A 288358-nucleotide genomic window follows, 5' to 3' on the forward strand; every position below is an offset into this window, starting at 1 on the left:
TTAATCGAATTTAGCATGAATAAACGCGGCACAATTTCCAAAAATAATTCTTTATGGAAGGATAAAAAATCATCCAGAAGAAAATGTCTTCCAATCTGGTGCTAGACAATGCGAATTAAGAAAAAATGACTTAAAAGTACCCTTTTACGAGAAAAATAAGATATGAATCTTTTCTCTATTATATATGTTAATACTCTCTCATTACAAATTTCGGATAAGTAAAACATTATCGAAAAAAGGGCTGGGTTACGTCTAACTGCTTTTTTGCTTCCATTTGAAATGTTAATTAGCGAAGCACCCATCGCTTGGTTACAAAATGTTTTTTAAGACATTTCGAATGAATTTATTTCCGGTTCGGGTGCAACAAATTAACCTCTCATTAGGACAGTTTACATTTTAACAAAAAAAATTATTCCCAAGGGTATTGCTAGCTTGCAATTACGCTTAAATTGTTGAAATATACTTAATTAACGGTATTTCCCTGTTAATTAGATAACACAAAAAAGAGGTAAACTTTTTTCTTGAATGGACTTTGTTAAAAACATTGGCAATGTGATTTAGTGACAGCATTGAGGTGATTAAAATTCCTTCATGACGTCTTATTATTACAATAATTAGGTCTGCCCATTCCCATTCACTGTCATATCTCATCATAGTTTAACATTTCCTTTTTTAATATAAATTAGTTTCAAATTACTTAGGCGTTATTTTTAGATTGTATTTTATGCTAAGAAAAAAAAACTTACAACATATCCAAAATATATTTTATGTTTTTGAAGAATGCCAATGCCAAAAATTTGATTTGAAAAATATGACATTTGTTTTTGTTTCAACTGCAAGAAAGACGTTTTTTGAAGACTAACACAATTGACTGAGATAATTGTGCTCGTTGTGCTAGCGTTTTAGCCTCCAAAATTTAGGCATTTTTTACTATGACACCAATCTACGCTTTAACGCGCGCTAAAGATGTGAAAACATAAAAAAAAAAACTTTTGAAATCAATTTTATATTTGGATTTTGTAAAGGCGTATTAAGGGAAAATTATTTATAGTCGACAAAAAAGTAGCTAAAAAAATTTAGTCAGCAGAATATGAATCGCGTCACCTTTACCGAGTAGATTTTATTAACAAAATTACTTTCCGTGCATTATTTTTACAAATAATTGTGGAGTTTAAAAAATATTAAATATATGCAGATAAATTTAAGAAATTCTCCTTTTATTTATTTCAACTCAAAATCTGAACTAAAAATATCCTTTTGAACCCTCTTATTTTTTAGGCGTTTTGCCTCTAAAGAAAAAACCTTAGTCGGCAAAAAGCAAAGCCGGAAAAAATTGTTGAACATTAAAAAAGGATCAGTAAAAAAATTTAGCCTGCACAAAATAGTAGTCACTGAGTCAAGCTCGTCACATTTATTGACTATTTTTTCACATGACGCTTTTATAATAAAAATGGGAACAGGCGACTGTGTTTTTAGATTAGGTGAACTCAAAACGTATAAATATGTGCTTGTTACTGCAAACAAAAGTTCAATATTATACGTATTCAGTAGTGTATGAGTAGTGTCTGGTAAAAAACAGCAAGGTATCGTCACTTTGGTTTGGTTTTAAGAAGCATGCCAGGGTACACATATCGAAAAAAAGAAAAGCATATAAACGAAACACTTCATGACGAAACAAAAAATACAATTCTTTATTGTTACTTTCTTTTGTCAATAAGAACATGTTACAATATCAATACCATGGTCACGTCATCAGATATGGCAAGGGCTGACAATAAAAAGACAAATTGTTGTTTGCATACGTCTTATATTTTATTGAAAACTTGTAACTACATTACATGCGCTGATCCCCCAGCTGAAATAAGATAATAATTACTTCGACGTGTTAAATAGGATTAACTTTTTTTAAGCCTGCGTGATTCGACGCATTAAGAGGACACAAAAATTTTTCCGAACATCGGGAGTTTCGCATTAATTGCCGCAATATGCATCATACATCGTTCAAAATATTCACATCTGACGCTAAAGGAAGTCAAGCCCTTAACACGAGTCATGTCGTCACCAATATCGTCATGCAGCCGTCAAAACAAAAGACATTTAGCAAAGAAACAGTTAAATTTGGACGAGAACTTCGCCACTAATGACATTTTTTGTATCAGTACATAGTTTCGCTTGTTTTTCTTTCTTTTTTTCATCTGCGATGGAGAAAGCAATAATTAATGTTGTCAAAAATAATTGCTATTCTAATTAGGGTTAATGAAAGAGTTAATTTGTCCATAACTATATGTAAATTCATAAAAGCTTTGTCCTATGAAATATAGGCTTCCATTATTTAAAAATTTAATTTTTTTGAAAAAAAACACCACATCAGCACAATAATATCTAAGGTTCATCCATGTAATTAATACACCAATTAAATACTAAAAATAGACGAAATTAAACCTGGAAAAAATAGAATTGTGCGAAAGAAAACTTTCAAGTTTAAGCTAGTGTCACAAAAAATAAGTGTCTTGTCTCATGTATTTCCTGATCCGTCAATTCACAAATACGAAGTGACAGATTGACAAACTGTAGAGGAAATATTTTACTGCCCACCAACTTGGGGTTGTAACCTAAAAGGGACAACATTATTCTACGTGACTTTGCCTAGTAAACCAATTTCCCCTAACTTATTTAGGAACGTTACGTTATTTAGCTTGCCCTAATCTTTGAAATCGCATGAAGGGTATTTCCGTAATAAAATTTATAAAGCAAAATATCATTCCTTGAAGACTGAGTGCGGAGGCAACGAAACAAATAAGCTGAGCTAATCTTCATGTAACGGTTTCCAATAAACTACATATTGGCTCATAATTGTATTGTGGTGACCTACTACACGCTTTGCATGGTGAAGTTATCTTGCTTTAAAGAGCATTATATGTTCATATATATTCATGCGCGTGGATGTGAAAATAACAACAGTATACGATAAGGTGCAAAACGTTTGTTTACGCCAGTAACTTGTATAAAAATGTATAAAAAGTATTATGTGATCTAACAAATGCAATTTCGTAACAAAACTTGAATTATAAAACTAACCAAGTAATGTCGAAAGTGAATTTTAATATATACATTCTGTATTAAATTTAGGATTTCAGTAATCAGACATAAATTTTTCCAAGGACAACTTTATCAAACGCACAAGTAAATAAAAGTTAGCATATACTAACACAATTAGTTGAATTAACACCTTTTAAAATATAATTTAACACAAAGAAAAAATTGCCCTATCCTAGTCCTATCTAACTATATAGATGAATCATTAGGCAAAAAAAACAATCATTTTTGTAAATATAATTTCTTTTAAGCATCACAAACTCCAGAACACAAGTTCTAAAATGTTTCTTCAATCTCGGCTAGGAGGCTAGTTTTTAGGGAACATTAATGATATTTTAAACCTTGAGATGGTAGATGGAAGCAAGTTCTTTGTTTACAACAAAGTGAATTAAATAATCAGTACAACGAGTAGATGTTTCAAAATATAAAATGGAAGACCAAAATGATCGAGATGGTGAGTGATAATATAACATCAACCTCTCCTAAATTTTCAGTAAAAAAGAGACTAATATTGGACCTAAAAAACAGAATTTACTGACTATCATCATCATGTGTACAGATATATAATCAAGGCGACAATCACTGCAAGAAAGAAAAGTAGGCAGGTATGATAATAAAAAGATAGGATTTAATAAAGCACAGTGATTTCCTTTTCACGGACTTAAAGCTAATTTGAGTCTCATTTTAATAATACCTGAGATGCGTCTCTCTATCTACGACAAGAAAAAATCATTCTTTACTCTATCTCCATAACAAAACTCTAAGGCAAAAATTTTTTTACATCAGACAGAGGAGATAGAAAGATCAAAGCACACCGCTATTTCAATTAAACGTTATTAGACTGTATGTTTATCAAAGATTAAATGCTTCAACACTTCATAAAGTTTTTGTCACCATGTGTAAAATTAGGGAGTGACAGATCAGCGTGTCAATAATTCATTAATACACTAATCGAATTATAATTAAGAGTAATCAATCTGCAACGAAAAAAAAATGTATCCTCGTTTTGAACTGATTTCAACTATACTGAAAATGTATAGCACGCTTGTAACCTTTGTTTGTAACCTCTTTACTTGCAAAAGTTCAGCTAGCATGCAGCTTGAAATATTCCATGTACTTTAAGAATGCTATTACATGTAGTTTTATCAAAACGCATTGATTAAATTCCTGGTAGTAAAAAACAACGTGCATGACTTAACATTATTTGATCTGTCCCAATTAAAACAATGTTTGAAGTAGATCAAAATGACTGCAAGCAAATGTCTTAGTTGGATCAACTTTTGAATTTCAAGATTTGGTTCCTTTTTTCGTTCATTCGTTTTGATTATTTGTTTCGTCTGCCGACCTTCCATAATTCGAAGGACGGGATCACAATCATAAATTCTCAAAACATACAGCACGTTACTAAAGTGAATCTTGCATCAATTTAGGCGTGACAGTCCTTTTTGATCAAAGGGAACCGAAGGTTTTCTGACTGCGCACTTATCACTTAATGCGAACAGCTTGTTTTTTTCATATGGGTTTGAAGGAAAGCGCTTATTAACCTAGTTACAAATAGCCTTAACAGAAAAATCAAAACAGCCGCAGCACACGAATGAGCAATTGTGATACGCTTCATTACATTATGATAATTAGAGACCTCGTTTTGCAGTTTAAGGTTTGTTTTTCCAACATGTGGGTCTCAGGGCCAGAATTGGATGTTAACGTGTGGATAATTAATTACCATAAAGTTACCATTAGAATTGTAAAATCACTTTTTGAAATCTGTGAAAAGGTTAAAATGCCACTTTAGGAATGCTACTTTCTCGGCGATTTGTTTTTGCAAGCGATTTACTAGAAGTAAGTACCCACTGGCATTCACCTTTGCCTACACCATGCTATAACCCCTCTGAATTTTCTACTCGTGTTTGAAGCTAATGAACATTCTACTAAATTCCAATTAAAATTAAACAATAAACATGTATGTAATTATTATTTTATTTGAAATAAACAGCGAAAGCAGAAGACATTAGGAAATTTAAATGGTGCATTCAAAGTGTGGTGTTGTGATATTTACAATAGGCAAATACAATCTAAAGTTTTGAAATACCTGTGTTTTTTTATCCGTTAGTTTTTATGCGCTTCACCCACGCCATTTTAAAAGTTGAAACGGATTGTTTACGTTTCCTTATATGGAAGTATTGAAACTTAACTAACGTTGCCAATTCGTGGTAATAATTTTAACAGGAATGTTGAATTAGGCGGGTTTTTTGCGCACGTTTATACGGTGGGCTTAACAACGAGACGGCAAACGAGAAGTCGATGGAAAAAGATGCTTTGGTCATCATTTTACGTATAAAAGTAAACTTTGAACTTCCTTTTCAATTCTCCGCTTTCCATTTCTTAAGTCATCTTTTCGAAAATTGTCGACAGTTTCGAGTAATTAGCATTAACCCATCGTTCTGGCATTTATTCAAACCTGGTGACAGAGCTGATACGCGTGTGCGTGTGTGCCAACTGACAAATTTTTAAATTTTTAAAAGTTGTTTCGAGTCCCCACTTTTTATAACTTTTGTACGAGCAAATTTTAAAGGCATTACAAGGCTTAAAGGAGAATTAAAAGTATAAAAAAAATAAAATGATGTTAGAGAGAAAAAAAGGAAACTGGATAGTTTAGAAATAATTCTAGATCCAAAAGAGTTTTTTTACAATATTAAATGCGTAGATAAATCAATGCTTCCTATGCACAACAGTATTTCAGAAAATGCAAATGTCTGTAAGTCATGTAGATATGCGTGCAATGTATGTTAAACAAACAGACTCATGTAGTGACTCATTTTTAACAGTTTTGCTGAAGGAGAATTGTTCTAATTATGATTGATCAAAATTGATAAAGATCTTGCTTTTTGTTCTGATTGCAAAAAGAGGTTCTAAATGGTCTTTTTTCCCCAATATTCAAGGGGAAGGATTTTCACAGGCGTTTACCGTCTTAATCTCAGTGACGCCAAAGCTTCTATTTATATATATGTATATATATTAAAACCGTTAAATCATTTTTAGATTGATGATAAATTATTATTAATCCCTCAATCACTAAATGTGTTTTTAAAAATTCCTCATATATCTTAAAGCGTAGGGAAAGTTGCACACCTCACCGTTGTGGTATTTTTTGTGGTGCAATTCTTGTTTATAGTATCGCCAACCAGCTAATTTGAGGGTTAACAAAAACAAAACAACAAAGTATTATTTCAGAATATTTATAATTGACGAAATTAAACGACATTTCCGTTGCTAGACATTAACGACGAGTAAGCTAAATATGTTGTTGCATTCGCGTTGATTTGGATGTCTTCTCATAACTATTTATTCATCCTCCTAGTCCTATCTAAGATAACTAACTTTTGAACCTTGTGACAAACTAAATCCAAAACTTCCTCTGCTTAAATGTATACACACAATAAAAAAAGAAAAAGTCTTAATAGCATTTAGCTTATCTTGATGTGAACGTTCTCGGAGGGAGAATAATATAACGAATAATCTTATCTCCTCTAAGGATCATTTTCAGCGTGGGTTGTAGCTAGTTGTCCATTTTAACAATCGTTTTGACGCCATTGGGAGGAGCTTTTAATTTTATTCATCATTAAAATATCCAGCTGAACAAGAAATATTGTATTCTATTCAACTTTCCCCCTCTACGTGCTGATAGACAACCCAACATGACAGCGGTATCGGCTACAGCATGATGATGGATTGGATTGCACCTGACGGAAATAAATGGCCAATATTTTGATGACGTAGTCATTAAGTCAGACTAACCGGACATAAATTTGTTTTAATTTTTTATGTCATAAAGTGCTGTGTTTTATTTATACAGCCTATGAAACGTTTATGTACGTAATATGTTTTAAGAAAATGGAAATGCAACACACTGCACACTGATGTGTCTTGCTTTTTTTGCGAGGGAGAGGGGAGGGAAAGAGGAAGGGAGGCTCGTTTTTTTGTTTCTTGATCTGGTAATTTTTAAAAAAAGAGATCGTATCAAGATTGTCTCCATTAGGAGATAAAATATTTACGATTTTAATTCGCAAATTTCGCGAAATTTTGAATCCCCTGTTCTCAGTAGTATAATAATGCATCACACAATTCTGTCATTTTTAGTTTAGTATAAACATTAGTTTAGTAATTTTTAGTTAGTATAATTCGCGAAAATAGGTCCACGTGAGTATTAGACTGGATTCTGACAATTTAGCTATTCTATTATTTAAATATTCGATACACGTAATACGAAAAAAAATAATTTAATTTCAATGCCACTAATAGGATCTTAATTTTCTAGTTTGATCAAGTGATTTTGGTGCAATACGCATTTTAACATTCTTTGTGGAAATCTGGCTGTAATATTTTTTGGGAAATATTGTCTATCACAATTTAAATTTCCTAAAATGAAATAAAAACGATTCATTTCACCATTCTTGCAATAAATATGATTTTGACTTGTAAAAATCGTATTTATTTTTAAATGTGTTTGAGGTAAATATTATCCCTGTAAAAGATAATGACGCCAAAATATTTTAGGTCTATTGAAAAGATACTTTAACAAATAAAAACAGAAATTTTATTGTTTTAGCAGGTAAAGAAAACGAAAATTATACGTTTGAAGCAATTCATAGTCACTTACTAGGCAAAATCCCGTTTGGCAAACCTATGTTTTTTTAATTAATTACGTTTTCTCATGTATTTTGACTTCTCCCTTTCTTTCCTTAATTAACTACAATTTTAAACATCGTAAATCTGTTGACAATGCAGAACGGTACCATTAGCCTTCTAATTCTTCCTGAACGGCAACAAACTCATTGTGTGAAAAGCATTTGACAAAAAGACCAGATATCCGAAATAATCAGCACTAACAAAAAAGCCTGATTAGATTTAAAAAAAAATAGATTGTATATGAAAAGCTTAGATACAAGATGTCGTCAAGAAAAAACAACGGTATGTAGACAGACATTATAGATTTTTGTTGGTGCACTATTACCTGAATTATCTTTGTTTTAGTTCCTTTTTGTATCGTATTCTTGTTTTGCTTCACTAAATTGGAAAAAAGATGGATTTCCTAGAAATTAAACAGGAAAAATCAACAGCGTATGTGAATACAGTCAAAATTTTGTTGAGTCAAAAGGTGACAAATAACGCAGCAACTTCAATCGTTATGATTGTTGTTATGCGTAAATTTTGGCTTTATAAACTGCAGGGAATTTAGTGTGCTTAATTTAAACAGTTTAAAAATAATTTTTAATATTCTATTTTTTTCTTTTCTTTTTTTTCTGTTAATCGGTCAGCCATAGTGGGTTGTTATTTATTTATTTTGAACAATTCTACAACAATTGCCACATTAGCTCTTTAAGAATATGACAATTAAAAAGCATTGTAAACAAATATAAAAATTATGCCTATTTTCATTTGTTGGCAAGCTTTTACTTACATAGAGCTAAAAATAGCAAAAACAACTTAACAGGTTTGTGAGATATTATCGCGGAATAAAATGAGTCAAGAAATAAGAAAAGCATGTGCAATATTTAATTGCTCACATAAAATGCTGAGAATCTATTGAGGGTAAAGGATAATGCTTATTAAACATATACCCTTACAGACCGTGTGTTTTCTTCTAATACCCCTCTGTCGTTATGACCTTTCTTAGCATGCGCGATAGAAGTCATTAACGCGGGCAGAAGCACACGACCTTTATGTATATTAGCTTTATCTTACAAAGGTTCACTAGGTGAGTATTAAATCACACGACTTTCGCACTAATTTATAAATGAACCTTAAAATGTATCAACGTGGACTTGGAAAATTAAAATGTCGTTTAGAACAGACTTATTCCATATTTTCTAATGACCAGTTGGTACTTAATGTTTAGGGACGGTGGGTTTCTTTGATGTGACAGTTAGAGTCAATTAATATTTCCGTCAAGGAAGCCATCGTGTCTATGTATACAAAACATATTCAAAAAAAAATGGAGGAACTTACTACCCTAATATTGTATTCTACTATGACAAATTAAAAATTTATTTCGATAAATCATAAAAATATTTCAAAAATATTTTTGGTTGGTATAAAAAAATTGTAAACGCAGGTTGAAAACACACACAAAGAAGATTCATGTAGAACATTAGTAAATCATTTAGGCTTTATTTATTTGTTTATTTATTTTCAGTCTAAAGTTGTTTATTGAGTTTGGCGTCGTGCTCAAAGGCAAGCCCGATTAACACCATAGTCACACACACAAACGATTGAGACAGCGCCTTAATTCTTAAGACACCTTTCTGAAAATCTCTAACCGCGTTTGTATTACAAAAGCTCAATGAATAACTTAAAGGAAAGCAACAAAATTGCATAGATACAAAAGGATTTGAAGTTGAAAATTTGTTGTTTATTGTTTTTCTTCGCAGCATTATAACAACACAATTATACACTGAGATCATAGGGATAAATTTAGAACATACTATAGTCAGGGAACATCGCCATTAATTCAAAAACAATTTTCAACAACAAAGACAAACAAATTTTTTTTAATTGTGACCAATTGCATTTAAGATATTAACAATGTATCTCTTTTCAATTAAAAGAAGAGTCGAAGATGCCATGTTAACGACATGATAAGATATGGTCGTCAAAAGATTACCATTTTAAAGGTCGTTAAAAATGTTTTTAATTGTAATTGTCTTAAGTACATGCGTGGGGTTGATATGAAAGTAATTAACATAGCAACTCGGTTATAAAAGGCTTGGCAATGTTCACTGCTCAGCATAAAGAGAGAAACATCTAGAGTGTCAACACACATATACAAACATTGAGTATTCAACTTATATTTTAGTTGGGGAAGCTGATCAAAAACGAAACATGTATATTCAAAACGATCCTTTAAGACGTCAAGTTGATTCAGAGCAGGATATAGATGATCTATTTAGCATGTTAATGGATGAACCAAAACAACCAAACGTACCACAAGTAAAGATCAAATATGAAGATGAAAATGACTACAATCAACAAGCTGAAAGAGATTGTCTAATAGATGAGATGTCACCTTTTAGTCACAGCGGGGTTTCTTCTCCAGCCAGTTCTTGTGGTGGTATATCTGCACCTGGAAGCCCTTCAATGATGGTTGAACAGCCACCACCTCCATACAGTCAAAATTATCTTACACCAGAAAGCGCATTGTTTGCCGGTAACCCATCAAGCCCTGGAAGTTACAGCGTCGGAAGTCAAAGTCCTACTTATAGCGCTGGAAGTCAGAGTCCAACCTATAACAATGGTGGTCAGAGCCCTACGTACAGTCTCGGGGGACAAAGCTCGGATAGTTCATATAAGTATGAGCCAAGACCTCTGGGACGAAAAAAACGACGAAATTTGGTTCCTGATGAAAAGAAAACAAACGAATATTGGGAACGAAGAAAGAGAAATAACGTCGCAGCTAGAAGATCAAGAGAGGAGAGAAGAAATAAAGAATTACAAACTTTTCAGCATATGAAAAATTTACAACAAGAAAATATGGCTTTGAAACAAACAGTGAATATGCTGATGAAGAATCAACAAGATTTACAAAACGAAGTTACTGTATTGAAGCAATTGTTGGAACAATCTTTTAAAGTTTAACGCGAATTATACCAAGACATGGATATTTTGATAATATTTCTATGCTTGGGACAATAAAGGAGCAGTTGATTCTCAACTATAAATATTTTTTTCTAATAAAAGTGACATTTTTTTATAACTTTGACTGCTATATATATTTGATAGTTTTTGTAATTTTCGGTTGCATTATTTTTTACCAAATCCATTCTTATTTCCGCCATTTCATAGACAAATTCCCGCCAAAGTATATAGAGTGCGATTTCGTTCAAAATTGCTTAACTAAGTAGACGTATCATATAGATTTTTAATTTGATGAATTTTATTTTAGTTTAAAATTTATATTTACAATTTCCAGCTGTGTTGGAAATAGAAGAAATTTTTCAAACGAATTTTTTGTAATTATGTATATAAAATGTTAAACAAGATTATAAGTTATTCAATTTCAACTTCTCTTTGTTTTTATTTCCAGAAATTTCACTGCTTATTGCGTTGTGTTTAAAGTTCGGACACTTACATTGCTCAAACTGAAAAAAATGTTTTGCAAGAACAAATTGAAACAGTTAAGAACTTTAATTAAAAACACAATTAAAAAATCAAAATAAGGAAAGGCAACAATACAAACGATGATTGAAAACACTTTAGGTATATATTGTAAACTTTTTCTTTCATATTATGTGTAATATTGTATTCAGGGCAGAATTGCAAAGAAAGAGACAGGTATAAATGTATAAACAAGAACACTTAACTTCGCGTGTTTACATCGCCATCTCGGTTACTTGAGTGAGGGTCATGTAAACATACACACGAAACGAAAAAGATCGTGCGGAGTGAATACTACATTATGGCAAAACTTCTGACAAAATTTCTTCAGAATTAATTGTTTAAAAAAGTTTTTTCAAAAATATTACATCAGAAAATATCGTAAGGGAAAGAAGATTGTTTTTATGATAACAATAAGATACGGTCGCTTAAGTTTTTGCTTCGTCACTTCACCTTTCTTATCTTGTGTACTCTTCCGTTTTATTATGAAGCAAAGTGATCAATTTTTTGTTAAACTTTTGTTTCGATAATCTTGCAAGTAACAAAAACAAAGATATGTTACATTTCATGATGGCAGATGAATCTTTTTATTTATTTATCAGAATATTTTTACAGGATATGTACATTTTAGTTTTAAAAAACTGCTATAAATATGTGTCCTGTTAGTTTAAAAAACTTCACTTTTCCGTGACGTTTAAGTTTGTAAGTATATTTTTACTAACACTCAAAACAAGGGGGGGGGATGCGCAAATTTCCAAAAAAAGTAATATTAATATTAAAGCTGTGAAACCATTTACTCGTGTAACGTTATATGAAGAAAAGATAAAATCTAAATCTTGTGTTTTAACAATGACCTTTGATGACTTTAGAAAGTTAGAGATCACGTTAGCCCTTTTGTTTGTAATTTTTTCTCAAAAAAGGTATTAAGATGAAACGTATGATGAAAAATGCTTGAAGTTAAATACACAGCTGAGAATCCGACGTTCATGTCGGATAAACTAAATCGAAAATTGACGGATGCTAAGGATGTGATGTCAAGACACGTCTTGTAAATTACTTAGGTTGGTGCCGTAAATTATTTGCACTTATTAAATGTTTGACCATATTATTGTCGTCATTCGTGTACGACACATGTTTATTATTCACGTCGTCAACGAATGACGTATGGAAGTTGAACACCCGTAATTATGTCGACGCAGTTAGCATTTTGTTATAAATAAATTCACATTAAAACCACAAAACTGTTTTAATGTCCAAGCTATTCAATGCATCATTTGGCTCTGAAAGAAAAAACAATCCAAGCTATGTCAGCATGCTGTGAGCCAGTTTCTTTCTAGTTTCGAATATCAAAGATGAAAGTATTTTAAGTATGAGAATTATTTTTACTTTATCGTTTCCTGTAAGGTAGCTGATTAACGAATTTTAAGTTGACGTCAGCAAGTTGTTTTAAGTAAACGCTGCAACGCTTGTTTAAAGTTTTTCCCGTTCCTCAGAAATTGCTCTAAACTCATTTGGTGTGTACACACCTCCAATTGATGTAATATACTTTCTACGCTCTACGCACATGCGGTTAATTTTTGCTGACGGCTAATAGACTGATGAAAATGTTTCTATTAAAAGATATCGTAAAATAGTGAAAAAATGATTTGCGAACAAATTTTTATCTAACTTTTGGTGATAATAGCTTTTCTCGAGCCATATATGCTTTTATTTTCTACCCTATTTTTCTTCTTTTTTTTCTTAGTGATTTTCTCCCAAGATACTACGGCACAATACAGTTATACTTATTTTGCCAATAAAACAAACAAGAAAACCATTTAACTTCCTCAAGTCCGGGTCTTTTCGTTTTACCGCTTTGGCAAGTCTTATCCGGTAAAAAAACTAAATTCAAAATTGTAAATGTTGGTGTTCTCAAAGATTTTATTGATTAAGATATTACGAGTTCGTAAATGATCCAGCTTACGATCCTTATTATAAAAAAGACGCATTATGTCACACAACTCTACAACAAGAATCTTTTCGCAGACATCAAATAGAACGATGGTAAATTTACAATGTTTTCCTTTACAGGAAAAGGGAAGTATTCTTTCCTTAACTATTGCTTTATTTTTAAAGCTTTTTCTGGATAACCTCATAAGTTCTACTCATCTTATACTAATGAAGGGCCTGCAAAAATTCAAGTCGTACATGCAGAAGACATATTGGTCTAAGCATCAACATCATGCACCTTCTTATTCTAAAGTTGTTAACGAATCAAAAGGGGTCCACAACTGTTGTTATAACTGTTGCTACCTCTTGGCTAGCACCACAACCAACAGACTACCACTGGCTTAAATTAGTAACCTTGCAGCAGCAGGATCATCTTAAGGTATTTAGCCATGAATGTATCAGAACAGATCACGATTAAATATTCTATTTATAATGGCGTTATTATGATGTTTTGTTTACATTTTTGATTAAACAAATGAGCTATTTTATTTGCATGTCTTCTTTGGTAACGACAGGGCTATATAATTAATTTGAAGCCCAACTTTGTGTTTTAAATCTGGGACTAAGCTTGGAAGTCACTAAAAATGTGCATAATTCGACCAGTAAGTTCTCGTGTTGACTATTGACAGACTCACATGTCTTTCCAAGTCAAACAGGTAAGTAGCTTACTGTTTTTTTTTGTATGTGTGCATGCATGCGCAGATAACAGAGTCAAATTAAAAACTCAATAATCGAATTATGAAATGTTGGACTTGACATGTATTTAATGATAAAAAGACAAACAAAGACTTAACCGGCGAATATTTAAAAAAGTCTAAATCTGACCTTGAAATTCGAATTTTAGCACCAAAATTAACTAACTTATGGCAAGTCAAATGATTTTTTTGACAACCGCACCCTTTTTTAATATCCTTGTCCCCAGGACCTTTGGCCTGGAGGTTATCACAGGTGGTCTACAAAAAGGTATAATACCCTGGGAACTAGGTTGCATTTTCAAAGCTTAGGATTGTAGACAAAATTCTGATTTTTTTTATTTTACATAAGCTATACTCTATCTCGAACTTGCAAGGGACGAAAACATTTGTTCGAGATAGAAAAAAGCCTCATAAAAATTAAATTTTTTGTTAAGGAAAAAGGGGTATCAAAGGTACTTTAGGCTCCAAGTTCAAGCTCAAAAGAATTTTTTTTCCTATATTTTTGAAATATTATAGAATAGATAAAATTAAACATCTGTGATGGTTTGGGTGCATTTAAATTTTCATTTTTGAAACTTTTATGTTCTATTTGCTGTGTAACCTCATACACAAAAAATTCGAGATAGAGAAAGAAAAAGGGTCCAGAATTTTGTTCGAGATAAAGAAAGATACAGAAGCTCGAGATAAAGAGTCTTCTCTTTATCTCGAACATCTGTACCACTGTAAATATCTTAGAGCGTACACAAATGTCCAAGGAACCGAGATAAAGAGAGGTTCGAGATAGAGAGAGGTTCGAGATAGAGAGAGCCCACTGTATTAATAATTTATTTATCCAATTTATTATTTCTACTTTTTCTGTTTCTTCCAGATCTTACCCAAAACCAAAAGTCTGGACCATTAGAAATCTGGACTAAAATGAAAATTGTGTTACCTTATGGGAAGAAATTTTGCAGAGATTTAATTTCGCGAATCGAAAAAAAGTAATTTTGGAATTTTAATTATAATCAAGTGGGTAAAAGGGGTAATTTTCTTCCCGCAAAAAAAATCTTCCTTCAGAGTACATCATTATCTAAAAAAAATAACAAAAACAACATGGCTATTAAGTCCAGAGTTAACGAAAAACCTTAAGATATTAAAGACGCTTCCCTAGTCAAAACAAAACAATTATTTCCGATATATCACACCCGTGGAAACCCGTGGAAAAATCCACGGGGTCGTCCGTTCTTTATATATCGCATTTCGTGTTTCTGCCATGGGGCACGGCTTTCGCGGACACACAGACAGACAGACAGACAGACAGACGACGGCTACTTTTAAAGAGACTAGTTGTTACTCCTCGAAGAAAAATTTCAGGTTCACGCAATGGTGCGACACCATACTCTGGTCCTTAGATTATCATCCATCGTACAAATCCGGAGTATCGATATTTTATTCAAGCGAATTAGCAACTATTTCGAATGCACAGACGATGAGTATCATTAATTTAGAGACTAGTCGTTATTCCGTGGATAAATCTTTAGGAATTCGTTCACCAAAAAAGCTCACAGAAATTCACCTAAGTGGGGAATTCGGATGTGGAAACAAGTATCGTATTATATTTGTGATTTTGTTGGTCCTTGCACAAGCAGACAGACAAATACGGCTATTAATAGGGGAGATAACTCCCGTATAAAGCAGCAAACATTGAAATATTTATGACTTACGTTGGCAGGCTGCAAAATTGGATAAACTTTTGACAGGACACTTATACGTAAGAATAAGGTAAAAAAATTCCGAGTTTTGAAGTTGGGTTTGTCGTCCTATCATGCTGAGTCATAATCGCCTGGTATACGCATAACTCATTTCTATATTAATAATAAAGTATTTTGGTTGTATGTTTAAAAAAGTGTTCAATATTTTCACAGGGCTTTAGAAGAAAAATGCTCTGACGAAGGTCAATATTTTTCGAGAAAACACGAAATAAAAAGCCAAGTATATAGATTGTTACATAGGTTATAAAGTAAACTCTAAATCAACAGATTATGATAAAAAGTCAACTCCTTAAAGTTAACCTCGGAGGAAAACACGAATTAGAAATCTCTCTAGTACTTGAAAGTTCTTAAAGTGTCCCCTGACAAAATGTTTGTCACTTAAACAAAATTTAATCCCTTTTTAGAACTAAATTTAAAACAATGTGCTTTTTTGCCGACCAATATGCAATATATAAGTTTTCATTTAAGTCTACCAGTAAAGAATAAAACTGCCCTATAGTGGACATGTTTTATAGTGAAGCCCTCTCTGTATAAAGGACATGTTTTTTAAGAACAGATGATTTTACAGTTAAACATTCATAACAAAATCTTCAACTGTTATGTAAGGACGCTAGTATATTTTACTAAAGGACGTCATGGGAGGGAAAGGGCGAGGCCAAGTAACGCCGTTACGCTACACTGGTAAAAAAAATCACATAACAAATTTTCAGTTAAAATTACTCCCAAGAACTGATCTCTCTAGAACGCACACGCCTAGGATATATTTTTATTTTTTTTAAATATTTTCGTTTAAATTTTCTTCTTTCTTTATTAATTCGTTTTTTAGTTTAGCACATAAGAATAAAAAGTTACAAAGATTTATTGAATCTGTTTCACTTATTTTGTTTTAAAACCAGCCCATTTACTTTGTGGTTGATTTCAGCATGTCTTAACACCCTAGAAGCATGATTTCTTGAACGATGTAAACTAGCTTAGAAAGAATCTTTGCGTAGCAGACATCTCATTATAGTTGACAGTTCTTTAAAGTTCTAATACAATCCGCTATAAAGAGCTTTCGTTGAATGCATGAAAAGAAATTTAAATTCTTCTATAACAATTTAAAGTTTATTATTTTAATTTGCAATCAAATATTTCTGCTCTCCCAGTTATGGAAAAATACTGTCTTTTTTAGTGCTAAAAATTGCATTTCAAACCAAACCAATTTGACCACATCACTTCTGTAACAGGGTTGTGCTATGCGCATACGCGATCATATACACTATTTGAAGGGCCATGAAATAATTTAAATTTTAACCTTCGGAAGAAAATAATTTATTGTGACATCAAATTACGAGAAACGGGAAAATAGTATCGCCAGCAGGCATTTTTCTACATATGTTGGAAATAGTGTTGGAAAGTATGTTTTTTGTTTCGCACTTGTTGCCACCATAGCTTCAACGTTTTTCTTGATTCTGAACCTAATTTTCAAGAACGCCATATTGGCCGTATTTACCGTGGAATTTCGCAGATGACACGTCTACGGTATATTTCGCGTTAGAATAGTGAATTAAATTTCACATCTATCAGTTCTTAGGTTCACCAACGTTGAGTAAGCCGGCAGTCAGATATACAAAAACAATGGAAATTATCTTCATCTTAATTTAGGGCTTACAAAACTTTTGGCCGACAAAAAAGTATTGGCGTGGAAAGCTGATGTTAGTCTAGTTATGAGCACGGATAGTAAAAGTAGTGCTTCTGCTTTGCTTGAATGTGCCTAAGATTATTTTAGCACCTCTGCAAAACTTTTAACCATGTGCCAACGAATAAAAGAATTAGTTTGGGGATTGGCACATCGGCTAAATAAAATCATCCCATCATAGATAAATATGGAATATTAGGTATCTTTCAAAGTGCCGCACAGTTCATTAAAAACTTAATATTAGGCTCCTTTGGCATTTTGTTTTTGTTGTTTTAAAGCCTTCAATGTATGAGAAACGGAAATGAGATGTGCCTTGAAGTAATAAAAAAATGTTAATTTTTGTCATATTTTACAATTAAGATAAATTGGACCAGGTTGTGGCAAAATGATAGTGTTGTATGATATGTTTCTGTTGTGGACAGTTTAGATTCCCCTTTAAATGCTTTTCTTTTTTAAAAATGATAGAGTGTAATTATTGCCAATCGTGGAGAAAAAAACCTAACTTAATGTTGTTAGGGAACTTGATAATTTGAAAGTTTCCTGTGGTTAGTTTGAATTGAAAGCCGCATACCGCTCGATGAATTATGACTCTACAAATGTACATTCGTGTTAATTAAAAAATATGTTTTACCTTCGCCTCTTGCGTTTTTCTATTCCTCCTTGTTATTTGGAAAACAACGCCCCTTAACGCCATTAACTAATAAACTACTTTATAAAAAACTTTATGCTAGACCACCCAAAGGTTAACAAACTTTTAGAACCAGAATAAAAAAAATTGACAACTTTGACATAGAAATATTTGCAAAAAAAATGATAATCCGACTGGTAATCCAAACAATTATGTACAATAACATCAATCTCACCGTTTCGGTTATAAAAAAGAGATAACAAGCGCTCGGAACGAGGATTCAATAAAACAAAACAACAAAAGCTAGTTTTTATCCAGTACTTCAAATACGTGCCTGATTAGACAGACGTGCTTCATAAATCCATTAAGAATGGTTGCTTTAATATATCATGATTATTTTGTCGAAACCGGATTTCGCTGATAGAATTTTCATTTTGTGTTCACCCAGATAATGCTTCATTCCCACAGTGCTTTGAAACGCCCTTCTTTTAGTTGGAAATTTGTGATTTCTAGAATCTGATTGGTTGGTAAACATTTTTTGCGGACAGAAACGAAAATATTTTTTTAAAACAAAAAAAAATTAGTAGAACAGTAAATCAATTTAACCCTTTCAGTCCGGGCCACAGGACGGGTGGTCTATCATTTGTGAAAAGCTTTATGTCCAAATCTAGTGACTTTCGAATACTGTAGATCCGTTTTTCTAAAAGTGGACTAGATCACACGGTTTCAGGGCAGCCCTACCCAAATGCAAAGGGACGCATGCATGACTTTCCGGACCGAAAGGGTTAAAGTATTACTCGTTTTCATTGTGGCTTGTTTTGTTCTTGAATGGTAACTTTAGTGACTAACTTCAGTGGATTCAACTATCTTAGCATGTTGGATTAACATTAACACTATTAATTTTAATCTAACTATACAGTAAATAAACTTTCGGGTATTTTTTAAGCATCTGTTACAGTGGAACCTCTAACACATCTCACTACAACGACCACCTTGCACAAACAACAACCACTTCGATTATAAACAACGACCACCTTTCCCAACTTATTTCTCCGAGAACGATCATGAGTACTATTTTATACAAAACTTCGTGTAGTTGGAACGCACGAAACATAGACGACATTGTAAAATTATTTTTCGGGATTTTCAGACCACTACTGTACGCGTAAGAGTTAGTCTCTTTCCGGTTATTTATTCAATGAAAATGATGCAATATAAATCTGCATTACTAGCCAAAATAATATGTTGGGAAACATTGTAATCAATTTTAGATGTTTTAAATGATCTGTGCTCCAAAGGGAAAACATGTTGTGAGTGTTTAAAATGTTCAAAGGGGTTACCTTTAGTAACCAACTAGTTGTATTTAGTATCCAGTGTTGGCCCCTACTAGAAATTCCATTATTATTTTTCATAAGGGGCATTTGTATACTAGGATAATAGGAACGATATAGAAAAATGATCATACTGCAATTTGATTGTCAATTCTGTTTTAATTATTCCGAAACTAAATTGACAGCTAAAATTTTGAGAAAAAGAATATTTCTTAATTATACCTAAGTTCTCAGAAATGCAGTTTTATTCACTTTCTGCGATTTCTTATAGCTTATGTATTTCTATCGATTTCATTACGAAAGCAAAAAACATTAGGTCTAAAAAGCCGAGTATGTATATTTTTTTTTCATCCAGTTTCATCAATGGATAAAAAGGTCAAGATATCAGATGTTTTTTTTGCCATGCTCCATTGAACTTTAACAGATATAGAGTTTCTTGAAATGTTGTTTAAATAATTGTCTTTACTTGGATGTAAACAAAGAAGAAGTAATCAAACTTAATAGAAATGCTTCCTGAAATTATGACTATTTCCTACAAGTATCCGATCACAATCATACTAAATTGTTCCTCACCGAGCTTTATTGTATCCGTCATCAAATAATACCAACTCATTTCCTTGACTTTGTATGCACGATTGAGTCATCCGCGGACATGTCAATAAAAATATCAATAGAAGTGAATACAGGACCTTCATTGAAGGACCAATCCATGTAATATAATGACCTATCATATACCATGCAGGCAAGTGAATAACATTTAGAATGAAACTTCAGGTCTAATGTTAAGAAAAGGAATATGTACAAAAACGTTTAATTTTAGGTGGCTTAAGTTCCTTATCTTTCAAATCTAACACTTCTAATTGATTCGGTGTACCACACTAATGATTCATTTCAGCTGCTCGTTAGGTGTACTATATATAGAGCATTTTTCCCGCCAAACCCACTCGAAAACAAGGTGGGAGGCCATTATGGTGATTATTAACTCTAAAGGATAAAGTACGGAACATCTAATTTCAATAAATCAAATGAGTTATTTTTGAATTGGCAAGGTCAAGTTGTGAAGATTTTTGTTTTCGATTTGATATTCCTGTAATAGTTTTAGCATTTCCTCCAACCATTTGATTAAGTATAATCGGGAAAAATAGATCTCAACTTTATACGTCTTTAGGCACATCAACACGTCCTGTGGTTTTTAATGGAAATCCAAAAATAACAAAAAAATAGAGCTTTGGTAGTATTTACCATTCTCATCCCCAGAGCTCTTTGAGATAAACTATCACAAAGAGCTCTGGGGACGAGAATGAGTATTTAATTTACTAGTATTTTCCCAACACGGGATTAGTGTTTTCTAGGAAAATGGAAATACCAAATGGATGATTTTACTTTTTTAAAGCATAATTGTATTATTTCAAGGTTTAAAAAGAAAGAATGATGGGGAGAAAGGAAAGCATAAAAACAAATAGTTTATCACTAACCTTTTCGTGCAAAAAAAAAACGCAATTTTTATAACTTTTAAAATTCTAACATGAATTCGAACTTGCTCTCATTACTATGCGGCGGAAATATTGGAGACCGTAGGTGCAATACAAACGCGATTGAAATATACAGCAATCTCGCGTGTGGAATTATTAGAAAAACCACATTTTTTTTGCAACCAATACCAAGCTGGTGTACTAAAGATGCAGAAGTTTTATACTAATAATAATGCCGTATTTAACTGTTGTAGAATCGCATTCCGACGAATTCCCGACAAAATTGTACCCTTTAAGAAGAATTCATTACTTATAATTGCCGACTCTCTGTCACATTAAAGTTCTTTGTGCACGACAGGAATCTACAAATTTCTATAATGTTGGCACGGTATTAAGAAATTAAACCCATCCATGCGCTACATTATAATTCGCGTACTATACTGTGTGTTAAACGCAAAAAAAGAAAAACTCGCGCTAATTCTTTTCTTGATATTTTCACTGTTAGAAAATTTTCCGACCCCTCAGTCTCGTTCCCAGACCTTCTTAACACGTTCTGATAAATGTGCTGGTCATAGCAACATATTAGATAGCGAGAAAGAAGTTCTGGGACGAGACTGCGACTCTGACTTTTAATAACGAGAAATTTTCTCCTGCTCTGGTCCCCAGGGCTTTTTTCTCTTTTTGATATTGGTATGGCGTTCAATATTTCTTTCTGAAGCCATCACAATTTTAAAAAGTAAAAAAAGAGCCCTGGGGACGAGATTGACTCTAACATTTGCTCTTTATACAACTATAAAGATCGCTTTGACATTTAAGAAATATATAGCCAGATATCGTCTGAAGCAACCGCCCTTAAAAATCATTTAATAAATAGTTCAAAATGTTGACAGAACTTGTGGTATAGTGGACTCGTTTTTGCGACGAGTAAGGTTAATGGGCTTACTGTTGTGTTTTAAACGTAAAATACACAAAAGTGATGCGATTAAAAATCTCAACTCCTTTTTGGAAGAGTTGTTTCAATCAAATAATTATTTAATTGGGTATTAGGTAGAAAAGTGATGTCAATTCATACATATTTGGATAAATTCGGGCAAAATTTTGTCACCAATTTGATTTAGGTACTTTTTTACAATTATAAGGAATTTTTTAGTAACTTAGTATCGAGAGCGTGTAGGGGCTGCTTACACACGCAAATACATCATCACCGTTAGACTGCAAAAAAAAAAAAATCGTAAACAAGTTGCATCAATTCATACGATCCGTGATAAAATCACGCTAATAAGAATATTTTTCCAGTCATGTCCTGTGGTAATTGAATACTTCCTTGACAAAAAAATAATCAGATAAAAGAAACGTCTCTTTTGTATGAATTAAGGCACATTTAACAAGTTCCTTCCTTCAGTGTCATACTATGAAAATTGTACAAACAATAATGACGAAGCTATCCAAATGGACTTTTATTTGTTTTGTTAGGTTGTTGATATTCTGTCGCATTCTTTACCACTTTCATAGCACTGTTTTCTCTCTCACTGACCTGTCAGTAAGCTTAGCGCCGGTAAAAGACAATAAACGATGGGACCTATTTGTGTATATAATTTAATGTAGATAGACCTTTCATAACTGATGCAACAGAACTTTTCGTGCTTTCAATTTTTTATCAAGCTTTGTCTAAAATGAAACCGTGCAGCACGTGGTACAGTATTCGCAATTGGAATTTTGAAAATGAATTTTCGTCACATCTAAAGAATTTTGAAACAAGCAATGCAGTGCTAATTTGAATACATTGAAATCTCTCTATAAAAAGGCACTAACCGGACCAATACGTGTCCACGATGAAGAGTTTATCCGTTCCCCCAAAAAGTGTTAGTCGTAAAGAGGTTTCCTCTATAAACGATGTTCGCTATGTGAAGGTTTCGCTGCAATAACAGTACTCCTGCATTGTAGTTAACATCTGCAGCAAATGGAAAGAAGTATTCTGATTCTGAAAGTGTGGGCAGAAAAAATTTGTTTCATTTTTGGGAGGTTGGGAGGTTTACTGTAAGATAAGTTATAGAGGATTCTTTCCATCATTCCCTATTTCTGGAAATTTACAAAAACATACAAACATTGCAAATTATCTTGACAGAGGATTGTCTGAAATGTAAACAAATATTATTTAAAAAGAACAGACAAGACAAGAAAGTCTGAAATTCTCTCTCAATTTTGACAGCAGACTGCCTTAAATTAAATGCAGACTCTTCGTTTATAAGATTACAACTCCTTTAAAACCACACTTGTCAGAAAATGTTCCCAGATGGATCAACAGTTTAATTACGATTACGTGTTTTCTTGGTCAATTTATATTATATATTGAAGTAAATTGAACAAAAAGATAAAATTATATACAAATCATGTTACATACTATACAAGCAGACAGACAGATCTGCTTAATCTAATTACATATTTTGACGTTGAGGAAAAAACAGGTTCTACAATAGCTAGAATATAGCTCTTGTTAGGTCGTGTCTAAGTGATAAAACGGTACAATGGCATATGTGAACAACTTAAAAAATAACGGGTATAGTTAAAGAGCGCACAATTTTCTCTGGTTTCTTATTCACTGAAGACATTTCATCTAAACATGATGTCTTTGTTTTATTATAAAGTAGTGATTAAAAAACCCCACAAAGATAGAGTAGGCAATCAATAATTACATATTTTTTTTGTACTGTTTTTAACTCCACCTTCTATAACTTAGACTGAGAAAAGAAAAAAGTATAAACAACGAACTCTACCGCAATCAATCATTTACGTAAGTGTTTTAGGTAAATTTAAATTCTACTACTAAATCTAGCCTTTGGGTAAAAACTAATCCAAAATCTAAGTCTAAATATTAATGTCTATATAAAAAGGGTGCATGTTTATGAAAACAACCAGCTCAACTGGTGATTTTTTTATGTTCAGCGATAATTTGTTCCACGACAGCAGGCTCGGCCAACGTGCTAACATCTCCAACCTCGTCGATCTTGTTCGCTGCCACTGTTCTAAGAATACGGCGCATGATCTTTCCCGATCGGGTCTTCGGAAGAGCGGGCGAGATCTAAATAAGTAAAAAGATCTTGGTTGTTGCACACCGCAGGCGTGTAAAACGAGAAGTCGATAACGAAATGATTGTGGAACTCCTCTGACACGATTTAAGTCAGCAATTAAAGTCTTGGTAAGCACGCGCGAACATTGTTTAAATTCCTACAAAAATTGTCCACGACATGTTCTGACCTAATTTACCTATAAACGAAATTACAGATCTAGTTTTATAGATCTAGATTCTTAAAAATGCTATCGAACATCTTTACTCCCTTCATCTTCTGAACAAGCAATGGTTTGAAACAACTTTAACCCTTCATCTTCGGAACATACAATATACTAAAACAACTTTAACCCTTCATCTTCGCAACTAGCAATGTATTTAAACAACTTTACCCCTTCATCTTCGGAACATACAATGTATTTTAACAACTTTACCCCTTCATCTTCGGAACATACAATGTATTTTAACAACTTTACCCCTTCATCTTCGAAACATACAATATACTAAAACAACTTTAACCCTTCATCTTCGGAACATACAATGTATTTTAACAACTTTACCCCTTCATCTTCGGAACATACAATGTATTTTAACAACTTTACCCCTTCATCTTCGGAACATACAATGTATTTTAACAACTTTACCCCTTCATCTTCGAAACATACAATGTATTTTAACAACTTTACCCCTTCATCTTCGGAACATACAATGTATTTAAACAACTTTATCCCTTCATCTTCAGAACATACAATGTATTTAAACAACTTTATCCCTTCATCTTCGGAACATACAATATACTAAAACAACTTTAACACTTATTCTTCAGAACATACAATGTACTAAAACAATTTTAACCTTTCATCTTCGGAACATACAATATACTAAAACAACTTTAACCCTTCATCTTCGCAACTAGCAATGTATGTAAACAACTTTAACCCTTCATCTTCGGAACAAGCAATGGTTTGAAACAACTTTAACCCTTCATCTTCGGAACAAGCAATGCATTGAAACAACTTAACCCTTCATCTTAGGAACTAGCAATGTATTTAAACAACTTTAACCCTTCATCTTAGGAACTAGCAATGTATTTAAACAACTTTAACCCTTCATCTTCGGACAAGTAATGGTTTGGAACAATTTTATCCTTTATCTTTGCAAAAACAATGCATTGACACAACTTTAACCCTTCATCATGGGGAGAAGCAATAGCACTAAAACACCTTTATTGTTTAATCTTTGAAAAAAAAATTTAAATAACTAGATCATCGTATTCGATTATTCGAAAAAATGCCCATTTTATTTCCTTAACTCCAAATAAGCTATGGAGTAGATTTAATACGAGCACGCGGAAGCCATTATCCAAAATCAACGAAAATGTTCGCTCCTGATGACACTCCTTTTTCACTTTTCGGGTAGTATGGAAGGTAAATTTAGGTTGAGTAGGAAACCCCTCCCAAGAAAATTTTAAATAGACCCATGTTTCGTAGAGTTAAAAATTTGCTGCAGCAAAGGGTGTTAATTCTAAGTAATTTTAATTAGTTTAAAATTCATACCTGTATCAATTCAGGCACAGCAAATGATCCAATTGCTTGTTTAACCATCGCTCTTAGTTCATCTTTTATCTGATCAACATCTTCATCCAGTGTCTCTTTTAAAGTGACGTAAGCGTATACACCTAGAACGTGCAAACGCATAACATAAAATAACAGTAGCTACCAAATGACTACAGTTTAGAAACAGAAAAGGATTTGGACTTTTAGACAAATACTACAAATAGTAAGAAAACGTTAAAATTGCGTGAAATAAAAACAATTAATGAGCAAAACAAAATGTGATTGAAGGATCGAATCTTGAAAGAAATATTTTTCTTATTCACAGTAAAGGATCTCACCTTCTCCTTTGATCTCATGCGGAAACCCTACCACTGCAGTTTCAGCAACTAATGGATGGTTGTCCTAAAGGTGAAATTTGAACATAAATACACAAGTGTGATTGATGCGTCGCAAATACTAAAACCTTTCGGAAATATTGAATTGGTTTAAACTCAATTTATCCTAAATATTCAATTAAGCGTCTGTAGCGCTTATTAGGATGGCTCACCTTAAGACTGGTCTCCACTTGTTAAAATAGTCCACGGACAGGAAATGTTTTTGGAGATTTTTTTCCCGGACAGGAAAATTTAATTCATATCAGCCGCCATCTCGAATGCAATGCTTTCCACATTTTCCTTCAACGTTTATACACGTGTTGTATTTTTGCCTTTTTATTTGTTGGAAAAAAGATATTTTTCTGGAAATATTGATAAAAAAAACTTTCAAAGTTCGTTTAAATGATGAAAAATTTCCGGATAATGCTGTAACGTCCAGGAATTATTTTAACAAGCAATATCAGCCTTTACAGCAGCGGATTATCGAGAGGGTTGGAGTGCAATAAAAAATCATTGTTATCAGACAAGAGACATACAGTGACGAAATGTTTCGTGGGTGATAAAAATTGTACCTGACAAACTATGGATTAGAATACTGACTTAAAAACTATACTTTAGAATTGTTATTGCCGTCTAAAAAGAAAAATGACGGGAAAAAGACGTAAACGATAATTTTCAGAAATGGAAAAAGTGACATCTTCTTTAGGGGATGAATATTTTATCCGTCTAAATGTTTTTTTCTTATACAAAAATGCTACCGAAATCATTGCAAGTACATTAGAAGTATATCACGAAAACGCATGCATGATCACTACCTACCATTATGTCTTCCACCTCAGCTGTACCCAGTCGCACTCCTTTCACATTAATGACGTCATCTACACGGCCCGTGATATGCAAATGTCCGTCAGCATCTCTCCTAGCTCCATCACCAGTGAAATAATACCCTAACAACGACAACTCACATAACTTAAAAGAAGACACAGCAAGGTTGATGCTAAGAAGGAGCACTAGCAGTCATCGTGATGAAATTCCTGCTTGCATGCGAATGCCCGTTACCCTACTTACTTTATGTATTAAGATACACGACGATAAACACGATGTTTTTCTCAACCCACATGCAAAATAGGTTTTTTTCATGTTTTCGCACGCATAAAGTCAGCTTAGGTGTGGCCTGACCCTAACATAAGGATTGTGAAACACAGGTATTTTTTTGCACTATGGTAAAGATCTATTTAAAAATTGCATAGCACATTAACAACCGATACCTGGATACGGTCTGTAGTACACATCTAAGTATCTTTCTTTATTTCCATGAAGTGTTCGTGTCATTCCTGGCATTGATCCTTTCAAACACAGAATACCGCTAACGTCATTACCATGCAGCTCGTTTCCCTTTTGTGAAAACAAACAAATTTAAAATACTATCAATACTAGAGAAAGAAAACATTCTATTTACAAAACTTTCGAACGATAAAATATGGACTCTTTCAACGTATCATCTCCCTCGGTTTTAATATTTTCAAATGCGGAAAGAACAAATAAATAAATCCAAAGCAACGACATGTGATGGTTAAAATTGTATTAAAGATTTTTCAATATAAAATAAAATATGCACCCAGAAGCCTATTTAGAAATTTGGTTTTCTAGAGGTAGACTCTTTTGAAGGAAGGGGATAGGGTTATCTAAACTTCTTCTGCATTCTTCTGCGTTCATATAAAAGGGAGGTGTGTGATGTGCCTAGTCGGTGCAATGGGTCACAAATAAATCTGTTGAAGTGAAGCATCCTGGTAGGCATTGTAGAGAAAACTTATCACCTCATATCATATAATTTACTGTTAAACTATCCCTCACCGATAACCATTTTTTGCCAATACAAATTATACATGGCTACAGAATTACCTTATCGTCTAATAAAATTGGCTCCACACCATAAAACGGGCGCATTGGACAAGCAGGTTTTAATGCTTCTGGGTTTTTGGGTTGCGGTGAAATCATAATGCCACCCGTTTCTAAAAGAAAAACAAAATTGAATCTTCGCCTCAACAAAAAAATCGAAAAATAGCCTAAAGACCTAAAGACGAACACGAGAGACTGGAACTCGAAATGTGAAAGGCAAAAAACGTTAACTTCAAAATGGATTTTTGCAAGTCACGAAAAAACTTTAAATCATCTACTTTGGTTGGCAATGTGTACTTTTTTATACATCATCCTTTTTCATACCTTATCACGTAAAGTACTACCTGTACAACTGACAACTATTCACAAGTCAACAATGAAATAAACCATGAATGCTTGGTTCTTTTTAAAAATCTTTAAAAAACTTTCCGATTGGGAATATTAGCTCTAAAGCTACCACAATGTATAAGCTATTATTTGTAAAATTTCAAAAGTTTAGCGCAGAAAAGAACTACGAACGTATTATGTACTCGTAAAAAGTTTAATTTCACAACATGTGAGTAATACATGTTCTTATTTGCAACGTAGTAACTGGTTTCACTTCAACAGGTGACCTCCTCGTGTCTGTAGTAAATACAACTTTATAACAAATATATTGTTCACACAATTATTTTACATTACAATTCCTACCTGTTTGCCACCACGTGTCTACAACAGGACAACGCCCATCTCCAACAACGTCCTTATACCAATGCCAAGCTTCTTCATTAATAGGTTCACCAACTAAAGCATTGCAAGTGAAGTTAGTTAGGCAAAAACATATTTTAGACTCAAGTAAGATTCGAAAACATTTATAGCAGACAGTTATCAGTTTCTTACCTGATCCGAGCACCTTCAAAGACGACCGGTCATACTTTGTCACGTGTTCATCACCATACTTCAACAACAAACGAAGCGCTGTGGGTGCGCCATAAAATTGAGTTATTTTAAGTCGCTCAACCATTTCCCAATATCGACCAGGATCAGGATACGTTGGTATACTCTCAAACAAAACAGATGTGGCTCCATTTGCTAATGGACCGTAAACAACATATGAATGTCCAGTGATCCAACCAATATCTGCCACACATGCATGGATATCACCAGGTTGATAATCAAAAACAAGCTAGGAGAGAACAGTCCGAATAAACTATTCACACGAGAAAGATATGGTGAAGATAAATGATGACATGTGGGCATTTATTACATCATCTTATTCCACCAGGATGTCCACTTAAAATTTAATCTCGATTTTCCTGACGTATTTATGAAATTTTTTAACTAAAGTTCCTTACATTCTCGAATTTTCACCCCCATAGTTATGGCTGATGCACTAGCTGACTGTTAAAGGATTACAGAGATTGCGTTACAGGGGACTTAGTGGAAATTTTTCCTGACAAAGTAGACACTTTGTTATCATAGTTTTGATTAGTTTACGCAATTTCATGTACTGAGGTAATTATCCTCTGTCAAATTGTACACAAGACGTTAGGTTTTGTTTTACCGCTTGAGTGCGAGCTCTGAGGAACACACACACTGTAATTGAATTCTACTTTACTGTTTTTAGGGAGGTGATTTTCCTTCTGCTCTAATTCCTTGACATCCCTTATGGTATATACTTTGGTGTTTGACAGGCTGGCCACAGATATAACCCTTTGTAAATAAGTTTTAGTAGAGCTTCAGGGTCAAATTTTAGGAAAACACTAACAAACTTATAAAAACAATTCCATATTTTTTCTGATTACCAGAGAGGCTGTTCATTTCAAATTGCAGTAACTATGCAAATATATAAGGTATATGCTCAATCGATAAAACCAAAAACAATTGTAAGAGACTTTGGAGGAATTATTATTGTGGTTTCAAATTTTAGGATATTTAGGAGATTTTAGTAGGTGTACAGTTCTGATTAAGTTGTTTGTATATTTATTATTACTGTTATTAATCTTCTTGGTTTATGTACCTTTGTGACACATCTGTCTACTTTTACATGAATATGTTACCTATTTTGTCTTCACGTGTACTCATTCTAACTGCATGTTTTGTTGAGCATGCAAATACTGTTACGAAAAAAAAACATTTTGTCTTAATAAAACATTCAAGGTGTCTTAACAGCAATAACATTTTCCCAGCGAAAAAGTTGGTACATTAAGAGGAATAGTTGTAGGCTCAGGAGCACCGAAATAAAATAATTTCCAATATGGAAGTATTAAGAACTTCAGCAAATCTTAACTTCATCTTTTCAAATTGAAGCATGTGGCTGTCACAAACACTTCCTAATTGTTGTTTTAAATTATCGACATTTTCTACAGAAACGAAAAAGCAGTAAAAACGAGTCTGCACTAGTACACTCTACTAAGAAAATAGAACAATTTTTTCCAATGAACAGAAAAGTCATACCTGATGAGTTAGCATGGTGTACAGAAGATAACCAGCATGAGAATGCACCACTCCCTTAGGTGTGCCAGTACTTCCTGATGTATACAATATAAACAATGGATCTTCACTACACATTGGCTCAGGTGCACAGATAGTGTCTTCTACTTTTAAAGCCTAGAAAAGAAATTAAAACAGTAGTTAAAAATTCATCACAAAAATCATTTTACACATTTTCTTCTGCTAAACTAGCCAAAAACGAATATTGAGTTAAACTTGTTCTCTTTTTTTCACAAATACCACCAATTTCACTTTCATTTCTATGTTTTAACGCATTATTTGATTTCAACGCCACAGTTCACACATTTTCGTGTTATACTTTTTTAAATTATAAAACGTTTTATGCTTTTGCGTACGAAGCTTTTTAAAATAATAAGTTGTTGACGAAATTACAGTGCACATCTGATAATTTCAATCCTCTCAATAAGTACATCTCTTATTAACAAATTTCTTCGTCCCTTGCTTATGAACCCCTTTAGATTATTGCTGTATAATTTGAACATTGTTTTGTTCGAACACATTTTGCAATGATTTTCATGTTTGAAGTAGAGGAGGTATTCTGTTTGTTGCAAGTCTAAGTCCAAATTATAGACTTGCTGAAACTCGCTTTCAAGAGGAGAGGGGAAGCAGGTTAAATCCATGTCAAAGACATCTTCAGTAAGTTGCCAAAATAATTAAGGACATAATTTAAACATGGCCATTTACCTCTTCAAGGTTTATATCTCTACCTTCTTTCATCTGAGTATCAGCGTCGGTTCTGTGATAAACAAACACATTTTCTACTTCAGGACATTGTTCCAAAGCTTTATTAACTGTGTTTTTCAAAGCAATTTTCTTTCCACCACGAAGACCTTCATTGGCAGTGATAACTGTCTTCACATCAGCTAAAGGTAACGATTAACACCACTTTTTATTACAGTAAAGAATTTTACTATAGAAATTCGGTTTTAAAGTTGATTTTTTACAACACGAAAATGCTGAGTCCATGGAAGTAAATTTAGTGGTAATAACGTTGGTTTTTAGGCAAGTATCAATTGCCTAAAAACCAACGTTAATACAAATATATGGCCGGGCAATCCTTCAAGCTTTAAAAATTTAGCGGGTTTCATGCAGAAAACAGAATAAGCAAAAAACATAATTGGCTTATTACAAGTAAATATACTATTTTGGTTGTCCAGTTCGGATAGGACAGTATTTGAAAATAACGATTTCTCTGGCAGAACAATAAAATAGTGTACTAGCACTATTTCTTTTGTTTTGGGTTGCTACCTAGTTTAAGCCTACTTTAGACTAGGAAAGTTAGATATTTAATAATCATATATTGTATACAAAACAAATCCTGTGATTTTTTTAACATATATGAGTATGTCAAATCATTTATGATTAATCATGTGGTGTATTATGTGGTGTGGTGTCCTATAACTTCTGTAAAACTTGAAATAATGACATGAAATTGGTATGATACTTTTTTAGACTAAATTTACCTACAATTCTATCAAATCTTAGTTGCAAATTTCCCGAATTAAGCTGTTAAGACAAAAACACTGTTTTTATATTTTCATATTAAAACAAATTCTGTAACTAAATAGGTGAGATGAGGTCCAAATAAAATGTGTGTCAGGTTAAGAAAAATATAAGGATCGTATTTTAAGGAATATTTAACTGAAGATTATGCTGGTAGATATTCGATTAAAGGAAAAATAGTTTGGGTAATTTTATCGCCCTAAAAACCTTTAAGAAAAACAATTAAACTCGGAAAGTGTAGCTAATACATCATGTTTTTCATATTGGGACTGTCATTCAAGGTATTGTAATTTTTTGGACCATTTGGTGAAAAAAGCAATGAAATATCTAAAGGAAATTTACATTTGTACTATATCTGACTTGTAACACTGGCTCCTGACTATAGCACTATTTCATCAGCAAGTTAAAATATTCAGGAATAGCAGATATTTAAACCCTTTGTATAAAGGTACAGTGAAGAAATTAATTTCAAAAAAAATATTATTCATCTTTTTTAAACCACATAAAAATGTCCTTGACTCAGATAGGTGGATTACGGTAGGTTACATAACTCATTGAACTGCAATGAGAAGTGAGTTGAATAACAAAAGTATAATAAAGCTACCATCTTTAATTCTTGTAGCTAAAGCTTCAGAACTAAATCCAGCAAAAACAACACTACAAAAAGAGGAAAAATATGTTACTGTAACAATAATCCAGAAATTATAATACAGTAAAAGAAATCTTGAAGGAAATGACATACCTATGAACAGCTCCAATTCTCGTGCAGGCCAACATAGAAGCAACTGCAAGAGGTGAGACAGGCATATACAGACATACAGCATCCCCTTTCTTGACACCTCTTCGTTTTAAAGCATTCGCGACTTGACAAGTCATATTTAGCAACTCCCTAAAATTAGGAAATGGTAGAATAAAAAAAATATATAGTTCAAGTCCTGCTATCTTGAACTCTCAATAGGCCAGACAAAAAGTCCGAGATTTTAGAAATTTACATTGAAGCCAGTTGAGATAAGAGAATACACTGGGAGAAAATTTCAGACAGCTACTGAGTTTTAACTTACCTAATGAGTTTTGGTATAACTCAGGGAAAGGAATGTCAAAAGAAAGTAGAAACCAGATAAAAAGAAGCAATAAACACAAATAATTTAACCGTATCTTGATAAATAACTGATAAAAGCGTTTTTTAAAAGAATACAATTCTACTTTTGAAAGATTCAACACATTTGGAAACCGAAATAGCGTTCCAACACACAAAGATATATTCATGATGGTCTTGTTTCTAATGAGCAACATTTTCTGGGAAGTTTGAGAAAACGACTAATTCGTCGCTAGAGACCAAAAACAAGTTAAGACAGTACGACAAATTTTGGTGTCCAAGTTTGTAAACGCTACAGGGATTAAGGTTTCTGTTTGAGATAGCACATGTTCGGTATAGCGAGAGTCCACTGTAAAATTAAAAATGTAAAAACACAAAATAAAAAATAAAAACCCACAAGTGCAATGAAACAAAACCTCTACAATTACTCTAAGTTTCATGAGATTTTACATTTAGCTAGTATATATTTCTCACACAGCACTGCAGCTGATTTGTTTTAGACAATTACTAACAGAGATCTACAAGAGGAAATGGAAATAGAATCCTTTTTACATAGAAAGTGTGTCCTAGTTTAGAAATGTTACTGGGTATATAATTTAACGTGATCAAGTGCTTTAAATAGATCTAGAGTACTTAATAATACAGGCTGCAAACATTGGGATATATAGCATCCCAATTATGGCATTCACTTTCAGATAAATCAAGCATTATACCACCTACAGGAAGTTTTGCAACCTCATATCAATGCCACTAGTACCAACCTCCAATATAGTTTTTATGTTTATGCAGCCTGCCTTGCCAGGTTTTTAATGCCAATCCAATACATTACTGAAACTTGACCTAAATTTCTTTAGGACGCCAAAATAGCAACCCTGGGTGGTGCACAGCCCAAAGGAATTTTGTTATTATACTTTACAGCTGTACCATTTATTTGTGTTGATCTTGCTGGTCTAATTTTGGATTCTTTTTGCTTGTTTCAACGCTACATAATAATGTAAACGAATTCTCACTCACTAACGTTTGGTTGAAGGATATAAATTATAAACATTTTCAGGAAGTTTAGACAATCAAAATAACTTTGTAACTGCACTATGCTTTTTGCATGCCTTAACATAACTTGGACCTGCGATCAGAATCATGTGCCATTGCTAATTTAGGAAAGTGATGTACTTTACATGAGTGATTTTACTAGGCCTTGTATTTAAACGTTTTTATTTTTTTTATGCAATTTTTGGTTAAGTCTTTGATACAATCCTGAGCATTTTTGCGTTTTATTATTAAGCAGATTATACTCTTACTACGCAAGATAAATGTTTTTACGCATATAAGCCTTTATTTTGTTACTTACTTTACTTTGTTTTATAAGCCTTTGCTTTTGTATTTATCCAAGTTTATAAGAAACTGTTCGTTTTCATTTATAATGTTTATAATTTGAATATATATTATAATCACTTTTGTAGAAGAACTGACACTATGCACACATGACTTCTTATTGGGAGAGTTTCATTATATTTGAGTAAATTATTATACATGTCAATTCTTATAGAAGAAAACCACAATAAACAAAGGAATTATTAGGAAATATTATTATATTCAAACTTTTATGATCCAAAAAAATTTTGTTAGTTTAAATTGTCACTATTCCTTCGAATATATCATATTTATATTATTATTATTATTATTGTTATTAATGTTATTCTGAATATTTATACAGGATATATGGCCATTTTAATGTGGTTTCTGTGTTCTTAATGTATACATTAAGTATACACTGGCACTAGCTAACCAATTTCCCTTACATGGCATGGGTTGACCTGCACTGTGAACCACATACCTTGTCATTGTAAAGCGAACTCCATAAAATAGTGTGATAATACAAGGCAAATACATCATCAACACTTCATAAAATATATAATATTTTTACAAATGTTTCATACTTGTATGTCACCTTCACATGTGTCCCAGGTTCGTCTTTCTCCCATATGAGAGCTGTACAATCACCATTTGATTCAACATGTCGATCTAAACAATTCACTAAAGAGCAAAAAATCAGAGTTGAAGTGATTGAAAATCCATACTATATCAGCATCTTTTTTGCTATTTTTTGCAAAACCTTAATAATTTTGGCAAATTATATGCAATTATTTGTTAATTTTGCTAAAATTGGTTGGGTTTTTTTTGTTTTTGCTTTTTTAAAAAACGTTTTTTTATCCACACACAACAAATTTTTTTTGCTGTGTGAAGAAAAATTCAAACTGATTGACTTTCTGAAAATCATAAGCTATGGGTAGTGAACCAAGGAAATCAAGCAGTTAAAAAAATGATTACTTTGAAGGAAAATTCAAAATCGAATTGCTTGAAAAAGCGTTCTATGGTTTATGGACAATTTTCTTTAGGAAGTTGAAAAATACAAAGAAGGAAGCTTACCCGAAAAACCATGGAAGTTTTATAAAAGTATGCTTTTTCTCAAAAAAGGATCTTTTTTTTCAATGGAAGAGCGACACTGATTACCTTCTACCAAAATAATCCTGCCTTGTGCAACCACGAGATGGTAGAGTACAGAGATAGAAACATACTCAATGATTTAAAAGGTGGTTGAACAATTTCATAAACAATTTACAGAAAAAGACATTTAGAAGGAACGGAATAGTCTATTGACCCAATATAAAAGAAAAAACAATCTAAAAATAACTCAAGGCCTTCAGAAGCAGGAACAGATCATATTTTTAACTTGAACTTGTGGGATTTTAACCAAATGGAATTTCTTGAAGCAAACACTAGAAACAGATTCATCTATAAACACACAAGAAATTTTAACACCACTAGTGGTCAAAAGGAGTACTGTCAAAAGCATATGATACAGATCCTAAAGCTGTATTATATACTTCCCTCAATAATCAAACCAACCTGGTAGACCTCAAGACCCTTTGCTTAAATATGCAGATAATCTACTACAATGTGACCCAAAAGACTAAAAATTCTTAAAAAATTCTTACTATATATATTTCATTATTTTTGAGATAGTAGTACATTTTCGTTGTCATGCTACATTGGTCACAATTATTTTAAAAGTTTAATAAAATATCTTTGGCCGAAGGAACTTACGTTGCAGTTTTAAGCAAAACATATTCCAAAACCCCTGAGAAAATTTTTTTAGATGTTTACAAGCAGCTTTATACTTTTTAACCAATTTGGGCAAGAAGGAAGTGGATAATAGATCTTTTTTTCTGCATAGATTTTCATGCCTTGTTGAAGTATCTTGTAAACGAAAAATTGTGCAATCGGGTATGGGAAGTAAATATATATACATGTCTATTGTCTGTTTATCACCTTGCAATGCAAAGTACTAGTAACTCCATGTAAACAACTACAGAAGTTTGTGCAGAAAAATAAAAAGCACTCGACTTTGCTCCAGAGCGTCTAAATCATGTTTTACAAAGTTTGATAATGCTGCAAATTTTTTAGAATGTATATTGTTAGATATTTTGCTATAGCACACTATCTAGGACAGAAAAAGGGTTCTGTGTTAAACACTGAAAAATATAAAAATGCACACATGCCAAGTCTTGCTGCAAGACCAAATGTTCTACTACGAATCTTAGTTTTACAGTTCGTGAAGTAATTCTCAACAATAAAAATGTCAAATATACAGCCTCCATGGCTCACCCCACTGCCTATTTAAAAACACTTCTCTTAATTCAAACAGTCCTCTTCTGTATTCTCGCACTTCTATTCTGATTTTTGACACTTCTATTCTGTATTTTGACACTTCTCTTCTGCACTTAACACTTCTCTGCATGTGGCCCCAAACTTTCTCTTCGCAACTGATTTTAAAAATCTGTTTCGCAATTTTACACCTATGATATATTATTTTCATTTTTCGCAAGAGAAGAAGTATACTTAGCCAACACGTGCTCAATTTACCAACAACTTATTGTAGCAGATCTTAAAGCATGTGCATGAATACAATATCCAGTCTTTTTCAGAAGAGGCGTACGATCGCACGCGCACGCCTTGGCACACGCCTAAATCGTTTCAGGCGTGTGATTAATCGCACACCTGAAAAATAAATATTGAGTTTTCAAAATCAACCTATAAAATCCATTTTGTAGCGTGCAATGGCAGCCCTTGAAATAATTTTTGGAACGTCTGATAGATTTCCGTCTTGGTGGACAATTTTAGACTTCAGAAATTATTAAATAGTCCTAGTTCTTTTAATCCACGAACAAGCCTTGCCATAGACAACCTGACCATCCTAACTAATTCACCGACTTCTGATTTAGTTAAAAAGAATTATGTAGACATAAATCTCTTTCGCCTGGCCCCTTCGTCGTTGGTAACCAGGTCTTACATAAGAAATCCAGCCATGCGGTTCTTAAGTAATGCGGAGGTGAACGCCGACGGAGAACTGATGAAGCAAGTCTGCAAAACTGCACTTACAGGCGGAATAGACATTTTATCATGGATTTAATTGTCGATAATTTCTTTATTTGACAAAATAATTGGAAACCATAGCTGGTTCGAATTTAATGGATTTTTTCTTTATGCCTGTAAAAACGAAACCCACGGGCGGTATAAATTTTTTTCTGTAAAAATTTTGTTAAAGTGTAGCTGAACTTTCTAAATGAATTTTGAAGTTTTATTTAAGCCACGTGAATAAAGATTTTTTTAATTTGAAAACAAAGCATATTTTTGCCTATATTTGCTTATGATGACCTGAAAAATAAACAATAAATATAAAAATGACAGTATAGTCATGCATACTATTTCGGACATGTATAAAAGGAAGTTAAGATTGAGAAAGTCGCTATACCAGTAGACGCTCGATCATCGTGTTTGGGGTTCACGATTTAAAATGTCCCCCACTTTTCTACCGCAAAATAAATGCGCAAAGATCCCATATCACAGGCGTGACATTCTTTGCACGTGCGTTTTACATCGCATGCGTTACTTGATTTACATGTGCGAATCATCGCACACCTACTCAAATATTCCTGAAAAAGACTGAATATCATTAATCAATTTAGATCAGAGTAATTAATTTTACTCATCAATAGACACAATAAATGGCAAAATAAATTAAGCAAGTCATGCTTTTTCTTTATATCAAATGTGCTTTTTAAGAATAGCAGGCTGGGATTTTAGGTTAAAAACAATAGTTCTCTTGTTTACAACAATAAAAAAAATAAAATTAATGATCAGCCTGGTTAGAATTTATTCTTATAAAATCAGTGTGTTTTGCAAAAGACAAAGAAATGCCTTAAACAGAATACCACAGTATAATTTTATCTAAAGCATTTAGTTCACTATACATAACTTTGGGAGAATTATTAATACTAAGAACACTTTATCTTTTTCAGGGCCTGGAGCTAGTATGTTATTTATTCACCCTTTTTTCGCTGTCACCTCTCATATTTCGAAAAGGATAAAGTCCTGGGGATGAGGGTGGTCATTTATTCAAAAATGTGAGTTATTAAAATTCAGCTCAATCAATATTCTGGACCAGAATTGGGTCAGAGGATTTTTTGAGTTCATAGAAGAGAAGTGTTTCTCACTTTGGAAGAGAAGTGTTTCAGTTGGAAGATAAGATTTCAGAAGGAAAAGAGAGAAGTATATCAACTAAGAAGAGAAATGTTTTCATTAGGAAAAGAAGTGAGCCACAGGGGCACCATACAAATATCATATTAAATAAACCTTAGTGCATCTTTCATATTATACAAATGATAAGTTCAACTTATCATATTTCATGATTTTGATCAAATCAACACTTGTCATTTCATTTGTTTAAAAAAGATACATGTACATGCATATGCTCAGGCAAAATATATAAACAAAAGAACGCAACTATACAAGATACTGAAGTAAAACAAAAAGACTGGCGCTACAATTAGTAAAGTATTTCTTAAACAGAGAAGATAACGGTTAAGAAAAACAACTCCAATGCATGTTCAATCTTAAATCCATATTTTTGTGTAAATACCCATTTTGGCCTTTAGGTGTCCTTCTTTTGTTGATTGTCAGGATGCACATGTGTATAGGGAAATTTGTAAACATAAGCAACTAATCTATAGAGACACCCCTTCCTGTTTTATTACTGCGTTTACGTAATCAATAATCGGAATGAAAATGTACCTGAAGCATTCAGTTTTCCACCAACGAACCACTGGTGCTTTCCCTCTACTATATTAGAATCAGTTACAGTATGAAAATCCTCTATCCATGTTATCTTTTTCTTTCCAAGTGCACCCCAGAAATCACCAGGACTCTGCAAGCTTTTTTCATACCATTTCTTGTATTCATAAGGAAAGGTATGTTCATTGATTTCACTTTTTCTTTGCGTTGTACATGACAAGTACCTAATGTTGTAATTTCTTTTAAGGACATGAGATCTTTTTACACATGGAAAAATGTTATTTCTTAAGAAGTTATTCATTTTTTGTTTTGATTTTGCAGAAACTGGAACACTTCGCATCAGACAAGTCACGTGGCCAAAAATGTAAATAAATACATGCTTTATATTTCGTGTACCAGTAACATAAGATCAAGGCTCAATTTTTCTTTTTTAATTCAATACAAAAGGCGCTCCCCACCGTGTACTAAATTCCTTTCCCGGGAGAATCAAGACCCCGAGACCCCATACCCTAATATCCATATCCGAGACCGAGTTTTATTAGCATATATAAAAGGGACATTCAATTTTCATTTTAAAATAAAAATAAATTTCAATTTTTTGTCAATTTTTCTTTTTTAATTCAATACAAAAAGAAAATTTCAACACAATTTTTGTTTTTCGTTTTCAAATTAAAAAACAAAAAAGGAACTTCATATTTTCGCAAAAAAGTGAATAACAGAGTTCATTTATAGAGACGCTGTTTTATTCAAAGAAATAAAAATTATATATAACTGAAATATATAAATATAAATATAATAATGCCTTATACATAATTCTGGAACTGCCGTTGCTACAGTCTGTTCTAAATGGGCTTGTGAAACCGTTGGCGACAATCCATTTTTAATTACAATACCGTTTTGTTGACTTCACAGAATAACCTCTTTCTCCTGGAGAGATATTGTTTATCTCTTCATAAGTTTTCTTTTTAGGAAAAAAAAAGAATTTTTTCAGTAAAAATTTTATTCATGTCTGTTTCTGTGGTAAGACAAACAACAATTAACTGAAACCTACGAATGTAATACAATACTTTACACTTCACGTCAACTGACCTGATAGGCCATTATCACCTGACTTGCCACATGATTTGTTAGTCCTTTAAGCATTTATGAGTTAAAAACTTTCAATTTTCTATTTAAACCAAAATTATCAATTGAACTTGAATTTCAATTACCTTTCATTATTCTGAAGAAACCACATAATTGTTTTTGGTACTAAAATTAAGAAACCTCTGACTACTATGTCTTTGCGTCTTTTGCATCAAAAAACGTGTAAAATGCGTCTTTTGTTCCTCAAAACAACCAAATAACGTAATGATTAACGAAGCTTTGACACGGAAAGGTTTTTGCCGATCAAATTTTAGGCTTTGAATAAGGGCCGATAACTAACTATCCTCTTCCTCAAAGTTCCTTTGCTGATGACGCCGCTAGCCTTGCCAATCATTGGTCAAAAAGGATGGAATCCCGGGGGCAAGGGATGGCAGGGTTTTAAAAAGGATCATTAACCGTCTAGTTTTTTTTTAGAAATATATATTAATGAAACAATAACTTCTTTTTACTGGAGCATAATCGACGAAAACCTTAATTTAATTATACTTTATATATATCTACACACAGTAGAAAACAAAGAGGTAGATCCAAGTATGATAAAGATTTCTAAAATGAAATCAAATAAAAAATAATTATAACTAACTGCGAAGGATGAATTAAACAACTAACCTTTGATATGTCAACAAAACGACGCCCAAAAACCCTTTTACTTCACCCTGGATATATGAATCTGAAATTCATATAAACAAGAAAAAGTTAAGAGGCTTTTGGGAGATAAGTCATTACCGAATAGCACTTTTAAAAGTGACGGCTCGGTCGCTTAAGAATAACTTATTCCTTCAAGCCAGGAAAACCAGTAAGAAAAAAATGGATTCTTGAGTCACCACATCATCGTGCAATGAAACTCAAGTTCCACAACTGTTATTTATAAGCTTTGTGTAGCATTAGAAGTAAGCGACATGCACTTAAAGAGCAGTGTCTTTCAAGAACACTGTTCTATCAAGTTGACTTGAGATGCGATGAGAATTAATTTTATCTGTTTGCGTCGTGTTTTATACATAAATGCTCTCCACCCGTGTAGTTCGATCATGTTCCCTTATGGTGCAATATTTCATCATTTGGCATTAATACATCCACTAAAAATAGATAACATTGCTGCCATTGTGTCATCATACTCTTTCATTTCAATCGAAAATAACAACAACAAAATTTTGACCTCTGCTCCCCTTTAATCATAGCATGAAGTATATCCTTCCGTAGCAAGGAAACGTATCTATTTTATATGACCAACATCACTTTTTAAATAAGAAACAAAACAAAAGCAATTACCATGCTGCCAAACTCGGTACCAGGATACATTGTCTCTCAAATAGGAACTGGTGCTGTCTGGCAGGCATACCAACTTTAAAAGGATACGAGAACGGGATTTTCTACTATTTTTTAAAAAATTGGTAATTTGGCAAAACCGACTTTACTGTGTTTAAGTTTTTTATGGAAATTTTAAACCATCTCTTCTGCTGACGATGTGACAGATTTTGGAGTTCTTTAAAAATAGATATAAGGCCTTTTTTTTAAATAAAATAATTAAAATTTAGATTTTGAAAACCCTACTTACGTATAGTCAGAGTATAAAAATCTTTTAACTACATTTAGTAAGGTAACGACGAAAGCTGTCTCGAAAACATATCTGGCTGTCAATTTTTCTAGCCCTAAAACTCTCACCCACCTATCATCATCCTCACAGTTTCTTTGCTATGTCAATGCTTTTCCAGCGCTATAAGTTGTCTATCAAAAAAGGATAAAATCCCTGAGGGAGATGTCTAACTACCACGGAGCATAAATCAAATATAAGGAGTTGCAGGCCTTATTTTCTCTTTCTCATAATCTTGCTGTCCAAAGGGATATATACACAAGACATTGACTTCAAACATACTTTTTATCTTTAAATCCATGTCAACTATTTTTTTTACCTCCAATTTTTAGGATTTTAAAAAGGTTAATTTTTTTAAATCAGTAGCCGTTTATTGCTACTGTAAGATACGTAACAGCAACCACAAGGCCAAAGAAAAGTAATTACAGCACCTCTTTTAATTGTTTATTGACAGGCAATTAGGGACAAGTTCTGTACTATTAATAGTTAGTTAATAATAATTTTCTTCTTATACTTATTTGAAACAACTGTATTCTCTTCCATAGTATTTCACTATCCCTGAATAATTTAAAATATCCTGTAAAAAAATTTGCAAAACTTGAACCAAACCAGTCTAGGGAATGGCTACATTTAGAAAAAGGCAAAGATCAGCATTGTGGCTCTTTTCAATACGACTAAAATAGCTTTATTGAAGTATATTAAACATGAAAACAATAGAAAGGAACCAGCTGATAAACACTGATAAAAATGCCTAGAATGAAATGATAAACAGCTAAATGAAACAACTAACCTTTGTTTTGGCAACAAACCGACGCCCAAAAACCCTTTTACTTCACCCTGGATATCTGAATATGAAATTCATATAAACAAGAAAAAGTTAAGGGGCTTTTGGGAGATAAGTCATTACCGAATAGCACTTTTAAAAGTGACGGCTCGGTCGCTTAAGAATAACTTATTCCTTCAAGCCAGGAAAACCACTAAGAAAAAAATGGATTCTTGAGTCACCACATCATCGTGCAATGAAACTCAAGTTCCACAACTGTTATTTATAAGCTTCGTGCAACATTTGAAATAAGCGACATGCACTTAAAGAGCAGTGTCTTTCACGGACACTGTTCTATCAAGTTGATATGCGAAGCGATGAGAGAATACTTTTTTCTATTTGCGACGTGTTTTTATACACAGACGCTCTCCACCGGTGTAATGTATCATGATTCTCAATGGTCATATGAGAAAAGTGAGACCCAATACCCTATGGTGATACCCGGGACCCGAGACTCAATACCCTGATACCGAGACCCGGAAACCCGATACTCTGATATTTTTTTATTTTTTATATTATTATTACTTTTTATTTTTAATATAAACGATAATAAAAACACATTTTGTTATGTATATTTCTTCGCTATACGAAAATATTTGTTGCACGTAATATGCGAATATGCTGCTCTCAACAATGGTTTTATATATCACCAGGAACTACTACAAAATGAAACTACCATAAAAAAATTATTTTGTCTGCTCAAAAACATGAATGATTGAAGTGATATTAGACCTTTTTAAATTCATTAGAATATGTTTGTTTTTTCGTTGTAGGGTCCAAAAAACTCCTTTTGGTTTTCGAAACCACGATTAAATTTTGTATATTGTCCAAAATTTACTCATAGCAAGTTAATACATTCTTTTTGGCGTAGTTGAAAAGGAACAAGACATCATCATTATCTGTTGGTACAGGTGGTACTGGTTTTATTCACTGTTTTCGAAGGTGGAATAGGTAATAGGTTGAGTTGATGGTAGTATTGATTATGTTTGTATTGAAGGCGCAGATGATATATTGGTGGCGTTGAGTATGAAGTAACAACGGTAGTGAAGATAGTGTGTGTGCAGGAGCTGATGGATCGTTTAAATTTGTAATTGGAACCTTTTTGACGATAGCTGGCCCTTTTCATCTCTGAGTTGCCTTCGTTTTCTTTTTGCTAGCGATTTTTTCTTTAGTTTTAGCTTTTTAGTTTTAGCAATTTTCACATATGTATCGCCAAATCCTGTGATGAACGTACGCCTTGCTTCGAATAAACCAACATATCATCTCCCATATGTTAGGTTGAAAAATAAGAAACTAATTAGAAAAAATTAGGATTTTTATTAAAATAAAACATCGCCGAAAAAAAATTAATAAATAAAAAAAATCAGGGTCTCGGGTCTCGGTACAGGGTATTAGGTCTCGGGTATCACATAGGGTATCGGGTCCCACTTTTCTCATTATGCCTTCGGTGCAATATTTCGTCACTTCTCCTTAAAACACCCACTGGGGAGAGCATTAAGAAGCTTCTGGTGATTTTGTTGATTATTAAGCTTTTCATTGTTTAGAATAAATAATGAATGTCAACGATGGAGGGTGTTTTACACACGTGTGACCTCCACGTATAACCGACTTTCATATAGCGCAGTCCGGGCACGAATAAAACGCTTGTTTTTGTTTGACTTGATAGCCCAGTCAAGTTTCTTGGTCACTTTTTCACAAAGAATTATTTGTGTCATACGGAGAAAGGTCTGAAATGTTGTTTCTTTCCTAATTCTTAACATTTAAGTTTTAAATAACGTGTTGAAATGATGCTGTTAGTCCTCTCTGTGGTATATTAACTTTATTAAAACAAGAACAACTTACAGTTATTAATTTTTACAAAGTTTAAAGTTGGATGGTGGTAAAAGGTTGTTTTTAGCTCTGTGCCTGCAGACAATGAGCATGGACTGAAGTATCTATAAGAAGATGCATGACGCACTGCTAGATATTACGCATCTTTTCCTTATGATCAACCTTCATGGTATGAATTAAATATAGCTAGATGGCTGAAAGCCACCATATGTACAATGTAATGTATGTTTGGCTAACAAGGACAACCAAAAAGAATTACAGCTAGCTAGCTTATTGTTGCAAAAGTAGAAGAAATGGATAATCAAATATCAAGCTAAAAGAATCAAGATATGAATAATTATCAAAGAATATTTTTAAATTTGGACGAAAGGTTATTAAAAATGCGACAACTGCATATGTAGCTTATATATACTGTCCTTATTACGTGATTATCTAAAAGCGAATATTTAACCCCACCAACTACATAACGTGTTCAAGCAACCAGCGCATGCGCAGTCTTACTTTCCGCGCTGAAACAGCCGTGCTCAAAGAGCTTTGGGGTCGAGAATGAAAATAATTATCAAGTTTACTTACCACACGGAACTCCGTGGTAAGTAAACGCATTTAAATGATCAAATTTTTTTCAAAAGAAAACAAAGGCAATTATCAGGAAAAAAATTACCATGCCGCAAAACTTGCTACCAGGATACTCGTCTCCCAAACAGCAACTGGGTGCTTTCTGACAGGCAACTTAAAAAGGATACAAGAACGAGATTTTCTACTATTTTTCAAACAATCTTGCGTTTTTAAATGTCAAAAATTACCTTCAACTGTTTTTGAGATTTTTATAGAAATTTTAAACTATTTCTTCTGACGATGATACGGATATTGGGGCTTTTTAAGAAAATAATAAAAAAAAATCCTAGACTTCAAAATTCTACGTATAGTTACAGCATAGTGCGGACTATGGTTACTGCATACCTTACATGAATTAATTTTCGCGTTTTGATCTCGTTGAAAAGACTATAGACGTTATAAACGAATGATTTACAGTAAAATTATAGTTTTTTTGTTTGTTTGTTTTTATTTTCCTCTTCCTATTGGCATTCGCGAAAATAAATCCACGCGAAAATTAATCCACGTAAGGTAACAATTGTTAAACTATACACTTTTTTTATAAGCATACAGTTGATTTGGCCTGAGGCTAAGTATGCTTAAGATTTCTCCAATTTGAGTCTGAAAGTATGCTTAGTAATATGCTTATATTCGAACTCTCGTTCAAACTTTTTCTTTATCAAGATTGGATATGCGTGAGGTTACACTGCAGTGTTCTCAAAATGATTCGAATGCAAATTACTAATTCGAATGCATTTTAGAAAAAGGTTGGAATGTTCGATAAAACTGTTTCTTATTACTGCTTTTAAGTATAAAACCCAAGATATAACTTAAAAGCAAAAATTAGAGAAAACGATAATTGTGTCTGTCCGAATTTTTTCCCGCCGAAATTTTTGGTTTTTAAGGTATGTTCTGAGCTTCAAGGTATGCTTAGCATTATGCCCAGTTTCAGAGAAATTTGAGCTTAAATATGCTTATAAACATTATGCTTATAAAAAAGGAGTGTATTCGTCGGAGAGATAAAAAATGTGAAGATTATAGCGTTGCTGTACAGTATATTCAAGAAAACAATTTACACTACGAAAATAACAACCGGAGCAGAAAATAACAACCTGGCCCGGTCTATAATTTACACAAATGGTGGCTTCCAATTTTAAGTTTTAAGAACAACTCTTAATTTTTGTATATAATATATTACATCACTGGACGGGTTTTTATTTCATAAAAGCACGGGCTGCAAAATAAAAAAGAGCTGAATAATAATTTAATTATATGTTTTATACAACAAAAACTCTGATAGACATGGCAGCCACGTATATCATAAAAGTAGATATAGATATCTCCATGCATATACTAAAAAACGTTTTACAACACAAACACATTTATCAGGTCCTTATTTTACACGTTATTGATACTATTTTGACCACAAAAAAATACAACCTATTAGTAGCCATTATTATTATAATGTACAAGAAATAAAAATATCCCATCATAAAGAAAAATAATTATATAAAGAACAAATATATAATCGCATGTGTATATTAGACTTTTCAATTCTGTTTTATTATTTTCTCTCTGTTACCTCTTGAAAGGTCTGGTGAGAGTGAAGTTGTGTTTTTTACTAGGCATGGTCGAAAAACCTGAAGTAATAAAAAAAACAGAATTTATTTATAACATGAAACAGTATTACCACAGAAATGTACTATAAATTTTATCAACTCTCACTTTGATTGCTACCCTGATAAGATTTGTCATCCATAAAAAATGATTAAAAACTCAGGCATTTCAGGCGAAGATCGATATAAAAAACATTCCACTTACTGATATCTCCCAACTTTTTGTAATCCAGACAAGTTGGTCTAGAAAAGTGAAAAAAACAACAGGCGTTTAATAGATATCATGACGTACCTTGCGCTGCATGGTCGAACGTCCAAGCGGCACAATGTCCATTGGAAACAGAAATGCGTACACAAATTAAAAATGGCGACAATTCAAGCAAAATCATTGGTCAAAATTATGAAACGTCCTTATACACTGCAGCGGTTATAACGCTCTTCAAAAAATTTCAAAATTATTTCGCCTTTAAAACGAACGGCGCTTAAAAAGAGCTCTTAAATATTGCGCAATAATAAGTGTACTAACTTACGCGAGTTTTTCTTCGAGTGTATTAATTTTCTCAGTTTGAAGAAAATCAAAGTTTTCAAGTGCAAAGTTTTCACGCTTTAGAGATTGAAAATAAAAATCGGTTGCCAATGACAAGGCAATTTTTTTGACCCATATCCATTCAAGAGAGATAAAATCGTTTTTTGACCCACATGCATTAAGTAGAGAAGAGGAATATGACTTACTTATTTCCACTTTATGTTCACAAATAGAAGGAAAAAGCCATTATTTACCCATTAAGTACCCATATTAAAGGGAATATGTGTAAGATGTCATTCATACCACAAATAGACTTACGTTATGGGTATGTTCATAACATTCATGTAATTGACACACGAATCCACCATGGTATCCATCATACAGGCCTAAAAATTAAAGAACAATTGACAGAAGTAATAAAAAAGAGGTTGAGGTTGGTAGCTTGACTAGTCAATTTTGATCGTGCACATTCCATGTGTTAAATCGTACTTAATAATTGTTGTAAGAGAAGTTCACAAATAAAAAATAAAATATTACTTGTACCTTCACAGACTCATCTCGCTTACCTGTTTAGATATGATTTGTATCTGTTCGGCGACAGGTTCGGCATTTTCATCCAGTGAATCGTACTCCAAACACAAAACATCCGTGTCACCCTCCGCCTCACCCTCCACTCCACCTTTTAAATACTCCCAAGATATATGATCGAACGGTAAATGTATATTCTAAACATGTGTATAAATGTCTTGTAGATGGAAAGAAAAGTAAAAACTACAACTATTTTATACAACGCTAACACACTGCCTGGCAGCGACAGAATCCGGTCTGAGGTCCCCATAACTTGGGGCTTTATTACCAGTCAGCCGATCAGACTGAACCATCCTCAGTGTAGAATGGAATGTAGAATGTGCATACGAATATGCCACGATAAACAGTTATTTACAGAAAAAGGTATTTTGGAGCGAAAACTTATCCTTATTTGACTGATTTCAAAAAATGACCTTTTAGAGCTCTTAAATAATTCTCCATCGGCCGGCCTTAAACAAATTAACCCAACATTTGCAAAAATCACAACCATAGCCATTGTCCCCTTAAACAAAAGAAAGTAATATTCTTTGTGGAAATTTCCAAATTTGCCTTGATATAAGCACCCTTCACCGTAGATGGTAAATCAATACACCTACCTCTCCTCCGTCTCTCATCAAAGTTATTCCTACTCGGTTGATTGCGACAGTGACACATTTTTCATATGAACCCCATAGTTTCCATTTTGCTCCCTTGTGGAAAATATTCCCTTTAAACAGTGCAGACCTAAAAGAGGAAGATATGTTAATGCAACACGTGGATAATTTTGAACGTAAGATGAATAAATGAGCAGCGCATACCCATAAAATGGTAAACTTTGACAGTATTCCAAAAACATTTTCTGACATGAGTTAACATCGGTCACTTTATTGGAGATGTGTTCATATTGTTGAAGAAGACGTAGTTCCGTTTTTGACGAACGGAACTGCTGAATGATTTTGTTGCTTCCGATTGCGTAGTACGGTAGGTACTTCGATAGTTTCTTCCTAAAATTCAGCATACAGAAAACATGCTCGACTTACAAGTTCGATTACCTGCTCCATTTTAGGTCATTAGAACCAGCATTTAACAGGATAATAAACAAAGTATAGACTTTTCTGGTATTTTAAAAATACTTAACGGGTTTGTTGTATTTGTGTCCAAAAAGACAATTTCGATTAGGATACAAAATTTTAACTTGATTTGATTTTAGGAAGACTAGATTCAGGTTAGAACTGATCGTAGTTCAAAGTCATCATTTTCGGCTTACCACGTTGTATAGTTCAGATTTTTTTTAGCAATTATCAACTTTATATATGAGGATTTGACTTATCTTATTTACTTCATTTAAAAATAAAAGGAAAAAGAATGCGGCACAATAGAGAAATGAAACACATGAAAGGTTTCTTCACTGAGATTTTTTAAAGGCTTTTTTTCCAGGGTTATCAAGCCTGTTTTTTTAAAGATTAAAATAATTTCCGCTATACATTTACTTAATTTTTTCAAATATCATCCTGGGGGTTCCTCAAAGCGTGGCCGTTTATTTAGAAGATAGAAATTGTATATGCATAACTCTGGAATTTAGTTAAGACATTTTTAGATGCTGTAAACTAAACTGTAAATTTAAAGCAAAAATAATAAAAAATCTCTAAACAGCACATATACGTTCGAAGTCTAATTCAAAATATTTATACTCTTCTTTTCTCTTTATTTAACAACATGGCGACTTTAAAAATAATACCTCTGTTCAGTAATTAGTCGCCATATTATTGAATAAAATAGAAATTATCATGGCATGAATAAGCGAGTTATTCCGTAGCCTAGAGTAAACTCGCTTGTTCATGACATGACAATATCTATATTATTCAGTAATATGGCGACTGTTAATTTTTTTGTTAACAAATGACGAATTTTTTTCACCAAAAGGAAGATTAAAACAGTGGTAAAATCATTCTTATTATGGAGTATCCTATTTATTTACACGCCCATGCAATCACGACTCACAGAGTTTCCAACGTTTGTAAAGCAAACTAAATGGTAAGGAGAAGTGTAAAAATTTCCTTGAGGGAACAATCGATTTCGCATCATATAAATACATACCTGAAATATCCGGGCCTGTGGATATTTGATTCATATGGTCCATATTCAATTCTTACTAACATTGCTCCAAGCATCTCTGCATCTGCAGTTGGTATTCTGTATATGGCGTTTAAAATGTTGTATTGCGCCTGAAATGTACAACAGCAAAACATTATTTCATGTTAAATGATCTCAGTGGAAGCTCCATAGTGGTACACACTTGTCACTGATATTTACAGAATCGTGTGCAGGAGATTATCCTCCCTGTATGGACATTTTAGTTTCTATCACAAGACAGCTAAACTCATATTTTCAATATTTAGGTTTCATTTTTGCCAAATTTTAGGGTTTTTGGTCTAATTCATAAAATTTAATACCCAAAATAATTCAGGGCACTTAATTCGTGCAAATAAATTCCAGTGAAACTTGTATGATAGACAATTCGCAGAAATTTATCATTTATACTGCTATAAAAAAAAATCATCATATTTCCATTAAACAGCTTGTACCTTTTTTGTCTGATAATTTAAAACTCAAAAAGCCTGTTCAATAAAACTTACTCTATGATTGCCAGGAAATTTCAAATTCTCAGTGAATGTATATTTTTGCATACTTTATTAAGAACAAATAGCAAAGAAAAAAAGTACACCCACTTCGTAGGTATAGTTTGGCGTGTTGTTTTCTATAGGCGTTTTGCAAGTTTTCTTGTGGTTTAATATTATTCATGTATTTTAAAAAGTTTCTTCAACAGGTAAAAATATATTTTAACTACTCATATAAATATCAACTGTTTTCACCAACGGTTGCACTGTGTAACAGCTTTCAGTACAGTAGCTATATAATGAAGTACAACAACATAAAAGAATTCTATAAAAAACAATAATGAGTTTTATTACCTCTTCGAACAACCTCTTGACGACCGTCTCATCAGTAAACTAAAAAAATTGAGACTTCATATACACAGGGAGCAATGTTATATTCCAATAAAGAAAAAGATGCCAGCTCACCTCTTTTTCACTCTCAACAGAACAAAATGAATTCCTTTGGAAGACTAACACGGGTTCATCTAAAGCAAGTTTATTTAGCTACAAATTTTTCTTCTCTCAATTTCAACAAAGTTAGTTAATACTAGTTGACAAGACATGGAAAATTCCACTTAGGCAGTTTAACAATGGTAAATATCTATTATTTTAATTTTGGTGACGTCAGCAATGATCTGTCAAACCACAAATATTTTTTATCAAAATTTGTTTGCCCATTGCCTCTATTGTTTAGATCTCGAAACGCCAAGAAAAAGGATCATGTGATTTTGACAAACGGTTACAGGGATTTTTTGATGATGCCATTAACCCGTCTGAAATAGGTGAGTTAGGCATTGGGAAGTTGGCTCAATTTTCATCCCAAGTGGTCCCTAAAGGAGGAAGTTGATGCCAATTTTTGATTTTTAAGTTATTGGACCTTAAACTGAAATGTACAATGCAATGACTTTGCTTATACATTGACAAAAAAGCATTCATGCCATGATGGAAAAAATTAAACTTATCTATTTAAACGACTTCAAAGTTACTGTAATATTTATTTAATTCAACACCTAACCCAGTCAGGCTTAAAACATAATATTTTTTTTAAAAAAATGAAAGGTTATTTTTAATAAATAATTCAGTGCAAATATAAAAGTGAATTTAAAATTTTATTCTGAAATGAGAAACTTAGTTGCTTATACCAAAACCTGTACTCTAACTGTTATATTTAGTAGCACAATAAACACTATATTTATACCAGAAAATGAAAGTCACCTGAATAAATGAATACAAAAACCTAATATAAACACATCATCCAAACAATTATTGAATGTGAAAATATAAATAAAAGTTATAAAAGATTTCACTCAGTAGAAATATACTTCTATTATGCAAATATAACTTTTTTGCCTAAAACTATAGAAATAAAATTTTAGTAGTGATCTTACAATTATATTGAAAAAAAATGTTTTTGCAAGAATAGCATGATTTTGGTCCCCGGTTTTGACACGTTTTTAACTAATTAGACCTGAAACTCAAAAGTAAAATGCAATAGCTTTATTAATCTGAATAGTGCATTGATGTCTATTTAATGCATTCACACTGTGTCATGACATTTTAAAATTTATCAAATAGGAAATACTTTTGCAGCTACCTTGAAGAAAAAATTCAGAGATAAACAGTAAATACTTTTGGTAAAGTCTATAAGAGAAATACTAATTTTTTCATTGTACCAGCCAGCTGAAAAATTTTATTATACGCATTTTTAAAAAAAAATGTGAAAAATGCCATGAAATTAAATGACTGTTTTGAATTGTATGCTGAAATGTGCTGGAATTGTTGTTACTTATTGAATGATTGCGTAATCTTTACATACATGTCCTTTTTGTGCTCATCATGTTGTAATTAAACAGGAATCATATTTAGTTTTGTGAAACTCAGGATAAAATCCCGCATTCCTCTCATAAATATGTGATTAATAGTACTTAACACTTATGTGTGTCTGTCACAGGCATAGTGGTATGTTTTTCATTTGAAGTAGCCAAATATATTTGGTAAATTTCTTAATGTTACATCGCCACGGCATTATTGCATTAGACCTTGGTTAAGAGATTAACTAGGCCATTATGTTGTACTTATAACTTTAAAGTCAAATAACTTTGAAACAGGATGGAGACATTAACAAAATCACACGATCCTACACATTTTATTGATCACTGTTTAAGGCATTACACAATGGAAGCAATTGCTAAGCAAATTTTAAAACTTTGAATGTTGACAAGTTCCGTGCTGACATCATCAAAATTTATTTATTTGCACAGGCCAATTCAGCACAACAAAAAAACTTGGGCAAATATTTATTGCTGCTTCTTCTTCTAGAAGTTTGGTGTACAGGGGAAAATAAACTTTTTTGTTTGCAGCAGAAAAATGTAAACAACAAGGTGTCTTTTATTCACTAGCTGGTAGGATGGTAACATTAAATCTTTTTATCTTAACATGCTTACTTTTATTAGTAGTAGTAAATAAGACAGATACTAACAACATACCTTTTTCTGCGTCTTCTCTAGTCTGACAAGTAGAAAGTTGCATTAAAATATCTGGCCATTGTTTACGAAGAAGAAATGGAATATGATGTCTTTTTAATTGGATTTCTAAAACAAGCAATGTAAAAACTGTACTTCCTCTGTGAAGAAAGATCATATCAGATCATTTAAATCAAAAAAAATCCAAGCACCAGCTTGAAGCCTTCAATAAGTGAGGAGCAATTTTTTCAAGAATGGAATATAAGAAATAATAAAATTTAATTTTGATTATGATTTAAATAAATAATGCAAATTTGTAATTCATACTCATCTTAACCCTTTTTAATCTGATTTATTACTTACCAAGATAAGGAGAAATAAACCAAATCGAAAATACATTGTAAGCAGACTTGGGAATGGAAAGGACGTCAAACATCATATTCTTCACCTCCCCTGCTGTAGTTATTTTGCCTTTGTCAAGCTGCAGCAGTCGGTTATCACCTTCTTTTAAAAAAACAGCAATGTTCATTGCTAAAATAAAAATCAAGACATATTGGTGGACATAGGCTAAACCAAGATTTATATTTAGACCACAAATACCACCTGTTTTCAGATTTTGACTATATATGTCAAAGATGTACCTTGGTTCTTTTTCGGATTTTTCTAATTTTCTCTTTCTATCCTAAATCTTCTCTTTCTCAAGATATTTTCCTGTCGCTTTTTGAGTTCAAGCAAGAGTGCCCCTATACTTTTATTTACATCATAAAGTGTGTCTTTTGTCACGAAACTATTATCTTACGTTTTGGCGTGCCTGTGGCAGACTGTGGCAACACTGTTATTACATCTGATGGAAATTGTTTTGAATTATGCTTTGTTGCAGCTTTAATGTCCAGGTGAAGGTCTGTCCTATTAGAAAGCTTTCTTTCCTTTTTCACATCTGTGGCAGAGAGTTGTTCTGAATTTGAAGAAAGTTGTTCTACATTACTAGCAGATAACTTCAAATTTGGTGGGCATCCATCTAAACCTTTATTAGAATCTGCGTTCTTGCCTTCTTCAAATGTTTTATAGGAACTTTCCTTGTCTGTGTTAATTTTTGAAAGGCTTAGCAAAGTTACTTTTTCGCTTCGATCATTTAAATCTTTCTGCATCAAAAATGCAGTATTTTCTTCAAGAGGTTCCTCTCTTTCTGGTGTTTGTGCTAAAGTTAAAAAAAGCAATTAGAAAGGTGTTTAAGCTGACTAAATTATCTTTTACATTCAAAGAGAGTCGCTTATTCATGTTTACACCTTGAACAGCTTATTGATTGAGTGAGACTTCTCTAAGTTATTCTAATTATATTGAAATGGGGAACTGTATAGCTGAAACAATAAAATGAAAATTCACAAAAATATAAATGTAGTAAAAAGAGAAATTTTCCACACACCAACTTTCTTGTCAAAATCTATTCATAAAAAATAGCAAAATTTAAAAATTTAATGACCCAATTTATGCATTTAAAATGCTCTTTTCTTCCGCAAAATTAATAAAAACTAAAAGTAATTTGCAGACAACAAAAAAATCAGCAGGTTTTCCTCCTGATCAGCTAGTAATCTTTACCCAGAGAGCCAAAGTATACTAATTTGTTTTTATTTCATCTTCATAAGAACTCAACTTCAGAATTAAGTCTTAATTTGCTGTTATGGAACTGTTAACGTTATCAAAACCATAATCTCACGGAGTTCATTACAAGCGATTCATGTTGGTGCAGTTCCACAATCATGTCCATGAGTTATTGTAGAAAGGAAAAAAACTTAACTTTTCATGTGAAGACTTTAAATTTTTCATTGACTCTGCTCAAAGCAGAGGTGAAGAAAGGAGTAGAAGAGAAAGAGGTTAAGAGTAAATGCAGAAAAGTCATGATTAGAGCTTTGAAGCCAAGTGTGATCTTTTGGAAAATAGCCTTGTGAAGTTTGCAGGAAAAGGGTTGGTAGTAACTCAATTTTTGGTCAAACTTGTGGCATTGCAGGACGCTTAAGTATTGCAAAGGTAAGATCATACCCAGTGATGTATTTCCAACTTTAATAATAAACAACAGTACCTCGTTAACTATAGGTAACATGTGGCGTAGTGTCTGGGTGTTGAATAAAATTTTTACTTTTAGGATAGGTTCTTCTTGGAAAAAGTCGACAGAGTTATTTCGTAGGTTGTGTGAGGTCTGTGTATGAATATTAAGTTGTATGGTGAGACATGGGCAGTGAAACAAAAAGACCCTAAACATTTGTATCTCGGTCTTGTTATTTTTAGGGATGTGTTAACATCAGTTGTTTCCAAGAGGGGCCACACTCACAATCGAGCTTTATATAAAAATTTGGGAAATTTATGAATCAAAACAAACACTCTATATACAGAGATAACACTTCTTGAGATACATTTTTCCAACCAGATCATACGCACCATCAAAAGTAGCAGAATCTTTTTCAATCAATCTTTTTTCTTCAATTTCTGATTCCATATTCTGAAGAAAAGTCTTTCAAGTTATCATTTTTTTCTAAAAAAAAACAAACAATATCAGATTCTTTGTTTTGTAATATAATACAATACAATGTAATACAATACAAGATTTTTTGTTTTGTAAGCTAAAAACACAAAGGATGGACATTGAACCATTACATAGATATTAAAAGAAAAAATGAGGGTTAAGTTTCTCTAAACCCCATTCGGTCAGGGTTTTTTCTAACATATTATGAACGGGGGATTTCACCCCTCCTTGACTTTTGATAGGCTTGTACAAATTGAATAAAACTTAACACTCTTATAGTATGTAGTATTATAGTATGAAAAGGAAAAAAATAGTGGCAATAAATTTTTGCTTTGACATCATGGGAAGCTTGAAGTCTGTCCAAAATACCACTATCCGCTAAAAATTTAATTACTTTAGTTCTAGAGCGAATTATCATATTCTGTTTAAAGTTTCTGACAGTCACATAAAAGTTATTTTAGCATTTTTTTGGTGGAATTGAGAAGAAATAAAAGCAGAAGAAAGAATTACGGAAAAAATAATGCAGAATATTTGCCTTTAAACTCAAATTTACATGATTCAAACAAGAATGACATTCCTGAGCTTTTATTTTACATCTTACAGTACCTCAGTTTGCAATTATTCAATATTAAAATCACTTTAGACATTTAAAAGTAAAACAATAACAATTTTTAATTTTTATTCCAGGATTTCAACAAAATGTGTGCATCTGTAATTTTTCAATTCTGCATTTTGTGGAACTCCCGAGGTCCAATTCACAAACTTATGTGAATTCCAAAATTTTTTTATTCAGCATAAAATACCTTCTGTTGGTATTCAACATTGGTTAAAATTTTTACAAAATTTTTCCTAGGAAGCCTGAGAATTTCGTTGTTTTGATTCTTTTAATATTTTGATAATTTATGCCTGAAATGTTTCTTAGGTCCTGCGATCGTTTTAAATTCTACAGTATTTGAAACAATCATGACCATTTCAAAATTTATATGAAAAAATAATACAAAGTGAATGAGAATGGGAAATGACTTCAAACTATTGTAAAACAAAAGCAAAATTTAGAAAAAAATTGAAAAAGATTTGTTTTACCAAAGAATTAAAAACAGCTAAAAAACGTGACAAATTATTATGTGAAACTATTTTTAGACATTTTGGTGATGTTTTTGTTTCATAAAATCCTATTTTGATGGTTTTGAAACAAGCTACATGGACTCTCCTTTTTTCTAAAGCTCAGTTTTGATAACTCTCAGAAGATCTACACAGCAACATTTCTCGTTTTCTAAAATACTATATGATGATGTTTTCGTTTTTCACTAATCTGTTTTGATGGTTTTATGTTGAGTTAATAGCAGTCACATGGCGCCGTAGATTAGTGCTTATAGCTCTCGTACTCTGTGCGGGAGACCGGGGTTCGATTCCTCTTGACGGCGATTCAACATGGGCGAGTAAATGTTACCATAGCCCTGGGTTAACCCAAGCCATGTGAGGGAAATTGGGAAGATGGCACACTGTGTGGGCCGTTGGATGTTGCCGGGAGTTGTCTAGTAGAGCGTGGGCTCTAATTGGGTCTGCATAGCTTAAAATGAGCATTAAATACTCTAGGACTCTCCATCTACGCCATGGCCCCTCCTGGAAATAATAGACAGGGTATATCCCTCAATATTTGTGAGGCTAGCCATGTAAAATATGCACATCTATCTATCTATCTATCTACATCAAAGTTTGGAGACACTAAACTTGTCATGGTGGGCGGCAACTTTAATGGTCATGTTGGGAAGTCATCTAAAGGTTATAGAGGTGTGCCTGGAGGCTATGGATTTGGGAGCAGAAATAAGGAAGGGGAGAGATTGCTTGAGTTTGGAATGGCATGGTTTGCAACACATCATTCAGTAAGAGACAGAGTAGGCTGATAACATATGAGTCAGGTGGCTGTAAGACACAGATAGATTACTTCCTGATTAAAAAGTCAGACAAGAAAGTGGTGAAGAACGTGAAAGTTATATCGGGGGAAAAGTGTGTTTCCCAGTACAGGTTGCTGGTTTGTGATATTATCTTGAAGAGTGTTAAAGAAGCCAAGGGAAAGTAAGGCCCTGTCGTAAAGTCTGGAAGCTGAAGGAAGAGATTGTAGCAAGACAATTTAGTGCAAAAGTTCAGCAGTTACCCCACAATTGTCAATGTGATAGTGACAATGTTGAAAGTACTTGGACTACTTTGAAGAATTGTCTTCTAGAAGCTTCTGATGATACTTGTGGGTGAACGAAAGGACCAGCTAGACATAGACAGATCTGTGGTGGAATAATGAGGTTGACCAGTGTAAAAAGGAAAAGAGAAAACTTTGGAAACAGTAGAAGTCAGATGGTGGTAAAAAAATTTATTTAGAAACTAAACGTCGTGCTCGTACAGCAGCGTATAAGGCAAAATCAGAAGCAGAGAGAAACAGATTTGCAGATGTGTTAAGAAGGGAAGACCAGCGCAATGAGGTATTCAAGATAGCAAAGAAAATGAAGAAGACTAATCAAGATGTTGTAGGTGAGAAGTGTATACATAATGATGAAGGTGTTTTGGCTAGCACAGAGGAGGAGAAAAGGGTAGCTGGGAAGAATTATTATCACAGGTTGCTAACACTGAGTTTGATTGGGATAAGGATAATTTGTCTGATGATGATGTTGTAGAAGGGCCAGATATGCAGATCAAGACAGAATGGGTAGTGGAGGCTATTAGGAAATTGAAGATTGGCAAGGCTGCAGGAGTATCAGGTATATTGTTGCAGAGATGGTAAAAGCATCTGAATATATTGGAGTTGAGCTTATTACAAGTCTCGCTAATCAGATTATAAAGGATGGTGCTATCCCGAGTGAGTGGCAGTCCAGTGTAATAGTGAATTGTTTCAAGGGCAAGGGTGATGCATTAGAAAGGGGTAACTATAGAGGTTTGAAGTTGATTGATCAAGTAATGAAAGTTATTGAAAGAGTGATTGATAAGCTACTTAGAGAAAGAATTGATATAGATAAGATGCAATTTGGTTTTGTTCCAGGGCGTGGCACAACAGATGCAATATTTTTATTCAGACAGCTTCAGGAGAAGTATTTAGGAAAGAGAAAGAATCTCTATTTTGCCTTTGTAGATTTAGAGAAAGCTTTTTGATAGATTGCCACGTAAAGTTATTTGATGGGCTATGAGAAAATTAGGTGTGGATGGGTGGCTAGTTACGATGGTACAGTCTATGTACAGCAATACTAGAAGTCATGTCAGGATTAACGATTCATTTAGTGATGAATTTAGTGTAAATGTTGGTGTACATAAGGGTTCTGTACTTAGTCCTTTGTTGTTTGTTCTAGTCATAGAAGCGCTGTCGATGGAGTTCATGGGAGTTATTGTTGAGTTTTTATATAACACAGTCTAGATCAGATTGGAAGAGGGTCATTAATATATCCTGACCAACCCATGCCAGCATGGAAAACGAGCGTTAATCCGAAAATGATGATGATGATGATGATGTACGGAATATTTTGGTTTTCTACACTTCTGTGTTAGTGTTTACTGAACAAACTATGATAAAGAATATTTGCGCATAACTTAGTAACATTTCTTTAGGGCAGCGTTAGGGTTTGTGTGATAAATACAACGTGTTATGTTCAAAGTGATTTTAAAACAGTTTAAACAGAAACGAGTTTAACAAACTGTTAAAAAAAATTGAAACAAAAGGAAATAAATTGGAAAGAAGATTTTTGAAAAAAAAAAATTCAACATAAAAGTCAGCTAAATGTTTTAAAAAAAATTATACAAATTGAAAAAATCTAATTGAAACAATCAATGGGAGAAAAACCTTTAATTTCCCTTACTTGACCCTGAAACATTTCTTTAAAAATCTTTAACATACAAGGCTTTATGAAAGCCTCAAATAACAAAATTACTTCTGCATAAATGTTTGGACAAAGCTTTGCAAAACGCATAGCTATATTTTCATAAAAAATAACACGAAGTTTTTAGTTTTTTCGCATTCTAAAGTTTCAACTGTGGTAAAGCCAGCAAGAAACAAAAATTTTTTTTGTCTTACACAGTTTTTTTTAAAGCTAGGTAGCCATATTAAAGTTAACAATTATTGATCTTTTTAATCATAGAGGTAATCCCTAATTAAAATTTCTTTTATACGGTCTGGCTGTTGTTTTTACCTAGCTAAACGAATGTAAAAATACTTTTTTTGTAAACTTTATTGGCAGTCTTCCAAACAAATCTTCTTGCAGTATAACTCCCTGCCAGAACAACGTAGCTAATAGTATCAAATCCAAATTGGAACAAAGTCGATAAAAGATACATATCAATAATTGTTAGTGTATAATTAAGGAAATTAAGTTATTTCATTAAATTTTCTGTCTGTTCCGTTCTTTTTTCTCGTTTCTCTTCTGCTCCTGTTTGTTTTGAAGCTAATTTTAGTTTGATACCCAACACGACACGATCAGGGTTTTTTATTTTAGTACGGTAGCCTACTACAACCTTCGACGCTTTTAATTCTTTCACTTTCAAGATGGCGGAGGAAACAAGACGGCATGTTATAGAAACAGAAGATGATGATGACTCTAAACTCGTGTTTGAAACATCAGAAGAAGTTAAAGTTACACGAACTTTCGACCAAATGAAACTGAGGGAAGACCTCATCCGTGGAATATTCGCATACGGTAATTAACTTCAAATTATTACGCATCAAAACATTTTTAGAATGCCATCGTAGTTTTGTTCAGCCCGGATTGCGAAAACGGCCTGTTTATAAACAGGATTATGTACGCATGGCTCGATTATGTTTTTTTGCTCTGATTATGTGGTGGTGAGGGGATTATGAAGGCTAATATAATGGTTAGATAGACAGGCTGTGATAGGTATTTTCTCTGAACTTTTGTGAATTAAACATTGACAAATTAGGCCATCGTTGAAAATATGTTGGTTAGCGTCATTTCTAATTACAAAAGTGAGTCGGTCGGTCGGACAAAAATTTTTCCCAAAAACTTACAAAAATACTATATTTCGCAGCCATATTTTGTTATTCGTTTTAAATGTACGCCAGCTGTATTTTTAGCCTCCCTTTCAAGTTCGATTTTTGTCAGTCAATGTTGTTCCCATAGTTTTCGCTTGTATTGCCGTATAAATGCGAAGCAGGAAAATATAGCACTGAGTAGCGCAGCGCAGTCCACAAGGGTGCCGATAAGCCGCATATGCCGTAAAAAGTGCTGGCGTTTTCGGGCGAGTTCGGCGTTTTGAAAAAAATTCAAGTATTCGCCCGAAAAAACTGCATAGACCCGAACAATGCCCCAAAGAAAGAAAAAAGACACTAATATATGATTCAAAAAAACTATAAAAATTAAAATAAACTTACTATGTCGTAGTGAAGTTCTTAGAAGAACTGTTTTTGATGATTTTTGAAAAAGTTTACTTTATAAATAACTTATATATAAACTTTAATAACTCCTTTCTCTTCAAGCGCCTTCTTCCCAACCATTGTCTGCATGGTTTGTTACAAGGAAATGCATTTCGGGAATGTTCCGGGTGAGTTCAGGAAAGTGTGGGCGGTTTCGGGGGACAGCCGCCAATTGTATTTAAAAAGTCCCCCGAACTCGCCCGTATATATGCGGGCGTTTGCGGCTTATCGGCACCCTCTTCGCAGCCCCCTATCGAAATAACATTCGGACGTAACAACTGTAATTCGGAGGATTGCTCAAAAGGTAAATTGCTTGTCGCGAATGATATAAAATCTGGTTGTCCCCGATTATGTTCGTTCTATAAGTGAGGAATAACGTAAAAGTGTTGCACATAAGTCAGCCTGTCCCGATTATGTTCGTTCTATAAGTGAGAAAAAGACCCAACAAAACAATAGACTAAGGGACAGAGACAAGGCTGAGGGTTATTGGTTGATTTTTATGTAAATGCACTGGGTGTTGGCTTTGTAATCGTTCATATCATCTCAATTAGCTGAAAGATCGTATAAATTTTTATACAATTTAAATAAACTTCTGATGTAATTTGTGAAAAGTAAATAAAGTTTGTTTCAGTATAATAACAAAGTTCTTGTGATTACAGCAACTTTTCAGTTTCTTCCAAAGTGTTTTTTTTATCTATTTTGGTTATTTTTTGCTGTAAATAATAATAAAGATAGCATTGATTTCCCTGTGATAATTGATATTGCTCAGCCATTTAAACTTTTTGTGGAATTAGGGGAGCAATTAATGGCTCAGCTAATTTTTTCAAATTAAGCGGGTCTTTGCGTGAGCAAGAGCAATCACTCTCCATTTATTGATAGGCCTGCATATCATGTGAACTATGTTAAAAACTATGTCAAAAACCATAGACAGGCATGTGTTGTTCTGTATGTGTAATTTCAAACCAAATGTGGGTTATTGTTTCTTTTGAAAAATTGAAAAAAGAAGAAGTAAAGTGAACTTGAACGTTTGTTCGCATCACTGCTTGGTCAATCCGGGAATTGTAAATTTTTTTTGGTGACAATTAAAATACTTAGTGCTGTTTACAAGTGTTTTGGAATTAAAAGAATCCAACATGAGTTAAAGATTTGTTTAACAAATCTGTTAATTTTTTTAATATCTGTATCATTCTTTTTATGGATTGAACATGGTGGATGTCATGTCATGCCATCTTTAGGGTTACGCAAACTAAAAAGTGTTACCATGATGTGTTAATGTTCTGTGCATCTCTCTAGGTTTTGAGCGACCCTCAGCTATTCAACAAAGAGCAATTCTGCCAATAATAAAGGGAAGAGATGTTATTGCACAGTAAGTTTATTTACACGCTTCTTGCATGATTAACCATGTAAAATATAAATTATTTCACCTATGTGAACCTATGTTCCAAAATCAGGACATATAAAGGTTAAATGCATATTTTGTTATAGCACTATTGAATATCATCTTACAATTGTGTTTTCAAGCCAAGCATGTTTCATGTTTTGTGTGTTTTCCCTTACAGAAAGCTGTACATATGTAATTTGAAAAATCTTTTTTAAAACCCAGGGCACAGTCAGGAACAGGAAAGACAGCTACATTTTCAATTTCTGCACTGCAAAAAGTTGATACCAGGGTAAGCACCACCTACAGTTAACTTTTTTTATTTATTTTTTTAAACTGTTATACAAATGGAACATCAACAGTAACAACAGTTTTGATCTAAAAACGTGACCCTCAGAAAAGTCACGGGCAAACAATTATTTTTTGTCTCAATATGTTGAACATCTTAAATTGTTTCTTAGTGTTGGCATTTGATGTTTGTTGGTTAATTATAGTTATAAATATAATTATATTTTAGTTGCGTGAAACACAAGTTCTTATATTGTCACCCACTCGTGAATTGGCTGGACAAATTCAAAAGGTATATACAGTACTTATAAATTCATGTGGCTAAAATTTCTTATTGTAGGTAATAATTTCTATCTGTTTCTTTTACATTTTAGGTGGTCCTTGCTTTAGGAGATTACATGAGTGTACAGTGTCATTCATGCATTGGTGGTACCAATATTGGTGAAGATATTCGGAAGCTTGATTACGGTCAACACATTGTCTCTGGAACACCTGGTCGCGTTTTCGGTTAGTTCTAATATTCTGTTGTTGTTTCGATTAAAGTAAAATCACTTTGTTAACGTTAAGAATTAAAAATGTTTATACTTTTCCCTGTCCCCAATATATGATATCAGTTCTCTTTAATGTTTGGGGCACTTTTAAAGGAAACCTTAGGTTAAAAATTTGACCTTTGTAACAATTTGATACCTTATTTTGAAAAATTTTTGCGAGTAGAAGTGTTTATAAAAGTATTTCAGAGTTTTTCTGAAATTACAAGAAATCTCGTTTGTCCCAAACCCCCCAAAATAAATAAATATTTTTTACTGACAACTTCAAAAGCGATGGTGTTTAGAACATGGCAAATCAATCAATTTCGAGTGATTCCACAAACTTAGCACCACACAATAATATACCTCCCAATAAAGTATGCCTTGAACTAAAATAAGTTTAACAATGCTATTTAGACATGATCAAACGACGTAATCTCCGTACTCGATCAATCAAAATGTTGATTCTCGATGAGTCCGATGAAATGTTGAACAAAGGTAATATGAATTATTTTATTGATTTTTGAGTTTCGTTGTGTTTTTGTTGTTTTAATGTGTTGTAGCTGCAAAGTTTCTTCTGTTTAGGGTTTAAAGAACAGATTTATGACGTATACCGATTCTTACCTCCAGCAACGCAGGTAATGCATAGTAGATATTTTGAACATTTTATTTAATGTTATTGCATTTTGTACATTCTTATACTATAATTTTTCCTGTTTACTTTTCGCGACAGAAAAATAGAAAACTATCACCTTGTCTTAAAAAGATTTCAAACATTTTTCTTGATTTTAGGTTGTACTCGTTAGTGCCACGCTACCACACGAAATCTTAGAAATGACTCGAAAGTTTATGACAGACCCGATCCGTATACTTGTGAAACGGTACGTACATATTTTTTAAGTTCAAATGCTGCGATCATAATTTGGTTTGAATTTGACTGTACGCCAATACAAAGTGCTATGTACAGGAGGTTCTGTGAAGGTGTTAGTTGTGGTTTCCTGTAGCTGTATATCAATATTTTTTAATTTTCTCTACCTAGTGATGAGTTGACGTTAGAAGGAATCAAGCAATTTTTCGTTGCCGTTGAAAGGGAAGAATGGAAATTCGACACCCTGTGCGATTTATACGACACGCTGACGATTACCCAAGCCGTTATATTCTGCAACACCAAACGTAAGGTAGACTGGCTAACTGAGAAAATGCGCGAGGCGAACTTCACTGTCGTTTCAATGCACGGCGACATGCCGCAAAAAGAACGTGAATCTATCATGAAGGAATTTAGGTCGGGTTCAAGGTGAGAAATAGTTCTCTTCGTTTCTAAAATTTCTTAAATTTTACTGAATTAAAAAAAAAACGAACAAGATTTTATCAGTGTACTATCTTTTGTCATGATCTTTTTAGTCGTGTTTTGATCTCCACTGATGTATGGTCACGTGGTTTGGACGTTCCTCAAGTGTCGTTGGTTATAAATTACGACCTACCAAACAATCGTGAGTTATACATTCACAGGTGAGAAATAAATTTTACCATTTTTGGACTAAGAATAAATTACGAAATTAAGAATATTGTAAAAAAAACTTTCGCGATCATTTGACCCTATTTTCAAGTTTCTTTTGCAAAACATACCTACGTTGCAAAACGCGAAAGTTCATCCCCGCTAAAACTTTCTGTTAAAAAAATCCATGGTGAATTGCAAACCGCGAAAATTCTACACCCTTGAGGTATAGTTGAAATTCTCAAATATTCGAAAGTTTTTCACGAAAATTTGTCGGAAGTTAGTTCTCAAAAGTTTTTTCTCTTAAAGTATTGTTGTTTTATAGAATTGGTCGATCCGGCCGATATGGTCGTAAAGGTGTAGCCATTAATTTCGTAAAAAGCGACGATATTCGCGTGTTACGAGACATCGAGCAATATTACAGTACCCAAATTGACGAGATGCCCATGAACGGTAAGTTTGTGTATCTGAGCAAGCCATCTTTTTACATTGCTGTAAAACGTTTGCATTATTGCAGCTAACTTGCTTTATACACGCTTTCTTTTAAATGGTCTTTTTTCGTTTTAGTTGCCGACTTGATTTAGTTACGGCCGAATTAACAGTGCAAAGAGAAATTCATAACATGAGGATTAAACTTGGTTGAAGGATCAACAGCCGTTCCTCTCCCGCATTAGCTTATCGACATGTCGAAAAAAATGCTTTGATTTATGTATATATAAACGTGTGTTTAATTAGTAACTTAAAAACACAGTAGATTTTACCAAATTTTTGTGTAGCTTTTTCTGATCAGGTGTACTAAAGCGCAGCCAGGAAGAAAAAGCTTGCCAATGATTGGTTAATAGTCCTGCTTTGGCTAAGTCGGTAAGTTTCTCGAAGTTTTAAAAAGCTGAATTGAGCCGTACTGTAGCAAAAATGTAAATGGTCAGACGATTGGAAAAATTTTCTACGGACCTCTTGTGGTTATTGTTACATTTTTAGTACATAGTTTTTGTCTCAGTACAAAAACCTCGATTTTGAATTTTTTCTGCGGCGACATGTTTATTTTAAAGCGGAAATCGAGCCAACTTACAATAACGCAAAGAATCCGTAAATACATAACCTTATACTAACCTTATACCCTCATACACCGGCTACTTTAAGGAATTGAAATTTGTTTGTTGTTTCGCAAAAAAAATTCCCTAAAAAATTTATTGGGAAACTCCTTATTCGTGAAAATTGATTCCCGCTAAATTGTTTTTTTTTCTTCATTGAAAAAAAGTATGAATTGAAAAATTTCATCGAATGTCCTTAAATCCTTTTTTTTGTTAAATATGAGGACTTGCCATTGCCAATTTTCCTTAAAGTATTTCCTGCTTTATAAAAATCCTGTTTTCTGCTGTTTATTTCGAACATATTTTGATCCCGACGTGCTCGAATTAGCAGATTCGTACTACACTTCATTTCATGTCGAGGAGAGCGAACTGTCCATCGTTATATTTTACCTTGTATCTTTTAACTTCGCCCCTTATTCATTTTGTTATGTGAAACGAGGTTGTGTCAAGAGATAATCAGTTACAACAGACGTTCTCATTCGCAAAATGCCCTGGGAACGAGGTAGTTGTATGTAGCTAAGGCTCCTGGTGTACCTCAGAGCCTTCCCTTCAATGTGTGATCGCACAAGCGAAATACCAGAAAGTGAAAAAAGCCTTAGGAATGAAATTTAGTATGTATACGAGATACGGCAGTTTATCCTTTCGCGATAACCAAACGATCAGATAACAATCAGATATTTACTCCGGAGTTCGTAAAACATACGCGTCTTAATGCCCGAGAATTAAAAGTACGAATAAATACTCTTGTATGATTCACCAACTTTTTCTTCGAGAAAAATTTTGACTAACGTCGATCTTCCACAGGACTTAAGCTGCTTATATACACGACTTTTTACAAGCAACTGAACTTGATTGAAAAATCATCAAGCAACTTTAGTTCTTTAATAATATCATCCTCATAACAAAAGAAAGCCCTGAGGTCAAAATTTTTATAAATTAACAGCATTTGTACGTTCTAACCTGTCAACCTTATTCCCAGGGCTATTATTCGAATACCATAAAAGCGAAAACACTTTAAACATTGTAAAATACAGAATTTTTCTAATATTTTTGACCGTCGTGAATTCTTTTGTTTGGACTCCATTTTTTTAAGATGCGACCTCCTTGTTTCTTGTCGGATGGAGAGGTCTTAACAAGGGGATGGAGAGCATGTTTGTTCTGATCGTTGCGTCAGATAAAAATGGTGCAACTGGGTAAAAGCTCCACAATGCATACATTAGAAGGGTCAAGTTTAAGACAAGAAAGTTAATTTTTTCCCCAATTTATATAAAAATAAAAAATTGATTTACCGATTTCTACAAAACCAAACTAATAAAACTTAAGAAACGTTCGAACATATTTGGTTATAGATTTGATATAAATACTTTATAGAAAAGAAAACTAATCTGGTAAAAATAAAATCATTTGTTTTAGTAAATCTAAGAACCAACTTCGTCGTTTTTTTTATCTGCATATAATCATGACAGACAAAATAGTTGATGTTGTTTACTTCGCCGTGACGTTATCCTTGGTGACAATGATATCTGGAATTGGGCATTTGGGATATGCTTACCATAATTATGAAATTTCACTTATTAATCAAATCGTTGTAAATAAATCAGTCTGCTTATGCAAATGAAGAATTTTCCCTTCTCTATCCGGACATCTTGATTTTATTTACTGCGCCATCTTGAAAATAATAAAAATGGCGAAAGTCTTTTTTTTGCTAAAATAAAAACATTTGAATTTGCCCTATACAACAGTGCCTTAAGGGAAAAAAATTTGACGTAATTGGCAGACTTAATAAAAAAACCTGCCAAATTAAATTCCTGCTAAAATTATCTTTCTTTCGACATTCGCTATTTTTAAAAATCAGTAAATCTAGAGGTAATTTCTATATGAGAATTTAATCAACGTTTCGTTATCCCCTGTTTTGCATGTTTGTTTTTTAATATTTTCTTTTATCAATCGTCATTAAATTGCACCAATGCCGCCAAATTTTCTCTCACCATTTTTCCCGCCAAAATTTGTCCCCTTATGGTATTTACTTTAAATACTTCTCCCCTTAATTTCCTACTGCAACAAAATTTCAAATTGAATCGCCATGCGAATTATTCAATATGTACAATATTAATGTAGAAATATGTATATATCTATATCAAAATAAAAATGTATGTACAATCACCTTTAAAACTCCACAAAAACTCAAAGCCATGTTGCCTTCAAACGGTTGTAGGAATGTTATACGTATTTTAAAGCAAATCCTCAGTGAAATGACGTAATCTTTCTGCAAATAACCAATTAAAGACGGGTTTCCAATCAAAAGAATGTGGTCCAATCGGTCGACGTCGACCACTTTATAGATGCCGATCGATTCGACCAAATTCGTTTGGATGGAAACCCGCCTTAAGACTTATCGCTTAATTTCACTATCGCAATCCTGTTAAAAATTACTGCTAAAGTTAAGACCTATGGTCGACCATCTTAACAAAATCTAAATTAATTGTATGAATTGTATAAATAAAATTTGAGTAATCGTCAAATTTGCGTAAAAAAATAGATGCAGCCCAAATCGGTAAAACATACTCAACAAGGGCATACAGGTAATATATAAGACGTCACTGCCTTAAAATTGGTAGCATGCGGATTTTTATCTTGCGGGTTCGGTTGAAGATTTGTAATAAAGAAAGTTTAACTCCAAATCACTTTCGCCAAGTTAAAACCAGTAGTTTAAATGTTGAAAAGTTTTTTTTTCCGGAATGACGTTAGTATTTTAACGCAGACGTTTTTTCCCTGAAATGATGCTACGGAATTCAAAACAACATATCAGCTACTCAGGCCAGCATTAGTTCCGTCGTTGCTGGAAGCTCCATCCATTTTACTGCGACTAAGTCCGGACTTTCCAATCGAATTATGAATAGCATGTCTCACCAAATCGTTACGAGCTCTCGTGCGCAAAACATTACCTCGCTCTTGTCCAGATGAATCGCTACTATTGCTTGAAGTCCTTCCATCACCTAGAGGAGGCATCTCAATGCCTCCTGAAATTATAATTGGATCAAGAGGATCCACGTCCGATTCTGAACTTATCACGGATAACGACCTCTGACTTCGCTTCATTCTACCTGCACCATCAGCTTGTTCCTCGTCACTATCAGAATCAGATGGATTGGAACGAGCTTGGTACATGTTAGAAGTAGACGTTCTTTGCGAACGAGATTGCAATCTGCTTCGGTTTTTCGAAGACGCTGCAACTGCCGGACCTTCGTTCTCAGACCCCTCTGAAGTGACTGCGTTGTAACATGGTGGGTTACCATCAAGGCCGACTAATGTACTTTTAATAACCCTTTTAGGGCGAGCTGATCGAGTATTTCTAACTGCAACCCAGTCATCTTCGCTCTCGGAGACAACATCATAACTTGGGAGAGGCGGAAGAACTTCTAATGCCATGCCTTCGATATGGTCGTCTGCACCGGGATAGTCAGGTGGGTCAATCGATGGCAAACGAACTGAGTTTTGACCCCGCGACAAGGTTTCTGGTGATGCTATAGGAGTAGCGGGATATAACTCTGGCTCAGCCATAACTAAAAAAATTAAAAGATTATAAGCCAGATATACCTCCACAAGCACATGTTACGTATTTACAATTTTTTACTGATTTTTTAACTTAACAAGGGTTGGTCCAGAAGAGTGCTAACTTAAACGAGAATAAACGAGAGTTTTATTTCCAAGTGCACAAGTTACTTTTCTCACATTTCTCCAAGTCATACAAGTGACTAGCAATAAAATAAATCCTTATATACGAGTACCGTACAGATAAACACGAACATTTTCACGAGGTTATAAAAAATTAAATGTGTTTACTAGTTTACAAATCGTTTTCATAATATTAGTTTTGACAAGTTTTTAAAACTTTGGCCTTTTGAGAAACATCGTTTTTAAAAACTAACTTACCTTTTCTATACGAGGGAGGAGCCGCTTGTTGGATAGCGTCGTCGTAGTCGTTGGCAGGATCATGTTCTACCTCGACTTCAGCGCGATCGTTCGACCAACGTTTGTACAACACGGAACAGATCAAAAGTCCGATAAATATACCGAAGCTGATTGCTCCGAGTATAGCAGCAACAGATTGCAAACCAGCCAGTTCATCTATAGATAGAACAACACGTGTAAATGGTAACTCTGATATAGAGTTGGTAACTCATGTTGCAAATTTTTTACTTCACAGTTCTTAGACACCTAATATGACCAAAACCGATAAAACAACAATGCTTTACACAAACATCATTTTGTTTTAGACTGAAATTCCAGAAATCATAAATAGGTCCAAAATATCGCACGTTTTATAATTTCTCTTTCTTAACATCCACACACTGAAAGTGATTGACGGCTGGTACATGGTGTTCACTCAATCTAACACCTTATTCTTTCTGACATTTCTTGACTAAAATTCCTATCATTTCTATCATTTTTAATAGAAATGTCTCCATTCCATTTTATTTGAACCTTGAAATATTTTTTACTTCTTTCTAATATAATTAATATAATTCTAATAAATATAATCATATTTTAAAATTTTCTGACATTGTTGACAAAGTGAATACCCTGTGGAGAATGTATTTTGCAGATTAAAAATAGAATATTTTTGTGGCAGATTTTATACGCAAAATAGGATATTTTCGCTTTTTCATTTTGTTTATGCTGCCAGGGCGACGGGTGAAATATAACGAACAAAGTGGGAGTACATATTTGACACTCAATCTTATAACTATATTGATTATCAGGTTATTCTAAGCAGTGTAAATTTCCCTGTCCGCTTTTCTCTCTCCAAAAATCTTGGCCTCTAAGTTACAATTGAGCTACAAAATTTTTGCATAATCCCTTACCTTTGTTCTTCTCCACAGTTAAAGCCATCACAAACCCTGCATCCTCAAGCGTACCAGAGCTAGAGTCAGACTTGAAAACAATACTGATTATATTGCCAGAACTCTTCACTTCACCCGGAATATTCGAACCACAAAGTTTGGCTAAAAAAAACAAGTTTTTAAAAACATTATAAAGCAACTAATAACTTACCACGAGAAAACACTATCTCAAGATCTAGAAGAGAATGACAGATATATTTTTCACTTGCTGCTATAAAATGAACACCACAAAAACAGCCTACCTAACCGCTTTGATTCATCAACCGAGGATCCATCATAGATGGCAATATAGTCTAAGCATATACCAGCAAAGGGGTCCTGTAACTTGAAAACGCTGTAAAATGAAAAAAACAATTAGTTTGTATAACTGGGACTTGACAATTCCAGAAAACGTGTTTAAAAAAGATCTTTATAAAAAACATAAAAAAATGTGCTGAGGATCAAACCATTCTTCATTTTACTGCAAATATTCATACACAACCGTTTCCTTTTCAGGGATTTGCAATGTGGCAACCTGCTACAATCTCATTTAGAAAAGCCAAATTTGCAGTGAGAAAATAGTCAGAAGTTAGGACAACACATTTTTATACCTAAATGTAACTTTAATAAAGCTGTTGCTGTTGTCTACGAGACCCTTCCATGTACAAGAGCAGTCTACACCATATGCTGCAGGATAACTTGGACTTTTCAGAGTGGATGAGCCATCTGCTGGTAGTGTAAACGTATGTCCGCAATTATCTAGATTTCCAGTTAATTGTTACTACTGTATTACTATGAGACAATTCTTGTTGTTAAGACAAGACAATTGAACAAAAAGATTTACACAGCTTAAATAAACCAGAGATTTGATGTGAGGTTAAAAAATCATTATGATAACAAACATTTTCTCATTATCCCATTTTCTTGCACACAATAACGGTAATACGAAAACAGGTATTTATCTCAGTTACAAATTCAAATCAGGATTGGTTGTAAGTTTTAGCAAGGTAAATTCCGACAAAAAAAATTCCAAAAAAAAACAAAAAAAAATCTCAACAACAAAAACAACAACAACAACAAACAACAACAACAAACAAACAGACAAAAGAAAAACAAATTGAAGGTAATTACCACATTTGTAGTCAAATGAAAGTTTCACAACAAACGACGAAACAATGTAAATGCGTGAACCAAACAATTTGATCACAACATTTCCATGAAAAACTTCATCAGTGGGAATGTCATTCTCACAGTACCTTCGTATTCTTTTAGTTCTGCAACAAAATAAAGTTTTTTTCTTAATGTTCGGTTTTTGGACGACTAAGGGCAAGTTACAAATGTGTTTTAAGCATTTTTATGGACCATGATGGCTATCGAAACTTGCAAGGGTTTTGCTGCTTAAAAAACATCATTAACAAAGGTACGAATTTAAGACTGCCAAATTTTATGAACACAAATCTCAACATTATTAATCTGTTATTTCTGTGCAATTTTATAGTCGTGCAGACACACAAAGGAGCAAAAAGGATTTAATTCTTTCAGTTTTGTCGAGACATGCGAATTCTCATGGATTATATCATGGGATAATGACTAGGATATGATTTACAGGAAACTGCCAACTCATATGACAGACAGGCAATGGGTAATAATAAAAGAAGACACAAAATTATGCCCAATTAATTACTGAGATAGAGAACATTTTGCAAATAGAAGTAAATTCAAGTACATAAGGAACAAAAATAATTGCATGGTTGATCATTTAGACCACTGCAATATCATATAATTTCTCTATTTGTCTGTTTGTGCGTAAAAACCAGATTTTTTAAGAAAAGCGAACCACCCTCCCCCTCTCTTATTTCTACTTAGAGACATATAAAACACAGCTTCTCTTGTCGAAAAGTTTCTACTATCTAAAAGCCCCCAATACATAAACCTCGAAACTCTAGCAAAATATACCTTAATTCTAGAATGGTAAGTTTAACATCAGTGAAACAGGAAGGAAGGTTAATGAAATGAATCTTTACATCACGTGTTGACTCTAATATCCATTCTATATTAAAATATGTACTGTTGACAGCTCTTGAATCTACAAATGATTTTGTCACATGCAATTCTCCAGGGGGCTTGAGGATAACTGAACCTAGGATAAAAAAATTTAGAAATTTAAAAAGATAAATCGATGCAACAATACCCAAATCTATAGCCGATATGCAATGTTATTTTTCTCAAACAAATAATCAACTAAAAATATTTATTAAGCATGCAATTTTACATTTCAAAAATATATGAAATGAAAAAAAAGTTGTGTAGTGAATGTTGCTTGCTAAAAAGATTGATTTGGTGTTTAACAATGTTGTAAATATTGAATACTTATCCTGTATAGCTCTCTAAAGAGTGTCAATTTTGACCAATGGTAACTTACTTAAGCATGCACAACTACAAACATGTATCAACAGGATGCAAAGTTTCTTCATACCAGTGCTTGTGCAATACCAATTGCATGCCCATATTATGCAAGTCTGTAAAAAAAGAAACAACATATCTATATATTAATACGTCTTGTGTGTGCGCACGGTGAGGCCAAGGACAAAAATATACGGGTCATTTTTTTATTTCTCATGCATTGTGACCCCAAGGCGTGGCCTTACGCTTAAATTTATTAAGTTAAAAAAACGCAAATAAGAGGGTTACTTTTTAAACATTTTATTTTTTTTTCTTATTACTTTAAAAAATAAAACTCCGTTTTTTTCATTTTATTAAAACTAATTTATTTATTTTTTAAATGATTTTATTTGTTTGTTTTTTTTTGTTTTGAAGCCCACACGGTTGCGTTATAGAGGGAATAATATAATTTTGCCCCCGGTTTACAATACGCGCGCCATATTTCACGGAAACAAGTTGTTTATTAACTGAAAAAGGAAACCGAAGCGAACAAGAGGGTTTCTTTTTTAAAGTAATCCTGTAAAAGGTTATGTGTTCTGGGACCGAGTTGTATCGCATTCGAATATAAATGTAATTTGAATCTAAAATGTAAAAAACTGTTGTTGTCGAACGAAGTGTTGTCAGAAATATCTTTAAAACGAAGAAAACCGTAAATGATATAACATCACAAAAAGAATTTATTGGAAATGCATCAGACAATTTTAGTTATACATTTCCAATTCATTCTCTTTGGGATAAAGCGAAATTTAGTAATCAAGTAAAAAACTGATTGGAATTTTATTCAAAGAACCCTAGCTAGCGAACTACTGAAAAAGCGAAAGAAAAGCAGGTGTGTGTTGTTTAAATTATTTGATAGAGAAATGAATTTGGGTGTACAACGATTTTTAGGCTGTTTCTCTCAGAGCTCCTTTTTTCCTTAAATCTTAAGTTTGTTGTTAAGTCTTGAGCCGGAAAATACTTTCTTAAAGCACTTATTTTGTAAAGAATATACTCTGAAAAATGGGTCAGAAGTTTAGAATATCCAAAGAATTCGTCTAAGCTTGATAGTTTGTTTTAAATATGAACGTTTGTATGATGCACAAAATTGATTAGAAATTTACTTTTTTTATTGTATATCGAACGAATGAAATTTTTTCTGTCCAAGCTATGGTCCGTTACATATAGAAATTTCCATTAGCTATAGTAACGTATAGCAGGACTTATTTTATTATGGCATTGCATAATTTCAGGCCATAGTCATGCTAAGAACATATTGAGAATAATAAGAATAGCATTTGCGGAAAAGGTTAAGAACATCAACGCTGAAACGAAAACACATAGCGTGTGTACCATGGAGAAGACTTTGTATAAACTGTAAAAAGCAATTTTTCAGTTGTTACTGTTACACTACAGACTGTGTGACTGGGTGCTGATGTCGTTATAATAAATCCAAACCTAAAATCTGAACTTAAATCAATGTTTACATCTGTTACGTTACAATAGTTTGAAATATATTCAATACTTAAATTCGAAAACTCTGCATTGTTAACTTCTTTGATTTTATGCATGATTTTCTGGATTATAAGTTTAGATCTGTAAGGCAAACTGTTCTTTTAATATTTTGGATTGGAATATTTCAGTAGATGTACAATATACCAAATGATTTCCGTTTGTTATATTTTTCTTTAATGTATTGTCAACTATTAATTTCCTATATTTTGAGTATAACTTTGGAAGGGTTGCCGTATGCAATATACACTAAATAGCTGATTTTGCATGACTTTACGAAAAATGTTGGATTTTTTTTTAATGTTTAGTAATTTTTTTTCCCTGATGTACTTCTGGAATGGCAAAGCAATTATATAGTTTTAGCGTATTTTGCTTTTTATGTAACGGTTGTTAAACAGCTTTGATTTTTTTAGACATTTTTCATTTTATTTTATAATTTTTTTTGACGTTTTTTTCAGCGGCTATAAACAATCTGCTTATAAAATAATGCAGATTGTTCCTAGGGCTTTTTTGTCTTATTGCCATCCCGTTATAAGAGACAAAGAGGGAATTTTGAAAATTCAAATTACAGTGTTGTATGTTTTTGTTTGGTATCCCTTACATCGGTTTAATTAGATTGAGTGGTCATCAGCTAGTAAATATATAGCAAGTAAATTTCAAAAAACTTATTTTTGCAGAATATTGTTGCTATTTTGGATCTTATTAGCAAAATTAAGTCCAATAAAATTGCCACAACCACTAAAAAGTCCACAAACTTTTTAGGAATTACCAAATCAAAAAAAAAAAAAAAATTTGGAAGATGATGAGTAAGTCGAAGCTGTTCGAAGAATGTATTTCACTTTATATTTCTCCTTTATTGATTTTGTGACATTCTTTCAGAAACACTTTCTCATCATAATTGTTCTTGGAAAAAATATTTCATAAAAAACATTCCAATTGCAAACAATAGCTCTGCAGTTTTTCATGAAAGCTTCCAATCATGGAAACAAGTTTTTAAATTTTCATAAAAACCTTCTAATCAGAAAAATAATCTAACACAAAATTTTTCTATTTAGGTAACTCAAATGCAAAAATAAGTTCTGCTTCAATTTCTTACCATAAAAACTTCCTTTCTCTTTATTTATTTGAGATGATAGAAAACAAAGTTTATTAACAAAATAAAGAAATATGTAAATTTGATAATCTTGACAAGAAGCAGACAAGTATTATGTCTCATTCCCTGCCCTTGTCACTTTTAAATTCATTTTCTAAAAAAACCTACAAATGAAAAGCATATTTTCAAAAAAACATTAAATCTTACAGCACCATATTCAATTAAAACCAGGGTTTGTTAAACAAAGGCATTTAATAATGCGCTACTGATGCGTACAAAAATTACTGCAAAGAGACACTTATGGGAGGGTGTCATCTGTTGTAAAAAACAATTATACAAATACAAAACAAATACAATACCACGTGTGGCAAAATATGTATACAGAATAAAATACATTTACAGAAATATGCAACAAAAGATGAAATAATCAGTAAAATTTGCTATTGTTTTTAATTTTTTTTAGCTATTTTTAGCACCATTGGTTTCATCAAATTGTTTCTAAAATCTACTTACTCATTCAAGAATGGTGGAGAGTCGTCTTCATAATTTTATTTTTCATTTTATTATTCTATACCTAAATAAATTAAAAACAAACTGTTGCATACACAAACTACATCATAGTTTCTTGAGATCTGACATAAGCAAAATCCTTTAAATGCCCAAATTTTCTGTTGACAAAAAATACCAAAATTTGATCATATTTTTACTAAGCATCAGAAAACTTTAAGAACGAAGAGCTTTACAAAACAATGAAAAACAATTTTAAGTTTTACAACGATAAGTTTAATATCAACTTTCACCTTGGGGTCCTTTTACAACAGGTGTCAAACTAAAGGGATGGACTATAAAATTTAATGGGGATACTTAAACTGTGGGTGTAAAGATGCAAAATAAATGGGGGAATAGAAATGGTTCCAAACTATGGTATAGTGTGCACTGGGGGTATAGACCCACACACCTAAAAATCAACCCTCTTCCATTTTTGGAATTATCAAATCACAAAATCTGGAAAAAACTTTTACGAGTTACAACTTTTGAAAAAAGACCCTAAAATGCCTTGATGATGTTCAACTGTAGATGATGTTAAATTTATGGATTAATTACATTACCAAAATGTAGACTATAGAATGTTTTTCTTGTTAGTCCCCTATTTTACACCCATTTTGACTAGTTTTTATGAAAAATCTCTTAGATTTGAGAGATTTTCTAAGATTTGCAAATCTCAACTGAGTTGCAAATGAAATGAAATGAAAGACAATAATAAGAACAGGCGATTGTATCGCTGGCTTAAAATACGAAGGCCAGATTATTAAAAAATCACAATGTTGTTTATCAATTAAAATAAAATACAACCGCAAATGCATATTTAGTTGGCGGAAAGTGGACACAGACAGTTGTGGGATAAAAAATGACTAAAATCTGATAATAAAAATTAAGCTCCCAGAAATGAGAGCAGTGAAACCAAAGTAGTAACAGTGAGATTTCACATTACTTCCTTTCTATGCTAGGAATGCTAAAACAAATGTCAAAATATCATACATAAGAAACTTAAACATATTGCATTACATGGTGTCTTGTTCTAACATGTTAAAAACATACAATAAGGTTAATATCATTCTAAAAATGTTGTAAATATGTTTCAATAGTAAAACACAAAATATGAATAACACCCATACATCCCCTTGCGTTTTAATGTAGTAGGTGATCTGGATCTACTTCTAGAGCGACTACGTGATCGAGATCTAGAAAAAATAAAATTTCATCAATATAACACCTCAGATTACCTTTGCTTCAAACGAAATTTAAACTAAGGAGATCATGAAATTTGTTATAATTTATACCTTTAAATTAATTTTTCATCCTCTGTTAAATGTTTTAAGAAAAATTGGGATGAGAAAAACTGTCTGCTATCGTTTTCCTGACTTCCTGTTTAACTGTTTTTGTTAACATGGCTGCTAACAAAGTGCATGAAACCGAAATGAAAGTGCAAGCAACTTGGAAATTGGAATTGAAATACATTGGAATGAAGTTCAGTTTCATTTTATGACATAAATGCTTATGTACGTAAATAACAACATATTGTTAAAGAATTCAATATTTTCCATTCATTTCCCTAGCATTATTAAAACTTAAAAGATACAACAGAAATCTCCTGCCATGAATTTAATATCGGTGAAGCAAAATCACTGACTAAAATATACTAATATGAACAAATGAACATATATACCTTTTACGTCTATCATGGTCACGAGAATGGCGGTCTGAACTAAAAACAAAAATAAAGAAAATTAATCAAAACTAAAAAATAATTCAAATTAGAATAACAACAAATGCAAGTAATGTTTATGTTGATATCATCATCATCATCATCATTCTCGACTTAACATCCGTTTTCCATGCTAGCATGGGTTGGACGGTGTATATTAATGACCCTCTTCCAATCTGATCTAGACTGTGTTAGATCTAAACTCAAATTCCTCTGTATCAAGTCTGTCCTTATAACCTCCTGCCAAGTCTTTCTCAGTCTGCCTCTGGGCTTTGCCCCCGGAACTATCAAGTCTCTACACTTTCTTACCCAATTATCCTCCTTCATTCTTTCCAAGTGCCCCAGCCAATTTAATCTTCTTAACATCCTTAATTCTACGGAGACTTAGCCTGCTTCTTAGCTCATCTGAACTCTTTCTGTGTCTCAGACTGGCGTTACACATCCACCTAACCATTCTCATATCATTCCTTTCTAAACGGTCAAGATTTTCCTGCTTTACTGCCCATGTCTCACTACCGTACAACATAACACTTCTTACACAGGCCTCATACAACTTACCTTTCGCCTCAATTCACAGGACTCTGCTAGTCAACAAAGGAAGTAACTCTCTGAACTTTTTCCAAGCAGAACCTATCCTGCAAGTAACACTTCTTCCAACACCCCCTTCACTGCCCAACATATCACCTAAGTAACAGAAGTTCTCAACTATCTCTAACGAGCCACTGTTGTACATCATTAAAGCTGGAAATACTTCATTCTCTATAATCTCACCTTTGCAACACTTGCATACAAACTGAATGTCGGCTCTTAACCTTCCACTAATACTACTGCACTTCTTATGTACCCAATGCTTGCAAGTCTGACAAAAAATTGAGTTACTACCAACCCCTTTCCTGCAAACTCCACAAGGGCACTTTCCAACACAAGGTCACACTTGGCTGCAATGCTACTAATCATGACTTTACTGTGTTTACCTTTAGCCCTTTCTCTTCTAGTCCTTTCTTCCATTTCTCAAACTTTTCAACTAGTTCTTCCATCGACTCTGCTATGAGAACCAAATCATCTGCATACAATAACTCCCATGGACAAACTGTTCTGAACACCATTGACAGCGCTTCTAAGACTAGAATAAACAACAAAGGACTAAGTACAGAACCCTGATGTACACCAACATTTTACACTAAATTCATCACTAAATGAATCGTTAATCCTGACAAGACTTCTAGCATTGCTGTACATAGACTATACTATCGTAACTAGCCACTCATCCACACCTAATTTTCTCATAGCCCACCAAATAACTTTACGTGGCTCTCTATCAAAAGCTTTCTCTAAATCTACAAAGGCAAAATAGAGATTCTTTCCTTTTCCAAATACTTTTCCTGAAGCTGTCTGAGTAAAAATATTGCATCTGTAGTGCCACGCCCTGGAACAAAACCAAATTGCATCTTATCTATATCAATTCTTTCTCTAAGTAACTTATCAATCACTCTTTCAATAACTTTCATTACTTGATCAATCAACTTCAAACCTCTATAGTTACCCCTTTCTAATGCATCACCCTTGCCCTTGAAACAATTCACTATTACACTGGACTGCCACTCACTCGGAATAGCACCATCCTTTATAATCTGGTTAGCAAGACTTGTAATAAGCTTAACTCCAATATATCCAGATGCTTTTACCATCTCTGCAACAATACCTGATACTCCTGCAGCCTTGCCAATCTTCAATTTCCTAATAGCCTCCACTACCCATTCTGTCTTGATCTGCATAGCTGGCCCTTCTACAACATCATCATCAGACAAATTATCCTCGTCCCAATCAAACTCAGTGTTAAGCAACCTCTGATAATGATTCTTCCAAGCTACCCTTTTCTCCTCTTCTGTGCTAGCCAAAACACCTTCATCATTACGTATACACTTCTCACCTACAACATCTTGATTAGTCTTCTTCATTTGCTTTGCTATCTTGAATACCTCATTGCGCTGGTCTTCCCTTCTTAACACATCTGCAAATCTGTTTCTCTCTACTTCTGATTTTGCCTTATACACTGCTGTACGAGCGCGGCGCTTAGCTTCTAAGTAAATATTTTTACTACCACCTGACTTCCACTCTTCAAAGTTTCCTCTTTTCCTTTATACACTGGTCAACCTCATTATTCCACCACCAGGTCTGTCTATGTCTAGCTGGTCCTTTCGTCCACCCACAGGTATCATCAGAAGCTTCTAGAAGACAATTCTTCAAAGTAGTCCAAGTACTTTCAACATTGTCACTATCGCATTGACCATTGTGGGCTAACTGGTGAACTTTTGCACTAAATTGTCTTGCTACAATCTCTTCCTTCAGCTTCCAGACTTTACGACTGGGCCTGTACTTTCCCTTGGCTTCTTTAACACTCTTCAAGATAATATCACAAACCAGCAACCTATGCTGGGAAACACACTCTTCCCCCGATATAACTTTCACACCCTTCACAACTTTCTTGTCTGACTTTCTAACCAGGAGGTAATCTATCTGTGTCTTACAGCCACCTGACTCATATGTTATCAGCCTACTCTGTCTCATACTGAATGATGTGTTGCAAACCACCATGTCCATTGCCATTCCAAACTCAAGCAATCTCTCCCCTTCCTTATTTCTGCTCCCAAATCCATAGCCTCCATGCACACCTCTATAACCTTCAGATGACTTCCCAACAAGACCATTAAAGTCGCCACCAACCATGATAAGTTCAGTGTCTCCAAACTTTGATGTGACTGCTATTAACTCATCATAAAACTTATCTTTATCTTCCTCACTGAGTCCACACTGTGGAGCATAAACTGACAGAAAAGTGACAATCCTATTACCTATCAAAAACTTTATCACTATAATATGACTATTAACACGCATAACATCTATTACTTTTTCTACCCACTTCTCTGCAATGAATATGCCAACTCCTCCATATCCATCACTAGTACTTATCCAAAAAAGCTTATACCTTGCCCTCCTACCTTCCACAAATCTCACTGAAGATCCTCTCCACCTGACTTTCTGAACACAACACATATCAACAGATCTACGTTCTAACATTTCAACTACTTCACCTGCTCTACCTCTCAGAGTACCAACATTTACACTAGCCATCCTCAACCTAGTGTTACCTACCTTGTGATGTGATAGCTAGATAACGGTCTGACGATGCTCACACCTGACATCTGTCTATATATACTGTCTGTCTATATATCTGTCTAGATATACTGTAAAATAAACAAATAAAGGTTGAAGCTTTACCAGTCATACCCTATGTTGAGTCAGTTTAACACCTTATACCCTAGTGTCCATCACATGGCCATAAAAAGGGTGAGGATATTTTACTTTATGTAGTGCCCAACATTTTCTGCTAAAAAAGTTGCACACATTCCTGGTGCAGATGCAAAGTACAGACAATGTATTGTTTTTAAAATATACTATGCAGCTGTCTTCCTTTAAAAAAAGGGAGGAGAGAAATTTTGTCAGCACGCAAGGCAGTAAACATCACAAAAGATTAAGAAATGTAATAACATGGTGTGAGTAAAGTGATGAACTAAAAATATCAAACTAATTGCAAGTATAACTTTCTGATTATATATATTTCATAAACATAATTTTCTGAACCTTTAAACTTTAGCTAGATAATATTGTTAAACATTTTAATTTTACCATTCTGTTATTAAATAATTTTTTAGAATTTTTTAAAGTCTGAATGATTTACAGACTTTTTCCCCAACTTGGAAAGGGTGGAAGGGGGTCCAACTTTCGTAAAGAAGGACACGTGTTATCAAAATTAGCCACCACTGAGATCAAACCCTTTTGGGCAATAAAAATTAAAAATAAAGGTTTTTAATAAAAACAAAACAAAAAAAACATGCTAATTTAAGTGTTGGCACCCAAAAAACAACTTAGAACAAGATGGAACAACCTAAGAACAGTCTTGAACTGGCAAAAATAAGAACAAGCTAGAGCAACCAGAGAAAAAGCTCAGGACAAGCATAAACTAGCTGAAAACTAGCTGCAAGATGTACTCCGTTTGCCACAAAGTTTTTTAAGTCCAAAAATGACCATGGCTGTAACTCTGCCAAATACAAAAAAGGGGTTCTACTTGTGGCTAGACATATTATGATACCCGCTCACAATGTTAGGTGTCCTGATTCAGGAACTGTATAAAAATGAACTACCACCAAAATAACTCATTAAAACTTTAAAATTTAAAAATGGCAATTTAAAATTTTTAGGGCTGTTTTCTTGTTGTTTTAGAACAAAATACAGTAATATTTAAGCTTGAAAGGAATCTCATCATTTTGGAGTGAAATAACAATTTATATTTTTTAACAAGTTTTTAATTGCTTTAACATTGTTTCGAAATTCCACCACATAACTTAGGTTAACCCTATGGTACATTTACTCGCCAACATTGAATTGCTGTTAACCCTAGTCTTCCATACATATGGCTGTTTTCCAAAAACAGAGACATGTTTGGCATTCATAGACAGATGTGCCATACTCTGCAATTAAGTTAAGAATCATATTACTGTGGTTACGTTTGATAATTAACTTAATTGACAATCACATTTGCACTACGGCCCCCATTATTAAAATTCTGTTTAGTCAAAAAAAACCTAGTTAGCCCGAAAAATAAATCCTAAAAATGTTGAAATGAAAGGATAATTAAAGTTGGCTAACAGACACACAAGGTGCTTTACAAAGTAAAAATCAAGAGTATATATAATTTTTTTGAATTAGTTATTCAGAAAAAATGCCAAAAATTCCACCAAAACATTTTCCAATTTTTTTAGCTAACATTCTTTGCAACCTATACTAAAATGTATCATATTTGACTACGAAGTGAATTATTTTGACAATGGATCATGCAAAAATTTTGTGTAACATGTTTTGGAAAGTATAAACATTGCGCCAGTGACTACCTTTGGAAGATTTCTGACGTCACATTAACCATTATTCCTGCTGGCGGAGCAAACATTTTAGTTAATTGATTAAGTCTGTATTTTCATTAAGGGAATTTCCCGTACCGTATTTTCCAGTATATAACCCGCACATCGTATAACCCGCAGCTTAGCTTTTTTAGGGAGTTATAAACTAGATGCTATTAGATAGCCCGCACCTTCGTATAACCCGCACCTTTGCATAACCTGCATCATGTTAAGAAAAAATTTAGCGTATTTTTACTTACCCTAATCATTTTATAAACATGTGCGTGTGTTCTGTTTTTTCATGCTGGAGAGAAATGGGGGACGTTTAAACTCGTGAACCCCAAACACGAGAACCAAGTGTCTGAACTAGCGACTTTCTTAGTCTTAACTTCCTTGTCTCCGATTGCCGAAATAATAATGAATTAAAATTAATTTGTCAAGTTGATCTTCTGCTAATGCGGACAGGACTAAATCAGAAAATGCTGTTTTCTTTTTATTTGTAGATATTAGTTTCAGCCAATATTAATTCTTGCTTTCTGCGATTAAACAAACAAACAATTAAAAACCCATTCTATCAGGTTATAAACCTAGGTAAAATCTCTGTCTTTTATGTATATTTAAGTTTTTTTGGCATAAAAATAAACAACATAATAATTATCATGGATTGTCTGTAACACCAATGTACGGAACATTCTTTCCTAATGCTTATAGAATTTTGTTATCTATTATGCACACTGTGATTGCTAAGATAAAAATCTTAGCAATCACAGTGTGCATAATAAAATTAATGGTGGCGGAGAAAGTTGCGTATGTCTTATTAATTGTTTTCAGTTGCCACCTGGTGCTCGAAGGTAGCGAAGATAAAAAAGGTAAATTATTATCTATACTTTAATTTTAACATTTTTCAAAATTTTCAACAGGAATTAATAATTATGTTCTGGGCACTAGGTTGTGAAATACATATTAATATATTGTGAATTACATATTATTCACATATTGTGAATTACATATTAATTAATTAAAAAAAAAGTTTTAAGCAAAATTGCCCCCCACCTGTGCACAAACACGTGGATTATTACAACTAAGTTCATCACTAGGTCTTGTCAACAAATTTCTTCTAGGGTGAAGGGTCTCTTTAAGAGACAAGACAGGAGTTGAACGTCCTCCGCCATACCTTAGTTTAAAGGGGTGATTGTGGAAGTCCCATGAAATGCCACATAGTGATGGTGTCACTTTAAAAAAAAACAGTATGGTCTGTGAACAGTTGGCGCTAGGAAGGGCATTCAGCTGTAAAACAATGCCAAAACTTTTTATTAATGGCCGTAAGAACAGCTGATCAGACAAACTGCGTAAACGGGGCTGGGACTCTAAGGAGTGAAGGTGTCGCACACGGTAGGACATATGTCAGGTGTGAGCATCGTCAGACTGTTCCCCAGCTATCACATCACAAGGTAGATAACACTAGGTTGAGGATGGCTAGTGTAAATGTTGCTACTCTGAGAGGTAGAGCAGGTGAATTAGTTGAAATGTTAGAACGTAGATCTGTTGATATGTGTTGTGTTAAGGAATTCAGGTGGAGAGGAGCTTCAGTGAGATTTGTGGAAGGTATGAGGGCAAGGTACAAGCTTTTTTGGATTGGTAATAGTGATGGATACGGAGGAGTTGGCATATTCGTTGCAGAGAAGTGGGTAGAAAAAGTAATAGATGTTATGCGTGTTAATAGTCGTATTATAGTGATAAAGTTTTTGATAATAGGATTGTCACTTTTCTGTCAGTTTATGCTCCACAGTGTGGACTCAGTGAGGAAGATAAAGATAAGTTTTATGATGAGTTAATAGCAGTCACATCAAAGTTTGGATACACTGAACTTGTCATGGTGGGAGGTGACTTTAATGGTCATGTTGGGAAGTCATCTGAAGGTTATAGAGGTGTACATGGAGGCTATGGCAATGTATAAGGCAAAATCAGAAGCAGAGAGAACAGATTTGCAGATGTGGTAAGAAAGGAAGACCAGCACAATGAATTATTCATGGTAGCAAAGCAAATGAAGAAGACTAATCAAAATGTTGTAGGTGAGAAGTGTATACGTAATGATGCAGGTGTTTTGGCTAGCATGGAGGAGGAGAAAGGGGTAGCTTGGAAGAATTATTATCTGAGGTTGCTTAACACAGAGTTTGATTGGGATAGTTTGTCTGATGATGATGTTGTAGAAGGGCCAACTGTGCAGAAAAAGAGAAAATGGGTAGTGGAGGCTATTAGGAAATTGAAGGTTGGCAAGGCTGCAGGCATTGGGTACATAAGAAGTCCAGTAGTAATGGTGGAAGGTTAAAAGCTGACATTCAGTTTGTATGCAAGCGTTGCAAAGGTGAGATTATAGAGAATAAAGTATTTCCAGCTCAAATGATGTACAATAGTGCCTCGTTAGAGATAGTTGAGAACTTCTGTTACTTAGGTGATATGTTGGGTAGTGAAGGGGGTGTTGGAAGAAGTGTTTCTTGCAGGATAGGTTGTGCTTGGGAAAATTTCAGAGAGTTACTTCCTTTGTTGACTAGCAGAGTCTTGTCAATTGAGTTAAAAGGTAAGTTGTATGAGGCCTGTCTAAGAAGTGTTATGTTGTACGGTAGTGAAAAATGGGCAGTGAAGCAGAAAGATCTTGACTGTTTAGAACGGAATGATATGAGAATGGTTAGGTGGATGTGTAACGCCAGTCTGAGAGACAGAATGACTTCAGATGAGCTAAGAAGCAGGCTATCATCATTCTTGGCTTAACGTCGTTTTCCATGCTAGCATTGGTGTTGGACGGGGAATATTAATGACCCTCTTCAAATCTGATCTAGACTGTGCTAGATCTAAACGCAAGTTCCTCTGTCCTTATAACCTCTTGCCAAGTCTTTCTTGGTCTGCCAGTGGGCTTTACCCCAGGGACTATCGAGTCTCTACACTTTCTTACCCAATTATCCCCAGGGTTTTAATTATTTTTCCATATGCTTTTTGCAAATATAAATGGGTTTAAGAACACCTTGGCTAGCTCGTATGCTACAGCAAAGCGAAATTTATTCATACTGTTGTTTTTTGATCTAGTTTATGTATATCATATGTCTTGTTCCCCTTAACAAGACTTTAGCTACAAATTAATATTATATACGTAGAAACATCGAAAAAATGTTTCTGTATTTGCCTTTCTCAAATATCTTATTTGATTCACATATGACACTTTTCCGCTTCGTATTTACACATCTCTAGCTAAATACAAGGACTGTTTTTATTTTTAGGAAAGTGCCATAATAACTAGGCAAACTGCTTTTGGCCATTCTGCCTAATTAGCTAATGGCTCCTGGCAGATTTTTACACATGCAACAACTCCCATCCTTGCTATTTTCAATTCACTAGCTACAAAAAAGGATAAATTCTATAGGGCATACCCTCCTCCGAAACTGGTTACTACTGGTGGAGAGGCTTCTTTTTTATCCAACTCAGCCTTATAATCTTTATCATCCTCAGTATATCTGTCCTTAAACTGTTCCTCAAGTTCTGCAACTATTTCTTCTTCTTTATTTTCGATCGACATTTTGTATCCAACGATCAAACATTAACATCAAATGAAAAGACCGCAAGTGACAAGCAATTTACTTTCAAAACAACAAAAGCGGTACGGAAGCACACCACACCAGCATGCAAAGAATTTTGCTATGTACACAATGGAACATGATAGAGTACATTACCATTTTCCTGATCCAAAACTTTATTGAATTCAAAACTTCAAACTTTTTTCTTTTAGTAAATTTAATAAACTTAACTTCTGGAAAATTAAGGAAACGTATGGTTTTCTTTCTTATCTTGTTTTATTAAAAATGTAAACAAAAGGATGTAAAAGAAACTTAATAGATATAAAGGATAGTGTACATAAACAATGTTGTCCCTGATAACAAAAAAATGCAGTATAAAGTCCTGGGAATGAGGGTGATTAACTAATGAATTTTTTGGATAAAATTGAAAACCTCTTTTTCGAATTTTGAGTTTTTGTTTGGTTCTGATTGTTTGTTTGTTTTGCTTGTCTGTTCTATTTATTATCAGATTTGTAAATATTAAAGGGAATAATTATTTTCGCGGGATGGGAAACTTACTATTTGCAAACTTCGCGAGGATTAACTCCCACGAAATTTGGATATTTTTTTCCATAAATAAAGCTTTTATGCGAATTTCAAATTTAACTGTCTGTACTTTATGTCTCCCGACATACAATCTTATCCCCAGGCCTTTTTACCTTTTTTGTATGTCTCCTCAATGTCAAAAACCTAAAAAGCTTTGGGAACGAGGTCGCCATTTATAAAAGCCCTTGAAAAATAAAATACATTTTAAGGAGAAAAATGCCTTCAAACTCTTTAAATTTAATTCTCGCGATATGTTAGGAGTTGCAAACTTAGCGAAAATTAGTTCTTGCGAAAATTAATTTTCCTAGCAAAAGAATTTTGGTTTGACCTTTTTTTTTAAAATATAAAAGATTAAAAGGCAAATCGGGCATTAAGCCTTGATATCAAATGATATGTTGTGTTTTGTGAATCTTGTGCATAAGGGGTCTAACAAGAGTACGTAGCCTATTTTCTAGGTTTGCTAGGCTGGACTCAGTGCCCTATAGCTGAAAATGTAACTGCATGAAGTGTGTAATTTTAAATGATTTTTTTTAAACCCTAATGCACAAATTATTATTTTCATCAAAAAGTTTATGAAATGAATTTGTTGATCAGCCTCGTCCCCAGGCCCATTTTTCTCTTTTTGACGATCTTGGAAGCGAGAAGAAATGATCATTTCTTCGAGCCGTCTCGGATATCAAAAAAGCGTAAAATTGCCCTGGGAACGAGGTTGTTTGTTGATAAATTCTTAGTTATTAATGTACTGAAAACATATGCATTCTCGTCCCGAGGATTTGTTGCCTGGTTTCGAGGCCGCTGACGATTACTTGACGGGTTCAATTTCAAAAAAGCAATAACCTCTGGGACGAGCTTTAAAACATGTGGTTTTTGCAATCGAAATAGCACTAAAATAGAAGTCGGCGGGGTTTGCCGGGATGATACTAACTTATGGAACTTTTTCGATTTAATAAAGCGAGATCCCGAAAATAAATTTATTTCAATAAAGGTACAACCGGGCGTAAAATATTTTCTGCGCATCTTTCTCCCATATGAACTGATAGAAAAATAATTGGAAGGTTCTTCTCTTTAATACAAAAATTAAATCAAAAAAACGTTAAAATGTTTACAAATCGTGTGGCAGAGAAAAATGGGGAAAATGACAGCAGTTCAGCGGTACAGCCATTAAGGAGGAGCGTGAACACCGCAGAATGCCTTGTTTTGTTGGGACACTCATCGTCAGGATACTTATTCATCTTAAGTACAAGTTCGACCATTTCCATCACCGTCTTCTTTTTTAACTTCAAATTTTGCACAAATTTGGTAAACTTTCACCACAAACTTTGATTTCCAAATAATTATAAATTTAAAAATGTGAATTCTGAAATAAAATTTGGAACAGGCAAAAGCAGCAAAGAGAACATTAGTTTCGCATTGAGGCGGTTTATTTTCAAATAAAAAATCTTTCATAAAAACACTCAAATATGAGAAAAAAAAAGTTGTTCTATCCGAATGTTCGTTCATGGGTTAAAGCATAAATAAGTGTGTTCAAAAACCAACATCAGTCTTCGTTAGATAGGTTTAATCTTGAAGTGAAGGCCGATTAATGAAAAGACCAAGCACTTCAAATCTTGCACGAGATAATAGAAGCACTTTAAACCCTCTGGATCTCTAAACAGAAAACATTGAGAATTAAAACGTAACAAAAGCAACAGCACAATCAACAACAACAACAACAACAACGACGGCAACAAAAACAGCAACAATAACGACGACGATAACAACAACAAAAACGACAACAACAATGACACGACGACAAAAACAACGACAAAATCAACAACAACAACGACGACGACAGCAACAACGTAAACGAAATTAAGTAAATCAACAAAACATACTTGCAATTATTTACATCAATGAGTGAACCAATCTTAGCTGTCGTGAATGAGATGTGCTCATCTCCCATAACGATTTCTAATTCCTGAAAGTACGAAAGGGTCCGATTACCTCAACGAAGCCAATTTCCATGGGAATTAATTTTAGCGAGTCAAAAAATATTACACTTTACAAAAATTAGTTTTTAAGAATTGAACAAATTTCTATTTTTCTTGGGAATTATTTTTTGTGATTGCTTGATTTGCAAAAAATACTTTTGCCATACGTAAAATATTTTGCGAAGTAAACAAAAAAGAGGAAAAACGCGAAAAAAATTTCTTGAAAAAATTGGTTACCTTAGGGTAACACAAACGATGGATAGAATAACGAGGTGCTCTCTAACGATAGGTTTAAGCTTACTGAACAGAGTACATTTGTTATTCCAAGATGAACAACATAACAACTTAGATACTCTCCTCCACAAAATAAATAGTTTGTTATCGACACGATTAGGAAAGAAAACATTACCTGCCGTCCAACTCGATCTGGTGGTGGCCACAATGCATCGTCTTCTTTCAACAGCTAATTGATAAAAGATAAGTAACGCATGTGAAAACACAACAATCTCAACAACGATCAGGGAAAAAAACAGCAACAGGGGAATATTTTAAAGTTAGTATTTCTTTTAGGTCATTCCTTTGAAATATAAAAATTTGCGAAATGGTGTTGTAGAGATTTTGCAGAATCTGACCGATGTTTCTCCCTGTGAAATAATGCATGCATGCAAATATTAACCCTATTCGGTCTGGGGGGGGGGGGGGGGGGGGCGGATTCCGCCCCCCCTGACGGTTTTTTTTTAATAACTCCTGATTGCTTTCTTATATGGCTATGATACTTACTGAGTTTCAACATTTATCTATTAGACACCTGCATGCTAAATTTTTAGGTCCCATACCTTTCAGAGGCTTTGATATTGGCCATTACTCGAAACTACCCCTAAAATCTCTATGAAATCCCTATAATGGGGAAAATATAATAAATCCTGTTAGGATTATCCTTAGAACTTGAAACTTGCAACACAACTTTGTTTCATCAAGAAGAATCATTTTGAATAATTTTGACACGTGATTAATCCGATTTCCCGATTTTGTCGGATTTTACCCGAAAATCGAAAAAAAACGGATTTTCGGGCAATTTTTGGCAATTTTTTATTCGATCCATGTAAAAACCGGAAGATATGTTAAAAAAAATTTATTTAGCTTTCAGAAACTTCAAACAGAATGTAAAAATTCCCTCTAGAACAAAAGTAATTATATTTTAAGCAGATAGTGGCATTTTTAACAATTTTCAAGCTTCTGATGACGTCACAGAAAATGTGCTGACGTAAGCAAATATTTATTGCCGCCATTTTGTTCCTTTTATGACGTACTATAAGTGTGCCAAGTTTGATTCAATTTGAACAATCCTATGAAAAGTTATTGTGGGGGGGGGCGGAATCCGCCCCCCGGTCATAGTATGTTCGAAAAACCCCGGACCGAATAGGGTTAAAGTATGAAATGCTACATACCTCGCTGTCGTCGATGATACGTTTTATTTCCTCCACAACGCTTTTACCACAAAATACCTACGAAAGTTAAGGAATCAGTGCACAACTTATTAATGTACAGTAATTAACTATAAGTGTTTTTTTAACCAAGAGATTACTCTGATTTGAATGAAAAAATGTGTTTATCGTACCTCTTTTCGAATCATGACGTCATTTTTATAATTAGAATTGTTGGCATAACGTAACAAACCTAAAAATATAATTAGATCTTTAAAGTGTTACAATGTTAACCTTAATAATACCAGATGTACTTTAGATGTACCTTAATCCTCCTTGTGCTACACAGTACCAAAAAATCTAGGATTAAAGTGTTAGAAGATATGTCTCTCTGGACAATATCCAATCCTACTACTATCTCTTAGGGACAACAAACTGATAGCAGTTGTGGAGGAGCTTTGAAATATACGTTGTGCATGGGATAAACTGAAGAAGAATTGTGTTCATAATAGTTGTTTTATTGATAGTTAATTTACAGCTAAAGAAGCATTGCAATTATGACAATTGTGTTATTGGTTCTTAACTTGTACCATTGGTTTATTTGTAGCTTATGACATTAATTTAGTAACACAGGGTGGTTCTATTTTAATGCTCAGTTGTTCAAATTCCAAAACTGGGGAACATGATTCATCAGAAAAAATTGTGGATCTATATTAGCAGCTTTGAGCAATCTATATGCCAGGAGGTCCTTTTGACATATAGATTGCTTAAAGCTGATGATTCATTCAAACTAATATAAATTGCTGCCTCACAAGTAAATTATTTCCACGACTGTAAATAAAAGAAACAAACAGAAAATGATGAACCTAGAGTTGTCTTACCTCAATCGAACATAGTAAATAATTTTACAGTCTGAGAAAATAACAAAGAAACGGTATTCAAAAGTGATCAGAAAATAAAGACATTCTTGAGAAAGCAAATTTTCATTACAGGTTACTCTCGTGTGCTTAATACAAGGTGGGGGCTTTCAGATTTTTTCCCACTCACTCACACCTTACTAAGACCCCCCACCTGCTTATCTATTTTGTCCAATGAATAAGCTCCTAATTCTCAAAAAAAAATTTATAAATTTATTTTTTGTTTTGAACGTTCATACATTCTGTGTGTTTCCTGGTATTTACTTACCATCAATGACGCAAGCTAGCACTACGTTTATTGATTGGTACGCACTGCATTTGTACCTACTTTGTATCACATATTTTATGACACATGTATCTCTTCTCTCAGTAAAAATTTTGACCCGCCCGTTTAATAAACCATCCCTGCTTATTGGTTCTTAAAAAAATTCCGATCCCCCCAGCTCTTAGGACTCCCCTTGTATCAACCACCTGAGAGTACTTGAGTATTGCACACCTGTTTTTAAAACCTCCTATAGCTAACTGTGGCATTTTTATGCCCAAATAAATTTTAAACATGTATAATCCAGGATCAATATTATTTATGGCTTTATAAACAAAGCGTTATTTTTTTATAATGAAATTAAGCATTCAAAGAAAGTTGTTTTTCCTTACCACTAAACATAAGACTTATTTTAATCGTTTTCCATGTTTTCTCATTCTACCCTCAGACAGCACACAATAATTATCCATGAATTAAGGTTACAGCCTTTGTAATTCATAACAGGCCCCTCACAATTAAATTTTTTTTACAGATTGGCTGGCGGGGGAGGTCAGAAAAAAAGAAAATCTACAAGAAAATAAATTTACTTTTTTTAGTTATACAAATTTTATGTGTACTGTAATAACAACCTGTCATTTTTGTTATCTATTGTGTTCATTATATATACTATCTTTAATTAAAACAACAACATGTTAAGTCATGTGATAAAAATGGGCCTTTGGTGCTCACAAACTAAGCTGGGGACTGAAAATGAATATGAAATATTTCAGACATGTTACTGGCATGAGAATGTTCAATTACTTCTAGGAATTGGAAGTTATAGTATTAAGAAAAAGTTTAGAGTGTAAGCAAAAAAATTAATGATTTGTTTAGGGTGAAGATTTTTTGTGGAAATGGAAAAATAGGTTGTTTTAGATTTTTTGCTGACATCAGCAGTGCAGATACAAAGGTTAAAACGCTCATTCAAAGGTATTAAAAATTTTGCTGATATCAGCAAAAATAAACTTGTATACCTGTTGCCTTCATCGTATAGATCTTAAAACCCTGATCAAGAAAAAATAGTATCATGTATTTTTGACAAGCGGTTGCAGAGATATTAGGGTTTGAAGCAGATTCGGGGACCCAGGTTTGGGAAACTTATATACCGTCAAGTCGGGTAACTTTGATAGGGAGGGTAACTTTGATAATGACTTTCCTGTTGTATTTCAAAGCAAAACGGAACTGTTTGTAAAGTTGTTCTTTGTTGCAAACATGAATAAACAAACCCGTTGATGAATAGCGCCATATTTAATTGAAAGTTGTGATATTTTGCTGGTAGCCGAGTGCACATTTCGTTCCCAGTTCTCTATTTTTTGTTTTACGCAATATGTATTAACTGAATCATTTAGTTTTGCAGCAGGCGATTTTGTCAATTATATTACCTGTTTTCTAAGGTATAAACGGAAATAAAGGAGCAAGAAAGATGGACCAATACAACAGGACATCTCTTTCATTGGTGATAGCGAGGATAGTCGAAGAAAAAGAGGATAGAACGAACGAAAAAAGTTGTAAATATTGTGCGAAATATTTATGCATTTTGTATTCTATATATATATGTTTGTATATTATAAAGATATTACTTTCACATTTACAATATCACGTAGCAGAAACTTTCCCTAAACACTTTGCGTGATACCAGGAATCACAATGATCTCAACCTTCCCATTGAACTTCTTCGTCATCGGAACTATCGTCGTCTGATTGCGGATCAACATGGTGACAAATTTTGCACACGTTCTCTTCCTCTTCTTCTGAATACTTGCCGCCATCCATTATATCAGTTTTTCATGACGGGCCAGCAACCAGTTGTTTCAAACTGGACAATGTCACAGGTTTTCCTGGTGCAACCTTGGGTCCACGTTTTTGGGATTTTTGTTGCAACCAATATGCTTTTTCAGCAATTCTGCGACACTTTATCCAAACGCTTCGGAGATACTCCGTTCGCTTTGAGCTTGCGGAAGACTTTTTAATACTTCTCCTGGATTTAATGGTCATAATCCAGTGCCCCTAAATCCTGCTATTACGTTTTCTTTTTTTCTGCATCCCATTAAACCATCGGCGAAGAAGGGGAGGAAAGACTTCTTTCGGGATTGAGCCTTTCCTTCGACTTTCCTCCCGGCATTCCTCCAAAACAGTTCGCCACAAACGCTTTGCCGGTTCAAATACAGCTACATTGAGTGGCTGCAACAGATGCGTAGCATTTGGCACAAGACTTACAAATACCACATTATTTTCTTCACATGCCTGGATAACATCAGCGCTGAAGTGGGAACTTAAATTGTCACCAATTAAGATCTTTTTTCCTTGTTTAGTGACAACATGAGGGAGGAAAACCACTTCTCAAATGTTCGTTGGTCGAACCACCCACTCTTTGAACAATCGTACTTTGTACCGGTAGGTCCATTTGCCGATCAACCTTCGTAAACATTTTGCGATTTGTAAACGACAAAGGGAGGCAAGAGAGTTCCGTCGTGGATCAAGCAGTAGTATTAGTGCAGTAGTATCAGTGGAAGGTTAAGAGCTGACATACAGTTTGTATGCAAGCGTTGCAAAGGTGAGATTATAGAGAATGAAGATCTTGACCGTTTAGAAAGGAATGATATGAGAATGGTTAGGTGGATGTGTAATGCCAGTCTGAGAGACAGAAAGAGTTCAGATGAGCTAAGAAGCAGGCTAAGTCTCCATAGAATTAAAGATGTTATCCAGATAAGAAGATTGAATTGGCTGGGGCACTTGGAAAGAATGGAGGAGGATAATTGGGTAAGAAAGTGTAGAGACTTGATAGTTCCTGGGGCAAAGCCCAGAGCCAGACCGAGAAAGACTTGGCAGGAGGTTATAAGGACAGACTTGATAGAGAGGAAGTTGAGTTTAGATCTAACACAGTCTAGATCAGATTGGAAGAGGGTCATTAATATACACCGTCCAACCCATGCTAGCATGGAAAACGGACGTTAAGCCGAGAATGATGATGATGAATGATGATTAAAGGAAAATGATGATATCCACTATGATCGTCACATACACTTTATATGATTATGTAAGATATATTTTATGTATTTCCAAGGTAGCCATTATGATTTGAGGAAAAACTTTTTAACTTTAAACATGTCATATTGTCTACTTTTAGGTGGATTTTTGCTAATTTAGCTTTACTTAAATTCAGATCATTGTTGTTCTCATTTAATCAAAGCTTCTTCAGTAAAAGTTTGACTGGCTGGAAACATTCTTGTTTTCCCTCAACCGAAAGTTGGACCAGTGAAATTCTGACCGAATTATTGAATGTAGATTGATGCCTTTTGATTTATTTGAATTCATTTAAATTTCTAACAATGCCTGCGTGTGACAAAGAAATCCATCTAGCTAAAGCTATTTATCAATTTGAAAAAGTGGAGAAGGAGGTGTGCTTTTAGGTAGAGGCATGAGATTTAAATGACAAATTGAAAATAAAAAACAATAAAAAAACAATATGCAAAATCAGTGTACTTACCATCTGGTCTAATTTCGAATTCTAAGAATTCGTGCCCGAATTTACCCTTGTGCCCAACATAATAACGACAGTAGAATTCCTCGCTAGATTCGTCCGCCATCTTGATTTTGCATGCGGGATATGCAGGAAAATGTCGACAGGACCGTGGTACTTTTATGACAGGAGACCCTGTTTTTCAACCTCATCCCCAGGGCTCTTTTTCTCAAGATTTTCCCATAAAATAAAATTTGTACGGGTTGGGGAAAAGTGTCAAGCGGGACATGCCAAGTCAAAAAAATTTCATCACAAATCATATTCAGAACATGGTATATATAGCTTATAAACATCAGAGAATTTTAGGGTAAAGTACGACCTCCTCCCAACACTTATTTGGTGGTCAACAGCGCGATCTTATGTATAATAACAAAACCGAAATGTAGTTAGTACAAAACATTTACTAAAAAATGAATAAACAGAGAGTAACATGGGCGAGTGAATGTTACCATAGCCCCGGGTTAACCCAAGCCATGTGAGGGAAATTGGGAAGATGGCACACTGTGTGGGCCGTTGGATGTTGCCGGGAGTTGTCTAGTAGAGCGCGGGCTCTAATTGGGTCTGCGTAGCTCAAAATGAGCATTAAATACTCTAGGACTCTCCATCTACGCCATGGCCCCTCCTGGAAATAATAGACAGGGTATATCCCTCGATATTTGTGAGGCTAGCCATGTAAAATATGCACATCTATCTATCTATCTATCTCTCACAGACAGGTTTTGGTAACTTGAAAAGAAAAAGAAAACAATAGAAAATCAAAAACATGATTACGTATGCAAAACGTATTCACAAGAAAATGTAAATTCTGTTCCGACAAGCAAGCTGGGGTTTTATGTGACAAAAAGTTTACTTCATACTTTTTTTTTTGACAATAGCATGGCTGTAAAAGGCCCGATTTCGCCTTTTACAGCCTTGTCCACCTGACGTTTATAAGCAGTGTAGTTGCTAATGCTGCGAAGCTTTGTTTGTGCACAAAAACATTTGTATTGTTATATGCGCGTTTAAAACACCTCAAAGCGCAAAATTTCTCTTATTCATGTACAATATTGCTACTTTTTTCTTTTCTTCGTATAATTTTAAGGTTTTAAGCAGCATATACACTGAAGTGTTCCCAAAATAAAAATAATAGATTGCTTCTATAATCGAACACCGAATGACTGAACCCACACAAACCTTTACAATGTCATACTGGTACCCAGGTTAATAGAATTGGCTTAAAGAGTAATGGGGACGAGTCACTGAGAAAAAGCTTCTCCGTTTGGCGCGAACACTTCTTTAAAGGAGCTTATCAACAGGCACGCAAGTCTATTGCTTGGTGATTGCATTTCGGGGGTTTTGAATATATCTCTTAAAAAATATATATAAAAAAATATTTCTTATTCTTAATAATTGTGCATGAATAACGAAACAATAAATTAATGTGTTATACAAAAATAATTAAAAAATAGTACCAATTTTGAAATAGTTCTAGAATAAAAGTAACGTGCAATGTAATAGATCTTGTTGGCAATATAAATTTATTTAAATGGTAGATGTACGTGATGTACTGTGTACCGCCAACTATGACATCAACGGCTAAACCTATCTGACAAGTGCAAAATAGTTTTATCAGCAAGGTATTTTTAGTTTCTTTGTTTCCGTCGTATTTCTTGCAGGGGGCAACTGGAAACTTTTTTTACCAACAACAGGATCGATAACGATGCTTCACGTATAATGACAACGAGAATGTTACGGTAGGGTATATGATTTACTTAGAAGTTGTCTGCGTGATCAGCTTAAGTGTGAAATTTTGACTGTTTTTATACACTGTGTAAACAGATTACACTTCTCTGTTAACCGAAAATCTTGCTCCTAATTTTATGCGTGTATCGTATAAATTTCCGCAGTTGGTTGTCGGCCATCATCTGGATTATCTTTTGATTTTATACAATGTGAAAAATGCTGAAGTTGATAGTCTAATCCTTCGTCGTATATATTGTCTATTGTATCCCCATATGGATTTTTCAATGTTCCAACTTGTAGATTTTCTAATGGTCCACCATATTGACCGTCTAAAGGTCCGCCATATTGGTTGGACAATGTACCGTCATACTGGTTATCTAATGGCCTGACATAATGATTGCTTATTTGTCCAATGTATTGATCATTAAGTGGATCATCAAAAGCATAATTTACTACGCCGGCATATGGATTGATACCTAAGTATTGTGAGTCAAACGGTCCACTGTATTGTCTTAAGTAGTCATACCTGTCACTTACCGTATCTCCCAAAGCTAATCCTGTTGTAGAGGATAGATCATAAGAGGGCGTATCATATTGGCGTCTAGTGTTATACTTTTTCTTTATTCGACCAAAATGCCGTGCGCCGTACTTTGAAGGTAACGCTGCCGTACTTGCCTGTCCATGTCGAAGGTTATTTCTATTTCTGTTGGGTCGTGTATAGTATATGTCGTTTCCGTAAGTTTTGTCGGTGTATCGGTTACCGTGTGGATTAACGTAGAAGGTACTACTTGGCGTTCTTTTGCCATCATTTAGAAAGTTTGAACTACTTGTGCTAGTAGCATTACTTCGAGAATTTTTTTTCCTATTTTCTGTATTCCTCTGTCGTTCTGCATACTTCTTTTTCAATCGTTTTCTAACATATAACGTAAATCTCAAAATAATATTATCAATATGAACGTATAAATTTGCTTCTCATTAAGGTGTTCATAACTGCAACTCCCATTGTTTAGTATCTGGGCATGCGCCAACCTCTATCCCAGAGTCTATCGTTTTTTGATGATATGAGGATTAACGTTTGATCCTCATATTCAAAAACGCTACAGGCCCTGGGATCGAAGTTGGGCATACACACTTAATATTTTTATCCATTAGATAAGATACCTTTCAAAAAGATCGCAAACACAACCTCGTCCCCAGGACTTTTTGTCTTTCAAAAGTCTTACGCTTGGGATCGAGGTTTCCGCAGACAGATATTTTTTTTCGACAACAAATTAAAATTTCGAAAACGCTACCATATTTAGTATGATGGAAGCTACTGAACACCGACTTTGTTACCAACCCTTTTATCGAAAAAAACTTAAAAAATAAATATCAGGCGAAATTGAAGAAAACAGGGAATAATAAGAGAATAATAAGAAGGTTTATCTGTAGATAGATTAATAGAATTGTGCTTAATAAAATCAGATTATTATTTCACACCTGCGGAAATGACGTTTACAGTAGACAACACCGATCGCAGACATTAGAACAAACAAAATGATTCCAATGACTGACATCCAAACCAAAGTTGTAGACTCTTTCCACACTATAAAGAATATTTACACATAGTCATCAAAATGTACCAGAAAATGCACAAATATTGTTTTAATTCTTGCAGCTTTGTACAACAAGAGAAGAATCAATAGAAGAAAATTAAAGCCCTGATTTGTACAGAACCCTGGCCGACGTCACTGGCCTGAACCCGACAAATAACAATTAAATAAGTAATAAATATGCACGTTTTTCTTTATACGAATATCAGGCTGAGATTTGAGGTTACTACTGTCTAATGTATAAAACAACAGAGAAATAAGAATAATGACAGCCTGGTTGGAATTTTTATATTCCTATAAAAAAGTGTGTATGTAACAATTCTCGTCCCCAGAGCTCTTTGAGATAACCTTAAAAGGCTCTGGGAACGAGAATGGTATGTATCTTTTAACCTTACTTACAATTTTCAACAATTTCTAACAATTTTTTTTTACCAATTCATCAGTTCCAATTTTTAAAAGGTTAAATGCTGCATTAATAAAAAACTTACTGGATGTGCTAACACAACCAGTCTCTTCCTCTTTGTAACCGTTTGCGCATGCGCATTTAAAAGAGCCATCCGTGTTTTGACATATTTTGTTGCCATGACAAGCAATACTATTCGCTTCACATTCGTTCACATCTGTAATAGCTTGAGGTGCAATATTGATTTGTCTCGAAAAAAGAACTTGTACAATCTGGTCTCTTGTTACGGATTTTAACTTGAATATAATGGTAGCTGTACTAGTTAAATCATTCATTTCGATTTTTGCTATTTGCAGGCTCTTTAGATACGCCAGTAACTTGTCTTTGTTTATCTTTGGATCAGAAAACCATATTTTGTAAGAGCTGGCATCTGAAATGTAGAAAAATCAAGTTGATCTAATTTTAGTCGACATTACGTCACCCACATGTGACCGTTATCAGCTTATCAACAATTTCTCAGTAATTTATCTGCGTGAAATGTTTGGAATAGAGATACTATATTTACACAGTTAACTATTATAGCTAACTACATATTATACTACAAGTTAACGATTGAATGACAATTCGTCCTAGGGTTTTATCCTGAGAAAATCTATCACTTAAAAGCGGAAAGTTTGTAGGCTTAAACTCCATTCTGTCCAAGTTATAAATATTTCGGAAGAAGGACTCGCGCATCGTTAAGTATGTTCGCTGTTTGTCTGCGACAGGTTTTTTTTATCCATTGTTTGATGGGTAAATTCCCGTGTATATATATTTGGTTTATACAACTTGTATTAGAAAAATTCTAGGTAATGATGTCATGAAAGGAGTGAGACTTGTTTGTTGTTACTTTGTGTTTCACACATATTTTGAGGATGTTTGACCACGCTAATTTCCTATGAAGTTTCTTTAAAGGCGTTGACATTAAAAAAAAGATTTCAGATACAAATAATTCTTTGCTGGCTTAAACAATTCTAACTTAGCTACTTACGGTTTTGACAAACCACACCAAAAAAGTTGTTAATGCATTGGCAAGCTTGCGCGGTACATGTTCCACCATTTAAGCACACGTTTCCTGAACATGCTGATGTGGTTGAAAATGTTAAGATAAAACTCAACAATACTAAAATAAAAAATATACGTATGTAATTCCCAGGGCATTTTGTCTTTATAATAATGGAGCAGTTGCCAAAGAGACCCTGGAAACGAGGATGAGACCTATGTAGAACTGGAAACGGCTTTGGAATTTATTCTTCGCATTTTTCTCTTTAATTTCTTTACGTAAAATAGAAGGAAGAACGTTGACGAAAGTAAAAAAATAGCACAAATTGCTGAATTGCGGAGAAAGTTTCAGCACTGGGTTCATTCGAAACTTTCTTATATAACAAAAAACGTGTACCAGCGCGAGTATCACAAAAAAAAGTAAACCGCTTTAGCTGGTAGGATAATATCCAGTGGGATTAGTTAATTTCATCTTAATTGTTATATTTGTCGGAAGTAAAATTCGTGACAATTGTCACAAGTCAAAATAAATTTGATGGTGTGGAGTCCAAATCCAACCAACATATAGAAAAATGGAATTTGACTGAATTTAACAGTAGTTGAAACATACTGCATTGTGTAGAGTTACAAGAAAAATGAGTGAAATTAAATAACATTTAAATTGCGGACTTGTACGTAAGGTATAAAATTAATTGAATAAGGCGAGTCAAAATGTTTTGAAAAGGTAGTAGTGGATACAACCTAGTTTTGTGCAATTCACATATCGTAAATATTAAAAAGTTTTCCTTTATTTATGATAAAGTAAATCTGCACGGTTAAATACACATTAACATTGTATTTCAGCAGTACACGTTGTTATAAGAAATACCCCTCCTCGTCCCCAGGACTTTTTTCACTTACGGACGAGGTTGCAAAAGACCAAAATTCTAACCAGTCATTATTCTTATATCTCTATTGTTTTAAACAATTATTTTTAAACACAAAATCCCAGAGCGTGATATTTTCATAAAGTTTATTCTAATAAAAGATAAAGCGTGTGTATAGCTTTTAAAGAACATTTTTACAACGGAACAACTTTTTGGAAGAAATAGAAAAATTATTGATTTAATTCTGGTAACCGATTTCCATAAAAATTCACTATCCGGTATTTCAAAGTTATGCTGAAATCTTTAGCGTAAGGATCTTCTTTCGTAAAATTGAAAAATCAAATCCCGGATCAGATTCACAAAAATCGGTATATATATAATCTATTCATTTTGAAAATGGAACTATGAATTTTACAAACACGCGAAAATTTAATTTTGCTTGCGTACATTTATTTCGCAAAATCGCAAATATTTGTGTTGTGTCGAACAGCGGCGAATTTTTATTAAAGTAAGGCATTGTCAAAAATGGCTAACACCATGTGGTAATAACACAGAATAAACAAAAAAATAAAAAAATAAAAAAAACAAAAAAAAACAAAAAAACAAAAAAACAAAAACAAAAACAAATAACCAAAATAAACGAACAAACAAACAAAATTAAACAATGTTTAAAACCCACCAAAGATCATAAACATCTTTACATAACCAGAATTATGTTGATACTAAAAAGCTGGACGATAAAAATTTGCTTCAAGACAATGGACCAATTCAGCAATAATTAAATATGGCTGCCGTATTGTGTCACAATTATATAATCTAAATTTACTTGTGTACGAGAAAGTTTCGCGTAATAAATTTTTGAATGACACCTGGTTTTCCCTATTAAAAAAACTGATCACCGTAATAAAGTCGTTTTAAAATTTAATTTAAATTTAAAATTTAAATTCTTGTTTTCAATGTGAAGAAGTGTTTACTTTACTAAATCATTATTTTTTTTAACTTGTTTTGCAAAAAAAGACATTTCGAACCCAGGACATTTTGGTTTTTACAAATAACTACAAAAAAAGGTTTGGATCCCAGGTTCTTACTTTGCTTGTAAAAAATCAACCTGAGTAACATAATCAACTTTAAAACCACGAAATTTTTCGTATTGTGGGAAGCAAAACAAAAAAGGGTATGGGTACGAGACTGTGGCTACATGAAATCAATTAGTATTGCCACAGAGATTGCTAATCTAATTAAGCTAATCAGCAAACGATACAATAGCAATTTAATTAACATAATTAAAATAATTGGAACGTTCGTTAGGCAATTTCCGTACCGTATTGTAAACAATGACGTCGTAGAAACCTTCCATAAAGATTTTATAAAGACAAAAAGCAAGACAACAGCCTCAAGCAACTGTTAGAAGCTGATTCTTCTAAGGTACCTGCAGGTCATAATCTCTTGTAACATGATCGAGATAAGATTTATCGCTTATGTAAGACATACACAAAGCATTGAGTGAAAGAGTATTAATATGGAGGGATTTGTATATCGTAGCATACTTATCTGATTCGTCATTATAATTCAATCCTAATACCTGCTGCGGTGGTTTAATAATAACATATCAGAAGAAAAAGCTGCAGAGTTTTGCAAGTGGACGTCTTGCTCTCTTTTTCTTTCTACATTTATTCTAATACGTGCATCATTTACTCTGATACGCGGGAATTTTGGTCTGATACGCGGGACATTGCTTTGAAGCGCGGGATGCGTGTTATGATGTATCAGATTATAATTAATTCAATCCTTAGACTCCGAAATATGCAAATTGGCGTCCTACAGACACTGGAATGTTGACATGCCGTCTATCATTCATAACTTGTGATCACTGAATTTTGAGATGTGGGAATAGGGTCCCATATGAAAGTGAATTGCATTCCCATTTATCAGTGCTCAGGTTTACCAACGTCGAGGTAGCATGTGGCCAGAAATCAGGCTGACAGAATTTTCAGCGAAAACACAATGCATATTTTAAGTTTTTCGAAAGGGTGTGTCCAAGGTCTAAAATGTTTCTACACTACTTTAGAGACAAGGTTAGAAACGATAGAAGTGATAGTGTTTAATTTCTTATTCAGAACTTTTTAGTTATACTGTAATTCCTCTTTTAGCTGTTGTGGACATTCTTATTCGTCACAGAAATTATGGGTATAATGAGTAATAACAAAAACTTCATTATAGATTTTTGTATTCATGATATCTTATCCCTGATGTCTTGATACAGTTTAATCTACGCAAAAATGAGATCGAGAAGTAAAGCAAATGTACTTCATCAATGCTTGTTCTGCGATGCATTAGTTTATAACTAGTCATTAGCCCGTGGAAAAATCCACGGGTTCGCTCGTCCTTTTTATACCACATTGCGTGCGTCTCGCTACCTGCGCATCTAAACTACCATGACAGACAGACAGACGGACGGACGGACGGACGTATACGGGTATAATAATATAGATTATAAAGTCAATGAATACAAGCTTGTTCAAAACATGACTTATCTCGAAGATCAAATTTGCAGGCAATGATTAAAGGCGTTTCTGAATGTCGTCCCGAAAAACGGATGGCCACATAATTTTCTCTTTAATATTAAAGAAATTTAGAGGATTTTTCCCAATCGTTTTAGAGTACTGTTTCCGATCAATTTTAAAGACTTTTGTTAAAAGACAAGTGTACAAGAAAGAGTTAAAACTTTTATGCATTTTAAAGAAAAAAGTTCTTCTGATATCTCTGTCAAAAACCTGAAAAATCTAGAATATGCATTCTGTATTAATCGATGGCGGTGAATGAGAGCGGTATGCTGTGAAATTATTCTCTAGTGGGACCTGAAAAATATCTGCTGTAACGAAGTGTCCGCTACGTAGACTCTTCCAGATTTATATTGCCTTAAAAAATTACCCTACGGTGTCACGGTGTATTGAAATAGTGTGTCAAGAGACTGGTTTTGAAAGTCAAAAAAACCTAAAGGCCATGTATATTGTAAACAGACATGCCAATCTTTCATTTTAAAAAAATAAAAACAGACTCAAGATTACACAAAAATTAAGATATTACCTTATCAATAAATAAAAAGTTGGCAAAAATATTGGTCGGCTAAAATAAAAAGTCGGCAAAAATATTAGTCACTTGGACAAAATTTAGTCACCTTTTGCCGTCTAAATTTTTTGAATTTAGTCACTTTTTGTTGACTAAATTTTTGAATTTAATCACTAATAAAGAATAATTGCATAAAACTGATTAAAATTAGCAACAAGGAAGAAAAACGGCAAAAAGGTGGTCGGAAAAAGTCCGAAAAAAAGTTAGATCGAAAAAAAAATGTCGGCAAAAATGTTTTGTCGGTAATAAAAAAGTCGGCAAAAATTAGTCACCTAGCCAAAATTTAGTCATTTTTGCCGACGTTTTTTACCGATAAGGTACTTTGTATCAGCAGACAATGTAGTACTTTGAACTAGAAACGATGTCTGCAAGTTATTTGACAAGTCTGTTTTAGAAAAGAACCGTAAAAAACAGAACTAAGCAGTTAAACCATATTTTTAATATACAGTCAACTCTCCAATTAACGGACAAATTTCTTTGCACCGGCAAAACTACGGTCAAAACCTCACACAAAACTTTCTATATAACGGACAATTTTATTCGCACGAAATTAGCGAACTGGTAAAAAACAATAAGAAGATTTTTAATATGAAGATTCGAGCGTTAATTGGAAATGTGACCTCTTCGAATGTTCGATTAAAACATTTCGAATATTCGAACTTAAATTTGCTGTACAAGAATACAATTTTATTTGACAACTCGGTAACACTGTACTGCAATCATGGCGTCGATCAGTAGTAAGAGAAGAAGCAGCTGGAAAGCCCTATAGACGTTGTCTAAATTTTCATGAAAAGAACCAGATATAAACCAAAACTTAGGGTATATTAACATTTTAGGGCCTAGTTCATTGGATAAAAAAGGACTGGAATCCTGTACCCTTAACTACGAGGGCAACGCATAATTATGTTGCTTTGTTCAAATACTAGATTTTTTTCCAAAATACTGCGAACAAAACTAATAACTATTTTAAAAAATCTTCTGCTGTTGTGTTAAGAAGCCAAGAGTATAAGAAGGGGAATATTTTTTAGGTTCCAAATTTATGATAATTTATCGATAAAAACAAAAAGTTTGTTGCATGCAAAGTGTAAACAAACACTCGTATTTCGGATAAGTTGCGTCTAAGTAAAAGAAGGCCTAAAAAGGCCTTAATAACGAGATTGGGAGAAGCATAAAAAAGAAAAGAATAAACACTATATTTCTTCCCGTAAATAATTCTTATTTAAAACTTATTTTCTTGGAATTGCCAATAAAGGAGAGGGAAAACAAAAATAAAGAAAGACAGATAAGATAGATAAGAATCTTATTTATATCATAACTTGTTAATCCTGTGTTGTTTTAAATGTTTTTTTCTCAAATTCCAGTTATCAAGGAATTTTTTCTCAAATACTTCCTCAGGGTTTTTAAAAGTTTAAGTCCAGGCATCGTTTTCTGCTTCTAAAACAAATCACAAGACAGACAAGTTGTAAAATAATACGGACATGTTGCAAGATAATACAGTCAAGTTGTAAAATAATATGGACAAGTTGAAAATAATACGGTAAAGTTATAAAATATTACAGACATGTTGAAAATAATACGGACATGTTGCATCTAATATGGTCAAGTTGTAAAATAATACGGACGTGTTGCAAAATAATACAGTCAAGTTGTAAAATAATACGGACATGTTGCAAAATAATACAGTCAAGTTGTAAAATAATACGGACAAGTTGAAAATAATACGGTAAAGTTATAAAATATTACAGACATGTTGAAAATAATACGGACATGTTGCAAAATAATACAGTCAAGTTGTAAAATAATACGGACAAGTTTTAGCACAACTGTTTTGGATACTGCACTTGCGTTTAAATTCAACCTTGTTCTTGTCCAGATAAAAACGTGACAAAAGGCTCTGGGAAGAAGCCTAGAATATCAACCATTGATACCATGGTATTATGAACCCTCTTTCACAGTGTCTATTTACTGCTTGATTAACGGAAAGTTCTATTATAATGGAAAAACTAAGACAACAATAGGAAAGGTTATTCTTAAATGGCTTATTATAAAGAAATTAAAAGGCTTTAAATTTAAAACTAAAGAAGTGATTAGGATAACCATTGATAAAAATAATGTCTCAGGAAATATTGATGTGCAACGTGGAATCTACTATGCTGGATATAGATGTGTGTAAAGTTTGTTTTCTTGTCTGTCTGTTCATTTTCTTTCTTGTTTGTTTGTTTGGTTGTCTGTCTGCCTTTTTTGTTTTTTTAGTTGTTTGTTTCTTTTTTTCGTTTGCTAGTTTTTTTTAAGCCTGTTAAATCGACCCTGGGAGTGTGGTTTTGTAAACGTCTTTTACTAAGTTGTGATTTGTTGAAATTTAAGAAAAAACACAGCTACCTGGTAAAACACAATAAGCAGTTCTACATAAATGTCAGATTTTAATTTTTTTAGTTTATTCTGACTTCTGATGTAATATAGATAGAGAGTATTGTCTGTCATAAAAAAATCAATTCACTAAGGACTTGCATGCCTTTTTCATCGCCAAGATTGTACCTTTTTCAGGTAAATTTCTCCCCACCTCTTGAAATAATCGCTTTAATTCAAACTATAATCTCATTTTAAACTAAATTTGACTTAACGGAAGCTTTGTTAAACTCCAACATCAAAGATTACCGGGAGTTAACTGTACTTTATACTTCTAATCTCATCCCTAGATTTATTTTTTGGTATTTGACAACAGCAAAAAGAAACCGTTGAGGTCTGGGGATAAGCATGAAGCTCTTAAAATGAAGACGCATTGTAACAAATCTTATCTCTTTCAGGAACGATACGCTTAAACTTTAAAAATGCTACCGAAGACCTACTTTCTGCTCATCCCGGCAATTTTCTTAGCCTCGTTTTTATACCTTCCAACATTTTTTAATTACATTACCACAGAAGATGGCGTATACAGTGAATGGACCTCGTGGTCTCGATGTATGAAGTACTGTGGAGAAAGCTGGCAAGGTGAGCAAAGCAACAAATTTTTTTTAAACAGGATGTAAAAGATATCAGTCAGTAGCCCGTTTTCTTCTACCTCGATCCGAGGGCCTGAGCGTTTTATGATATGATGGATGAAACTCGTACACGTTTCATTCTTATACAAAAAAAAAACAATATTTTTTTCAAGTAACACCTAGTCCACGAGATTTGTGTCAAACCTTGGAAAATAGAAATAGGTCAAATATGGGTAAAAAAGTTCTAAAGGGATCTAGAAACTAAGGCAGAAAAATGGACGTAGGCTTGTTTTTAGCATCAAAGTTTGTTTTTGACGTGTCGCCGTTCCAGTAAAAAAAGATTACAGACCCTAGAAAAGACTATTTTTTATTAATTACTGAAGTTAACTTCTTTGTATTTTCTACACGCAGGGCGGTATCGAAATTGTTCAAAAGAAAGCAAAGGCTACGGAAAAACTTGCGAATCGTTGGGGCCAAAGATCGAGACTAAAAAATGTTTTCTCCGTGAATGCCCCATCGACGGTCATCCAGGGGAATGGGAGAACTGGGGCCCATGTGATAAAGACTGCAAAGATGGGAAAAGGTCTCGGATAAGGAAATGTAATAATCCCAAACCGAAATACTTCGGTCTGCCATGTCAAGTACCATTGAACGAATATCAAAAGTGTCCGAACGAAAATCCCTGTAAAGAAGACGGCAAATACGGGTCGTGGTCGAAGTGGTCCGATTGTTCAGCTAACTGTGGCAAAGGAACGCAAACACGCGAAAGAAAGTGCACTCCTCCTGTGGGTGGTGGAAAACCTTGTGAAAAAGGATTGGTTGACAAAGTTACACAAGAATGCTTTTTAAAGGAGTGTGCAACCGAAAAACCTAAGGTAGATCCCACGGAAAAAACTGAAAATGCAAAAAAGGTTGAAAATAACGCCGTGACAACAAATAAAACTTAGTGACTATTTTATTTACAATGTGATAATTCAGCCGCAACCGTAGACTGGTAACGAAAAACAGTACGAGTTATAAATTTGTTTACGGTAATAACATTTTATAAGGATATCCTTGAAATCGTCGAAATAATCAAAATATTGATATATTTAAACACGGGAAAATCAAGCCGGTTTTACCGGAAAAAAACACGGCTCATTACTTCAGTACATGATTAAGGTATAATTACTGTACTAATCAAAGTGCAATTTCAGAAGATCTTTAGAGCCAAATAAATCGAGTAAGCCATATTTTTTTTACTAAATTCTATTTCATGTTCTTCACTGTGTCTTCCAATTTTTTTTAAGGATTTTGGAGGTGTTTGTCTTGACAAACACCTCCAAAATCCTTAAAAAAAAATTGGATTGAATTTTTGCTATATAATTCTAAAAATTAAATCAACGTCAGTAATCACGAAACTTCCTCAGGGTTTATTTTATTTTTTACACAAGGACGTAGCAAAAAACTTACGAAGACTTGAAGTAGCAGTAATTGCGCAAATCATATTTCTATGCACAAATAAACGCAGTACCAAAATACACCTAAGTACCAAACACCGCAATGTAAGTTAAATATCAAATGAAATTGGTGAACATCGTTTTTTTTATAGGAGCAGGAAGAACATTCTATTGTAAAGGAACGTAACTAGAAGCATATCTATTATGCTTATCAAAAGCTTTTTATAGTTCTTTCTGATAATGAAGCGAAGCGTATGACAGTATTCGCTCCGAGCCCGTTGGAAAAAGCCACAGACGCAAGACTACTAGCATTTATATTAGTTAAAAATCTCTGCAAATCAAACAAAGGTAGCTAGATATCGTTTAACTCACTTAAAAAGGTTACCATTTTGTATTTTTCACAATGACAGTTGCCAACAATGTGAAACAACTAAAGGCCGTTACGCGCTTGGTATTAACTCAACTTAAGGATTGTTTCCATGTGACTGCTTCCATGTGTTAGCGCATGTGCACTTAAAAATTTTTTCTTTTTTAAAGTACGCACGCGCTAAGGGAAGAATTAGCGAGCTTTTATGCGCCATAGCAAAATTAAATTATTTTAGATAAATAACAAGATAACTGCACAGCTGTGGAATCAATGTTAAAACGGAGCTGGGTTTTTTTTGCGACTGAGGATACACAAAGCCCATTTCTAATCATCAACGTATTGCAAAGAAATAAAAAGTCAAGGCTCGCTTGCCTAGCATTTGCAACAGGTAATGCTAGACTAATTACTAAAAATTGCTTTTATTACTTTTCAGAAACGCAAGACTGATGAATGACTGATGAAAGATATCTGCGATAGTCAACCGTTGTTTTATGGGTTGAAGGCTAGTCCAATAGAACACCCTTTGAGACATGGTCTGCATAAAATTTCTGCAAATCTGAGCAATTTCAGACTAGTTCCATTGTTATGTGGTGTTGTATATATTCCCAAGATCTTTTGCGCAAATCGACAGGCAAAATAAGCATGCGATAAGCCGTAGACCAACCAGCCTATTACTACAAACTTTAATTTTGAGTACAGGCATCTTAATTTGATCTTAAAATTAAAATCTAGTTTTTGCATGCAAATTATAATTTACCTTATACATCAGTGAAAAAAATGCTACTAGATACTTTTTACCCTTAACTTGACCTGTCAGGGTGAACTGATAATTAGACTTTAAATTTAGTTAGCCATTACAGGATAATTATACGATACATGTAGTAAAATGAGCTGCTTGTGCAGCTAATTACACGGTAGAGATCTGATTTGCTTAAATTTCTGTACTTTTCTTCAATATTGATATTCTAATAGTCATCTACCTAGTTCCATAGCATGTTATGCTTCAATAAAAAGCAAAAAAAGAACAAGAAACGACGGCGCGCGAAAGATATTTATTTTTAAACTCATACCGGCTAATTAACTGTCTAAATGCAGACTTTGCTGGCACTGCATGGCCTCAGCTTCATCACAAGAATTATGACGGCTGTTACTGTATAATTAGCCATATATATTTTGTATATATATACATATATATAATTAGCAGATTCAATTTATGAATGCTCTTGAAACCACAACACTGATTTATGGAAAAAACATTGAAAAGACGTAGTCAGCCGTGAAAAAAATGGAGAAGTCATACATTACAATATCGACATGTTAAAGACAATTGTGGAAATTTCAGCAAAAAAGTTCTGTACCGTATTATAGTCCTTTCAGCGTGGACTAACTGTCCTGTCACATGCTAATTATCAGTTCTCCCTGAATGTTAACTTACTTCTTCTATAGTCTGGCCCATTTTATAATCTGTCGATTTTTCAGATTTTATGCACAAGCGTGGAATTTCCGTCAAAACATAAACATCAAAGCTCGTTTATACCACTAGGATAAAATATTTAATTCTATTGCTGTGAAGCAAACACAATAAATTATGATGTATGAAAAAAGCATTATAGCTAAGATTTGCAGAATTGTTATTACAAAAGCTGTATATGCTTACCTACTACTTTGTGGCTAGCTTAAATGGAAACTTGAGAAAAAAGCACAAAATAGCTAGCTAGCTGTCTGTATATATATATATATATTGCCATCTGACACTTACTACGTAGCTGGTCTGCTATATACGTCCGTGATAGCCAAAATAATAAAAAAACATTTTACTAAGATTTACATAGGTATGATAGTATAAAAAAACATACGAAGCATTTACAAGACAAAAAGGGATCTTTTTCAAAGCTGAGCTATGCAGCTTTAAAATGGCAGATTAAACGTCAATTTTACTAACCGCGTCCGAGATACGCATATCCTGACTTCAATCCCAGAAGATCAGTGTTTTGTTCGAGCTTTCAGCCTAAACTAGAAGCTGTGTGTTCCACAGCTAATAGATTCAAATGTAGTATTCTAAGGGAAAAAAATTCGGCTGAAAGACAAACACAATTCAGCATTCTCGTTGGCGGGCACGTGGAAATGCTGTCCGTCAACATGTCATCTTCCAGAAATCATACATATCATTATTTAAACATAATAGTCCTGCATGCGTCGAGTCACCATTCCACCTGTCAGAATACTGAAGTACGGCGACGTTGCTTTTCACTACACCGTGTGGCGATATGTCACTTGCATGTTCTAAAAGTCCGTTTCTTATATCCCAACTTCGCAACTGATTGTCACTCCCAACTAAAATAAATAAAAAATATAAAATAAACATGAAAAATAAATATAAAAAAAAAAAATAAAAAAAAAATTATGGGGTTGATCACGAGTTTGTTGTGGTATTTCTCTTCGTGCTCTCGTTGTACAGTGATAGTAACAGTCCTATACGTTTCTTTTTTTAAAAAAAGAGACTCTTTATTTTTCCATTAAAAACAAAAAGGTCCTGGGAATTGGGTTGGGTAAAACTTAAACAATTATGATTCAATGGTTTGACTACGACATCAAAAATTTTGAAAAAAATAAAACAAGAGCAAACACACAATTTCTTACTTTCTACACGATTCTGTTTTACAAGAGTAGAAGAAAAGATATTGAGTTTACCTGCAAAAAGAAACTCTCCACGCGCATCGACCTCAAAAGATAAATTCGAATGGTTATTAACGTGTCCTTTATATTTTAAAACAGCTTTACGCATGCGCATATCTGCCAGAAAGATCTAAATAAAGTGTCGAAATTTAGAAAGTCAGAAGTGGGATAAAGTAAGATAATTTCTGGGAAAAAAAAACAGTGCTTCTCCAGTTGATATGTCCCTAAATTTTTCCTCAGTAATAGAAAAGAAGAAATGATTTTTGGGTTCTTCATATAGGGAATATTTTCTCCGTAACTTGAAAATGTTTCAGCATGATTTTAAGGTGGTATCGGAAGGTTTATAAAGAAGAATTAAATTGTTGTATTTTCAGCGGTGCAAATGACATCTGGACATGATCAAAATTTAACTTTTACGTGCTTTAATTTTTGAACTGGACAAAAATAAAACTACATCACACACATAATTCTCCTCATAAAATCTGTACCTGTACTTAATATTGGAGCTCGACAAAAATTTATATACTGCCTCCGCCCTAAACCTATTAGTATCTCTACTTACAACTCCATTCCAATTACTCGCTATGATATAATTTTCATCTTGTAGTGTTTTCATGCAATCGATGCTGTGACATTTTTTAAAGCAGGAGACGTGAACAAATTCGTTGGATCGATAATCTAATTGATGAATGAGACCTGCTTGACATCCAATCAACAAACAGGGTGACTAAATCATACAGAAACTGAAAAATTAGTTAGAAACACACTCATACAATCATTAACAAAAGAGCGTGTAGTCTTATCTGGTGCTGACGCAGTGCAGATTGACAAGCTCCACAAACATTAGGGATTGGAAATCAATTACAACAAAACATATTTTTATATTTGATACCCAGTTCTTGTTTTATGAGTGACGTTAATAGGTAATAGGTTAAAATCCTGAGAAAAAAAAGTAGAACAGCAAAATACAGATTCCTTGATAAAAAACACATGCGGTGGAGGAGTTCAGAAAATATCCAATCAGCCTGTGAACTTACCGTCTTACAGAAAGTTAACACTTGAGGAGCTGATTTTATGGAAAGTTTTCTTGAAGTGCCATTCACATCAAAAAGAATTATTGAACCACTACGATCACCTAGAAAAAATTGACATGTAACAGGTGTGACCATGGAAAAACTGCTGAGGGTTTAGCAGAACAAACAAAAAATAATCATATAAATGGATGTGTTGTTGCATCTTCTGTTTTTGGTGTCTAAACACATTTAAATCTAAATGGTTCAGCGTCTTAAATTCCTAATGTCAGAAAAAAATAATTAAAAGTGAGTTATTTATCAACAATTTTTCTCCCAACAAATGGTGAACAATAGCTTCCTGAAACATGAGGTAAAACTTAAAGCACAAAATAACACCAAAAGGAAAGGATAGTTGATAGTCTGGTATGATGACAATGATTTGCTGTTAGAAGATTAATAGACTCGTCTATACAGTCTCATGTTTTCTTTCAATATTTGGATACAGCTAGTCTAATTCGTTCGTTCGTTCGTTCGTTCGTTCGTTCGTTCGTTCGTTCGTTCGTTCGTTCGTTCGTTCGTTCGTTCGTTCGTTCGTTCGTTCGTTCGTTCGTTCGTTCGTTCGTTCGTTCGTTCGTCCTTAAACTAAAAAGATGGCAGCACGGGCAGACGTGCGTTCGATAATGCTACTTGCTGTTTTGTTTATGGTTTCTAATTATGGTATTTCTTGTTATGGTTGTGGTGAAAGTATTAGAAGAAATCAAACCTCTGAGAAATGCTGCTCCTGTGGAAATATTTTCCATCTTAAATGCCTTACAGACAGAATAGATGAAAACATAGAGAAATTTTACTGCAGCGAATGTATCCCACCAGATGAACCCAAAATTCCGTATACCTTTGATCCTGTTATGTCAGACTTCATTGCAAAGAGAGGCATGAAATTTCTACATCAAAACATAAATGGGATCTGCGAAATCGTTAGTTTCTCTGAGACACACACAAACGACACTGTATTGAATTCGGAGCTATTTGTCCCGGGGTATATACTTGAGAGAAAGGATCGCGAGAATGGTCGTGATGGTGGTGTTTCTTTTTATATTCAGGAAGATTTACAATATCGCAGAAGGTGTGATTTAGAGATCGATGGAATTGAGTTTTTGTGGATAGAATTATTTATTCCGAAATCAAAATCTTTGTTACTCTGCTCAGCTTATCGACCCCTGGATTCCTCAAAGTTTCTTGATAAAAATTTCATCTCAAAGTTTGATAATATGTTGGATACAATATCAGTTGAAAATAAAGAAACAATTATATGTGGTGATTTCAATTGTGATTACAATCTCCCAAGAGTACACTCTAACATAAAAGATCTGGTTAAACTGTATAACTACAGTCAGGTCATTAAATCGTCTACACGCATTTCAAAAGAAAGTAGAACACTAATTGATTTAATTTTTACAACCGATAAATCAAAATAAACGACTCTTTAGTGTACACTAACTCTCTCAGCGATCACTGCCTAATCGGAATCAGCCGAAAAGCAAACTGTAAACGATATCCTTAAAAGAACATCAAAGCACGTGATTACTCAAAATACAACAAAGAAGATCTAAAGAATGAAATTCGCAACGTGCCATTGGAGAATTGTTTAACTGTCACCGACTTAAACCAAGCATAGAACTTATTCAAATACTACTTATCAACCGCAATCAATAAACATGCGCCACTTAAAGAAAAAACTGTACGTGGAAAATCCAACCCCTGGATAACCAGAGAAATCAGAAACTTAATGAATACGCGAGATTATCATTATCGCCGTTTTAAACGATCAAATTCTACCGGAGATTGGGAAAGTTATAAATCTTACCGAAACTCTGTAACCAATCGCATTCGTGTTGCAAAGGCAAACCACGTTCGTGCTGCTCTGAAAGAATCTTCAGCAAATCCAAGAGATTTTTGGAAACAAATTAAGTCGTGCTTACCTACTAAAGATTCGTCAAGTCCGAGCAAAACATTCGTAATCAATGGAACAGTAACATCCAATATTCGATCAATTGCGAACAATTTTTGCTCTTTTTTCACCAAAGTTGGTTCAAGTCTCATGAAATCATCAATACCCAACTTTACTTGGAAACTGTTCAACATACGTAATTATATGCGAACGATTAATAAAAGGAATGTATCATTTAAATTCCAACCAGTGACAATTAATCAGGTGAATAGAGTACTAAAATCGGTTAAAACGGCTAAAGCTGCTGGTATTGACACTATCCCCGGTAGGATAATTAAAGACATCTCAAACGAACTAGCTGCACCTGTCATGTTCTTGATAAACAAGAGTTTGGAAACTGGTACATTTCCAACCCGTGAAAAATCTGCAAAAATAACACCATTGCATAAATCTGGCGATCGCTCAAACATAGATAACTACCGACCCATTTCCGTACTAAATGTGTTGTCTAAAGTCATCGAACGAATCGTCTACGACCAGCTAGCTGATTATTTAGAAAATCAAGATCTATTGAGTGAGCACCAATATGGTTTTCGACGAAAAAGATCTACACGTGAAGCGGTTAAATCACTTGTTGACGATATAAGATACAATATGGATAAAAGTAAGACAACCGGAGCTCTATTCATTGATTTGAGAAAGGCCTTTGATACCGTAAACCATGGCTGCCTTCTCCAGAAACTGCCTTATTATGGTATTACTAGCACTGAAATTGATTGGTTAAGCAGTTATCTTTTTAATCGAAGTCAAACTGTTTTCATTGATGGAGCATACTCAGATCCTGAAAATATGACGCATGGTGTACCCCAAGGTTCCATTCTGGGTCCATTGCTATTTATTCTTCTTATCAATGACTTACCGTGCCAATTGAAACACTGTCGAGTATTGATGTATGCTGATGACACAGTCATATATTCATCAAGCAAGTCGTTGGATGAAATTGAACATTGTATAAATTTGCATGCAAATATCATTCACGATTGGATGAAGGAAAATTGCCTAATTCTTAATCCAAAAAAGGGCAAAACAGAATTTGTCGTCTTTGCGTCCCGAAAACCACAAGCCTCTGTCAATATTGTGATCGATCAAAATGATATAAACCAACCAGATTATTACGAATACCTTGGGATTCAACTGGATACTCACCTTAACATGAACCATCACCTTAAAAAAACATACAAGCGTATAACCTCACGCATCAAACTTTTATATAAAATACGTTACAAAATTTCTCCAAATGTTGCTGAAACCATCTTTAACTCAATGATCCATCCACTGTTCTTTTACTGCTACGACATATTTGGTGGAATGAATAAAACATGGATTGGAAAATTTGAGTCCTTGCTGAGAAGAGCTAAGCACATCATCAAAACCCGCAAGAATTGGTCAACATTCGTCACTCAAAGAAAACGGAAAGTAGCAATTGATGTGTTCAAAGCCGTTAACGATATTACTGTTGACAGCAATTACAAATTGGTTAGCCATTCGATTAACACCAGAGGAAATAGATCTAAATTAGTCTTACCTATCATCAAGACGGAAGCTGGTCGGAAGCTTACGTATTATCAAGGAGCTTTAGTTTTTAATAGTCTCCCCTCTAATATCAGGGAAGAAAAGAGTATGATAAATTTTAAAAAGTTTTTGAAACAAAGTGAGTTCTAGGTCTATTACCTTAGCTTGATTAATTTTTTGCTGAGACACCCTGTAGCTAAAAGGCTTTGTGAATTTAGAATCCTATTTTTCAAATTCGATTTTGGCAACTTACCTTAGCTTGATCCTATACGCTACAGGGTGTCTCGGAGATACGCTATTGTTTCTCTGATTTCTAATGTTGTAAAGTTTGAATCCTAAACTCAAATTTTTTCTAATTCCCATTTTTGCTAATTTTTCTGTTCATAGTCTGCTATTTGATTCTTATGTTCTTTTCTTTCTTTTTTTCTAACATTCTCATAATTTTATATATATTATTTAAAAACAAAAAACAATTTTTGGCTCTTTGTTTACTTTGTTTATTTTTGTTTTAACAGGTCACTCGTTGATAACAGTGCAGATATATTATATCATACTGAAGATGTAAACCTGTATAAATATGATTAATAATAATAATAATAATAATAATAATAATAATAATAATAATAATAATAATAATAATAATAATAATAATAATAATAATAATAATAATAATAATAATAATAATAAAAATAATAAAAATAATAATAATAATAATAATAATAATAATAATAATAATAATAATAATAATAATAATTCAATTTCTCCCAAACAAAAAAAAAACATAGCGTGCACAAAATACAATTTCTTATCCTGATCTATTGAGATAGAAGATTAAATATTTTTATCGCGATATAAAAAATATTTTATAAGGTTTTTAAAACTGTTTATGGCTTTTGAATAGATATATTTCACCTTGTTCTGCAAAATACATACGTTGTGGTCGACAAATTTTTACTTATTTCGCAAGTGCAATCTAGTTAGCAAAAATCAAATATGTATTTATTCTGCAAAAAACACAATAGTCAAAAAATTTCGTAAAATTTGTGAAATACGTACCAAACAAACCAACCGCAAACTTTTAATTTATTTTGTCACGTTCAGTCTCACGAAAAAAAGCACGCAATAATAATAATAATAATAATAATGTCTTGACGATAAGTACAACAAAAACGGTTGTTGTAAAAAAACAAAAATTAGTAATAATATAAACAAATTCTTATTTTAAATAACATTAGATAAAGCCTAGCAATTTTTACTTCTTTCTAAACTCTTAAAGTCTTATGATGTCATAAGGAGTGTTCTTTGATTAATTTTATTGAAAAGCAAACAGAGTAGAAAACGAGCATGGCCGCATGGCTTTACAAAAAGTTACCAATTCATATAACTTGTAAAGTCTAATTTCAAAGCAGCGGTAACAACGGCTGATTGACCTTGATAGCCCTGTTATCAAAAACAGTGATGCTGCACAATAGAAAAGCTTTGAATCTTCAAATTTGTTGATTACTTCCCCTGGCACATAAAACATGCGAAGCTTGCTTTATATAGCAAAAAATCAAAACCATTTTTACGAAGCACTAAGATGAAAATTTATAAAAATCGAAATTAATCATAGTCGCAACAAATATATATTATAAAAAGTGTTTATATGCAAGCGAAACAATACTTTTACACTCGACAAAACTAATCGTATAAATTCATATGATTTACACATACTCGATCGTATACACTTAGGTCTCTAAAGTTATGTTGAAAGTGCTTATCTGATATTTCCCGCACTCTGGGCGTGTTAATAGCGCTAGATTAACTGTCAAAATACTATAGAAAGGTGCATAAACACAGCTCGGTATAAATGGAAATTTGATGATATAAAGTCCGTCATCATCAACAAGGAGCTCACAAATCGGAGCGACGCTGCAATCTGCAAGATGAAGTTGTTTGGCATTATTTACAGCAACGCATAGGTTTCCATTTTTTAACTTATTGTTTTCGTAAGAAAACAACGTCTCTGGCGAAATCGTACAGTTTCCAGCTACCACCAAGTTCAATTCATTTCTTCGCGCGCATCGAATCGCGGTGATTGTTAAATGTATTTGAAATTTACCACAATAGTTCTTTGTGTCGTAAAAGAAATAATTAACACTAGTCACCAGTCTTTTTAGACATCTATTGTCTGCAAGCAATTCACAAACGTAACCTCCGCCGTTGTCAGCTAATATGTTCACAGATTTGCATGCAGGTTCGCATACACAATATCCGAAACACTTTCCGTGACTTTTGACTATCTCTTTTTGTATTGGTGTTATATTAAGCTTCTTATTTTCGCTTATTTCGTATAACAAAATATCGTCCCTTGCGAAAGCATGCAATATGAAGAAAAGTAAAAGAAACATTCCGTACCTTTCTTCTGTCAGTTTGAAACTAGCAGAAGTAGCACAAAACACATCTTTGTATATTATTAATTTTTTTGTTTACCGTGGTATTGAATGAAATGAATTCTTGAATAATAAATGGAAAATGGTACTTAGACCTTTGATCTAAAATTAGCATTTTTTGGTCTTTAAAAACAAAAAACTGGACCGAATTGATATAATAGAGATCAGATGTTATTTTCAAGTGAATCCCGCGAATTTTTATTTTGTAGGAACCTTTGACCTAAATTTAATTTACAAATCTTCAACTCTCGTTATAATTTAAAATTCTCTTTATTGTTAATACTTTAATAATTAATAGTAACTTTCTGTTTGTTTAAAAGAGTTGCGCCGCAGCTTCGGAATCCCCGCAGTACCCGTTTTTCACGGATTTTGTTTTTGCTGTTTGCACGGAGTAAGAAGACTAATAAGAAAGTCAGTTTTTTTGTGAATAACCAATCCATGTTCTTTGCAGCCTTGACATGCCAAGGAAGGAATTTGCAACGGCTAGGGCCACGCTAACAGTTAGCATTATTTTAATTTCAAAGTGGTGTGGCGGTGTTGGGCTGAGCTTTGTAAGTCACTTTGTCACGTTTTAATTTTCTAAAAGCTTTCTATTTTTGTAATAATTGTTTTCCATACGTTAAGATAAATATATTTTCACGTTTTGTAGCCATAAACAAATCTTAAACAAACCAATTTTAAAATTTTGGCTACAAACGTAGATTTTGAGAGAGCATCCTAAACGCAGCTACTTAGCTAATATTATTTTATGCTGATCTTTTAATGTTTTAATCTGTATTTTGTCTGTCGGCGAAAAACGGTCGTGCTAACCACGCACGAAAACTTCAAGCTACAAATGTGATATATTTTACTCTAATCACCTTAAAAAATAAAACTGGAAAGCTAGTTGCTATCTAGAGCTACCTGGTAATAAAGCTTAAGGCGAAACAGTACATACCCAGGTAAGTCAGTTATATCTACACTGTATAAGTAGCTATACCTAGATTGTATGCCAAACTAATTTTGCAAATAATACAAAGTAAAAAAAAAACCATATGTTTACTACTTCATTACAAAACTAAAAATTTGTGTCTATGTTATTCTGTATTTTTGATATGTATATTTCGCGGAATAGATATGGAAATGGGACATTCTTTTAGAAAATTGAACACGCATAAACGAAGTAGGACGACTAGCAGACACAAAATATGGGAAGTACCTCATCAGAGATATTTCGAATTTTTTTTTTGGAACGCTAGGTGCGATTTTTATTCTTTTAAAGTTGTCCGTGATCCGTCTAAAATAAGACCCCGCAAATGTTTATTTGGTTAGGGAAATTAATTAACCACCTAACTCCCAACTCTAATGTAACATTTGACTGGTTAAGGTTAAAAAGATATCATATCAATGTAATAACTAACTCATAGAAGAAAAATCAAAACATTGATTAAACAGCGAACACAAAAATTTGGGGACAAAAAGGCCTAGTTTTCACAGATAAGGTTATAGGTGTCCTGTCATCAAAAGCTGCTGCGTAAAGGCATGAAAACGTACTGTTTTGTAGCTGTAAGTAGCCAAAATTGCAGCCAGAAAGTGTCGAAACACAAACCTGCGCAGAACATGTTTGAATCCGGTTCATACTGATTCCATGCAACACAATTAAAGTATGCGTTTTTCTTTTTCAGTTTTACAACACTTTCTCTTTCAGCTTCTAAAGAATATAGGCATAAATTCTGTTAGATTAAATTCGCACAGACTGTAGAATCTAAATGCATTAAGAGCTTTTGTTTTTTATTTTCACTAAAAAAAAGAATTCGTCGCAATTTTATCATTCAAACCCTCTTTCTCTTTTTTCTGATCAGAGCATGCAATGTTAACGAAACCTTTTATTGCTAAACTGTTTATGAATGACTGCCACAAGAAATTAGTTAGTAGGAACAGCAATACTAAAATCCAGAGGAAAGACGAAGTTCGTTTTCACAAGTAATTTTATAGGCCGTTTCTATACTAGGTCATTTGGTTAGATTCAAAATCTCAATATGCGGTTATGACGCCAACATTGCCATTTTTCTCCAATTCTGCGGCCTTTGTTGGCCCTGACGCGGATTTTGTTGTAAAGCAAATGTCTTAAAAAGTGCAATCAGCGCTATTTAAACGCTGCTTATGTAACCTGCGCATGCGTAAAAATAGTAAGCCCTTCACGAGTAAACTCGTTGACTTCAGCACACATAAACAATTGATGATTTCGTCAACTTCGTAAAATAGCTAAAAAAGTGCCATCGTCTCAATATCTTAGTAAGGGGTTATAGGTTTTCAACCTTCTACACAAAAACGTTCCTTTTGTGGTGATCATGTGATCTTAAAATTATCGATGTTTTTATATTTAAAACTAACCCCAATCACTATATTTGTGAGAAATCTGAGCGAGGTTTAACAGCTACTAATAATCAATGATTGTAAAAGAGCTGAATAAAAATAAACTCGATTAAAAATAAACTCGTGAATTACCTTCACTACTTAGGAAAACACTTTGTCTTACTTACTCGCTCACAAAATTCGAAAAAGTTTGTAACCTGAGAAATAGCGTATATACCAGCTATATTTTTTTGTAAGTTAATTAAAGGTTGAAAACATTTTACACTAAAAATGGGAAACATTAAAAAAGCCATCACACAAATCTAATTCACTAGTTGTCGTGTAACAAAGGAATGTGTTGGAAGAATCACAACAAGTCTATAGCGTTAATAATAAAGACAATCTTACGGAGATCAGCTGTTAAGGTCGAAATTACAATACTTGACGATTTTTTAATAAAACCTGGTCGTAACAACGTTTCTGTTACTTGAGAATAACTATTAAAGTGTCAAGAAAAATAAACAAAAAACTAACAAGAACTGGTATTCTACAGGCTACATTGCTATAAATGGAAACAAAGATAAAAAAAGATACAGTATTCTTTAAACAAAGATAAAAAGAAAAAAGATACAGTATCCTTTTGTCATCATTGGGCTCCCAACAAAATGATGTGACCTGCAAAAAAAAAACAATAGGAACACAAACTCGAAAAACAACAACAAACAAACAAAACAAACAAAAAACGAACAAACAAACAAAAAACAAACAAAACAAACAAAAAATCGAACAAACAAAAACAAACAAAACCCAACGAACAAACAAACAAAACAAACAAAAAATCGAACAAACAAAAACAAACAAACAAACAAAAACAAACGAACAAACAAACAAACAAAACAAAACAAAACAAAACAAAACAAAACAAAACAAAACAAAACAAAACAAAACAAAACAAAACAAAACAAAACAAAACAAAACAAAACAAAACAAACAAACAAACGAACACACGAACAAACAAACAAACAAAACAAACAAAAAAATGGAACAAACAAACACAAACAAACGAACAAACAAAACAAACAAAAAATGGAACAAACAAAACAATTAAACAAAACAAACAAACAAACAAACAAAAATCGAACAAACAAAAACAAACAAATAAAAACAAACAAATAAAATAAACAAACAAACATAAAATAAAAAAGTCAAAAATGGTTACTTACATTCGTATTATCGCATACAATTTTGTCCAAGGAGAACTTAACTGTTTTCGGCCTCTTTCTCATGCTGCTTGAATAAACATCATATTCACATAAACTGTAATAGAGAAAAAGAAAAAAATCTTATTACAAACAGCCAAAAATATCATATCACAAAAAATCAGGGTTTAAACTCTTCTTAACTATCCAAATGGATATGGACATCTCTCTACAAATAAAAACAATAATCGCCACTATGACCTCCATCAGAAATCATTCAGCTTTTCCATATCACAATATGACAGGGTGACCACAGATTTAATGTTTTACAATTTTAGGGGAAATATGACGTTTTGGAGTGAGAATAACTTACAGCTGTTTCACATTTTAGGAAATCATTTAGAAGAAAATAGACTGGTTAATCTTTTTTAAAAATATGTGCTCTGGGCCTAGTTGAGTGACTTGGGTTCAAATAGGTGTGTGCAAAAATTACAATTAATTTTATCTAGCTAGGAACTTCAGATCTTCCAGCTTTGGAATTATATTCGAATTTATGCCTTTTTTTATTTATTATTTCACTCAATCACTTAATTATTTTTTGGACAATCATCTTGGAGTTGCTTCATTGATCATTACAATGCCTTACGCACTCGTTGTCACCAATGCCTTGATGACACATTGGGTGTCATCAAGGCATCCCTCTCAGAACAAGTGCTACACACTATTGAGTTTAAACCTTTTATTTTGGATTTAGTGTTAAAGAAAGACAGATTTTAGTTATCTTATGTTTTTTATATTGAGAAAACAAAGTAATTATAATTCCAACTTCAAAAGGTTACCAATAAAAAATCGATGGTCATTTACAGGCAACCAAAATGCTATCAGAAAAAAATAACAAAATAAAATAACTTAAACCTATTTGTAAGATATCCGCAATTTTTGACAAGTACAAGAAGTTTTCGTCCACATTGCGTAATTCTAGTTCCCTGCACATAGCAGCCATCATTGTTTGGTATTGGGTAAGGAAAACTCTTGGATTTTCTTGAAAAAACCATGTTGGATAGAAAGTTATGCTCTTGTAATCTAAAAAAAAAATGCTTAAAACAGGTTTAAAACATAGAAGCAGGTAGACAATTCTTGATAACATATCACAGGAGGTGGAAGTATGAATATCTGTTGGGAATAAATTGTTTTCTGAAAAGTTAAAACTAGCGAGATTTTCTTGTTATTTAAATCTAAATTTTCATTCATTAAACTTTGAAATTGTGAGATACACGCCAAAAAAGTTTAATGTAAACCGTACCAGCTATGAACACGGTTTTTTTAAGAACAAAAAACCTGAACAATTAAGTCTTAAATGCAATGATTCCGCCTATTGAATTATTACCTTCTGAAATTAACAATGCTGGTTCCATGTATGGAACGGTTATATACTTCCTTTGCAAATGAACACTGCTTCTAGATCACAAAAAGACAAATCATTTTTTACTGCTATAACAACGTCCTTACTTAAGTACAACTAAAGCAAATTTTCAATGTTTACAGACTTTTAAGATCTTGGGTTATTTGGTTTTAACCCAAAATCTTAAAAGATGCAATTTATGCTGGTGCCAGCATGCTCTTTCTGGACTGTTTTCTAATGCAAGAATTCTGAGAAAGTGGAGCTTTTGCAACATATAACTTTTGATCATTGATCAGGAAGATTGGAATATTCGAAATCGCATTTTACTCAATTCTGCTTCTCTGATACTCCCTTCAGTAACCTCACCATTTTTTCATGGAATAAAAAATAACCTTGTCTCCAATAATATTATTTAGAGTACTATATAATTTCGACGATTTTATAAAGACCTATGTTCTTAAATATTTCTGCCGCATAGCAATGTGAGTAGGCTCTTACAACTATTTTAAATGTAGAAATGTTTTAGAGTGTGTGCATAACATTACAATACAGACGGTTTAATGTTATGACCAGAGTGAAGATATGTATGATAAAAATACATGTCTATTCGTCGAATATCAAAATATATCCACTTGAGACAAGTATTACTTCATGATACTCAGCCAAGCAAAATATTTTTCTACTGAGTATGTATAAATCGGATATTCAACAAGAACGGGTCATGCATTTTTTCCAATGACCAAATAACTCTAAATCTGCAATTTTCTGGGTAAGCCTGTATAAGCCCTATATGTTCACTCACAAAATTCGATTGCAAACCGATGTGCAGCTCCTAAGTTATGGGGTCGTCAGTAAAAAATTAAGAGGCTTGGGACGAGCAAAAGAGTGTTATTTTGTTAAAAAATTTATGTTAATCAATTCACCTTTATAATATCTATGCATTGAATGCATATCCCTTAACAGGTCTAAAATTACTGATAACAGCAAAATGTCAAAGTTTGCTATTACTGAAATATGACATCATAATTTATGCAGCATAAGTAAATCTGAAATTCTTTAAAAATGTGGATATCTTGAGAACGAAAAGAGCTCTTTAACAATTTAGGAAAACTTGTTAATCAACTTTGTGAGATCTATGATAAGCTAAGCCCATCATTTTATACCTCTGGTTCCCTTTAAGTTTAAACAAAATATATTTATGCTTGAAATTAGAGTGGACACCCTGTTACAGGTATATAAATTTGCATGTGAATGTATACACCTAATAAGTTTAGGTAAAGTGTTTATTATTGCATAGAACAGAATTGTGCCGAAAGCGAATTTACGTTTGACCAGCAAATGAATTAAAAAGCCAAAAAAACATTCCTTTTATGAATTTCTAGAGAATTTAAGTTGTGTGCGGTAATTGGTCTTTATGTTTGTATCATTGACATTGTGTGGATACACATTTCCGGATGGTATTAATAATGAATCTAAAAATGATATGTAATCTAAAAAGAAACCCCTAAAATTCAGTCAAAGGTAAGCCAACAGGCCATTCTGGTCATCACTTTTTAAATTTAAAACTCCACCTTTGCCGCATTGATTGAAATATATACATCAATAACAGCGACAAACCTTTCTATGTTTGTTGTCACATTTTCTAACAGTTGGTAGTTTGGGTGGCGGTTTAAAATCTTTTGTGATTTTGAAATATTTCTTCTTTTGCTCATTGTAATAATAACCATGGATACTTCTCACTAAAAATATAAAATAAAACATAAAAAACAGAAAGCTATTTATGTACATGTAAATTTTTGTGACTTTGGATATATGAATGAATGAATGAATAAATAAATAAATGAATGAATGAATGAATGAATGAATGAATGAATGAATGAATGAATGAATGAACGAATGAATTAAGATATTAAAGAGAACTACCAAAATAGAAGAGAAATACTGTACAACCCATGCTAGCATGGAAAACGGACGTTAAGCCGAGAATGAATGATGAATGAATGGACAAACAGAAAAAATAATAATTTTATATCTTGCAGAGGATCTTTTGAAATTTAAAAAAAAAACTTTTTTCTTTCTTAAAGATATTTCAAATTTGAGATTATTTATTATTATTATTATTATTATTATTATTATTATTATTATTATTATTATTATTATTATTATTATTATTATTATTATTATTATTATTATTATTATTATTATTATTATTATTATTATTAATTTGTGATGTCTTATTATGGCTGTGAAAAATTACGTACATCACAATCTACCTGTTATTAAAGATAAGGTCACTACCAAATTTTTATTATTTCAAAGTTTTGATTTTGTGATATATATAAAAAAATAATCTATGCTAACTACATTATTTAATTCTGAATGATGATGTCATAAGGTTAGATAGAAAACTGCGATATTAAATATTTTTAAAATTCAAAAGCTTCGATAAGCAACTATAACATATAAAAAATAATTTTTTGTGCTATGGTTCCTTCATACAAACTTTAATAATATTCCACTATAAAACACTAATTGCAAATCGTAGCTACAGAGTGGTCAAAAAAAGTTCAAGGGGCACTAGTACCATTTTAAGAAGTTCTAAATTTTTGTAACACTGTGGAAAATCAGGTGAGCAAGAATATCACAATTTCATATGTTGTTGTTTTTAAATTCCTGTCCATTAATTGAAATAAAGGTTAAAAAATAATTCAATCAAGATAAAATTAATACAAAAGATTTACTTACCTTTCATTGTATGTTATATTTTTTATTTTACACTAGGAAAAAAAAACAATAAAAAACTACATCTTAAATAAGGTATATCAGATACAAGAATTTCTATTCACTTCATTTGCATATATTTGCAAATTAGTAATAACAACATAATTTCTATGAGTACCTCTTTGTAACAAAATATTTTACTGTGGTTGATTGTTAACATTAGACTAGAGGACACAATCTTTAGGCTGGTGAAAACTTGTCTGTAGACTGTAGAAATCTGTAGATTACGGGAAACCTGTCTGTAGGCTAGCGAAAACTGAGTTTATGACAAACAGGAGTAAATACAAATCTTAACATAATTTTCACAATTTTATGTTTTATTTCATTATAAAGATAAAATGTCAAGAAAAAGCTCTTATCATATAGTTTTCTAGCATCTCCATAATCACAATCATAAAAAAACGATTTCAATTAAATAAATTTCTGTTATATTTTGTAATCATCCAGAATAAAAATAATCTACAATTATATATAGTTTAAAAAATTTAAAATCAAGGATGAAACTTTAATTATTTTTCCAATCGTTTAAAATATAAATCTACAAGATTAGCACTGTATAAAAAAACAAATATTCTCTTTGCATGTTACTAGGTAAATATAGCATTAAGTTCATACAAGTTAAAAATACATTGAAAAAGGTATTAACTGTTTCACATTGCAGTTTTTATATAAACTAATCACACACTTGTGAAAAAATCCACAAAAATTCATCTGTTGCAAAATCTAAAGAAATTTGCCCATCGCTACTTGCAGCTACCATTTTTTGGCTCACAGAAAGACACCGAGCTTTATAATATCGATAAGAAAATCATTAGACATCGCAGAAACAAGAGAAAAGTGATTCAAAAAATTGTACCAGTTTCTGATAACGGCGACAGACAACGTGCTAAATCACAATGTCTACATTTATTTCAGAAAACATGTCATAAGCTGCATGATAAACAGACATAGTTTTAGGTAAAACAACTGATTTTTCAACTGAAAATTCAAATTTAAAATTTTTTAAGAGACAATACTTTTTTAGGTTTGTACAAACGAAAATTATCGACATCCTCCGTAAAACGGATCCAGAAATTATAACCAGATTTTTGAAAAGCATCATATAACTCTTCTTTTGCCATGCAATATGCAGTGGCATTTCTTTTGTGAGAACTATACATTTTTGTTTTATCGGTAATCCTTCGAAAGATGCCACATGTTGCCAAAAAATCTTCGTATAATTTTCTTTTACACAACCGGGATGTGTCATCTTGAATAAAACTAAAGAAGAAAAATAGTGTTAAAAGAGTCTATCAGAATCTTATATGTGCCTCTTGGATATTGGTCTTTGTCCTTAACCCTTAGGAATAAAGTATACAAATAATAGATTGTATAATAGTACCTCCCAACCAGTGAGCCAAGTGTTCCATCAACAATTTCAACATAATCATCACCATCACACCAGTTGATTGAATATTGTGATGATTTGCCACTGTACACGTCTTCGTTGTTACTGCTTAAGCTTGTTGTATAAATTTCACATTTATTCAAACAATAATCTGCAGGTAATGACAAAGCAGCTTTTTCTAAGCGACCATACACTGCTCTTTTAAAATGACTTGCTTGCTCATTTTTAAAACTACCTAAATAGAATAAAAACTATGGAGTTAGTATGGAATATGCCAAGTCAAATTCCCTCTGTGTTTTCCTATATTTCCAAATAATTTTTGCAAAAAAGACTTTTCAAAGCCTAAATTTAGCAAAAAAACATTTTCATCTTCATCCAATCAAGGTGAAATCAAATTAAAATACATTTGTTACGAATATAGAAATTTTTAATAGTTCACTGATCCTTCATGAAAAAGTTTTCTCTGACATTTTGATTATAATTTTAGTTCTGTCAAAATCAGCATTGATAAAAATAGTTCTTTATACATTTTCACGAAACAATTATCAGTTTCATATTATTTCTTGCTAAAAAGATCAGTTTCACATACTAAATGCAAGCATTTGATAAAATCCTTACATTCAAACTGCTTGTGGCTACAGACAAGTAACTCTTACCAATAACAACAGAGTGCAGATAAACTGGTGATATGAAATGGCTTAACAAGGCTCCTTGAAGGCCAACAACATTCCATCTGCATATCTTATCAGAACAAGAATGGATGTTTATTCGTGAAAAATCAATATTGCTTGTGGGTATTGTTCCTTCACCTGTTGGAAGAAAGAATTCAAACTGAATGTAACATTAATTTTACAGAACCCGTTTGAAAACGCACCCTGATTCATCTGTGCTCAATTTTTTATTTACATACTAAACATACATCTCAAAATAAAAGGCTGAGACATTCGGAGAAAAGGAAATAAATCAATTTATGAATTATCAATCTGTATTAAAAATTAATGATACCTCTTTCTACTTTGGTGCGTAATAATCCTTGCTTCTTGCTATGTCTTTGTCTTATCCCCTCTGTTCTAAAGATAAGAAATTTTAAGATATTCTTCGATGTTTCAATAAAACAAAAACAACAACAAATATACTATATATAAAAATTATTGTACCCTGAGGAAATTAGATTGGAATTTCGGTAGTTCGCACAGCGTACAAAAGCACTGACATTCACCCTGTACACTTTAATAGGTTTAAAGCTGATTGTGTGTTTTCTCTCAATAAAACTGTAGGTGTAACAAAAAAAAAATAATCACCCAATATCCAGAAATATTGAGGCATCCCCACATGGCGGCCGGCTAATGTACAAGTGAAAGGAGATATTCGGTTTTAAATGTAAAAATTGCCCTTTACTTGTAAAAATTGATTCTTCATGAGAAATGTCATCTTTGTAAACTTTCAGTTGTTTGTACAAATATCTAAAATAGACAGTCAAAGTTTATAAGTAACTTTTAACAGGTTTATTCCAACAATGTACTGCTCCAGCTTTTCACGACAAACTGATAAGGGAAAGATTAAAAAGATACTCACCAGTTTAAGGTTGTATTTTGTAAAATAAAAAGCCTGAGATTAAAAGTACAGATTAAGCTTGTAAAGTCTATGCCCTTGACATGTAAACCAGTCAGTATATATTTTATTACCTGATTTCATCCCATCTAAATAATAAATGTTCTTATGAGAACTGTGAACTAAAAAACTGAAGCTATATTTTATTAATCTTTTATTCCTAAGTCACCCAAAGCAACAACAAAAAACAGTGTTTAATTTTTATGTATGCTTTTAGTCATTGTTAATGTGAATTGGAACTAAAAGATGGTGTTATGGGAATGTTTACATCTTTATGGTACCTATGGCGTCCTTGTTTACTCCAAAAATACATTATATTTTAATATTTCATTACTCATTTTACTCTATTACTTAAGGAGTCTTCGAAAATTTATTTGAGTACGATAACAAGATTTTGTCTGTTAAGTTTGTAACACTTTCCCCTTTACCTCTTAATGAATCTCCCCCAAAACGAACGGAAACTAGTAGGTCATCGAAAATCTCATTGCCATGATAAGATGATGGCTTAGGCTCTTTGGAACTACACTACCATTATAAAAAATTCCAGGGATTAAATTTTAAATCACACGATTAGTACCCAATGCCGAGAGTGCACATAATTTTTTTCTGAACTGCTTTGATGTGTTTTTGGTGAAGGAATATGTATAAAAATAAATTTTTACAAGTTTTTTTTTAAAAAATAACATTTTTTGTATGTATTTGGCCGTAAGTCTCTTTTTGAGTTTGGGGCATGTGCAGGCAAGGCTTTAATTATATTTCTATATGGTTGTTGTGAAAATAAATAGATTTAGGAACCTTGGCTACCTCTTATGTTATTACAGTAGAGCAAAATTCATTTAGATTGTTGCTTTGTGAGCTAGTTTATGTATATTATATATCTTGTTGAACTTGTGATGTGCTGATATATATTATACAAGTACAGATTTTAGGCAATCTTATTCTGTAAAGTATCAGCTGTCTTGACATCAAATACCTTTTTAAACCTCTTCTTGCAACTATTTCAGCATGAGAATCTATAATTCTTGTACCATCTTCTTTAACATGATCGCTAAGTATAGTTCTGTTACCTAAAAGCACCAAAACATACAATAAGTTATAGTATACCAGTAACATGTAAGCAAAGGCATTATCAATGTCGTCAAATAGTTATTCATCATACACTATAAAGTTGCAATTAAACTTTGAGCTAAATGTTAATTTTTGTTCTGCCTTAAGTTAATATTAACTGCCTTAAGTTAATATTAACAAACACCTTTTACCATAGACTTGACAGACAATAACAACGCTATTTCTATCTATCATATCGTTATTTCTTGTCACCAAAACTTGTGATTTTCGTTGTTTACTATTTAGGTTTATAGAAACAAGTTGAAATGGATGATGACCTGTTCCAATGCTGACAACCTTCCCAATATCTTTACTTGACTGTTTCATAACGAATGCTGCAACAACTTTCTGTGAGGTGAAATATTCTGTTAATGTCTCATGACATATACCATATACCTCCCAAACCAATTGTTCAATTTGATCAGCTACACCAAGGGTGCCAGCGATTCTCTTTAGTTTGGAATTCTTAAATATTTACAAAACAATTAGTTTAAAATTAAAAACTGGGTTTAAAAAAAGTGTAAATATAAGATATTTTTCCATCATTAGCACAAACACAAAGTGAAGCATTATAAACATTGCTTTATAGTTTTATCAGACAGTATTGAAATTATTAGATTTCTTTATGAAACAAACAATCTAAACCTTAAAGCATTCGACTATAAAAACAGCTTGTTTGTTTTAAGATATATATTTAAAGAGGGACTGTGAGTGCCAGTTCAAAAAGTGTAAATTACCGTTTTCGCATTTGCTTCTTTTAAAATCTCTTTCTTCTGATCTAGTATCATTTGTAATGTTGATTTAGCAGCCTTCTTCTTAGCTTCATCCTTTGTAGATGCTTTATGCAATGGATATTTCTTTTCATCTATCTTTACTTGACATCCCCATTCAGATCTATAAATTTGTAACATAGTTTAATGTTCTTAATAGTTATATTTAAAAGTCTTAGGGCAAGAAAAGTTGATTCGCATGATTACAAGCACTTGGCTTAATTATGTGTGTTTGTTGATTTGATACCAAGACAGTGGGTTTCTCCAATGTTTCATCATTTTCTTTCCAGTTCGCTGTTTGTCAAACTCTCCATAACTAATTTGTCAATATTTTTTTATTTAAATCGTTTGTTCAAATTTTTGGTACTTTTTTGTTTATTGTATGAATTCAATGTTTTGGTTATCTTATGGCATTTTTAACCCTATTCCTGCTGGGCTATTTTGTTTACTAGCAGCTTTTCTTACCACAACATCTTTTCTTAAAAAAGTAATTAAAATTTACATATACATGGCTGGGTTAGGGAAAAACACAGTACTGGTTTTTGTTTTATGGAATTACTAATGTTATCGATGCAAAATTCAATTTAGAGAGAGACAAATTGACCTTGTTACTGATTATTATTAATTATTGCAAAATACTATTAAATTAGTAAATAAGCCTGTGGAAAAATCAACTTAGGCAAAAGAATAATGGAAAATAACAGTAATATGAATTTTAATATGATGTCAGCACTAACCCGTTAGTACTCAATTTTTACTTTTAGAAAATTTGAATCCCCGTCACCTATATTTTTTAGAATTTGGAATGCTGATTTGCAAATGTAAGGAACATGTGCTTTTGACAAATACCCGCATAATATTGAGGTTTAAAGGTATTTTATGATGTCATCAACTCGTCTGCTCCAAAACAGGTAGGTTTACCAGGAAATTGGATTAACCACATTACACATAAGAACAGTGTTATAGGTTGATATGGTTTTCCCCAAAACGTGACATATTGATCAATAGTGTTTACAGCAGTACAGTTAAAAAAAAAATTATTTAATCCCAGAAAGTTAAGTTTCATCTTAAAATAAGTTAACTGAACCATCCTACCCCACAGAGTACTCTAACAGTTCATAGACCATCTTTCTTGGTACACAGTACTCTTCTAAGCAGCTTACTGCATCTTTTCCTTGTCCAAATTTACATTTCTTTCTAATATGTCTGTCATATTTAGGCTGGTGGTAAAGTGTACCACAGTCAATTGTCCTAATTGCATTCTTAGCTGCTTGTTTTTTTGCTTCTTTCTTAGTTAAACCAAAGCCAGATGGGCAACAAAAACCATCAACTACAGCGCTGATTTCAAATCTAAAACATAAACAGAAGAAGAAACTGAAAAAAAAGTTAAATAATTTTATAGATTTAGGGTGTTGGCTAGAAATTCACAATTTGGGCTGTTAGGTCTAAATAGGAAAATTCAATGAGTCTCCCAAATGACAGCCAGAGAAGAAATTCTATAGTCTGGACACAGCTTTCCTGATATTAATTCTTTGTAACATTATTCATATATTTAAAATCATTATTGTGTTTTAAAACCCTTTTGCTACCATTTCAAAGTCCTTGTACGCAAATATTCCTGATTTGACTGATGACAAATCAAAGTAAAAACAAATAAACTGGCAACATACGCTCATCTGCTATGCTATCTTATATATCTCATTGCACTGGTCTTCCCTTCTTAACACATCTGCAAATCTGTTTCTCTCCGCTTTTGATTTTGCCTTATGCACTGCTGTAAGAGCATGACGCTTAGCTTCTAAGTAAATATTTTTACTACCACCTGACTTTCGCTCTTTCCAAAGTTTCCTCTTTTCCTTTATACACTGGTCAACCTCATTATTCCACCACCAGGTCTGTCTATGTCTAGCTGGTCCTTTAGTCCACCCACAGGTATCATCATGAGCTTTTAGAAGACAATTCTTCAAAGTAGTCCAAGTACTTTCAACATTGTCACTATCACATTGACCAGTGTGGGCTAACTGCTGAACTTTCGCACTATATTGTCTTGCTACAATCTCTTCCTTCAGCTTCCAGACTTTATGACGGGGCCTGTACTTTCCCTTGGCTTCTTTAACACTCTTCAAGATAATATTACAAACCAGCAACCTATGCTGGGAAACACACCCTTCCCCCGATATAACTTTCACGTCCTTCACCACTTTCTTGTCTGACTTTCTAACCAGGAAGTAATCTATCTGTGTCTTACAGCCACCTGACTCATATGTTATCAGCCTACTCTGTCTCTTACTGAATGATGTGTGGCAAACCACCATGTCTGTTGCCATTCCAAACTCAAGCAATCTCTCCCCTTCCTTATTTCTGCTCCCAAATCCATAGCCTCCATGCACACCGCTATAACCTTCAGATGACTTCCCAACATGACCATTAAAGTCTCTGCCCACCATGACAAGTTCAGTGTCTCCAAACTTTGATGTGACTGCTATTAACTCATCATAAAACTTATCTTTATCTTCCTCACTGGGTCCACACTATGGAGCATAAACTGACAGAAAAGTGACAATCCTATTACCTATCAAAAACTTTATCACTATAATACGACTATAAACACGCATAACATCTATTACTTTTTCTACCCACTTCTCTGCAACGAATATGCCAACTCCTCCATATCCATCACTATTACCAATCCAAAAAAGCTTATACCTTGCCCTCCTACCTTCCACAAATCTCACTGAAGCTCCTCTCCATATGACTTCCTGAACACAACACATATCAACAGATCTGTTTTAACATTTCAACAACTTCACCTGCTCTACCTCTCAGAGTACCAACATTTACACTAGCCATCCTCAACCTAGTGTTATCTACCTTGTGATGTGATAGCTGGGTAACAGTCTGACGATGCTCACACCTGACATCTGTCCTACCGTGCGCGACACCTTCACTCCTTAGAGTTCCAGTCCTGTTTATGCAGTTTGTCTGATCAACTGTTTTTACAGCCATTATTAAAGAGTTTTGGCATTGTTTTACAGCTGGATCCCCTTCCTATACGCAAACCGTTCACAGACCGGACTGGGTGTTTTGTTAAAATGTCACCATCACTAAGTGAAAGTGACATCATCACTAAGTGATTTTTTTAAAGTGACACCATCACTAAATGATTACCAAATGTAACATTCTTATTAAATTCTCTGCAAAGACGGTACTGTAGGTTCACAAATTGTAAACAGCTAATTCAAATCTTAACAAACCTGGGGCAATGAGGAGGGCCTTTCATTTCGTAGTCAGTGTAAGCTATGGTATAACATTCTGGTCCATGTGCCATCTCGTTAAGCTCTGATACGGGGTCTCTGGCAGCATCCAACGGGGGAAGTTTCTAGAAACAATATAATTGCTTACAAACAAACTTTGAATTTGTTTGAATGCGCCGATACAGGTAAAAATAAAATAGAGAAATGAGTTTTTTTAAACCTACCTTATTTTTACTATTCTGCAGAATTAGCATTTTGAAGTTAGAAACTGGAGAGGGGGAATATTAGAGAGGCGAGTTTATGTTCTGAACGTTAGTATTATGGATTAGCTTAATTTCAATGAAAAAAATTAGCAAATTTTTTAAAAGGTCACAGAATTATCATACGTAAAAAGCATAAAAACACAAATAAATTTACGGACAAATCTTTCCCACGCAAAAAAAAAATGCTACTTTAATGACTTTTCATTGAAAATCAGACTTGTATATATGCATTCAAATGTTTGTTACACTGTGTGGCAAAAATCTTGGAGAACAGTAGATATAGTACAGACTTAAAATTACAGCAATCATGCATGCATGATTATTGGAGAGGCGGGATTATTTTTAAAACATACTAAATAGGTGGGTTTAAGAGGCGCATATAGTAGAGGCATGGGTTAATAGGAATATTTAGGATATATTTTAAGGCCTTTGTTAAAAAAAAACTTGAAAAATGTTTTTTGTTATATTCTAATATTAGAAGAGCAAATTTTAAGTTTTTTAATGTAAAAAACCCCATAAAATTCCTTTCCAAAAAAATTAAAATTTGGAAAATATTTGACCCACAAACCCACTAACTGAGCAAGTTACAAAATGATATGTTTTAAAAAATCTAAAGTAATTGAGTTTTTCACAGAAAAAAAATTTGAATAATACAAACACTTGAAGTGAGTTAGTTCAAAATATTGGTAAAAACACATTTCTTATTTGTCACTGGAATGCTCTTTGTCTTTGCTGGCTTTTCTTATTTGTGCAAAAAATAAATGATAATAATAAGCACATAACGATAATATTTTGACTTCCTATTAATGAAGACTACTTGTAGATTTTGTGATTACAACAATCATATTCAAAGACCTTACAGTATTTTTAATAAGTTGAATGAAACCTGGGATTATTTATTTAACCAGGGTGGCTGAATAATTCTCATTTTAATATCCCCTGACTTTTCGATAACTAATACTGCTTGACTTGTATAATGCAAAATTGTTTATTGCAAAATAATGTTTAATTTTCACCAGGATAGTTAATAACAACTGAATTTTTTTTACCATGGGTAAATAATTGCTGTCAGCAAATGCAGAGTGCTGACACAAATTATTAAAAAGGCTGACATTTGTTACAACGACTGCTTAAATTCAAACTTACATTGTTAAGTTTATTTTAAGTATATGCTACTTATTTTGCTATACATAAATAAAAGAAAGAAAAGAGGATTGAATAAAGAGTGGAAATTTGTAACTGCACGCCTATTATGCTCCTTTGCACACCTTAACATAACTTGGGAGTGTGGTCATCATTGCACGTTATCGCTAATTTGTGATGTGTTGTACAACGGTGATTTACTGCTGACTATACAACTATCAACAACTAAAGTTTGCAATTAGAAAAAATGTGCTCAAACGTCTTGCAATTTTTCCAATTCTCTGATTTGAAGTATCTTACATAGTAACTAAGTACCAAGTAACTAAGCTTTCTTCTTGGAGTTGATAAAATGTGTTTCTCTCAAACAAAAGCTTAGACGAAAAACGATTGACTCAGTGGAGAACCTGAGTTTATATTGAACAATGTGTCTAATCGCTTTGGAGGCCATTTTAATTTATCTGTGAGTTGTTTACCAAGCTTGGCCATATCTTACTCTGGTAAAAACTTTATAGCTTAATAATGCTTATTAGGGTAAGTGAAACCACTCACTGAAATATTCGGATGAAAAGGGCTTTCCCCAACATGGACCATGTGAGCAAAGAACAATAGAATTAGCCAATCGAAAAGTGCGTCCAGATTTTGGCCGCAGAAAAATCGTTTGAGACCCAGCGTAATTATTCCCACCTTAACTACTCCGGTTTCTCGGTGGTCAGAAAAATTATGCTGGGTCTCCTGGCTATAAAAATGATGGAAATAGAAAAAACGACTAAAGTAATACACTCCTTTGTAAACAAACAAGTGTGATTACAAGTGCAAGAGTGGCTTACTCTCAAGATTGCTAGTATAAAATGATCCTAACATTATTTAATAAGAATCTAGCATTGGAATGTATTGTATATATATATATATATATATACTGTACATGTGCGACTTCATCTGAAAATTCTTCTAGGGCTTTTCGGGCAGCATTTTTCTTTGCTTCTTTTTTAGTATGAGCATAACTACCAGTTATTGTATCATTCTCCACTGTTACCACTGCAAAAAACCTATAAAAACAAAACAAAATAATTTAATTTAATATTGTCAAAACAGAGTACACTGTTATATAAAAAAAGAAAAGCTGCTACATGGCTTCCCCTTACAGTTTATTAAAGAGAGTTGCAGGCAGCTTACATCACAACTAAAAATGGTTATAGCTGTTTAAAAGCGTTTTTAGATAAAATACCCCTCAGTATTTTTTATGCCTAATACAATACAAGCGTCTTCCTTGTGTAATTCTGCACCACTACTCAAAAATCAGAGACTACAAGACGTTACAGAGGAAGACAGTGAACACAGCGATAGCAGGTATAAGTACTCATCAACCAAAGAGGTTTAGTCTCCTTTAAAAAAGAAATAGTTGTTTGTTTTCCTAGGAACCTTAAATGTTTATTAAAAATAAATATATATATAGTTCTTTTTTTGGCTTGTCCCTACCTTTGGTGCATTTACCTTTACCTTACCTTTGCCTTGTTTATGAAGTCATTCCCGTTTCATTTTTGTTCCAAATGGTATGCTTCATATTAGAGCTTGTTAAATTTTACTTAATATCAGGATGTTACAGGAAAAACAGAATATCAGGACAATACAGTGATAAAAAGTCAGAGAGCTTCTCCGTGCTAATTATAAACACAAATTCTAGGTTTAAGGTTGTATTGCATATGCGGTGGCCATCAAACTCCTGTGGCTGAAAAATGACATCACTTCAAAATGGTAAATACAGCAATTGAAAGACTTTTTTACATGGTGATAAACTGAAATACTAATGTAGTGAATTTATCTAAATTAATACAAGTAAGAAAAAAAGGCTTAACCAAACTTATTTATTAAAATAAAAACAACATCATGATACTGTTACCCTTTATTTTACCAAAATACACACCTGCATGCATGGTCGGGAGAATCTGGATCACGTATTATTTCATAGTCAGGTGTGGTGATTCCTCTGCTGTCACAAAACTCTTTCAGAACACAAACTGGATCTTTTGCCATAGTTCAACAATTTGAAAGTAAAAGATTGGATATATATACTACTTTTAATCTATAAAACAAATTTTGAAATGTGGAGGTTAAAGTGTAATTATAAAACTGTAACATGACATAGAAATATATATACTAGTAATTCCATGGTATTGATTTTACACAATTTAAAGTAAGTTGTAGAAGAAAAAATTAGGAAAAATAAATCTGAAAAATTTATATTTCGTATGTCTAGTATTATAATTTGTCACTATAAAGGAATGAACAACCATGTAAAGACTGATAAATTGAGCAATGTATGCAATCTTTTTTTTTAAATAAGAAGAGATGTTTCTAAAAATCTGTAATAACCCAGATTGATTTATAGATATCATCAGGAAAACCTTACAAACACAGGAAACTACAATTGCAAATTATCAGAAACTTGTTACTTCTTTAACAAACTGTCCCTTACAGCATTTTGGGGGATAGGTCACGGCTGTTTCAGGGCTGACAAAAAAAATAATATATATTATATATATACCCAGTCAGCAAAAACAGGATTTCTTGAGATCGAAATAACATTTTTACATTCCGTAAAAAGAATATTAATCTCAGATAAATTGTCCATAGTAAAATAAAAATATTTTTTTACGAACACTTGTCCGAAATTGCCTAATTTGGACCAAAATATTGAAAAACGTTCTCCAAAACATAACCTAAAGTGACTTCTTCCACAATATCTGGGAAATTAAGCCAGGATCAGATGTTTTTTTATGATCCATAGGTTAGAGGGGATATTTAGGATAAAAGTAATTAAATTTTTATACTGTCTGAAATCAAAAGAAAAGGCCAAATACGCTAAATCTACAAAATACAGTTAACAGTGCCATATTTCAACTTGAAGGTTGGTTTAATTTGCAGGGAATCCTTATCTTTTCTAGCCCTGAGACATTCTAAAGTGTCCTAAATGAAATTATGATGTGTCCAAAACTGTCCGATTGACATTTGGGCCTTTTTGGGCCAAATAACAGAAATCTTTGGGAAAAAGACCATTGAGGATCACGATTACTGATATAACTTTTTTTGAAAACCTCATTGTTTCTAGTCTAGAGTGTCTTTATATGAAATTATAATCCGTCCAAAACTGTTCAAATTGACATTTGGAGACCAAATACGTGAAAAAAAGCTATTTTGCAGACAAATCTAATTTACTAGCTTAATTTAACAGGTGAAAGGAACTAATTGTTTTTCAAGTTTCAAAGTTCAAATATAACATGTCTGAAATTGTTCCAAAAAGAACTAGTCTTAGTATAGGTATTTATTACAAAATTTACAGAACTATTTTGTAAATAAAATATTTTCTAATTTATACAATCTAAATATATATACATTGTAACAATTAATCTTTGAAGTCTTCCACACAGAAATCTGAACATAAAAATATAGACATAAAATAAGACAGTCTAATTGTTTCTAGATTATACTAAAGACAGCATTTGCAAGTACCAAAGCAACAGTTAGCCAGAGGATGGATTTATAGCGTAAAGAAATCGCTTCCTGCTGTGTAGAAAACTTTGATCATAATACTAATTTTAAACTTTGTAAAGGAACTGAACTTGTTTACTGGAACTAAAGGAAATAAAAACTACATCATTATAATCTTTCATGTTATATAAATAGATATATATTAAAGGGAACGCAAGGTATAAAATGATGTTGGACTTATTTTATAGAGCTTACAAAGTTGGTTAACAAGTCTTTTTAATTTTTTCAAACAGCTCATTTTGTTTTCTAGGTATTCACATTTAAAGATTTTCAGGTTTAATTATTATATGTGCATTCAAAGTTCATTAATGCATAGATAATATATAGGTGAATTGATAAACATATTTTTTTTTGCCAAAGTGATACTTATTTGCTCGTCCCAAACTTTTAAACCACATAATTTTTACAGTTTTATATACATTTAAATAAAATATAAACAGGAACATAAATTTACACATTTACTTATTTACAGTGGCCACTATAAGGACATTTATCCTTCCTATAAAAATTTTTCTTTCTTCTTTTTTGGCACATGAAAAGCAAACTCGGGTAGTTTGCGTGAAATTGTCTCTTCAGGAAAGTGTTTCGGAAAAGCCTCACCAAATGAATTACAAAATCTCTCTAAGGTTAAAAATCATTTACAAAAATGAAGTGGCTGAATCTGACTAAATAAACCAAACACACAAAGAAATCATTCGTGTACATCTGCATTGTCAGCAGTCGCGTCACAAAGTCGAACATGATTTCTCAGAACAACTTTGCAATGATTGCCAACAAATACATTACCATGGTATGCTTGTTGTGTAACTTTGATGTCATTAAGGCACTGGAGAAGTTGCTTTTCCCGACGTCCCATGGTGTCTTCACACTCAGTCTGAAGGACCTTACACCTATAAGTTCTAATTCTAAAATAGAATTGTCAAGAGTAACATTGCGTTTCCTTAGATCATCAATTTTTTTTCCAATGCGAATGAAGACCTAATCGACCTATTCTGAACATTTCAGGCACATATATTAATCTCTCAAGAGTAATCTCTTCAGATTTCCCAAACAACTTACAAACTTTTATTTATTATTATTATTATTATTATTATTATTATTATTATTATTATTATTATTATTATTATTATTATTATTATTATTATTATTATTAAAAATTTGAATTTAAATTGAATTTAAAATTAATTTGAACAAGTCGATCTTCTGCTAATGCCGACAGTACTGAATCAGACAATACTATTTTCTTTTTATTTGTAGACATTAGTTTCAGCAAATAATAACTCTTGCTTCCTGTGATTAAACAAACAAACAAACAAACAAATAAAAAAACACTCTATCAGGTTATAAACCTAAAGTAAAATCTCTGTTATTTATTTATATTTAAGATTTTTTGGCATAAAAATAAACAACATAATAATAATCACATATTGTCTGTAACAGCGATTTACGGAACGTTCTTTTCTAATGTTTATATAATTTTGTTATCCATTTATATCTCAGCAATCACAGTGTAGATGATAAAATGAATGGCGGCAATGAGGAGGAGATAGTTGTGTGCGTCTTATTAATTGTATTTTATATTTATTTTTCATATTTTCAGTGGCCACCTGTTGCTTGAAGGTAGCGAAGATAAAAAAAGAAAATTATCATCTATACTTTAATTTTAACATTTTTCAATATCTTTAACAGGAAGTAATAATTAATTGACATATATTTCACAACCTAGTCCAGGGTTACTCCAAGGTATTTGTATGTGGTTGTGCAGTTGAAAGTGATTCCCTTTGTTTCAACCTTCACCGGATCTAAGTTCTTTAGTTTGGGGAATCATCATCATCATTCTCGGCTTAACGTCCGTTTTCCATGCTAGCATGGGTTGGACGGGGTATATTAATGACCCTCTTCCAATCTGATCTAGACTGTGTTAGATCTAAACTCAACTTCCTCTCTATCAAGTCTGTCCTTATAACCTCCTGCCAAGTCTTTCTCGGTCTGCCTCTGGGCTTTGCCCCAGGAACTATCAAGTCTCTACACTTTCTTACCCAATTATCCTCCTCCATTCTTTCCAAGTGCCCCAGCCAATTCAATCTTCTTATCTGGATAACATCTTTAATTCTACGGAGACTTAGCCTGCTTCTTAGCTCATCTAAACTCTTTCTGTCTCTCAGACTGGCATTACACATCCACCTAACCATTCTCATATCATTCCTTTCTAAACGGTCAAGATCTTCCTGCTTCACTGCCCATGTCTCACTACCGTACAACATAACACTTCTTACACAGGCCTCATACAACCTACCTTTTACCTCAATTGACAGGACTCTGTCAATTGAGGTAAAAGGTACTCAATAAAGGAAGTAACTCTCTAAACTTTTTCCAAGCAGAACCTATCCTGCAAGTAACACTTCTTCCAACACCCCCTTCGCTGCCCAACATATCACCTAAGTAACAGAAGTTCTTAACTATCTCTAACTACAAACTGTATGCCAGCTCTTAACCTTCCACTAATACTACTGCACTTCTTATGTACCCAATGCTTGCAAGTCTGACAAAAAATTGAGTTACTACCAACCCCTTTCCTGCAAACTCCACAAGGCCATTTTCCAACTACAAGGTCACACTTGGCTGCAATGCTACTTATCATGACTTTAGACTTTGCTGTGTTTACCTTCAGCCCTTTCTCTTCTAGTTCTTTCTTCCACTTCTCAAACTTTTCAACTAATTCTTCCATCGACTCTGCTATGAGAACCAAATCATCTGCATACAATAACTCCCATGGACAACCTGTTCTGAACTCCATCAACAGCGCTTCTAAGACTAGAATAAACAACAAAGGACTAAGTACAGAACCCTGATGTACACCACACAAAACTGATCCTGTTGTCTAATTTTGATATAATGCAACCATGGTCTATGGTGTCAAAAGCTTTGCTCAGATCTATATAAGCAGCACCTGTAAGTATACTATTATCAAAGCCACAATGGTCGGTAAGTATGGCCACTGCATATTGAGTAGAAACCAAACTGAGATGATTTGAGAAATTGATTCGCCTCTAGAGAAGAATAAAGTTGTTCATGGACTATAATATTGAATAGCTTTGAAAAACATGTTAAAATGGAGATGGGTCAATAGTTATATACCTATTTTCTGTTTTGATTCACCTTTGTGTATAGGTGTAATTTTTGCGATTTTTCCGCTGTTGAAAATACAGATGACGCTAAACAGTTGTTTATTAGATGAGCAATGGTTGGTGCAATTTCTTCACGACCATCTTTGAGAAATTGTACCAGTATATCATCATATCCCGGCGATTTGGATGAATTAAGTGAAGCTATTTTCTTCATTATAGTTTCAGTTGTTACTTTCTAGAACGTGAAACGATGATCATTAGGATTCAGTTCACGTTTGATAGTAGAATGATCGTGTTTCTTCCATATGCTAGTTTGAGAAAACGGTAATAATTTCTAAAGAGTTTTTCCAATGTGAGTGAAGAAGTGACAGAAGCCGTTACAAATTTCTTGTTTGTCTGTTGACAGAGTTCCATTAACAATAACTGATGGTTTAGTTCTGATTTTGCTTTGGATTTGTCGATGCACTTTTTTATTCTTTGCCAGAATTGTTTAGGTTTTGTGATGGTTTCCGTAAAGTTTCACACTTATGATTTCCTTCACTTGTTTTTATTTTGAGCATCACGTTATTTCTCAACTTGTTAAAAGTGGCGCAGTCTTCAGATTAGTTTTTCTTGCTTCTCGGAGATGGTAGTCACGATCCTTTATCTTGAAACGTATGTCATCAGTGAGACATGGACATCCTTCTCTCTAACATTTCTTTCTACTAGTGGTGCATGCTTGTCAACTATAGCTCGAAAAACGGATTTGAAAGTTGACCATGCCCCGCTGGCGTCATTAAAGTTAAGTATATTTGACCACGGTTGTTGTCGTAGTTCACTTTTAAAATCTTTTTTATTATATTTTCGGTTATTACCTGATGTGACTTTAGGTGTCGTAAATTTCGAACAGTTAATTTTTCTGATTCCTGCTGTCTAAGCATGGTCACTTATAGAGACAGGGAAAACATTATGATCACTAATATGATCTTCTCTTGTAGTCAGAATAACATCTACTCCAGTTGGGAATTCTCGTGCCTGTGCCAAATTCTAGGTCTGTAGCTATCACAGAATTGTTGGCACATGTTTGGATAGATGGCATATTTTTTGTGGAAAAATAATGTTTTTGAATTTTATGCGTTTTGTGAGATGAAAGTACTCAAAATGCTTAGCACACATATGAAACATATATATTTATTCTATTATAAAGAAGAAAGGTAGACCGTTCTAATATTTTTCATTTAAATAATATTAAAATAATATAAAAAAAGTTACAATAATTTAAAAAATAATAAAAATACAATTTTTTAAAAAATTTGTGGAAGCCATTTTATTTTTGTTGGCGGTTTCACAAGCAAAGATGTGGCTGTCCCGATCACAAACTTTTTTAACATTGTGATCATTGTGATCTATTGCAATTTCTACATCGAAATTTTAAAGATAGTGACCGGACCCATAGCTGATTTAAAAAACACCAACACAGGACTATAGAAAGTGAAAGCGTCGCCGTAAATAATTTAAAAACATTCAACACAAAATTCCGTTAACAGGGTGCAAGATAAAAGGAGGGCCAGTTTGTGTTAAAAGTGCAAGGAGAATAAACATTTAAATTGATTGTTTTGTGGAATTGGAATTTTAAATATTTGTTTCGTACATTTATACAACAAAAAAACAGTCACTAGAAAAAACCACCCACCCACAAACGTTCAATGGCAGTAGAAAATTAAAAATGGTATCCTAGCTATAATTCCAAACAACAAAAATGTGTCTACAACATTATTGACAAGTGGATTTGACAAATTCAAGTTGTGTAAATCTAATATAGGGACAGCCAATATTACTTCTTTTGGAAACGGAATTCAAAATTTGAGGTCATGTGTGTGTTTCACACACAACACACGTGGCAACACAGCATATAAATCAACAAACATCAACGCTAGCTAGCTAGCTATATGTGTGAAAAATTGTGATTTTCATTGATTGGGTAAAATTTTAAATAAGAAAGCTAAGGTAAATACTAAAAAGACCAATGCGCTGCTACTCACACTTTCACTTTCACTCTCAATTATAACGTCAGGTCAAAAAATTATAGCGCACTCTGACACACAACTGGTTTCGCCATTTTTATTTTTATTTCTGCTCACACCTCCTCGATTATAAAACGTATCCAGGGACCTCTTTGGTGTTTAGAAGGTGTGGCAACCAACACGAATTTTCAGTCAAAACAAAGCAGTGTTGGTGGTCACGGTGTGCGTGTGGTTAATTTGACTTATTTGCATGGCTGCTTTTTGTATTCAGTATATCCTTTGTTTGAAGCACAGATAAATTTAGGGTAGCCTTCTGATGGGTACTGACCAAAAATACTGACCAGTTAGTTAAATTAACTAGCTAAATTTAGCTAGCTAGCTAGTTACACAAGAACAGCACTTTTTCTATACCCTAAAAAGTAAACTATTATTATTATTTACTAATTAATTTTATTATTATGGTTTAACTCAGAAAATTCCAAATATGTAGCTATAAAATATTTCCCTAGGGACAATTTTCAGCGGTAAGCTCTTTTGGCTTTGGCAGGAAAAAAGATGGGGACGCTAGGTTAAGCAAAGTAATTATTGGTCCAGCCCTGTGAATTAGGAATAAAGCATGGCAGCAAAAAAAGCCATAGATAGATAGATGTGCATATTTTCATGGCTAGCCTCACAAATATCGACAGGTATACCCTGTCTATTATTTCCAGGGGGGCATAGCTGAAGAGGCAGGGAATTCCATGAGATGCGTGCGATCGCACGCGCACGCGCCCACACACGCGCAACAGCTATTCAGGCGTGAGATTCATTGCACGCGCTAATTACGCTCTTTACTTGCGTTAAATAAAAAAAAATAACGAAGGAATTATAAAAGTTGATTTTCTACAGCCTAGTTAATGTCGCCGCTTCAGGCTATGCTTTAAGCATTTAACTATTAAAAACTGTATTCCAAAAATCAATCGACAGCTTACATAGACAGCTTCAACTGTATCATTAAAAACAGTTTATAACCACTTGTGGTTAAATGATTTTTTTTTTAAAAAGTTAATTAAATGCCGTGTTTTTTTCCCAGTGTTTAAATTAAATGTGTTTTTTCTGCCTGTGTGAAATTAAATGTGTGTTGAACATTTTATTTTAAAATTAAATTTAATTTAAAATAAAACCTCAATAAAGAAAAAAATGACTCCCATTTTTACCATTGTTCTAGATAATAGATAACCTACGGAGAAAATATAAACCCTTGGAACAAGGTTGGGGATAAATAGCACTACAAACAAAATGGCAGATCATTGCAGTAAGTGCAACATGTAGCACGTGTCAGCGTCTCTTCGTCCACTGTTAAATGACTTCCTACAACGAACCAAGGTGTTTTGTTAATATATTTAGCACTTTTACACCACTTAAAGAACACTCATGGGACTGATAAGAGTGAAATAAACCAGAAAAAAAATCGTGGAATTCCCTGAGAGGGTGCCGATAAGCCGCAAACGCCCGCATATATACGGGCGAGTTCGGGCGACTTTTCGAATAAAATTGGCGTTTGCCCCCCCCCTCCCCCCCCGAAATCGCCCGCACTTTCCTGAAATCGCCCGGAACATTCCCGAAATGCAATTCCTTGTAACAAACCATGCGGACGATATTTGGGAAGAAGGCGCTTGAAGAGAAAGGAGTTAATATAGTTTATATATAAGTTATTTATAAAGTAAACTTTATCAAAAACCATCAAAAACAGTTCTTTTAAGAACTTCACTACCACATAGTAAGTTTATTTTAATTTTTATAGTTTTTTTGAATCACATTAGTGTCTGGTTTTTCTTCTTTTTCGGGCATTATTCGGGCCTATGCGGGTTTTTTCAGGCAAATCCTTATATTTTTTTCAAAACGCCGAACTCCCCCGAAAACGCCCGCACTTTTTACGCGTATGCGGCTTATCAGCACCCTCGTCATAGCTTGGACGGGGAATCCTGGAGTGTTTAATGCTCATTTTGAGCTACGCAGACACAATTAGGGTCTACGCTACCAGACAACTCCCCAATCTCCCTCACTTGGCTTAGGTTCACCTGGGGCTATGGTAACATTCACTCGCCCACATTGAATTGCCGTCATAGGGAATCGAACCCCGGTCTCCCGCAAAAAGGTGCGAGAGCTATAACCACTAAACTACGGCGCCACGCTATAATCACTAGACTACAGCGCCATCATATTTATAATTTATGACAGCATTCAGTGGCAAAAAATTGCCTTCGTAAATCATCACATTTACTACTGCAATTGTCAAAGTTACTTTAGCCATGTAACTTGGTTTGCAATAAAAATTTTCTGGGTAAGCTTGTATAGGCCCTGTATGTTTACTCACAAAATTTGATTGCAAACCGACATGCAGATCCCAAGTTTGGTGTTGTCAGCAACAAATGAAGAGGCCTGGGACGAACAAACAAGTGTCATTTTGTCCAAAATATTTATGTTAATCAATTTCCCTTTATAATATCAATGCATTGATGAAGCTTGATTGCACATACCTTAACAGGTCTAAAATTACTGATAGAAAATATCAAAATTTGTTTTACTTAAATATGACATCATAATATGCAACATAATTAAGTCTGAAATTCTTTAAGGCGTGAGTATACAAAAAAAAATGTTTTTTTTTCAATTTTTTTTTTTTCAGTGATTAGATAGAAAAAGATCTGGGCTTTAAAATGGTGCAAAATATTTTTAAAAAATGTATTTAAGATAGCTTATTGTCCCCCCAAAAATATTTTTTTCATAAATTACTTTTTTGTTATGTGATAAAGATCAAATATTTATTCACACGTAATCATCTTGGGTATTAATTTTTACTACTCAATTATGTTCAAGGTTATAAATGATAGCTGACTCAAAGAGGAAAATGATTTTCATATGTGGTTAAAAGATTCTTTTGAAGTTTTTCTCCTATTTCCCATAAGGATATTTTCTTTTTCTTTTTTGTCTTCCGAAGTTGAAAATAATTAACTGTGAAAAACATGGCAAAACCAGTTTATAAGTTAACAGTGAATAAAAATGTCCTATCGTCATAAAGTTTTTATATCATCAAAAAAAAGAAGAAAATCCAAAACAAAAATATTTGACTTGCCAGCTTAAAGAAGATTAAAGCAAAAGGTTTCTACTGCTGATCGCCAAGCTAGCACTATCATCATCACCATTCTTGGCTTAACGTCCTTTTTCCATGCTAGCATGGGTTGGAAGGGGTATATTAATGACCCTCTTCCAATCTGACCTAGACTGTGTTAGATCTAAACTCAACTTCCTCTGTATCAAGTCTGTCCTTATAATCTCCCACCAAGTCTATCTCGGTCTGCCTCTAGGCTTTGCCCCAGGAACTATCAAGTCTCTACACTTTCTTACCCAATCCCCCCCTCCATTCTTTCATAGTGCCCCAGCTAATTCAATCTTCTTATCTGGATAACATCTTTAATTCTAAGGATACTTAGCCTGCTTCTTAGCTCTTCTGAACTCTTTCTGTCTCTCAGACTGACGTTACACATCCACCTAACCATTTTCATATCATTCCTTTCTAAACGGTCAAGATCTTCCTGCTTCACTGCCCATGTCTCACTACCGTACAACATAACACTTCTTACACAAGCCTCATGCAACCTACCTTTTAACTGAATTGACAAGACTCTGCTAGTCAACAAAGGAAGTAACTCTCTGGACTTTTTCTAAGCAGAACCTATCCTGCAAGTAACACTTCTTCCAACACCCCCTTCACTGCCCAACATATCACCTAAGTGACAGAAGTGCCCAACTATCTCTAACGAGGCACTGTTGTACATCATTAAAGCTGGAACTACTTTATTCTCTATAATCTCACCTTTGCAACGCTTGCATACAAACTGAATGTCAACTCTTAACCTTCCACCAATACTACTGCACTTTTTATGTACCCAATCCTTGCAAGTCTGACAAAAAAATGAGTTACTACCAACCCCTTTCCTGCAAACTCCACAAGGCCACTTTCCAACTACAAGGTCACACTTGGCTGCAATGCTACTAATCATGACTTTAGACTTTGCTGTGTTCACCCTTAGCCCTTTCTCTTCTAGTCCTTTCTTCCACTTCTCAATCTTTTCAACTAATTCTTCCAACGACTCTGCTATGAGAACCAAATCATCTGCATACAATAACTCCCATGGACAACCTGTTCTGAACTCCATTGACAGTGCTTCTAAGACTAGAGCAAACAACAAAGGACTAAGTACAGAACCCTGATGTACACCAACATTTTCACTAAATTCATCACTAAGTGAATCGTTAATCCTGACACGACTTTTAGCATTGCTGTACATAGACTGTACCATCGTAGCTAGCCACTCATCCACACCTAATTTTCTCATAGCCCACCAAATAACTTCACGTGGTCCTGTATCAAAAGCTTTCTCTAAATCTACAAATGCAAAATAGAGATTCTTTCTCTTTCCTAAATACTTATCCTGAAGCTGTCCGAGTAAAAATATTGAATCTGTAGTGCCACGTCCTGGATCAAAACCAAATTGCATCTTATCTATATCAATTCTTTCTTTAAGTACTTATCAATCACTCTTTCAATAACTTTCATTACTTGATCAACCAACTTTTTAAAACTCTGTAGTTACCTCTTCCTAATGCATCACCCTTGCCCTTGAAACAATTCACTATTACACTTGACTGCCACTCTCGGAATAGCACCATCCTCTATAATCTAATTAGCAAGACTTGTAATATTAGCTCAACTCCAATATATCCAGATGCTTTTACCATCTCTGCAACAATACCTGATACTCCTGCAGCCTTGCCAATCTTCAATTTCCTAATAGCCTCCACTACCCATTCTGTCTTGATCTGCACAGTTGCCCCTTCTAGAACATCATCATCATACAAACTATCCTCATCCCAATCAAACTCAGTGTTAAATCAAACTCAGTGTTAAGCAACCTCTGATAATATTTCTTTCAAGCTACCCTTTTCTCTGTCTCTGTGCTAGCCAAAACACCTTCATGATTACGTATACACTTCTCACCTACAACAAGTAAATATTTTTACTACCACCTGACTTCCACTTTTTCCAAAGTTTCCTCTTTTCCTTTATACAATGGTCAACCTCATTATTCCACCACCAGGTCTATGTCTAGCTGGTCCTTTCGTCCACCCACAGGTACAGTACTGGAATCAGGACACCTATCATTGTGAGCGAGTATCATGCGCGACACGAACGATCCGTGATCCTATCGTGACCATCGCGATGGAAAGAATGTTACGAATAGCTTCGCGATAGTTGCGATGTATAAAAAAATAACGATGCTATCGCGATTGTCTCTATTAATCGTGATTGTTGTGATGGATCATGAATAACATTAAAAATATTAAACAATAGATGTGTATAGCTAATCTTGTGTCTTTGTTTATGTTTTTTTACATTTAAAAATTCTTTTGTATCTTGTATTTTTATTAGAGATTTTAAAAATAAGGTGACTCCAACTTAATAACTTGTTCTATGCGCGAAGTAGATAGTAGTTTATGGTCTGTCGGTAGGCGAAATAAAAATAATTTTATCGAGAATGTATAAATGCTCAGAACAACAAAAAATAAAAACAACAAAGGAGGAGGGTGTTACGACAAGCATATTTTTCTATGTATGTTTTGCTTGTGTTAGCGAATGTTAAATTAGTGAATGTCCGATTTAATGAAAGTTCATGGAAAAATAAGAATGTATAGTCTGAACAACAACAAAAAAATAAAATAAAAAGATAACAACGGAGGAGGGGGTTTTCTATGCATTTTAGCATAACGCACGCAGTTTATATTTTTTAGTTGTGAAGGAAAAATAATCAGGCCTTGCCATGAGTCGCAAGCAATTGCTCGCGCCCGTGTAGTGCTTGTGCAAATGATCGTTACCCGAGCATTCTATTGCTCGCTTAAATATTAACATTTTGAGATAAGTGTATACGTTTTTCTCAAGAATTGATTGGTCTTTTAAGTGAAACTGAAAAGATATTTCGTGTTATTATTTTCCACCCAGCGTGTGATACGGGCATTGAGGTTAATCTTTGTTGCGCATTTATTTTGCAGTAGAAAAGTGGGGGACGTTTTAATCGTGAACCCCAAACAAGATGATCGAGCGTCTACTGGTATAGCGACTCTCTCAATCTTAACTTCCTTTTCGACATGTCCGAAATAGTATTTAATGTTTATTTTTCAGGTCATCACAAGCAAATAGGAAAAAATATGCTTCGTACAATTAAGTACAATTAAATACAAGTACAATTATTTTGCCAAATGAAGAAATTATCTACAATTAAATCCATGATAAATTGTCTGTTGCGCCTGTAAGTGCAGTTTTGCAGACTTGCGTTACCGTGCTCTGTCGGCGTTCACCTCCGCAATAGTTAAGAACCGCATTGCTGGATTTCTTATGTAAGACCTGGTTACCAACGATGAAGGGGCCGGGAAAAAGAGATTTATGTCTACTTAGTTTTTTAACTAAGTCGTGAATTAGCTAGGATGGTCAGGTTGGCTATGAATAGGCTTGCTTGTGGATTTAAAGGACCAGGACTATTCAATAATTCTGAGATCTAAAAGTGTGCGACCAAGACGGAAATCTATCGGACGTTTTAACCGACGAAAGTTCAAAAAACGAGCTACAGACATGTCCGACCAAACTGGAAATGTGGCGGACGTTTTAATCACCCCCCGAAACAATTTAGGTGTGTGCCAAGGCGCACACCTCTCCTGAAAAAGAGACTAAATGTAAAGTTTTTTAGCGAAATATATGGCGAGTAAAATTGCTCGCGTAGACGCTCTGATGCGAGCAATTAATTGCTTGGGAGGTTATTTGCTCATGGCAAGGCCTGATAATAATAATTTGTCTCACTAAAAAAAGGTAACTAGTACTCAAGGTGAAAAGATAAAAATACTTGCATGTTAAAAATCTTGTTTTCAAAAGTTATGCAGCAAGTTTTTTTTGTGTTGTTTTGAAAACTGTACAGCAAGAATTATTCTTGTGCTGTTTGGAAAGTTATACAGAATATACCTGCGTTGTTTTGAAAGATATACAGCAGGTTATACTTTAGGGTGTTTCAAAATTTATACAGCAAGTTAATATTTTCCCATTTAAAATAATAAACAAAATTTATTTTAATAAAAAAGTTAAGTGTTCTTTTAAGTGTTTTTAGTGTTCTTTGTTTTTTGCGTAATATTTAAGTGCAAAAAAAATTCATGGACTATAGTTTAATTGACAATATTTAAAGTCTTTCGCGACATTAAAATTATTTATTTTCTTCATAATGGAGGAGGGTGTTATGACATGCGTATTTTGCATTGTTTTAATTATTTTTCTAATATCATTGAAAAAGATTTAATGATATAATTATTTTTGCTAAACGATATCGACTAAGAAATTTGAGATTTTAACAAGCAGCATAATTTTAAACATATATTAATTAATCATAACGAAAGAGGGTGTTAACCCTATTCGGTCCGGGGTTTTTCGAACATACTATGACCGGGGGGGGGCAGATTCCGCCCCCCCTCAATAACTTTTCATAGGATTGTTCAAATTGAATCAAACTTGGCACACTTATAGTACGTCATAAAAGGAACAAAATGGCGCCAATAAACTTTTGCTTGCGTCAGCACATTTTCTGTGACGTCATCAGAAGCTTGAAAATTGTCAAAAATGCCACTATCTGCTTAAAATATAATTACTTTCGTTCTAGAGCGAATTTTTACATTCTGTTTGAAGTTTATGAAAGCTAAATAAAAGTGTCTTAAAGCCACCTGACACATATGTTATCAGCCCACTCTGTCTCTTATTGAATTGTGGCAGAAATATTTAAGAACATAAGTCTTTATAAACTCGTTGAAATTATATAGTGCTCTTGCATGAAATATTATTTAAGAGGCTAGGTTATTTTTTGTTGCAGTGTTCATTTACAAAAGAAGTATATAACCCTCCATGCATGGAACCAGCATTATTAATTTCAGAAGGTAATAATTGAATAGAAAGAATCATTGCTCCAAGACTAAATTGTTCAGATTTTGTGTTCTAAAAAAACATTGTCATATTTTTCACCTTCAGAGGCCTGATAACGAGGTTGCTTGCTTTTTTTAACCAGTTTCAATGACAATTATTTCACAAGTACAAAAAAAGAAGAGAAAACAACCAATAAACAAAACAATATTTTAAAGAAATCCTTGGCCCCAGAGCCGTTATTATGGAATGGTCACAATAATTAAAATAGGCAAAATTCCCTGGGACAGGGGTTGCTTTAAAGAAAATCAAATAGACTCATTTTGTGTAAAAATTTAAGGAACTAGAAAATGTAAGCACAAATGAAGACATGTTTCATTTTAGCTCTTGATTTTAATTTTATGAAAAATGAACGCATCTTTATTTTCAAATGCCAGTTTTATTTCTTCTTGTATTACTGCAAATTGGTTTTGGTGAATCTTGTCCTTTTTCTAAGCACACAAATTAAAATTTCATTGTAATATATTTCACTTGAAACATATAATAGAAAAAAATATTTGTCATACGCAAGAGTCATGTATAAATAGAAAAAAATTATTACAGTACAGTAGGGATACCAGTGACAAAACATGTTTGTTGTCCTTACTGGTTTTACAAGAAGAACGGGGTATTTCCTATACCTGTCTTTTGATTGATTGAGATGCTACATTTGTTAATTATGGCTAGTAGTACAATGATCACAAAGTGTATAAAAATAATGTGTCCTGGTCTTTGCAATATGTTTTAGTGTTGCAAGGGGTGAATTTTTAGGTAATAAAGGGGTAAGCTTTCAGAGGATGACAAGGATGCCAAAAACTAACTTGAGTGTGGGTGCATGAATTATATATCTACCTTTAGTCAACTAAAAGTATGGCAAGCCATCCAACAACTGTATCACCCACAGGAAAAAAACTGATTCAAGGTAATGGTGGTTTGCGTATGATCAATATTATTGACGAAGAACGATCTGCATTCGATATTGATGAATGCCAATGGCAAAATGATGGTGAAGTAGGTTCTGTTTGTATGATTATGTGTATCCCTTGTTAAATTATTCAAACATTTTTATGGATTGATTTCAACGTAAGGACGGAATTGCTCTTAAGGGCATATAGTTAACAGTTACAATCCTCACCTGCAATTTAGAAGCATGCGGAAGTCAGTCCAGTTTGCCTTGGGAATTTTTTGCCAAGGTACCCTCTTGGTTAATTTGATTCGTCAACACTTGTGGGCTGTTAAAACAAATTAAACGAAACAAAGCAAATCAGCAAAATAATATTGAATAGAAATGAATAGCTTAGCCAAGTAAGAAAAATGCAACCACCTGCAAAGATATTGTGGAATTAGTTATACCATGCAAACTGTCATATTGTACCATTTTTCCTCCTGTTAAGGCCTAATGCTAAAAACGACTTAACTATTTACCAAGAGCTGCCGGGACAATTTTTTTTGGGCAGCATTTTTTTGCTAAGTTTTTTGTTAAATCGCAAAGGCTGCAGGTATAGCACAAACACTTAAAATTTTGATCATTTTTGCTTCTAAATGTTGTATAATTCATCATTGCTATCTTACGAAAGCTATTGAACAAGGACTATTAAAAAGTCTATCAGTTGTTCTTATAGTCCTTGTTAAACTAAAAAATTATTATTACTAAAAAAAAAATTTTAAAATGCTAAGGCAAAGTCTTTTAATGTCAGGATAATTCAAATTACAAATTTTTTTATCTTGAAAAAAGGCAAATAAATTATAATTCTTTTTTAGCATCTGATTTGCAACAGATGTGGGGCAAAGTTTTCATTTTCAACACGTAGGGTATGTTTCTTTTTAACTTAATAATCTATGAAGCTATGTTTGTATAAACACATCTGTTATTCTACTGATTGACCACGAAACCAACAAATAGTTACTGAGTTTTACTTTAAAGTTTTTGTAGAAAGTCAACTGCTAACTGTTTATTAAACATTTTGATATATTGATATATATAGGATACTACAATAAAAACCACACTATAATTTTCAGCCAAAGGACTAAAACAAACAAAAAACGGTTACAGTCTTTAATAGCCTTGAAGACTTTTATCAATTTTTTTTAATATTTTTTTAGCATCACTGTCGAAGATGTGGAAAAATCTTTTGTGGTTCATGTTGTAAAGAAAAAGTGGTGCTTCCCAGACTTGGATTTGTTGACCCGCAACGTGTATGCATGGATTGCATATCAACTGCAAAAAAAGAAATGGATCTTTATGAAAAGTATATACCCATATTAATTAGAGGTATATACCACTGATTCTTATTATACCATTGATATTACAAAAAATGTTTTCGTCCTTAACAACAATATAGTGCCTCAAACCTGTTAGAAGATCGTGACTTTCCTGGAAAGTTATTTTTCTCAATGTTACTTAAATATGCAGGGAGATAAAAAACACATTATTTGTTTATTTTTTATTTTCCTGCATTATATAAACTACCAGTCAGTGGCATGTGGATAAATCAACTGGTTCGCTTGTTTTTTATATCACAAATTCCATGTGTTTCGCTACTTGAGGTACCATTTTGAGCAGAGTCAGACAGAATATGGCTATTGTTACAACAAGTAACAATGCTCGCTTTATATGCTAGTGTCAGTGCTTCAATCTGTAAAGTTTTTACAAATAAGGGTCAGCTATAATTCTAATCACTCTAAACTCGATACTTGTTCTAAACCCACTATCTATTTTAATCATTCTCTAATTTGTGCTGTAGGAGCAGACTTTGAAATAAACAACGCAAAAGGGGACATTGCTCGTTGTAAGTTAAATTCTCGTACCAACAGGTAGGACATTTTCCATGCTTTGTGCCTGTGCATACATAATGTATCATTTTCATTACTTTAAATCCTTTCATTTCTAGGGACTTGTTGTTCAGTAATCTAAAGGACACTAATGATGTTCCATATGAACCAGTGGAGCTGCAGCATGTTGTTTCTTTCCAATGTTTAACTGATCCTCTAAAACAGACTCAACAAGGTTGGTAAAGTTCTAAGTATATATACTTGTTTTTCTCCAGACACCGTTTTTACTAAGATTTTTTTTATACAAACCAAATTTCCTACGAAAAAATGCTTTCCAAAGTTGAAATAAGAAAAGTCAATATCAAGATCAACAATGTCTCTTAAAACAACAAAATGAATTTGGCATCAAAAGGCTAACTCAAACGTCTTGTCTGCCACATAAATGAAACCGATACTTGGGAATCTGCTTTAAGACAGTTGTCTTCTATCTCGCGTATCTACCATACTCATTTAACACATAAATTTAAAACAAGCATTACACATCCAACACGTCCCACCTCATCAAACCAAATAGCACCTTGCAACCTCACTAAACACACGTAACACGCCCCAACCTCATTAAACACACGCAACACGCCCCAACTGTACTAAACACACGCAGCACCCCCCAATCTCATCAAACACGCCCTCACCTTGCTACACACACATCTTAAACAATGTGATATGTATTTATATAATTTATGTATGTATATTCTTGTATATCTTTACTGAAATGTCTTGTACATAGCAGTGACAATGAATTTATCCGTAAAGCTTTAGCATTTTGAATAAATAAATCAATTATCTTTTTGTTTCTGTTCTTTAATTTTAGGAACTAGCCATCTAGTCGGTGCCATCTTAAACTACTTGTCAGAAGGAGAGTGTAAAGAGTTGAAGTTGAGTGTTGCCAATAATTTGGACAATCGAAAGGAATCTCTTAATTTTTTGCTCACGCTACAAAAGGTCAGTTTAAAGAAAATTTTTCATGTAAAAGTGGCCGCTAAATTAAAATAATTCACCATTTTTTAAAATAACACTTGCGTGGGAGAGCCTTTACAACAACAATTCCCTAATGCAAAACAAACATTGGCAGGGGTTTATTTGGTTACTATAGCAACAATAGCTCTTAAACACAGTGTCTCCGAATACGAAAATCATGCGTGAAAGCAATGCTTTTATTTAAAACCAAAATATGTACGAATAAATGTTTGAGTGTTAGCCCAGAGCGATGGTTAAAACTACAGTTTACAAGCTTGGAGATTAGAACTGAGAAGGGTAACGTAAAAAATTGAATGAAAAGAGCAATGCAAGTAGGAACATAAAAAGCATGTGAATAAACCAGCATGAGGTTCTTATTGACCGAATAAATTTAATCGATTACATTGTTACCATCTTTTATTTTTTAGCGTGGTTGTTATATTACCTTGTCGGCGCAGCATAAGTAAACCCCTCTCCTTCCCCCATGAGACAGTTTTTGAAGATTATTTATTATGTCCTTTTTCTTTTAAACGCGATATTGCATAAGTGAAAAGTGCAAACTAAGTGCGGGTGTGTAGAGTTTCGTAGGGGTGTGTAGAACTGAGTGCGGGTGTGTAAAACTGAGTGCGGGCTTGTAGAACCAAGTGAGGTTATGTAAAGCTAAGTGCGGATGTGTAGAACTGAGTGCGGGTGTGTAGAACTGAGTGCGGGTGTGTAGAACTGAGTGCGGGTGTTTAGAACTGAGTGCGGGTGTGTAGAACTGAGTGCGGGCTTGTAGAACTAAATGAAGTTGTGTCGAGCTATGTGCGGATGTGTAGTACTGAATGCGGGTGTGTAGAACGGAGTGCGGGTGTGTAGAACTGAGTGCGGGTGTGTAGAGCTAAGAAATGTTAAGAGTTAAGTGTTTTATTTATGTCTCAGTTATGACCTTTAAACGAAGCAAACACTCTTTAGATAATGGTTTATTTTATAATAATAATACTTTTAATTTAATTAACTCGAGAGATTTCTTTTCGTTTATGTTTGCTTTTGTTTGTCTGTTTTGTTTCTATGGTAACAATCAATATTTGTTTTTACAGCTGATTTCAAGGTGTTTTGTTATTTACAAATTTTGAAAAGTTTAATATAGGCAAAGTGCGTATACGAAAACATTGAACTGGAAATAAAATGCAATCCCTGAAGCACTGTTGTCAATAATATTTATTATTAATATGAAACTTGGATAATTTTAAATAAGTTTTATTAAGTTTGCTGATCTTTTATCTTCTGTTATAACACGGAAATCAATTTTCATTGCTGGATGTATATTATTCAGTCTGTTTACTAAACATATTATTCAGTCTCCTCACTAAACAACTATAACCAACAAAGCAGGCGATATAATTCCACATGGCTCTTTCACTGGAAGGCTTTCCAAAGGGACGACAGACCAAGCAACAACGACTGGTAAAGTTGAATCTTCTTCAGAGTTGTAATAAACCATACAAAGATTGCGTCCACAATGACTCCTTGGATATTTACGATCGAGTTGAAAAACTGGAGGTATTAAAAACACATGTTCGAGAGGGACGCGTTGGAAAATTGAACGGGCTTCCATCAGACGCGTTTTTGAGGTTGTACGATCGTGCGTATGAATTGTATTCTCTCTCGAAGCATTTAGATAAACAGGAGTTGGAGGAGCATCGTTCCTTTCTTGAGTATGTACAGTTAAATGATATGCGTGGAAGCTCGAGTAACTCATTGAGTTTGTATGACGATTATGAAACGAAACGCGATGTTGTTGCTCCTAAAAAACGTAAAAACGAAACATTTGCTTTTAACGACACTGGTTACGATTCGTTTGATTTAGATGACCAATCTATTTAAAGACGTTTGTTTTTGTGTTGGAACTCTCCAAGTCGAAGTTTCACCTTTACCAGATATTTTATGAGACGTATTTGTTGTGTATACTTTTTGTGTCCCGGAAATAAATACTTTTGCATTTAAATTCTTCTTTTATACTTTTATTTTCTATATGTTGCGCAAATGTTGTTAGTTTTCGGCTTTTAATTTACGAAAAGTTACAATTTTAGCGATCATTGCTACATAGTCGAGTGGCATTCACAGCGGTATGCACAGTTTTAACTCTACAAGGACTCTCTCGCAGAATATTTAACACTTGTCAGTGTTAATCAGCGCTCTTAAAAACGGAGAAATCCCTCGTTACAATTCAGCGTTGGTTTTGAAATAGAAATGCTGAGAATAAGAAAAGTTGTGGTTGTAACTACAAAATTTTATCTCTAGGAGTTCCGTCTCTTTCATATTAAAACTTATAATTTTAGAAAAGTTATTACTAGCTTTAAATTTATAAGATAAACAACCTGATGAAGCAGTAAGTCATAAGTTGAAACCCCTGTCTGAGTGATGCAACAAACGTCAGTGTAGACACATTGGGTTTGCAGGAAAAGTTATCGTGCATGAAAAGTCATAATTTTGTTGTTGTTATTAAGTTATTAATATTTGATTATTTCTTATATTTTTTTATCTCGATAATTTTAGGCAATGAAGATGATTTTCGATTCAAGTTAAAGAGAATTTCGAATTAGATAGTCAAATCGATTTTATGAAGTTGAATAGAATTTATCAAAACGCTTGTTGAGCTCTTTGCTTCGCACATGGAACATGGAATTGTGAATGTGAATGAATTTGCTGATTGGTGAATCAAGGTACATGCACTATATCAATCAATCAAAGGAAGGCATTTTTTGCGATATTTTCATTTTACTGACGGAAAAAATAAATATATTCGCGGGATTAAAATTGTTCGGACTGAAAATAACTAGAAACTGCGGTCTTTTCAAGAGTTTTCTCCTTTTAAAATTTTCTTCTTGTGAGATTTCGTAGTTCTATAAATTGTTGAGCTAAAGCTTTTTAATTTGTGACGATAGTAAAAATCTGTTTTTGTTGCCATTCACTATAATTTAGTTTTTGTATTAAAATTGTATAAAAAGGGGTCTCGTGTAAATCATTTTCATTAAACTGTAGGAATTCCATTTTTCCTGGGCTGCGTTGCGTTTTCCAAAAAGTTACGGGTGACGCCCTAAAATGTATGATGCATATTTTGAAATTTTTTCATTGCAATTATACTGAGTTTGAAAACCAATTTACACTATTTTTATAATTCCAATGAACTTTTAAACGTATTGGCTGCACCTATTCTCCTTTGCTGCACATAGCCATTTAGTTTTAAGACAGAGACAAATATACGAACTAATACAAAGTTAGATGTAGTTAAAGAAATTTTAGGTTTTAGGTGCTCTGAAGTTTCCTCTGAATAAGAGGGTGGGGTAACCGGTAACCGAGCTAAATAAGTTGTAGTTATAAGATTTTTTGTATTAATGTTTTTCACGATTACTTTATGTATATATGCGCTGCTGTATTAATATATACGATGTTTTATACAATGAGATGTTTTTTAGCAGAATGTTACGTTATTAGATGAGTGATAATTTTGACTTTGTTGTATAAGACTACCTTGTTTCCACTTCTCTAGAGATTCTTGTCTTTTAGCAGAATGAAATACTATTGTCTCTTTGCGTCCCGTTAAATAAAACTACAAGGGGCTGGACGAGGTTGATGATTTAAAACCAAGTTTTCTCGGCATTATCTTTGAATAAGGGAAGTTTAAAAAAAGTGATTTTTCATGGTTAAAATCGGCATGATTGAAACGTCTAGTAACAACGAACTCTAAAATTTCAATGATTGTCTAGGTTCAGAATAAGTGGGAAAAAAAGCGTAGATTTTACGTAAAAATTTAGTATTTTCTATAAATATGAAACTTTATTACATAATGGTTAATATTCGTCTGTTGTAAATAAATTTAATTTCCAATACAGCTTTCCAGAATTCGTTTGACCCGATACACTTTCAAATGATTTTCCTTTTCGTTTTCGCTCAGTCGAATTGAGATGGCAATTTATATATAATTAGAATCTAAGTTCAAGTATGTTTGCCAGTACAAGCCAGTGGTTAAAAACAGGAATTCTGGAAAGGCGTAGAATAATTAATTAAATAAATTTTTAAACATTTCTTTTTAATGTTTTCTCTCTCTTGGCTTCGATCTAGAAATTCGCGTGTATGTAGCCAAAGCTTGCTTTCTACTTTTACTGTCTTTTTTCCGAGTGGACTTTATGCGGGCGCTTGTTTTCGTTTTTGTTCTTTTCACGGTTCATATGGAGGTGGTGCGCCTGCTTCAGAGGGCGGTGGTCTAAAATCTTCACCGCCAAAAAACATCATGCGATTACCAAAATAAGGTGGAGGTGGATCAAGGTTTAGTTCAGCCTAAAAAAAATAAACATTGGATATGATTTCTTTGTGCGCAAACGTGAAGAGAACGAATTTAGAAGACAAAGACATAATAAATAGGTAAAGAACGGAGTTAATCCGATAATCCGTATTTATAAAAGATGGGCGAATGCCTAGAAACTTTACGCAAGCTTTAAATGATTTGATTTTTTTACAACGCGGCGCAAAAGAGTAACGTAAGAAAGATGACAATAAGGGAGCAACCTCATTTCCAGGACATCTTGTTTTTTTGCTTTTTGATACAAGTGCCCTTGGATGTTGACAAAGCGTGCGTAAAAAAGTACATAAGCTGAGGGATCTCTTAGTATACTTTTGAACTGACCTCCTGTCTTCTTCTTGATCGCCGTGACAGTGTGGTGCACCTTCCCTCCTTAGCTGACCAAGCAGCTGCCGCCGTTACTCCACTATCTAACATCAGTAAAATATTTAATCCCATCGTAACACAAACATAATACATCCTTGTAGATTTCGACGGGACTTTTAACAGTTGAAAAAACAACCATATGCTTGTTGATATCGCTGTCAAACAGACGAAACACGATACGTATATCAGCGCGGAAACCTAGAAAAGAAAATGAAACATCGGTTGTTTTTCTAAGGACGAAATTCTCTACATGCTTTTTTTTAATCAGTATAAAAGTTCAAATTTTTTTAAGTTTGGATCTTTGTTTTTTTCTGGCATTGGGTCCAGGACCGGTTCGATGTCAAAGGCGCTGGGGACACAAAGTATTGTGAACAAATTATTCTTTCTGGCTACTTAAACTTAGGAAAAAATATCCTTAGCACACGTTGAAACATATCATACGTCATTAAATGACAATGAATGAGTTAAGTAGAAAACTGTGGAAAATAACCATTTATGATCATGATGATAACTTTAAGTGATATAGCTGATTCGTTATCATTCCACATCCGTTTCTTCATTCTTCACAGAGAATGTTTCACTCTGATCAGATCTCCGATCATACGAAAATAATCGGTGTAAATTTAATGCATAAATTAGGTCTTTCTCAATATAAATTGTAGTAACTTTGTATTTTTGTCACTCGGACGTATTTTGGGTAAATAAAAAAACAGTTGCTAAAATACAACCTCGATCCCAGGACCTGTGTCTCTTTTTGCATATCGGACAGCAAGCGCAGCGCTGATGAGAGACAAAAGCCCTGGGAACGACGTTAGCTAAAATACTACAAAATAAAAACATACCCATTGTTTATGAAAATGTCTTGGTGTAACCACAGCTAAATAGGCGTTGAAGAAACACTAAAAAAATTGAAAAAATACGTCATAATAAAACTGTTACCACAGACTGGGAGGATATAATGGACCAAACAATAAAAATAAATTACAGAGAACACGATATTGTCAAAATACGTATCCCAGGTTCCTAAAAAATACAACAGAAGATTTTAAATGTAAAGTATGTAACAACATTTGGACTTACAAGTCCTGCTAACCAAAATGGCGCCCCTGCTGTTCTTTCAACCGATGACTTCGTAGCAATAAGAGCCCAAGCTCCTAACGTCAGAAACAGTAAGCCGAAAATAAGTTGAAATACTCCTAAACCTGTGATGAATATCTGACGACGATCTGGCTTCATGCTAGAAATAAAAAAACACGATGCGTCCGTTAAAAGTTTTATTCCTTTTTTATTAAACTCCTCTACTTGTGGCAAAAGCGGTTCGCTTCGATTCACCACGTGGTGCTGCTGTTCTCCATCGTTGTGATAACATCAGAGCGTGTTTATTTCAGTAGTTACATAACATGGTTTAAAGAGCGGGGGAGAGTTAATTACTGTTTTTAACCTCACCTGGCACAAATGCTACCACATGATGTTACAAACTGATAAGAAGGTGATTCGACACATATGTTTAATAACCTTATGTAATGTTAATTTTTTTAAAATATTTCATATTGCTGTGTTAAAGGTGACTAACAAGCTGATGGTTCGTCCTCAGGATATCCGTGCAAGATTACTTTAGACAATTTTTTTTCGCCCCCAGGGTCTCTTGGCCCCTGAGCTGTTTTATGTCAAAGTCATCAATAAGGAAAAATGCCCTGGAAAGGAGTTTCAGAACAAATAGGTCATGCTAGGTATCATAAATAATACAATATTAAAGACAGGCACTGGGTTACAACTTTGTACTTAGACCTTTTTCAATTATTTATCTGTTACAACCTGGATTTTATTATCCTATTCTATAGATTACATGTTTTAAGACTATGGCGTTCAAAGCACAGAGATTTCTAGCATTCTAGTTAACAGGGTTTTATGTGATCTTACGCAAAAAGCCTACAAATAAATTTGTTTGATAACGTAGCGCAATGCACGGAGGTATACAAGACATGCGCAATGGTAACTAAAAATTGTCTTAATGGTACAGTGTATCTCCTATTTTTAAAAACGAAAAATCACAAACAGCCTTCTCGACGTCATCGATTGTCAATCACATCGCGCATGTTAACGAACATTAAGACACGTGATTATTTAATTATAGTTTTTAAAAGATAATTTCGCTATTTATATTCTTTTGTGAGAAAGAAAAAATTTGTATGAGAAATTTAATTACGGATAACGTTTGTTTATTTTTGTCGGTTCACAATTAATACGCGGCGTCAGAAATAATATAATACTTGCTAAACACGTGAAATAAAGAATGATACCAAAAGATCGAAGGAAAAGAGGAAAAAATGCCGAAATGAGAAAAAACAGGTAATATCGGCAAAAAGGTGTGTTAAAAAATGTTCTGTAAATCATTCATCTAAAGTAAAGATTTACGAGATGCATAAGACCACGCGACAATTCAATTCCACAGAATTTCTTAATCTCACCCTCAAGGCTCTATGAAGATTGGCGCGATATAGCCATGAAACAACATGAGACAATGGAAGGTCATAATAGATGTATCACAAATTTAAATTTCTAATTTAAATTTTGGTATGCTTTTCACCCTCGTCCCAGGATTTTTTGCCTTTTTTTAATATGAGAGAGGACGGCGTATTTTTTGCAGTCATTTCTCATATCAAAAAGGCAAAAAACCCTGGGGACGAGGGTGATACGCTTTGGTAATGCAACGGCGTTTTGGCAAACGGGAATCAGTTAGAAAGAGAACACAGTTAAGATTTGTGACAACCAGGCTTGTCAAAACCGCTAGCAAAATAGCGCTTGTGTTTTTCTAGTATACTTTTTTTGTAAAATTTAAATTCCCTCGCTAATATACCTAAGCTATTTCCGTATTTTCGGCCAATTACGAACGCATTATACATTATACGTGTTTATAGTAAAGCCAGTGATTGAATGAATAACAGAACAAACTTCGAGAGCGCCAAAACGACGACAATTTAACGTAACGACATCGGATAACAGCATATAAATTTCTCCTTACCGTGGCTGTGGATTGACAACATATCGTTGAAAAGTGACATTTTGCTGGTGAAACGAAACACAGCTGATCGGTACGACAGACATTTTTATTTAATCGAGTGTGTTGTTCTTTGCAAAATATAAAAATGAGAGCAGAGATATTTCCTTAGGTTTCATAGACCTGGCTACCAACCATTATCTGAGTGTGATATGGATTCCGTGTTTCCCGTTACACTGTTTATACGAACATTGTGTAAACAAAGTTAGTGACGATAAAATTTTAACACTTACTTGAGAAAGTAAATAAAAGACGATTCTATTGAGACGTCACATTTTTCTAGTGAGAATCAACGTTTGAAATTTGAGGATAAATGTCCGTGTCCTGTACTTACTTCTTGGCGGGAAAATCAAGGAGATAAGATTGGTCGCATTTAATTTCACTCTCACAATCATTTTTCTTTAAAAACTGCTTGAACGTTAACTGCTTTCACCATTTTAAAAGCATAAGTTTATAAAGGCTGAGATGCTTAAAAATTTAGGTATACAAAAAGCATATTTTAAGGATGGATTAGAAATAAACATTATTATAGAACATATAAAATTATGCAAGCATAACCCAAACTCGTCCCCAGCGCCTTTTGTCTTTTTTTTTTTACTTTTCGTCTCGCCGTTCAGTAAAAAAAAAGAGACAAAAGGCGCTGGGGACGAGTTTGAGCATAACCGTTGTACAGAACGGTGACATAAAAATTATCCCTTGAAATAATTGCCGGACAATTCCTAACCAGGATAACTCTCCCCTAAGACAATTCCTTCCTGGATAATTTCCCCTGTATAATTGACCCTAGAACCGTACAGAACCTTGGCGAAAAGGATAAAACAAAACACATAAAAACATAAAAAACATCAATGCCTTCTTCATACATATTTTCAAACATATTTTTAAATAGATCTGGCATGTCAAATTTTCTTAATTTTCTGATACCATTTCAACGGACCTATAAATAGGAATAGAGAATAGATATAAACATAATATAATTATTATTAAGGCTAAAGAAAAAGTGCACGAAAAGTCGGTTAACACATTCTACTAGAAGAGCCAAATGTCTCAACTTGTCCTTCGGGATTATCGTCTTCATTGCCTATAGTTAAGTAAATCAACGGTAAATATCGTGATTTTTCACATGTCATTAAATTTATAATCAAAATTCTTGACAAATAATTAGTTAAATAAAAAAATAAGAAAATCTACATAAATTAGCAAATGTAATTATCGACTTTTCTTTACTACACAACCGCATTTTCCACCTTTACACAGTGCGCCATTAAATAAATTGCACAATATACAGATTTTTTATAACTATTCATGTTAACAATGCATCACTTTTTTAGGAGTTATGCTCCCAGTCGAAAAGTCCCACGTGATACCTTTTAGCCAATTACAGGTCAGCATTCTTCAAAAATCTAAAATAAATTTTTAGAAAATCTGTTTCTTAAACTTGATATAGTGTCTAGTTCTACGTTTCACTAATTTATATATTAAGCTCAAATTCAACCGCGAAAATTCGAATTTGAAAGTTATACCACGTGACAAACCGACCAACCTGGAGCATATATAAAACAAAAAATATTATCCCGTTAACATACTGTTCAATAGTAATATCATCTCTTTCTGATGTCATCATATAAACTGCAGTGTATCTTCTTCTGTTGATGCGAGGTCTTCGATTAAAATATTTCATCATTTAGCAACAAACTCTTTGAAGCACAATCAAGAAGAATCTTCGAAAGAAGAAATGTTTAACTCACTCGCTTTTTGTGTAAAAAACGTAGATGTGAACTCCTTATTGTTCACAATTACCTTGTTGTTTCACACCGGTGGCGAAACGTCGTTAACACTTTGGCGCATACGTCGTCTGGTGTTATATTTTTAACAAAACACCAAAAAGTATACGCCATGTAGAAGTTCAAATAAACGCACCTGAGGTTTTATTTAAACTTTCAACATTATTTTGGTCGTTATTGCGAATAGCTTATTTAAAGGGGCGTTTTTAGAAAGTATGATTATATTCGACAACATTAGCAAACCAGAAGTAACTTTTAGAGAATTTTTTTTTACTTGCGTTTCTACAGTTAGGTTGAGATACGATAACAAAAACAAAAGAAAATTTAAGTATTGATCAATACATGGATCAGTTAACTTTTTGTTCGTGTAAATGTTTGTTGCGTTTAGCACCTGTGTTCTACCGCACTGAATTACTTACTGCACTGAAGTTGTGCTTTAGGATTATTATAATGAAATTATTTACCCAGGATGACCTCTTCATTGCTATCAACGAGGGCCTTGCGAAGGGGTCCTAGTGTTGAAATGTAAACTTTATATATTTGCAGAGTTGCTTCGACTGCTCCAATAACTTTATGACTCTATGACTCTAAAATTTACAAGACGTTCTCCTATTTATATATTAAAGATAAGATACTTTAGAATGTTCTAGTATATTCCAGATGTTCTATATTTACTATTAGTAGTTTCTAGTATAGTTATCTTATTTCTGGAATATTCTCCAATGTCCCTTATATTTCTAGATAGTACACAAGGTTCTAGAATGTTCTTGCGGCAAGAGTGCCTATTTTCAACACTCCTCCTCACTCGCAGTCCGTAAGGTTCTTCAATCCGATCATCGTTCGCAACTTATCAAACTGTACTCGTCCGATTCCTTTCGTCATTATATCTGCGATCATATCTCCAATCATCTTGATAAATTCATCAAAACGTTTTTGATTGTTTCCGGCCAGTATGATATCATCAACATATACAGCGATTATGAATGTTTCTTCATCTGTTTCAAGCGTGTATATACAAGGATCGTTGTTTGATTGTTTGAAGCCCATACTCTTTAGATGTTTGTCAAGTGCTTCGTTCCAACATCTAGATGATTGCTTCAATCCATAGATACTTTTCTTGAGTTTACAAACCAAGTGTTCCTTTCCTAGAATTTCAAATCCCTCTGGTTGTTTCATATATATGGTTTCGTTAAGTTCACCGTTCAAAAATGCAGTTCCAACGTCGAGTTGATGTAGGAGAAGTTCTTTCTTGACTGCCAATCCAATCAACGTTCGTATTGATTCGAATCTAACTACCGGAGAAGTTGTTTCGTCATAATCTTCTCCATATCTTTGATTGTATCCTTGTGCAACCAATCTTGCTTTGTATCGTTCCACATTCCCATCAGAGTCTTGTTTCTTTTTGTATACCCATTTGTTGCCAACAACTTTTCTGTTTGGAGGTAATTCAGTCAACTCCCATACTTCGTTTTTGTGTAGAGAATCCAATTCGGCTTCCATTGCTTGCATCCACTTGTCTGCATCATGTCCTTTGATTGCTTTAGAAAATGTATTTGGATCTTCTTCTTGAGTGATGTATACCCATTCTCCGTAACGATCAGGAGGCCGTCGTTCTCTTACTTGTCGCTCTTGCTCCTCCTGTATTTGATTATCTGTGTTTTCTTCACGAGGTTGTAATTCGATCTCTACTTTTGGTTCGTCTATGTCACGGTCGTCTTTCAATTCACCACAGATTTCATTGAATGTCACATTTCGGCTGTAAAAGACTCTCTTCTTGTCGTTGTCTAATAGACGATATCCCTTGATTCCATCACCGTATCCAAGAAATACACTCTTCTTGGTTTTTGAATCAAGTTTCTTTCTTTCATCTTTTGGTACGTGAACATACGCATCACATCCGAAAATTCGTAGATTTTCGACATTTGGTTTCTTTCCAGTTAATACTTCAAAGGGTGTCTTCCCTTTAACTGCTGTCATTGGACATCGGTTACGAAGGTACGTTGCTGTAGCCAAGGCTTCGGCCCAAAATCGTTTTGGTAACTTTGAATCTGCTAACATTGATCTTACAGATTCCATGAGTGTTCTGTTCATCCTCTCTGCAACTCCATTTTGTTGCGGTGTTTTCGGAATTGTCAACTCATGATGAATACCTTCTTTCTTCAAATAGTCTTCGAACTATTTGGATGTATATTCTCCACCATTGTCAGTTCTAAACGTTTTTATCTGAATTCCAGTCGATTTTTCCACAGTTGCTTTCCATTCTTTAAAATTCTCAAACACTTCACTTTTGTGTTTCATGACATATACCCATACGTATCTTGATTTATCGTCAATGAATGTAACAAAATATTCTGCACCACTAAGTGATTTTGTTTCTATCTTTCCACAAACGTCGCTATGGATTATACCAAGGAGATTTTTCGATCGATCTCCTCCTGTCTTCGGAAACGGTATTTTGCTTTGTTTCCCATCAATGCACGGTTCACAAAATGTCGGTTTCTTTGTTGCATCATAATCAAACCCTTTAACAAGTTTGTCCCTTGCCAATCGTTTAAGATTCTGCACACCGAGATGACCGTATCTTCTATGCCAAATTTCTTCCTTTGTTGTAGCGTTATTATCACATTTCATAACTGTGTGATTCTTCTTATTTCTCAATCCATTACAGTTGAGATGGTAAAGGTTGCCATGCTTTGTTGCTGTACCAATGATTCCGTGTTTCGCATCCACGATGTCACATTTGAAATCTTCAAACTGAAACTTCTTTCCATTTGTTGCAGCTTTTGATACACTAAGTAAATTGTACGAAAGTTGTGGTACAAATAAGACATCAGATAACTTGCATACAACGTTTCTGTTTTCTGAAATGTTCATTTCCAAGGTTACTGTTCCTTTTCCAATTGCTTGTACTGAATATCCATCACCGACAGTGATATCTTGTGATATTTCAAGTGACGAAATTTCTTCGAACAATTCCTCTTCGTTACACATGTGACATGTTGCGCCTGAATCAACTATCCAGTTACTTTTTCCTTTGACTGCCAAAGTATTTTCAGCAACTAAACTGATGATTTCTTCGTCATCATCTTCTTCTTCTTCAGCCGTACACACATTTTGCGGCTTCATTCGATTTTTACCGTACGTCGAAGGAGTCTGTCTCTCGAACTTCTTCGTTAATTCTTTGCAATATCGTTTCACATGACCAATCTTTCCACAGTGATAACATCTGGGTCCCTTTCTTGGCTTTCCATGATTCGATGTCATTGCTTTGACATTCGTTTCCAAAGTGTCCTTATCTTTCCGCTTGCTTTCCTCGTGTAACAATCGTTCAGTTACGACTTCAAGCTTCGGTACTTCAGCACTAGCCTCCAGAGCTGTAACTAGCATATCATACGAGTCTGGTAAGCTTGCTAACAAATGAACAACTTTACTTTCATCATCCAACGGGTCTCCAATAATTGCAAGTTCATCGAAAACTTCTGTCAAAGCTTTAACGTGCTTTTGAACAGATTGCTCATCTTTCAACTTCAAGTCATACAACTTCCTGCGTAGTGTCAATTTATTACTCCATGTCTTCTTTTGGAACTGGTCTGCCAACTTCTTCCAAACCTCAGTAGGATCTTCTGGATCTGGTCCAAGCAGGTATAACAGCGTTGGTTCCACCGACAAAACAATCGTTGCTAACGCACGATCTCTACGCAAATTAAATTTCGGAATTTCTCTCTCTTCAGTTGGAGCATTTTCTCTTCCATCAACAATTCCCCAAAGTCCATCTTTGATTAACGCCATTCTACACTGTACCTTCCAGGTAGCATAGTTTGTTCCATTCAATGGTTTTATCAATACTTTGGTGCTTTCCATCGCCATTTGTTCCGTATTCAACTAATCCGGATAATCCGTTTCAGGTTTCCACAATACGATTTTTCGTGCGAACTTTACACCAATCCAAACCAAAATCAAAACAAACTCGTCGGACACACAAGATGGCTTCTTCTTCTTGAATATTATTTCTGTAAATATTCAATCTTCTTGGGCATAGACTGGGCCCATAACCTGTTGAAATGTAAACTTTATATATTTGCAGAGTTGCTTCGACTGCTCCAATAACTTTATGACTCTATGACTCTAAAATTTACAAGACGTTCTCCTATTTATATATTAAAGATAAGATACTTTAGAATGTTCTAGTATATTCCAGATGTTCTATATTTACTATTAGTAGTTTCTAGTATAGTTATCTTATTTCTGGAATATTCTCCAATGTCCCTTATATTTCTAGATAGTACACAAGGTTCTAGAATGTTCTTGCGGCAAGAGTGCCTATTTTCAACACCTAGTGCATTTAAAGCTCCCATTTAAGCTACGAAAGTCGTGCAAGTACAGCAATCGCACAACTAGACAACCGCCTAAGATACCAATCCTATTCTCATGCTGAGCGCTAAGCAGAAAGGATAGATTCACCCTTTTCTAGTATCTTTAAATATGTAACACAGGCATCTTCGTTCCCAGAGTTTGTTCAATGTCCTGATGTCCAAGCCGCTTGCGCTTACCCGCCCTCAATGTCAAAAAGGCAAGAACCCCTTAGGGACGAGGTTGACACAGGAGGTAGATAGTATAAATTTTGGCAAAGAAGTCAGATTAATCAGTAATTGTGTTGAAAGGAGGTTTTAAAAAACAATTTTTAATCAAATACAAATAAACAAAAAAATCAATCACACTTTTGTCTTCATATTTTCGCTTGCTAACAGGTAACTTTACCGATAATTAGACAATTTTTTCCGCGAAAATTTTTTAAAATTCGCATAAACTTCTTTTCCTGAAATGAAGAAAAAGAAATATGGAAAATAATTCGCGAATTATATTTTCCTTACACGTATTTTATAAGAATATTGTTTATAATATTTTCGGGCTGTCTAAAAATAGATAACATCAGTGTGCTGCTAAAAATGTGTTATTACCCAGTCATATACTTTGACAACTTTTTGTAATAACAGCGTCAACAAAGGTGTCCTCCACGCACCTGTCAATGTTCACATTTTAAGAGCATTCGCGACAACAATTTTACCTGCAACAAGATCTTGTATCGCCATCCCATTCGACTTGAACACTCTCATTCTGTCAAAATCAACCTTTAACTTTCTATTTATAACATCTCCTAACTCACCGTCGATCTTTGCTTTGCTTAATATTATATCCCCCGCAGATGCATACGAACCTTCTGCTGTGTCAGCAATTATTTGACTGCAATGCATAATACCATCGTCCACCTCTCGAGTTGTTGGTAAGGGAGCACCAACTATATTTACCAGAGCATTTTGTTTCACCCACTCTCTGGATAAAACAGGTGTTGCTGACATTGTCACCGTAACAATGACGTCCGCATTTTTGACAGCACTCTCAGCTGACTCACAAGCTGTGACGTTCCATAATTCAGCAAACGCTTCCCTTCGTTCTTTAGAGCGACTATATACTCGTATTTCTTTAAAGTTTCTGATTTTTCGTAGAAGTTTAATGTGACTTGCGGCTTGATGGCCTGTACCAATAATCGCTAATATATCATCACCTTCTCTAGAAAGATGTTTGACAGCAACAGCAGTAGCTGCAGCCGTTCTCATATCTGTAATTGCTACGCCATCTAGTACACCTTGCAGTGAACCGGTATCAGAGTCAAACACTACTACCACAGCTTGATGCGTTGGTCTATTATTCTTCTCTTCATTTCCAGGATAATATGTCAGAAGTTTCGTTGCCATTGTTTTATCTGGCAGTGAGTAAACAGGTTTCACTAGAAAAAAGTTCTTTTGTGAGACCGGAATCACCATTCGTTGTGGTTGCGACACACCTTCCTGTTTGGTCGTGAATTGGACGAAACTGTTTTCAATTCCATCTATTAATTCTTGTAACGGCAGATTTTGTTCAACCTCTTGCGGGTTTAAGAAAAGTGCTTGCCCATGACTAGCCATAACTATAACACAAATAAAACATATCATCTGCTTCTTTATAAGGTTATAGTAAGAGATGTGATTCTGCGTTTTACCCTTCTTTTCTTCTTCAAGTCTATCGAGACGAGTTTTAGTGAAGTTACAGTAAAATTAAGCCTTAACTGGATAAAAGTATAAACTGAGTAAAATAAGCTCACACATGGTGTTGTAAAAGGAATGTGTAAATGTAGGACGAACACAGTTAAAATGAACAAGAATTATGAGAAAAAAAAACAAAAAAAAAAACAAATCAAAAAGCAGGTATACCAATAATTGATTGAAACTTGATGGATATTTAAACATCAAGAAGTCAAAAACAACGTTTCGGCAACGTTTTCGACGTTCGGCACACCCATTATCAAGTCTATTGTACCACTGGTTTACAGCGGAATATATATGTTACAAAATGTTTTTATATAATTAATATAAAACGCTAAATAAATACAATGGAACTGATCTAATATTAATATTCGGGCGTAATTCTGGTCCGGAATACTGATTGAGCTGGATTTTGATAACTTAAGTTTTTGAATAAATAACAACTCTCGTCCCCAGGCATTTTTGCCTTTTCGAAATATAATGGTGACGACGAAAAGAAAGTTACGAAAAGAAAGTTTGAAATCACATGCAAAGAAGTGTTCAGTGCAGAAGAGAAGTGTCGTAATACAGAAGAAAACTGTTTGGGCGGGGCCATCGTAAAAACTGCTGTTGTTTTCCCGAAATCGATTGGGCGATATTTTCTCTAACATCATGGAAACAAGGCCCGTACTGACAAGTTTTTATAATAGCCCCGGTTTGTGCTTCATGTAAACAGACAAATTTAGTGAAGTAGCTAGCTACCTAATTACCTAAATATTTTAAAAATACCGTATTTGCGTATATAAAAAAAAATTCGAGAAATTTCACTTTCGTAAAAATTAAGGTAAAAGGCTAGGTGCGCACAAAAATTGATTATAAAAGAGCTGTCCTTCGGAAACCAGCTAATACAAAATAGACGTCGATGAAAGAGATGAGTAAAAATAAATCTAGTTGAGAAACTTGTAAGAGAAAATAACATCATTACGGTATTCAAAAAATATTCACCTTGTTATTCTATATGTACAAAATTTATTTTCAACACTTTTGTATCTTTCATACATCCGTATTTTAAAGTTGTTGTTTAGACGAATGTGGATGTTTTCTGTACAAATATTTTTTTACCTTTGATCGATCTATGTTTATATTGATGACGAGCACATGGCCTAGCAGGGGTGCCAAAAGAAAAAAAATAGCATAACCATGGACTTTGTGTGGCAAACAAAATTCGACAATTTTAAGTGACAAGAACGGTTTGTTAGAGGAAAATAATGTAAACCTGAATAGTTCACGCACGTGGCTTCTTAATAGATCACAGATCATTTTAAAGTGCACGTATAAATGAAAGTAACTCTCCCCTGTTTCTTTCACTTGAGATTATATTTTAATGTTATTATAAGTGTATCTTAGCCTTCTAATAGATCACACATCATGTGATCGGCACGTGAGAAGAAACAAAACGCATGTGCATTTATTTTTTGCTTGTTGCGGATAGCGAAAATTGTTCAAGCCACTTAGGCTTCTTGAAACTAGGGTTACTTAGCACAAGCAAGTGCCTTAACATATCTGTTTCGGTTCATGAAAACGAGGTTCAAGACTTCACCACAAGAAAAGATTTTAACTTTATAGTCAAGTTTTATTTCCATATTTTCTAAAATGATGAATACAGATAAAATCGAACAGGTTAGTATTGGTAAGGGTAAAAACGAAAATATCTCGTGTTTTAGAGTATGCAGCTTTTGTTCTCATTGCCTTTTATGTTTTTCACGATGACAAAAATGAGTATACAACAGCTCATGATCATTCATACAGTCAGGGTAAACACATAATTAGGCGACGGTAGGCTAATTAGGGCATACCACCTATTTAGGCGACTCATTGTAGCCTAGTTAGGCCATATGTAACCTAGTTAAAACATTACAATATTTGATGGCATTTCACACATTCCTAAGAAAAAATCGCAAAAAAACTTAGTTCAGAATGGATAGTCTACGCGACCATGATTCCAAAATTGTCACTCGTGCCTAGATATGTTTGCGCGCAACTAAAAATTATGTTAAAATGAAATATATAACCTAATTAGGTTAAGTGTCGCCTATTTAGGTGAACACTGCCACGTTTTCGTCCGCCATATTTTTCCCTGCGGCGTGAATGGTTGAAATCCATTATTTAAAACAACAAATAGTGCCACACAAGGTTTGGGTCATGTTACCAATGCGCGATGCAAATAATACGATAATTGGTCAAAATTATCTGCAAAGTTGACAGATTTGATTCACATAAATATTGTATTGCGAAACGCAATGATTTCCACGTATTTACAACAGAAAGTTTATGTTCGCGTAGTTAGACTACGGGTAGCCTAATTAAACTACATCACGTCGCCTAACTAAACGACTCGCCTAATTAGGTCATGCCGCCTAATTAGGTGTTTACCCTGACTGTCATATGCCAAGTTCCATTCAACACAAAATTCCTTAGTCAATATATGTATACTTCAGGAGAAAAGAAAATGACATCAAGCAACTTTCCAATAATATTGTTGTGCTAAAAAATGGATCTTAACAAGGAAGTCAATTCATACCAGAGCAAAGCATCATGAGTCACTGTTATCAGCTTTGTTACAAGCTCGTGAGCTTGTATTAAAACGCAAATGTGTCCTACAAGAATGGAAATTTTTGCCTCTCTGAGCACCGACACGGGAGTCGTCGTGTGTTCGATTCTCATCTTGGTAACTATTTTTTCTTTTTTCTTTTTTAAAAAGATAAGACAAGTGTTCAAAACACTTGTTTAACTAACTAGTAAATAAAGGTGTTTCCACCAAACTTTTTAAAAGTGAATGTAGGCAGAATTAACTGAATTAATGAATTTCGCAAATTTTGGGGTTTGTGGGTTTGTGGTCTTTCTTCTTCCTGTCAGTCGGTTCACCCAAGACGGACCCATCGAAAATTAAAAGTTCGAGGAATTCTCCGTTCAGGAAGGTCTCACAAATCAATTTTGAAAAATAAGTGTGTAACAAATATTATTGCGTATCTGAATAGTAAAATATGTCGTGTCTAACTTCGTAACAAAAATCCCAATTTGATAGACAGCTTTTTGTAAACATTATTCGCGAGGTTGTTTGCGTATATCATACGTCTTGTTATACTTCAAACCAAAATTGTGTCGTATATCCACTATTCTTGCTTTCGTAATGTTTTTCTTTGTTGCTCTCCGATTGGGGAACAAAGTGGACTTTTCACGGTCAAACCTTCACAATAGCAACCTCAATTAAACAGTATTTACAAGCAAAGCGGCGTTAAAATGTAGCAAAATGGCAAAAATGAAGCAGTATCTAAAACATATTAAAGATTTGACCAAAAAAAAAGAATTCCTTGAAAAATCCAGTATTGCAGTTATAAAGGTTTCACCACAAAAACATTATGATTACGGCATTTGTACACCATTTCATAATGGCTGCTTAACCTGAATACTGGCGCGTGATTGGTCCAACCAGTGTTATGACGCAAATCCGATGGTTTTTATGTTGCACTATCATATTGAGCCACCACCAGTTATTTGTGAATATGTAATATGGGAAAAAGCTTAATAAGTTTAATAAATAAGATAATTTTTTTTTATTTATTTTTTAATAAGTTGATGTCTGCACAAAAAAGTTATTAAGGCCAAGTGGCTATCTTTATTTCTTTTCAGACTTTTCTAGCATACGTGGAGGTCACAAGTTTGTAAAACACCCTCCATCGTTGAAATTCAATATTTTTGCGGAGAGAAGCGGAGGGCGCGTCAGCGCCCGGAGCGTAGCGGAGCCCATTTCCTCATTAAATAAGCCAAATATAAAAGAAAAAGTAAGCACGGTGGAGAGTATATAGGATTTCTATACGATTTCCGCGCCCCGTCCCCCTATACATCAAAAATATCAAAAATCGGTCGTTTTGGGGCCTAGTCTCCCAGCGATTTCATATGGTCATTCTTAAGTACGTTTTTCTAGTGAGCGAGACAACATGTTTTTAGCACGGCGATGGAGTTTTTGTTGTTTTTTAAATATGGTACCAAGCGTAAATGGTGCCGTTTCCAGTTTAGGTTAAATCTGCCTACACTTTTTAGCCACGTGATACATAAATCACTTTTACTAACATCACATGACATTTTCTCGGACACATAGCGCCTTAAACTCAATCTAAGCCATATCGCAACCAACGGAAGGGCTTGTTATGTTCAAGAAAGCGAAGAAAGAAAGGGTATGTAATGAACTCTTTCTTATTCTCACTCACACCTAAGGCTAGCTAGCATAAAACTACTCACTGAGCTGGAATAATAATAGAACTTAAATAGCTAGCTAGAGCTACTTGAATTGAAGAGCTAGCTAGCTAATAGCATAAAAAAGATAAAACAATATCATAATGGCTAGTATAAAACTAGCTAGCTACAAAGAAATAGATTTTCTGGCTATAGCTCTACACAGTGAGTGAGATAATACACTCAATCATAGTGCCGTGTTTAATTTTTAATCTTTAAGAGAAACTTTTTGCATTAAATATTGCGGGGGTTTTTTGCTTAGAGAAGCTAAAAACACGTTATAAACTGTATTTTTATTTTTAAATGTTACAAAATTTTCCACAAAGTATATAAAATTGTTTTAGCTGCGTAGGATAAGAACAGGTTGTTAACTGTCTGTTTGTTTGAACTGAAGTTAGGATAGGTTTTTAGAAATGGGTATTGTGCCGAAACGTATGTGCGAAACAGTATACCTGTACAAATCACTCAGCCCTGTGTTAACAACAAGCTGTTACCTGTGTTTCTATTTAACAGAAGTTTAAGCTAATCTTTTGTTTGAAATGGTATTAAATCTATATGGATGTGCAACATACCTGTACTAAGCACTCACCCTGGATTGAAATTCACTTTTTAAGTTTTGCCAGAAACATTTTGAAAAAATTCGCTAAGATGGGCACAACATATAAACTGTATTTTTGCAAAAAAGTTATTATTTAAAAAATATATTACACCTGAGACATCTTACTGTTATGTGTGCTTCACATAATTTATCATATATATACTGCATGTACTAAAGCGCTCCACGTGAATGTGTGGCACAGTTTACAAAACGTATAAATCGCGCCAGGTGTTATAGTTACTTGTGACTAAACCAGACATAATCAACGCCAGGTCCCCCTGCCTAGTTAGTAAAAAGGCTATGTGAGCATATATAAGATACACATGTAAAGTTTTTCATATATATATATATATATATTCATGCCCTGTTGGTCTAATGGCTATGACACTCATGCAAATGAGAGATCCAGGTTCAAATCCTGGACAGGGCTAGGAAAAACATAATTATCTTGCACCTACAACAATCAGGTAAAAGTATTGCCTTTTTCGTGGACTTCTCTGAATATTTCTATATCTTGACTTTTTAATGTTGTTGTCATTAACCAAGTTAACTTTTAATCTCAGATTTATGAAAAAATGATAGTTTTTTTGGCGTTATGACCGATTGTTTAAATACTTGTATTGGCACATAATTCTGCTAACATTATTCACTGTATATATTGACCCGATATAAATTTGAGACCTTTGTTTGAGCTATTGAATTTGAAATATTTGCAAATGAACTTATAAGTTTTTTTTACAACTAAACGGTCCGTTTAAACTTACCGTGTATTTTAGCCTTTAAAAAACTTATATTTTTTTTTAGCAGAAGAGCTTTATAAATAAAACAAGAAGCCCTGGGGGCTCTAAGAATTTCCACGCGCTACCAAATTATTTGATGAAAACCTGCTAATTCGTTGTGTTATTGTGCCAAACATTCGAAGGGGTTTGGTGCATGAACCTCTGAAGATAAAGCACACCAGTGACATTATATCTTACAACAAACGCAAACAAAACGAAACGTGTCATAGTAAACTCACATTTTAAAAGAAATTGCTAACAAAAAATACAGCCTATCATTCATGGTTGAAAGTCTTGCGATTGAAACGTTTATGGTCTTAAACGGCATTAGTTGACAAAAAATCAAAATTTTGATGTGACCATCATTTTCAGCATACTTTTTTTATTAACTGTGTCAATTTTTGTCGAAAATAAAGCAGTTTTAATTTTTAGATAAATTTTGACCTGAAATGACATTTAGGTGACAAAAAATCAAACTTTTGTACCATCAACATTTTCAGCATACTTTATTTGTTAACTGTGCCAAATTTTGTCGAAAACAAATACCAATTTTGGCCTGAAGCGTCAATACTGGACTTCCCAGTAGTTAAGGAGCTTGGGTACGAAGCTTACATCTGTGACAGACCAACGTGAAATCCCAGGGTCGATTTTTTCTCAAAAAATGCTCCGAAAGAAAAAAACGACGGTTTTAAAGAATTTCCTACGCCTTCGGGCGCGGAAATTCAATTATAAATGCAACCTTTATGTTTTTTTTAAACCTTCTCCCTAGTATTTATTTGGTTTTGTCATAAAAACTATGGTGAAAGAAACTGCCGTCCGGAACTAATACGGAATTGCAAACATTTTTCCAAAACAAAAATTTTTCGATTTAATTGGATATAATGGATCACGTGAAGTTTTTGAAACACAAACATTATTCGCTTTGATTGGACAAAATAGATCACGTGGTTTAGCGACCGAAATATACTTTTTCGGCGCCACTTTTTTTTTAAACCCTCTGGTATTTTACCGGAGCGTGTTGGTTTTGTTTGTCCGTGCCTTTCTTTGCCTACCCTTCCTATGCCTTTTCTGGTGCCTGCCTACTATGTCCTTGCCTGTGGCTCCCATGCCTTGCCTACCCCTGCCTTCCTGATTCCTCTTCCTATTTCCTTGCATGCCTTTGCCTTGGCAACCTCTCCGCAACACTTTCTATATTGATTTGTAAACAAAAGCTTGAATAATCAACAAAACCACCAGAAACTTTCTTATGCTCTCCACAGTAGATGTTTTAAAAAGAAATGACGAAATATTGCACCACTGAGAAACATGATCGAAAATAACGGTGGAGAGCGTCTGTGTATAAAACACAACGCAAACTGAAAAAAGTATTCTCATCGCTTCGCATATCAACTTGATAGGACAGTGTTCGCGAAAGACACTGCTTTTTAAGTGCATGTCGCTTACTTCTAAACTGCACGAAGCTTATAAATAACAGTTGTGGAACTTGAGTTTCATTGCATGATGATGTGGTGACTCAAGAATCCATTTTTTCTTACTGTTTTTCTTGGCTTGAAGGAATAAGTTATTCTTAAGCGACCGAGCCGTCACTTTTAAAAGTGCTATTCGGTAATGACTTATCTCCCAAAAGCCTCTTAACTTTTTCTTGTTTATATGAATTTCAGATTCATATATCCAGGGTGAAGTAAAAGGGTTTTTGGACGTCGTTTTGTTGACATATCAAAGGTTAGTTGTTTAATTCAACTGTTTATCTGTACTTGGTTTATTCTTAATTTCATTCTAGGCATTTTTATCAGTGCTCATCTCCTTTTTATTGTTTCCATGTATAATATACTTCAATGAAGCTATTTTAGTTGTGTTTAAAGGTGCCACAAATCTAAACTTCGCCTTCTTTATAAACGAAGCCATTCCCTAGACAGGTTTTGTTTGAGTTTTGAGGAAATTTTTGCAGAGTATTCTAATTTAAATTATACTGAGATAATGAATATTCTAATTTAAATTATACTGAGATAATGAAATACTATGGGGGGAGAACACAGTTCTTTCAAATAAACGTACAAAGAAAATTAATTAAGAGGATTTGATTTCTCCGTACTGGTTACGATTTTATCGTCAAAAAAATTGTTCGTCTGTAAATTAAAAATCAAATTAGGTGTACGATATCCTCAAGTACCAAGAATTTATTGTTTATTAGATCATGTGAAGGCACAGAACTGCAGACTTTCCATAAAACGGCTTTAAATATAATCTCTGAAAGACCGAAAACACCAGTAAATGGAAGAAAAATCTTTCCAAAATTTTTAAAACAGAATCAAATATTTGGTACTCGTCTGACACTTTGAAAAGCACTAAGAAATCACTGATATTAGATTTTTTACATTAGACAGTAGAATTTGAGGTAACTTTCAAAAGTATAGAATTCGTCCCTCCTAATTGCCTGTCATTAAGCAATTAAAAGAGGTACTGTATTTAGTTGTCCCTTGACCTTCACGATGCAGCAATAAAGGCTTGTTAACCATTTATCTCAAAGTTTGTTCTCAAAAATGAAGATTTTGGAAAAATTGCGAAAGTTTTTTCTGTAAAATCTCTTCCAGAAGTAGAATTCGCAAAATTTCGCGATTTTTTATTCTCGCGAAAATTAAAGCAAGATACCATGAATCTGCACATGCACAACATTTATTTTTAGTATTACAAAAAGTTGACAAAATTTTAAAGGACTTTCTAGACACGAAATTTCTTTCGTTGCGCTGGAAAGAAGGAAATGAAGTTTCTTTCTGTTTCCGCAGGAGGAAGTTTTGCATCTGCGAAGGAGATGTCTTCACGCATGCGCCGCAAAGACACGTTTAAAAAGGGCGTGCACGATTGGGTAGTAGTACTGCATGGATCGTGTAGATGTTCCATCACAGATATCTGCTTTTGGTTTCGCTCCCGGCTTTACTGTATCAGTTTCTTGTAAAAATTATAATGTAAAATATGAGTTGTCAAAGAACATAACGGTTAGAATTAACAGAATGCAAGCGTTCTCATGTGAAGTGAAATTGTAAATATAAAGCTGTGCGTGCTGTCAAATACCAACAGATGTACTAAATATCAACAAATACCAAAAACAGATGTTTTTATTTATTCTTTCCGAATAAGGAATAGGAAAGAATAGCGGATATGGTCTTTGAAATTAGTTCTTGCATCACAAATTTTCGATAAGCAGCCGTGTCTGTCACTATTGGCCCTTTTTTAGGGCTATGTCATAGTCACGCAGTTTTGCCAATGAACAGAAAAAGTTGGCGAGCAAAGTTAAATCGCGTAATTTAGACGTTCATGTAATACGAACGGTATGGATGACTTTTCAATGTTTACAAATGTTAAAAAAGTTAAAAAGTTAGAAAATTTTAACAACAGAAACAATAACCAAAGAAATTCATCCAAAGAAAGAAATATTCGCGTAAAATTAGTGAAATTTTTGAAAAAGAATTAGAAAAATATAGTGAAGATTTAATTCCAGTTCCTCTTGGATCTTTTTTTACCCAAAAAACCTTCAATCTTTCTTATTAATAATAATTTTACCCTGTGCGAGTCCTGCTTTTTTACTACCTACACAAAATTGCGCACATTGTTCTTAAAATGAAATTAAAACAACGTCACGCGAAAAGTGGCTAGCAAATTTAAATCCAATTGATCAAACCAATAATTTTACTAACTAGTTGTGATGTGTCCACTTCATTTTGTGCCGTTTTTAGAGGACAACAATTTATGGTGCTTGAATTGCATAAAGTTGATTCAAAGCTTACTTCCCACTCAAAACCCTGAGAACAAATATCTCTCTTTACCGTAAAAAAAAACGAGCATGATATCGATCGCCATTTTGAGTAAGCCGTAGGAAACATCAAAGTAATTTTGAAGCTACTACGTGATCAAATTTTTAGGTGAGTCGTCCACGTATTACTTCCTGAATATAAAGGAGATATAGCATTCAACATGTGTTAGACCTATGTACGTTCCCAAGCCTTGTGGAGATAATGATGTGCTATTCTCCATAAAGCACAAGTGTAGTAGCCTGTAGTAGAGCGTAGAAGAATGTATTTCTCTGTAGTAAAGCGTATTTCTCTGTAGTAGAGTGTAGTAGCCTGTAGTAGCTTGTAGTAGAGTGTAGTAGCTTGTAGTAGAGTGTAGTAGAGCGTATTTCTCTGTAGTAGAGCGTATTTCTCTGTAGTAAAGCGAATTTCTCTGTAGTAGAGTGTAGTAGCGTGTAGTAGAGCGTAGTAGAGCGTATTTCTCTGTAGTAGAGTGTAGTAGCGTGTAGTAGAGCGTAGTAGAGCGTATTTCTCTGTAGTAGAGTGTAGTAGCCTGTAGTAGCTTGTAGTAGAGTGTAGTAGCGTGTAGTAGAGCGTAGTAGAATGTATTTCTCTGTAGTAAAGCGTATTTCTCTGTAGTAGAGTGTAGTAGCCTGTAGTAGAGTGTAGTAGCGCGTAGTAGAGCGTAGTAGAATGTATTTCTCTGTAGTAAAGCGTATTTCTCTGTAGTAGAGTGTAGTAGCGTGTAGTAGAGCGTAGTAGCGTGTAGTAGAGCGTAGTAGAATGTATTTCTCTGTAGTAAAGCGTATTTCTCTGTAGTAGAGTGTAGTAGCCTGTAGTAGCTTGTAGTAGAGTGTAGTAGCGCGTAGTAGAGCGTAGTAGAATGTATTTCTCTGTAGTAAAGCGTATTTCTCTGTAGTAGAGTGTAGTAGCGTGTAGTAGAGCGTAGTTGTTTCTTTGTCTCTGATATTATGATGACCACTGGCGAATCGGCCATCATCCCTTGCATATCTACCAACTACAAGTGATGTACTGATAAGAATCTCTTTGTGCGAAGATGTCACGATAATTTTTCGTTTGTATATAGTGCGAGACCATTATGAACGCCTCTTTACTACAGAGAAATACACTCTACTACAGGCTACTACATTCTACTACAAGCTACTACACTCTACTACAAGCTACTACGCTCTACTACAGGCTACTACACTCTACTACAAAGAAATACGCTTTACTACAGAGAAATACATTCTACTACGCCCTACTACAGGCTACTACACTCTACTACAAGCTACCACACTCTACTACAAGCTAGTACGCTCTACTACAGAGAAATACGCTTTACTACAGAGAAATACATTCTACTACGCTCTACTACACGCTACTACGCTCTACTACACGCTACTACACTCTACTACAGAGAAATACGCTTTACTACAGAGAAATACATTCTACTACGCTCTACTACACGCTACTACACTCTACTACAAGCTACTACAGGCTACTTCACTCTACTACAGAGAAATACGCTCCACTACGCTCAACTACACGCTACTACACTCTACTACAGAGAAATTCGCTTTACTACAGAGAAATACGCTTTACTACAGAGAAATACGCTCTACTATTATTATTATTATTATTTAACGAATGTTTATACAGGATTTGCATGTCAGTATATAAAACACTGTTATAAATATGCGTCCTGAAAATAAAATGTTAAAAATATTAATATTCATTTAAAATGGTTATATACAATAGATAAAAAGTAAATATGTAATGTGAAGATTATGTATATTTGTACGGAATAAAATGAGAGACAAAAGGAGAGAAAGACTATATCGAGAAAAACAGGGAAACAAACTAAGAAACTGTCACAAAACGGTGCACTATATAGAGTCCTCAGTTGAAAAAGAATGTTAAACAAAACTCAAAAAGATTGTGTCAAAAGCTAAACCAGGCTGTATGGAAAACACACTCACAAATACACTTATCAAACAAAATGTGCTTGACACAAAGCTTTAAATTCCTCAAAAATTTCACATTGCCTAATTCCAATGGGTAAAGAGTTGAATAAACTCACACCCATTGAAAAGAAGCTTCCCTTTGCAAATTCTAATTTCACTTTAGGTATAAATAAAAGAAAACCGTTGTTTCTTGTTGTTCTTTGATGACTCTTCACAAAGTAGTCTTGAAAGTTATCACAGACATTACCATCCAAACATTTTTTAACAAACAGCACAGCTCGTTTTTCAATTTCTTTTCTGATCTCAGGAACATTTTGTTGAGTCAGAATTCTAGCACGATTGTCAATGGATTCGAGTCTCTTTATTTGAGTATCACTGAATTTGAGCTGAACGTTGCTGCAATAGGATAATCCTGGTAAAATAATAGCTGTGTAGATCTTTCTAACAGCATCCGCAGTAAGACCCATTTTGAGTGAACTTAACAAACGTAGCTTGTTCGAAGCTCTTTTGTAAATCGTGTTAAAGTTTTCGTTCATGTTCAAAGATGGATCCAAAACAGTACCAAGATACTTATAATGTGTAGTTGAAGATATTGGAACGTCATTGTAATATAAATTCATTTGTCGTGAATACATCGAGAGTCGTTTTTGAGTTCCAAATACCATTGACTCGGTCTTTCCTTTTCTGAGATTTATTACTAATTCGTTATCTTTGAGATATTCGGCTATCTTCTCGAGATCGTAATTGAACTTGTCTTCGATGTCTTGTAACCGTTTGCTCGCAAAATATAACACCGTGTCATCTGCAAACTCTATGACTTCAGAATATTTAACGCACTCTTCAAAGTCATTGAAATAAAGTAAAAACAAGATAGGTCCTAAGATGGATCCTTGTGGTACACCACAGACAATACTTTTCTCTTCGGATGCTACGTTGTTTACTACGCAATACTGCTTTCTATTGAAGAGGTAGTCTGAGAACCAATTCAAAGCAATTCCTTTAATACCATAAGAACATAATTTTGACAGTAAAAATCCATGACTAAGAGTGTCAAATGCTTTTGACAAGTCAACAAAAATTGCACCAACTAGATTGCCACTGTCTACTTCTTTCCTGATGTTGTCCGTTAATAACGTAGTCGCCATCTCCGTTGATCGTTTTCGACGGTACCCAAATTGATTTCGAGAAAGTAAGTTATTTGATTCTAGATAATCAATTAATTGGTGATGAACAGCACGTTCTAGAATCTTGGAAACTATAGGAAGAACTGAGATAGGTCGATAGTTTGTTTCTTCAGATGAATTTCCTCCCTTAAAAAGTGGCGTAACTTTTGCGATTTTCCAGTCCGACGGTATTGTACTGGTACGCAGCGACAGGTTTATAATGAATGCTAATGGTTGAGAAAGGAGTGTAGCAGCATCTTTCAAAACACCCGGTGGTATGTCATCTGCACCGGTGGCTTTCTTTCTCTTCAAAGATTTTAATTCTTTTTCGACAAACACTTTCGTGACGTAATGAAAATGAAAGAGTTTATCAGTCCTGGTCGAAATTATTGGAGTATATCTCCATATAAGGTTTCGTAATGAAAAAGCGACGTCCTTCAATTTTCTAGCGCAATCTGAAAAGTATCGACAAAATTTGTTAGCGTAAAGAAGTTTCTCAGCTGCATCCGGCTGATCACTATTTGTTGGAGATGATGACTTTCCTGCAGGAAATATGCTTTTGATTGTTTTCCAAAACTTACGAGGATTATGCCGGTTTTCCACTAACAAGTTTTTCTGATAACCATTTCTTGCAACTCGAATTTTGTTGTTACAAAGATTTTTTAATTGTCTGTACAAACACCAATCTGACGCTTTCTTCGTTTTTCGTGCCTTTCTCAAGAGTTTATCTCGATTGTTCATATGTTTCTTAATTTCAGCACTCAACCACGGACAGGAACGTCCTTTTACCATTTTGGTTATAACGGGAGCGTGCTTGTCGATTATAGCATGTACTGTTGTTTTAAAATATTCCCAGGAACTTTCCACGGAACTCATTTCATACATAGGTTGCCAATCATGATTATTTATGTCTGTGTTCAATTTTTCAGGGTCATATTTGTTGTAATTTCGACATCGTGTGGTGCGCGATTTAAACTTTTGATGGTTAACTTTTCTTACGCAACCAATACAATCGTGATCACTCAGACTCAGAGCTAGAACGTCCGTGTGGGAGATCGTCGAACTTTTGTTAGTAAATATCACATCAATTAATGTTTCAGTGTCTTGCGTTATTCTCGTGGGCTTTTTTACGAGCTGTACAAATGATTGCAATTTGAATATATCTTTGATTTCACGATGATCACCTTGTTTCAAATAATTCACATTAACATCGCCCATAATGATTGTTTCTAGTGTTAATTTATTAACAGCTATTAACATTTCTCTTAAAATTTCGTTAAAACGAGAATTCAGATATAGAGATGAGTCAGGGGGTCTATACATACAGCATATAAGAAAACTTTTTGCGTTTTTCGGAAAAAATTTCGAGCCAGATACATTCAATGTCATTCACCTCTAGATCTTCCCTCCTTTTCCATGTCAATTGTTCCGATATATAAGTGGCCACACCTCCACCTTTCCCAATTTCTCTACAACGTGAAATGAAGTTGTACCCCGGTATTGTGTATAAATCGTTGTTATCAAACCCACTCTGTGCTTCGATGTGAGTTTCAGATAATGTCAAAATGTCTATACGATTTTCATAAGATAATAATGCAGTAAGATTTGCCATGTTATGAAAAATTCCTCTGATATTTTGGTGTAAGAACTTTATACCTTTCATGTTTGTAAACGATTTTATCTGTTCATATTGCGGTCCTGGACAACTGTCGACATCTCCGCAAGCCAGTAATAACAAACAAATCAAACTTCTTTTTCTGTATCGAGCTATGGACTTCGATCTAACTGCAAACAGTGACGAATAAACGAATGTTTCTTCTTGTTCTTTACACAAACCAGTAATAGTGATACTGATCCCATCTGGTTGACAAAAGCAACTTTTTCTGATGCAAAAACATGTATAAATAAAAATGAACAACAGGAGCAAGCAAAACACGTCCGCACGCCTTGCCGCCATTATGTGTTTTTTGCGCAGGTTACCATTGGCCTAGTCCGTACAGTCTCAATGCGCTACAACGTCCCAAGTCGTTTTCATTGGCGCCGTTGCTTTACAACACTCTTAACTACGTGCACACTCTACTACAAGCTACTACACGCTACTACACTCTACTACAGAGAAATACGCTTTACTACAGAGAAATACATTCTACTACGCTCTACTACACGCTACTACACTCTACTACAAGCTACTACAGGCTACTACACTCTACTACAGAGAAATACGCTTTACTACAGAGAAATACATTCTACTACGCTCTACTACACGCTACTACGCTCTACTACACGCTACTACACTCTACTACAGGGAAATTCGCTTTACTACAGAGAAATACGCTCTACTACAGAGAAATACGCTCTACTACAGAGAAATACGCTCTACTACACTCTACTACAAGCTACTACACTCTACTACATGCTACTACAGGCTACTACACTCTACTACAGAGAAATACGCTTTACTACAGAGAAATACATTCTACTACGCTCTACTACACGCTACTACGCTCTACTACACGCTACTACACTCTACTACAGGGAAATTCGCTTTACTACAGAGAAATACGCTCTACTACAGAGAAATACATTCTACTACGCTCTACTACACGCTACTACATTCTACTACAAGCTACTACAGGCTACTACACTCTACTACAGAGAAATACGCTTTACTACAGAGAAATACATTCTACTACGCTCTACTACACGCTACTACGCTCTACTACACGCTACTACACTCTACTACAGAGAAATACGCTTTACTACAGAGAAATACATTCTACTACGCTCTACTACACGCTACTACACTCTACTACAGGCTACTACAGGCTACTACACTCTACTACAGAGAAATACGCTTTACTACAGAGAAATACATTCTACTACGCTCTACTACACGCTACTACGCTCTACTACACGCTACTACACTCTACTACAGAGAAATACGCTTTACTACAGAGAAATACATTCTACTACGCTCTACTACACGCTACTACACTCTACTACAAGCTACTACACGCTACTACACTCTACTACAGAGAAATACGCTCTACTACGCTCTACTACACGCTACTACACTCTAGTACAGAGAAATTCGCTTTACTACAGAGAAATACGCTCTACTACAGAGAAATACGCTCTACTACACTCTACTACAAGCTACTACACGCTACTACACTCTACTACAGAGAAATACGCTTTACTACAGAGAAATACATTCTACTACGCTCTACTACACGCTACTACACTCTACTACAGGCTACTACAGGCTACTACACTCTACTACAGAGAAAAACGCTTTACTACAGAGAAATACATTCTACTACGCTTTACTACACGCTACTACGCTCTACTACACGCTACTACACTCTACTACAGAGAAATACGCTTTACTACAGAGAAATACATTCTACTACGCTCTACTACACGCTACTACACTCTACTACAGGCTACTACAGGCTACTACACTCTACTACAGAGAAATACGCTTTACTACAGAGAAATACATTCTACTACGCTCTACTACACGCTACTACGCTCTACTACACGCTACTACACTCTAATACAGAGAAATACGCTTTACTACAAAGAAATACATTCTACTACGCTCTACTACGCGCTACTACACTCTACTACAAGCTACTACAGGCTACTACACTCTACTACAGAGAAATACGCTTTACTACAGAGAAATACATTCTACTACGCTCTGCTACAGGCTACTACACTCTACTACAGGCTACTACAGGCTACTACACTCTACTACAGAGAAATACGCTTTACTACAGAGAAATACATTCTACTACGCTCTACTACACGCTACTACACTCTACTACAAGCTACTACAGGCTACTACACTCTACTACAGAGAAATACGCTCTACTACGCTCTACTACACGCTACTACTACACTCTACTACAGAGAAATTCGCTTTACTACAGAGAAATACGCTCTACTACAGAGAAATACGCTCTACTACACTCTACTACAAGCTACTACACTCTACTACATGCTACTACAGGCTACTACACTCTACTACAGAGAAATACGCTTTACTACAGAGAAATACATTCTACTACGCTCTACTACAGGCTACTACACTCTACTACAGGCTACTACAGGCTACTACACTCTACTACAGAGAAATACGCTTTACTACAGAGAAATACATTCTACTACGCTCTACTACACGCTACTACACTCTACAACAAGCTACTACAGGCTACTACACTCTACTACAGAGAAATACGCTCTACTACGCTCTACTACACGCTACTACACTCTACTACAGAGAAATTCGCTTTACTACAGAGAAATACGCTCTACTACAGAGAGATACGCTCTACTACACTCTACTACAAGCTACTACACTCTACTACAAGCTACTACAGGCTACTACACTCTACTACAGAGAAATACGCTCTACTACGCTCTACTACACGCTACTACACTCTACTACAGAGAAATTCGCTTTACTACAGAGAAATACGCTCTACTACAGAGAAATACGCTCTACTACGCTCTACTACACGCTACTACACTCTAGTACAGAGAAATTCGCTTTACTACAGAGAAATACGCTCTACTACAGAGAAATACGCTCTACTACACTCTACTACAAGCTACTACACGCTACTACACTCTACTACAGAGAAATACGCTTTACTACAGAGAAATACATTCTACTACGCTCTACTACAGGCTACTACACTCTACTACAGGCTACTACAGGCTACTACACTCTACTACAGAGAAATACGCTTTACTACAGAGAAATACATTCTACTACGCTCTACTACACGCTACTACACTCTACTACAAGCTACTACAGGCTACTACACTCTACTACAGAGAAATACGCTCTACTACGCTCTACTACACGCTACTACACTCTACTACAGAGAAATTCGCTTTACTACAGAGAAATACGCTCTACTACAGAGAAATACGCTCTACTACACTCTACTACAAGCTACTACACTCTACTACAAGCTACTACAGGCTACTACACTCTACTACAGAGAAATACGCTTTACTACAGAGAAATACATTCTACTACTCTCTACTACAGGCTACTACACTCTACTACAGGCTACTACAGGCTACTACACTCTACTACAGAGAAATACGCTTTACTACAGAGAAATACATTCTACTACGCTCTACTACACGCTACTACACTCTACTACAAGCTACTACAGGCTACTACACTCTACTACAGAGAAATACGCTCTACTACGCTCTACTACACGCTACTACACTCTACTACAGAGAAATTCGCTTTACTACAGAGAAATACGCTCTACTACAGAGAAATACGCTCTACTACACTCTACTACAAGCTACTACACTCTACTACAAGCTACTACAGGCTACTACACTCTACTACAGAGAAATACGCTTTACTACAGAGAAATACATTCTACTACGCTCTACTATAGGCTACTACACTTGTGCTTTATGGAGAATAGCACATCATTATCTCCACAAGGCTTGGGAACGTACATAGGTCTAACACATGTTGAATGCTATATCTCCTTTATATTCAGGAAGTAATACGTGGACGACTTACCAATTTTTAACAGGGAAATCAAGTAGTATCTTTTCGTACATATATATTTTCAACCGGTTTAGACGGGATATTCGCAGCCCTGACTGGCTAAAACGCGGTATAACTGAACCGTATTAGCAACCAAAATAAATGTAAACAAATAACATTGCTGCAAAAACGTTAAAACGCAGCTACATATATACAGACTTAAAAATCAAGGTACTAAATCCAAATCACAAATCGAATTTGTGTGACTCTTCTTTCGAATGTTCTTTATTTGTCTATCTATGTCGAGAAATATTGCCTTTCGTCAACGCATTCACCTCTATACTTCTCGGGTAATATTTCTCGGTATAGATAGACAAAACAGTTGTACACGGTCGACGTTCGACATCTTGAATACCCGTTATCTCAAACTTTCCCTTTCTCGAATTTTTTTCCAGTACCCTTCAGTCATTGCAATCTTTTGTAGGCAAAATTACAGTCTATACTCAAACTTTGTTATCTAGAACTTTCGTTTTGTCGAACTATTTTCCCGGTCCCCTCAGCGCGGCTCTTTCATAAATGGCGCCCCTTGAGCGCAGCGCGCACGTCAAAATCGGATTAAATCCGAAATAAGTTTGTATGAAAAATATGGCGCAGCAGAAGTGACTGAAGTGTGGCGAGGTTAAATTTCTAGTTTCTGCAAAACCTTTTTGCGAAACAATTACTTTTTTGTTCAATACACCTTTCCCAAATTTTCTTTGATGTACCGCTATTATTTCTAAAGTTTTTTAAATAAATTTATTTAGATAAAGTTTTATTTAGATAAAGTCTTACTAAGATTCTTGAGCGTTACCCTTTTTAGTATGTACGGATTCTTGAGGCATAATTTTAATCTAGCTTGTCATATTAGCTCCTTCAATTCTTTGTGTCGATATTTTTTCGCATTTTTTTGTTTTTGCCTACACCCTTTTTTATTATGTAGCTACCCATCTTTCTAATTTCCTTTTCCCTCCATAAGTGACACAGTTTTACCACGTTATTTTAAGTTTTATAGAAATTTTAGAATTGTATTATTTGGCGATTAGTTCAGCTTTGTTGCTGTAGTGATGATTGACATTTTGCTTCATCGAAATTTTAAAAATGGCGGATGTAGCACAAATGTGATTTACATTTGTGCTACATCCGCCATTTTTAAATTTTTAAAATTTCGCAGGGTGAAAACAAACCTAGTTCGTAGGGGGAAGAATGCAAAAAAATGTGGAAATGGTAGAATAATTAGCCAGCTAACGAAAGGTAACCACAATAAAGATCTGTCTGGAAATGTTGCTTAGCTATCTAGATTTTGCTCTAAAAAATTATCTTTGCTCAAACTTCCTAACTTGTTCTTAAAACTCCACAATGTGTCTAGCTCTGCACTCTCTTCACCTAAAATACGGAAACTTTTCACCTCCAAAAAAATTGTTATGACGTCAAACCAAATCGCCGAATTGTATTATATATTAAAAAATTTGTATTTTTAATTTATAGTAAGAAGAACCATATTTTTTTATAGAACCCGATTTGATGCTAAATAAATAAAATAAATAAATTCTCATCTGGAACTAGATCAGACAAGCAACCTGTTACAACAGATTTTTTAATTTTGTCCTATAATTGAACTCTGCTTAAAACTGAGGCTTATTACTACAAGTAAAAAAATAAGAAGATTTTGACTGTATTATTAATACTACCAAAATAGCATTTTCACATGTCGGATTAAGTTAAAAATTTATAGCTACAGACACGCCAACTTAATTAATGATGTTGAATATGATAATAATAATAATAATAATAATAATAATAATAATAAATATTTAAAGTGGCTAGCCCAGAAAATCACAAAAACCTATAGTTAGTGGACTGTTTTCACTGGGGGCCACTAGAACAAAAAAGAAACAAAAAATGATAAACCTTAGACTGCCTCAGCTCAATCAAACATAGTAACATTTATAATCTGTGAAAATTGAAAAGAAAAAGAATAAAAAACAAAAATTAAAAGTTAAAAAGTGATCTCCATTAGAATTTGCCAAATACATTCGAGATGGAAGTCTTAAACGAAAGCAGACTTCCATCACAGGTCACTTGGTCTGGAAGATTATTCCACACTTTTGCAGCTCTAAATGGGAAGGCTTTTTTGCCAAATTCCGTGTTGACCAAGGGAAGTGTGAACCTGTTTTTTGAAGCTCCTCTTGTTTGATGATTATGACAGTTTTTTGTCAAAAGGAATTTTGAGCGCATGTAATCAGGAGCAATGTGATTCATGGCTTTGAAAACTAATATGGCATCGTTTTTAATGAGTAAATTTTTCATTGAATATTCCCTCTCTTTCCCAAGAAAGGTACGGACACATTTTAATCGTTTTTCTAGTTTTCCCAATCTACCTTGGGTGGCACAAGCCCATGCCGAGGAGCAGTAGTGGAAATATGGCATGACAAGTGCATTAATTAAAAGGTTTTTTGTGTGAGGTGTTAAACAGGATGCAATGGTTCTAATTTTAGAATATTTAATTAGTATTTTTCTATTTATGTCATTAATGTGCTTTTCCCATTGCATTTTTTGATCAAATGTTACCCCAAGATATTTAACTTTTTCGCTCCTCTTCAAAGGAATACCCATATAGTTGATAGTTTTGTTCTCAACTTTTTTTAACTGGCTGTGGTTGCCGAAAAAGATTGTTTCAGTTTTGTCCGTATTAATAGTCATTTTGTTATTATTCAGCCAGAGGTCGACTTGCGAAAGTTCTAACTCGACCTGGGAGACAAGGGTATCCAAGTTTTTATGAGACGAAATAATTATTGTATCATCTGCATATAGATGGTGGTAGTTTGAATTGATGACAGATTTTAAGTCATCAATATACAAAAGAAAGAGCAGGGGCCCCAACACAGATCCCTGCGGCACCCCAAAAGCGTCTTCATGAAGCAGATCTGATCCTGTGTCGTTTACAAGAGTCAGCTGCATTCGGCCCGTTAAGTAGGACTCGAACCAGTCAAAGGCAGCATCTCTGATGCCAAAACACCATAGTTTTTTTAACAAAATTTTATGATCAACAGTGTCAAAAGCTTTTTTAAGGTCAATGAGCACAGCACAAACAAAGTTATGTTGGTCGAGCTCAGTAAGAATAAAATCAGAGACATCGACTACTGCAGTTTCTGTGGAAAAGAGTTTTCGAAATCCGGACTGTCTGTCATTCAGGAAGTTGTGCTCAGAAATAAAATGAGACATTTGCTCATGCACTAACTTTTCAAAGATTTTCATAGGAATTGGCAAAATGGAGATAGGCCGATAATTAGTAGGATCTGTTTTATTGCCACTTTTAAAAATAGGCGAGACCCTTTTAGTCTTCCAACATTTAGGTACATAACCAGTAAATAAAGATTTGTTGAAAAGACTTGATAAATAAATACTTAAAACTGACGAACCTGCTTTTAGCAGTCGTGAACCATTTCCGTCCAAGCCTGTAGCTTTATTAAGTTTTAGTGAACTAATTATTTTTTCGACACTTTTGGTCTCAATACGAGCCCACCGAAAATCGTGTCCGCTAACAGGTGGATTAACATTAGTAGTGTCAGAAGAAAATTTAGAGGCTAGTTTGGCACCAACACTGACAAAAAATGAATTGAATGTGTTGGAAATTTCTTTTGGGTGAGAAGTTTCTGTACCATCGTTTTGGACTACTCGTTTTATCGAGGTAGTATTGCCTGACTTATCAGGAACCAGTTTTTTTAGGGTTTTCCAAAGTTGTTTTGGCCGTTTTTGAAAGTCCTGCAAAACGCCATTATAGTACTCGTTTTTGAGTCGATTTTTGAGACCTATTACCTGGTTCCTTTTTTGTTTGAAAGCTTCCCAGTCTATGATGGATTTTGTTTTTGATGCTTTCCGTTTCAAGAAGTCTCTTTCTTTGATGGCTATTATTAATTCATCAGTGACCCATGCCTCAACACGGCCAGAAAATCTATGTGTTTTGAAAGGGGCATGTTTGTCAGCCACTGTTTTAACATTTTTATTCAGTTTCTCACATGCTTCATCAAGGTCATCATAATTATTAAAATATGACCAGTCTAAATTCCTGAGGTCCTTCAGAAAAGCCTCTTTACTGAAGTTCTTGTAGCTACGAACCTTGCATGTTTTAGGTTCAAATTTTGGCCTTTTGAATTTTCTGATCACATAAACTAAATTGTGATCACTGATGCCTAAATCCATGACACCAGTTTTAGAAATACAAGAACTGTTAGAAAGTATCAAGTCTATAAGAGTGCTACTATTTTCAGTAACACGAGTTGGCTCCGTAATATGTTGTTTTAGGAAAAGAGTGGAGCATAATTCCTTTATTTTGGAGGAAAGAGCATATTTTGAAAGCATGTTACAGTTAAAATCTCCCAAGATAAAAACTTCTTTTTCTTTTGGGAGCTTGTTAAAACACTGTTTAAAATGAGTACACAGGTTTTCGGTACTCTGCAAATCACTACCTCCAGGTGGCCTGTAAACCCCACACACGTAAATAGGTTTAGTTTTTTTCAGGCACACTTTCACCCATAGTGATTCAACATTTTCGAAGTAAAGGTGTTTCAAAAGGTGGCTATCCAAGTTTTCATTAACAAAAATTAGAACACCCCCACCTCGTCTATTCCGATCATTCCTATAACAAACATAGCCATCAATTTTAACGTCATTGTCAGTGATGGTGTCATCAATTTTGGTTTCACAGATGGAGAATACATCAAGTTTTGTTTGATGTAGCAGAAGTTTAACATAGTCTAGTTTGGATGACAGACCATTAATGTTGAGATGGGCCATTTTTAAGCCCTTCCCATTTCTGATTGCCTCAAAATCAAAGTTTTCATCAATAGTAATATTGATGTTGTCCGGAATTTCGTCACCAAATGACTCCTCATTAGCAAAGGGCAAATTACGAGAAAGACAGGGACTGCAAACGAAAAACAGTTTATCTTCAGGAGTCTTCATAAATTGTTGATATTTTTTATCAGAAATACGCTCACATTTTTTATGAGCCCATAATCCACACTTGTCACAAGAAAGTGCTTTGTGTGTTTTTGCCACAGGTTTTAAGCATGAAGAACAGGGATACTTAACAGGACCTGGGTTGAGGCAGATGTCCCCTGACAAGAGGATTAAAAAATAGAAATACTTGTGCCTGCTTGGCTTAAGTTTTGATAAAGCCATTAATTTTAATTGGAGAGTGAGCTGGCTTTCAGAAACTCTATTGCAGGCATCAAGTGAAGAGATAGAAAAGAAACTCCTTCCTAGTCGACTCATTTCGTTGTTGTTGGGTGAGCTACTTTTGAACGAAGGTTTTGTATTGCTCAAAAATACAACGAACACAAAAATCAGTTTTAGCGTAAATGTGGGGTTTCCTACCTGAGTAAAGTTATTTTTAAGTCGTAGAGAGATCATTCTACGGTTATGTGCTCTTCCAAAACTATGTTTGAAGGATCTAAGGCAAGCCCATTTCCTTACGATGTTACACAGAAGGAGCAGCAGGAACCCACAACACAGCAAAGCTACCATATTAGATGATAGATGGATAAAAAACTGACTGGGATAAAAACAATTTATTAACAAAAACAATAATTTAAAAACTTACAAAACAACAAATTAAAGAAATGAAAAGATATAAATGAAGTAAAAAAGGCAGTACAATATATAATAAATCAAAAAGGACTTAGCTGTCAAAGCAGGAGCTCTTCAAGCTTTAGTCTTCTTTTTTCTTTCTTCGACTTAGCGCGCCAAGACCGGAGCGTTTTAGATACGTCCGACCTCAACGAGAGCTAAGCACGGAATGATCCAAAAGTTAAAACATCAAAATTCCAACATTTAAAAAACATTTATATTAATGCGTTATGAACATTTTAAAATTAACTTATATTCTCTGGAACGTGTTGTCAGATGTATAATCTTACGTACTTGCAAACATAGAAACTTTTACATAGTAGAAATGTATAATGAAACTAGAAAAAAGCAAAAAAAACAGTTTCCGAATTCAGAAATCGTTTGTTTTAGGGGGCAGCAATTGTTTCCGACTTGTTTTTCCGAACTGTTTTTTTGGTTGGCCGGGGTAAAATAGCTTAGAACAGGGGTAAATTTGGTTACAACTCTGGTAGTAAAAGAACACTCTGAAGTACACCCTAATTCCAAATAATATTTTAGGTTTATTGGTAGAGCTTGTTAAATAACAATGACTTACTTGATTGTCTCACTCAATTACAAAAACCAAAGCAAAGCATATTTTTGCCTATAGACCATTTCAGAGATTATGCGCCGTTGTGGATTTTTGAAGCCTGGTGGTTTAAGTTGAACTTTGAACCCTATATGCCATAGTAGAAAACTCTTAAAACACACAAGAAGAAATGAGTTTTGTATACACTCTTAGCGTGTTTAGGTCTTCGTAATGTTTTTAATCTAAGTAACAGGGATAACACCAAAGAATATCTATTTAAGCATTGCTTTCATCTATTAATAAATTATAAGTTGCAATTAAATACACGTGTAGGATGTAGGTGATACCAAGTGTGTTTTATTATTATTTTTGACTACTATTTAATGCATTTAAAATTTAACATTGAAGTGGATATTTAATTAGCTTTAAACATAGTTTTATGATCGAATTATGCCTCTTACAACTTTTTATCAGTTCGTGGACTGAGTAATATTTGAGTTAATCGCCAGAGCACTTATGCCAATAATTTAAACGAGTTTCACAGAGTAATTTATTTATTTATCATAAATATTTACACTTTAGTGATAAATTACTGCTATAATTGTGTGTCCTGATAAAGAAACCGAAAAACAAAATTATAAAATATCAAAATAATAAATTACTAATTACAGTCTTATAGCTAGTTACAGTACAGTGTCCTAAAAGCATTTTTGGGAGACCTCTAGCTAACTACCTATTTTGAAGGTTTTTAGGATATATTAAGTTGCCTTTATTATACAAAAAGAAATTAAAAGTACAAATAATTGCCTAATGAAAGTATTTTTCAAAATATATATCATAAAATTAGTATCACGAAGATAAAAACAGATAACAAAAACCAAAACTGCCCTGCCGCCACCAGCTCTTTAAGGCAAAAGACTGAATAAACGTAAAGTCCAAAGTTCAATTTGCACCACAGAGTTTCGCAAATTCATAATGGGGCATAATCTCCGAAATGGTCTATTTGCTTGTGATCCTTAAAAAATAAATAATTAATTTATAAAAATGTCAGTATAGTCATGCATACTATTTCAGACATGTGGAAAAGGAAGTTAAGATTGAGAGAGTTGCTAGACGTAGACACTCTATCATTGTGATTGGGGCCCACAATTCAAAATGTCCCCCACCTTTCTACTGAAAAATAAATGCACAACAAAAATTAACCTTTGAGCCTGCATCGCATGCATAGCATCCTTTGCACGTGCGTTTTACATTGCATGCGTTACTTAATTTGCATGTGCGAATCATTGCACACTTACTCAAATATTCCTGAAAAAGACTTTAAATCCCTACACAAACAACCTCTTTCAAAAGAAACTGCATTACATATAAATATACCAAACATTTTGCCATGGTATATGAGGCCAGGGGAAGTTAGAAACATAATCTTTATTGCGCTTGCCTTTGTTGTGGTTACAAAGAGCCCCTTGGAATTAGCAACTTATAGTGAAAAATTTTTTACAAATTCCTAGCAAAATATTACCTAAACAAAAGTTTTCCAGTCAACAAACTATATTTTTAGAAAACCACCATTCTACTTTTATTTAGTGAAATTTTTGAAGTGCTTACATATTTTTGCAAAGAGATATTTCAACTTATAGTAGACCTATGATTTAACCAACCTAGCTACCGTTTACAAACAAATATGGCTGCTGACCACATCTTAAACCTAGCCAAACTTTGCAGAATTTGTGGGTTTCTTATGTCTTTGTAAAGAAAAGTTAAAGAAAAAATTCAGAAGCACTTACTTTTAGACGTGTATAACAACAAAACAAATAAATTATATATGTCATTTTGCAGGTGCTATCCATAGCATGCCTAAGGCTTTTTGTGTGTGTAAAGGTAAGGCCTACACCCTGCGCAGAGATTTACGGGATTCAATTTCGCACTGCGCACTATTTTCTGCTTGCCATTCGGTCCACCTACTGTGCGTTTGCGAGAATTTTAACATGCAGAGTGATAACTAGGAAGAAACAATGTTTCTTTTTTCTTTCTTGTTTATATTATATACTTTTTTTTTTACTTGTTTTTCATTCCATAACTTTGACCAGTAGGTATTTAGCTTGTGTCCGTTCTTTGTGTGTTTACCCACATGGTCATGATGATTAAAGCTGTTAATATTTTAGCGGTAAGGAAGTTGTTTACTGACCTTCTAAAGTGTAAACAACAAAAATTCCATGTGGGTGTTTCTGTGAGTTTTTTACACTTTTGCCGACCTTTTTACTGAAAGCCACAAAACAACAGCAAAACAATTTATTACTCATCTTCAGTACCTGTTACAAGCTCATCTTTATAGTACCTTGTAATAATATTGAAAACTATTAAAACAAACAACAACAACAACTGCCTGGTATACACCAACTGCTTTAAATGCCTAACTTAGCGAAATTATTATCCAGGAAAAACTGTTTTCAACTGTTTTGATGCTGTTTAAATGGTCTATGGCAATGTGTGCTTTATACGATTCTGTGTTGATGCTTTTTAAACTACGGCATATTTCGTTTTTTTACAATCTCGTTTAAATGCTTTTTTAAAAAATGAAGGAAATTGAAAATTTTTATGTCATGTTATCATGATATGCAAGGGTCTTTTTAATGCATTTATTCTTTATTAAAAAATATTGTAGAATGATATCACATTTTAATTGTAGAAGTATGTGTTTATAACATTTCACATCACTAATTTCTTAAGTTTTTTTAGAAGTATCTATAGATAAAATGGCTACAGATATTATTGTTGAGCTACAGCAACAGAGAGATTCCCTAAAATCTAATCTTCAAGATGTGGATGAGAGCATCAAGAAGTTGACAGGACGAGATCCAGCAGAGAGTAGAAGGTAAAATTTGACTTTCCTCAGTTTTATAATTATTTTTAGGTAAAAGCACTGACCTATGTTTCAGAAGTGAATATGTTATTTAAATCTAAATGGGACACAACATTTTTATTTAACTCCAGCCAGCTATATCGTATTCTAATTAAATGTTAAATATAAATATTGCCTAAAGCCAAAGCGTCAGGATAAGTGCTTCTAATATTTGAAATTGTGTTTATTATATTGGATTTTTTTTAACACACGTATAAGTTTATTGTGTATGTTTGATTGTTATTTTAGAATGTCGACTAATCGAAGAATCCCTTTAAAAAGGAATTCTTTTGGTAGGCCAGGTAGCGATCAACCACCAATAAAACGTATGTCTACAGAAAGAAGAAGGTAAATTATTTTACCTTAACCTATATCTGGCTTGGTTTTTAGATAAATTAAAGTGAAACTTATAGAAGCAATGCAATTTCTTACTAACGTTTGTACCACATAATTATTTAAATATTTAGAAAGGTCCATATAGGATTAAATTTATATTTGTGTTTAAAATTTTCAAATTGTTAAATGTTTTAAATTTTCAAAAAAATTAATTTTTAAAAAAAGTTTTCACATTCAAATCTTCAAGCATTTTGACATTTGATTTTCTTTGTAAATTATATGTCAGCCTCACACACATTAAGTGTATTAGTTTTAGGAAAAAATTATATTTTTGAAGGTATTTTGGATGTGTACCTAATGTGTGAAATAATTTTAGACATTTTTTAATGGCCACTTAAGGGAACCAAAAGTACTAGCCGCTTAGGAGAGGCGGCCATTATAGAGAGAACGTGTCTATAACAGCCATCTCTAGTTTTGGCCATCTAGGACAGGTTTTTGATGTTACAGTTGTTTGGACATTCGCAAACTAAGTTAAATGAATTTGGGTCAAAAATTGCAGATGCCGTAAATTGCACTTGCTTCCTCTCACTGGCACCCTTTAAAAACATTGTATTCTCTACCCATATTGTGTTCCCTATTGCCATCAGACATTAACATAAGTGTAAAAGCTTGTAATAGGAACATGGGCGGAGCTACTCAAGTGACAAAAAACTTTATCAGTCAGCAACTAATCTAACGCCACAAAAACTAGGATCAATTGCTGTTGTTTTTCCTACTGCAAATTCCTACTAAAAATCCCTACCGCATACAAGTTGATTTTATGGGTAAAGACGGTAAATTTATGGTCAAATCTACCATGTGCATGTTATTTCAGTTGTTTAAATTTAGGACAACAAATATTTTCAGACTTTTCTTTTGCTTAAAATTTTTTTATCCAAAATTTTCTGCACTTAATGTAAATTGTCAATATATTTTGTCGTCATAATTTTTAATTTGTTAAAACGTTATAAATCCAAACGGTGCTAACATATCTAATTTAATAATATGAAGAATGTGTCCGTGTGTCTGTAACAGGCATAGTGGATGTGTTTATTTTCCTTTGATGTCATTGTAAAAGTTATGTCCCAAATGTTAATAAACAAATTAAACAATGTCGATGTCATTAACATGAATTTAACTTTAATAGCTAAATTAAAGCCTTTACAATGCACAATTCAGTGCATTTGGGAGGCTTCGTAAATCAATTAATTCAGTGTTTAAAAAAATAGGGTAAAGTAAAGCAAAAAGGTGTCCATAGAAGAGAAGTTGCATGAAGAAGTGATACCTTTCCAAAGATAAACACATAAAATATCTCCCTGTTGTTCTCTTTTACAAATCATATACTTATATATGATGTTAAACATTTTGATTGATTAATTCCGTAACAATGCAACTTTTAATGCTGGTATGTAGCTTTGATAATGATTTTTAAACTAAGTGAAATAAGTGCCACTCTATTTCCGCCCTCCAATAATTGCCCTACTTTAAAGCATTTGGTGCTTGGACAAGGAAATGCAGTATTTTAATTCCAATATTTAGTTGTAAATTTGGTTTGCGTACAACCAAGCACAAAAGATCTCTTTGAGTTCTTTAGAATATGTTATGCATTTTTTATTTCAGGTGGGGAACAACATCGTTCTCTGAAAGGAATAGATTGGACAGTGGAGGAGAAGAAGAAGAAGAAAAAAAGGTTTGTAAATTTTTTTATTTTAAAGGATAGCATAAGTTTAAAAACATTAGAAATTTTTAAAGATGCCATGCTTTTGTCTCATAAGAGGTAGTATCATCATCTTTAAACATCACTACTTATTTATCAGCCTGCTGTTCATTCCTCTGTGGTTGCTACCGGTAAACCAATTGAACCCCTTCAAAGACCTGCTACTGAAGATAAAGAAACCAAAAGCAGGTATTTTTTTTAAAAAAGTAGTTGCCAAATCACCACAAGTTGTTTTGCAACCATTTCATTGTTGTCAGTCATGTTTGTAGCAATTAATAGAAAGTAAGCTAATAGCTTCCAATAATTCCATCTCATTATTTTATTACAATTTCTTGACCAAATAATAAAATCTAAATACTTTTCTCTGGTAGTCTTTTTGTAGTTATAAAATTCTTTGAATGCATTATACACCTTACCAGTATTGTCATTCACTAGTTACTATAAAAAATAAATCATCAAAACATTAACATTTTTCAAGGTCTGACTTGTTACTTTTCCTTTTTAGAAACAGACGCATGTTTGGTCTTCTTGTTGGTACATTGAAACAGTTCAAACGTGAAAGTCAAGTGAAAACAGAACAGGTACATTTACACTGACTTTACTTCGTATAAAACAGCTTGAATTTATGTTAAGGTATTTTAACCTTTAGTTAGTATGTGTCAATTTGTTTGTTGTAACTAAGACTTCCAGTAAAGTGTTAAACTTAGAATTATGTGTAAGAGATAACATGATTCGAGAATTAGAAAGTTATGTTATTTTTATGTCTTCTCAGGAAGCAAAACAAGAAGAGAAACTCTCAAAAGTTGAAGAACAGGTCCAAAAAGACAAGCAAGATGCACTCAATGAACGAAGAGAACTCTACCAAACAAAGAGAGACAAACAGCAGGAGCTCAGAAAGATTGAGTTCAAGTTAGAAATGGCGGAATTAGTAAGCAATTATGCAATTTTGTTGGTGTTTAAAAAAATTTAATGAGTTTAGATGTAATTTTTTAAAATATCACACAACTAAAATATATAATTTATATCTTATTATTTAGAGCTCTCAAGCTTACCTGTCCATATTGTAGCATATAAATACTCTTTTGTTTAGAGTGTTGAAATGAAAGCTCATTATGAAAAGTTCAAAGATTTTATACAGTTAAAGTCGACACCAAGAGTGTTTTACAAACCTGCTATTCACAATGAAAAGACAGAGAAGCTTTTAGAAGAGTCCAAGGAAACTATGTCAGGTAATTGTTCTAAACCACCTATACTGTTTTGGTTACTGTAAACATTACTTCAGATACTGTAATGGATTTTTAAATAAAATTACTCTTTGTTTGCAGGGATTGACAAATTAGTGTACGTAAAAAATGATCTAAGTTATGTAATCCGTGCACGAAAAACATAGTAAAAATTTGGTCAAATTTATATATTTGAGTATGTCAATTTATTGATAGCTAATGTACGCTGTATGCATTTATGTATGTTATGCATTTATATATGTATATTATGCATTTACTCTCCTGAATTTTCTTTTTTATTTGCTGCAATTTAATAACCAACAGATCATCTGTTCTATATTTTATTTTTGGGATAAACTATTTTGTATTTGAACAAGATTTTTATCTTTCTGTCAGATTTTTATTGCTTTAATTTTTTAAATTTTTTTAGAGACAATTTACACATAAAACATTTTATTTTTAACATTTGGGCCTTAAATCTCTTAAATCTTTTTCTTTAGTAAATAGTTGTTTGTTTCACTTTTAATGTTTTAAAATGCTCTTTCAGATGTAGATGATATTAGCTATAAAAGGTATTTATTGTCCAATGGTATTTAGACTTTAGGGAATTTACAAACATTTTGTTGTTTCTCAAGCTTCGTATAGATGCATAGGTTGACATCAGCAAATGTACAATGAATAAAAAAAGTGTGCAAATACATATACACTGGAAAGTAATAAAAAACTAGTGGTAAATTTCTCATGCTAGATAATAAAAGGTAATATTCCAGCATCATATAATAGCATTTTGAAATTTAAGCTTTGTGAGATTCATTTTTATTGGTAATGAGTTGTAGCAATATTCCAGCTTCATACAACAACATGATGATTTCTTTTGAGTAATATGGCAGTATTAAAATGTTGCATCACTTAAAATTAAACATCCTCTTATTACCTATCAAAAACAAACTAAATTATGTATAAGATTTTGTTGCATTTCTATTTTTTCTTTGTTACATGTTAAAGTGGTCATTAAAATCACCATCATTCTCGGCTTAACGTCCTAGCATGGGTTGGATGAGGTATATTAATGACCCTCTTCCAATCTGATCCAGACTGTGTTAGATCTAAACTCAACTTCCTCTGTATAAAGTCTGTCTTTATAACCTCCTGATAAGCCTTTCTCGGTCTGCCTCTGGCCTTTTTGATAAAAAATATCTATTACATTTAATTCACAAAAGTTTTTTTTCATGCCAACCTTAAACAAAGTTAACCAAGTTTGCCTTATAATTCCACTGTGTAAAAACGCTGCAAGTGTTACTTCTTTGATACGAAACTGGATAAATATATCTCCCTGTTTTTACTTGAATTTTCATCCCTTCAAAAGTAGAGGAGTGTGGACACAAGCTCCAACTTTACTGAAGTGTCTATTTCAGGATTTGAGGTCTTGTTACATAAAATATATTTTGATAGCAAGAGTCGATATTATCTTCGTGTTTAGGTAACTTTAATAAAAATATATTTATATTATTTTTCATTTAAAAATAAAGTAAAGTTTATTACAGCTCGATATTGGAATAACTGCTTGAAAACGAAAAGTACATCTTACGTCAGTATTTCTAAGTCACATCAGCACTTGATAATTGCTGACAGGAATACCAAGCTATTAACAAAACAGGCAGAAAAATAGTATTAAAGGTGCACAAAGCAGAATTAATAAAATGTTGTTTGTTGAAACAGGGTAACCACTCCTCCTTAAATTCCTTAAATCACCTTTGAAAAAGAAAATCTCCTTAAAAGTACTTAAATACACTTAAAAAAATTGAAATTTTAGCTATTCTCCTTGATTTCTCCTTATTTCTTATTTTTTCTGATCGTAACTTTTTTGGAAATGTGTTCATGGATTGTTCATCACCAGTAAAATCAGACATATTTCTCTGTTACCTGAAATCCTATATTTTCTATCTTTCAGGGCATGATTTATATGTATATATTTGTATAATATGTATAATTTTCTTATTATAGAACATAGTATGTAACATTAAAGATAGAGAACTAAAATTGTTTTTCTCCTTATTTATCCTTATTTTTTTATTTTTTTATTCTAATCCGCAGCAAAATATTCTTAAAAAATGTCAATTTGTCTCCTTAATTCTCCTTAATATCCTTACTTTTGTTCTTATTTTATTAGTGGTCACCCTATGAAAAATTGCATTTTATACTGCCCACAAATTCTGTTTTTACTTTTGCACAAGACATTAACCTTAATATTTTTGAATTTACACAAATATTTTCCATGACATTGTGATCACACCTTTTAGAATCGCTTGAACAACGTTTAAAAGAAATAGAGATGTGCAATGAGGAGGATACAAGGATGAATTCAAGGCATTCTTCATTTCGCAATGGTAGACTTGCTGGTAAGACTGCAAGAGATCCAATTGTTATAGACCCTGTTCCAACAAAACGTGACTTATTTGCTGAAGATGCAGACAATGATAAACGAGAAGAAGAATTGGTAAAGCATGATGAAAGTATGGAAGCTGAAAAAGAAAATGTTGATGCTGATAATAAAGAGGCAGGTGTCGATGAGGGTAAAGTGGTCATTCAAAATGAAACAGAGGGTACTTCCACTAATTTAAAAGACGTACAGGACGAATTTTCCACAGTTACTGTTGAAGAAGTAAAAGATGAGAGGCGGGTAGTTTCTAATACTTATGATGTTGTTGATGAGCGGGTTGTTAAACTGAGTACTGATCCCACTACAACCAAAGATAATGATGAAAAGGAGGTAGTTGCATCGGAGATGGATGATGATGTCAATATCTACGGTGATGTGCCTCAAGAGTTAGATTTATTTCAGTCAGAGGGTGTAGTCTAGACCAAAAAACAGGTAGTATAAGAAGGATAAGGATTAGGGTCTTCTCAAAAGTCCACACTGACATTGTGTGTCCCTTGGTTAAAAAGCTGTAAATCTGTGGACCTTTTGGCATATGGAAATACACATAGTTAAATCAGCTATCTGCAGAAGTTCGCCTTTTTTTATTTTACGTGTATTTTTTTTTTTTTTTGCTTGTTTTACAACATTTTTATGTCTCTAAGTTTTTAGAAGGTATTTTGAGAAATATTAAATGGTTATTTCATTTGCATGAACCTTAAAAAGCATAGCTTGGAAATGCAGGGTGGAACCTGACAAGTAGTTAATACCACCGCAAAATTCAAGAAGCCACTACAGCAATGTTGTATATTTGACGATTTTAAAGATAAATTCACATTTTTGAATCACTATGTTATCTTGTATTTGCCTATATGAATTGAGCTGAATAGCAAACCATTAACCCTGGGAAAAAACTAGGAGGAGGGAGATGTAAAGTGAGAAATGTCAGGACATTGATACCTGATAAGTACCTGTTTTTCTTTAAATTACCCTTACATATTTACCCCAAAACAAGACAGGTGATAAAACAGAATAAATATTATAGGTTATGGGCTAGGGTTTAACATCTGGGTTCCCATATAAAAGAGGAGAAAGCCATGGCATTGCATTAATTTTGCTTTTGATTTTTTATAAGAATTGTGCTAGATTTGTATCCGTAATGCACATGACCTTAAAAGTACTAACGGTCTAAACATTTTTTAAACCCAAACCATTCTAAAAATAGCTATGGATACACTTAGAACACATTTATTTTTAATACACAGGATTGTCATACGGCAAGATATTTTGAGCTTATGCTTATGCAAAAGTGACAACATAACTTATGCTCAGATAATCTTGTTTTTTGGGATTTTGGCCCAAGCTACCCCTCCTTCATTAGCTACCTATTTGCACAAATGACGAATTTGAAACGTATACCTTAGGAAATTAATTTTCGTTGGAATTAATTTGTTATTTTGTAAAATTTCTTGCAAAAATTAATTCCCTCAAGGAGGCTTTTAATTATTGATGATAATCTTAGAAACCTGCAAACATAGTTTCTTTCTCAGACTGGTATCTGCGTCCTTTGGTCAAAAAGTTATTTTTTTAGGTGGACAAAACCTTTTTTAGTTTTTAAATGCAGTAGTGTTAAATCTATATATTTTGATGTTTGATAGTTAAAACCAATTCGGTGAAACTGCTGGTGAAAATCATTAAGTAAAAAAAAAAAAAAAACACGTTGAAAGTATCCTCTGTTATACTGGTCCTGATACTTGAAATTTTTATAATTTAGGTAATGTTAAAATTAAATATCTTCAAAAGAATAACATTTCTAAACAAATTGCACTCAAATAAAATTTTAAAGAAGCGTTATTTTGTATATTGCTCATTTGCAAGTGGAGCCTTTTTAACATGGTGTGCATGTGAGGGAAGGAGTAATGAGACAGAGACAGGAAAAGATGGTAGCATTTTGAAAGTTAAGAAGCGCCTGCAGTTAGAATACAATGACAGAATCCTCCACAGTAGCATTGTGCGCTTTGGCAGAGCAGCCGTTGCGGTATGTTTATTTTTTATATATCTATGTATTTGTAAGTAATACAGAAGAATTTTTAAGAGTTTCCATGCAAAACGTTTTTCTTTTTTTACTTTTACTTTATTATGTTGTTGGATACCTTAGCTGCTTGCTTCAATTTTTTCAATCTAAATATTTCTTTAAAAAAATTCTGAATCCTCATCATATGAATGAATATTCGAATCAAGTGTATCTTCAGCTTCTAGTAAAATAGAACCTGTGTTTGTTCCAAAGCTTCACCGCGCACTTCTTTACAGCGCTCAGCTAATCCAAGGCTCTGAACATATATATATATTTATCGTATATATACATATATTGTATAAGTTATAAACAATAAAAATAACCGTAACTGCTGAAGAGTGCATAAGCACTCCTTAGGAGACCAGTGCTGCTTTATAGAAGAACTCATTGCCTAATTTTTCTGGAAGTGTTAAATAATGATAGCATGTTTGGCATCTTGATATTATTTTAATTGGTGGTCTAGACTGAAGGAAAGTTATTTGCTTGCAACTTCTCTGAAATGCAATAACATAGCATTGTAAATAATTAAAGTATATATTTTTTTGTAGGTTGTTTCTGTATTCACTGATTATAAATATTCCTTAATGGGGTTGGATGCTGAAACAGAAAAATACAAATGTTTAAAATCAGAGGTCAGTACAGAATTTAGAACCTTGTTATGTAATCTTTTCATGTATGAATTTTTTGTTTGTTTTTACTGTCCGTAGAAGCTAAAAGCAAAACTTCAAAGTGTTAACAGTATCATTTTATTCCTGGGTAATATTTAACATAGTAATTCTATACTATAATCCTACGACATTTAAGGGCGAACAGTTAAAGTGAATTAATTTATGATCTTGGAATTTAAGACAACTTATCAGGAACAGTTTGAGAATTCCAAGCATAGCAGACATTATAGACTTTTTATTATGTATGGTTTACACAATACGTCTCCATTTTTCCTAGATTTTTTTTCTAAAAAAATTATTTAAAACGAGAAAAACTGAAGTTTGAGAGTGAAATCATGCTCCTTATGCTTACTTAGATCATACAAAAACCCTGTTTCAGTTAACGTGTGTTTTAAAGACGAAGAAGTGGCAAAAGTGTAATGTTTAAAAAATAGACAAATTCAGGGTTTCAGCCTGTTTGTAATAGACAACTTTTACTTTTCTAAAAAAAAAGTTTTAAAAAGACACTGAAGTCATTTATCAATAAATTTGAACAGATCACTGCAATACTTTAAAGAAACTTAAAGTTTTGAAAAATTAATAGCTTTCAAAAATGTTGCTGAATGAAATAACGCAGTAAAACTAGAAGAAATCCTACGGCGATCAAATTAACACGGTCGGCGGCTAGTAATGTAAAAACAGACTACTTAAATGAAAGAAATCATCACAAAAATATACAACGCAACGGAACTCAATGTAAAAGATAAAATGTAAAAGATAAAATGTAAAGAAGAACAAAAATCAGAACAAAACATTTTAATTTACATTTGTCAATTAGATTATCGCATTTAACAGACGGATTATGTGTTGTTTTATTCCAGTAAATCCTTTTTAATTTCTTGTAGGTGGCCCGTGGATAAACCACGTGTTCGCCCGTCCTTTATTTACAGCATTTCGTGTGTCTCGCTACTGTGGTACCATTTTGCGCAGAGACAGACGTTTATTTTATTGTAGATTTAACTACCATCTAACTAAAGTTATTATATTTGAAATTAACACCAGTGAGAAATTAAGGCCCACTTAACTATGCACAGAATTCGCAACTGTATTATTGAAATGTTAAAGGCAAAGACAATGAAAGAAATGATTACTGCATACATGCAACTTTTGTAAGAAGGTAGATTGCACATACGTTAAAGCATTGTACTGCACACGCACAAAAATTTACTTGATTCATCATTTATCATTTTTAAAACATAATAATGTACTAATTGCTTCACTATTTGCCTAAAATAAAAAGCATTATACTGTAAATACTCAATTAAACTAACGTGGGCTTATTTGTTAGAAATAATTTTAAGTATGGGGTTAATTGGAAGGGGGGATTATAAACACATTGAAGTAATCGGAAGGGGGCCTACTAGAAATAAGTAAGTTGTAGGATTATTATTACCATCAATTTTTTAAAAAAAACCAAACAGTAACGTAGAAAAATTGTTTCATATATTTCTGAGGGGAAATTCAAAGCGAAATTAAATTCAAAGGGAAACCTCCCCCTTAAAACGTTTAAAAAATTTTTAAATTAGATATGTTGTTCTCAGTCAGTAGCTAGGGCTGTTACTGGCATTAAAATATGTGAGTGTTACCATAGAATTTGTTTTTTCCTCTGTACAGGCAATGTACTCAACTCATTTAAGTCCCATGGGAGCTTATTTGAATGTGGAAGTTTACTTGTCAGAAGTTCTTTTTAGGATGGGGGCTTATGGAAGGAGGGGGGTTATGAAAGTATTTGCTGTATCAAACTTAAGAAGTGGTGGTTGTGTCAATTGGCACTTGTAAATGGCAGCTCGTTATGACATTTCATTCGTTATCACTGCGATTATATTGCTCTTCTTTTTCTTTTCAGTGTCACCTGCGATCCGCTATAAAATTTCGAAACTTATGCTCCAGTAATGGAGGGGTGTTTATGAAAGTGGCACAACATATCGGTTCACTGGATTTCCTGTTTCCTGCAGAGTACACTGAAACACTAAAATGTTTTCAGTATGAAGCTCCTGCAAGTTCGTTTGAAGATGTCTGCTTTGTTATAGAGACTGACACAAAACAAAGAATGGAAGAACTTTTTTCAAGCTTTGAGCAAAAACCAATCGGCTCTGCATCATTGGCTCAGGTGCGAAATCTTTTCTAGATTGGAGTCGAGACTAGGGTTTAGAATTTGTTTATTAATTTTTTCATGTTTACTCATCCATTAAAACGACATCTTACGTTGTTCTTAAAGATTAGTATTGCTACATAGATATAAGCAACTCTATTTTCGATTTAGCTTGGTTGCTTAACTTTTAGCCTGGCTAGTTGCTTATAGTTGTGACCCAAGTCTCAGCAACTCGGTTTCTTATCTGAAAAAAGACTTGTGAATCCATTGTTTGTTTTTTCAGGTTCATAAAGCCACACTTAAAAATGGCGAGATGGTAGCAGTTAAAGTTCAGCATAGAACGGTGAAAGAACATGCTTTTGCAGATGCTAAAGTGATCGAGGTGAGTGTCGAAGGTAATTCTATTTACTTCCATTTCTGCATAGTTAAGGGTACGTGTAGTTACTTAATTATTGGGTCCTGATCGAAACAATACTGTTGTTTTCACACAAGTTGTTCAAATTGATTTGTTTAAAAATCACATTAGTAAAGAATGTTTTAGGAATTTTCGGAACAATGAGAGTGTTTTAGGTTTATAATTTGTTTGCTTATACTAGAAAATGATCACTCTATAATTCTTCTCGGAAATCCGAAATTTAATTTCGTTTTCAAATAGTTCTGTTGCAATTTGAGACTTACGTGACAGTCAGGTGTCACTTTTCTTTATGATCAATTTGAACCTATATTTGCCATTGCGTTCTTCATATTTTGTTGTCACAGCTGATGAGTGTATGCTCACATCAAGTTGGGCGACTTCTTATTTACAATATTTGATTTATCTATTTTAGTTTTTCGTCAACATTGCAACCAAGATGTTTCCTGAATTTCGATTTCAGTGGTTAGTCGATCAAATTAAGGCCAATTTGCCTTTAGAATTGGATTTTCTAAACGAAGGGAAGAACTGCGAGAAGATGGGGGATATTTTAAAATGTTTCAAATATCTGAAGGTAAAGAAAGATAAATTGCAATGCAATTTTTTTTCTAACCTGGCTGTTTTAACATGATCCGTTCACCTTGATTCCCTTCTTGCACTCCTCTATGTTCCTCCCACCCGTCCTAATTTGGTATTTCTCAAATCTTAAAATTTTGGGTGCAAGTTTTTTTGAGAATAGTGTACGGTTTACGAAAAGTAAAACCATGCTTGTTATTTCCAAATTAAAGTGACGTACTAATTTAAATTTGCACCTAATTTAATTCTATTCTAGCATGTATTCTTCATGATTTATTATCTTATATAAATTCATTTGTAATCGATAAAAAAAACTATACGTGATCATGGTGTGCGGAAGCCACCGGAAATTTGTATAATATTTTGGACATGTTGTAAACGCCTTGTAACTTAATTCTAAATTAAAATTCGTAATCTTTGCAGAAAGAGGGACCTTTTAAGCACGTTCAATTTTTTGCCTATTTTTTTGCATATAAAAATTGGTAAATATTCTAGACCTTCGCTGTCATTAGTCGTAATGTTACAACTTAATAGGTCCCGCAGATATATTGGAAGGAATCGACAGAAAGAGTTCTATTCATGGAGTTTTGTCATGGCGGTGTCATCGACGATCTAGAATACATTCGAAAAAATAAAATTGATGTTAACGATGTATGTATTTTGCATAGTTCTTCTGATGAAAGTAATCAGGGACAATTTTGTGTATTAACGAAGCTAATTGGATTTCGCAGGCAAAATGTATTTGACTGATTAAGCCCAGTTTTGTTTGTTTTGATTTTGATTCAAAATATTCGCCTAGCTTAAAAGTAGAAATAGTTTCTTCTTTTTAGCGGCGAAATATTACCTTTTAGCCAATCAGAACGCAAAATTATACGTTTAAACACATTACTGGAAAGAATTTAAGATAACAAAAGAGTGCTAAAAACCCTGAATGTTTTTTAAATTTCCCGCATGCTTCTCATGGAAGTTAAAAAGATATTTCTGTAGTGCTCAATCATGAAATATAATTTTTTTTATCTGTTTATTTGTTTTGATTGTTGGCTGTGTTTTACTCAGTTGATCAAAAATCTTTTATGTCGTCGATAATCTTCGACATAAGGTAAAAGTAGGCCCATAAAAAATGTCCTCGAAACCGTGGAATTATGATTTTTGTGGCAAACCTATCACTCAAGGTTTGTTTTTACACATTTTTGTTGTCGTTGCAGATATCAACAAAACTGGGTCGCCTGTACAGTGAGATGATCTTTGTGCATGGTTTTATTCACTGTGATCCTCATCCTGGTAATATCTTAGTGCGAAAAAGTGAAAAGGACAGTAGGGCAGAAATCATCTTGCTTGACCACGGCCTATATCAGGTATGTTCTGCTAAGAAATCTAGTTTTTGTCTACTGGAAATTAGCGTTACATTAGTTTAAGTTTGATATAATTGTTTCTGTTGACATAAGAGCTGGAATTGCCTTGCATTAACTCTTCGTCTAGAGCTGATTTAAAAGGCCTTAAATATAGAAATTCAAAATGCCTCCTCTGGCTCTTAAATATTAGTCTAGTTAACTAAGCTTTCTTCGAGAATATCAAATTCAGTTTGTCTTAAACGAAAGCTTAGACGCAAACAATTGTCAGAGCAACTCCCTAAAATTCAAATTCACTAGCAAACATCGAATTAACCAATAAGCACAAAGATAGCGTGGTCACATGTTAGCCTCTAAATAATCAATAATTAATTATATTTATACTAGTCGATAAGGCCCGTGGAAAAATCCACTTAGGCAGGATAACAGAGAAAAACAACCATCATTTAAATTTTGCAGACATCCGCAGAGACCTGTGAAAACCCAAAAAAAAATTTTCAGAAATATGTATACCTGTTGCCTTCATCGTATAGATCTTGAAATGCTGAGCAAGAAAATGTATATGATCATGTATCTTTGACAAACGGTTGCAGAGATATCAAGGTTTAAAGGTTTTTTGATGACGTCATCAACCCGTCCATTCCGAAACGGATTCGGGGATCCGGGTTTGGGAAAATTACCCAAATTGATCCTAGGTGGTCCCTAGTTACCCACGCGGTGAAAAATCATTGACGTCACCACCTCGTTTCCAAGTTATTTGGCCTCAAAGTTTTAGGTGCACTGTAATGGTTTCATTAATTTAATAATGGATATTGACGTTAAAGTAGTGTTATTTTCGTCGCGCCGTAACGTCAGAAAATTTGACATATTAGAGATGCATTTTTCGGCAACATCAAAGGAAAATGAAGACATCCACTTTGCCTGTCACAGACACACAGACAGACACACTTAGCGTAATAGATAGTCGATAGTCGATAAATCCCGTGGAGTAATCCACTTAGGCAGGACAATGGAAAAATAGGTTGTTTTAGTTTTTTTGCTGACGTCAGCAGTGCAAATACAAAATAAATATATTTTTTTAGAAAATTTGTATACCTGTTGCCTTCATAGTATATATCTTGAAATGCTGAACAAGAAAATGTATATGATCATGTATCTTTGACAAACGGTTGCAGAGATTTTAAGGTTTAAAGGTTTTTTGATGATGTCATCAAACCGTCCATTCCGAAACGGATTCGGGGACCCAGGTTTGGAAAACTTACCCAAATTGGTCCCAGGTTGTCCCTAGTTACCCACGCGGTGAAAAAACATTGACGTCACCACCTCGTTTCCAAGTTATTTGGCCTCAAAGTTTTAAGTGCATTGTAATGGCTTCACTAATCTTAATTAACTTTCCTTTGACGTCAATACTATTTTATCGGTAAAGTTTGGTAAATTACAGAACAATTTTATAGGCGATGTTTTATAGAATTTGTTAAAGAAAATTTGGAAGAATGTAATCCACTTTGCAAAAGTGACAGACAGACACACGGAACTGGCGTATTATTATATAGATATATTATATTAATTATATTTTTGAGTGAGTGAGGCAATTGGCGCTCAAAACAAAGAATTTTCCGATATTGACCACGTGAACAAAAACAATAGAATTAACCAATCAACAAGCTACTCAGTAATCTAACTGCAGAAAAGTCATTTGAGACTTTTCTGCAGTTTGATTAATTTTTCCCACCTTAACTAGTCCAATTTCCTGGTGTTAAAAATAATTATACTGGATCTCTTGGGTACTTATGCGAATCACAGAGAAATTTTTCGCACAGATTTCTTCCCTTTAGCTACGTTTCCTTGCTTAGCATGAAATAAAAATGAACTTTTGTAATTAGTCAAAATAGTAAACGACTTATTGGATAATGTAAAAGTAATCTGAAAATTATGATCTCGGCCTAAATTTTGTTTAACATTTTTGTCTTATGTCACCTTGAATTCTATTTCGGTGTGACTCTGATAGGTAAGTAATACTTTGAACATAACCTAGAACACTGGTGTTTATACAGGAGTACTCTAACAAAGGCCTTTTCTACGTTTCACCTTCACAGTTTTAGCTAAGGTTTCCTCCTGTTTCGCTTTCAGACGATGGATGACGATATTCGTCTTGCGTACTGCAAGTTGTGGCAAAGCATGATGGAATCCGACGTGAATGGGATCAAGAAATACAGTGAAGCGTTGAATGTGGGCAAGTACTACAACCTGTTTGCATGCATTGTTGCTGGAAGAACGTGGAACTCTATACAGCATGGTATCGATAAAAAAGATTTGACTGCTGAAGAGGTACATTGTTTCCGATATTGTTCTTTACTTCCTTATTTTATCTCGTTTTAAATTGAAAGTGTAATCTACATGCGACAACTAATTAAATCATAGCTTAAGGGGGCTACGAACCGGTTACAATTCTCACTTTTCGTATATTCCGCGCACATATTAAAAATCCGGCAAACGCGTTTTGCGCAAAAAACAGACCAGCGCACTTTGCTCGCTGGTTTAACCTTTTTTTCGAAAAGTATATTACAAAGAAATGTTTAAGCAAGACCCATTCTGGATGAAAGGCTGGAGAAGATAAAAATTCTAGGTATATCTATATGTTCGAGTCTGTAAATTACATGCATGCCGGAAAAATAGCCATTTTTGTTTTCCGCCGCCATCAGCTCCTCGACTTTCGTGTAAGTCACTAAAGTCGCAAACCAACAGCTGTTCCGTAGCCCCTTTCAATGGACCGTGCTTATAAAAGTTATCAAAATTGTCGACCTGACAGGAAGTCAATTGAATATTGGTGTATTTAAATTCTTGGCCTGGGATAGAATTATATTTTATTTTTGTCTTTTTTAATCCTCTTTTTAATAAGAATATATTTTAAACCGCCATACGTTTTTCTTTGGACTTTGTTAAATTAAGCTACTATGAGTACTATCATAAATATTCTTCTTTGTATCAAAAATAATGTATATGTACATTTATTTAATATTTATATACATAATTCCGAATAGAAACCTAGAAAACGACGACGTTAAAGCATACAAAATAATGTCAGGACGAGGTAGAAAAAAGATATTTTGCGAAGACTGGCTACGTTTACATGTTCGCGTCTGTTCGATCGAAAACATGCGCAGTCAAACTTGTTTTTCTCACAAACTTAGGAGGACTCAGAGCGTATTTTTCCACTACGCTGACGGCTCCGTTTTTGTTTTCTTGGTCGACCTGTTTCCGTGGTGTGTTGGGTACGGAAATAGCACTTCTGCGATAAAAGGAGTCTTTTTCCTCCTCCGTTTCCTTAATGTCATTGAGCATATTTTCGAATTTCTTTATTTGTGATTGCTTTCTCTGTCGCGGGTATTCCATGTTGTTATTTGCGATGTTATTATGTCGAGGATGTTTTGTAACTGCTTGTGGCGGGCTCAATAACATCGCTGTTCTTTTAGCGACTAACTCGTCCTCGATTAAAGCTTTTATACTGCGCCTTCTCTGTGTTCGAGGACTAACTATTTCGTTGTTTCTCTGTTCCAGCAGCTCGTTTGTTTTTCTTTGTAAGTTTGGTGATGAGGAGTCCTGATGGTTTCTTGTTCCTTGTGTTGGTATGGCGTTTTTGCGTTGTGGTTTTCCTTTTGTGGGGCCGGTAACAGTTTTCGGCAGTTTTTGATCAGTATTTTCTATGGTTCCAGTAGCTGTTATCACTTCTGTTTCGTTAACGATTCTATTGTTCTTATTAAATTTTCTATTCCGTTCATTTTTTACGTATTCGTCATTGTTTTCTCCGCGTTGATTTCCGTAAGTCGGTAAATAAGTTCTGTCGTATGCAATTTGACATTGTTGTTTTTGCGGCGTCATCTGCATTCTTGGGAATGGTTGTTTTTTCACCTTGTTTTGGCTGATTTTAGTATAGATGACAGGCTGTCGAATGCTTATCTTACGTGCGGACTGTACTGTGTGTGCTTGCAAATCCACTGACTGCACTAACTCCATCTCTTCAACGGCTACTTCATCATTAATGATTTTTACAGTTGGAATTTCGCTTTCCAATGTTCGTTTTTGAACTTTCTTGTTCAACAATTTTGGTGACGTAAGCATAGCCCACACGCTCGTTTTGCGTGAAAGTATCGAAGACTTGCTACTTTTTTTATTGTTATTGTTTAAAGAACTATCGAAAAAGTCATGCGTATTTACCCGACATGTGCCTATTTCCGACGTGCTAGCTCTGCGTTTTCGGTTAGTAGACGCACCCGAGGCTTGCGTAAAGGGAATTATTGGCGGTATCATGCTAAGTTTTCTGGGACTTGTTATTTTGCTCGAAGGTTGTTGGGATGATAATGATAGGCTGCTGGCTCTTCGTGATGACGGCGTCAAAGCGTGAAGTAGATTGGACAGCGTTAATTTTCGCTTCTTTTGCGGTTGTTGGACAAGCTCAACTTCCTCCTCTGCTTCTTCGTCGTCTTCGAAGTGATAAAGATGTCTAAATTTTTCAAAGTTATTAAGGTGCTGTTCGAACATGTCGCTAAACGCATTGTGGCGACTCTCGAAACGTTCTTGTTGCGTGCTGTCGTAATAAGAGCTTTCGGTAGCTGTTGAAATGCAACTCGAAGGGTTGGCAGCACGTGCTCGGTTTTTTAAGGTGTACATTTGTATTTTTTTGCACGTGAAAATAGAGAGTAGTATCTGTTTGTAGGCTTTTCGAAATGCTTTATTAAACCCACCATATATCCAGCAATTGACCATGGAATTGACGTATGGTAAAATGTTAAACACAAACGTCAACACCAGTGGTGGATGCTTGTCTCGTGGCGCGAAATCGTTTACTAACCAAATGATTTGATTGGGCAAAGCAAATATGAGAAAAACAACAACAATTACTGTGAACATCTTTAACATCCGTACAGTTTGTCGGTGACGTACGTACGCCGTGTGACTGATGTACGTCGGCTTACGAAGGTGTTTTATTTTTTGACGAATGATGTCCACAGTGTCAATTCTTTTAAAAGTACCTACAAAGGAGCGCCTTTCTTGCCTGCTCTTTTCTAGGTTGTTATTGTTGACGTTATATTTTAGGTCCGGCGGTGGAGAGTTAACCGGTAAGGAGCAACGTTTGGTTCCAAAAGGTTTAGAAGATATTGGTGAACCAATAACTGGTTCTGAACCTCGTCGATCAACTGTAATGTCTCCATTAGTGAGGTCGTGTCCGTCTTCGTTCTCTCTCTCTTCACTAGCAATCGAGACTAAACTTTGTCTTGCCTCCTCATCAAATGTAACTGCAGTTTTTTTCATTGTCTGACCAATGTCGTTTTTTTTTATCCCTTCTTCCACCTCCCAATTCATTTTCTTTTCGTATTCCTCGCTCAATTTGATCATTTTTTTATTTTGTTGTTTGATCTTCCACCAGGCTGTGGAGTAGAGCACAGTCATGATAGGTAGTGGTAGCCCATACTGCAGAAGGAACAAAGCGATCGTGTACGACTTCTGATGGGGTGTTCCTATCCAGTCCTCGTAGCAGTAGTAAACTCCCTTGTAAAGCTCGTAGGTTAGATGGTGGGAGTAGGGTGCGGCTGAGCAAAGAGCTGTTATATGGACAAATAACAACATTAAGCACACCCTCATTTTTGTCAGTACTATTCTGCTTCCTGATATTGCTAGATATCTTTCTATGGCGATACAAACAAGAGTAAAGGCACTAGTGTTGCTACTATACGTGGCTAATGGTTGTAACGCTTTGCATCCGGTTTCGTAAAACGGGTATGAATTCGAGTTTCGTCTTATCAACATGAACGGTATACTGAACAGTGCTGTGAGTACGTCACAGCATGCTAAGTTTAATATCAAGTAGTTGGGTACGTTACGTAGGTGACGGAATTTAATAATGGCGGAAATAAGCAAAATGTTGCCGCACAATGAAATGATTAAAATGATGCTCAAAATGATAATTTCGGCTAGCTTAAGCTGTTCGGGGAAACCTTCAACTGGTTCATCGGCAGTGCCAGGCGATGTGCAATTTTCTGAGCAGTTCGGTGCCGTAAAATTTGGTGACAATGTCGACGTGATAGTCAAACTCATATCCAGTTTGTCATAATTTTATTGCCTACAAAAATAAAACACGAAAAAATAAAAACACATGCAAATTTTCTACAGTCACCTTTCATAAGCACAAGTATAACCTAGCCCGAGTAGATGGGTATCCTTCCCTTACTATGAAACAGGTACCTGAAAAAAAAAACTTTAAACCTGAAATATTTAGTTAGTAATTTACAACGAAAGGAAGAACCTTCCAGAAGGTAATTTGTTGATCACTAATTAAAGAATCAATCATTGCTTCAGAAGATTGTTTTTATGAAGACTACACAACTGTTTACCAGTGCTTAACACACATCACTTCATAACCCATGCCTTTTTAGCATGTGGCATTAGGCACCTGTGATAATCTTCACTTTCTTGTTTTTCAATTGTAAACGAAGCTATTTTTTTCCAACTTTAATTGTTGGTTAATATCAGTATTCAATTCCATTTAAAAACTAAATTTACACAAAATCACAAGTGAATTCAAAAAACTAACCAGTTTTCATTTATTATTAAAAGGTAGTGTGACCACAACTTAATAGTTTGTTTGACAAAACAACTGTGCAAAATTTATGTAAACTGACCGCTGTTCTTTATTGTGTTCACACACATTGTTTTTTCCGTTACTTTGGTCAGTAAATTATTGATGTGCATTGCAAATATAGATGATGTGTTTGTGAAGCTGATTTATGGAAGTGTTAAGCCTGGAAAATATGCTTGGTTAAATGCCAATAATTTCCTCTAGTTTATAGCTAATCTTTTTAGTATAAAAGACTACACGGTTGTAACGTAAAACAGGGTTCTTGTTTGCGCTGAGTTTACTGCGAAACGTAACAAATGCAATAAAGTTTGTGTCCTGCTTACTGAGCAGGGAACGTAACACGGTTGGTCGAGTATGCGAAAGTATATCGTGTTTTTAGTATTTTAGTCATATTTCCATACTGTTTATAAAAAATCTGTCGCGCATTCAAAATAAACGAGAAAAAATTAACTCTTAAACGAATATCTACTAAGAACACCTTGACAAGCATTTTAAAACTCAAAGCTATATGAACTTAGCAATTTTAAATTGTAATACTTACAGTACCTTAAGTAATTCTTTATGTTGAAGTGACACGACGCTCAACTGTATGGACTAAAAAATTATAATAAAGTAAAGCATTTGATATTTTTATAAAACGTAACTCACATTTGTGTGTGTATGAGTCTCTTCTAATTGTTTTACTATTTAAAAGTTAATATGTGAAAGAAAAACTATTTAATAAAAAAGAACTATTTATTACGATAATCCTACTGGATATACATAAGTCAGTTTAGTTTAAAAGATTTCCTGAGCCGATCGCTGTGCGGGATATATAGTTTGTAATTTACAGCTAAGACTTCTTATGAATTAATAAACAATACCATGCAATTGGTCTGAAAGCTTATCGTGTTCTTGTTGTTTGTATGATGTAAAGTTTATTGCAATATTCCTTCGGTTTTTAACTATTCTGCGATAATGATGTCAGCCGTTATGCAAGGCAAGAGAAGCATATTACTATGGACGTTCCCAACAGTTTTCCGGTTCTGTAAGACAATACGCGCTACTGTTAAACGTTACGCGCTACTGTGAAACGTCACGCGCTACTGTGAAACGTAACGCGCAACTGTGAAACGTTACGCGCTACTGTGAAACGTTGCTCGCTACTGTGAAACGTTGCGCGTTACTGTAAAACGTTGCTCGCTACTGTAAAACATTACGCGCTACTGTGAAACGTTACCCGTTACTGTAAAACGTTGCGCGCTACTGTAAAATGTTAGCGCTACTGTGAAACGTTACGCTCCGATAGCATTCGTAGGAAAGTCTAAGCGCATCCGTGGTAACAATTTAAAACATTTTTTAATTTTAATGTTATGCATCATCCCCTTGCTAGTACCCCTGCGCCCGCCATCAGGTGATTTTTCCCTGACAACTGCAAATTATTGCCGTCCTGTTACTTTTTTGCCATGGCAACTCCCAAATATTAACAGAAACGATGTTAACTTTTTTCCTTAGAAAATAATAAATGTACCGTTTGCTCTAATTACAGAATTACATCTTAACGTTGGGTTTTTCTAAGATATGGCCACGTTTTTTTTTTTTTAATTTTTTTTTTTTTTTTTTAATTAATTTATTTATAGTTGACAAATTTACAAGAAAATGTAGCTCTGAGGCTAATTAAAGTCAACTTTAAAAACATTAAAAACAATAAATAACTGAATATAAAAAATCTATAAGGAATACCGTATATACCATTTTTTTTTTAAGTATTTTAAATAATATAAATAATATGTCAAAAATATGTCAAGGCTATGTAGTGGTGGTTCCAGGAACTCAGTCAAATTTCCCAGCCAGGGGTCGAGAGAAAATAATATACAACCAGATAATAAGGCTAGAATATTCTCATATGATACCACCCCACCTAAACCGTCGCACCGCAAGACATGTTTAACTGAGTTCCCGCTCCACAACTGGCAAAGGAAGACAACGGGGAAACTAAAGAAAACCTAATTCAGGTATAAAAGTTTTGCATATTCTGCAAGGACAATGGTTTGGAATCCAGTTTCTTATTTTGTTTCTAAACTCAATTAAAGTACCAGCGTTCCGATACTCGTTAGGCAAAGAGTTCCAAAGCTTTAACCCAACATTAGACAGTGTTTCGATCCCATATCTCACTGAAAATATTTTGTTACTCTTAAGTTTGTCCTTCCTCAAATTATACACTGGTTCAGGAAAAATAAAAATTTCATTCAACATTTCTGGACCTGTTTTTGTTTTAGCTTTATACAGCTCAGTAACAAGGATGCGTAAGTTCGTTTGGTGAATTGTAACGCTCCCATTTTTTGATAAAAGCTCTTCAAATGAGGATTGATAGTCTTGATAGATAATTCTTAGTGCTCTTTCATGTATATGGTTTATCCTATTGTTTAATTTACGACTGTGAAACATCCATACTAATGGACAGTACGAAAAATGACTAGTGACAAAAGCATTAATAATCAGCTTTCGCTGGTCTAATGTCATGAAGGAAGATAACCTTGCAAGCGCACTAACTTTCTGGCCTGCCTTGTTACAGAGCTGATTAACATGTTCCTCGAAAGAAAGTTTGTGGTCTATGGTTATACCAAGCAGTTTCTCAGTTTGAGAATTGTTTAGAAGTTCATCACAAACTTTTAATCGTACATCAGTTTTGTTAGTAAAAAAATGTGATTTTTCTGGGTTGGCTTTCATACCGTTATTTTCAAACCAAGTAAATATTATAATTGCTGCATATTCAATCTTTTCAATAACTTCGTTGATATTCTTTCCTATTGAAAATGGGGTTGTATCATCAGCATAGTTGACAATGTCCATATATGGGACAAAAAGGAAAAGGTCGCATAAAAATATATTGAAAAGCAAAGGACCCAAAATTGATCCTTGCGGTACGCCGTATTTTATTTTTTTCCATGTACTATAATTGTTATTTATACGCACTCGCTGTTTCCTGTCAATTAGGTACGATTTTATAAACAGCAAAGAGTTCATATCAAAGCCATATGCATGAAGTTTTGCTAGTAATAGCTCGTGTGGTATGCAGTCAAATGCCTTAGACAAATCAGTTAAAAGCGCTCCAAATGTGCCACCTTTGTCAAGACTGTTTTTCCATTTTTCAATCATACTTATGAGGCATTGTTGTGAACTGTGCCCCTTGCGAAAACCAAATTGAAGTTTCGAAAATAATGGCTCGAAGAAGGTGTATATTTGGTCATACATGCATCTTTCATAGATTTTTGAGATGTTCGATAGGACGCTTACAGGTCTATAGTTCGCCTTTTCAGTGCGCAGTCCTTTTTTGTGTGTAGGAGTAATATCTGCGTTTTTCAAAGATGGTGGAAATTCAGAACTTTTTAACGATTGATTAAAATTTTCAGTAATGAATTGGCTAAAAATATCAATGTTTTCTTTGATGATGTTAGTAGGAATATCATCTTTTTGCTGCGCCTTTTTTGGATCAAGTTTTGGATCTTTTTCTCTATGTATTTGCTCAAAACTAACTTTTTTAAGCGTAGTCCCAGTGTAGTGACTGGTAGCTAAGTTGTGATGATTATGTTTTCTACTACCCTGCAGTTAATTAGTTGTAATTTTGAGATAATCGATTTTAAATGGATAAGACCATATCGCTATCTGATCGCAACCATATGTCCGTTCAGAAAAAGAAGCGTGCTGAGTTTTTGTTTGCACTCCCTCGTAGATTAAGTACAACTATTTAATTTTTAATTTTGTTGTAAACGCTAAGATAAAGTCGTATTGTGTAAGTTGTATCAACATGATTTTCAGTGTTCATGTAGCATCTGTGCTGGAGAGTATCAGATGAAAGTATTACAGGTATTCATTGCAAATAGCCTATTTCCTAACTGTCGTAGTGAGGATGTTGAAAAGAATAATTGGCTTGCTTTTATGAATGAAATCTTCTTTGCATTCCCGCCACATGGTGTCTTTGAGATGTTAAAATGTTCTTATTTATTACGTTAGTCATCCGGCGTGTATTGTTTTGTAGGGAACGAGCCAGAATTCTGCCATATAAAGTTTTCCGTGACTTCTTATTGTTGTTTGGTAATGTTTTTCCGTGCTTGCTTGGTTTCGGGTCATTCGAAATGAATGACTTTCTCACAAAAGGAAACACAACAGTCTAGGAGTATAAGCGTAACTTCCAGCTAGAGAAAACACATGGAAATGTGTTAGGGTTTTTTCACGTAAAAAACTGTGGTTTATCTCACCTATGAGTTGTTGGATTTTATCATTTGATCGTAATTGTATAATTTGGAGAAGAAAAACTGTTACTATAAAACTTGGTATAGTAACCAACCAAATGAAAGGAATGATTTGGCATTACCAAAATTAATGATGATGTCATCATCTTTTAAAAAAAAGATTATGAAATTTTAAATTTAATATAGAAATGATTCGTGTTGAACAGATCTTCTAGAATTGTTTTGTATTTAACAGATCCTTCACAACCTCCATATAGAATTGTTCTGTATTTAACAGATCCTCCACAACCTCCATATAGAATTGTTCTGTATTTAACAGATCCTCCACAACCTTCATATATAATTGTTCTGTGTTTAGCAGATCCTCCACAACCTCCATATAGAATTGTTCTGTATTTAACAGATCCTCCACAAACTCCATATAGAATTGTTCTGTGTTTAGCAGATCCTCCACAACCTCCATATAGAATTGTTCTGTATTTAACAGATCCTCCACAACCTCCATATAGAATTGTTCTGTGTTTAACAGATCCTCCACAACCTCCATATATAATTGTTCTGTATTTAACAGATCCTCCACAAACTCCATATAGAATTGTTCTGTGTTTAGCAGATCCTCCACAACCTCCATATAGAATTGTTCTGTATTTAACAGATCCTCCACAACCTCCATATATAATTGTTCTGTATTTAACAGATCCTCCACAACCTCCATATAGAATTGTTCTGTATTTAACAGATCCTCCACAACCTTCATATATAATTGTTCTGTGTTTAGCAGATCCTCCACAACCTCCATATATAATTGTTCTGTGTTTAGCAGATCCTCCACAACCTTCATGCCTAACTGAGTATTGCTTGCGAGATTAGAAAAACATCCATAAGATAAGAATACTATTTTAGATGAACCTTACAGCTGTCGTAAAAATGTTTGAAATGAAGTAAATAAATAAAAAATTGTGTCTTATTTGTTGAACATTTTCAATATGTTCCTTTTTTGCGAAATATATATTCGATGATGGTCCTACAACTTGCCAATTTAGTCTTCCGCGCCCTTCCAATAGGCGCCTACCGTTAAAATCAATTTCAAGGAACTATTATTAACATCAGAGGTATAAATTTTAGGGAAAATTACATTTTGCGATTTGGCGGAAATGTTTATATTATTGAGACTGCTATTCGCAAACTTCAATTGTCGCGAAATTCCATAACTTTTGCAATTCGCGAAATTAGTATTCTCGCGAAATGGAATATTTTTTATCATATTTTTTACAAGATTTTAAACTTAAAAGAAAACGGGGTTGGGCTCAAAAATACAACGATAACTCGTTTTAAAACTTTCTAGGCTGCTTTAATAAATATTTCAATTCAAATACAGCACATGCTTTAATTAACGCCTTTCCTTATTAACGCCCATCTGAAATCCTTGAAAATTTAATAAACGCCCACTTTCTAGTAATTGCCACTAGACTTAATCCCTATTTAATAGCAATAAGAAGGCCATAATTAGAATTTCAAGTAAATCATGAGAAACCAGGTTGTTTTTTCGAGATATGAAATTAAAATTACAAACAGTTTCAAGGACAATCTACCCTGCTTAATTGGGAGAAATCTCTTGCAAGTTAAAACACGTCTGTTATCAGACAGCGATTCCCGCGAAGATCCGTTTTTACCAAGTGACTCTGATGTTAAAGATAAAATTAGATCGCGAAATCTAAATGAAATGGCGAATATTAATTCCCTTAAAGCATTTTTTTATTATGACGAAGTAGTGTTAATGGCACATCTTTTATTTTACATAATTTTTATATATTTATTATGTATATTACATTCCTCTTTTTAGCTTCGAGAAGTTCAAGAAGATGCAATCAAGTATATCACCAACATTACAGAAGTGCTAGAGTTGATACCACGTGAGATGATTTTAATATTCAAAACAAACGATCTTCTGCGTGGACTTGACGGAAGGTTAAAAACAAAAGCCACATCGGGTTCCTTCGTAACTATGGCGCAATGTTGTTTGCGTGCTGTTTATAGCAACGATATGGCTAGCACCGTTTCCATAGTTACAAAATGGCGACTAAGTTGCGCATATGCAATTAATAATTTACGATTATTGGCGTATCGGTTTTCCCTGTCGCCCTTTGGTCAAGTTTTAGTCACTATTTTGGATCAATTTAAAAGAAGTATAGACAAAGTAACGAATCACGTGTTTGTCACGTGACTAATCAATTCATTTTTGAATTTATAGTTTTTTTAAATAAGAATAGAAATGTTAATCAGTTTATAAATAAATAAAAAAATATGGAAATTTTCATATTGCTGAGATTTTTCCCTAGAAAAATTACTAGAGTACCGAAGCCGAGGAGTGTCAAATCTTATTTATTTTAGGAATCGACATTTATTTTAAGAAACAATTTCAAAATTCTGAATATGATTTCATATTTTGGAGTCAAATCTAATTTATTTTTAAAATCGCAATTTATTTTAAGAAATTTTTTCAAAGTTCTAAAACTGCTTTCCACATTTCAGAATCGGGTTTTGGAATCTGAATTAAGCTCTTAAATTCACTTACAGAATCGCGTTTTACAAAATCTAGCTTTTGGTCCGTAAATCTGTGTAAAATATAAATATGGACGGACAAGTACCGTGGTTCTTCTGGGATTGAATTTCCAGCCATAGAAAATAAGTTCTGTGTCCGCTGTGAAAAGAAAAGAAATTTAAGCAAAGAAGTTATACAACTTTCAACTGCAAGCGTCCATCGTCCTTCCAGAAATGAGTCACTTTCCTTTTCTAACTTTGTGGACCTGAAGAAAGAGCAATATGGCAGTAAGTGGAGGAAAGAAGGGAAAATATTAAAGCGAAGGGATGACTATGTGGTGTCAGGAAACATAATGACAAGGGAATTCTACAAAAAGTTCGTGGATCAAGACTTCCAGTAAAAGCGATGCGAATTCTATTCCCACGACACGCGATCTAGTTGTGCCTGTAAAAACTTGTGATAAACAAACCAAACACATTCTGTGAGGATAACTTTCTAATATTATTTCTCCTTCACTGACAATATCCTTGAAATAGTCAATAACCCAACCGCTAAATCCCCGTTTAAAATGAAACCACCAATTCTCTTTTCTTTAATTTGATTGCGATGACCCATACTTATGCTCATCTGTATCCGGAGCATATAACATTGAATTGATGCCATTGTTCCGTTGTCTGTGCCTGCGTCTGTTCTAATAAGTTTTGGGCCAAAAACAATTTCTGCTACTAAATTTGTATCAAAATAAGCTGAAATGATGGGTTTGTTATTACTTCGACATACTTTAAGCCAAATAATGCGCGTGAGTAGCCATCCACACAGCCATGTATCGGTAACCCATACGGCTTGAGCTTATCATACCATTCGGCATGCCAAACGTCATTTGGTCCATTGAAGAAATAAGTGCGACTGTTAAACCTTCGAGATCGACCTTGCTCATTGCCTAAATCACAGAAAGAATTGATTCCGATTGTCCGTGCAAAATATAACGTTTAAAAACTAGATAAATAAAAACGCACCATTTTTGTCTTCTTCTTTTAGTAATTTTATGACCATATCTCTTGGGACTGTCATGTGATAAGTAGTACGAAGCATAGTCTACATACTTCGATATCCTTTCAAACGTGAAAGACCATGTAATTCATTTCTTATAAAACATCGGATTGCTGCTTAAGTTGTCTTTGACACCATTATGGATCGAACACTAAACTATTGATTACGATTTCAAAACCTGATTTGAAAACTCGATCACGATTTCAAAACCCGATTACAAAACCTGATTTCGAAACCCGATTTCGAAAGTGGATTCCTGAAATATAATGTCCTTCAGTAGATTTGGAAACTGGATTTCTAAAATAAATCTCGATTTTGAAAATAAATAAGGTTTGACCCTCCTCGGCTCCCATACTAGAGCCCCAGCAAAAATTATCTTTTTCAGTTATCTGAAAAATCAAACAAAGTTAAATGCGAATGACGTCATCAACCCTATGATTTCGAAAGAGGTCGGTTGGCATAGCGTTAGAAAAAGCCCTTTACATCTGTAACAAGGTTTCTTAGTTTTTCATCTTAGAACATACAAAATACGTTGATGTGGAAAACAATTGCGCAGGACAACTATGATAGGATGTGTTCGTTAACCGGGATTTGTAACTTCATACCGCTAGGTTGCAATATCGTCAAACTGGGAGTTGTATCTTAATACCGCTAGGTTGCGTTATCGTCAAATTGGGAGTTGTAACTTCATACCGCTAGGTTGCATCATCGTCAAATTGGGAGTTGTAACTTCATACCGCTAGGTTGCATCATCGTCAAATTGGGAGTTGTAACTTTATACCACTAGGTTGCATCATCGTCAAATTGGGAGTTGTAACTTTATACCACTAGGTTGCATCATCGTCAAAATCCTAAAAAAGGGAAGCATATTACTTTTTTTTACCTAGAAGATTTCTTTTGTGCAAATTGGATTGTAGATTCTGGTATACAAACGCAAAATAATTTTTGTCTTCCTCCTCTGTGTCATACATCACATGCAACGAAAGTTTTCTTTACCTCTCTGTCAAATTCAAATCGTTTTTCCTAAACTAAATCCATATGTGGAATCACATTCAAACAAATCATGTACCGCATGTATTGCCACTTCACAACCGGCTTCTTGACCTGCACACATTTGCTCGTAACCCGTCGAATTTAAAATGTCAGGTTTCACTATTAACATGACAGCTTTTCCCATAATTCTGCAGAGTACTTCTCCTACTCCAATCAGTCGTACAACAGGACATTTATCAATAGGAATTAGGCGACAGTTTATCAGTGTTTCAATGCTTTCTGGATCTTCTAAGGTCAGTGTGCATAGTTGTCTGGTCATATTTGCTACAGCATGGCATAGATCATCGGAAGCATTTCCGTAGGCTGCATTACTCGTGATTTTTCTCCAGGAATCTGCGTCCAGACCGGATGGACCATGAGAACCTTTTGTTTTCGTACCACACTTTCTGATAAGCTCTGTGTTTATACCGTCAAAAACAATGTCGTTGACGGGTTGAAAAGGACCGTGCGATATCATGGTATCATTTACAGGACTGACGTCAGGGTGTTTTTGTTTCAGATTTTTTATAACGTCGTCTGACAATGGCAGAACTCCCCCATTTGCCTCTTCATCTAACAAACGTATAGCAGAGTTTATTTTGCCTTCCAGTATTAAGTAAGCAAACCTTCTAGCTAATTCTTCCGTGTTCTTTTGCTTACTCAAGTTCCGGGGAAGTCTTTTTTGGATAGTCTTTGACTCGTCAAGTTATGCATCAATGTCTCGTTTCTTCCATAGTTCAATTCGTCGTTCTAAATGTTTTTTAATTTCTGATGCTTTACATTTGGTTGAGGTCTTCTGTAGCATGAGAGATGGGAGGACCATCGCTGCTTTTGGACAGATGTCTCGATTTGTTGATTTTGAAGACCATTCATTAAAAAGTTTGGTAAGTTCAATAATAAATGATTTACTAGCAGCCCCTTTCGGAAGATCAAACAGGTTTCGTTTCCAGTACACTAAGAGATCGTATGCTTCAGAAATTTTATTCCGGTATTTTATTTCTTCGCTAAGTTCCTCATTTTCAATGCCAGTGTTCTTTCTGTCATTTTCTGCGGCTACATTTTCGTTCTGTTGTCCTTTGCACTGTCTACTGTGTTGTTGACATCCCCGGAAGGTTTTGAAAGTTCTTTGGCATTTTGAACATGGAAAACAAAGTTCGTCGGCGTTATGTTCCATCTCTTATTGTTTATTCAACAAATACAATCATTTCATCAATTATGATTATACGCTTGTGCGTTTAATAAATGAAAGCTTTTTTTGTTAAAACGATTTGACTTTTAACTTTTGCCGTTATAAGATCACATCCGACATCTTCGGAAGCCATTGCACACTCCAAATAATTGCTGCCTAAGGTTACAAATTTCCACACATTAGGTCCAGTGCGAAATTCTGAAGGGTTATTGAAAAAAAGGAACGTCCAATTTTGTGGTATAACACTAGAGTGTTACGTTTCATCTGTTATCGCAGATTTTTTGTTATTGTCAAAGGGGATGGAGCAAAGAAACAAAGGCAGTTTTTTCGTCATTTTTCAAATATGAACAAATAGCGACAAATGTCAATGCTCGTATATCATTGCACTCGCGTAGCTAAATCAGGTGGACAACGTTTTGAAATTTTTCACATTGGAGTTGCAATGGTTTCGAAGTTCGGGAATGGTGATGATGACTTCAGCACAATTAGAACACTTTCAGATTCTGATTTTAATCAGATAGTTCTAACTCAACTCTGACCCATGTACTTACATGTGGCGTAATTAGCCGGCTTGTCGCAACATATACTGTCCAAGATTGTATTATTTAGGGTATCGAAGGTTTTTTACATCGGCACGAAACCTGAAGAAGAAAACCGAAGGAGCGAAGTTTGGGTACGAAGATAAACAAGTTGGGATTAACAAAATCAGGCCTTGCTAAGTACGGAGTTATTTGTGGGACAAAATTCGTATGTGGCTTTCGTCCTGTCGTAATGTCCTTTATCGTGTGATTTAACGTTTCGTCGTAATACGTCGTAATCGTCGCGGCGCACAGTTCTCGTCATGGGGTGTTATTATCGTCGTGGTTTTACTTTTGTCGTGATATTCTTCGTCGTCGCATTTTATTACTCACCGTGGTATGTCATAATTGTGCAAAACTTTTACAACGTGAAACTGGAAAAAGTCATTATCTTTGATATGACTTAGAATTCTACAGACATTTTCGTTGGTTAAATGTTAATTGACTAGTTGTTCATTGTATTGAGCAGAGTAGAATCAAACACCAGAGGGAAGTAAAAGTGGAAATTTTATTTATTTATTGTTCGTGGTAGCTAGCTAGCTCAAAGTAATTGTATTCTTTTATTCTGAGCATAATTACCTAAAAAATAATGATATTAGCCTAAAAAATGCGTTTACGTATTCCATTCCGGCACGGTGCTTTAAGCACACACCCAATTGTACTAGACTGGACAAATCATTTGATATTAAGGAAAGCACAAATTTTTGTTCTGTTTATTGATTTTAATAAATAAAAATTTTTGGTGCCATTTAATAATACTTTTTCTGCTATATCCAAGCTAATTTTCATTCTTGTCTTTTAAATTTTGGAGTTTTTAACATTAGCTAGCTAACTCAAACGCTCGACTCACACTTCTAGGGCTACTGTGGTGATTTCTTAAAAATAGTACACGAAATTAGTTATTATATGCAAAACAACATGAACATTTTCGCTACGAAATGAAGTGCGATGCAACGAAAACAAAGAACATACACGAATATTGTCCCACAAACAACTCAATGACTAAAATATATTTTTAACCGACACAATTTTAAAATAACGGGATACAGACAAATATTACATAATATTACATAAAGCAAAGTGCTTAATGAGCGCTTGTAAAATTACATAAAAGTCTTTTTTTGTGTATATGAAACCATGGTAACGCGAAGCAAATACGACTACGACGTATGTAGGAAGTTATTATTTTAATGGCTGCATAATTATAAGAATTTGATAACAACATTACATTGTGTAGATAAGTTATATGTCGGTATAAAGTGGGTGTCCTTCCTAACTGCATTGAACCCTTAATCTTGACGACGGCCTGGAAATACTTTAACTCACTGTCTATAACTAACGTCGGTAATTAGTCGCCATGAGTAATTTTTGATTTTCGTCATTTCTAAAAATTTAATTATGCGTGTTTGATTATTCTTGCCAAATAAAATCAGCAGAATATTTTGTGCAGGAAGTCTTTATGTTTCGCTGTATTTTCATTGCAGCTTGCTTTCAAAAGGTCTCTGAAAAAAAACTCTTAAGAAAAGTTAACCTGGCAACAAAAAATTATTTTGCAGAAGAAAATTCTGGAAGAACTCAAAGGAAACTAAACAAGGTAGGGAACACTTCACTTTTTTCCAGTCGCATGTTACGTAACTTCGACACCATTTTCTTTATTTTAACGCGGTAAATTTCGGAAAGAAAATTTTCGGTCCTGAAAGTGGCGGGAAGTGATAATTCACAAATAAAAAAAAAAACCTCCGATAAAATGGTCATCAATTTAAAAATACTTTTTATTAATTTTACCGATCTGGTTACTAGATTTTACGTATCCTTTTAGACATCAAAAAGTTAGATGAAAAACACAAAGTATATTTTTTCAGGATAGATGGAATATGATTGATTACAACGCAAAACGGATTTAACAGTGCACGCACCAGTCGTTATGAAGATGAATACTATTTGTTTGACGTCAAAGTAAACCTTTTTTAAATGTCGCGTTGCCGGCATCCGTCACCCAGAAGGAAAATAGGCCTAAAGAGCTCTTAGTCCCCAGAGCTCTTCGAGATAAAAACTACTTTCAGAGAGCTCTGGGATCGAGAATTCCGATTGATGTAAATGGTTTGTTACAAAAAACCATACATTTTTTGCTTGCCAGTATCCACTTTTAAATTTCTATTTTTAAAACAATTTCAATAAATTAAACTGTTATAAAATGTAAAAACACAACATCTGATGATACCAAGCGTGATTTTTATTTGAAAAATTTCAGCTCTTTCAAAATCAATGGAATAACCTCTTTCGTAACGATTTGATTGTCTAATACTTTAAAGTTTCCGCGAAATCCTATACAAGTTAAAGTAAGTCTCAACGCATGCGCAGTGACAACTGACTTCACCCGAACATTTCGCTGCAGGAGATAGGTGGAATCTCAAAAAATCATTACAAACATGTCGGTTGGTACAAAAAGATGGTCGAAAAAGTCTTCTTTCACCGACGTCATGTTGGCTGCAAATGGTTACAACAAGATTGTTTTAAGTATCTTTTAACGCCGAAAATGATATCATGGGATTGGTTAAATTAGTTCTGGCCATAATTCGTACACGTGAAAGAAAGATTGAAAGAATTTTGTCAGTAATTAAGATCATTTCCTTACGAGTAAAATGTGTGATTTTCCTTTTCAAAACAGTGTGCAGATGTTTGTCACATATAATGACATCCCTCTCAAAATTAAAATTATTCTAGATTTATCACAATAATAAAATTCTTCACCCTTGAAAATGATTTCCGAAATTTGCGTATTTTTATAAAAAGAGAGTGTCCTTTCGGCTCATTCGACTTGCAACTCCGTCCCCAGGGGATCTTGCCATTTGCCATTAATGCCGGCGGTAGTAAGTAAGCGTAAGCGGCTTTGATATCATGCAAAAAACCCTGGGGACGAGGATGTTTAACTCGAACTATCCTGTAAACCATTTCTTTGCTCGTTTCAAATTCTAGGCTTTCTTAGTTTTTAGGACGACCTTTTTAACTTCTTTCACCACATATATACAGGTTTTTAATAAAATTGTCCAGTGCTCGATTAATCGCCCAGTTCCCCTCCCATGTTTTAAATTTTTTTGGATTCGGGTACAAAAGAGCTAGGGACATTCAAAAAATATGTAAACAGGTAAAGAATAGAGACCATAGCAAAAAGGTACATATTCGTGCAAGGAAAAAAAATGGTTGGGGGTTAATTCACCCACATGCATTTTATTCCAAGTCTTAATTTTGTACAAAAATGCATTAAAGTGAGAAAAACTTTGGCAGTAAAATAAGTGACCTTATTTCCTCCAATTATCGCCCCCGAGACTTGTTAGATGATTTGACCTAAGGTGTGGCATTCAATACAGGGGAGGTGTTAATTGTCCGTTATTAGCACGAATAAACAAAATAATGTAAAGAATTTTTTAAAAAAACAAAACAATTTCCCAAACCGTCTGGCATCGTTATCTGACACTGCATTGTTGCTGAACAATGCCCAGAGAATGTTTGGCGCAGCAACTTAGTGGTTATAATTTTCTCACTTAGTGCGGGAGGCCGGGGTTTGTTTCCCTTGGTGACGATTCAGTATGGGTGAGTGAATCTTACCATAGCCCAGATTTAACCCAGGCCAAGGAATTTTCTGGTATAACACAAACCCTAATTGGGTCTGCGTAGCTCAAAATGAGCATTAAATACTCTAGGACTCCTTATCTAAGCCATGGCCCGTGCTGGAAATAACAGGGTGTAACTCTTGATATTTGTGAGGCTAGCTATATAAAATATGCACATCCATATATCTATGCAATGTTTAAATTGAATTGAAGTACAATTTCAAGAGAGAAAAGAATGGTAAAGAGATAGGGATATTTGTTTTCCATTGGAACATAAAAAAATGTGGAAAACGGAGCCAGTGCATTAACACATTCTTAGCAATTCTTTGTTTTTGTCTCCTGCAATGAAATTACATATAAACATTGTTACAAACAAAACACTGGCTATTGTTGTGGCTTCCCAGATTATAAACGGATTATTCCTGCCTGTCTCACAGTTTATACCGCCAGTCATAACGTCTTATTACACCATTATGAAACTGTAAACAATCTAATTGGTTTTTCCTCGTTCTGATTATTCATTACCATAACATTTGTTTTTGTGTGAATATTTTTATTTATCAATTTAATATAATTAAAAATTGTGACGTATTGTGACGTACCTAATTGCATGACGTCGTTGTTTTTGTTAGGCGGTTGTATTGTTGTTATTGTTGTTGCTGTTGTTGTTGTTATTGTTGTTATTGTTCTTGTTTTTGTTGTTATTGTTGTTGTTTTTGTTGTTATTGTTGTTATTGTTGTTGTTTTTGTTGTTATTGTTGTTGTTTTGGTCCTTGCTGTAGCTGCCTTTTGTTTCTCGTGCCCTAACCTTGAAACAAATCATTTTCTGTCAACATATTTGTGTCTTTTTACCTATCTGAACATTTTATCTGTTCACGCCAATATCATGATTCTGTTTACAAACAAATTATCTAAATCATACGGCACACCTTGGACGATGTTATTTTGACAACTATGTTGTTATTTTCTGAGCGTCTCTGTTTTGTGTTGTTTCGCCCCCAGAGTTTCTTGTTTTATTTAGATTGCAGAGCTGATTAATCTCTGAGATATGAAGATCTTCCTGTTTACAATCAGATAAAAAAAGTTAGTGTCCATAGCAACAAATGATATTTCATGGCATCAGCAGGCCTGCACGTAGTTAGATGTGAATATTATCTTGTTTTTAAATTTTGCTGCTGCGACCGTGCAGTCATGTGATAATGTGCACAGAGAAATCACATCTCTATTCTATCAATATAATCAGAAAGATATCATTCTTGGAAAAATGATAGCTACCAATGAAGTTTGCTTCTCACTGTTAACAGTGTCCACTTCGCAAGACAATTAGTACTGAAGAAGGTGGCACCCCGAATATTCTAGAAGGCTACTAGAGTTGCAATTTCTACTCTGCACGTCCACTTTTTACAAAAACACTGCTTGAAACATTGAGGCCTAAGAATGTTGCTAATACATTCTTGGATTGCAGCTAAGTAATAAAATGTGTGATTGTTTTCCTTTTCGTGTGAAGAAGATACAAACTGTCCTCAGAACGAGCATTTATGGTTTTTTACTTTATTTCTGTCATGATTTTTTTTATATAAACAGAACGAAACACCGTTAGAATGTGAAAAAGCTCCTATAATTTACGATATTTTTTACGAGAAGTCGATCAGTTTTTCCGTCTTTGGCAGTTTGCATGCTGCATTGCAACCTTTCTTATAAAATTAGAACTAGGCTGGTCATTATTAAGAATTATATTCTTATACAGTACATTCTTATAAAATAAACGACGTGTATGGAAAGGCGTAGCAAGATTTCAACACTTTTTTTGCCAACGTTGTTTGTTTTTATCGCCTTGTCTTATTGCGGCATTGTTTTTGATAAATTACATAATCAAAACTCAACGTTATGTTGTCTAAAATGGTACCTTAATCGTAGGTCCCATGTTGAAATTAGTTTAGTTGCTAATTTTACTCAACAATATTTGGTATTGTTTGATTGAGCGATACTTGCAGATAATGAAAAGTTTCTATGTCAATCTTGATGATCTATCAATTCCCGAGTGCCAATATTTTGAATTATAATATATTCATGCTAAAAATTTGTTGTTGTTGACAAATTTGTCGTCAATGTTGTTGTTGTTTTTTATGTTGTTGTCGTGGTTGTATATTTTTTCGCCATGACAACAAAGCCCGTTTTTTAAAGATGGTAGACAATTGTTACTGGGAGAGGAAATTTCTAACATATCACAATTTTGTTTTTCTTTTTTGTTTTTGTAAAAAAAAGTATTTATTTCTAAAATGACGCCTCTTCATATGAATAATTAATTAAAAATCTGTCTACGGTTGAATCCGCCCTGCATTGATTAAAGAAATTAAAAAGCTTTGTAATTGTTACGAAATTTTAATTGCCATATTTGTTATATATATCGCAATGAGAATTTTGAAATCACATTAGCAAAGTTGAACTTGCACAAGACAAAGAGAAATATATGAATGTACATTGACAAATTACTGCAGTGGGATTTTGATCTTAGTATATTCGTGCTATAAATAAATTAGATTTTTTTATAAATCAAAACATTTCGAAACTTTTTTCAGTCACTGCGAAGACGCAAGCAGAGAAGTCGAAGTTTCATTCTAATCATTCACCATGGTTTGTATGGAAGAAATCAAATCATTTGGTTCACTTGATAGAAGTGAAATGATAGCTAACTGGTTAAACAATTTACCGCGCGTTGCAGGAGAAGGTTGTGAGAAATGGGATTCAAACAATTTTTTTATGTCCAGTGATGACGAAGATAACGAAGATTCTATGACAAATCCCAGTTATTCCGAATCAGAATGTTCAGATCCGAGTTGTGAAGTTTGTGTATATAACCAGACATGCGCAGAGAGCGTTGGCAATGATGATGTTTTTCAAGCTGCAAATACTATAAATAATGAACTAAATTTAGATGTTGACTTTCGTCAAAGACTCATAAGCAATGTCAGCGTTCGCATCATGGGCTGCCATGTTGAAAAAGTACAATGGGACAAACGAGACTCCGATTTGCTTCTAAAAATTAACGAAAGTTTATTTCCAGTACATCGTGAAGTATTATCAAATCATTCTCAAGTCTTACAATACATGGTATTAAAAAATGATGAACTCATATTACAGCTGCACGAAAATATAACTCACATGAAAACTATTCTCGATTATTTATATGGATTCAAACTTGAACTAAATGATTCGAACGTCAATCAAATATTAACACTGAGTAGAAGGTTTGGCATAAATGCCGTGACCGAAAAATGTAAACAATATTCGAATGCTTTAAAAAAGACTGAGCTGATGAAAAAATCGCCCTGGAATAAACTAACAGCTTTATTGCAAATCATGTAAAAAGTTTATATATTTAAAAATAAAAATGAAAAATTAACAAAAAAAGGCTTGTTTTTATATACTAAATATGAATGGTTCGACAGTGAAATTATCTCCTGTTATACCTTGGAGGCCTTTAAGCTTATTTACTCCGTGACAGTATTAAGGGTCTATAAATTATTCTGCAATTAACGAGTTGGCCGAACCGTTAGATTCGATCTGTCAGGAAAAGATTTGTAAATTTTTAACTTTTTTCAAGACATGCTTAAACATAGCTAATCAAAATATTAATCATCGAAAAACAACTTTAAGTATAGAAGTTTGAAAGAGTGATGTCATCGATTTACACGAACTTATTCTGCTCATTATGGGTTTTTTATTTACATATTTTTCATCGCTATCACCGTCATAAGTAACCTCAAGTAGAAACAGTTTCATTTCATTACTCATGATTGAATTGCCTAATGGGTTTCCTTTGTATGGTGTCTTTTGTGAAGAAGAAAACAACCGGATATCCTCTTCAAAATAATTTTCCATAGGACGGAATATTGGTTCTCCTGCTGGAACATAATTTTTGTTTCTGTCCATTGATCTTGACTTTTTTTACAGGGAAGGGAAAACTTACAGAGTTACAAGTTTTCCATTCCGTTTGAAAAAAAAATTATTACATAATTTGCAGTGATATTCTTGAAAGAAACTACAAAGATATATACAAGCTGAAAGTCTATTAAAAATGGCTATTCCACAATTTAACATAAAATATAGCAAGTTTTTTGTAATTCGAGTCTCGTAGGAGAAAATTCACATTGGATACAAACCTTTTTGTGGTAAACTGCGGAATTACTTGGTCGATACACAAAAAGGACCAAATTATAAAACATGTTTATTTAATTCGTTCACATGGTTCATAGTAAAATTATAAAGAAATTCGAGAATTTTTGCCATAAACAAGAGAATATAATAAAAATATTTTTCTGAAGGGAGGAACTTCTGTTTAAATTACTTTATTTGAAGAAAAATTCCGCGGGAAGAAAATTTCATAAATTTTGCGATTTTGCGATTTTGCCTAACATTAAATTTTATGCGAAAATAGTTTTCCCCTTATTCGCGAAATTAATAGTTTTTTCCATTACTTGCGAAATTTGATTGCCGCAAAAAAACTTTTCTAACTAATTGTTGAATTTTAATGCATAATTTTTATTGATTTGCGAAATTAAATATTCGCGAACATCTCTTCCCTAGAATTTTTTTTCATGTAAGTATGTTTGCATTATGTTAAATAAGTTTTCGAGAGAGATCTAATTACGAAAATATAAGTAAGTAAATTTCACGATGACTATATAGATTTGTTTAATAGTGAAAATATTCGAATTAGGAGATTCAATTAGCGAAAGTCAACTGTATACCTCCAAGGCAATTTTAACTTAGTATATATATAGTTCATAATAAATCCAAAACATCTCATAATTACTTCGCTAATTTTGTATTTCAGCAGAAGTCAATAATCTCTTAATAAGGATGAAAATAATAATTTATTCTCTAATATATTAATAGATGACTTTAACCAAGATTTTGACATTTTTAAAACATCGTATGGACCTGACCTTGTCTGTTGTGGTCACACTTGTTTTTGTGAGTTTAGAAACAGACTTGCCACAATTTAATTAAAAAACGAATACCGCGATGCATATATTTGTCGAGGTATACAAATTGTGGTTAAACCTTCTCATAAAACTCCTTTAACAATAACAAGGAGAAATTGTGACAAGTGTCACACTTACATATTATTAGTAATACTAAGCCCACAAAGAGCTTTTCAAGAGAAGTTTTAACAGAAATGCGACTTGAAGAAATAAATAAAAGACACATCAACTTGTCATAGTAGAATAACGAGCTACCATCTTAAGATTAATTGGCCAGTTAACAAATGACGTATCGAGTAATTGTCTGTTTCCTCAAGGTAAACCACAAGTCTCATTAAAAACCTATCTGAAGTTAAAAATCTGAAATACGACGAAGCTAATGTTACTTATATTGTTCATTATGCGGTAGGGATGAGGAAACATTTTTTCAAAATGTAAACAAAACGTTTTCTCATTCAAACAACTTTAAAAAACAATGTAGAATAGTTTTCACGCGAGTTATATTAGGGTTAATGAGAACCAAGCTTCTTTTAATAGATTTTATATTCCTATTATTTCTAAATAAGGTAAATAAGCAAATTTTGCATCCTTTTAAGTAATGCTTAAATCTTAACTGCTTTCGCTGGTTTTAAAAAAGAATTTTATGTATCTCACAAAAGAATTTGATACAAATGTCCACAAATATATCAGAACATTGGCAGTAATCTTCTTTCCTACTACATGCTAACACAGGACGGTTTCTTGTTAAAAATGCACGAAATAGTAATGTTCGATGTATGTACGGAAAAAACCCCGATCCCCGGAGTATGCAAGACAGTCGAACCGAAGGATCCTTATATGGGCTATCGACTAGTGAGTTTTAATAACCTGGTTTCAAACACAACCCAAATAATAGATCTCCTTCCTAGGTCATTATGATTTGAATAATAATTGAACGTGAAGCAGTTAATTTGTTTTAGCTAAAGGAAATCCTTTAGTATCGTAATTTCTACCTCCATGGCATCAAAAAAGCTGGGTCGTTCCAGAAAACAAAACTCCTGTTTCTTATTAAGGCATGAAATAACAATTTCCGATATTTGATTGATCACGAAACGTTTCACCTAATTTTTAGTTTGGACTTTAACTGCAAATTTCAATGTGAAACAAATTCCACTTCCCTACTTTTAATTTCTTGCATATGTATTGATTATTATTTTTGGAAGGAAAAGAAAATTATAGAGGCACAAAACAACGACAATGAAAGTATGAGGATTTAGGGAAAAATCCTTAAAAAAGACATAACTTTGAAAAACGACACTTATCCTGATATATCCAGATATCATGACCTATATCTTGTTTGCACTTATTTCAATAAGAGTTGATGAGTTTTGAGAGTGCAAACTTTCGCGTTTTTTAATTTGTGAAATGAGATACCAGTTACTTAAAGGTCATTTCCTCGAATTCATAAAAAATTATGCCAGCGAAATTCATACTTTGGAGATTGTCAAGTCCCATATACTAGTTCACGGGCTGGAATGTAGTGATTTCTTTTTCTCCCCTTAACTAAATTTTTTTACAATTTTGAGGCTTACTCTTCCAAAGGGGATAAAATTTGCATATCAGGGGTACGAGATTAGAATTTTTCACCTTGTCGGATTTTCACCACTTTCTGCGTTGATTTCATTTGGAGAAGAATGGGCGTGCACTCACTTTTGTGTAAAAAGCAGGACTCTTATATGGTAAAATTGCTATTAATGAAGATTAAAGATTTCACTAATTTCAGGCGAATATTTCTTTTTTAGTTGGATTTTTGTCTGTTGTTTATGTTTTCTACCTACAGAAGTGCTTGCGCATGTGCAAAAAAAACCGCCAATTTTTTAACTTTTGTAAACATTAGCAAGTACACAAATGCTTGTTGTAGTTTTTAAAAATCTTTTTAAAAATAAAACGCATAACATTTCTATCAAAGAAAATGTTAATTGAGATAATAGAGCATTACCCTAATGTGATGGCAAACCTCATTTTTGCAGCCTCATTAAGAAATAAATACTTCGTCTGCACAAATATGTTTAGACAAAAATTTAGCAACTTCGTTCGCAAGCCACATAACACAATTCAAAGCTTAATGCTACAATTTGACACAGGATCTGGAATTTAATTTATACCTCAATTAAAATTTCTTTCTTCGTTTTCTTCCCTTTTTTACGTTAGCATATATGTGGTCAATTTACTTGCCAAATGTACTGTGTATTGCTATGCAGCTAGCCTACAAAATTGCGGCATATGCGTCAAACATTTCCGAATTAATGAGATGTTGTTTTAAATAATTAAGCACAATTGACTGTTAGACACCTTTTAGCTGTTTTATAAGCAACACAAAATGTTGCTTCTTGTTACCAGTGCACTACGAGAATCAAACTTTAGGTCAAATGGCGTATTTCCTAGAGAGTTTAACCCTACCAATAGACTACGTGGTAATATAAGTTGTATTTGCTGTTATGAGTCGTCTTACTTGTTCTCTCGGCTGTGTTATATTTAAATTGTTTTTTACTTCTCAACTATGTCAAAAGTAATCGTAAGCTGGTGGAAAAACCAACAAAATTTTCCTATCATTACTCGCATCTACCATTTTGGATTACAGACAAAGGTGTGACCCGACGTTAAAAGCCAGGTTAAACGCGATTAATAGCCATAACTGTGTCACACATCTAGGTGGAACGCTTTAGTATAGGTATACGTATAGGTATGTCGTAAATCGAGTAAAGCCAACACAAAATTATAGTGTTTGGGATGTAATATATTTTTTGCAAAAATAACTTTCCTGGAAGTTTAGCACAAATCAAAACACAGTTTACAACCTGTTGCTACCCTGTCGTAGCAAAAACAGTCAGTCAACATTTTTATTTTGCCTAATAAGTTTTCGTGAAAGTACAAAAATTAATCGTGACACCGAGCTGAGTGGTTAGTTTAAGCCATGTGTCACACATCCGTATAGGCATAATACTATTTTTCAAACAAATTTTCATTGCAACTACGGTTTAAATAAAAACAAACATAGAACAGCCCGTTCTTACAACGTCCAACTACAGTGAAACCTCTCTATCTCGAACTCGCAAGGGACCAAAATTTTGTTCGAGATAGAGAAACTTCGAGATAAAGAAAGGAAAATACCTTAGGCGGACCACAAAAGGACCGAGACTTTAGTTCCAGATAGAGAGAAGTTCGAGATAGAGAGTAGTCGAGATAGAGAGATTCCACTGTATAACAATCACTGAGCAACTTTATTTTGTGAAATAAGCTTTCGTGAAAATCGCATAATTCATTGTCAGCTTAAACAAAAACACATCCTAAAGGCTGTTGTTAAATCAAAATAATTTTGGTTAAAAAACCCTGGCTAAATATATCACGGGTTAATTGACACTGTTAAACTTTAGGCTGAAAGTTTATAGTACAGTAAAAGGTGTAACAGCACTTAAGATAAAAAATATTAAAAACTTTGTTGCAGCCAACTGTACCTGGCTAACTTTCACTGTTTAGATAACAAGTAGGTAGCCACAACCTTAGTTGCAGCTTAGTAAAAATCAGACCGTTGAAACAAAATAATAATGGATGGGATGATAGCTAGGATAAAAAGGACTTTTAAAGTGAATAAGAGTAGCCTAATAAACAAGGCTAGCTAGCTGCTGAGATGATTTTCGGATCCTCTCTCAAAATCTACGTTTGCTGCCAAAATCTCAAATTGGTTTGTTTAAGATTTACTGGTGTATTACTGTGAAATACTAAGTCTAAAGTAAAAGACCGGGATACAAGTTCTATGACCTTCGCTGTGAAGACTTTGTATTTAAATTTTAGTAATGGTTTTGTTTTCTGTCAGAATCAAGAATAACAAAAAGTTCTGAATAGATCTCCATATTTATAATACACGTATTATACTTGTCAAGCGCAATATTCGGAATAATTACCAAACATTCGGAAAAAATGGGGGGGGGGGGGGATCGTATGCAAAAGAGCCAGTTCCTAGTCACCGTCCTGCTTTAGAAAAAAGGGATTCATTTCTTGGGATTCATTTTCAATCGAGTGCTTTTCTATTCTCTTACTTGCCACAATTAAAATTTATGGCTGCCATTTTGTTAATATTTGATTAAAAAACAAACTTTTTATTTCATTTTATATCTATTTTAACTGTTGTTTCATCACCAAACAAAATAGTTTACGTGTAAGAAAAAAAACGCTAAACTTTAATAAAACTTTTCTTATGACAAACAATTGACCATCAAGCTGCAAAGACACTAAATTATTCTCCAAATCACCACACAAAAAGTAGAAACAAAAGATAACATATTAAGTTTTTAGGTGTGTTTGCTGTATCTAGATGCGCCTAAGGTGAAGTTATTAATTCCACCGGATCTACCATTACCAACGATGATGACTTGAACAGGTCCCATATCCTTCGCTTGCGTCATATCGACATGTACAAAGTTGACCGCCGCACCAGACACGTCATAAAACTTTGTGCTTTCCGTCGTGCATGGCCGCACACTACCTGGGCATGCGTATGTTCCGAAACCCGATAATTCATTATTTGCAAAAACGGATATTTCCACGTAACCTGGTAACTAGAATAAAGAGTGTATATGTCATTTAAATCGCAAACAAAACGCTACAGGCAATTCAAATTTTGCTAGCATAAAGTAGTGTTTTGAGAAGCTAAAAAATTGCAAGCAAGGGTATATATAGAGTAGTTTTTCTCAGCGTTTATTTTAGGGGTGGTGGTGGGGGGTTACTTTAACACTGATTTTAAGCTTTAACTGTAACCTGAAACATAACTTTTTATTTAGGGACCTCTAACATTTTAATAAATTTGTTATATTTTCATTAAGTTCCAGCCTCGACATCTGCTTTGACAAACAAAATAACTTTACATTGAAATTAACAAAGAGCGTAAAAATTGCACGCAAAACAGTTAAAGTGTGGAAATTTAGAGCAAAAAGTGTCCTATAAAACAAAAAATATAAATCTTGAAGATTTTAACAGAAATTTCTCGTTTAAACTAGTTCTCTCGAATAACATGTCGTTATGTGAATATAAAATACAAACGAACATTACCTCGGCTGGGTTGAAGCAGTAATCTAACTCCAGCAGTACACTTCCATGTGTAGGGACTGTCCCAGGCTTTGTCGTCTTAAAGATGGAGACTAGATCGTAGGTGTTGCCGATCATTGCAAGTTCCATGTGCACATTCCTTTTGTACGCTTCCCAGTTCATCACCTCACTCGTGCTTGATACATAGCGTGGTTGACAACTTGGTTTGTTTCTTTCCATTGTTGCATTCTTCTCAAATTTGACAACGACGTTGTAATTGATGCCACCTGTTACTTGAGCCGTCGTCACCTCTATGTGCAAGTCGCCATACGTTTTATAGTAGGGGAATGTAAATGACTCAATAAAGTTACCCGCTGTGTCTTTGTTGACCGCTATTAGATGATTATGCTGATCGTATACATATGCCCTTAGAAAGTAACCTAAGCAAAAAAAACAATTTGATAATTTTCATTATTGTCTGATTTATTAAAGTTGTATTACCATTAAAAAATTCTTACTGAGAACAGGACTCCATGGTTTGTCCGGTAGGTTAAAATTCACGTTTGCATTTTGGTGATCGTACAGACATCCTCCACACAAGCGCAGATTAAAATGGTTGATTTCTGTACTTTCTGAATGAATGTATTTCTCAGTGACAAATTGGACTGGTACTTTTTTCTGTGATTTTACCACTAGGACGAGTTGAAATAATAACACTGAAGCAAAAAAAGAAACAATAGTTAAAACATACCATGCAAGACAACAATGTACTATATTTATTTTAGCAATATATTTCAAAGTATTACTTTCTCATCAGGCTATAAGTAAAAGTATATAAACAGTAAAGCTGCTAAATAAAAAGTATTCACATCACATATCAACATCTACCTACATACACTATACACAAAAAAAAAGTTAAATGTTTAAAATGATTAAAAAGTTAAAGTATTAAATGATTAAAACTTCCATGGGGGACAAGTCATAATTAAACTTTTGTTACTAATTCACGGCTTTTAAACTCGTCCTTTATTTCCGCATGATTGATTGATAGCTCCACATTACATGTCTTGAAATGACGTCCCACGATAGCATATTTACGCTCTTTGATACGGGTTAGAAGATGTCGACTATTCTGCCCCACATAACACGATAAACACCGTGAAATCGTTATTTTCTACACTAAGCCGCTCTCCATAGGCTTCGCCACAGGTGCTTTCAATGATGTTTCAAGTATGTTGACAAAAATTGCACAATGTTTTCACCAAATAAGTTATAATAGTTAAAACAACCGCATAAATAATTTTGTTTTTCTTTTCAGTTTAGTATTTTTATTATTTTATTGTTTTTTGCTGAGATTAAAAAATTTTTAGTACGTTGGTTGGTCGTGAAATGAAAATTAAATCCATTACTAACTTGGGCTTCTAAAATCAAAACCGGTTTGAGCTTAAGAAAGCGGTCATTGTCACAGTTAAGACTATGGTTTCATGTGGCTGTTAAACATCTTTGAGACATTTTAGACACTCCATAGAATAAAAGATCAAGAAGAGGAAGGTTTAAACTGACAAAGTGATTCTCCTCAAACCAAAATAGTTGGATGTATGTTTTATTCTTACCTGCTTTTAACATCACCATATTGCAGTTAATTCTTTTCTCTTGCTCCTGGTAATAAGCCACCTTTAAATCCGAATGATGCTAGACCTTTTTTTTTTTCCTGCCAAGGTTTTATACCTTCTTAATTAGGAATTTCCAACCCAGTGAAATAACATCATCATGTGATTCGCGTACACATTTTTTAAACCCAACATAAACACATGATTTATGGCGTCATGAAAATTCCGGGAGAGATGCGTCCTTTTAAAGAGAGCGTTAAGTTAAAATCAGACAAAGAAAACGCAGTGTCAGCAGACGCACTGCATTGGTCGATGAGAAAGGCAGAGGGAGAGGGGAGAGGGGGTGGCAAAAATATTCTGTAAAGTATACCTCATAACAACTGGGGAACTGGATTAATGAACCAGATTTTAATTTTGCGAATATCACGGCAGTTTATATTTTGTTAGACTTAAAATGACGTATTTGTGGTAGCATGTAAATAACATTTGTGTCATCTATTAAAATACGTTTGGTCACATAATCTTTAAGCATCTTCCACGAAAACATTTCCCGCCTTTCCTAGAAAACATGACGGAAATATGTACTCAAGAAACTATTGTGTTCTGCAAAATCTAATAAACAAACACACTCTTCGTCGTCGAGGTTTTAATAAAACTGACAGCTTTATTTTGTTAAACGCTAAACGAATGAAGCTGTCTATGTGAGGAAGATCCCAAATTGAAATGTTATTTTGGAATATTTACTCAAAAGTACCACACGCTGACACAATCCTGTTTGCTTTAGCTGCAAGTCATGTCATTGCAAGATAAGGGAAAAGTATTACTGCTTTCAGGGAAAAATATTATGTACAGACTATGTATACTTATAATCCTTTGGTTATTACCAACTTTTTTTCAAAATATCATGCTATTACCTAGGAGAGACATTTTTTGTGTTCCCACTATTGAAAGGGTTCCTTGGTATATTTTTCTCAACGAGATGTACCGTATTTTCAGGCAAAGTGAAGCAGCGACGAACCTAAGGTACAACTTGACTTAGCTAATGATTTTTGTTCAAAGAAAATGAAAGTAACTAAATTAAATACACATTTGGGAGGGTTAGTTATTTCTATTTCACATTCTATATTTACGTTTTTAGGAGAAGTTTATGGTCAAACAATTGACTACTACGCAGTCACCAAATAAAACTAACGAACAACGTTGCCTAAGCACACTTTACACGGGGAAGCTTAATGTTGAAAATAAAGTTTGGTATTCATATTTGAATAAGCTGTACACAACAAATCGATTTTTTTCCTTTGACTAATTTACAATTAATTTAACTTCCTATAAGTCAAAAAAAGATGTATACAGAGAAACCTAAAAAAACGTATAAAGGAAAATTGAATTTTTTAAACATAAGATAATTGATATATAATTTTGGTGATACCACTAAATATTATTTGCGTATGCGCGAATGCGAGATTATTCTGAAACATTCAAAGCGCTGAGTAGACATAACAAACTAACTAGAACATTCGAAGAATGATTTAGCGCATGATATTCGAACTCTACTGAACAATAGACCTTTGTTTTGTTTATAATAGGAACCTTCGGAAAAGAACATTATAGAACATTATTTTTTGTATATACACAGAAAACAGCATTTGTCAAGTTAAGTTAAAAAGGTGGTATTATGAAGAACGAAATATAAGAAGTTATAAAATCAACTCGTTGATCTGTCGCAACATCTTTATTTCCCTATTTTACGTGCTTTTCTAATTTCATGGCACAAAGTATCACGCCATACGGGTGGAAATAACGCCCAATGCTTAAAACCTTTAAGGCGTATATTATGCTTATGTGTACGCGTACATATTTCAGGTAAAAGGTGATAAAGTTAGAACATTATGTTCACCTTGCACTCTTAAATAGATGCCAGAGATCTAAAACGAAGTTTGGAATCCTAAAACCTGAATAATGGTTGCCCATGGAAGTAATTAAAAGCTTTTCTAAAAGGAACCATAGCTAAAATTAATACATCGCTGAGTTTGCTAATATGACCAAATAACAACATGATCAAGCATGAAACTGTGCCTACCATCTTTTTTTGTGTACCTGCTGCGTAGTTTCAGAATATATTGCACAACATGATCCCCAGGGCTTTCCTACGCCTATAATATTTGGACAGGACGCTATAAGCCATCTGTCAGAATATCATAGGCGAAAAAGGGCCCTGGGGTGAAGGTTGCATCAGCTATTTCCATTACGCGAAAACATCAACGTTTGTTTACCTTCTAAGGTCGCCATTTTGTTTTGCTTTTTCTGTTCACACGATGTCGTGCCAACATAGGAGCGAAATCATTTTACTATTTGCATCGGAACTTAACCATTTTCGTTTCGCATATCGCAAAGGTTTAGTATCATGTGAACAGGCACTTCATCCAATACAAAATTCGTTCAGGACTCTATCTGCAACGTGTGAACATACTCTTAGAAATATCAATATACCAATAATTATATATAAACGTACCTAAACTAACCTGTTTTGTTATTGTATCAAATATTTCTGACAGTTATGAAATTTCGTGACTGGTGTACCAGTCCAGCTTGAACTTTCAAAAAAAACTTTTTGTTTTGTTTAGATAATCATTGTTTTCTTTACAAAAGCCTGCACGGTTTACTGCGCTACCTCATTTTCTTTAGTTTCTGATTGGTTAAAACTTAATCAATCAGATTTTAGAGAAGCATGTTTCAACGTGGTCTAATTGATTTTTTTAGCCCGAGATGGATGCCTCAAGTTCGGCTCTTGGTTAAACATTTACAAAGTCAAAAAATATAATTCCCGCCCCCTGATAATGAGGAATGAGCTTGAGGTGAAAACGAATCAGGTAAACATTTCCGCGCAGGTTTACAATCCTCAAAATTTAGATTCTGTTAAATCTTAAAGATTACAAAGACGCAGAATTGTTGGTTAGTAGGTCAATAGAAGCACTAAGAAGGAGAACATACCAGACGCGTTACGTTAACTGGTTTCTACTAACGTTTTACTTTCGCTTTCTGCTCATAAAAATTACCTCAATCATAAGCCAACTCTATCAACAGACAGAGAGTTATTAGTAATCTTGTATAGGACACGGAGTATAAAAAACGAAACTTTCATTTTCTTGGGAGAAAAAAATATCCTCGTTCAAAATGAATATCTTTACAAAATTTATTGGCCATTACGAGGTGAGAAACTGAATTTGTGTTTTGTTGAAATTTATAAACAAAAAATTGTTATTACATAAAGTTTTATAAAGGTGTTACGTATATGGTTTACCAAGTTTATCTTATAGGTGTACCCTCTTCTTGGAGCTGTTTGCGTCGGTGCATCCGTTGGCGTTGCTGGACTGGTAAAAGCGTGTTTTTATCGCGACGTGGTGTGAGTACAACCTCGTATACTAATCTGTGTAAAACTATAGATTCTGTTGTAGCGAAAATCTTCTTCTCACAGAAAACAAAAATACATAAAAAGAATGGAAAATTAGACAACTTAGGCATGCACAACCTCGTCCCCAGGAGTTCTTTTCCTTTTGATATTAAGGCAGGCAGCGAACAACTTGTTAGCCGTCAAGTAAGCGCTAGAGGCTTAACCATGGAGACGTAGTCAGGCATTCTGACTCTTATCTTTTCGATATCAATGTCTGAGAAATTAATTGAATGTTGATGTCCGAATAAAAATGTGATTCTATAGTGAAAAAATAGAGTTTGGCTTGCTGAACTAATGGAGACGAGGTTGTTGAATGCACACGTAAACGTAAGTTGTCGTGCACCTCGTTACCAGGTTTTTTCCGCTAAAAATGGCTAACAGATATGAGGTATCGTTAGAATCCTAAAATAATTTTATTTCTCTTTTTTTTCAGATGGAATCATAAGTCTAACCCAGAACCATGGCTGAACGTAAAGCAAACTGAAAACACAAAGGTTGGTTACAAATTTTATTGACTTCCTGACGCTCCTTCTCATACCTCCAACCTACGAAGGTGATTTGTCTATGAACAACTAATGACGAAGTTGGCTACGAATATTACTAGTGCTGACGTTAAATATGAGACGACGATAAAATAAAAATTCGTTTCAGAATATTTCATATTTTTTTCGCACTGTTTGAGTTTTCTAGACAGAAGTTTAAATATGAAAACAAAATATTTAAACACCACTCGAGCAATACATTTTTAATTGTTTTTTGTTGATTCATTCTCTCTTGTTTGTGATCTCCAGATAATCATTTAATAAACAACTCTTTCTCTCTTTCGCAGAGAGAAAGAATATATAGAAGCAAAGGTTATCAGGCGTTCTTTAGACTCTACGGTAGAGCGAATCTGTTATAGCGTTGCACCCTCGTCCCCAGTGTCTTGTGACCCCTGAGCCGTTATTCCGTTATCAACTTCATCAACCAGGCAAAATGCCCTGGGAACGAGGTTGATGGAGCTGTTTATCGTCTTCGGTCGCAGCGATTTTTATGGAGGGTTATAGATTATGTGAAAACGATGAAAATTGTGTACTGTGGAATTTTGTTCTTGGTAGTGGCTTTTATTTTAGGTGGGGAGAGGGGTATTTAAAGAGAAAGTTGTCGTTGTCCATTTTTTGTCTTTTTCTGGTCTGTGAATTGTTATGCGCTAATATCTTCATATTTTCATAAAAGGTACCAGGTTTGAGTAAACTAAATGCCATTTTGAGGAATTTTTAATGTTTTACAACTTTGCGTCTCTTCTTTTACGTTGGCAAAGTTCAAATCCATATTCTTTTACAGTTAAAAAATTATGAGTATAGAAAATATTGACACTTCAAAATTGTATAATTAAATGTCAGCGATTATCTTTAGAACGAAATAGGCTTTTTCAAAATTGTAAAACCAACTTCTAAGACTCACGACTTTTAATCAAACATTATTTGCCACCTGAGATTCATTTTTCTGAGACACGCAATGATTTAGAATATTTTTATTTTAGTGGTACAAAACAAGTGACTATTTCAAGGATCGAAAAGAATTACCCAAGATTTACTAAAAGATATACGAAGAAACTTTCTTTCGTACATAAACTGTAATTATTTTACTAAGATTTCATTGAATAATTTTATAGTTAGATTATCAGGCATACTATGACGGCCATGTAATAAATACCCTGTGTATTTTCTAAAGGGGTAAAACCCCTAAAATATACGTACATCCGTAGCTTAGAGTAAATATTTGTAATCTTTGAGTTCCCCTGTCTGCTAAAATTGAAGATACCTGAGCAGTACTATACGCACTCAACTTCGTCCCCAGTGCATCTTGTATCTTTTCTAACCCTGGGACGGCGATACGAACATGGCTCTGGAGGAGGCTGGTCCGATATGAAACCTGATTGGCGCAGATATTTCACATAGTTATTGCGTCATACAAAACATTTTGGCGAGGCAGCGAGACTGTGACGTGTTTTAAAATGGCGGAGGAGCTGTTATAAAAAGCATTACTAAGGAATGAAAGTATAAAGTAAGACATCATAAAGTAATACTGCTTACATGGAAATATTTCAATAGCTTGGAAAGTATAATAAAACTAGAAAAGTAGCTAGCTAGCACACTATACCTAGCAAACTATCAAGATATAAGAACAAAAGAAAGAAACTCAACTTGTTTTCAAGTGGCCAGGTTTACATTGCAGTTTTATGCAAAGAATGACGTTACATAAAATTACTAGCTGAGAGACCATGTCCAAATAATTTTTAAGCTTTAAATTATATCAGGTTGTTATTAGTGGACATATTTTATTCTTGCTAGGTCTTTTTTAACACGCTATAAAGAAATTTCAAAAAATTGAACTCAATAAAATTTTAGGTCACAATTTGAATAACCTTTCCAAAAAATAATGAAAAAGCAACTTTGGGATGCGTACAGCAAAATCTTAGTCATTATAAAAAAAGGCAGTAATGCAGACACAGATATGAACTTACAGTAAATAAGAATTCTAAAGTTCAGTCATAATGAATAAAAAATATAAAAAATGTTAATATTAAGTTAAATTTCTGCCTAGCTACCTTCAGTCAGGCACTTAGAGTCTCATGACTATTTAAAGTTTGTGTAGCCTTTTTTGCACTTTAGAGAACCAACAAAGTGTTAATAGTTAGGTTTGCAAATCATTACTAATTTCAAAAGTTTCTCATAGCTACAAGTTCTACACTCCAGTACTTGCTATCCAATTCAATAAGATACACATAAATGAATCGCTTAAATTTTGAATAAACAGCACCCTTAAATAACATGATTGTATATTCATACATTTGAAAAACAATCAAGGGCAATAGGCGAGCAGTTTGTCTGTTGCGTATAGAGAGGAATAAAAACAAACTCGCCGCACATATCTGTGACGTAAAAGGCTGAGCTCACTCAGCTCTGCAAGGTTATATATAAAATTTTGGTTCATCGAGACAGATCTCATTAAATATTACACACAGAAAAACTGTGTATTGGAGGACCACGTGACGAGGTCTCGTCCAGGGCCACGTTCGTATCGCCGTGCCGGGTGCGTATCAACCTCGTATTGCTTAGCCTTTTTTAATTAGCATTTCTGACGTCAAGTGGTTATATAAAATGGAAAACTTATTCGTTTTCTTTGTTGCGACAGATCAACGAGTTGATTTTATAACTTCTTATATTTCGTTCTTCATAATACCACCTTTTTAACTTAACTTGAAAAATGCTGTTTTCTGTTTATATATACAAAAAATAATTGTTCTAGAATGTTCTTTTCCGAAGGTTCCTGTTATAAACAAAACGAAGCTCTATTGTTCAATAGAATTCGAATATCAATCATTCTTCAAATGTTCTAGTTCGTCCGTTATGTCTACTCAGCGCTGTGAATGTTCCAGAATAATCTTGCATTCGCGACATCCTTAGGCGCATACATGATTGTTTCTCACACACTGTTATTTCAATAATGCTTGCGTTGGAAAATAATTTTCATGAAGCAAAAAAGTGATTATACGTTATTAAAATTTAGTCAGTAACAAGTGAACTAAAATCTTGACATCTCTTCAATAGTATCTCTTAAATGGTATCTCTTAAATAGTATCTCTTAAATAGTATCTCTTAAATAGTATCTCTTAAATGGTATCACTTAAATGGTATCTCTTTAATAGTATCTCTTAAATGGTATCACTTAAATGGTATCCCTTAAATAGTATCTCTTAAATAGTATCTTTTACATAGCACAACGTCACCCACTATTTTTATATTTTTAAAATTTGAAACAGTTTTAGATTTTGATATGGTTGCACAAAGACGGGCGTACACTCATGTAAGAAAAGAAATACGCCCTCTACGGGCGGAATCAATAGCAGTATATTTCAATAGGAATATTACGTTAAAACAAGGAGTCATTACCCCGTGAAAAAATCTACTTGATTTGGCTTATCGTAACAAAGTTGACAAAAACATATTGTTTGTGACATTACTTTTTTTAAATTCAGATATTAGAAAAAAGTTTTCTATCGCTATAGCGAATTGGCGTACCGAAGTTAAAGATTAAGAATCTTGTGAGAATGCTATTGAGACGACTCCTTTAAGACGCCTCGAAAATGTATAAATAAATAAAAAATTATTGAATGATAACTGATTAATCTTTAATTTATTTATTAGGATAGAATACAAAATTTTGCTACGTTTTGTTTTTAAGACCATAAGTTTTTACATAAGTTGAACATGTGTTAACCCGATGTTTTTGTAACCGTAGACGAAATTATATACTGAAAGTTTTATAAAACGTCGTGACCGTATGAATGATGAGATATAATGCTATGTTTGTTTCTGAAGTTGGGAAGATGAAAACGTTGGTGCATTTTTTAATAATACTTCTTCATCTGCAAAGCATCAGAACAAGTAAGACAATTTTATAAATTTTCTATCCTCTTTTTGGGCAAAACATGTCTGCTGTAAGAAACCTCAACCTACAACCGTGGACATCATATTTTTTTGCAAAAGGCCAATACTTGACCAGTACTTTCCAGCTGGTAGGCTACAAAGGTTTACGTTTGACAGGACTGTAGGCAAGTAATGAACATCGAACACAATACCTGAATTTTGGAACAATGGTCCGAAAAATCGGGAAATTGGGGCGTGCTGATGATAGCAAAAATTAGTGTTGTCTAGCCTTTTGAATCTAATTAAATAACCTAAGATCCTAAGTCTGCTTTGACTACTGTGGTATACTGATAACATGGTTAGGGAAGATGATCATTGAAAGTTCGAAGTGCGTGATACTTACATAAAAACGTCTTACTCGATTGCTTGTGACTAAGAACTTTAAAATTCCACTCTTTTTTGCAATAATCTAAGTTCAGAATTAGGTTAGGTCGATTCTCAAAGTCTACACAGTGAAACATTCCTCCAGACATCTCCTTACAACACACACTAGTTGTACGTTAAGAGATCGATCTTTTTAAAGTGTATTTTTTTTTTACAAATGTTCATTTATTTTTGTCTCAAAACAAATCTTTAAATTCCCAAAACAGAATTTGTCTATATTCAAATATAAAGTTCCATCTCCTGTCCTGTATAGTCTTACAATCACAAACGACGTTCGTTTCTTAACGACGTTCGTCTCTTAAAAAAGTTTATTTTTAAGGGTAGATATTTTAAATAATTTTAAAGAAAATTTAATTGTATAAAAAACTTTGGTAAAAAAATTATGACCTAAAAATTTCAAATAGGCAGCTAATTTAGTCTTACATCAAATTCCTTTAGGCCACTAGTCACTCAAGAAAAGAGAAAGATATCATTTCACCCTTTAAATATTTATGCCGGTATGGTTAAAGCCATATTTGCGTTTTCCTGATTTTGTTGTATTTTTGTTCTACTTTTAGATGTAATACCCTCAAATAGCGCTACTCATAACGAATTAGACAGCTCAAACAGAACTTTATATATTAAAACTTCAACAACCCAAGGATTTTCAACAACTCAAGAATCTTCAACGACCCCAGGACCTTCAACGACTTCACAAGCTAAAGAACAGGATCCTGACGATCATGATTCAGTTATAGCGAAGAGGGCATCACTTATTGTGGCTTTAGGATTTGTGCCTGGTACCATATGTTTATACATTTTATGTACCTTCGTACCACGCTGGTTTGAAAAGTATTATGAAAATTCATAACATTTTATTACAAAAAATATTTGTATACTTTTTAAATTCTGCAGTTTTGTTATTGAATGTAATATTACACATCAGAGTGGTGACTCATTTTTGTAAAGTTAATTCCTGGATGTTTCCTGGAGCTTTAAAAATTTTTCCAGGAGTAATTTTCTTCGAAAAACAAACAAATAAACACAATCATATTCTGGGAGAGTGTTTTCCAACATTGCAGCTTCCTAAAAACAGTTCATTTTCGATAGTTTTAACAAATTTTCAGGAGTACTGGCCACCCTTATTACATATTGTACTTTTTTTATAAAATTGAAGAAATTCAACTTCTTAATGATACTTAATGACATCTTAATGATATCGTCAATAGAAACACGACTTCTTTATCTTTATTGACAAAATTTTTAAATTCTTTCTCATTTGTTTTTATCTTCTTCTTAGGCGTCTTGTTTCCTTCCTGTTACCTTCCTTCGCCCCCTTCAAAAAGTTAGTTCTGACTTTGTGTCGGGTGGGAAGTAGTCCATGGAGATCCAATGACGGTAGTAATTAACTAAAGATCTCTTTATACACACCAAACACGTAATTATCATATTGGGTGATTACCAAAAATAAAATTGATGCTAAACTTCATTGCAAAGTTTCATTATTAACGCTACGATTTGTTCAATCTGTTTTAAAACAACAAGTGATAACTTTATCAAGCCATCGCGCTTTAATATATCAAATTTTGATGTAACGAATACAAATCAAACGTGAATATTTGCAAACGTACGATCGCCGTCGCAACGTGTATGTGAAGAAAACATGACATGTAAGGGATTACCTTCTAGCACTTTTCTAGTATTTTGTTCTATGACTGATAGCCTTGTGGTAGAGCGTTCGCTTTCAGTGCGGGAGGTCTTGGGTTCAAACCCTGGCCGAGTCATGCCAGAGACTATAAAAGTGTGAATCTATCCTTGCTGCTTAGCGTTCAGCATGAGAATAGGATTGATATCTTAGGCGGTTGTCTAGTTGAGCGATTGCTGTGCTTCCACGACTTTCGTAGCTCAAATGGGAGCTTTAAATGCGCTAGGACCCCCTTCGCAGGACCCTCGTTGATAGCAGTACCAATAGGAACTGAAGAGGCTATCCTGGGTAAATAATAGTAGTAATAATAATAATAATAATAATAATAATATAAAAGGCAAAATTAATTAGGACTAGTCGTTAGCCCGTGGAAAATCCACGGGTTCGCCCGTCTTTTTTATAACGCATTGCGTGCTTCTCGCTATTGCGCAGCTAAGCTACCATTTTGTGTGACAGACAGACATATACGGGTATTATAATATAGATTAGGACCGGTACAACATTGCTTTTGGTATGTCCAATTAAAATACAAACGTACCAATTAAGGATTAGTAATATTTCTAAATTACATTGTTTAGGGTTTTGGGTCAAATTATGACGTTCGCGTAACATTGTTGAACAGTATTCTATTAAAAATAAATTAAACTTTACATGTAGACTTATTCTTTAAATCAAAACACAAACATTTAATGTTATCCACAAGGATATTTTTACAATATATACAAATTGTGCTATTTTAGATCTTACCTAAAACGGGTAGTATAAACGAATCATAAAAATGATAAGAAGACCACGAAAACAGTAAACGTACGTTAGCAAGTGGGTTAATCTATCGTAGCAGCAATGGTATCTGATTGGGAACTATCAGAATTCTTGCGCATTTCGTTTTCCTTGGCCTGCATTCTTCTTCTTACTCTAACTCTTGTTGAAGCATTGATTTTTTCTGTATCTCTCCCATCGTCCTGTCCACCTCCTAAGATATCTTCCACCTCCCCGTCAGAACTCTCGCTCAGATCGCCGTACTCTTTTCTTTCGCTTTCTTTGAGCGTTTCTTTGTTGAGCGTACGCCACAAACAAATTAAGGTTACAATGCTGAAGATGGAACTGAACATCATCAAGTTAAACGTGATCGGCCAGTTATACATATAATACCTAAAAAGTAAAACTTTTACTTGAAACAGTATTTAGGTTTATTTGATGAGCACTGTTCAAAGATCTTACTCGTTTTAGTATTACTACCTAGAGCGCTTTTACATCGAACATACACAACCCTTCCAGTGGAAATAAAACGACGTGATAACAGTTTCAACAAAGTTCGCATTCATTCAGTTTATTACACACAAGACAGTAAGAAAAAGTAGTTTTTTGTGCAACAAGCAAAATTATGTTTTACGAAAGGAAAAAAAAGAGAAAGTGCTCTTTTTCTTCAATTTTTGCTTTGATTTAATTTTAAAGATTGTTAGGTACACAGCTATGGGCAAAACTTCCTGTTTAACCCATAGGTGTACAGAGCGACCCATTTCCACATGTGTCTTTTTGCTGATAAGGATAGGAAAGAAAGTATCTTAAATAAAATGTAAGCAAATGTCCGTGAGGTCTTCTAATGATACAAACATGTTTATAAATCAACAGCAGACATCTATCTTATCTTTATTATCTCTTTAATAATAGCCGTCGTCTGTCGTCGTTCCACGGCACACAAAATAGCGTGTAATTCAAAGACGGGCGAGCATGTAGATTGATTCACGGGTCACCGACTAGTTTCTTTAATAATAGTGGTATTCTATCTATCTGTAAAACGTCCTGCTACGGTACATAAAATGGCATGTAATTTAAATATGAGCAAACCCGGTGGATTTTTCCACGGTGGATCTATTCATGGGTTAACGACTAGCCTATATCATAATGCTCACCGTACGTTTTCTTTGCCTATCTGCGAGCCAAAATGGTAGCTGTGAGGGGTAACAGGCAAATTCTTGTATATGTTTCCACGTACTAACGACTAGTATATGTAGGTCTAGTGTAAGTCAATCAAGATCACTTCATGTACGGTAAAGTACATTGAGAAAAAATAAACATGTACAATCTGCTTAACGGGAAAAAAATAGCTACTTGCGTATACAATTTGCTGCAATCTCTTATGGTTAAAAAGTACTTTCTGGTGGTTAGAAATAATTTAAGTCATGCTGCAAAAATTTGCTCCACCCAGAAGGTCTTAAACAACATGCGCATCTTACCGAACTCCAGTGAAGAGAGCAGTGATTTTAATCTGCGCAGAATACATCTGTATATACTTTGAATGAATAGTGATTCGCGCCGACATTGCTGGACGATACTATAAATGAAAAATATGACTTCATTAGAATGAGAAAACACAAGTTGATGTTACGCATTTTTTATATAATTTAAAGGGGTTGTTTAAATCGCGATACAACATAATTTTTGAGAGATCTAATTTTCGCAAAGTTGGCAAGTCCTAATATTTCGCTAGAATTAAAAGAATTTTCTTAATTTACACCATTACAGGATAAATAAGGAATACTTAGGTTAAAATTCACATTTCAATTATATGTCAATCTAGGTAATCTAGAAAAAAAGAGTGAAATTGCTTTTCAATATATAAGGAAAAAAAAACTAAATGTCGGGGCAATTAAATTTCACGAATTTTAAAAATAGGAGATTTCCAACAATTTTTTTTTTTAAAAATATGTTAAGGTAGTCCAGAATAATTTTAAAAAATGTCAACTCATATAAAAAATGTGGGATCGTGTTTACATCCAAAAAACCTAGATTCATATTCCTTCACAGATGTTAGTCAGTTAAAGTTTTCGCATTTTTCGAAGAGCTCACCAAAGACTTGATAAAAGAATAAGCGCAAGTAAACAAAGCATAGGTCGTTACCGAATCATCCATGAAATCTTCCAATAATGGTAAAACCAGAGTTTGCTTTTGCTCTTTTATTCCTAACACTAATGGGAAGATATGAAATAATGTGCTGAGCGTCGTTAACAGGTTACTTTCGTAGCGTAGCATCGTCTATACAAAAAAAAATCGTGCTTTTTCATTTCAAGGAACAGTTATATGTTTATTTTGATAGCTATTTTGAAAGCCCTTCCTCTGATACATCTCATTCTTGAAAAACAAAGGAGACATGAATAGTTGTATGACGTCATTTATAAGCAGCATGTTGAAAACAAATTATTTCTCCTTCGTCGAGACATAGGTGGTCATTTCATTTGTTTTTCGCGAACAACAAGCTAATTACAATAAATTCAAGTGAGATAAGAAAACCAATTTTTTTATGTATGAAGTTTGGTATTTTAACTCACAGCAACTGAACTACCGTAACACTACCATTTCTATGTAGTGTATGTGTTAAACGGACAATTTCATAAACACGGTTTATATTTTTATGTATGTTACTGTTATTCTGACAACTACACATCTCTGAAGAATAAGATGTTATTATCAAAACTTACCGACCTGGATGAAGACGCAATTTTATGCCATGATTTATCAAGCAGGTCAATCTGCACCATAAACATACCTATATGATTTTGAAAAAATGCTTTTAGAATATCATGCACACATTAAATTTGATGAAAAACAAAAAGTTATTTTATATATTTTTATTTCATTCGTACATGATTTCAGTTGTTGTTTTTTGGATAGGGAAAAAAACACATTCGAATTAGTGAGAGTGTGACTTACATGCACAAGAATGGAGGATTTCAAAGGAATTAAACAACGAAGACAAATTAGATTGACCTGACTTCATTTTCACATTAGTTGATGCTGAATATATGAGTATTTTCGGCTTACATTCCGCAAAAGGAAATAAATTATATAGTTGTGTTTAACAAATAAATGTTCCCTGAAAATTTTGAGATTTTAGTGGTTTCCATAAAGGATAGAGAAATTCCAAGGTTATTCGGGAAGATTTTATTAGTAAAAGTGTTTAGGATTTTTAGGATGCCCTGATAATTTAAATATAATATAAAAAATAAAAATAATATGTTTCAATAGTCTTTACCAATCTGTTTATTTCGTTCTGAAAGGGGCACCTCTAATTCTAAAGTGATATCATATGCTTGGCCACGTGTCAAAACCTACAAAACAATTCAAAAAAGTATGCATAATTAACATTTAAAAAGAAATTGAAGCAATATTATATTTAGGTGTATGTTATGAAGTTTTGTTTCTTTGTTTTCTAGATGTGTCCTATTTGAGGAGCGACTTTACTCTCAGTTTGTGTCCACACTCAATCATTTTCTCTGCCCTTTCTTTCACATTTTCTTCTATTTTTTCTCATATCGTTTTTATTTAGATTTTAATCAAATATTAACTATTTTTTAGCTATTTTATTTTTTAGCTATTTTTTTTTTTTTTAACAGGACACATTTGTAAAGCAGATATTTTATCTGAAATGTTTTATCCTGTATAAATATTGATAAATAAATAAATAAATAAAACTCGTGGGACATGGTCATACCGCAATTTGTTGGTAAAAAAACAATACACTAGGAATAAAGCTTTCTTTTCTGTTGAATTTTCCTGAGAAGGCCTTGAGAAACACTAATCTCTGTTATAAGTTCAGTTAATCAATTTTTTTAAAAACCAGCAGGCATGTACAATTTAAAGGTCACACAATTTGTACATAAATACGAAATGGTGATAATATAAACACTTTTTTAACAAAACTTGGCTCATGTTTACTTATTCGACCTTTATTTACATGATAATACAAAGGTAGGTGGTGTGATTGAAACGATATAAGTTTTTCCAGTATGGATTTGTTTTAAGCAAATTCTGCACACTTACGATGTTTGTTTAACAAAAGATTAGTTCATACAAAACAAATAATAAAAAGAAAAAGAATAAATAATGGCCAACCCTAATCCCATCATCAGCAGCTTTTGAAGAATCGTGCAATATCAACTCTGCTGAAGGGAATGAGCACAAAGCATCATCAACATTCCTACCACAATCAGCTCTGCAAGAAACGGTAAAGCAGTTTAGTGACAACAGATGCAAAACTGGTGGAAAAGGAACATTATCATCATTCATCATTCTTGGCTTACCGTCCGTTTTCCATGATAGCAAGGGTTGGACGAGGTATATTAATGACCCTCTTCCAATCTGATCTAGACTGTGTTAGATCTAAACTCAACTTCCTCTGTATCAAGTCTGTCTTTATAACCTCTGGTTAAGTCTTTCTCTGGGCTTTGCCTCAAGAACTATCAAGTCTCAACACTTTCTTACCCAATTATCCCCCTCCATTCCTTCCAAGTGCTCCAGCCAATTCAATCTTCTTATCTGGATAACATCTTTAACTCTATGGATAGCCCGCTTCTTAGCTCATCTGAACTCTTTCTGTCTCTTAGACTGGCGTTACACATCCACCTAACCATTCTCATATCATTCCTTTCTAAACGGTCAAGATCTTCCTGTTTCACTGCCCACGTCTCACTACTGTACAACATAACACTTCTTTCACAGGCCTCATACAACCTACCTCTTAATTCAATTGACCCAAGTAACAGAAGTTCTCAACTATCTCTAACGAGCCACTGTTGTACATCATTGAAGCTGGAAATACTTCATTCTCTATAATCTCACCTTTTCAAGGCTTGCATACAAACTGAATGTCAGCTCTTAACATATTAATTATATATATACTGGTTTTTGCATTACGCCTATATCATTTCAGACAGATGTGATGACTCAAGACTATGATTGGCTGGTTAGTATAACAATAAGTGGCAATCGGTTTTACAATTTTTATGATATATATAATCAAAACCTGTGCTTGGAATATTCTGGTAAAACTCAGAATTTAAAAAAACTACACAAAAAAATTAGATAACAAACTTGAGGTTAATATTGCATTATTTTCAACTGCTAACTTACAAAACATTATGAAAGTTGGAAAAGGGAATAAGCAAAGTGACAGAAAAACATTTGAAGGTAATAAAACAGGGACAAGTCTTCATACATTCACAAAAGATCTCCTAACAAATAAGCTGAACTCAAAAAGTACGTCCCTTGTAAAGAAAATATGTCTGTTAAGTTGAAATTCTTCATGAAACAAAGGATAATATTATAATACAAAGATGTTCAAAAACATACTAACCTGTACTGAAAATGAACAGGTTTAATGTGCAGGGCAGTTGGTAAATAAAAAAGATAAAAACAAAGAAAGACAACCAATGACATCACAAAAGCATATACGATAAACCAATAGGCTTTCCATAGCGCTGATAGCAAATTAAAGATTAAGGGTAACATAATTTAGTCCTAAAAATGAACAAAGTGTATATGTATATATAAAGCCAATGCTTATGTATCTTAATCACATATATACAACCTTAAATTGTAAGGTCCCATAATTAAAAATAATTCCTCTTCTTGTTTACAGAAATGTAATATTATTAATTACACTAGTATCTAGTCCCGTGGAAAAATCCACTATAGATACCGAACAAAAAAACCCAGCAAAATAGTGAATGAAATTAACCATAAGATCATTGTTTTTTTCATCAAAACGTTTTGTTGTTAATTCCATTCAAGCGGGAATAAATAAAACCAACATGCTTATCATATATTAGTAAGGGAATAATAAAAATTAATTACCTGTGACTTTTGTGTAATAAAGTTTACATCATTACACAAAGGTTTTTATGAGAACAATATAATAAATTAACTGTGACTTTTTTAAAACAATAATTTTAAATCAATTTGAAAAAGCACACAAGACAGAATAAAAATAAAAGTTTAGCAAAAGTGACATGTTACAGAGACTGTTTCTTTAGAAAAAACAACACATCCACTTTGCCTGTTACAGATACATGGAACTGGCGTATTATTACATATACACTTTCTCTTTGGTTTTAATTGTGTAAATATAAAAATAGGTAGCTTTCTCAATAGTTTTGCAATGAAAACATTGCAGTTCACATGTTTTCAATTTTTTTCTTTGTTTTCAAATTTTCTTTGTTGATATTTCATCCATCTTGTGATCGAGCATTATAAGTTCGTTATTATTAATTCCTTGCATAGTTGTGGTGTTTAACCTTAACAAAGTAGCTGCTAAACGCGCAAATTCATACTTTTCAAAGCCAAGATCAGTTTACAAAAGAAATGGGACAAGAGAAAAAATAATTTTACTTCTAAACAAACTTTTATAAAAATGGTCATCAGCGAGTGGAAAATTTAACTGATATTGCCTGGATTGAATTTTAATCCAAAAACACGTGAACGCAAAGAAAAAAATGTTTACTTGGATCCACTACTGGCGGTGTATACTTTGTGTACAATGGTGAACAGAATAAATGTAAAGGCAGTGGGATTCAAGGATTCAGGGGTAAATTTTTAAGAAGAAAATAGCGACTTGTAGCCTATTGATGGTATAGCTGTCGTTTCAAGTTCGCTTCAGGTCTTAAATTTAAACCCTTCCCTGGCCTAGTCATGCCAGAGACTATAAAAGTGTAAATCCTTCCTTTCTACTTAGCTAGCTAGCGTTCTCAGCAGCCATGAGAATAGGATTGATAAAGCCTGATAAAACCACATAAATTCACTTAGCTAAATCCCTAGTGCACAAACCAAGCTCAAAGATGCTTGTGAATAGGTGACCCCCAATACACGCAGTGAAACCTAGCAATGCAGATAGTAGAAAAAAGGCAAGCATATTATAAAAACTGGTGGCTAAAAGAAGAGGATTGCGTATCCTAGCTAGAGAGGTTTCAACAATTTTACGCGGACGCATGGGAAAACACGCAAAACTGGGTTCGTAATGAAATTAATGACCTCGGCCCATACCAAACTGATGCATTAATATGAGCGGAGAGGAGAAAATACACTGAAATCTCTTTAAACGGACATTCTTTACAGCAGGTAACTCTCTGTGCAAAAGAATCTCAGTGAAGTATACGTGAGTTTAAGGTCACAATCTACATCAACTCCTAAAACTGACCTTTCTATTAACGCGGATGCTCAATCTCGTTCTCAGGGCTTTTTTGAAAAACAGCGGGCGTCTCGCTTATTCATATTCTAGGTTCTCCAAAACAAAACTCTTGACATTATACCTCGACCCCTGGGCTCTTTGTTTTTTTTTATACCGGGATCGAGGTTTATACCTGATTTAAGCTGCGCACAAAAAGCTTTTTCGTGCTAAATTCGTAGCGAATTGATCTTAAACATTTGATTTTTTTTCCAGAAAACTGCTTTATTCCCGTTCTTTGTGCCCACAGTTTTCTGTATTTTTGTACCTCTCTTAGCACACAGTAAAAAATAAAATTCTTATTGTTGCTGACCAATTTATGCGAAACAACTCAATCCATGGTGAGAAAAAAATCGACCAGGAATCAATCGGTTTTTGAAAATCATCTATGCCTTAAAACAAGATGATCCTTTTATGATGTTACATGTTGAACTTGCCATTATGTAGCATGGTTGTTAATTTGGCGAGATGTTGATACTACAGTTGCTTAGCAACATGTTAAATTGATTTTTTTTCTTCTTTTCACATATATAATGCGCGCAAATGTAAGTCTTATATAAGTCGCGGTTATGTCCAATTTTAATACGCAAATTTTAAACGCGCAAATTTAAGTCTGAGCTAAAGAATACTGCTCGAATTTAATAACTTTAAGATAACTTACTATTTAAAGTGAAAATCTTCTCACTTTAAAAACCTCAATGACAGTCGCAAAAAGGCTTGAACTGAGTAATGTATAGCGTTAAAAAACTGTTCTTCTTTTTATGACACGCCTTGCGTAATCTCCACAACGAAAGCCTGCTTTCCCATCAACAAAGATACGTCCAACATGCAACTTCTAATCAAGAGTTCTTTTTGTCTTTCTAAAAACTTCAAAACGGCGAGTCAAAAGGAGAAAAATAGCCCCGAGAGTCAATTATACAATGGTTCGCCAGCAGTGGTATACTAACCATAAGAATTAGTATTGTTTGGATTAACTTTGTACATTTAAATTTCGCGAGAATTTTTACAAAAACAGTCAATTTTAAACAGTCAACAAAATTTTGTTAAAATAATCGACAAATTTTATTTATTTTTACAAATTTCTTCAAGGGAATAAACAAAGTTATCTCTCAACTTCCCCACAAACTCACGTGACAGCCACCTTCCGCTATAAGCCACACATAAACACATTTGCTGTTGTAACGTTGTCACTGTACATAGCAGACCGAATGGAACTGTCACCGAAAAATAATGTTCTTTTATGCGTATCGTAGTGTTTTCACCATCTTGCAGAAGCGGATCACAATTTCCAATGTTGCTCAAGTAAAGAAGGTCTCCCAGTCTGTACGCTAGGATTTTTTCTTTGATATCACTAGCGCTTATCTTTTTAAGGAAATGTGCACTGGCCGTCATGAGGAGACTGGAAAGTGTCGGCTTGTTTTGACGTTTTACGTTGCTATTGACTTCTTTTATGTGACTTATGACTTCATCTTTTCCATTTGGTTGAAATAAGTTTACTGTTTGCTGTCCCGTTGTTACGAATAAACCGCAGGTCATCGGGGATATATTCAGTGCAGGACTAAATTTACGAAGATCGATCGGGAATAAGACTTTCGTAACTGGATATCGAATAACGGCATATTCTTGCCTCGTTGTTTCGAGCGCTTGTGACAACATTACAAGCAGGATGCTATGAATAGATACCTCGAATGTTTTGCTGAATTGTAGCAAAGATTTTGTAAGATTTTTATTGATGACAAACGGCACGAATTCAAATGATTTGTCCGTTTGTTCCTCTTCGCAAGTTCTAATATTTGGTTTCCTTTTTGGAAAGAATGTATCGAGCAACCACGTGAGTGAGTCTACTCCTACTTTCAAGTACCACGGTACGTGCTCCTCTGATACTTGACACTTCATATCACCAAAGACAACTTCAGTTGATTTTGCGAGAGGCGTCGGTCTAGGCAGCGTGATTTGGCTTTCGTTTTGCATTAGGTTTCTTAATATGGATGTAAACTGATTTGCTATGATATCAAAACCACTCTTTGCATCTATGATTGCGTGGCAACAAATAAATACGAGTATATATTCATGACCACTACATGGAGTACTAGCATCAAGCCACATGACTCTCCAGAGAGGAAATGTAAACCCAGTCTTTACCTTTTCTTCAGCAATTTTCACCCAATCTGTGATGAGTTGTACTTTTTGAACTTCCAACTGAATCCATTCAGCCTTCTTGTAACCTGTAAAATTTACTGGTGAAAAATACATGTCGTGATTTTCGTCCAGTAATATTTCACATTGCAACAACGTGTGCCAGTCACTTAAAACGCTGAGACTTTCACGAACGGCTTCATGGGAAACACTTTTGTCGGATGAAAAAATCGAAACGCTTTTAAATAAATCGAAAGCTTCGTGACATTGATTTCCCATCCCGTGAAATGTTTCTCCGACGGAAAGATAACGTCTACCATCGCCATGTTGCACGTTTGCTGAACTCATGCTTTCAGTGGTTTTATTTTCCAAGTTACAAACATATTGTTGAAAAAAATATGTTTTCCACTTAAGAGCCACTTAACAGAACAACGTTTGAAGGGCCTTCACACACTGATACGTTGTCTAGTTCTGGATGCTTCTCCGTAACATCGTTTGTTAAATCTTTTACAGTGTATAAAAACTTTGTTGCCTTATATACTCTTTCCAATATATTTTATATTCTCTTTACTTCTATTTTTTTTGTTTTAATCTTTCTAATGTTTCTTTTATCTCGTAGACAAGAATGAATTTTTGTTGTTGTCTATAAAACATGTCGCTTGTCACCCTCGTCCCTAGGTTTTTTTTGCCTTTTTGACATGAGATGATTTTTCGTCGTATTCTCTCATATCAAAAAGACAAAAAAACCTGGGGACGAGAGTGGTCGCTTGTTTATGTTTAAAATCCAAATATCAAATTAACACAGAATAAAAAAGAATAGAATTTCTTACAATAGGATTTCAATAACTAGTTTATTTAATAATAAAAAATATATTGAGTCTCTTATAACAATATACTCGCATTTTATATGATCGTGCTAAAATACGCACGAAATATATTTAAAATGGCTGCCTTGGCAGTACCACTCCAGCGAATTTTTTTCATAATGTTTTATTGTCTTATAGAAATTTTCTAACTGTTGTGGAGGTTTAATTTTCCCGAATATTTTTTGGAAAATACGTCGAAGTGTTGCCATGGCAACCATTTGATCGAGATAAAGTCTTTTTTTTCAAAAAGAATATTTATTAGAAAGAAATTAAAAAACAGGAAAATAAGTCAAATGGCGGCGTTGCGTTTGTTTTGTTCAATTTTGCGATGTTTGTTTTTCTTGATTGTCATAATTTGGAAAGGGTAAAGATATTCTAAGAGATGGAAGATTTAAACAAAGATAATTAAATTAAAAATTGCGATCACTTCGACATACTTCTCTTGCCTACTTCTGTGTAATTTGTTGTATTTCCAGTCGTTATGGTTACCATTTTTTGACTTTCATTAAGTGATTCTAGTGAAACATACTGGTTTAGGGTTTGGGTTACTGTTGGCATGGAAGCTCGTTCATTATAACAAAACTATAAAATGATGCTAAAAAAATATAAAATAAACATGTCACACTGGACAATGACCGTGGTTTCAAATTCCAAATATGTAGCCTCGAGTCAATTATGCAACTAATAGCAACCTTGTTGATTTAAATCCCTTTAAAGCTTGGTTTCCATTTGGCATTAAATCGCTTTAAACATATTATGTGTCCTATAAAAAAAATTTTCACAACAGCGAACAAAAAAGTTAATAATTAACAAGAAGCCCTGGGGGCTCTAAGAATTTCCGCGCGCTACCAAAATATTTGATGAAAACCTGCTAATTCGTTGTGTTATTGTGCCAAACATTCGAAGGGGTTTAGTGCATGAACCTCTGAAGATAAAGCACACCAGTGGCATTATATCTTACAACAAACGCAAACAAAACGAAACGTGTCATTAAACTCACATTTTGAAATTGCTAACAAAAAATACAGCCTATCATTCATGGTTGAAAGTCTTGCGATTGAAACGTTTATGGTCTTAAACGGCATTAGTTGACAAAAAATCAAAATTTTGATGTGACCATCATTTTCAGCATACTTTTTTTATTAACTGTGTCAATTTTTGTCGAAAATAAAGCAGTTTTAATTTTTGGATAAATTTTGGCCTGAAATGACATTTAGGTGACAAAAATCAAAATTTTGATGTCACCATTATGTTCAGCATACTTTTTTAGTTAACTTTGCCAATTTTTGTTGAAAATGAAGTAGTTTTAATTTTTGGACCAATTTTGGCCTAAAATGACATTTAAGGTGGCAAAAAACCAAAATTTTGATGTCACCATCATGTTCAGCATACTTTATTTGTTAACTGTGCCAAATTTTGTTGAAAATAAAGTAGTTCTAATTTTTGGACCAATTTTGGCCTAAAATGACATTTAGTTGACAAAAATCAAAATTATTATGTCACCATTATGTTCAGCATACTTTTTTTGTTAACTGTGCCAAATTTTGTCGAAAACAAATACCAATTTTAGCCTGAAACGTCAATACGAGACTTCCCAGTAGTTAAGGAGCTTAGGCACGAAGTTTACATCTGTGACGGAGCAACGTGAAATCCCAGGGTCGATTTTTTCTCAAAAAATGCTCCGAAAGAAAAAAACGACGGTTTTAAAGAATTTCCTATGCCTTCGGGCGCGGAAATTCAAAAAGATTATATATTAATTCTTTTAGAAGATTGTTATTTTCTCCATATTAACCTCGTTTTTACGGTCCTAACGTCTCCGACGTCTTTCTTGGTTTTTCTTTATCCTTTAAATTTGCCTCATCCTCGATGTGGTTGGACGTATTTCATCAACGAAATGAATAGAATCGGCGTTAATTTTACTTGTAATAGAAACGTCCTCGCGCTGAAACTCAATATGAATAACTATGGGGCCAGAGATTGGCGCGAAAAAAAAAAGAAAACCAGCTTGTTGCTGAAATGTTCAAAAAACTAATAACACTTTAAGGCTGTCTTGTCATTAAATACTTCTGCATTGCACTTGCTGTTAATTAATAGCCGATGTAAATATAAACGCGCGCCCACGTTACTTTGACGAAACTAATTTTTAAAGTTTCTGGGGAGAATATGAGGTCTGAGAAGGAAGCAGCGCAAGCTGGCGACGGTTAAGCTTCTTCAGTTTCAGGCATTATGCCAGCTTATGACATAACAACGTCGCATTGAAAACATTAAGAAAAAGTGATTGGAAATTAATTGAATTTATTCAGTTCCACTATTACTCAAAAAACGTCTCGCTCATTATTCTAAATTTCGCGCGTTTAAATTTTAATCATTTTATCTGTGAATTACGCTTTCTACAACGTGGTTTTATAAGTCCCTTTCACGTTAAGTTCCAAAGCTATCGGCTTATCAGATAAGCAACGCTGAAAACAAAGTAGCATTTTTTTCTCGTAAGATGGAAAAGACAATATCTTACATTCTATTAATCAGAAAGCTCTCAAAATCTATTTTCAAATGTCCTGTCGTCGACACAGTGATTTCTATTTGCACGCCACTTGATAACTCGCCTATTTTACTGGTACCGATTGTAGTCAGTGCAGCGTTGTCAAAGTTTCTAGTATAAACGATGCTTGCGACGATTTATAACTGGGAACTAGAAGAGAATAACAGCAGTCTGAAGAAAACAAACAAATCTTACATAACATTAATGCCTTTTAAAATTTTCCATAGCCCTCCTTTCAATTTTCAATACATTCTGCACCCTAACCTCCCTCCCACCGTATATTCACCCTCCTCCTGTGTAAGGGAGTTTCATATAATGAAACATATGACGTCATAATGATATTGCTGCGATATGACGCATAACGATGAAGTTGTCAGCTATCAAGCCCATAAGGAAAAGTTGCTGCGGTGCCTAGATAAGGTATATATATAATTATATATATATAATTATATATATAATTATATATAATATTATATAAAATTTCTTATTTAACAATATGTGGTTAGCCTACCTTAATGGAAGAAGTTTTAGCGAACCTTTTTTTGGACCCTATTTGCAAAGTTTCGGCAAAACGGCCCTTTTAGAAGCAAATCGCAGTTTGCATGAAAAGCATTCCAACCCTAAATCTTTAATTATCAAAAAAGTCCTTCTACCGCAAAAAACTAATTCTTCAAATAATTCTTCCTAAAAATTTCTACCTTCAAGGTAATAATATCTACTATAATAGGAAAATGAGATTCGTTATAAAACAGATCAAAGGCTCGTGCGCTGGAGTTATCCTATAAATCGGCTTTGCATTCCAATAAACTTGAAGCAGTAAAACAAAGTAGATGAATTCGTAACGCTGTTGTCTTACATAATCAATTTATTCAGTTAAGATGAAACTGATATAACCAACAATTGAACGGAATGCCTAATATATTGCGTATGAACTAACTCTTGACCGCCACATCTAACCATAGAATCGCACTCCTTCAACGATCTTTGACGTGTTTTTGTGCTTCTAAGGTTTTGGGTGTTTAAATGAAGATAATCAAAGGGAAGAACAAACAAAAGAACTAACTAAACAATAAAATATTGATCGTATTTAACAACACATAATGTTGCAGTATTCACAGGCATTAAAAAAACGTCTCGACAACACTGGTGCATTGGGTACGAAGTTAATGAAGCTGCATACCAATCAGGTTTCGTAACAAATATGACGTCAAATTGATTTTAAGTTTAGTAAAAGTTGGTTACAAATTTTATTCGACGTCAATATTCTCAGCAAGTGGTCTGTTTTACAAAAAATATAAATAAAAAAAGTTAAGATGGATTGCTCGCCAGAATATGTGGACGATATTGAAAGGAAACAATTACCGGTAGATACTGCTGGTGAGGAGCAACTAATTAGACGAAAAAAACGACGAGCTCGTCATATGACGATGAAGTATGACGACACGTCAAAGATGCTTGCCGACATTGAAGCGGCGAAAGAGCTTAGTGAAGGTAATATTTCTAACGATTAAGCGTAGCCAACAAAAATAAGTAGCGATGGACCTTTATTTCTTTATTTCTTTACTATTGAATTCTAGGTCAGCGTATGGATAAAGTTGAACACCCGGTGAAGGGGCGTGAAAGAGAAGGGGGTATAAAAGCAAACCCTGCGGAGGAGGAACAACATTATGGGAAAAGCAAAGTTATGGAGGGTGATAAACAAGTAAAGGTAAAATCTTGCTTGAAAAAGAAAACGGAAGGAGATCAGTTGAAAGGAAAACAAACGCTCAATGTTAATGGTAATGTTGACAACAGCAAAGCAAGGAAAGTTTTCTTTTCTGAAGAGGTGACCTATTACGAGGATTTTGCTTCGATCAAAACCAAGAAGAAGCGAAAGTTTCACAACCTGCGCAACGCCACGATCATTATTGAAAGAAAGAAAACAGTTCTTGTAAAAGCTATGAGAAAGTTGGTTGAGAAACACAAAGCAACAAAGCTGAAGTTACTGGAGGAGAAGAAAGCTGTTATATTGAAAGCCGCAGAAATGGAGTCACTCAATTTGGTTCTTAGTGGAAAGGAAGTCGAGTTGCGGAAAAAAGAGAAGGAGATTGCTTGCATGAAAGCCAATGCGTCTGACATAAAAGTAAGTTGGAAATATATCTAGTATTTATATATAGTAAATATCTAACGCTTACGACAAATATAAATAAAGCTTTAACGATCTTCCCTTGAAACTTATTTTTAATCCAGATTTTAACGTTTTTACTTTTCTGCTCTAGACCACTGTCAGTGAATCACTCCAAAAATCCGTAACTAAATTGGATACAGTGGAAGAAAACATCAGAGCTGATATAAGAAAAATCGAGCGAAAGCTTGCACAACGCTGGCGCTTTGTCGGAAAGAAGAAACTTCTAGCAGAAAAGCAGAAACTTACTGTTATGCTAGATACAATCTGCGCAACATCGCAGACATTACAGAAAGATGCCATCCTTTTGGACACCTTCAAATTTTAAAAACATTTCCCACACATTGTATATTTTTTGTATATTTGAGGGGAAGAGGTTGTGGTTGTACGTTTGTGTGTACTGTCCAGATAGCCCCATCTTGTTTGTCTCGATGAGTACTTAAGAAGCAGTTTGATCTGTCAGCTAACTGTCTTGGTCCTCACTGGTAGCTCAGTTGGTAGAGCGTGACATCAAACAGTGTCAAGGTCGTAGGTTCAATTCCTACCCAGTAATTTGACCAAGACACAAAGCTAATGATCTTTCTGCTGCTTCAGTGCTCAAAGTGATAAATGTCAGTGGTTGTCGAATGTGTTGTAAACTTGTTATATGTCTGTTTTGTGTGGTGTAGCTACGCCCCTTCCTTTTCAAAATCTTGGTCTTTTATTTTGTTAATAAATTTTCACACATATTTTGTTTATTTTGCTGCGGAGAACCCTGTACTTGGTAACAAAAGGTCATGGTCGTTTGCTTTGCTTTTTTTTGTCGAGTGAAGAGACTGTGAGGACATGCAGACTTAAATTCGGCACGGTGAAACATTAAAAAACTTCATCCAAGACATAGCAAATCTTTATAATTATATTATAATTAAAACTTTTGCAACTTATTACAAAATAGAACAACAAAATTGCGCAGTGTTTTTTCATCTGGATCAACCAGAGACTTCCTGAATCGCCTTTACAAAATTTTTACTAAAATCGACAACAAATTCTTTAGTAATCCACTTTCCAGAGTAGGCGAGGCAAAAGCACATTTGGTTTCGGATTGTAGAGGTGCCAACGAAAAATCCACCAGGAATGGCTACGCCAAGATAATGCTCTTCCACACGCAACGGTGATTGGTTGTTTGTTTCTAAGGCAACGTCACAGTTGCCGATGTTACTAACAGAAACAGAGGAGTTCATTCCGAGACACGCAAGCTTTTCTGGAAATGTTAAGGTGGAATTTCTTAAGAAGGCGGTTAAAGAAGACCACATCAAAGACGACATAGTCGATTTGTTTTGCTGCTTTACTTTTTCGTTCACTTTTCTTGAGATATCGAAAAATTTTGTTTTGTTACCAACATCAAATGGTTGTATGGTTTGACTCCCAGCAGAGAAATATGTACCACAAGGCATAGGGGAGGTACATAACTCGTTAACGAATTTCCGAAGATCAATGGGATATACAAATGCATTGATTTTATCTTTAAACTCAGAATACGAAGCTCTCGTAGTTTCAAGAACACAGCTCGTCAGTACTAGAAGAGCACTATGAATTGAGACGCTGTTTTTCTTACAGCTGCTAATGAAATTCCCCGTCATTTTTTCATCAACGATGAAGGAGTGATACTCATGGCAATTGTTGGCTTCCTGACATACTTCATGTGTTCTCAGCTTTGGTTTGCCAGATAATTTGTTGCCTAACCATAAACCAAAGTTTGCTGCGGCTTTTATGAACCAATTCACAGGTTGTTGGGATACTGGCAGAGTCATGTTCATAAAGATATCTTCCATTGATTTAACACAGAATATAGGGCGTTGTAGCAGATCAATTTGAGAATGATTTAAGAGTGTATTACAGATACCAGTGAACTGATTTGCGATAATGTCAAAACCACCCTTACCATCCAAAACTGCATGACTGCATGTGAAAACCAGAACGTACTCGTGTTGTTCACTTTCAGATAGTACTTCTAACCAAACAGCCTTCCATAACAACTCGTTACAACCACGTTCGAGTTCTTTATTAATAACAGGTACCCAGCCATTTCTTTCTTTTACTTTTTCAAATCGAAGTGGAAACAACTTGTCGCCAAGTGATTCTTTATTTGCCTCAAAAAAGAAGTCCTGGTTTTTATCAGCACTTATTTCAGATTTCAGTAAAACATGACGGCTGATGAGAGCAGACAAACTTTCTTTTACAATGTCTTGTGGTACTGGTTGCGTTGAAGAAAAAACTGTTACATTAAAGAAATTGCTTAAGGGAGGAGCGCACTGGTTTCCATACTCCTGGAAAGTCTCTCCAATGGAGAGATATCTTCGCTCTCCCGTAAACTGTGTTGACTTTGCAGCGTCCACCATGTTATGAAATTAATTTTCTGTGTCTAAAAAAAATTAAATTTTACTAAACATACGTTGCTAATTGATTAATGCACATAAAGTTTCGTTTTTACAAATAACTACTATATTATATTAGAATTTTTTAAACGTTGTACCTAATAATAATGCAATTTAATTTTTAAAGAGCAATAAAATAGTAAACAAAACAATTAACTTTTTCAACAAGTCGTATGTGTAACAGAGATTATTGGGAACCCTGAGAAGGAGATACTACAAGAATCAACTAAACCAACCTCATTACTAGGACTTAAATCGATGCAAAAATTGTAAGGCTAAAAAAAATCAACCTCGTCCCCAGGTTTTGTTAGTTTTTTCTCACATTTGGACGGGATCTTTTACGTTCAAATGTAAAAACACCTAAGAAGCCTACGTACAAATATAAAAGAATCTAACAAGCCCTGGTGACCAGATTGACCAAAGTTCAGCAGATCCTTAGAACGAAGTTGACTTCGACCATTCCTGAAATACCTGAAAATGACAATAAACCATCTTTTTAACTGTTAACCACAACAATTTAAAATTATTAGAAGAAATTATTCAAGTAAATATGCTCAGGGAACACGACGTGGTTAGTCCCGTTCCTTCACCCGTTAGTGGTACATTTGTTGGGGTATGCATTCTCGTCTCCAGAGCTCTTTCAGATAAAGCCAACTTTCGAGGTTTTATCTCAAAGAGCTCTGGGGACGAGAATCGGCAATATGCGATGTTCAACAGCTTTTGATTATTTGCGAGGATGAAGATAAAAGTTATATTAAAAAATAAGTGAGTGACAATTTTCTGTCCGGATAATTCTACTTTCTTAGCTTCTGGTACTCCGTGTGTTAAGGGCCTCTCAAAGAAGTATTTGTTAATTAAAACATATTTAACTTCAACACAAAAATCCCCCCTCTCTCACACACACACTCTTGGGGTGTTTAACAACCCTGACACTTACGCATTTAGGTTTGTAGTACGAAAGCATAAACAGCGGCTTTTGGATACATTTTATGTTATTACAAAAGGGTATATAAAATAAAGCAACAAAAGTATAAAAAAGCAATATGTAATTTAGCAATATGTCATTTTTTATTCTATGTTATTGATAAAGTGTACATCATCAATAAACAACAACAGAAAATTGAAAAAAATTAATAGGATAAAACAAATATTTTACAATAATGTCCGAGAGAGATGGAAGACTGCCGTATGATTTTAATTATGTAGCTACATTAAAATGGACTTTCAAGCATCTCTTCTTGTTGTCTTGCATAAATTCCCATCTTTTTCTTTTTTTGTCCATTGCTAGGTGACTTTGGACGCGCTGTCAGCTTCGTTATTTGTCCTGTGTGAATGTTCTCGACGCTTATTGTTTTGCGAACTGGTATATCTTCAACGCTTAAAGCTTTTTTGTTATTTGAACCCCCTTGTAAAGCTGCAACTCTCAAATCAGTCATACTTCGCGGCTTTCCTCTACTATCGCTATATTTGTTGTATCTTCGCATATCTCCATATTTTAAATCGCTATGTCTTCTTTGATCATGTTTAGTTTGGTGTGGATTTAAATGATTACTCTTAACGTACCCCCTAACATCTGTATCTCCCCCGTACAAATCGCGGTATATTTCATTTAAATTTTCACGAGGTTCACTCGCTGTCCCAGCCCAACTTCGTGGTCGACCCTTTGCATTGTTTCCACCAGGTAAAAGCAATACACCACTTCCCTCGCGAGATATTTCTGAAGTTATTGAAATGTTGTCCGGGTTATCAATCCGATTTTTGTGCGGTATAGCTAAGTCGCCGTCAGTATCATCTTTGCTATTTACGTCAACTTTAACAACTACATCAGTTTTGCCTGAGACATCGAGATCATTTTGAAAGGAAGAAGATCTCTCAATGCCTGTTGAAGTAATGTCGAATAAATAAGCGCCGTTCACACTACCAGCATCAGACCGTGTAGAGCTTTTTACACTAGCCTGTTTTGAAGGTGGGTTGCTAAACATGACTTGTCTTTTCTTCTTATCTTCTTTTTTCTGCCGCTGCACTTTTCCTTTAAACTCTTCCAGTTCACTAAATGCAGAAGTGTTGTAACATACAGATACAAAAATCAAAACGTTTACCGTATTTTTAAACAACAGTAGAGAAAAACAATCAGGGTAATAAACATTTTGCTTGTACTTCTTTTCCTGAATAGATTTTGCTAGTTCAACCTCTCTCGTGTGAGTTATAACGCAATATTTTAACATATACGCAGAGCTCTCCGTTTCTACCCTATGTCCTTTCAATTATTATTATTATTATGAAATTTTTTAAAGAGGATATACAATTCAGTTACTTACAAAAAATGACTGCTATCAATATGCGTCCTCTATGAGTGTGTCAAAACAAAAAAAATAGACACAAGGACAAATAACAAAAATGTGACAAAGTTGTTGAAAAACCCAAAAGAACTAAAAGGACAGTACAGAAATATGAGTGGTGTTATTAGAAAATAAATATTAGAGGTGAAAATCAATATTAGTGGTGTTTCTGTGATCCTTTGGTTTGGTTTATTTCAGATTTTATTAAATAGGTTTTGGTTTTTAATCTGTCATCTTAACCAAATGAACCCCAAAGAGCGTAGTCAAAAAGGGATAGGCCAGCCCCACTCAAATATAAAACTAAATTTGCTAAATCTGTAAGAAGTACAAATCTGTTGAAGTTAAAAAGAATAAAAATGAAGAAATCACTGATAAATTATGTGCGTTATCAAATTAATTATTATTCTAACTCATCTTAAATTTTTGGTTGTTTCCGTCAGTGAGAGAAAAATGTTTACTCACCATGCTTTATTATGCAAATTACACGAAATGACCAGCAATACAATAACTAATATGGCGCATAATATCCCAAGAGCAAAGACGATTTTATCCATAACTAAATCAGTAAAAAAAAAATCATATCAAAATTATAATTGTTATAAACAATAATTATATAGCCTAATTTTAATAAACACTTTTTTCATTAAAATGTTAAATGCATACGACTTCACACCTCGGGAAAATATACGCGAACTTTCGCTTCCTAATTAAAAGCGATTAAAATGTCAAATGAAAAGCTATTTGCGATAATAAGACATATATAACAAGTTTCGTATTAAATTTTTGTATGAAAAATTTGTGAACTTGTGTAAGCTCTATCTATTACTTGAAACTAGCTAGTGACACTAGCTATATCTAATTTTTATATAGTGTATGCTAACCTTTAGTGACTTCATCTTCGCATCTTGTGCCGTAAAACTCATGGTTGCAACTATAATTAAAACGTTCTTAAGTTAATTACCCAACCACTTAATTGAATAACATGCATGCACTAGAGCTATACAGTAGTATCGAAAATCTTGTTTGGCAAACAAGACTTAATTTTACGTGCCGAAGTTCATTTGTCAGAGCTACTAAGAGAAGCTTTAAGCAAAAACATATTTTTTTTTGGAAGTTGAAAAAACTCAAAGTCTGAAGGTGATAAGTACAAGCTATTTTTAAACGTTCTTTAAAAAGCACTGCACAACTCACCCTCGTCCCCATGGATTTTTTTGGAAGACGGCGAAAATATCACAAAAGGCAAAAATCCCAGGGGGCGAGAGTGTCACAAAACTCAAGAAAACGGCAAATTTTAAATATACGGTTGTGTATATCAATGAGTAAATGAAAGAAGGGGACGTACCTACAAAACTTAGAGGGAGCTCCATCGATACCAACATAACAGACGCCATTTTTATTACAAAACGTATCATTTAAATGGCACCGAGAAAATTTTGTTGCTGGTGGCAGGGTTGTTGTTGTTGTCGGCGTCGTCGTCGTCGTCGTCGTTGTTGTTGTTGTCGTCGCCGTCGTTTTCGTTGTTGTTGCGTTCGTCGTTACGGCGGTGTTTACTTTTACCGTCACTGGGGTTTGCAATGTTGCTTTTGTCGTTAAAACTGTTTCTTTTGTAGTTTCTGTCGGTTTTTCTTTGGTAGTTCCCGCAGTCGTTGTATTGACTAGTTGTTTTGTCGTTATGCTGGCGGTAGACACTGTCGTATTCTGTGCGCTAACATAGCTTACGATTCCAGTTACGAATAGAAACGTTAAAGTTTGTCTCCAATTTAACATGATATAAGTATTCTAAACATGCAATATAGTATATTTTAATAAAAAGACAAATTTAGAAATATTTATTCAAATTTCCAAAAAAAACACAGCAAAGAAAGCAATTTAAATAAAGAATATCTGAAATTTTTAAAATGTTATTTTTTTAAAAAAAGTTTCACCTTTTTGTTTCTCTTCCAATCCTTCAAATTATTTTACACACAGTGATGTGGTCTGTCTTTCTCTCTCGTTTTTCAGTGTTGTGTTTTCTTTTTGTAATAATTATAAAAATAAGCGTCCAATTAACCTCAAATTATAATTACGGTACAGTTAATTACAGACATATTATTAAACTTTCTTCAACTTCTTTTATGACGCAAAAGATTATTTACATCACTGAAAGTTATTGCCTCGAAATTGATTAAAAGGGGGTTGTCGAAAATGTGAGGGGGTGCGTGAGATTAAAGAGAAAACAAAGGAAGATTGCATAAAAGGTTAAGTTGATCAGCTACAGAATTTCTTTAAAAAGCTTGTCAATGCGTTTCAATAATATTTTCAGGAAACAATAAACACAACGAAGGAACAAAAGAACTAAGAAACGACGGAACAAAGGAACACAATTATTTAAACCAGTCAAGGAGTTATAATTACCATTGCTAAAGCATTGTTTCATAATCAATTTCCTCAACAGAAATAAAAGCCACCCTCGTTATCAACCAAATTAGGTGAGGAAAAATTTAAAATATCTCGTTCGCTTTATGACGTGACGATACCAATGTGACGTTCGCATTTCATCTTTCCTTACACGTTTCGAATGCTTTCGTCGGTGATCACTTTAAGAAATAGGTGACCCAGGGTTTAGCTGTTTCTAGGTAATGTTTTAACGACCTTGAAGAACTCACTGCTATAAAGTATAAATTTTTTTTAGATTCTAACTTAGAAGTTTTAATATTGTATATCAGATACAAACAATCGGATATAATCCGACGTATTTTAAGCACATTTCAGAATTTCCAAATCAACAAAATCAAACGCAAACATCACAGGGAGAGATGTGCAGCCAAACATGTACACTGAAAGTTGGAGTTGTTTTCTTGCACGTGGTCATGCATTAATTCCGTGAATAAAATTTGCGGTTGCAATGATAGGCAAAATGAACAAAAAAATTGAAAAAATTAGTGACGACTGTAATATTTAAACATTCAATACTATTTTAGTCTAAACTTTTGTTTTTTAGTTTAAACAAATTTTTAGTTTGGTACTGTCTGAAATTTTAAAATAATCAAGCGTGCTCAACTGTTTTCTTTTGACCATTTTTACAACTTGGAATACAAAGAATCATAATTCTTTCTAAATTAGTTAGCATTGTTAGTAACGAATGGTTATTATATTGGTTGTTCACCACTGTCTCCTGTTAATGAAAAACAACAAATTAACTATACCAATTATATTGTGTAGTATATAATTTCCTTTCCAAACGTGTTTATAAAAAAATTACTTTCGACATTTCTTTGGTTCCATCTTTTATTTTTAAGCACTCTTTTTGCACAAGAGTAATCTGGATATATAACTGCTGGGTACTGCCTAGCTAATGACAAAATATGGAAGTCTATTTGCAGGTAGACTTTAGTTGTGCAAAACTTCTTTCATTTAAACAATTTCTAGCTACATTGAAAATGTAACTAAAGTATAATCGAGTTAGTTGACTTATTTAACCCTGTCATCGATGGTAAAGACGGCTATAAAAAGTTATAGTTGTCTTTACCTTCGATGACAGGGTACTGTTTTTTCCCTATCGAAATGTTAACAAAGACTTCAGTTGGTTCTATCATCTTCGACGAAGTGTGTAACTTCTCATTAAAGACAGCGGCCAATTAGTCTAGACCTCGACAATGTGAATCGTTTCCGAACGACAAAAATTTACAACAGAGCAAAAAGCTCTAGCGATATTAATTTTTTTACCTAATTTAAAATTCATTAAAACATGTTTTAAAAATTTGCTATTGAACTGGCTTATTTGTAGTTTGATCAAAATAGATGTAACAGGGGATACATATAACAAGTTGTAGAGCGGCTGGTACCAAAAAAACGGCGGCAATAAATTATTTACGACGCATGTCCGAAGATCAGTTTATGGCAACCAAAAAAAACTTCCTGTAGCACAGATATGTGTTTTGGCATGTGTTTACAAAACTTTTTAAATCTAATCTATGTTAACAGAAACACATGTCAATTAGTAGAATATGTCGGTCAGATAACGACTAACAACCTTCACGAATCACTGATGTAAAGAATACAGTTCTATATGTTCTGAACGGATTTTGGGTCTATGTTTTGACCAGTTGTTCAAGATCATTTAAATTTCCAGATAACATATCTTAATCGTAAACATAAAGGTTTTTGCGTTGACTTCAAGCCAGAGGTGAAATAAGCCTCATTTGTTTCATCCGGTTAGTTTATTGTTCTGTCATTCGACCACGCAGGAGGAACTTTCTATACTAGTCGGTAGCCCGTGGATAAATTCACGGGTTTGCCCGTCCCTTATATATCTTATTTCGTGTTCGTAGAATGGCTATAATCCCGAGCAGAGGCAGAATACCGGTATTATTATAACAGACTAGTTGGTAGCCTGCGAAAAATTCAACGAGTTTTCACTTGTCGCAACAACTTTGTGCGTGGTTTAGCACCACCCGGCTTTCGCCGACAAACAGACTATTATTACATAGATAGTATGTAGAAACTTTAATATAGTTTACGCTTTGTCCCTCTGTCTTTTTAGCTCCATCTAAGCATGTACGTCCACATTATAACAACAATTTGTATCAGTTTGCTAATATGATATAAATTATCTTATGGTGGATTCTCTCTACACCGACACTGCGCAAGAATTTTAAAAGGTTTGGATAGGCTAGATCTAACAATTTGATATAATTAATACAGACCTGTTTTTAGCTTTTGCTGAATACTGAGTGACTGAAAAATGTCAGGAGAGAAATAAATAAATAAATAAAAAAATATTTTGTATTGTCTATGCAGGTCTATTCTAGCAGAAATTTTTAACCAGTATCAAAAAATTGTCCGTTTTCATGATATATTACTGTCTACAACAAACTGCTCGCCTTGTAGAGGTGTCTGCTTTAGAGGATGTCTGTTTTATGAATTACAGAAAGACTGGTGTAAAACTGTAAGATAAAAGGAGGCGGGCTTAACGTTATTTAATGTCTCTCCTCAGTGTTTTCTGTTATTTTTATACAATTTTCTTTTATTCACTTTAATTTTGGAGTAAATATAAACTAATTACATCAACCTGGGAGCCATTAATTAGTGGCTTGTCTTTATCAACGTTTGAAATTACTTTCGTATCACGAAATGGCGGGCAGAATTACGTAAAAAATTCAATTTAGCTTCTTTCTCGCAATTATTACAAGCGTTTGGCATGTTTCGATTGCTATTAAAGATTTGAACCTATCATTTTACAGAAACCACAAGTCATATCCAGTGTATTTAAAATATTTGTGGTGTTTTATCAATCTGTGCGTGGGTTGTAGTTAGTTTCTCATTGGTGAAGAATGTTGCTGTTAGTAGCCCCAACTTCTATCAGTACAACAAGGAAACTCGGAAACAAAGCAAATACTTTCTTCCGAAAAAGAAGACATAAGGTTGAATACAAAATATTTTCCTAAAAAAAATTAAAAAATGGCTTATAAATATTAATAAATTCATATATCAAAATATTATACGACTTTAGTGTCCATCCCTGCACAGTTTTAGGCTCTCGCAACATTTCAGCCAAAGACTTTTTTTAGGAAAGATACAGCAACTTCTCAGAACTATTTTTTATTTATTTGAAACGTAGATCAAAACTCCAATAAAAAATAAACTTAAAACTCTTAATGTTAGCAAGGTATTTTCATATACAAACGTATCCAGTTTTATCTATAGGTTGCTGTTAAAAACTTAATATATATCTCTTCATTTTAAATATTTTATATTAAATATGTAAATTTATGTATATACAGGAAAATGTACACTTTTCACGACACGACTTTTAAGGCGAAAGTTCACTTCGATCTTTTAGCACATCGGTTCCAGGCGTGCGCATTAAAGGGCTCAATATTTAGGAGCGCTTTTGCACACGCTGAGCGTATTGAAACTAAAGATCATTTTGAATATTTCAAGAGCGGATGAATAATGACATAATTTCTTAATTTTGACCAATGAATTTGCTTCAATCGCCGCCCTTTTTAATTTGCGCGCGCATTTCTGTTCCCAATGACATTGTGCCGCTTGGACGGACGAACGCGCAGCGCTAAGTACATCGTGCTTTCCGATCAAAGTGGACTATCGCCTTTAGCCAAGTTCAGCTCATATACCAATAAGATATTCCGAATCTTCGGATTGAGCTAACCCGCTGTCATTAAAACTCTTATTAGCGGCGTGTTTTCTTAACACTTGTATTTCGTCTTCCATTTTTTGAGCATAATTTTCAAGAGTTGAATACCTTTCTTTAGCTTTGGAAAGTTTCTTTTCAAGTTTTAACTTAGCAGCATCACTCTTGGCTTGTGTTTGGACGCTCTGTCGTTTGTAATGCTCCAATTCCTGTATTAAACTGTTATTTCTTTCTCGTAATTCTTGCACTTTTAATTTCCGGTCATGGTTCGTTGATTTTATTGTTTTTATTTCGCTGTTCAATGCTCTGTTGGAATCTTCGAGATACGTAGCTTTGCGTTGCAAAGAAATATTTTCTTTCAACAAATTGTTTTGTTCGCCATTTTCTTTTAAATTCGTGTACAAACTTTCAATGTCTTTATACCTTCGCCTGTATGTTTCCGCTTCCAACTTCATTGACTGCAATTCCTCCACTGGTACCATTTCCTCTTCTTTAACCGCCTGTAACGTTTTACTTCCGTCGACAGGCGTTAGGCAAGTATTGACAATATTCATCATGTCGCTGTATTGAATTTCTGGTATCTCAATAATCTGAACGTCTTCGTTCTCACAAATGGGCAAACAAACATCAACACACTTTTGCGATTTGTCACCTTTGATTGATGATACTGACAATGTTGTGGCTTGCCGTGACAGGGTCAACGTTGAACTTTGTCTGTTAAGTTCGATATCCAAATGCCCTAGCTCCATCACCAACAGTTCTATTTTCTTTTTGGATTCCCTTAACTCCATATCTTTTGTCGTCAAATCTCTTTCCAGCTTGTCAATATGATCATTCATCCGAAGTTTCTCCTGCAGTAACTCCTTTACTCGGCTAGCGCGACAGGCTTTGATTTCCTTAGCCGCAGTGACAGGCTGCTCACTGTACATTTTACGCACCTGCTCAATGCGTTTACGTTGGTTTCTCTTCATATCTGTCATCTTTTTTGTGACATGCATGGGTGATCGTGTTGTGACAACCTTTGGAGCCACTGTCTTCTTCGATACTTTTAGGTTATCATCTTCATTTGAAGCAATAGGTTCACCAGTCAACATGCGATTCACTCTAAATTGGATGTCCGTCAAAGCAGCTTCATATTTCACATTGTTCTCAATCATGTAGAATAATTCAGATTCTAGCTGGTTGATGTCGTCTATGTTGCTGATGCTTCTTCTGACCGACTCCTGATAGTTGACAACATCAACTGCATTTGACAATGTAAGAATGTCGTTTGCAAACACCACCAGTTCTTTGTTGTACCTCGCATCATGTTCATTCTGGTTATTATCTTCATCCTTTTCTTCGACAAAAGATTGCAGGAATCTCAAATGTTTTCGATCATCCATATTTTTCAGGAGGTTTTTATTCTCCGTTTCCAACCTTTTCATGTCTTCTTCTTTTTCTTTCAACATGTTCTCTAACATTGCAATTGTTTCCTCGTTGTTTTCTTCCTGCATGATACTTGTTCTGGAGCTGATCCTTTTGATTTCATTTTCTTCATTTAATTTATTAACATCCATTTGTTTGTTGAGTAATGTTTCGAATTGTTGCTGTGCGTAATCTCTTTCTGTCATCAAAATCATCTTGTCCTGTTGTAACTTCTTCAGTTTATCCTTCAAGACATCCTTTTCTCCAACCGTTGTTTTAAACTTCTTGGATAGCTCGTCATATCTCTTTTCCAAATCTATCAATTCAGCCTTCACTTGATATGTTTCCACTTCGTTCTGATCTGAAGTTAAACTCTTGGTGCTGCCATCATCTATAAAAACATATCGTTTTGTTTGCGTTCGTGGATAATCCATGGAATGGACTTTACTCTTACGCTTTGGCAACTTTGCCAAAGATGGATCTATTGAGCCGTCCTCTGATGGCAATGTTATGGTGCTGGTGTCTTCAATATTTCTGTTCCAAATCATGTCGCTTTTCACTTTAAATGATTGGCTTCGATTCAGTTTGACTTGTAAGGGTGGATTAATGCGTTCACTATTGAGATCATTGGTAATTTGCTCAATCTCTGGCCTATCATGATCAATTTTTGTAATAGAAGAAATATCGCCAAAATAGGAATCGTCATGAGAGTTGCCTTCAATATCGGACGAAGTCCCTTCCTCTACTGATGTTGACCAAATGAAGGGTTTTGATGAAGCAGCAGAGATGCATTCGTTTGGAGTGATTCTGGATGATTCAAGCAGGAGACGAGTTATTTGTAAAACTTGCAGCAGGTTCATAAGATAGTAGATGTAATTCATGCAATTTTGTTTGTCTAAAAATAGAAGTCATTTGTATTTACTTATTGTCCAAAAATCGATTTCTTTAAAATGATTAGTGTTATTTTTCCCTTTACCGAAATTTCTAAAACTTGGTTATTGCTTTAACTAAAATTTGAGCCATTACGATGTCATTTTTATACTTACCAGAGATTGTGTTATGTTCACTGAACAAGTCCATTAGATGATGCATCACTTCATACAAAGAGTTAAAATCTGTATCTCCTGTAAAAAATTTAGATCTTCATAAATACAAAGTTACACAAACCCGAAGAACGTGAACAAAAAAAGAATGATTAAATGGGAACGGTCCTCGCAAATAGTACCGGTATTAAAGTGGTGCAAGTGTATAAAAATATTAATTGTTTTTTAAATTTGTTATAATGTACATATTTTTTTATTACAAAAAGGTTTCATAAGTCCTTGCCAATCAACTGTAGTTTAAAAAGAAAAAATCTCGGCAACGACATTGTGGTCTCGATTTCTTATGCGTTTTGTGCTATGCACAAGCTTGACTGTGTTTTCAAATTGTATATGTAGCTATATGAATAGTTCTCTTACCAGACCGTCTACCTAACAATTCGAGAATACTTGTATTTGATTTCAAGATATTGCCCAGCATGTTTTCGATATCAGAGCAAGCTTCTGAAATTGTGTAAGCAGCTTCCACGAATAAATCATTTTTATCATGCCCATCACTTATGACTAGCATTTCATTTCGAACATTCTCCATCTTTTGCAGACAGCTATCAATAAAGTTGTTTACGTCGTGTTTCTCCACATTCCCCTTAAATTCCTCCCACGCAAGGTTGTTATGGATACTGGATATTCTTTTAGTTGCCATGGTAAACATTTCCATCATGGCTGACGAACGCAGCGTATCGGAATTTTTATGTTGTTGGCACAAATTCTCGTTGTTTTCCAGTAATACTTCAAGCATTTCGGATATTCCTAAACAGTGTTTCAACGTGTCAAGAGAAGGTCCTGGTTGATGGACCCTGCATAGCTGTTCTTCCATGTTGATTAGCTCCGTCTAAATTACAAAAGGGCGGATTTAAACAGACAACAACATTGATTCGTGCCACTTTACAGCCTTTGGAATTCATTGTGCTTGAAATAAACATAGTTGTTTTCAATTAATTTGTAATGCTTGGAATAACAGAAAAAATCTTAATGACACATTTAATTATTCAACCAGAAACATAAAATTTCTTCCTATGGATCAGACAAATACTTTTGTATAATCTCAAGCATCAGAGCAAATAGGTGTCTTAAAAATAACGTTTTTTATAAAAATACTAGTCGTTAGCCCGTGGAAAAATCCACGGGTTCGCCCGTCGCATTTTGCGTGACGGACGGACGGACAGACGTATACGGGCATTATAATATAGATGTTTGAGGTTAAATGTCTGCGTTACGTTGCCTAGATTCATAAACATTAAATTTTAGCAACTTTTGACCAACATGTTATCACAAAAAATGAATGAAAAGTTTCGTTACATACCTGGGTCTCCACAGTGTTGTTGAGGTTTTGCAGAGAGCTGGAAATGAAATCCCTGATAGGTCGTGATTCATTTAATTCATTTTCTATAAAAAATGGTTTTCTGGAGGTTCAAAATTATGACCATAGTGTTGGTATTAAGTTGTTGATTTATTGAATAATATTGATATTAGCATGTCATGAACAAGCGTGTTTACTCTAGGTTTTGACAGTTACAGCTGTTGTTAAAAACACTGCTCAGTCTGTGAGCATGTATGTTGTTGTAAACGAAATGAATTTGCACAAAGTGAACACGACTTACCTAGGAGTTCAATTTTACGTCGTAGTTTCTTCGCTAGTAACTGGTAATCGACCTAAAACAAATGTTCACTATAACTATTTGGATAGTGTTTAAAGCTTACACAGGGAGCAATTAGTTAAATTAGCTGTCTTCGAGGAAATCAAATTTAATTTCACTCAAAAGAAAGATTGGATGCAAATAAACGTCAGAGCAAATCCCTAAAATGCAAATCAACCTCACAGCAAACCCCGAATTAAAATTAACCAATAAGCACAAAGTCGCCGTGGTCACATCTTAACCTCTTAAATAATACAATAATTTATTATATTTGTTCGGGTGAGTGTGGGCATTCGTGTTTAAAACGGAAGATTTCTAGATATTGACCACGTGAGCAAAAAACACTAAAACAAACAATCAAAAGGCGTAGTCAGTTTTCTGACAGCAAAAAAAATCGTTTGAGACCCAGCCTAATTTTTCTCACCTTAACTATTCCGATTTTCCGGTGGTAAGAAAAATTATGCTGGGTCTCCCGGATAAGGTTGAAATTGATGTTAGGTTGAAGTGGAAAAAATACTGGGTATGATTTTTCTCCTTTTGTCATTAAAATCGATCATAAAAGGAAGCTTTTACTACGCGATACCCTTCTTGTTTATATTTCAAAACATAAACATTTTCTTGTTATCCATAAAAAAAAATTTGTTTGTTTACATTACGTACTTCTACATTGACGCTCATTCTTTCTTTGTTCGTAATCGTTCTTGCTCTCGTTCCGAAGTTTAAACTACATCTTGTCTCATATGCTTCACTGGCAGAAGGTGCCACACAAACCTAAAAAAAAACCAAAAAAAACCATGAGAAGATTTCTTAATATATAGCGCGAATTTGAGGGACAATAATCCTGCAGAGCTGCAGAGCTACATACATAGGAGCAATACGACGCTGATTACTGAATCTGGCTGCTTACAGGCTTGGCACTGAACTAAAAGTACTCATTTTTAACCATACTAACGCTAGCGACCTGTCTTTTATACTAAAACCCCTAACATGTCTCTTCAAAATGGTTGCCAAATCAGTACTTTATGCTACGGATGCACGAATGTGCTAGTTATAGAAAAACAACAAAAATTGCAAAAGAAATTCATTCGATTACAATTTTCGTGAAAATTGTGAAACAATAAGCTATTTCTTAGTTTGGAACACATTAAAAAGAACTGAAAGACAAACTAATGACCAAGATATCATATACCGTAAACGCTTTGATAAACGCCTAATTTCTAATAAATGCCGCCCTCTAAAATGGTGTTTGTTGGAGCTTTCCTCATTTAAGGAAATTACTTGTGTTGAATATATGATGGGAATATAGGTATGTGAGAAAATGTATATTTGAATTTCTTAGTTTTCAATAAATGTCTAGTTTCTATTTACCGCCTGTCTCCAATAAGCGCCTCCTAAAAATCGCAAAAATTAAATAAACGCCAGGGACGTTTATTAGAGCATTTACGATAAGGAAAAGACACCTACGATGAAACTTGTTATGCACCGTGATCCAAGACACTCTTGTAGCAATCTTGTAAGCGTTGAATTACGAAATGGAATATGTCTTCTTCTGCCTTCTGATAACGCATATATGACATTTCTAGATGATCACAGAATATTTTTACAAATTAAAGTTATTGTGTCAAAAACATTTGGTTTCAAACACATTTCCTGAGCGTATTCCTTCCATTCCTATTGTGTCTTTTTGTTTGTAGTAGTTTTGTTTTTTGCTTCTTTTTATTCAAACTTAATTGAAATTGAATGTAACTATTTATTTCAAGGATGTACTTGAACTTTTAATAAGAAGTTATATATGTACCCTAGCTCCAGCAAAGACGAGTTGATATATCTAGCTTCACTGCGATTAATCCCTTCAACCATTGTTTTGCCAAGCCTCTCACTTCCTGCCAAATCACAACTAAAACGTACAGAAATAAATTAATAAAAGAATAGAGGCAGTTCTTAAAATCCCAATGGAATGAGAAACGATCGCCCAGCGCTGTACTGCCAAATATTGCACATGGTCAACACCATCTCTTGCACTTAGTTAATTCTAAGGGAATAGACCTTATCTTATATAGAAATCTATTTCTATCCTTTTGGAATACGCTTTTATAACGGCCTTACAATTTCAAAAGTTGAATACGAAAAATGAAATGTTTAACTTTAAGATATTTGTTACTAACATATCCATTTTTCCTCGTAGTACCATGTCTTCTTCTAACACCATTACATCATCCGGAACGCACTATGATGTGAGAAACACTTTTAAAAAACAGAACAATGGAAAACAAAAATTGGATACCAGAGAAATAAACTTACCAAGTGAGGAAGTTCAGTTGGTGCCCCATGTTCTAGAATATCAAATTAAAGGGTTACGTACTCTAAGCTATGCGCATCTATTTACTGATTTTTCTATCACAATGGCGCTTCATTAATGGCGCTTCATTTGTTTCCGCGCGAAAATAATTTGTATGTTTACAAACCTGTGTTGGCGAGGATTAGCTTCTTTTTCGTCACGTCTAATCGTCTCTCGATGCTCAATTGAAATATTGAATGCGATCTAGGGTAAGAAAAATCAGAAAAAGTAATCCATTTTATCGTTTAAGACTCATCTTGTGCTTAAGGATATCTTTGATATATTTAGAGCATTTATAAAAAAATTATATTGAATATTGTTTTTAGGGTTTATCTAGTTTTAAGATACTGATCCTAGCATATAAAAGCCTTGAAATAGAAGGAATTTTACCTGCTCGATTGTCGAACCATTTTAGTTTCTGCAGTAACCAGTTCTTCCTTTCCTTTCTCTAACAATGTAAATACCTCTTCGGCGCTATTCGCTTGATGGTGACTCAGGTTGGAAACATAAATACCTTAAAAATAAGGATGCAAGTTATATAGCTCTACGTTAAAATTATGGCAAATTTTGAAATTATTGTTTGAATTATGACAATAACTAAAAATAGATATAAATAGAGAGACACATACCTCTCTTGGGATGTTCTCGTACAGGAAGTTCTTCCTTGTTATCTGCTCCAAGTAAATCGTATACCTTCTCTAGATATACTTGCACGAACGAGCAAGTAATCTAAATCACAACAACAAAAAATTTTAATTAGTATGTTCTGTGACCTGATAAGCCGTGATAGACCTATGAGGAGTGATGAGACAAGTAAGATGTTGATGTTAAAACAAAGAAACAATAATAAATAATTCTACCTTATATTTATGAATCTTATCAGCATTAATTTTTTCAAATAACTCGGTTATAGCGTAGTCAGTAATACACCCATCAGCCATCAGTGTGAATGTCTTACCTAAACCGTACAACAGTGATAAATAAACAGAGGATTGTCTTCTAAAACGCCAGTCATGTATATTACAGTCCTGTACAATACAGTCCTGTACAATACAGTCCTGTACAATACAGTCCTGTACAATACAGTCCTGTACAATACAGTCTTGTACAATACAGTCCTGTACAATACAGTCCTGTACAATACAGTTTTGTACAATACAGTCCTGTACAATACAGTCCTGCACAATGCAGTCCTGTACAATGCAGGGAAAAACTATACACAT

The 288358-nt window shown here is 33.9% G+C and overlaps 23 protein-coding genes across 29 annotated transcripts in view; 9 read left to right on the forward strand and 14 right to left on the reverse strand.

Annotated features, from left to right (window-relative positions):
* The first annotated feature begins 9728 nt into the window (after positions 1–9728).
* Positions 9729–11153, forward strand: LOC130657866 (uncharacterized). Its single transcript, XM_057460859.1, has 2 exons — positions 9729–9802; positions 9888–11153. Exons 1-2 carry the CDS (start codon positions 9729–9731, stop codon positions 10726–10728), a joined length of 915 nt encoding a protein of 304 aa, XP_057316842.1. The 3' UTR covers positions 10729–11153.
* Positions 11154–23114: 11961 nt separating this feature from the next.
* LOC130656586 (acetyl-coenzyme A synthetase 2-like, mitochondrial) lies at positions 23115–39333 on the reverse strand. The gene is made up of 14 exons (XM_057459474.1): positions 38912–39333; positions 34717–34813; positions 32426–32572; positions 32288–32340; positions 30865–31043; positions 30124–30276; positions 28567–28852; positions 28378–28470; positions 27691–27800; positions 27057–27183; positions 26608–26735; positions 25753–25816; positions 25415–25536; positions 23115–23870 (listed from the first exon to the last, which is right to left on the reverse strand). The coding sequence occupies exons 1-14, from the start codon at positions 39249–39251 to the stop codon at positions 23709–23711; spliced, it is 2061 nt and encodes a 686-aa protein (XP_057315457.1). The 5' UTR covers positions 39252–39333; the 3' UTR covers positions 23115–23708.
* A 6597-nt stretch (positions 39334–45930) lies between these two features.
* On the reverse strand, positions 45931–55731 carry LOC130656591 (FERM domain-containing protein 8-like). Of its 2 annotated transcripts, XM_057459479.1 has the most exons (13): positions 55157–55731; positions 53523–53921; positions 53087–53254; positions 52748–52852; positions 50688–50746; positions 50577–50615; positions 49702–49829; positions 48423–48608; positions 48222–48348; positions 47604–47762; positions 47356–47423; positions 46717–46754; positions 45931–46535 (listed from the first exon to the last, which is right to left on the reverse strand). In XM_057459479.1, exons 1-13 carry the CDS (start codon positions 55212–55214, stop codon positions 46474–46476), a joined length of 1596 nt encoding a protein of 531 aa, XP_057315462.1. In that variant the 5' UTR covers positions 55215–55731; the 3' UTR covers positions 45931–46473. The 2 variants fall into 2 exon arrangements, with proteins under 2 accessions (XP_057315462.1, XP_057315463.1); XM_057459480.1 differs by lacking the exon at positions 53523–53921 and having other exon boundaries at positions 55157–55728.
* A 4009-nt stretch (positions 55732–59740) lies between these two features.
* LOC130656596 (eukaryotic initiation factor 4A-III) lies at positions 59741–65098 on the forward strand. Its single transcript, XM_057459485.1, has 12 exons — positions 59741–59911; positions 61939–62011; positions 62249–62315; positions 62541–62603; positions 62686–62818; positions 63256–63336; positions 63424–63476; positions 63631–63719; positions 63878–64132; positions 64240–64347; positions 64659–64786; positions 64901–65098. The coding sequence occupies exons 1-12, from the start codon at positions 59761–59763 to the stop codon at positions 64915–64917; spliced, it is 1218 nt and encodes a 405-aa protein (XP_057315468.1). The 5' UTR covers positions 59741–59760; the 3' UTR covers positions 64918–65098.
* Positions 65099–66658: 1560 nt separating this feature from the next.
* LOC130656589 (uncharacterized) lies at positions 66659–75926 on the reverse strand. The gene is made up of 9 exons (XM_057459477.1): positions 75844–75926; positions 72730–72826; positions 72264–72447; positions 71439–71581; positions 70919–71066; positions 70571–70662; positions 70290–70430; positions 69358–69552; positions 66659–68987 (listed from the first exon to the last, which is right to left on the reverse strand). Exons 2-9 carry the CDS (start codon positions 72779–72781, stop codon positions 68230–68232), a joined length of 1713 nt encoding a protein of 570 aa, XP_057315460.1. The 5' UTR covers positions 72782–72826; positions 75844–75926; the 3' UTR covers positions 66659–68229.
* A 961-nt stretch (positions 75927–76887) lies between these two features.
* On the reverse strand, positions 76888–94952 carry LOC130656602 (protein mago nashi homolog). The gene is made up of 8 exons (XM_057459493.1): positions 94802–94952; positions 90291–90349; positions 90121–90177; positions 89082–89135; positions 88577–88659; positions 85974–88349; positions 77558–77596; positions 76888–77072 (listed from the first exon to the last, which is right to left on the reverse strand). Exons 1-6 carry the CDS (start codon positions 94899–94901, stop codon positions 88250–88252), a joined length of 453 nt encoding a protein of 150 aa, XP_057315476.1. The 5' UTR covers positions 94902–94952; the 3' UTR covers positions 76888–77072; positions 77558–77596; positions 85974–88249.
* Positions 90999–148382, reverse strand: LOC130656601 (uncharacterized). The gene is made up of 2 exons (XM_057459492.1): positions 147200–148382; positions 90999–94246 (listed from the first exon to the last, which is right to left on the reverse strand). Exon 1 carries the CDS (start codon positions 148317–148319, stop codon positions 147645–147647), a length of 675 nt encoding a protein of 224 aa, XP_057315475.1. The 5' UTR covers positions 148320–148382; the 3' UTR covers positions 90999–94246; positions 147200–147644.
* On the reverse strand, positions 95971–108113 carry LOC130656592 (uncharacterized). Of its 2 annotated transcripts, none has more exons than XM_057459481.1 (5): positions 108018–108113; positions 99582–99713; positions 98637–98981; positions 98036–98141; positions 95971–97469 (listed from the first exon to the last, which is right to left on the reverse strand). In XM_057459481.1, the coding sequence occupies exons 1-5, from the start codon at positions 108049–108051 to the stop codon at positions 96692–96694; spliced, it is 1395 nt and encodes a 464-aa protein (XP_057315464.1). In that variant the 5' UTR covers positions 108052–108113; the 3' UTR covers positions 95971–96691. The 2 variants fall into 2 exon arrangements, with proteins under 2 accessions (XP_057315464.1, XP_057315465.1); XM_057459482.1 differs by lacking the exon at positions 108018–108113 and adding an exon at positions 101138–102304 and having other exon boundaries at positions 95972–97469.
* Positions 105642–107671, forward strand: LOC130656599 (ectin-like). Its single transcript, XM_057459491.1, has 3 exons — positions 105642–105752; positions 106392–106575; positions 106977–107671. Exons 2-3 carry the CDS (start codon positions 106416–106418, stop codon positions 107510–107512), a joined length of 696 nt encoding a protein of 231 aa, XP_057315474.1. The 5' UTR covers positions 105642–105752; positions 106392–106415; the 3' UTR covers positions 107513–107671.
* Positions 110087–125823, reverse strand: LOC130656595 (DDB1- and CUL4-associated factor 4-like). Its single transcript, XM_057459484.1, has 12 exons — positions 125693–125823; positions 124565–124686; positions 122933–123003; positions 122461–122628; positions 121570–121663; positions 120978–121021; positions 120755–120843; positions 119601–119702; positions 112085–112182; positions 111610–111774; positions 111063–111177; positions 110087–110705 (listed from the first exon to the last, which is right to left on the reverse strand). Exons 1-12 carry the CDS (start codon positions 125697–125699, stop codon positions 110506–110508), a joined length of 1275 nt encoding a protein of 424 aa, XP_057315467.1. The 5' UTR covers positions 125700–125823; the 3' UTR covers positions 110087–110505.
* Positions 126028–137359, reverse strand: LOC130656587 (double-stranded RNA-specific adenosine deaminase-like). Of its 2 annotated transcripts, XM_057459475.1 has the most exons (12): positions 137185–137358; positions 136186–136309; positions 133858–133982; positions 131699–131953; positions 130571–130727; positions 130112–130298; positions 129700–129793; positions 128417–128578; positions 128121–128185; positions 127772–127924; positions 127110–127350; positions 126028–126988 (listed from the first exon to the last, which is right to left on the reverse strand). In XM_057459475.1, the coding sequence occupies exons 1-12, from the start codon at positions 137292–137294 to the stop codon at positions 126721–126723; spliced, it is 1941 nt and encodes a 646-aa protein (XP_057315458.1). In that variant the 5' UTR covers positions 137295–137358; the 3' UTR covers positions 126028–126720. The 2 variants fall into 2 exon arrangements, with proteins under 2 accessions (XP_057315458.1, XP_057315459.1); XM_057459476.1 differs by lacking the exon at positions 126028–126988 and having other exon boundaries at positions 127144–127350; positions 127734–127924; positions 137185–137359.
* Positions 135667–205180, forward strand: LOC130656593 (pinin-like). The gene is made up of 9 exons (XM_057459483.1): positions 135667–135676; positions 198440–198577; positions 198854–198952; positions 200600–200669; positions 200797–200885; positions 201202–201277; positions 201469–201624; positions 201787–201925; positions 204220–205180. The coding sequence occupies exons 2-9, from the start codon at positions 198459–198461 to the stop codon at positions 204777–204779; spliced, it is 1308 nt and encodes a 435-aa protein (XP_057315466.1). The 5' UTR covers positions 135667–135676; positions 198440–198458; the 3' UTR covers positions 204780–205180.
* Positions 152794–159834, forward strand: LOC130656598 (zinc finger FYVE domain-containing protein 21-like). Its single transcript, XM_057459490.1, has 7 exons — positions 152794–152980; positions 153731–153781; positions 154073–154241; positions 154714–154783; positions 154861–154976; positions 155613–155743; positions 158297–159834. The coding sequence occupies exons 1-7, from the start codon at positions 152840–152842 to the stop codon at positions 158324–158326; spliced, it is 708 nt and encodes a 235-aa protein (XP_057315473.1). The 5' UTR covers positions 152794–152839; the 3' UTR covers positions 158327–159834.
* Positions 159715–172484, reverse strand: LOC130656597 (ketimine reductase mu-crystallin-like). 4 transcript variants are annotated; one of them, XM_057459489.1, is made up of 5 exons: positions 172373–172456; positions 161547–161703; positions 161309–161365; positions 160425–160664; positions 159715–160078 (listed from the first exon to the last, which is right to left on the reverse strand). In XM_057459489.1, exons 1-5 carry the CDS (start codon positions 172426–172428, stop codon positions 159959–159961), a joined length of 630 nt encoding a protein of 209 aa, XP_057315472.1. In that variant the 5' UTR covers positions 172429–172456; the 3' UTR covers positions 159715–159958. The 4 variants fall into 4 exon arrangements, with proteins under 4 accessions (XP_057315472.1, XP_057315471.1, XP_057315469.1 ...); XM_057459488.1 differs by lacking the exon at positions 172373–172456 and adding an exon at positions 163489–164090 and having other exon boundaries at positions 159718–160078; XM_057459486.1 differs by lacking the exons at positions 159715–160078; positions 160425–160664; positions 161309–161365; positions 161547–161703 and adding an exon at positions 170145–171273 and having other exon boundaries at positions 172373–172484.
* On the reverse strand, positions 180567–185909 carry LOC130657868 (uncharacterized). Its single transcript, XM_057460860.1, has 6 exons — positions 185278–185909; positions 183101–185216; positions 182822–182998; positions 180975–180977; positions 180714–180834; positions 180567–180622 (listed from the first exon to the last, which is right to left on the reverse strand). The coding sequence occupies exons 1-6, from the start codon at positions 185907–185909 to the stop codon at positions 180567–180569; spliced, it is 3105 nt and encodes a 1034-aa protein (XP_057316843.1).
* Positions 205181–206090: 910 nt separating the features above from the next.
* LOC130656590 (aarF domain-containing protein kinase 1-like) lies at positions 206091–224731 on the forward strand. Its single transcript, XM_057459478.1, has 9 exons — positions 206091–206373; positions 206958–207041; positions 208963–209226; positions 209492–209590; positions 210036–210194; positions 210731–210847; positions 211402–211551; positions 213676–213873; positions 224255–224731. The coding sequence occupies exons 1-9, from the start codon at positions 206113–206115 to the stop codon at positions 224633–224635; spliced, it is 1713 nt and encodes a 570-aa protein (XP_057315461.1). The 5' UTR covers positions 206091–206112; the 3' UTR covers positions 224636–224731.
* A 16928-nt stretch (positions 224732–241659) lies between these two features.
* LOC130656246 (uncharacterized) lies at positions 241660–244233 on the reverse strand. Its single transcript, XM_057459081.1, has 4 exons — positions 244076–244233; positions 242981–243178; positions 242487–242902; positions 241660–241996 (listed from the first exon to the last, which is right to left on the reverse strand). Exons 1-4 carry the CDS (start codon positions 244092–244094, stop codon positions 241730–241732), a joined length of 900 nt encoding a protein of 299 aa, XP_057315064.1. The 5' UTR covers positions 244095–244233; the 3' UTR covers positions 241660–241729.
* A 2890-nt stretch (positions 244234–247123) lies between these two features.
* LOC130656248 (NADH dehydrogenase [ubiquinone] 1 alpha subcomplex subunit 4-like 2) lies at positions 247124–249281 on the forward strand. The gene is made up of 4 exons (XM_057459083.1): positions 247124–247282; positions 247390–247475; positions 247957–248017; positions 249046–249281. The coding sequence occupies exons 1-4, from the start codon at positions 247247–247249 to the stop codon at positions 249100–249102; spliced, it is 240 nt and encodes a 79-aa protein (XP_057315066.1). The 5' UTR covers positions 247124–247246; the 3' UTR covers positions 249103–249281.
* Positions 249282–251707: 2426 nt separating this feature from the next.
* LOC130656247 (uncharacterized) lies at positions 251708–253305 on the forward strand. Its single transcript, XM_057459082.1, has 2 exons — positions 251708–251953; positions 252937–253305. The coding sequence occupies exons 1-2, from the start codon at positions 251854–251856 to the stop codon at positions 253227–253229; spliced, it is 393 nt and encodes a 130-aa protein (XP_057315065.1). The 5' UTR covers positions 251708–251853; the 3' UTR covers positions 253230–253305.
* A 912-nt stretch (positions 253306–254217) lies between these two features.
* On the reverse strand, positions 254218–260385 carry LOC130656245 (seipin-like). The gene is made up of 7 exons (XM_057459080.1): positions 260197–260385; positions 258957–259056; positions 258097–258172; positions 257543–257610; positions 256965–257099; positions 256301–256398; positions 254218–255215 (listed from the first exon to the last, which is right to left on the reverse strand). The coding sequence occupies exons 1-7, from the start codon at positions 260349–260351 to the stop codon at positions 254888–254890; spliced, it is 960 nt and encodes a 319-aa protein (XP_057315063.1). The 5' UTR covers positions 260352–260385; the 3' UTR covers positions 254218–254887.
* Positions 260386–268916: 8531 nt separating this feature from the next.
* LOC130657869 (uncharacterized) lies at positions 268917–270506 on the forward strand. The gene is made up of 3 exons (XM_057460861.1): positions 268917–269094; positions 269181–269725; positions 269862–270506. The coding sequence occupies exons 1-3, from the start codon at positions 268917–268919 to the stop codon at positions 270093–270095; spliced, it is 957 nt and encodes a 318-aa protein (XP_057316844.1). The 3' UTR covers positions 270096–270506.
* A 2114-nt stretch (positions 270507–272620) lies between these two features.
* On the reverse strand, positions 272621–276551 carry LOC130657722 (uncharacterized). The gene is made up of 5 exons (XM_057460732.1): positions 276446–276551; positions 275863–276299; positions 275402–275451; positions 274983–275076; positions 272621–274230 (listed from the first exon to the last, which is right to left on the reverse strand). Exons 2-5 carry the CDS (start codon positions 276285–276287, stop codon positions 273393–273395), a joined length of 1407 nt encoding a protein of 468 aa, XP_057316715.1. The 5' UTR covers positions 276288–276299; positions 276446–276551; the 3' UTR covers positions 272621–273392.
* A 3332-nt stretch (positions 276552–279883) lies between these two features.
* LOC130657723 (kinesin heavy chain-like) overlaps positions 279884–288358 on the reverse strand; it is an 11149-nt gene continuing 2674 nt past the window's right edge. The window contains exons 5-18 of the mRNA XM_057460733.1: positions 287996–288093; positions 287765–287864; positions 287526–287649; positions 287263–287339; positions 287099–287130; positions 286963–287024; positions 286596–286694; positions 286262–286376; positions 285458–285568; positions 284762–284813; positions 284464–284546; positions 283521–283992; positions 283107–283184; positions 279884–282955 (exon numbers count right to left, since the gene is read on the reverse strand). Of these exons, the coding sequence (XP_057316716.1) occupies positions 280629–282955; positions 283107–283184; positions 283521–283992; positions 284464–284546; positions 284762–284813; positions 285458–285568; positions 286262–286376; positions 286596–286694; positions 286963–287024; positions 287099–287130; positions 287263–287339; positions 287526–287649; positions 287765–287864; positions 287996–288093 (3830 nt within the window). The 3' untranslated portion in view covers positions 279884–280628. The remainder of the gene's footprint in view (positions 282956–283106; positions 283185–283520; positions 283993–284463; positions 284547–284761; positions 284814–285457; positions 285569–286261; positions 286377–286595; positions 286695–286962; positions 287025–287098; positions 287131–287262; positions 287340–287525; positions 287650–287764; positions 287865–287995; positions 288094–288358) is intronic.

Source organism: Hydractinia symbiolongicarpus, chromosome 9 (genome assembly GCF_029227915.1).
Source record: "Hydractinia symbiolongicarpus strain clone_291-10 chromosome 9, HSymV2.1, whole genome shotgun sequence".
In the NCBI taxonomy this organism is placed as follows: domain Eukaryota; kingdom Metazoa; phylum Cnidaria; class Hydrozoa; order Anthoathecata; family Hydractiniidae; genus Hydractinia; species Hydractinia symbiolongicarpus.

Excerpts from the sequence above, each read along its gene's own strand:
- LOC130656596 (XM_057459485.1), top strand. The coding sequence starts at position 59,761 with ATGGCGGAGGAAACAAGACGGCATGTTATAGAAACAGAAGATGATGAT. Across the intron at positions 59,912-61,938 it reads CCGTGGAATATTCGCATACG|GTTTTGAGCGACCCTCAGCT; the intron begins GTAATTAACTTC and ends GCATCTCTCTAG. Across the intron at positions 63,720-63,877 it reads ATCCGTATACTTGTGAAACG|TGATGAGTTGACGTTAGAAG; the intron begins GTACGTACATAT and ends TTCTCTACCTAG.
- LOC130656601 (XM_057459492.1), bottom strand. The coding sequence starts at position 148,319 with ATGAGAAAATTAGGTGTGGATGAGTGGCTAGCTACGATGGTACAGTCT.
- LOC130656598 (XM_057459490.1), top strand. The coding sequence starts at position 152,840 with ATGGCAAGCCATCCAACAACTGTATCACCCACAGGAAAAAAACTGATT. Across the intron at positions 154,242-154,713 it reads TATACCCATATTAATTAGAG|GAGCAGACTTTGAAATAAAC; the intron begins GTATATACCACT and ends TTTGTGCTGTAG. Across the intron at positions 154,784-154,860 it reads TTAAATTCTCGTACCAACAG|GGACTTGTTGTTCAGTAATC; the intron begins GTAGGACATTTT and ends TTTCATTTCTAG.
- LOC130656590 (XM_057459478.1), top strand. The coding sequence starts at position 206,113 with ATGTTAAAATTAAATATCTTCAAAAGAATAACATTTCTAAACAAATTG. Across the intron at positions 206,374-206,957 it reads TTGGCAGAGCAGCCGTTGCG|GTTGTTTCTGTATTCACTGA; the intron begins GTATGTTTATTT and ends ATTTTTTTGTAG. Across the intron at positions 209,227-209,491 it reads GCTCTGCATCATTGGCTCAG|GTTCATAAAGCCACACTTAA; the intron begins GTGCGAAATCTT and ends TTGTTTTTTCAG.
- LOC130657866 (XM_057460859.1), top strand. The coding sequence starts at position 9,729 with ATGATAAGATATGGTCGTCAAAAGATTACCATTTTAAAGGTCGTTAAA. Across the intron at positions 9,803-9,887 it reads TTTAATTGTAATTGTCTTAA|AGAGAAACATCTAGAGTGTC; the intron begins GTACATGCGTGG and ends CTCAGCATAAAG.
- LOC130656245 (XM_057459080.1), bottom strand. The coding sequence starts at position 260,351 with ATGTTACCCTTAATCTTTAATTTGCTATCAGCGCTATGGAAAGCCTAT. Across the intron at positions 258,173-258,956 it reads CTGCTGATGATGGGATTAGG|GTTTTGACACGTGGCCAAGC; the intron begins GTTGGCCATTAT and ends ATTGTTTTGTAG. Across the intron at positions 255,216-256,300 it reads GCTCTCTTCACTGGAGTTCG|GTATTATATGTATAACTGGC; the intron begins GTAAGATGCGCA and ends TTTACTTTTTAG.
- LOC130657868 (XM_057460860.1), bottom strand. The coding sequence starts at position 185,909 with ATGGCGGCAAGGCGTGCGGACGTGTTTTGCTTGCTCCTGTTGTTCATT. Across the intron at positions 182,999-183,100 it reads GAATTCTGACTCAACAAAAT|AGTCATCAAAGAACAACAAG; the intron begins GTTCCTGAGATC and ends TACTTTGTGAAG. Across the intron at positions 180,623-180,713 it reads ACTAGTTAGTAAAATTATTG|GTAGTAAAAAAGCAGGACTC; the intron begins GTTTGATCAATT and ends AATTTTGTGTAG.
- LOC130657722 (XM_057460732.1), bottom strand. The coding sequence starts at position 276,287 with ATGTTAAATTGGAGACAAACTTTAACGTTTCTATTCGTAACTGGAATC. Across the intron at positions 275,077-275,401 it reads CGAAGATGAAGTCACTAAAG|TTATGGATAAAATCGTCTTT; the intron begins GTTAGCATACAC and ends TTACTGATTTAG. Across the intron at positions 274,231-274,982 it reads AATTTGCATAATAAAGCATG|TGAACTGGAAGAGTTTAAAG; the intron begins GTGAGTAAACAT and ends TTCTGCATTTAG.
- LOC130656602 (XM_057459493.1), bottom strand. The coding sequence starts at position 94,901 with ATGGCGGACGAATCTAGCGAGGAATTCTACTGTCGTTATTATGTTGGG. Across the intron at positions 89,136-90,120 it reads GTATCATCGACGACAGCGAG|CTGTTGAAAGAAGACGATGC; the intron begins GTATGTAGCATT and ends TTTATCAATTAG. Across the intron at positions 88,350-88,576 it reads ATTGATGTAAATAATTGCAA|AGATCCAGAGGGTTTAAAGT; the intron begins GTATGTTTTGTT and ends TTTTCTGTTTAG.
- LOC130656599 (XM_057459491.1), top strand. The coding sequence starts at position 106,416 with ATGCTACCGAAGACCTACTTTCTGCTCATCCCGGCAATTTTCTTAGCC. Across the intron at positions 106,576-106,976 it reads CTGTGGAGAAAGCTGGCAAG|GGCGGTATCGAAATTGTTCA; the intron begins GTGAGCAAAGCA and ends TTCTACACGCAG.
- LOC130656246 (XM_057459081.1), bottom strand. Across the intron at positions 242,903-242,980 it reads ACCATGGAGTCCTGTTCTCA|GTTACTTTCTAAGGGCATAT; the intron begins GTAAGAATTTTT and ends TTTTTTGCTTAG. Across the intron at positions 241,997-242,486 it reads ACTGCTTCAACCCAGCCGAG|TTACCAGGTTACGTGGAAAT; the intron begins GTAATGTTCGTT and ends TCTTTATTCTAG.
- LOC130656592 (XM_057459481.1), bottom strand. The coding sequence starts at position 108,051 with ATGATTTGCGCAATTACTGCTACTTCAAGTCTTC. Across the intron at positions 99,714-108,017 it reads TACTGCTACTTCAAGTCTTC|TATTGTTGAGTTTTATCTTA; the intron begins GTAAGTTTTTTG and ends TTTTTATTTTAG. Across the intron at positions 98,982-99,581 it reads TGGTGTGGTTTGTCAAAACC|ATGCCAGCTCTTACAAAATA; the intron begins GTAAGTAGCTAA and ends TCTACATTTCAG.
- LOC130656248 (XM_057459083.1), top strand. The coding sequence starts at position 247,247 with ATGAATATCTTTACAAAATTTATTGGCCATTACGAG. Across the intron at positions 247,283-247,389 it reads AATTTATTGGCCATTACGAG|GTGTACCCTCTTCTTGGAGC; the intron begins GTGAGAAACTGA and ends TTTATCTTATAG. Across the intron at positions 248,018-249,045 it reads AGCAAACTGAAAACACAAAG|TGGTACAAAACAAGTGACTA; the intron begins GTTGGTTACAAA and ends TTTTTATTTTAG.
- LOC130656591 (XM_057459479.1), bottom strand. The coding sequence starts at position 55,214 with ATGGAATCAGAAATTGAAGAAAAAAGATTGATTGAAAAAGATTCTGCT. Across the intron at positions 53,922-55,156 it reads AGATTCTGCTACTTTTGATG|CACAAACACCAGAAAGAGAG; the intron begins GTGCGTATGATC and ends TTTTAACTTTAG. Across the intron at positions 47,424-47,603 it reads TACAAATCATATCTAAACAG|GCCTGTATGATGGATACCAT; the intron begins GTAAGCGAGATG and ends TTTAATTTTTAG.
- LOC130656587 (XM_057459475.1), bottom strand. The coding sequence starts at position 137,294 with ATGGCAAAAGATCCAGTTTGTGTTCTGAAAGAGTTTTGTGACAGCAGA. Across the intron at positions 130,728-131,698 it reads CTGTTAGAGTACTCTGTGGG|ATCTGAATGGGGATGTCAAG; the intron begins GTAGGATGGTTC and ends ACAAATTTATAG. Across the intron at positions 130,299-130,570 it reads AAGAAGCAAATGCGAAAACG|AATTCCAAACTAAAGAGAAT; the intron begins GTAATTTACACT and ends TAAATATTTAAG.
- LOC130656586 (XM_057459474.1), bottom strand. The coding sequence starts at position 39,251 with ATGCGAAGTGTTCCAGTTTCTGCAAAATCAAAACAAAAAATGAATAAC. Across the intron at positions 28,471-28,566 it reads TTTGAAGGTGCTCGGATCAG|TTGGTGAACCTATTAATGAA; the intron begins GTAAGAAACTGA and ends GCAATGCTTTAG. Across the intron at positions 27,801-28,377 it reads AGACACGTGGTGGCAAACAG|AAACGGGTGGCATTATGATT; the intron begins GTAGGAATTGTA and ends TTTTTCTTTTAG.
- LOC130656247 (XM_057459082.1), top strand. The coding sequence starts at position 251,854 with ATGATGAGATATAATGCTATGTTTGTTTCTGAAGTTGGGAAGATGAAA. Across the intron at positions 251,954-252,936 it reads TCTGCAAAGCATCAGAACAA|ATGTAATACCCTCAAATAGC; the intron begins GTAAGACAATTT and ends TTCTACTTTTAG.
- LOC130656597 (XM_057459486.1), bottom strand. The coding sequence starts at position 171,271 with ATGGCTAGTCATGGGCAAGCACTTTTCTTAAACCCGCAAGAGGTTGAA.
- LOC130656595 (XM_057459484.1), bottom strand. Across the intron at positions 123,004-124,564 it reads GTGACAACAAACATAGAAAG|AAGCAGTGTTCATTTGCAAA; the intron begins GTTTGTCGCTGT and ends TTTGTGATCTAG. Across the intron at positions 111,775-112,084 it reads TGTTAACTTTCTGTAAGACG|TCACCCTGTTTGTTGATTGG; the intron begins GTAAGTTCACAG and ends TGTATGATTTAG.
- LOC130656593 (XM_057459483.1), top strand. The coding sequence starts at position 198,459 with ATGGCTACAGATATTATTGTTGAGCTACAGCAACAGAGAGATTCCCTA. Across the intron at positions 198,578-198,853 it reads GATCCAGCAGAGAGTAGAAG|AATGTCGACTAATCGAAGAA; the intron begins GTAAAATTTGAC and ends TTGTTATTTTAG. Across the intron at positions 198,953-200,599 it reads ATGTCTACAGAAAGAAGAAG|GTGGGGAACAACATCGTTCT; the intron begins GTAAATTATTTT and ends TTTTTATTTCAG.
- LOC130656589 (XM_057459477.1), bottom strand. The coding sequence starts at position 72,781 with ATGAAGAAACTTTGCATCCTGTTGATACATGTTTGTAGTTGTGCATGC. Across the intron at positions 70,431-70,570 it reads TGATGAATCAAAGCGGTTAG|CCAAACTTTGTGGTTCGAAT; the intron begins GTAGGCTGTTTT and ends TGTTTTTTTTAG. Across the intron at positions 69,553-70,289 it reads AACTGTGGAGAAGAACAAAG|ATGAACTGGCTGGTTTGCAA; the intron begins GTAAGGGATTAT and ends TTCTATCTATAG.
- LOC130657869 (XM_057460861.1), top strand. The coding sequence starts at position 268,917 with ATGGATTGCTCGCCAGAATATGTGGACGATATTGAAAGGAAACAATTA. Across the intron at positions 269,095-269,180 it reads GGCGAAAGAGCTTAGTGAAG|GTCAGCGTATGGATAAAGTT; the intron begins GTAATATTTCTA and ends ATTGAATTCTAG. Across the intron at positions 269,726-269,861 it reads CCAATGCGTCTGACATAAAA|ACCACTGTCAGTGAATCACT; the intron begins GTAAGTTGGAAA and ends TTTCTGCTCTAG.